The following is a 288,358-nucleotide window of genomic DNA, read 5'->3' on the forward strand; positions in this document are numbered from 1 at the left end:
CCCAAAAGAGCTACAGTACTGTGAATTCATAGGTTAATAATTAAATCACAGAGGGTTTTAATACGCGCTGCGAAGAGCCGCGGGAGACACATTAAAGAGGTACGTGTGGTTCCTGACCCTCAGTTGGAGTATCACTGCCCTAGAGGGTACCATTGCACCATTAATAAAGAACGTGCACGTGCACCAAAAACCACAAAAACAAAAACAGAAAACCCAAACGAGCAAGACTGTGCAGTACCGACTGTGCTGGGAAGGCACAAGGGAATGTGATTTAGGCAGCTCTACCAAATTCCATTTAACACACCCTGGCCAATTCATCATTCTGTCCCAAACCAAAACCCTAATGAAACTTGGAAATCTGTTTTGTTTGATGTAACAGGGCATACATTTGCATACCTATTGTATAAATGCCAGTTCCAGGCGCATGTTGCAATTCCCTTTATCTTCATGTTATAGAAATTGCAAGGCCTACGCATGATTTTGTGTGGGTTGTGATTCAGCAAAGCACCAGGAGCCAAGCCCCTTTTCATTGCTTGACCCACAGTGACTTCCGATTAGAGAGCTGCGGGCAGCTAAATATTGGTTTTAAAATTATAATATACAGTAGAAGTGCCAAGAGAGATTTTTCATAGCCTGGCTGTAGAAAGTATCAGAGTTCCAGGAGCCTTAGTTGACAAAGCATGAGCCTGAGGCAGGCCTGTGCAAAAGAGCTGAAACAAAATCTGAGAACCTCATAATGTAAAATATTCATATGTGTAGTGGAGTCTCAATTTTAAAAGGAGTTTTTAAGCTATTAGTTAAATATTTCTAAATGGCTTACAACATTGTTATGGTAAGATAAAGGCGATTTATCTGATTTATTGTTAGGCTTAGTTCTACTGTGTATTTGTGATTAGAGACCCCCAGTCAAGACTGAGGCCTGTTGTGCTAGCTTTGTGTACCCACCCACGCACAGAAAAGTCCCTACCTTCAAAAGTTTACATGCTAAATAGACAACACAGGGAAAGAGTGGAAGGGAAACTGATGAGTGTCACCTTGTTACCTCTGGCCTCCAACATGAGGGACACTTGCTTGTGCTTAACTGGGTGTCAGGGAGCTGACACCACCAGTCTGTTAGCCACCCAAACAATCTCCTCTGGGCTATGGCAGCCCTTACTTTGCCTTGCAGGTTAACAATAGTAGGTGCACCAGCCCCTTATCCACTGAACACTCAAATACCGGGTGTGCTCTCTGCAAAGGAACAGTGTACGTATCAGCTTGTATGATTCAACTCAGGATGATCTCCTTGCTTAATAAAGAGCACTGAGAAATTTATTATTGTTTTCACTATAAATAGAATATCAAAGATTCAAGAGATAGTAAGGCTAATGGAGACAATAGGGTTATATACAAGAGAAAACCATACCATGCTTTCTAGAGATTAAATTTAACAAGCTAACCTCCTGTCTAAATAAGTCTTCTCACCCAAAATCTTCTCTAGTTTGTTTTTCCTGTTTGTGGCTGCCATGTTTAATTCACATCCCCCTGTTGATTTTGTATGTAGATGTGTTATTGCGTTAGCTTCTAGTGCTTACATTTACATGCTGACAGCCAGCCAAGCGAAAAACATCTTTTGTCTGATAGAAACCAGCTTGTCAACTCTGCCTTGATACAGACTTTAACACACATTTTCCGTATACACAACTCCCTACATAGTATTGGTACATTTCACATTGATATTAATGACCAGCATTACCTCATTTCAAACCTCTCATGGCATTCTTTGGTGAACCAGAATGTACATATCAGAAAAAGGATATTCTTGTAACCCCTTTGCCAGTTGGCACTGAGCAGGGTTGTTTTTTTTGTTTTTTTTTTTTGAGACCCCAAAAATATCCAAGAGATTAAATAATTTGCAGGAGGAGGAGAACCTGGGAATAGAACCCTGGTTTTCTGATTCCCAGGTCCATATCCTAGCCTGTCATTTGCTGCTTCTAAAATTTCCTATCCCAAAGAAAATGTGCCATAAAACTTTTCCTATTAAAAAAAACCCTAAAATTATGACTTATTGTGCTGCTAACACCACAAATTTTTTATTTCCTTTTTGTCATAACAGGCTTGTCAATCACACACCATAACCATGGAGTCTCAGAGAGCATTTCAAGAATGTATCAGAGGATGCACGTTTTTCACATACACTCTTTGTATATTTATGAACAGATACAGCCATAAAAATCAAGCTCTGCTTGCAAATGATCTGTGAGCACTAAGAAGTGCTATATTCATTAACTAATTTATTCACAATAATTCAAAGTTATGTTCATCGTCACATTTTTACTTTGCAATGAAAGGGTTACCTAAACCAGAAACACCAGGGTGTATAAATATATTTGGACCCAATTTTTCGCATTTGACACTCATTTTGGGAGTGGTACATTCCACTTGACGTTACCTCACAATTTTGATGGTGTGTTCCAATAATGGGTGAAAGTCACCCCTCTGTAGAGGGCCAGCATAAGGTCCTATTTTGGAGAGCTTAAATGAGACCTAAGCAGCACATAGGCCTCAACACTGGAGAGAATTTCACCGAACAAGAGTGCTTTCTATTTAACTGATGTTGAAATGAAAGAGTGAAGCTCAGACTATCTGAGCGCTTCTGTTTCAAATCAAATCCACTTGGTACGAGTTAGCCACCAAAGAAAAAAGCATTCCAGTTGACAATCACATTCTAGTTCTTTCATAGATGCTGCACTACAGCTGCCAGAAGGTTAATGCTACAGCTTGACAGGTTTGTTTTAAATTTATCATCCAAGCTCTTTATAAGCCTTGGTAACCCTCATATGTCAGCGCTGAATTTCACATGTAACACTTTAATCTGTGCACTTAAATATGTAGAATTGTGTAGCCAACTCTGGAGAAATCTTAAGGTTCATGTAGCATTTGCAAAACTGCAGTGCTGTACAGTAATGCAGTGTGTGCTGAACTGCATTTCCTCAAGCATTGTGCGCTAACAGATTTTCATAATCCACAGCTGAAGCGAGAGCACCCAGGGAGAAAAATGTTAAAGATATTACATTTGAGTTCAAGAGGTAAGATGATAACAAAGAAATACTGCAGGGTTTTTCAGTGCTGGATTTCATGTGGGCTGTTCAAGTCATTTCCCAACCATTAGCCACAGTGGAACATTACATGCAGTAATGACTATCTCTGCAAATAGGTTGTGTGTTTTCTTTCCTCTATCTCACTTCAGCAATTGTTATGCAAATTTCCAATCTCTATGCTCATAAAACTCCAAAGGGGGTTTCTGGTACGAAGTAGTTTTCAAAGCTCCACTTTTATGATGCACACAATTTATGGGGTAATTTGCATGCCATCTTAATCCTGACAGCAAAAACGCTTTATAGTGTCATTATGATGAACACCCCCACAGTGGGTGAACAGACAGCAGGATAGGAAAGTGTATGTGCCCAGTCCACAAATGACTGATACCAGGTCTGATTCACTGTTCTCATATGGGTTCAGTGTGGCAATTAATGGGAGCTAATGGAGAAAGTTGCTTTTAAAACTGCTTGTAATTTCTACCTTTTTTATGTTCCCTCTATTTTACTGTGTGAACCTGTTCCACATCTACCCACAATGACATCTGTGAAGAACTATAGATGTGTAACGTTGAGCTATTAGTTGCAGCATACATTATATTGATGTCATTGTAATTATGTACAAAACTTATAGTTTGAAAGTGATATATACACACGATGCAACTGTCACCATTCTTGTTTTTCCAATGACATCTACACACAGTAAAATGTAGTGTAATCAGCTTAAAGAACAGGAGTACTTGTGGCACCTTAAAGACTAACAAATTTATTTCAGCATAAGCTTTCATGGGCTACAGCTCACTTCTTCGGAAGCATAGAATAGAACTAGGGTGACCAGATGTCCCGGTTTTATAGGGACAGTCCCGATTTTTGGGTCTTTTTCTTATATAGGCACCTATTACCCCCCACCTCTGTCCCGATTTTTCACACTTGCTGTCTGGTCACCCTAAATAGAACACAGAGACAGAAGATATTTATACATACAGAGAACATGAAAAGGTGTAATTTGGTTGACTGTCTAGGTGGTGTGTAGCTGTAGACTAGAGGATACACATTTTCTAATTATGCAGATATACCAATTTCATAGAAGAATCATAGAATATCAGGGTTGGAAGGGACCCCAGGAGGTCATCTAGTCCAACCCCTTGCTCAAAGCAGGACCAAAGCCTGATCCTTCCTGTCAAGTTCTAGTGCAATTGTCAGGCCATAAATTGACTTTCCTGTGGGGCTTTTTTGTGTAGATGGTATATCACCCACCCAAGATTGGTTTGCCAGCCTCTCTACCTCCCAGGTATTTGTGTGCAAGGACATCCCAAAGAGCACTACACTGTGTATTAAAGGAGTGGTCTAATCAGCGCCTCCTCTGCCTCCCCACATCAGCTATCCAACCTGACAGGATTGACTAAATAGCCAAGAAGCGAAAGCCCTGACTTAACTTTTGAAAAGTTTGCTTTTGCAAGTAAAGAGGACTATGTGCCTGATCCAAAGCTTAAACATCAGCATGTTCTCAAGTGCTTCATTGAATCAGGGCCTCAATGAAAGTATTTGAAAAGAGCTAAATTATCTTTGGAAAATACAATTTCCTGTAGTCTAGGAACCTCTAGATCAACTTTGCCACTGATCAGATTTGTAAAAGCTATGGAATGCATGCTCAGCAAATGGACTCCACTCATATATATTCAGTTAGAATTTGACTGTTCAACTTCATTCCCAAATTTTACAGATGAATTGTTGTATACCTGGACTGGCAGAGCTCGTTACTGTGTAAAGCTCTGGATATATATGTTCTGTTTAGTTGTACAATATTTCCTTACAACTGCCACCCTGAAGAATACACAGAGAAAAAGTTACTATTTTGCTCTCTAGCCTTAAATGGGCATCCATAGAACATAAGATGGATGGAGTGAATACGGAACTTAACTCCAGTGAGTGGCATACTCCCAAGAGCTCATCTTAATTCTGCCACATTGGAAAGCAAGCTTTAATATCATGAGAAAACTGAATTGAAAGTCAAAGCAAGGTTGCAACTCACTGGAAGTTTCATAAATGCTAATATATTAGCATGAATGACTTTTAGAAAGTAGACTCAAATTGAACAGAAGCTATCATATTAAGAAGGTGGGAAAATACAGAATGGCAAGCAGGTGATGACACAAACAAAAAGCCATCATGGAGATAACCTGACATACTGTAACAAAGGATTTAATTTAAGTCACTGAACAAACATGACAGGAAAAAGAAAATGCCAATTGGTCCTCAAGCAAAAGTGGAGAAGGTAAATACGTTAATTTTTATTAGAAAAATAAAATTGGCTCTGAAAGTTTGTGAATTTTAGAATACTACCTTGCTACTTATTTGTATGTGTCATCCTTTGTAGAAAGAATTTACAGTGACAGGCAGAAAGAAGTGCTTGAATTTAGTATTCTTTCCAACAAAACCCTTTTCAAGCTATCAGAAGCCTACAGCTCTGCAATTGCTCCCACAATACTCAAATGCAGCTACCAGAGTCAGGCTTCTATCTGGTGAGTTATGCACACTAATAACTGATTTGCAAACACAATCACAGCACTCATACATGCAAATTAGACAAGCAACTGCACTCACATTTTAGTATGCAGCCTGGAGTTTCCAATAGTTTGAAAATCAAAGTCTACCCATCACCATCTCCAAAACTGTGTCAGAATTCATCTTTATCTTGACTCTGCTTTGCTTTAACCCTTACACACACTTAATCACGTCTCAGTCTCTTAAAATACGGTCTTTCCTTATTCCTACTGCTGTGTCTTTTCCTTTTTTACAGAACAAATGTAAAAAGGAACCACATGGGCAGTGAGGTCCTAATAACCATGATTACTAACTGCATAGGACATGCAAGGCCTAGCTACATATTTACGCCAGTGCTCTAGCAGGATTCTGACGGCTTCTGGAACACACCACACTGAGACTCACTAGAGGGCTCGCAGCTATTTAAAGGCATACCACGCAATTGCCACACATTTTACTAAGCAAAACCTCTCTTGGAGAGAGAGCCTATGAAGGTGAGAGGGTTCTAGCCCACTTCCATCTCCAAACTACAATTCAAAATTGTGTTCCTGGTTGTTGAAACTCTCAGACTAATTCTTTTAGCTTATCTACACCTGCCTCTCTGTCCTACTTTGCCAATTTCTTTTCCCTTCTTGTCTCCTTCCTGCGACCTTTAAACAGTCATGAGTCTCTTTGCTCCCCCACTCTCCCCTGTGCTGCCTGGTCTCTAATTCTGTCTCGCATTTTCACATCACAGAGGAGTTTGGCAGTTAAAAAAAACCCCATCTTTCCACTTAGAAACTGAGCACAGCTGACATGAAAATAATGAAGACAAACATGGAATCCCATGATGCCATCTTTTAACAGCATAATTTTTCATATGAGAAGCATATTTCTAAGTGTTCCAGAGGCAACAGTTTGAAAGGCAGCAAGCTAGGGAAGAAAGAGGTGCGGACTCAGAGATTGATTCTGATAATGCTCAAACCACTGTAAACCAGAAGAGAGCCTCTACTGAAATACTGTAAATGGATTTAAACTAATATGAACCCAGCATAAGTGAGGCCAGAATATTTCTTGAGGATGAAGCCGGTGGACCTAGAGTTATAAATAAGTAGGATTGGTTAGGATGAGTACAACAGGGATACATGATCAGAGATGCCTTGTTAATGGCCTTGTGATGGGCTTACCACCCAGAGCTATTCTACTCTTGGTGGGCCCTTTAAGTTTCCTGGTGCCAGCTCTACCCTGGCCTGGCCGACATCTTTCAAAATTAAAGTTACTTTAAATTCTTTAAATTCAGACTCTGATAACAAGATTCCTTCCTCCTTGTGTTTCTTCTTGGTGGAGTGGTTTGTCACTCCTCTCCCACATCCAGGAAGAAGAACCCAGGCTACCCCTTTCCCTTCCGGGATGAAGGTTTACTGGCAAAGCACTCTGTTCTTGCTGAGAGAGAAGGTTCCTGGAGGGGAAAAAGCACCTTATGGGCTGTTCTCCCCCAGGGTTTTGTTTTATCGCATGATTGGTAGAGAGGGGTGCCTTGTTCTACCCTTCTCTACAAAGTTTCCCCGTGTCCGGGCCCTTAAAGAGATGGTCATCTCTTCTTGCTTACTGAGAGTCAGTCAGTTTTACCCTGGTGCCATTCTTTCTGTCCCCACACCTGCCCTTGCTGCACCCATGGATTTTGTACAGTGGGGTTTACTTGGAATAGGGTAGCCTGATCACCCCTATCACTTCTGATCCTCTGTCCTTAAAAGGGCCAGTATGTCCCATTACAGACCTAAAGGCCGGAGATGGTTAAAGACAAACTGAAAACGGTCAGAGTTAAGCTGGAAAAGATGGTAGTTGAGAGGTAGGTGAACCTTGCGGAGGGAAAGGGAGGTGAGAGATGCGACAGTAAGTGAGGAAGAGTCAAAAAGAGCTTTTCCAGACCATGACAGAACACCAAAATAAGGGTTTCAAAGTCAGCATTAAGTCAGATTTTAAGGAGGCAATATCATAAGAGTAAAACATATCAAAAATAACAACTCATTCTCTACCTTCAATAAAAAAACCCATAAAATATACAATTTTATTGGCTGGGGGGCTTTGTTTTGTTGAATAAAGGCAAGTTGATATTTTGCTACAATTGTACAAATCTGCCACTCAGTTACTGCACCAACCTTCTAGTGTAAAATAAAAGCTCAGAACACTTAGGTAACCATGTCATATAGAGCACCACCTTTGTTTTTCACATTACAACAGGAGGTTAAAAAAAAGTTAACAATTATGATTGATGTATAATTTTTAAAATCTGACTTTTCATACTAATATCCCTGAAAATGTCTGACAGGAATTTCAGCTAATTAAATTTCTATTGATCTTGTTTCTAATTATGGTTTCTTTACAGGCCAACTGACTTAGATGAGTCCATCAATAACTTGACCTCTGGAGGAAGTAGTTTGGAAATTGCTCATGAACAGTTCTGTGATTAATGTCCAAAAATCCTTTCAATTAGCCTGTTAAAGTCCCTGGAGGTATTGATTGCTTTGTAATGTCACTTTATAATTTTAAGTACTTGTTTGTTAAAAAGCCTCCTGTGTCAAGCTTGCATGGAAGTTAATAAGGGGTGCTCTTTATAGGTCTTTGGTTAAGCAGTGTGAAAAGTGCTGATGTGATTTCATTTAGCATTACAGGGCTCTGGGCATTATGGTAACTATAGCAAGTTATGGTTTAGAATAGAGGGCATATTTGCAAAATATGGGCCCAGTCTTCATTTCCCTGACCATCCAAAACCTCTACTGATTACAGCTGGGAATTCTGGGTATGCACAGAATTCAGGACTAGTTACAATGAAGAACCATCATTTGCTAGCTTTCAAAGTAGAAATCAAGCAATGTAACTGGGACAAAAACAACTCTGGCATCACTGTTAGTGAGCTCCTGTGGAAAAGTGATTACAGAAAATATCAGTACCTGATCTTTGATCTGAAAGTGGGAATGCTCAGCTAACTAAGAGAAAGGATTGCAGATCTGGGTACAGATATTTACTAAAAATCTGTTTATGTTTGACTGGCATACAAGCAGTTTTAGACTTCAACACAAAAAGACTGCCTTGCATTTAACTAAGCTGTATTTAGTAGATTTGAGAAATCTGGGTCTGCTAATAAGAAATGCATATCTAAGTCACATTTTCTGAATTTTAATGTGTGTCACTCAGGTGCCTGATCCCATCCCCATTTTATAGAGGAAAATGGCTGATACTTAGAGCCATATACCAGCAGGAGCAGACTGGAGAAGAGTAACATAACACAAAGCCATGTGAAGATCCCTCGGCCCAGACTCACCCATTTTTTTCCCTTCCCTTCTTTCTATTTTTACTGAGCAGCTTGAACTTTTAAAAAAATATAGATTAATATGGGAGCACAGAGTGGTTATGGTCAAGATTTCAAAAAGGTGAATTGTAATTTTAGTTGCCTCAATTTTTGGAAGCACAACTTGAGGTACCTTACAAGGAGAAGATCTTCAGAGGGATGGCTTTCAGCATTTTCTGAAAGTCCAGACCCTTTGTGGTATCTATCTGGGCACATAAAAATGCCCAAATCACTAATCACTTCTGAAAATCCCAGCCAAAATCTTTAAGCTTCAGATATCAACCAATATTCCTGGTATTTGTTAGGACACCAAATGCCGGTTAGTCATCTTTGTAGAATGCTGAACACAATTGTGAACAACAAGTGAAGATTTTATACATTAAAGCTAAGCAAGTTATTTGTAATCTTGACTCACAATTAATTTCTAATTAAAATAAAAATGAATAGCATATCTATAGCAATTAGTTATCCATACAGTTATCTCCGAGAAGATATGCATATTAGCTAATACTAGAAGTTCGCAAATGTAATTCAAAGTTCTCTTTGGTTAAAATATATATATTGCTGCAGAAAAACATTGGAGTCATGATGTGTAAATAATAGCAGTATTTGAAATATTTTCACACCCTGCAAATCCCTAGCACATTGTAGGCATTTCTAGAATGCAAATACTAATTAGTATGTTTCCCTCTTTCACAAAATCATATGCAGAGACATAAAGAAGTCTTTCACCTTGAAGGGTGTTCTTTGAATTGTGCAGAATACATCCTACCAGAGTTTAAGCACTGGCATTAGTGCAGAACGGATGCAAACAAAGGCCCCGATCTTGCAATTTACAATCCACAGGCAGACTGCATGTGGCAACTGTATGGAGACCCATGCACTGTAAAATTACAGGGTTGAGATTTTAAACATGGACCAAGGACACAGGATCTAGTTCTGATTCAACACAAAGAACTTCAGAGAAATTGCAGTCAGTATTTAAGCTTTCATATTAATCCTAACTCCCTCCCCGCCCCCAAGACCTCCAGACTTAATTGCAAATTAAATGAGCACACTATTGGATAGAATAAAGGACATTCAGGCACTGTCACAGTTTGTCACTCTTGTAAGACATTTAAATTGTTTGCATAGACCCATCATACTCTCAAAAACTTTTATTGCAGTAAAAAACAAGGAGTCCAGTAGCACCTTAAAGACTAACAGATTTATTTGGGCATAAGCTTTTGTGGGTAAAAAAACCCACTTCTTCAGATGCACAACTGTTATTGTAGTGGATGTAGTGACACAACATTTGATTCTACAGCCAAAAAAAAAAAATCTCAACTGTTGATTTTTGATGAAGTGTCCTATGCTATAGTAATAACAGTTCCATCTTGTGACACTATCTTGAACTAGCTGGTTTACACTCATGCCTAGTTCTTTCTGTGGTATTTGGGAAGAAGAATGCTTTAGATTGCTGAATTTCTTAATGGACTGATGACTAGTCCTGTCTGGTTTTCCCATGCCATGAGAGTTTGAGATTAAGAATTTTTCCCATCCCACATGAGGATGAAAATCGAGAAAAAAAAAACTTTCAAGATTGTGAATCAATTTAATTTTTTGGACTGAGTTAAATCAAAACGTTGCTTGATAGTATGGAACAGTTCATTTTAATCTTTACCTTTTTTTTTTTTAAAACCTTGGGAAGGTTACTATAAACTAACTAAAATTTTGAACAAACATAATTTTGAACTAGAAAACAAAACCCTTTTCATTTCAAAAAATGAAAAAAAAAAGACATGATATTTCAACAATTTTTGAAAAACTTTTAAAATTGGGACATTCATTGAATCTTTCCTGAAATTTGTTTCATGGAATCAACATTTTGAAAACAACAACATTTTATCAAAAAGTTCCTGACCAGCCCCTCTGCTAGGGCTTGTCTGCACTTACTGGGGGATTGATGAGCAGTCATCGATGCAACAGTGGTTGATTTAGTGGGTCTAGTGAAGATCTGCTAAATCCACTTCAGATTGCTCTCCCGTCAACTCCTGTACTCCAACCAACACAGGTTTATGGAAAATAGATCCTGTCAAACGAACTTCTTTTCATGATAATATTACAAGTTTGGTTGATAAAGGTAATAGTGTTGATGTAATATACTTTGACTTCTGCAAGGCATTTGAATTGATACCCTGTGACCATTTGATTTAAAAAAAACCTGAGAATATAAAATTAATGTAGTGTACAATAGATTTAAAAAGATGGCTAATAGGTCTCAAAATGATTAAAGGATTAGATGACATGCCTGATAATGGTAGACTCAAAGAGTTACTTAGCTTAACAAAAGGTGACTTGATCACAGTCTACAAGTTCCTACATGGAGAACAAATATTTGATAGTGGGCTCTTCAGACTATCAGAGAAAGGTGTAAGATGATACAGTAGCTGGAAGTTAAAGCTAGAGACATTCAGAGGGGGGAGAAGTTGTACATTTTTAAACAAAGAGTGTAATTAACCATGGGAACAGTTACCAAAAGGTCATGGCGGATTCTCCATCATTGACAATTTTTCAAATCAAGACTGGATGTTTTTCTAACAGATCTGCTTTAAGGATTATTTTGGGGAAGGTCTATGGTCTTGTTATACAGAGGTACAAACTAGGTGATCACAATGGTCCTGTCTGGCCTTGATATTTAGTTGCAGCCTAGCACATTCACTGATATCCCACTATCTATTTGCCATTCAGTTTCCTGTCTGTGCTGCTGCTTTGTCTTCACATTTGGTGTTGGTCTGAGCTTTACCAACCATTTATTTTTTGCTCATTTGCACTGCAGTGTCATATACGTACAAAATCTAATCCTCAGAATCAGTTCTTGCTTCCTCTATATGGTGCATTTTATTCTTTGTTTTTTGTGCCAATTTTGGCATAATGATTTCCTCTTACCACAGTTATTGAACAACACCTTATATGCAGGACCTTTGCTATCCACACATTTTTCACCAAAGGTCTTCCTTTGTATTTTGTTTTCTATTTGTGCATTTGCTTTTGAACCAATTTGGGTTTATTTATCCATTATTTTCATGCTTTCCCTTGTGCTATTTCTGTGTGTCTGCTTCAGTTAACTCTGCATTTGGATGTGAACTTGTTTACTAGTTTTGCACATGTCTATAGCTCTTGGCAGAGTTAATATGGGCTCTGAGTATTCTCATTTCAAGTTCCTGCACCCAGGGCCGGCTCCAGCTTTTCCACCACCCCAAGCAGCGGGAAAAAAAAGCAGCAGCACTTCGGCGGCAGCTAAATCGCGCCGCTTTTTCAGCGGCAGTTCAGCTACGGGTCCTCCCGCTCTTCCTCAGCAATTCGGCAGCAGCTCAAAGAGAAAGAGAGGGAATGAGGGACCCACTGCCGAATTGCAGCCGAAGACCCGGACGTGCCGCCCCGATACCAGACGGAGTGCCGCCCCTTTGAATTGGCCGCCCCAAGCACCTGCTTCGTATGCTGGTGCCTGGAAACGGCCCTGCCTGCACCTTTCATCCCTCCTACTAAACTATCACAAATTAATTCATCTTTTAAGACTTAATAATCACATGAGTCAGCCATTTTGTGCAGTTTTTCCAATATACTGATCTGTTTCTCCAGATTTTTGATTACACTGGTTTTAAAGATCTTTTCATCTATGAAAGTGTTTTAGAAAACTTCAGGATTTTGCCTGGATCCTCAAGGTCTATTGCTGACATAGCCAGATGCTGCTAGAGCACCTCGTAGCCTTTACACATTTACAGCTAATTGTATGGCTGCTCTTACTTTGTTCTCTTTTTTTAATCCAGCCTTGTAACAATTTCAGTTTTCCCATTGCATAGCAGTTAGTGACTGTTTGACTTTATATCATAAAATAATAATGCTTTGCACTTCTATAGCATATATTAGATTAGCAATGCTAGCTCCAGGACAGTGTTCTAGTAAGACTGTCTTTTAGTACCATTTCTTTATCCTTTTCTGGTTAATATTCAAACCTTGGTGTGATGGGCAGTGCCCTCCACTTAGCTAAAGTCAATCGGAATTGAACGTTTACTGCATCTTGCAGGATCAGTGCATCACCTATGTTTACAATCCCAAACTTTTTCTATTATCTAATGAGTGGGCCATGGTTTTGGTTATATTAAGCTATTTTCCACCCAAGGACAGTAGCAAGTGTGATTTCTCTTTGGTTGCATTTTAAGAAAAAAAATCCTCCAGCTCAAAAGCTTCCAGCTATGGCTGAATACAAAGTTAAGTAAATGTCTCTTGCTCTATGTCCTCTTGATGAGTCACCTACATTATTAAAACCACACAGTGACATACACAAGAAAAAATGATTTCGTTTTTGGTGATAATTCAGTTAAACAAGTAAGATTAGACACTAATAAATGGCTGCTAGCCTACTGTACATTTGACAGAGAAATTAAATGTATTTCTAATATCTAATTGATGGCTGTATTCTTTTCCACTTAGACAACTCTGTTATAACTGAAAGCAAGAATTGAGAGATTTTACCTTACAGGTCAGATTTTCAGAAATCCAGGATCACATGCAGAAACATCTAATTTGCATGTGCAGTTACTGCGGTTGAATGCACCAGTTGGGGTATCTGCACATGGACACACACACCCAAAACCAGGAAACCATGTTATTTAAGATTAATTGATTGTTTATAGGAACATATACAAGTTGTCCATTGTAATGTTTGCACGTGCAAGTCAGGTAGGCATTTTTGCAGATGTAAGCTTCTGAGGATCTTAAGGGCGAAGTGAGTAAGAGTCACCAGCTCAAACGTGTCCTGTAGGAAGAGAACCAGTCTGAATCATGTGACCAAGGCTGATGTGGAACATTTTCCCATCTTTGAAGATGACGATTGACTGTTTTTGTCAGTCAGAGGGACTGTCTGGGCTTCTCTCTTCCTTTAGGTTGTTCTTTTCTTGTGATAAGGTCTGTGTGGATATGAGGGCAGAGGGACTAAAAGCTGTCTGAAGAAATCAAAAGGACTTGGTGGGAACCCCTCTGGATGGGAAAGGAAGCAAGGTCTAGGTTTACTATGCAGGTTCAAGACCCAAAGCTTTTTGCTAAAAGGGGTCCTCAGAGTAAAAGACTGCTTAAATATAGACTTGCCTGGGGCGTCACGGCTGGGTGAGAACCCATGGCTCTCCACTGAGAAAAGTGACAGAAGCAGCAGAGAATGAGATGCAGTGCAGGAGAGGGACTGGCCAAAAACTGTCAACTTCCAGCCACAGAAGCAGAGTAAGCAGTTCCATATCTTGGGAATTTCCTTCTTCTCCGACTAACCGATTCCATGGGTTTTATGGCCATGCTTAGCCTGGTCTTGAAGAAGAAACAGGAAGTAGACCAAATATCTCTGTAGTCAGGTCCTGTTTTAAGCTGGCCCTAAGTTCCAGAGACAGCAGTTATCAACACTATTCCTGAGGTGAGGAGGGGCATTGAGTGGAATGCCCTAAACACCAACTATGCTTGAGTTACCAAGCTTGTGCTAAGGAAGCATTAAAATAGGAGAAATCTATAGTTCCCCTGTAATCCTCCCAAAGAAACCTTTTTGCTTCTTGAATTGGAGGGAAAGAGGCCAAACCACTCACCCTCCCATCCTCTACTTTCCTGGAAAGAAGAGTCCCAAAGAGACTTTAGAGGATCATCTCAGCCTTGCACAGAAGCAAAAGACTGTGCTTTTACTGTGGTTGCAGTACTTGAAGCATCAGCTATTAGCTTGTGACCGGAATTTCACATCTATCTCTGAAGCACTGAATGCAGAAGAAAGCTCACTTTTAGCAGACACTCAAATCAGTGAAAATTGGAATTTACAAGTTCCCTACATTTAAATATTATAGCTACAGAGCTACATTTATTATAAGTTGATTACATTCGTTGTCACCAATCTTTATCTGCCTATGAAAAAAAGTAAGAGGATATGTAATGTTTAAAAATCTCTCTCATATATAGATATATTTATATAGAGAGAAATTTTTGAGAGATACACATATACATACACCTGCACAAAGTATTAGAGTAACCTGTCATGCTAGTTTCAATTTGAGTGTTCACTCTCTAGAGTAGATAAGAGATATAGCCAGTGTTGCAAATATCATTGTCTTCTGTTTCACTTGTTATTATGGGCTGGGAAATGTTTCCAGATTCAAAAGTTATCTTGATTTCTGGTGAACTATTCAGCTTGTGTTTAATTGCATTCAATTTTGATATCAGCACAGAGAAGGAATGCTGGTAGATAGCCAGAATTTGAATTTTTTATAAAATATCATTAGTTATCTTCAGAAGTGCTGTCTCTATGCTATTCTGAGGGCTGAATAGTCAGATCAATTAGCAGAAGATCTCAATTTGCTAAAAGGCTGTGCAGCTGGAATGTGTGTGACTTGTTCATCATTGCCAAAAAAACAAAACAAAACAAAAAAGCCTTTTATGTAATACAATGTGATGTCAATGGGAACTGCATGTGTTCTGGGCTAGGGGAAGAGAGTACCAGAATTTAACAATATTGTTTCCCAAAATGTTCACTATCACTTTAGGTGGTGACAGAGGGACCAGCAAGGACTTCAGGGTGCTATGAAGCAGGTGGTGTTTTGTTAGCCAGTTTAAGGCCCATCTACTCATTGGGTTGTGTGTGTTTGTAAGCACATCAGGTTTTCCTCCTATTTCCTGCTTGTGCCATTCAACCATTCTTTGACCTTGGTCAGGGGAAGGGCTAGAGCAGTTACTGTGCTCAGGCATAGTTGTTTTGCTTTGTAGATGAAAAGTTACTTGTGTCTGGGTAGCTGAGTTACCAGTTCTCCTACTTCTCAAGTGTCTCTGCAGGAGTTGATCCCAAAGTGCATTGTAACATGTGATACAGACAGCACTCTAATAAAGTTCTCCCAGAACCCTTTGCACCCTGCCTCAGCCATCCCAGAGGGCATAGCTGTCAAGGCCTGTGTAATCAGGGAATGGTAGGCCACTACCACATGTCTGATTCTTGTTATAGCTCTCTATATAGTGATCACCTCAGCATCCACATCTGCTGGATGGCCGAACACTTGCGAAAAGTTGCATCATGCCCTATCTGTGCTTCCTTTTGGCCTGCAAGAAAAGCCAGGAGCATACGCCTGGTCTGATATTAAGGTAGAGAGCTGCTAACAATCTGGAGCAAGGAGATCATGCAAGGCAATTTCTGTTCTGCATTCAGCAAGCCACAGATCACAGCCGAACTGCTCAAATCTGGAATCACCCAGATGATCAGCTGAGCTATGAGAAGTTCAGTCACCTGAATGAGTCACTGAAATTGTTAAAACAGACTTCAGTGACCTCTTAGGCCTGCCAGAAACATTCTCCACCACCATTCAGCTCTTGTAGAGACAACAGAAGTGTCACTTGTCCATATTAGAGTGACTGGGCTATGATTTCATTCCCCAAGATAGGAAAAAGGATAGTGAAGGAAATTGGTTGTCTCACTGGAAAGACAAGTTGGCAGAATAAAGTTTTGGATATGACTCTTCGCTTTTTTCAATCTCGGTACCTTTATCTCAATGAGATGAGAAAAGCCTTCAGGTTTTATCACTATATTTGACACCAGGATTATTAGATAACCACTGAGCTTTAGCATGGATGAAGCAGACTCTGCAATGGTCTGGGATATACTTGTCTGTCTTGGTTTACAGAAAAGCTTCCATATAAATCCTTTGGCAACTGCATGGGTAGCTATTTCCAATATAATCAGTACTTTTTTCTGAATCCTAATTATATTATGATATTGAGACAGCAACATCCAGGAGAAAAGAAAAAAATAGCCACATGGCATGTTTATAACTTTATATGCAATACACATTGTGCACCATTCTACAGACAGACAGTCTTGTCACTACTGATAGGGCACTTCCCCCAATATTCTAAGAATAGTCACAGATTTGCCAGTTATCTGTCACTGTTTACAACACATGCAGATTTAGGTTCATCATTACTCTCACGACTGACCGATTTCTCTCTCGCAGACCCTATCTACCAACATGTAGCTGGATTTAATTATAGCAACATTCAGTAAAATAAGTGCTCAGTGATATTATTATTAACAACTGTAAAATGAATGCTAAGAAGTCTCTATGACTATGTCCAGGCACTTGAGGGATTGCCTGTAGAATATCCATTTTGAATATACCACTTGGTTCATCACCTCTTCAATCAATACTAGAAACAGAGAAACCAAAAAAAAAAAACCCACAGAAACACACTAGTTATCTTTAAGTTTCACTATTAGCTTTAAAGTCATGCTTTTATCTTCTGAGTTTGTCTTACTCCCCTCCCCCCCATCTCCTCCAATAAATAATGCATGGCTTTGGCTATCGGCATGTGCACATCTATTCATACTCCCAACCAGCATAATAAATGAGGTCTCACTACACGGACTTGCAAGTTTAAAAAAAAAAATCAGTGCTACTGTAATAGAGCATTTCAGAATGTTGCTAAAGAGCAATAGTTGTGCAGGCTGGTAGTTCCCCACCCTGCTCCAAACATTTTACAGAAGCTGTTTGGACATGGAACAGTACATAATCCAACCCAAGGCTTCTCCCAGGGCTTGGCTGCTTTAGGGATCCTCTCCAAGGACTACTCAGCTCGCACCCTGCATCTGAGAGCCACTCCCAAGTCCCACCTCTGGGTAGGATAATGAACCCCCTACAACCAGTCAGTAAAGCAGGGTTCCTGTTTTCCACCAGGAGCACCACATGTTAACAATAGAGTTTGGACAAACCACTGCCAGCCTGTTGGTCATTTAAATCTCTAGCCTCGTCAGAGCAGCCCAGTATATTTACACAGAGGACTAGGAACAGGTAAATAGCATCACTGCAACCAAACCAAGAAACGACTCAGCACCTGACAATCAGAGGAAACAAAACAAAAACCGACATGGAATATGCTTCCAAACATGCATGGGTGGGAGGGGGGGAAGGTCCCTTTGGTCTTTTAACAGGTCCTAGATTGGGAGGCAACAGTGTCACAACATAAAATACTGCTTGGAATCTCTTTTATCTTTCTCTTTCTTCTAAAGAAGAAACAAAATCTAATACTCAAAGAGAAAAGGAAGAGCATTTGGCTCACGTATAGCAGTCTGCCTTCTGGAATCTCAGAACAACTTACAAACACTGGGATAGGTTCATTCCTCTTTTCTTCACTATGGATGGATGGTTGACACTTCTGTCAGTATTTGTAAAATTTCAGATTTGACTTTTAATGATAGCCACTCAATTTTGTTGCAGTGCATATTTGATCTTTCAATCCAGTTCTGTTGTTCTAATTTTATCATCTTAATTGATTTTTACATATGCAAACATGGCTTAAACAAGTAGTCTGGTATAACGTTATTGGGGGGGGGGGTCACCAGATTGTTTAACTCAGTGTATTGGCAGTTAAATCTTGGACATGCTGCTTGTTAATTGTGGTGCTATTCTTTTTAAGAAATTCATCACAAAAAGTTAGTTCACTTACCACATTTTACACATGCAAATAAATAAAACAGTTTAACATAGTTACCCATGAACAGTTAAATTGCATGTCTTAAAATGGCATCTGAGGCAGTACATCTTGATGATTTTATTTTTTTATTGGCTATATTAGCCTGAGGCTGAACTCAGTTTTGACTATTCATTTTCTTTAATAAGCTTTTTATTGCCATCTTGTATGAGCTGCAACAAAAACAGCGGTCTATTCCTATCTATTGTCAATTCAAAGGAGAACCCTTATGCACAATCCAAAAGAGATGTTTGCTTTGGAGGCAGGGACTCATATCAGAACCCTGTATTCTAAACACCACTGAACAATAGGAGAGAAATCAAGCTTTCAGCCCCAGGCCTGTCTCTGTGTTGTGTTTCAACAGAGTATTGGTGATCTTCTGAACTGTTTAGAGATGATCTTGCCACCATATTTTATCTTGAAACACTGGGGATGGGGTTCTAGGCACACCAGAAGAGTCTCTTAAGTCCCTGTTTACCTGCTGTAGGATTTTGTATAGCACCATAATATCTACACACCCTGTCTTTAGTTCTATCAAAAGGTGCTATGAAGTTCAGTACAAGAAAACTGGACATCTGACCCTAAATAAAAAAACAGCAGGAAATGATTCATGATCCTGAGCAGGGCAGTGTCAAATCCAAAGGGCATTCAGAACCCAAGCTGAAGCTCTCTCAGAATATCACTGATCCATGGAAGTTTAACAGCCATACTTTCTCAATCATCTTCCCCAATAAAGAAAGACCAAGACTAGTTGAATATTGTCAAACAATTTATAATCAAGACACGTTGGTATGTTTAATAATTATTGTCCCCTTTCCATCGCTATGGGAGCCACTGATAATGTCTCACGCTAATGCCACCAAAGCCATTGCACAAAAAATGGTGAGAATCACTAGTGTTGGACCTCTTGGATCACAGAGGACTATGGATGTTCGCATCAGAAACCAGAGCTCAGCTCAACCCAAGGGATAAAAAAAGACCATCAGAAGCTCATAACCCTTGCAACCAAAAGACCTGGAGACTTTACCTATTTTTTTAAAGCCATCACAGTGACCAATCAATGGAATTAAAGGATCTTGATTAAGGAGACAGTCAAGCCAAATACAAAGACCATCACATCTAAGATGGATGCTGGTCCTTCTGAATGGAAGTCTGCATGTACACTGAAATCCTTGAGGGCAATGATACGTTCTTTGATATGGTGTTGGCATTATCTATGAAATTCCCCATACAACTTCACGGTCTATACCCCAGTTGAACCTTTAAGTGTTAACATGAACAAAATTGATAGGAAATCGCCAGATACTCAAACGTTTGTCTCAGCAATTGGCCACCTCATGCTTTGCAAAATGAATTAAAATCATCACAGCGATGGGCCATTAATTATCTCTTGGGGAGATTGTTGTACCAAAATATGTCCATCTACATTGTCCAACCAGATCTCAGTGATAGACATCCAGTCCATGTGACATATCCCAATAGAACTGGGAAGAATTTCAGCTTTATTCACAAGAGAATGGGTATTATCCAGTCAAAAACTGATGCACATACATTAAAGATGCTATAAACAGCTGGAAAACCTCAACTATATTCTTCAGAACCTGTTATTACTCAACTGATATGTATGGTAATAACTGTCATACATCAAAATGAAACATGCATTTAAGAATCTTAATTAAAAACACCGCCCTGGTTTTTGCTTTTTATCATTATTAAGTGGCCATCACAGCTAGTAGCATAATGATCCCCACCAGCTGCATTACCCAACCACAACACAGTTCAAACAAAGTCTCTCTAGGCTTCCAACTTAAACTGTTCATTGGTTTAGCCCCCACAGCTGAAAAGAATGGAGATCCAGTAAAGCAGGATTCTCAGAGGTATTGGTATGGAAGCCTGCTGATTGCAACACAGAGCACAAGTGGAGTTAATAATAATCAGCAGTGGCCTTTACCCACTTTGGAAGAAGTGTTCAGAGATTGCTTTGTATTATGTTCCTTTATAATAGTGCTCTGACAGAATGAATTACATATATGTGGTGAAGTGCTGGTCTATAGGCAACCATGGCTACCATTGTGTACTACAATCTTGTAGGCAGCTGTAAATTTTTGCACCAGAGCTGTTCCATCATGCTACAATGGGACTTAATACAAGAAAAACAAAGTCTCTTCTCTAGGCTGAAGCGTGAGCAATACTGATACAAAAGGACACAGCAGCAAAAAAAATTGAGGAAAAACTGGGATTTAGTTTTCAGTTTGCAGTCAGGTGCTCAAGATGAAAGTGTTTGATGGTTTTAGTCATGTTTTTATTGACTCAGTATTGTCAGCTTCAGTTTGCATGATAGATATTAAAAGAGGCAAAAGAAGACCCTCTGAATATTTGGACATGGAAGCAAGTACCCCACCTACTCATAGGTTCTAGATGGTCTACCCCATGCACAAACAGAACAATTTGAGGACTTCAATAACTCAGACATAGGTTAGGGGTTTGTTACAGGAGTGGACAGGTGAGATTCTGTGGCCTGCATTGTGCAGGAGGTCAGACTAGATGATCATAATGGTCCCTTCTGACCTTAAGTCTATGAGTCTATATCTACACAGCTGCCATATAGGCATTTCATGAAGTTTGCTTGATAGGATATCCTTAGACTTGAGCTTCAAGGCAAGATGAAGTTGAACTCATTCGAAAAGGAAGGAAGAGGAAGCACTTTAGCTTAATCAAGAATTATCTTCTCTACTAGGTCAGAGATGAAGACTACATTCACTCAGATTTATGCTAAATGTTTACCCTGTGTGGACATGTAAAGCAGTGGACAGTCCATTGGGGGGGATGCAATTGTCAAAAGTATCCACAATCTCTCATTCACCAAGCAGTCTAGTGGAGCCCCAAAACTGGCCCTTGCTAGGAAAGGGACATGGCCAAGTAGTAGGGAATTCACCGATACAGCACATCCTCTCAGCAGCCTGACTCAATGGGAATGACTTTAACTGGAAGTTAAAGCTACTCTCCAGCCCAGTGGAAAAGTTAAGGGAAAGTGGCTGGAGTAACACTACTAGGGTTCTGCCCTCAGGTCAAATTCTGCACCAGGACAGGTGAACCTGGTCCAGTCTCTCTGGTATAAGCTGCAGAAACAGGCTTTTTTAATTACCTCCCAGCTGAATAAAGAGCATTCAAATGCTGTTACCTTTTGTGAGAGAGTATGTAGAAGAAACAGCAACAACAGAAGATTCATTTTATGATATAATTTGGGGGTTCTGAATGATTGCACAATATATGAACTGTTGGACACAACCATCTCCTATAATATTGGAACTGAAGGTCATCATGCCATATGCTACTGGAAAGTTAATTCTCCCTACATGGGCAATAAAGTCTCAGATTGACATAGGATTTGGAAAACAGGATAAATTTGGTTATTTTTAATGTGTGTGTGTTCCTTGAACAGTACCTCTACAGTATTGATGTGGGCACCATGTTGGCAACTAGTTATACTAGATTTCTTTCAGGGTTTATGAGTTTCTAGTATGATAGAGAAGTTTACTAATCAAGGGATTATAGCTGCCTCATTGCAGCAAACAGGGAAGGAAAGCCTTTAAAAATAAATTAATTAGTTAATTTAAAAAAAAACTGTCAGCATTACAAAGTGTTTCCCAGCAGTGTGGTAACTTTAAATTGTTTCAACCAGTTTGAGAGGGGGCAGGGGACATGGGGCCTGATTCACCCCCATCCCCCGTAAGTGGAGAATCAAGACTTGTTTTATTCATTGAAAAATAATGCAATCACCCACCTACACCCATAATATAACAAATTTGTGGCCTCCTAGGATTACAGGGATTATGTGAAAACGAGGAGTCCTTGTGGCACTTTAGAGACTAGCAAATTTATTTGGGCATAAGCTTTGGAGGCTATAACCCACTTCATCAGATGCCTGGAGTGGAAAATACAGTAGGCAGGTATAAATACACAGCACATGAAAAGATAGGAGTTAGTCTCCAAGGTGCCACAAGGACTCCTCGTTGTTTTTGCTGATACAGACTAACACAGCTACCACTCTGAAACCTATCACCATGCAAGGGATTATGTGAGAGAGAGAATTTCATTAAGAGTGTGGGGATAGAATTCATATGCACCTGTTTCTAAAGCACAAGCCCTGCTGCTTGAACTAATAAAGAAATGTTAGCAGTACAGCGCTTAGGACACACACAGCATAGCAGCTGCAATTCCATCCAATAGAGAACAGTTGTTGCATATATGCACCAGCCAGTTCATTTCAATGGCAGCCAAACAAAAGATATCAGCACTGTTTGTATAAAGTTGTCTACACGTATGTGTTGATATTTCATCCTGGCAAGTTTATCTTGAAAAAAAAGAAAAAAAAGAAAAGAAAAAGAAAATCTTATCAACAGCTACAACAGAGAAGTGTGATATACTCAGTGTAGCGACAGTTTTCACAATAGACTCTGCATACTTGAGTTGGAGTTTAAGAATCAGCAAGGTGCTGTTTATTTAATACTAGAATTACAGCAAGAGGTCATTCCTTACTCAACCTCAGCAGAAAGTCACTTATACTTTTGGCCTTCATGGCATAAGAACGGCTATACTGGGTCAGACCAAAGGTCCATCTAGCCCAGTATCTTGTCTACCGACAGTGGCCAATGCCAGGTACCCCCAGAGGGAGTGAAGCTAACAGGTAATGATCAAGAAATCTCTCTCCTGCCATCCATCTCCACCCTCTGACAAACAGAGGCTAGGGACGCCATTCCTTACCCATCCTGGCTAATAGCCATTAGTGGACTTAACCTCCATGAATTTATCCAGTTATCTTTTAAACGCTGTTCTGGTCCTAGCCTTCACAACCTCCTCAAGCAAGGAGTTCCACAGGCTGACTGTGCGCTGCGTGAGGAAGAACTTCCTTTTATTTGTTTTAAACCTGCTGCCCATTAATTTCATTTGGTGACCCCTAGTTCTTGTATTATGGGAATAAGTAAATAACTTTTCCTTAGAATCCAGCAGAATTTCCAGCAGAAAGAAAGACCTGATAGCCTGCCATTCTGCCATTAAACATAGTTCCTGCAAGAAGCACAGGGGACCCTGGAACTTTTTCCATCCAAAAAGTAAACTATGGAGCTGTTAAGATAGGTTGGGGTGGGATGGTAGTGGAGGGGAGGAAAAAAGACTAATCCAACTGCTCCCCACGGCTCAGAAGGGCAATAGTTGTAGAAAGTCTTGTTCTTGAATTAAGGGAGTTCCTGGATTGTGCGGTGTTGCTCCCAGCATTTAGTTTCAGACAATGAAACAGAATTTCAGGACCATTTGAAGCTTGAGGGAATAAATTTACTGCTTTTGCACTTGCACCCATTTGGTGTTTTATTATGTAAGACTTTACCCATAAACTAAATATATAGTAGCCACTTGTAGGGTGAAACATGGATATATTCACCAGCACCAGTAAAAGTCTCCATCTGGCATAAGATAGGAAATAAAACATAAAACTTTTACAATTCAAATGAAAAAGGGAGTTTAGCTGGCAGACTCACTAGTTTGAATTTCAGACACAGCTTTGTGGCTACCAAGTTTTGTGAGGAAAAAAACCACACGACCCCCCCCCCACAAACTTGGTTTTTACGCATCATCCATATACTGGCCAATTCAGTCCCCCTCATGGGGCATTGGCTAAGCACTTAGAGGTAACTGTGCCACCTATACCACTTTCTAAAGCCTCTGAGCTTTCATTGAAAGTTTCCCTTCCAAATATTGGGCATCTGCTGTTTTGTTAAGCTAGAGTACTCGATCAAAGAGGTGTGGCTGCAGCCACAGAGTTATTTAGCAAGAGAATTTCTCTTCTGAAGCTGCCATGTGTATTTTTCTTGTAGGTGTCATTCTCTTGTAATTCCTCTAGATTCTTGACCAGCCCAGATTGTTCTACTAACACAGTATCCATTATCATGAAATGGAAATGCTAGAAAAGCTGGCTTGGCGCTTTAATCCCTAAACCTTTCCAAGACAATATAGCCTTTGCTAAATTTGGTAGATTAAAGTGCCCTCTTGTGTTTTTCTCTGACTAAAGCTGGGAGAGAAAGAAAACATTTTGCACATCAACTATTAGTACTCAAAATGAAGAGCACTAATTGCATAAAGATCCTGTCGGACAATGCTTTGAAGACCCACATTTTCATGGTAATATCACACTTTACTGAAGAACTACATTTCTAAATAAATGTTAACTAATTCTCAGTGATATCTCCAACCACACTGCATCTCCCCAGCACATTTACAGTTGGCTTTTCAGTGTGAACAAAGAAAATCCCAACAAGGCAAAATATATGAAACTTTACAAAATAATCACCAAAAGTCAACATTTCTCTGGGCTCCAATTTTAACAGTGTGGGCATTTCCTCATTAGAAAAATGGCAGGGGTGGGTGGAAATTATCAGGGTGAAGAGGTTTACAGATGCTTAAAAAAAAAGAAAGTCCGCAATGATTATTACATATGGAGCTCGAGCCTGAGCCAGCAAACCTTGGGCATAAATCTTAGTCCTATGGATATCAATGGCACTACTCATGTTAGTAAGGATTACTCAGCTGAATAGGGATTGTGTGATCCAACCCTCTATAACCGTGTTTTTATTCTTGAGAAAAGGCAGTTTATTTTCAGAATGTTGTGGCAAGTCATATTTTAGTGCAGATATAAATGAAAAAAAACATATGGTTAGTTTACAAGAGAGAAAAAAGTTAAAACACTGATATTTTACTTTCCAAAAGTGAGTCAATTTGCATTAAACAAACATTGAAACCTTCATGTAGGTTTCCACTGAGTGCAGTGGAGGTACTTTTTCTGCATGCTCAGAAAGCAAAGGATCAGCAGCTGTAGACAAATCTCCATGCACCAGGTAAAGCAGACTGAAACAGGAGGGGATACTCCCACACCCCAGCCAAGAAGGAGTGGGGAACTATACGGGAGCACTTCTTAACTATGCCAGGAAAAGATATTCTGCTCTCAGTATATCATCCCCAGAGGGGGGAAGGTGCATTCAGTTAAATTTATTTTACTGTCCCCACATTTTCTGCAGATTTTTGTATTAACCACACAGAACTGAACTGTATAAATTGTTGGGGGGAAGGGGGGAGGAAAGCTGGACGTTTGGGTACCTGATTAGAGAGAAATTTTGGCTTTAGGCGCCTGGAGAGGAATAGGAGGCAGTTTGGCATCATGGAATTACTGGTAATTCATCATCTGGCTGTTCCTACAAAAGCCATCAGGAGAGTTAAACATTCATCTTCCACATTTCAGACTCATTGAGATGAATGGGGTATTTCACCCCCCACTGAGGTGTTGTACTAGGCTGTCTGGAGACTAGGAAGAGAACATTGCATTGGTTTATTCTCGCAATTCATGCTTGCCAAGATTTTCTTCACCACCATCCAGGCTAGCAACATACTTTCCTTAAAACAAAAGCTGAAGTTGCAGGCTCCAGTCAGGGGTGGATTCTGTTGATGTGGACTCCCAGAATCTGAGGCTCTGATTATAAATAAGAACACAGATGCTTTCACATCAGAAATTAAGTTATTGAAACCCAATTCTGCAAACACTTAGTCATAGGAGTAGGCCCACTGATTTCAAGAGGACCATTCAAGTAAGTTAGGATAACGTTTGCAGACTCTGCCCCCCCCCTTTTTTTTTGTTTTCAATTTCCAAAGGTTACAGTATCAAACATCAAATGTGGCTCAGGCAACCTGAAATAGGTCCCCACTTTCTAGTGCCTGATCCTGAGGTGCTGAGTACTTGCACGTTCACTGACTCGGGAGGCATTCAGCATCTTCCCATAGGAAGCTATCCAATCTGGGATATTTCACTACTGGGGATCCGATTCTGCAAAGTGCTGAGTGACCTCAACTCCCACTGACTGTGATGGGAGGTGCAGTTGTTTAGCAGTTAGTGAGACCAGGCCCTATATGATCCTTATCAGCTTGACTGATCTTTCTGGTTTCTTTTTCTCTTCTGTTTAGGGTGAGCAGCCTTTTCCACCATGGCCCCTCAGGAAGATTTGAAATCTCAGTGGCCTTTTGCCAAGGCCATTGGTGTGGATCCAAAGCTTTCATGAGTATGTTATTCATGACTTTCAGTGAAGAGTATGTTTTGGCTAATCAAGTTAGTTGTCAATTGTACTGAAATGTGTTCCACACCAGTGCTGAAGCTTTAATTCATCCGGTAAGATGCACAACAAACAACCTTGAAGCTGTGTAACAGATACCTTATTTCTCACAGCCATTTGTGAGGAGTCTCATATATGTGCTATCCTAATTTCACCTGCTGCAGTGACTTTCTTTGTCCTACAGAAATGACCTCTCAAGGGAGACATTCTTTCAGGAGAAAAAGAAATGACTATTATGCATGGATTTTTACTGCTCTGTTGAGACTTCACTTGTTAAGGTAACTTGATCCTGAAACCTTTGCTCACACAAGTAGCTCTTACTCACACAAATCATCCCATTCACTTCCATGGCAATGACGACTACTTGCATAAGCAAGGGTTGCAGAATTAGTCCCTATACAACCTCCTACTTTTTAATTCAGTAAGATAAGCCAAATTCTGTAAAATTAATGTGTGTTCTACAGGTAGGGCCCTACCAAATTCATGGTGTGAAAAACATCATGGATAGTGAAATCTGATCTTTTGTGTACTTTTACCCTATACTATATAGATTTCAGTGCTTCTCAAACTGGGGGTCCTGACCCAAGAAGGGGCTCGGGGTGGGGGGGAGAGGGGGTAGCAAGGTTACTATGGGGAGGTGGGGTGTCACGGTATTGCCACCCTTACTTCTGCACTGCCTTCAGAGCTGGGTGGCCAGAGAGCAGTGGTTGCTGGCCAGGCACCCAACTTTGAAGGCAGTTCCCCGCCAGTAGTAGCAGCAGCATACAAGTAAGGGTGGCAATACCATCACCCTCCTACAATCACCTGGCAACCCCCTCCCCCAGCCGCTTTTGGGGCAGGACCCCTACAGTTTTAAATCTGAAATTCAGATTTAAATATCCAAAATAATGAAATATAGTCTTTTAAAAATACTATCACCAGGAAATTGACCAAAACGGACCAGGAATTTGATAGGGCCTTATTTATAGGCACCCAGTACTCATTGTTTGCCTAATTCCTGGATCCTCAGCAATATCCACAGAGTTTATTTGAACAGCCTTTTGACAGAAGCCATGAATGGGTATTTCAAGGAGGAAGACTACATTACAATCTACGTGAGCATGTATGTACCTCTTGGGTGACTTGCACCCAAATCCCTACACAGATTATTCATAGTAGTAGCATGAATAATCTTCAGACTGCTTCTGAAATGGATGTGTGTATCCATTTGGGGGTCATTAATAGGTTGATCCAGAATTAAGCCCTGTTGTCCCAATTAACAGAGGACAGCTATTACCTTTTATTTCTATTATTTTTCCATTCATGATTATTGTTGGGTTGTTGAGGCCTCCTTTATAATGATGTAAATTGTTCAGTTGCTCAAGAATTTCAGGGGCATGTTAGATGTAATGTTCTAAGAGGATCTGGATGGAATCCTAAAAGTACGACAGTCAACCCCTTTAGATATTTAGCTAAACCTCATTTATTTACCCCAAACTTAAAAATAAATGTTTTGTTTCTATTTGCTGCCCCTTTACTCTCTAAACCTACTAAATGCAATAGGATTTTTTCCTGTGGACATCAACGGACTTTGGATCAGAACCTAGACCGAGATGCCAGAAAGGTTTATATCTCTTGATGTAGGTCAGTGGCCATAGCAGGTACTCTTACTAGTTTTTTTGTTTTTGGGGGGGGTGAGGGGAGGGGCAATACACCATTGTACCAAAAATTAAGTTGTATAAGAGTTGCCAACCACAACAAATGGGAAAGTGTGTGTGTGGAGAAGGACGATATGGGAGAATTCATTACCAGTGACTTTTGTAGGTTTGGGAGTGAATGAAATTAGTGATGGATGTTGATGGTACCATACCTTTATTAATCTAATTGGTGAAGTGACTGAGTAAAAGTTACAGCTGTTCACGCATATTATGCTAGAGTATTAGGTACAGTTTGAGTTATGTAATTGTCCTGATGAAGATGAATATATTCCAAAGGCAGCATTCTGGCAATCTGAACCAGACTGTATGTTGCAAAAATAAGTCTCTAGGGAAAAAATAAATTAGATAGTTCTAAAATATAAAATTACTTTTGTCTTCTTTGTGGTAATTTAGATTAAGCAGCTTTTTGATGCTTTAATTATGCAGAGAATTAAAATTGGGAATAAGGAGATGTGTGTGCGTGTGTATATATATTTTACACACACAAAAAAGTACCTAAAGTTGCCTGGCTACTTGGAATTATAGGGGAGTAGAAATACAATTTATCAAATGGACTTGACTACCTTGTATTTTATTGTTGCAAGGTCAGATTATAGACAGTAAGAAAATTAGGGCATTTTCAGGTAAATAAATGCATTTTATAGATATCCCACAGCAGCAGTTCTCAACCAGAGGTATGTGTACACCTGAGGGTATGCAGAGGTCTTCCAGGGGGTACATCAATTCATCTAGATCAGCTGATCTCAACCTGGGAGTCACAATACAGCCCGCCCCACCCAAGGGCTTAAATTTTCATGTAGTACACCTCTACCCTGATATAACACTGTCCTCAGGAGCAAAAAAAAAAAAATCTTACTGTGTTATAAGTGAAACTGTGTTATATCAAACTTGCTTTGATCCACCGGAGTGCGCAGCCCTGCCTCCCTGGAGTGCTGCTTTACCACGTTATATCTGAATTCGTGTTATATCAGGTCGCGTTATATCAAGGTAGAGGTGTATTTCCCAGAGTCCCCCTATACTTCCCCCATTCAGGGCTCAGGGCTTCAGCCCCACAGGTTTGAAATAGTCACTGGAACTCTGCTCTTGACAGTGCTGGCTGAATTTAAGCCCTGGTCACGGGACAGGTTTAGTGGAGATGGAGTGCAGGGCTGGCATTAGGGTGTAGCAAGCAGGGCAATTGCCTCGGGCTCTGTGCCACAGGGAGCCCCGTGAAGCTAAAATTACATGCTTCAGTCCCAGGAGGTGGGGCTTGGCCTTGAGACTCCTGAAAGGGGTACAGTAGTCTGGAAAGGTTGAGAATCACTGCTCTACCTGTTAGAGATTTTAGTTTAGATGTCTCTTGGGAATAAGTTCTACAGTGGACATAAAAACAGTGTAATTATTATAGGCCGAGTCAGTAGTGTATCTCTATTCAGCAAAGCTTTCAAGCGCATGTTAAGGGCTCATCTACACTTAACATGCTGCAGTGGTACAGCTGTAGTGCATCAGTGAAGACATTACCTACATTGAGGGGAGGACTTCTCCCATCAGCATAGGTAATCCACCTCAGAGGCAATAGCTAGGTTGACCAGGGAATTCTCTGGTCAACCTAGTACAGTCTACACCAGGGTGAGGTCAGTTTAACTGTGTTGTTCAGGAAAGTGGATTTTTCACATTCCTGTGGGACATAGTTATACCAACCAAATTTCCTAGTTTAGGCCAGACTTATGTCTGTTCCCATTGATTTACTGCCATAGTGAAGTTTCACTCTGCTATAACGGGATACCATTGCACTAATCCCACTGGAATGCAGTAATTATCACCTACTAGATACATGCTATATGCTGTACTTCCAAAGGGATTATCAAATCTTCCTGATCCTCTGAGCTGGTTGATTTTTTAATTTTTTTTTAAATTAAATATGTGCACCTCTCCTCAACTATATTGAACACTGCTTTGGTACAGCTAAGACTATGACCCCATCTACTCATTGTTTTCATTTAATACATAAGGAATAGAGGGCTTTAGTCAAGAACAAGCTTATATTTACCATAAATCAAAGAGAGAGAATAATCATATACAATATTAAAGTGTATATGATTATTCTATTGGCCGAGGCAACTCAGAGCCCTACCAAAGAGCACAGGAAAAAGCTGTCAAGACATTTATTTCTTTGGGGTAAACAAAAGATGCAGAAAATCATGACTTTCATTAACATTAACTTTGGAAAGATTCAAGCTGTATTCAGAATAGAAGGTAAAGGCTAAAGTATTGTACACAAAAAATGGAAAATATGTATTCAGTCCAGTAAAGGCAGAGAGGATTAACATACCGATGTGTAACAAACAAGATACAAGTTCAAGGGAAAAGCCCATCAGGTGCAGCACTTTACGATGAACTAGCCAATCCAAGACGTGGCTAGGAAAAGGCCTTGGAGGTTTATAGTCTAAAACAACCTACATTATCCTTACCCTTTTGTTGTGTTTAGATTTGAAAATTATGTTACAGGGAAACAGACAAAAATCAATCTAGCCAACCATGTTATAAACGTAAGTCAGTGATTCTCAAACATTTGTACTGCTCACCCCTTTCACATAGAAAGCCTGAGTGCGACCCCGCACTTATAAATTAAAGACTCATTTTAATATATTTAACACTATTATAAATGCTGGAGGCAAAGCAGGGTTTGGGGTGGTGGATGACAGCTCACAACCCCCTGAGGGGTCCCGACCCACTGTTTGAGAACCCCTGACGTAAGTGGAAAGTTTACCGCAGTGAGATAAAGGTCAAGAACTAGGTTTTATTCCCCCCCCCCAAGCTCTGCTCCTGGCCAGAAGCCAGAGTTAGGCAGTAGCAAGAGCCATCCAGGGAGCCTGGGCTGCTGTGTGTAGCCCAGAACCCTCCACCTGCCCTGGGTGGCACACTCCAGGGGGTGGAGACATGTGACTGGGGCTGCTTTTGGGCACCCCAGCCCCCCAACCAGGGCAGGATTCAGGGCTCCACACAGTGGTCTGGGTTCCCTGCGCAGCTCTTACCACTACCCAGCTCTCGCTTCTGGTCTGGCCAGGAGGAAAGAGGAGGAGCAGGGGGGCAGGGCCACAGAGGGGGCAGGCTCCTACATGTGTCCTGTTTTTGCATTTTGAAAAGGTCATCACCCTAACCAGCAGGTAGTCTGGCTCTAACCACTATCTCACAGGTGACCCCCCCCCTCCACTCCCCATGGTTAGAGCTGGGGCCCAGCTTAGTGGATAGAGCCCAGAACAGGAAATGGGAGTCAGGCAGGAAGTGAGCAAGTCATTATATAATCAGAAGAGAAATCGTTTAAGAAAGATTTGTTTTCCTGGCTTTCCATTCCCTATAAAACAGCACTAGGATACTGCAGTGATGGGCACTTTATAGATACTGGAGAGACAGAGTAATCCATTGATCTTTAGCAAAAATTCAAGTAGGCTTTTGATAGATGGATGTCTGTTCTGATAGCCACATTTAGTAGATTTTAAATGCTTGGAATTAGCCATGCTTCTTCTGCACCTGCTTGGAATAAGCAGCTTAAGAGACCAAGGATGTCAGACATTTAGATGGGCTGGCATTTAAGTTTTGTTGATCTGGAGGTAAAATACTAAAATTGCTAAGTTTCCTTCAAAAATGCCAGCTTAACTTTACAATGTCTTTTACTCAGGGAGCTACCCGAGTGCCCCATAGGCTTCCATGTTTTCCTCAGAGTTCCTTTAGAAGAGACGTTTTACTTTCCTTAAGTAGCAAAGTTATTGTTGAGGTATAGGAAAGATTTTCTTCGTTTGTCTAAGGACTACTCTCTTAAGGGAGAGTGTCTTTGTGGGCAGTTATTCAGTATGGATTTTGATATATAAAGATAATCCTTTATACAAGAGCAATTTGGCCTCATTTCTATTGTGCAGGATATATGTGGCTTGTTATTTGTTACTGTCTGATAAGGAAATCCTCACTTCTGAGTCTTTAGAAAATAAAGTGGAAATTCCCAGATATACTTGCCCCAGTGGCTGGACACTTTGGGCCCAACTGCTAGACTCACATGACCATCTTCCATATTTGGGTTCTCCAGTGGGCACTTAAGATTCTCAAGGAACTGTTTTAGGTGGCTAAGGGACAGGTTGTTCAGCCAAGTGAAAGTTATGTAGGAGGCACCATATCACCGCTAGCATGAGAAAATGTAGCATCGTTTTCCTCTGCTCCTTTAGCATTATACTTATTTAATGTCCAATGTTGGTATCTATTGCTTTTACAAACTGTAACTGTTTAGGCTTGTGACTATTGGAACAAACTGTATGTGGTTTGGGAACATGTTTACTCTTAGGCTTTTGTTTCACCTGCTAGATCTGCTGCCTACAGACCATATGGTTCCACCTAGGAAGTGCACTGTTGTAGGGACCAAAGATGCTAGCAGATGTTGCGAGCACTGTTCATCCCCACAACAGCATGCTATGCTACAAGTGAGCTTTTTGGTACCCGTTCAGCCTTGTCGGCATTAAATGAAAAAGCACTGTAAAAACATTGTTTGGAACTCCTTGTTCTTACAACATATGTAGAGCACCTTGCATCCATACTCCACAACTGTTGCAGGCACTACACAAGCATTGGTACAGATCCACCAGCTGGATCAAGCCATAAGAATTTTTCCAGCATGACGAGGAAAATGCCAAGCGGACCCACTAACTATCCCACAATGCAGTGCCCCATTTTGGAAGTTACCCCATAGCTCCCACATAGTATCCCTTTTAGGGCCTGGCACATGTTTTAGGAATGCGTTGGAACACCACCAGTTATGTGACATGCTCGGTGTGGATGCAGTTCTATCAAAAGATTTCTTGCCACTGCCAGCAAGCAACTTGCACTCATCACTGGTGATGGGGCAAATATATTTTCCAAGCCCTCTCTCTATTGTATATATGCCACATGTTCTCTTTCTAGGAAGTCTGTAAAATGATAGTATTAAGGGTTAACTCAACTAGTCACAAGCTTTTACTTCCAAAAACATGGAAGTCCTACAAATCTGACTGTGTGTTCTGTCATACATTGCTGCAGAGGCACTGGACTGTTGCAAAGACAGGCGTTGTAACATGTAGTTTCATGCAGTCAATATCCCTGTAACAATTTTTTCACCGAATGTACATTAGACTGTAGGGAAATCTCCCATTCCACTACTACCAGAGCAGCAATAGCCTAGATAAGATGCTGGGGGGTTTACCTCTGTTGCATATCTAGTCACAAGGAGTTTGGATGACACGCTGGCTGTTTTAAAATAAAAAAAAAATTAAATACCACCATGAACAGCAACCTCCTGAGCTTTGCCTAGTGTATTGCTACCAGCACTGCTGCTGGAGCTGCATTGGTGGTAACATAGCAATGTGAGCTTACCCTCCAACCTTCCCCCCAAAATAGTAGAAGAGTCCCTAGAATGCACCACTGGACAAACACTCCCTTGGCTGGGTCATTCCATTGGCCACCAGTTGATGACACAAGTGACTTTGTCAGACATCTAACCCCACATACTAGAGGGGTTTCAGACAGTTACTTGTTTTTATTTATTCTGATCTCAGGAAATCCCAATTGAAACAAACTTTCCAGAGCACACTCCAGTATGCTGTGTCCATTGCACTGCCCCCACTCTCTTTACATTTGGGCTATAATCTGTGTGAGTACCAAATGTGGCAAACAAAGGGGCTCGTTTTCTCTGGTTGGGCTGCCTTACTAAGATGCTTCCGTAACCACTTTAACCATAACAAAACACGGCAGCTGTTTTGATAGCTGTATCAGAGAGCCCTGTGCCTTACCTTTTTAAAGAAATAATAGCTCAACACAAAGCCAACATGACATACTTGGAGAGATCCCCGCACTGTGGTGTGAGCTGGGCTTCTTACTGGGTATGGTCACTGGACCCAAGCTGTGGAAGGAGTTTAAAAAAAAAATCTGTGTATTGTCTTTAGCAAGTAGGTATCTAATCACTCATTTGCCAGGTAGTTAGGGAAATGCCAGGATTCTAAAGGTTAAATCATCTAAATCACAGAGTACTTATACTTCCCCCCAAAAATCCACACATCCCATCACTCTACCCTTGTGTGGTGGTGGGGTGTTCTCTGTAGACAAAGAGCCTTCATAGGGGCTATTTACTATTTCTAGCAAGGACTAAGTTCCCAGCTACCCTCTGGAGGCTGCTTGTCTGGGTTTTACATTTTATTTGTGTTGTCTTGGAGGGTTTAGTCATGTTTCTTTCTCACTCAAGGAAACCTGCACTGCACCACACCACATGCTGAAAGAGAGGTGAGGACATGGATGTACTCTTCACTGCTTATTGTCCAGTCCATGATTGCCATCTACTGGTAGCATCAAGGAAGAGCAGAAGGGAAAAATTCATAGAAGAATCCTACCGGGGGGCAGGTGCTAGGACAAAGCAAATTGTTTTTGGGGAACTTTTTTTAAGCAGTACACACACACACACACACACACACACACACTATCAGAGACCAAAGGAGAAGGAGGGAAATAACTAGCGAGTGGCCTGTAACTAACTGACTACACCTTTTAAATGGGACAAATTCAGTGAAGAGAATATGAAGTAGTTCAAAATTCCTGCCAATAGACTTGCAAATTTGTTGACACACAGAAGAGAGGAAGGGAATTGTGTCAGTTTTCTTATAACTTGTACAAATGATGGTGGTTCTTGGCAACTACCTGGGCACATAGCATATATTCCAAGGGAAGATATTTAGAAGCAGAATGTACCATGATAACATAAGAATGGCCATACTGGGTCAGATCAAAGGTCCATCTAGCCCAGTATCCCGTCTTCTGACAGTGGCCAATGCCAGGTGCCCCAGAGGAAATGAATAGAACAGGAAATCATCAAGTGATCCATCCCCTTTGGCAGCGTGTGACTCCAAAACTGTAAATAGCTTCCAATGTGGCATTATCTAGCACTCAAACCAACAGCAAGGGGCGGAAGAAGGAGAAGGACTGATTCTCATTCTGGAATGCACAGATATACCCCCTAAAAAGAAGAAAATTACCCAAAAGTCATGGCTGGAACAGACCAAGAATTGAAGGGGAGCTAGTGAGAAAGCCAATTAATATGTTGCCTACCCCACTCACCCTCCCCTCCCCCAGATCATTCACACTGGAAGAGCAACTTAAAAAAAAAAACACGCTCTAGATAATGGGTTTATACATCAAGTATTTAAAAACAACAACACAAAACCACCACACTAGATTGGATGGATGCCACATAATTCTACATCCCATAACTGTTGCAACCATACAACTTATTGACCAGAAAAATTGCACGGATACCATCCAAGCGTACTTTGCATGGCTTAGACTATAAGCAAAAACACATTTCCAATTTTCAGAGGGCTAAACTGAAACCATGCAAGAAACGTGAAGGTTCAATGGACAGAGCCACATCCAGACTGGGAACACCACCACCACCCCCCTCATTGCAATCCTGGCAGGAAGATGCACAAACAGAGGACTATGAAAGATAGACAACTTCAAAGGAAACCTTAATCATTGAAAAATATCTCCTACTGCGCAAAACAAGTCTCCGGCCAAAAATCTAAGGGTTTCAGAAGGGGCCACCCCTAGTTGTAGTGTCTAAGAGCTTCTTTAAACTATTCTGGGAATCCACTTTGATAATTTGGACATTTTTCATAGGAAAGAGTGGGTTTTGAATTACTGGGGCAGCCCCAGCTGGAGAGGGCTGTGGTCAGTGTTCCACCTTCTCTGGAGTTCTGAGGGACTCCATTGCGCATTTCAGTGACAAACTTCTCACACACACATACACCCACCCACCTACCCCCCTTTATGGGAATGCATAAGCCTTCTGTTCCCAACTTGTCTGAGCAGATGCAAGAAACCTGAAGTGAGAGGCAACTTGGTCTTGTGGTTAGAACACAGGGACAGGTGTCAGGAGACTGGGCACTAATTACAGTGCTTTGAAAAGACAGGCCAGAATTTTCAAGAGTGACCTCTGATTGCAGGCGCTTTCATTTTTGGGCATCCACTTTAAACCATTTGGGCCTGCTTTTTAGAAGTACTATTTTAGGATTCCCAACTTTCTCATCACACAAAACCGAACACCCCTGCCCTGCCACTTCCCTGAGGCCCCGACCCTACCGCTTATCTGAGGTTCCACCCCACTCACTCCATCCCCCCGTCCCTCCATCGTTCGCTCTCCCCCACCCTCACTTACTTGGGGCAGGAGGTTGGGGTGCAGGCTCTGGCTGGGGGTGCAGGCTATGGGTGGAACCAGGGATGAGAGGATTGGGGTGTGGGAGAGGGCTCCAGGCCAGAACAGAGTGGGGGAGCAGGTATGGGCTGTGGGCACGGGCCCAGGTGGGGCCAGAAATGAGAGAGGGTCTGAGCTGGGTTGGGAGGGGTGAGGGCTCCAGCTGGGAGTGTGGGCTCTGGGGTGGGGCCAGGGGTGAAGGATTTCAGGTGCAGGAGGGGGCTGGAGCAGGGTGTTGGGGTGGGTGCAGGCTCTGGGAGGGAGTTTGGGAGCAGAACGGGACACCAGACTGGGGCAGGGTTGCAGGAGAGGGTTTGAATTGTGGAGTTCCAGTGGCGCTTACCAGCTCCTGGGAAGTGGCTGCCAGGTCCCTGCAGCCTTTGGATGCATGGGTGGCCAGAGAGGCTCTGCACACTGCCCCTGTGTCTGCAGGTGCTGCTCCCATTCATTGCAATTCCAGGCCAATGAGAGCTGCGGAGTTGACCCTCGGGGACCTGGCGGCCACTTCCTGGGAGCCGCACAGAGCTAGGGCAGGCAGACAGCCTGCCTTATCCCTGGGCCCCTGCCGTGCTGTCAAATGGACTTTTAATAGCCCGGTGGGTAGTGCCAACTGGAGCCACCACGATCCCTTTTCAACTGGACATTCTGGTTTAATACTGGATGCCTGGCAACCCTAACCATGTTCCCATTATTTCACTTGAGGTCACTGGAAACTGTGGGTGCTTGGCATTCCTGTAAGACATACCACATTTGTCTCAAGTGGGCACCCCCAAACTCAAGCTAGGGATAGGGCCTTTTATTTACTTGATGAAGCCAAAATGCTTGGGGATGTGACAGATGACATCTGTCATGAGTCTGAAGTGGAAAACAGTTCTTTAGGTCCCTCCGTTTTAAAGAGTGCAGATATTTGTTGCCTTTAGCCTTCAAAATACATTACATTTTCCTTTCTCTCTGGCCGTTCTAAACAGTCTTCCTTTACAGTAGATAATTGATATCATCTTGCCTAGAAGTTATGTTGTTCCAAAGTGTTTCCTCTACATCTACATACATAATATACATCTGCAACCAGAAGTGCCTTAGAAAGTTATTTAATGATTCATTATATTGATTATAGCTGCATATTTTAAATTTGTGTCCTACTTGGGCCTCCATTTTTCTAGTCTCATCTCTCCTAACTGGTTATCTGAGATCATGACATACTGCGAAGGAACATAAGAATTTTTATTTTGTTCTATGGTTTTGTATGACCAGTCATCTAACCAGATTTGCTTATGGGCATGCCGGTCTATAACCAGTATTCAGCTTTACAAATGGAGAAAAAAATAAAACGTTACAAAGTTACCATTTTTCATGAACATAAGAGACACTCTGCTGTACAGCAGTCCACAGGCAGTGCTTGGTTTGACACCAGAGGCACTGGCTACAGGTTCACAGTAAGAAGCAAATCTGACTTCAACCTCTGACCATGGAGACGTCTTAGGCAATGGAATGGGCATGGTCCTGCTGCACTAGGGAGAGGGCTCTGTATGATGGGGCAGCTGCACCCCAGTGCATGCCCCTGTATAACATAGTTCATGTGGCACATGAACTATCTGCACAGCAGTCCCCAAGGCCAGGACACAGAGAGGCCATGGGAGGGTCATGGGGAACCTGCATTTAGGATGATCCTTTTTCATTCCCTCAACCTTCCTGATGGACTGTTCCCATCTGCAGCCCCAGCTGTCTGCCCACTCTGTATACAACTACTTGGCCCAGGAGCTGGGCTGTGGTGTGTAGCCTATATTATTCTCACACTCTTAGCTGCTGTCTGCTGGCAAACATTGGGGCTCTCTTTTTCCTCGGAAGAGTTGCTACAAGTTATTTGTTGGTGATTTTTCAAATCAGCAAATGCAGTGAAAATTAATTTAAAGCAGCTATTTCCAGCTTTACAGTATTTTACTAGGAGATTAAGTTATCTGTATTGAAAGAATAACTTCACAGAATGAGTGGCTGGGTACTTCTGAGTCATTCATGCAAAAAAAATCTGCTTTTATTATTAATCATTTTTCCAATAATCTCATGAGCTATGTTTTGAGGCTCTAACTAGACCTCACCTAGATCTGTTAATAATACGACTTCTGGGTTTCCAGCAGTAATGTTTAATGACTGCAGCCTAGTGAAACTAAGTAGAAAATGTATTGATATTAACAGAATTGAAAAAGCCAGAGAGTTTCTTCTCACCATCCCAGTTACAGGCCACTGCTGGTCAGTTTTCATGTTTGGACTGCTATGTGGGCAGTAGGCCATCAGCAAAATGTTAAAGACATTTCTTTCAAACTAAAGATTACCTTACCTAAGAGCAACCAAAAAAAAAAAAAGACTCTCTTGTGGAAATTACCAGCAATTTCACATAATTCCCCGCAGGCCATAGTTTGCCCTCTTCTGAGCTAGAATATGGTGTGCTGTGTACTTTCAAATGAGATCGGTGATCTGAAATATCATTTAGATGCAAAAACATACTCTCTTTTTCCCTGCTTTTAAAGGATAGTATTGTCTTTAGCACCAAATGTGCAACATTTAGGGTGTGGTTCTTATTTTTTGTGCATTAAAGGGTAGTAATCACAGTATTTCTAATGTCTCCAGGTTCTGAACATAGACTATTTATCTGAATTATCTGGTTTTAATGATATAGTGGGGGTATATGAGACTTTAGTTAGTTACAAATCTCCACAGAAGCATTTATACCTTTAATGGTGTTGGTTTAACCCTACAGTGATGTTTTGAATATGGTGTTAAAGCAATACTATCTTCTGCATCAGTGGAAGCAGCCTGTTAGGACCAATTGTGTAACTCACACAGAACAATTTTGTGGAAAGCAAAAGGTTGTTAATGTTTATTGCATCATGGGTTAGCTATAGGAGAACCAACTTGCAGCAGATTAGTGCCCATGTAAAATAGAACTTTCTGCCTTTCTATTCAGCAAGTAATGTGGTAGCTATCAGGCTTGAAGTTGTAGCACTGTGTCTCCTTTGCGTCCTGGCTGGGAGAGAAAACCCAGACTTTCAAACAAATATTGCCCGTGTGTCTGCAGACATTTATGCCTCCTAAAATAATAACAGCAATGAGGCATGGTTATTGTGGTACAGCAAACAATTTACAATGGTATAAATAAAGACAGGACAAAAAAAGACAAGTTTCTCTTTTACAAAGCCAATGACATTTATTCAAATGTTTCCTGTGAAAATTTCCCACCATTTCTTCCCTCCTCCCTGTAGTTCATCCCTTTAGTGACTTTAGGCCATAGTCCATTGATGTCAATTAGGCTGAGCCTATTGACTTCATTGAACCTTGGAACAGGCCTGGTGGATATGTCCACATAATTATAACCAAGTTGGGGGCCTTGGTTACAACATGGTTTTTCTCTGACCCACTTACAAACACAATGAAAAGCTGTAGTGCAGATGAAACCTAACCAAACTCTGTCACTGGGTTAAAAACACGGCATGACCTTGACTCCATGATAGAACATGGTTATGGCCCTATCGTCACTAAAAATGATACATTTGTTGTAACAGAATCGGGGGATAACCTTTAGTAACTAGTCTCTTAATTCGGTGCTAGTTGCAGTATAGATGGGACCTTAGTGTTCATTTTGTAGTCAGTTGAGGAATTTTGACATTCTTTTGAAAAAAAGAAAAAAATTGTTTTTGAAGATACAAAATTTCTATTTCCTTGTTATGAAAAAGGCACCAGGAAAAAAAAGTGGTTTTACACCATTTTGGTAAAAATCAACCAAAAATGTGAAATTTACCAGTCTTGCTGTATGCCAGAGGTGGGCAAACTATGGCCCACGGGCCACATCCAGCCCAAAGGACCCTCCCGCCTGGCCCCTGAGATCCTGGCCTGGGAGGCTAGCCCTCAGCTCCTCCCCCGCTGTTCCCCCTCGCCCGCAGCCTCAGCTCGCCCGCTGCCAGCACAATGCTCTGGGCAGCGGGGCTGTGAGCTCCTGGGGCAGCGCAGCTGCAGAGCCGGGGCCTGACCTGGTGCTATGAGCTGCGTGGTGGCATGGCTGGCTCCAGCCGGGCAGCACGGCTCCCTGTCCTGGTGCTCTGGGCAGCGCGTCTGTAGCACCGCCAGCCACCGGTGCTCCAGGCAGTGCAGAAAGGGGGCAGGGAGCAGGGAGGGTTGAATAGAGTTCAGGGGAGTTTGGGGTGGTGATCAGGGGGTGGGGATGTGGATAGGGGTCAGGGCGGTCAGAGGGCGGGGAACAGGGGGGTTGAATGGGGCAGAGGTCCCCAGGGGGCAGTCAGGAATGGGGGGTTGGATGAGGTGGCGGGGGGCAGTCAGAGTCAGGAGGTTCAGGGGGCGGTCAGAGAGAAGGGGTGGTTGGATGGGGAAGGGGTTGGGGAGGAAGTCAGGAATGAGAGGAGGGGTTAGATGGGATGGTGAGGATTCCAGGAGCTGTCCAGGGACAGGGAATGGGGGCGGGGGTTGGATGGGGCAGGAGTCCTGGGGAGCTGTCAGGAGGTGAGAAGCAGGAGGGGTCAGATGGGGGCAGGTCCGGGCCTCTCCTGACTGTTTGGGGAGGCACAGCCTCCACTAACCAGCCCTCCATACAATTTTGGAAACCAGATGTGGCCCTCAGGCCAAAAAGTGTGCTCACCCCTGCTGTATGCACAAAACTTCTCATAGTTTTGGTTTCAAGAGCAGTTCATGGAAGTTTCACCTCATCCAAAATACAAACACAGTCAATTATATATTCTTCTTCTTACTCAGGGACATATCTGGGTGAGGGTTAAACCTGTTCAGGAATCTTTATAAATCAATGACAAAATGTAGGAAGCAAGATCAAACTTGAGTCATTTAAAATAAGAGAAAAACTAACATGAATGATGAATGTTTTCTGATACTCAGAGTGGGTCATTAAACCATCAGTGCACAAACATTTGACTGATTTGTGTCCAGCAAGCAGCAGTGCCCTGAATAGATATGCATAGTTTAGGAAAGCGTCTTTACAACTAGCATAAAAAAAGTGGAAAGTAATGCGTCATTTTGGTCCCCTGCATCTCCCAATCCTTTTGATTGCCACTCTCTACCATTCATCAGCATTGTGAATGCCATGTCAAAGAAACCGGCAGCCACAAGAGCAATGGCAACACTATTCGGTTTGCATTTCAAAGGAGAAGAAACATTTCCCAGCTTTGCTTCAAAGAAATCATTCAGTGTGTCTTTGCACTCATGTATATCCTAGACTGAATAACAATGCTACCACCATCATTGAAACTAGATTAAAGAGAGGGTTGGCTCCATGTCAAACAACACCTCGAGCAATCTTAAATCTTGTGCCTCTCCCCTCAGAACTAAATAAGTACTTGTGAAACTGCTGGATTGTATAAAATTAGACACACACACCCTTACTTTACTTGGGCTTCAGAGAGCAGACATATCATGTTTCCCAATACTGGGATGCTGCTACTGGCTGCTCTAACATGACATACTTTGCTCTCTTCTACCCACTTCCATTTTTAATTCTCCCCCTGAGTCAGTACGTCCATATGTTTCTCTCTTTTCTATGCACATTCTGAATAGCTTCAAAGTGCTGTTACACAGTTTACAATTTGTCCATTTGCATGAGGGCAAATCCTGTTCCCCACACATCATGGAGGGAGAAGGACCTGAACCTAGCAGAACAGGTGAAGGAAGATGAGGAAGCCTGCAGAGAATCCACAAACACTGCTGACATAAGTTGGTCTACCCAGGCTGGGAGGCTTGCTCCTAGCTGCAGTGTAGATATTCCATAAAGAGCCAGCCCACCCTATGCCACCTGTTTACATTCCTGTAGCTATGCTATTCCTGTACAATGCTAGAGAAAGACTCAGCTTTAAAAAAATATTGGCTACGATAACCTTGTGTTAAAAATATTCTTGCACATGTTTACACCCAAAGTTTGCATGATTTATGACATCACATTTTTACTACAACATTGTCCAATGAAGATTAGGGCCCCACTGTGTTAGGTACTGTACTTACATATAATGGACTAAATCCAATTCCTACTGACTTTAATGAAGTTGTATCAAGCCTAATAAGAGACAGCACCTGCTTGGCAGAGTTTACAGTCTCACAACTTGATCCTACACTCACTGAGGTCAGTGCCAAAGCACCCATTGAGTTTAATGGCACAGGCTCAGGTCTTTAGGCCTTGATCCTGCAAATACTTAGGTTTCAATTGTATAAAATTGTGTAAAAACACACATAAGTCCCATAGTCTTCAATACTTTTCATACTTACAGTTCTTTGTCATCCCCAATTTTCAGCTTTCCACTCTGAGCTGCACCCAGCTACTTTCTTTAAACCTTTTAATGGTCTCCTGCACTCTGACCTGCTGACTAGAAGGGAATCAAGGCAGCTGAGTCTGTTCTCAGCCAGCTTCCTGCTTAGTCCATGCTCCCAGCACTTTCCCCCACTGCAGAGCAGAGAACAGCTAGGCCTGGCAAGGAGGGAGCTTTACCTGGGAGACTAGCTTTCCTTCCCCTCAGCCAAGCAGCTCCTAGGAATGTGTCAAGTGGGCAAAACGCTGGGTCAGCAGCACTTAGTGTGTCCTTTTTAAAAAAGGAAAAGCCTGGAAGGGATGAAAGCAGTGAAAAGCATCATGGGAAGAGGGAGACACCTCAGGTGAGGAGAGGAGGGAGCAGGACTGGAGAAACTAGCATCCCCTAGGCAAATCTTGCATTTCATCGGCATGTACTGCCCCACTATCAGGCACAGCAAAGCTCAACATGGCGTGTTGCTAGTCCAGTCCCAGCTATGTGCATCTTTCACACAACATTTATGGCAACAGAATGGGATATTTTGGGGGAGCTTAACTACTTTAAAAGCTTTCTTTTTCTTCCAGACACTTAATTAGCCCAAGAGACTGAATGTCTAAATACTTCATTGACACAGAGCTTTGCTTTCTGCTGGCTGTACACATGCCAGGAAGCAAATTTCCCAAGTGTGTGAAAGAAAAACAGAATCTTGTTAGCTACAAACAGATGAATGATTATAATGAATTTTTAAAAAATTATTTACTTTTTAGAGAAAATTGTCCCTTCTGAGGACTCTTTCCAAACTCAAGCAAAAATGCTAAAAAAAATAAATCAGTCACCACAGTTGGAGATCCATAGGATTCAAACACATTGTGAACTACTGAAATTAATAAGTTTATTTAGAGAGAGGTAAGGTTTCTGGAAGAGAGAACAGGTTTCCATGGATATATTTGTTATATGTCTTCAAAATGTCATGACATTAATAATCTAGGCCTGATGTAATAAATTATCATTTTACTCTGAAATGAAACTAAAAGGGCATCCATAGTGGTTTCATGGATTTTCTCTTAATGATTCTCCCGCACCCCCGCCCCAATAGCAAATGTGTGTCTTCTAAACCCCACTCCCTCACAGAGTTTGGCACCTACCTCCAGTGGTGCAAGTAAGCCGGTACGGTCAGGTACGTTGTACCATTAAGACGTTTATTGCTTGTACGCTGTACTGGAAAGACACATTCGCTATCCACTGAATACTGCAGGGCTCTCCAGGGAACCGCAGTGTGAGGAGCAGAATGAGACCGCCGGCCACCCCCTGCCAGCAGCACCTCCGGCACAGCTGTACCATCCCCAGCCCTACCCCCAACCCTGCACAGAGCTGCATCTCCTGCCTGGGGTCTGTCCAGCCACACTGGAGGAGAGAGCTGGGAGCAGGGTGGGGAGGAGTCATATGCCATGGGGCAGCTCTAGACATTTCGCCGCCCCAAGCACAGCGGCACGCCATGGGGGGCACTCTGCCGGTCGCCGGTCCCGCGGCTCTGGTGGACCTCCTGCAGTCATGCCTGCGGAGGGTCCGCTGGTCCCGCAGCTTCGGTGGACCTCCCGCAGGCGTACCTGTGGAGAGTCTGCTGGTCCCGCGGCTCCACCAAAGCCTCCGCAGGCACGCCTGTGGGAGGTCAACCGGAGCCCTGCCTGCCGCCCTCCCGGCAACCGGCAGAGCGCCCCCCGTGGCATGCTGCCCCCCAAGCACACACTTGGCATGCTGGGGCCTGGAGCCACCCCTGCATGTGCCCCATTAGCTGGTGCCCCCCTTTAAGTCCCTCCCATGAGTCACCATACCGGTAAGAGTTAAAATCTACTTGCACCACTGCCTACCTCCAGGCTGCAGTGAGGTGCCTGTCTCTGCTAGCAATAAGCGCAAACCCTCACCTCAACGAGAGACATTCGGCATCCAAGCTGTTTCTTGTGAGAACGGCTTAGTGTTAATCCTTAACTCCACCCAAAAAAAAAAGAAAAGAAAAAAGGCCAGGGTGAAGGCCCTAGACACTGCTAATGTCGATTCTGAGGTGGTGGGACTCTCCTGGGTTTTTCAACAGGATTGTTTCATCCTGATATTGAATGGGGAAACTTCTGAAATAAAAAAAAAAAGTTATGAGATGGAAGACTGTTTCCCCACCCCCGTGTGTGTGTTCTGGCTAGAGCGCTGCTGGGCTTTGGTGGTCATTGTGTGTGTATATGCACACATGTTCTGGCTGGAGCACAGATGAACTGGGAGGGGCGGGCTAAAACAGCAGGGGGAACTCACATAGAAGGCTTGGGTGGAAGAGAAGGAGTTTTAGCTGGGCAACAGGTAGCTTCAGTTCCACTTTACCCTTGGTCCAAGGTTTCAGGTTGCCAGTTCCCTCTGGGCCAGAGAGCCCTGGCCTTTCTGGAATCTTCCCCACAGCATGATACCTAGACTCACTCCTCTTTCCTCTTGGTTAAAGGATTCCACAGCCTTCCTTCCTGGGGCTGTGCTGTGACTCAGACAGGCTTCCCCAGCCCTCCAACCTCTGCTCTGGTTCTAGTTCCCATCCCAGAGATCCTCTGTCCTGACTGTATGCTCCGCTATAATTCTCCTCTCTGGGCAGTCACCTAACAGCTGGGTTTTATGGTTTAAAGGCAGTAGCTACCTGATTAAACAATTCCCCAAGCTAGGCCTCAGCCCTGCTGTCCCTTAAAAGGGGACAATAACCCTGTTAGGAGTTTACCACTACCAACAAGCTCAGGTACCACAACCTGGTCTGTGTAATTTCTTGGCTTAACCAACAAAGGAAAGTGGAAAGCAGATCCTCAGATGTGGCTTATAATTGAGAAGCTGAAATGTTGCCTTGTTCTAAGTCAGGAGTCGGTAACCTTTCAGAAGTTATGTGCTGCGTCTTTATTCATTCACTCTGATTTAAGGTTTCGTGTGCCAGTAATACATTTTAACATTTTTAGAAGGTCTCTTTCTATAAATCTATAATATATAACTAAACTATTGTTGTATGTAAAGTAAATAAGGTTTTTAAAATGTTTAAGAAGTTTCATTTAAAATTAAACTAAAATGCAGAGCCCCCTGGACCGGTGGCCAGGACCCAGGCAGTGTGAGCGCCACTGAAAATCAGCTTGTGTGCCACCTTTGGCACACGTGCCATAAGTTGCCTACCCCTGTTCTAAGTGGAATGTAAAATGATGTAATGGTGTTCAATGGAAGATTGAACAAAACCAAATGTGGATTGGCCTTTGTATATATGCCTTATGCAGACATCTCCCATTAACACTGAATAGTGTGCATATGAAGAGGGATTATACTATGGAAAAGGATATATTGCAAGTAACTTGATTCCTCATGCCACTAAAGAGCATCTACAAGTGCAGCTGATTCAGTAATATGCAAAAGTCCTAAATAAGGATGTTATCCCTTTGCCACTGGTTTTCAAAGCACATAATGTATTAGTACTAATGGAGGGCTCTTGGAACAAGTGCCAGCATGAATTAACTGATAAAGTAGGGCATATGCTCTACTTTATCAGCCCAGCAATTTCATAGTGAGAAAGAGGCTAAAGAGGTATCTGACACAAATATATTTATATATTGGATGGAACAGCCATGGCACTTCACACTCCATAATTCACTGCTTAGTTTGGTTACTTGGATAAACCTATCTAGACATGGTAAGAGCTCTTGCTTATTTCTTGAGCTGGTCTTGCACATGTGGTTCTTATCTTCATGCATTGAAAAACTGCATTTAGAAAGCACTTATGACTCCTATTTATTTTTTCTAGTAGGAATCTCTTTCACTTAGTCCCTTTACTCTACAAAAAAGTGATGAAGATTTAGTTTTGCTCTCTTACAGCCTTTTAAAATGACATTACGACAGGTTACACTCAAAGATATATCCCCATTTTCTCCCACTGAGGTGTGAGGGAGAGAGATCTGTTTTTGTATAGACAACTTTGAGAGGGCCTCATTGCTCACTGGGTGACTGCTACCTTCTTAAATCAAGTGATGCAATCAAACAGGGACCAAATAGTTTCCTATCTAGTGCAGAGGCAGAGACAAAAGCACTGTTTTTAAACTGGAGTAGGAAGAGATATTGCATGGTCATGAGGTTATTAGGTGGGGGTTCACAAGCTATCAGCCTCCACCCCAAACCCTGCTTTGCTACTAGCATTTATAATAGTGTTAAATATATAAAAAAGTGGTTTTAATTTATAATAGCGGGGTTCATACTCAAAGGCTTGCTATGTGAAAGGGGTCACTAGTACAAAAGTTTGAGACTCACTGCATTAGGGCTTGTCTACACTGGCACTGTTAAAGCACTGGTGCAGCAGCGCTTTAACGTGGCTTGTGTAGTGGCGACCCAGCACTGGGAGAGAGCTCTCCCAGCGCTCTTTAATAAAAAAACAACAACAAAAACAACCCACCCCCACAAGGAGCACGGCTCCCAGCGCTGATACACTGTCCATACTATCATGTTACAGCACTGAAACTTGCAGCACTCAAGGGGGTGTTTTTCCACACCCCTGAGCGAGAAAGTTGCAGTGCTATAAAGTGCCATTGTGGACAAGCCCTTAGATTCTCACATTTCTGTCTCAAGGATTCTATCTAGCAGAGCAGAGGAGGGAGGGAGAAAGGGGTTAAGAATTCTATAAGGACAGTCTGTCAAACTAGATAGGCCAGTGAAAACAAACAAATCCCTTCATCCTCAGTTGGACTTGCCTAGTGCAATGTTTATGGTTGGTAATAAAGACACAAAAAAAGCCTTATTGCAGTGCCAAGGAGCTAGAAATATTCCTCAGGCCATACCAAAGCCACTTCTCTCAATTTGTACTGCAGTCTCACACTGAGTTTTCTCATACAGATATACATTTAGAGTAGTGTTTTCGTAAATCTTAAAAGTAAGGGCAGGTCTATACTTACCTGCCGGGTCGACGCGTAGCGTTCGACTTCTCGGAGTTCGAACTATCACGTCTAGAACTCCGAACGCGCTCCCGTCGACTCCGGAACTCCACCACCGCGAACGGCGGTGGCGGAGTCGACGGGGGAGCGCGGACTTTGATCCTGCGGTGTCTGGACGGGTGAGTACTTCGAACTAAGGTAGTTCGACTTCAGCTACGCGAATAGTGTAGCTGAAGTCGCATACCTTAGTTCGACCCCCCACCCTAGTGTAGACCAGGCCTAAGACTTAATTATAAATAAGACTGTGATAGAGATTAAAAATCCAGCTCCAGTCAGAGACCATGAAGTCTTTAACTATGCCCCTCAAATTATGTGCTTCCAAGAAGTACCAGCAAACTGTACCTCAACGCAAGTGACACTTGTAGTCTCACAGTTGCTCTCCCCTCACCCCCAACATTTATTTTAAATAGCATTTCTCCTGTTAAAGGTACATCACTCAAGGCACTTTACATAAAAAGTTACAATGTATTAGTGCAGTCACTGTACAAACAAGAGCAGCATTTTTGCCTCTAACGGAACAGTATTTTGAGCTTGTGTTGGCTAAATTTGGGCTGCCCCCTTACCTCTTTGAAAAGGTATATGGAATCATTTACTTGCACAGATGAAAGGTTGGTAAGACAGACTGTTCTTTAGTCTCTGTAGACAGCAATTGTAATGGCCAAGCAACCCACAAAAGTCAGCACTGCATATGAACCCAACTTCTTGGGTGAAACATGAACCAAGCCCTTCTGCCTCAGACGTGAGAATCCAGCTGAGCCATAGACATTTATTTGTTCACAGTTCACTAATTTGTTATATAGTAAACTTAACCACAGCTCTCAGTATGCAAAAAAAAAAAAAACCAAACAAGTGACAGATGCAGAAAACCCACTGCCACAAAATAGGAGAAACTTGGGAGTTGTGAAAGCAACAAATTCCATGTTTAAGAAGTTTCATATAACTTCATTTTCATGGTGCTGCATAGGTGAGGTCAATAATTATCAGAAACTGTTAAATCACAGCAGTTCCAGATAATCGGGCATTAAGTCTAAAATAGATTAATCCACTCTGAGAACTATGGAGAAGAACACCATAAGCATTTCTTTCACTTTAGATGTGTAACGCTGACAGATCCCAGTTGTTGGCAGGCATGATTGAACCAGGGACCTTTGGAGCTTAGTGCATGAGCCTCTAAATGCATGAGCTAAAAACCAACTCCCTGTTAGCTAAGGCTGTAGAGCAGACTCACTCTCTCTCTCTTTAAGCAGTCTCTGTGCCACTAGCTGGGACAGAACACCACACCCAGGAGGTGTGGGGGTTACATATGCACAGATATTTTGAAGTGTGATAAATGAACAGACTTTTCTTACAGCAGAACATGAATTTTCCCCCATCTAAAAACCAACATTCAGCAACTGGGAGAAATTACCACATCTTAACAGCAAAATGCTTAAGAACTAGGATGCAATAATGTGAATGACCCAACTACATTACTTTTCAGTTTTTATTTTAAAAAAGCAAAACCAAAGTGAAGTTACATTTACACTTAAGAACAAGAAGGTCTTGTTCAAAAATATTCTGGTTAAAGCTTTAGATGTTTAAGAAAAGTGTCTTCCATGATTTACCCCTATACTGTATAGAGCTTTGCAGATCACAGTAGTCACCAACAGTTTTGTTCGTTTAACAGCTATAATGCACAATGATCCACATATACCACACAATTCTTAGCTTTGTCTACGTTGTAAAGTGCTATTTTGTAGCAAGAAATTAGTTCCAAAAATATTTGGATAGGCAAGTGTCATTGAACTGCGTTTTTAGACAATGACACTTTTTTCAATTATTGTGAAAAATGGAGAACTGTTTGCCTCTGTACAGTCAAGGTAGTATGTTTTCTGTTTAATATGCTGAAGCAGCAAGCACCATATATTACTGTATTAATGTGTCCAAAGTATTCAAGTAATTCCCAGTGCAAATCAATTTTTAATTCAAATAATGAGATGAGTATAATAGCAACGACAGAAGCTGGATCATAGTTCAGTTGACAGACTACTCTAAAAGACCAACATGCCTATTTATTAATCACTGTCTAATAAATAAGTTCTGGCATCGGTGGCAAATCTAAAATAAAACAGTAACTTTACCTTGCATTCATTTAGGTTTATGATCCAGAATGATTAATACCCTCAATCTTGGATTAAAAAAAAAATACTGTGATATTCAGGTTCCATTTAAGTATTTACTTAAATATTATATATTTAATAAATGTGTGAAGTACAATACTATTTACATCCATCAAGACAGACAACCACAACCAAACAAGAACAGTGAGTTATTAAATCTCTTATATTTCAGGAATATTTTCAATTTTAGAGATGCATGTTTCTTACAAGCTACGGTAACAGTGCAGATACTTAAACCATTTTTGCACATACATAAACACCACAACATTAGAAAATTTTAATACAACAAGGAAATGTTTGAGCTAAACAGACACATTAAGGCAAAGAAAATGTCTCAAATGTAATCAGTGCATTTTTCTAACACATTCTTACTAAAAACAATCCTTTATTGAAGACGTTAACTTACAAAACATATATTAACAGAAAGACCTGAATTTTTTTAATTAAAAAGTTGTTTATGTATTTTATCATTTGTGTCAGTTCTTTATTTGTTTTTGCCCAGCAAAAGACCAGGAACCATTATTATACATGCAGATAACGGAGTTTCATAGACATTGAAGACCAATGTTTCAAGACAAATTGCACTTTTTTAAATATACTTTATACAGTCCATACTAAAAACCTGGGATAGTAAAGATATTTAAGAACCTCATTATTAACCACTTGTACAGTTATTCACCAGTTTCTGGAAGTCATAATTTTAGTTTATAGTCAATCTAAATGTATATCAGATACAATAATTCCCCTCCACACGCACACACACCAAATATAACCTATTTAGCGCAGTTTTGATTTCCTACTGCTTTGCATTTTCCATTGGTGCAAACATTATTTAGCATAGAAAAATCCATCTCACTGGTGCTCATGAGTCAGTTACAAAAATGCCTGACCACTCAAATGCATTCAGACAAACTTCTTTTAAAATAAAAGGACACACAAAAGATAATCACAATAAATGCACTATTATGTGGGCCCTGACTCCATTAAAAAAAAAAAAAAGTGAAACCAGCAGAGCCAGCTAAGTAAGGATATAAATTATATAACAAACAGGTTTCCAGCTCATGAAAGACAATTAGGTTGCTAATCAAACTCTGAAGAGCAAGTTTCACCACACAAAGAAAGAAAGGCAGGAGAGCGACTGGAAGAATGTCCTCATGGGCACTATAAGTCGATAAAAAGGTGGAAGAGGTTGGACAACAATTTTTGTTTCTATGATTAAAAAATGACCCAAAAGCATGAGTGCAGCAAAAGCACTTAGGAGATATGATGTAATTGATCAAGACTTAATGCTAAGGCAGATCCTTCTGCTCACATTTTTCATCTCAAAAACAGTACCAGTAGATATTTGCACTACATATCATCTCGATATTCCAAATACTTTGCTGCGATGGCTTCCTCAAGATGAATTCCTGCACTCCCCATTAATGCAAATGCCGGATACATTGTACCAGAGCAGTCTACCTGGCGCTCATAGAGGCATTTCATGTGGTCTGCATCATAGAATCCAACTTTGCCTCTGTCACAGTCAAGGCAGATTCCTATACAAGATGGCATTGGAAGAATTCTATTTGCAGAATCTTTGGGAGCAGTAGGTGCCTTGGGAATAAAGAATTTATTCATGCCTAAAGTAATCAATGTGAATGGCTGTGATGAGTCAAAGCAGGTATCCTCACTCCCACTGTCATGACCGCTGTCTTGTTCATATCTAGAATCAAAGAGCATAATTTTCTCAATGAACAAATCATAGTCAGAATGCTTTCACTTATTTTAAACTGAAGTATTTTATGAACAGATAGCGCTATATTAAACCTCTGGCTCTGCAACAGATGCTCATAAAATGGATGTCCAATCTCAAACTGTTTTATAGGCATTGGGAGGGAAAAGGTTTGAATTTGGACTTCCTCACATGGTGTACACTGCTCAGCATTCAAACCAAACAATTCTGCTAGTCCTTCACTGACTCAAAGATTGGTTAGGGGTTTTCTGATCTTTTTTTTTTTTGTTTTTATAAAAGATTGATGCAGCTAGTCCCATCAGGCTGAAGGGTTCTTGCCAGAGTTGACAACTCAGAACTGGTGCATCTTATCGACATTAGTAATTCTATTTTAAAGAGTTCCACATAAAACTCATCAGTATAGTATCTGATCTCACCTGAATGTTAGTGAATTTAGCTTCACAAGAACTTTGTGAGGTAAAGTAGAACTATCCTTATGTCGCAGAGAAAGAAACTGGCACCAGCGTCATGAATTGAACAAGGTTGCACACAATCTGTTGCAGAGCTGGAAGTTAAATCCAGAGCTCCTGATTCCCAATCCTTTTCTTGTCCACCAGACCATTTGGAAATCTGTCCAGGTGGCATGGTTCGAAGATTTATTGCACAAACCTCTTGCAGTGCTCTGGTTCATACCACGTTATCTGTGAAGTTTTGGTCCCTCTATGAATCAAAATGCCCTGAATGTATAACCTCTTCACATGGATTCTCCATCTCACAGTAGATGCATCCATGATTATTACAGTTGTGACTAAATATATTTGGAAGTCCTTCATTTGTACTTTGCCCCTTGACTGCTACCAAGCCAGAAAATCTTACTCCAGTGCAGTGCTATGCCTGCAATCAGTGAGACTCTGATCTCCACTAAAGTAGACTATTACAAGAACATGTCTCAGGTATTATTACAGTGTCTATTCCAAGACCTAACAGGCCCACTGAACTCTGGGAAAGCCTTCTTACCACAGCCTATGATATCCTGGACAGTTGCAATGGCTGAAAGTCATGGAAAGCTATGTAAAGACAGACACCAATATACTTCAATTGTCTCCAGGGGACAAACTAGGGTTTTGGATAATTTAGACATCAATATTAATTGCTAGCTTCTCAGGAAGTGAACCAACTGCTGAAAACGTAATTTTTCTTTAAATCAGAGGTTCCCTGGATTGCTTCCCATCTCTTCTTTCACCATTCCACCCATGATTGCTGAAGCTAACCTAATTTGAACCAATTAGAGGTACACCTCTACCCCGATATAAGGTGGGTTCGCATACAATGCGGTAAAGCTCTGACAGTTAAGGGTGTCGGGCCAGGCTGCGGCCCAGGGGTTTGATAAGGGGCAGAGGGTCTCGGGGGCGGTCTGGGGGGCAGGAGCTGAGAGAGGGAATCCCCCCACTCACCAGCAGCGGCGGAAGCGGAGCAGCCCAGCCCGCTCCACTCCGCCAGCTCCCAGCCGCAGCGCTCCACTTCCCACCACAGGTGAGTATGGGGGTTGTCCTTTCCCCAAATTCCCCGCACTCACCGGCAGCGGGAAGCGGAGCGCCACAGCTGGGAGGTGGAAGAGTGGAGCGGGCTGGGGCCGGGCGGCTCCGCTTCCCGCTGCTGCCGGTACATGCCTGTCAGGGGGCAAGGGGGTGGGGTGGATAGGGATCGGAGCAGTCAGGGGACAGGGAGGTTGGGTAGGGGGTGGGGTCCTGGGGGTTATTAGGGATGGGGGTCTCTGGAAGGGGCAGTCTGGGAACAAGGAACAGGGTGGGCCAAAGCAAGTTTGATATAAAACACGGTCTCACCTATAACGTGGTGAGATTTTTTGTCTCCCGAGAACTGCGTTATATCAGGGTAGAGGTGTAATTACGGTCAACTCTTAATTCTACCAAATGGAAAGCTGTCCCTTTAAATTTATTTTGAAAGAGTCATTCATTAAAAAAAATGTTATACAAAGATCTACCACATTTACCTTGGGCTGGTTACATCACGGGGATTATGGAGCCATTCTTGTAGTTTAGTGTTAGATGCAACTCCCACTTTCACCAAGTATGAATAAGATTCCACATGAAAAGCCCAAAAGTGCTTCCCTTTTGTGATTCCAGTGTCTCCGATGATATAGTCCAGAGTTGTGTAACACCCCACTTGGATACGTTCAGCCCCTAGCAGCAAAGGAAATCCAGCCCTACTTTCCACAGAGGTTCTCCTTGGATTCAGCATGAGACGTTCACTGTTGTAGCCACATTTATCATCAAAAAGAAAACTAAAGACTAAAAAAAACAAAAACAAAAATTCACACTAGGTCAATATTTTACCATGGAGTTTTTTGTACTTATCTTACATTTTTCCAAAATGCGCTAACATAAGAGAAACTACTGGTAGTGCAATACAAGACAGTGTAAAACTCTTATAGCTGATTGCCAACTAGTCTCAACCTTAATTCATGAATAAACGCAGTGCTTATTCATTCATTCTCTCTCTCTCTCTCTCTCTCTCTCTCTCTCACACACACACACACACGCTCCGCAAGGATGACAGCAGGTTGCAAATTTAAAATTTACTTGAAAATGGGCATAGGTTAGAGAGAAAATGTAGGCACCGTATATTGATTCTGTTGTCTATGGAGTAACTTATACTTGGTATACCTGGAGCTGCAGGTGTGTGTAAAATAACTTCCCTGCTCCAGGGGCTACAGATAGATCCTTTATATCCTCTGACTCTAAAGGCATAGCTGCTGTTATTTTCAAGGTCAGAGATTACTTTACTCTTGCTGCAGGCTTCAGTCTCTTGCCATGTTGCATTCTCCTCTTCTCTATTAAGTTTACGGTATTCAAGGATATAGGTATCAGCTGAATCTTCCTTCACTAGATGTTCCCAACAGATCAAAGCTTTATTATACATTCTGCTCTTCTCCTCATTGATCTCTGGTACATCTAGACCTGGAATAGCCATAAGATACAAGAAAAACATATTTTTGTATGTAAGCAGCTATTAGTATTAGTTTTAGAACTACATACCATTGGTGTACAAATGGCTTATGAAGTAATGGAAAAAGTTCTTCCTCCCATGGTGAAAGACCTGTTCTTTGTACTCATGTTGAAAGTTTCCAGTATTCCTTATCTATATATTTAAAATGTCAAGAAACTACAGAAAAAGCTTTTTTTTTTTAATCTATGTATGTTGTGCGAGGCACAAAAACTTCTAGTTAAACCAAGTATTATTGCCAATCTAAAAGATACATCTAACCATCAAAGAACAATCCTGATATAGGAGTATTAGCAAATAGCTACTGAAATAGTTTTTGGTACCAATACCTCTAAACACAAATGTCAATTATTGTGGTTACTTGTAAAGTTGTTCTATGTGCCAGGTTACATTAGGTTTCTTTTGTATCTCATTTTTACCCATGCACACACTCTAATAGTATTTTTCCATTTTCAGTGTTATGATGATACTGCATGTTAAGATGGAGAGAGTTCCACTCATGCTCTCAGGCCTAGTCTATGCTTAAAAATTAAACCCAAGCTACGTCAGTCAAGACTGTGAAAAATTTTGCACCCAGGGCATCATAGTTAAGGCTAAGATTTTATCTCAGTTATTTTTAGTAAAAGTCCTGGGCAATAAAAAAAAATTCATGGAGCCCATGACCCTGTCCCTGACCTTACTAAAAATAACTGGGGTCAGGGCTAAGGGGGGAGGAATGGAATCGGGGTGACGTGGGACCAACAGGCGGGCACAGCCCCAGCTCCAGTGGCTGCAGCGGGTGGCGCACAGCCCCCCGCTCCAAATCTGGCCGCAGCTGTGGGACAGGAGCACGTGGCCGCAGCTCCAGCCCCTGCCAAGCTCTGGAGGCAGCCCTGGGGAGACATGAGGAGGATACACAGCCACCATGGCAGCCGCCAGACACAGACACAGGGCTGGGACGCAGCATGGGGGGCGCACAGTCCCCACTCTGGAGCTGGCCACAGCGGTGGGATGGGGTGCACGGCTGCACCTGCAGCCTCTGCCAAGCCCTGGGCATGAGGGGGCACATGGCCCTGGGACACCACGAGAAGGGTGCATGGCCCACAATGAAGTCCCCGCCATGGGGCTGGGGCACATGGCCCTGGCTGCAGCATGGTCCCGGCTGCAGCCCATGGCAGAAGCCATGGGACTGGGACGCAGTGGGGGGGGGAGTGCAGCCACAGGGACCACGCAGCTCCTAAACAAGGGCTCACAGCCTGGCTGCAGCTCCCCAATGCCCCCTAAGCCCCAGAGCAGGGGCTGCAGGGTACTGTTTCCAGCTATCCAGCCCCATTTGCAGGGTGGGGGCACACCGTCCTGCCTCCAGTTCTGGCTTCAGCTGCTGACAGGTGAAGTGGAAGAAATCACGGAATCTGTGACTAAATCAAAACCTTAATCACAGTTAGGAGGGCCTAAATTCCTGGTGTAGACCCAGCTAGGTCAACAGGAGGATTCTTCCATGATGTAGGAACTTCTCAAAAGGAGGCAGATTAACTACATTGATGCAAAAAAAACCCTTCCATTGATCTAGGAAGCATCTACACTATAGTGGCACAGCTGCAGCACCACAGGTGTGCTGCTATTGCACAGTCATACCATTAGTAAACATGGAGCTACGAGACTGAGAAGCTTGACGTTTCAGAACATGTTGTTGGAAGTGTAGAAATCTGTCTCCATAAAAAGCTTTTTCCTAATGGAAAGCAGCTTTTGGGAGGCGCATCAAGGATCTCTGCAGCCATGGTCTGAAGAGCTTGGGAATCCTACCTAAACCTAGCAACACCACCAGGGCCACAACTCAGGAAAGAGGTAATAGAAACAACCCCCTTTATTGAACTTACCACTGGAGTAAAAGGACAAATCTCCAAGAATCTCTTCTTGCTTTGTTATATCAACCACATAATCTTCAAAAGACGTTTGAGCTGCTGGCCTGAAACTCTTCAGAGATTCAGTAGCTTTTTGAATTCTGAAAGGGAGGGAGAAGGGGGGGGAAAGAGATACACAGAGATATAGTTTAGCAAAGTAGGGCTACATTCACAAGGGGAGCGGGATGAGACTTGGGTATGTCTACACGGCCAAAAAAGGCCCTGTGGCAAGGAGTCTGAGAACTCAGGTCAACAGGTTCATGCTATGGGGCAAAAAAAAATAGCAGTGTAGACTTTCTTGCTGAGGCTTGAGTTGGGCTCTGAGACCCTTCCCCCTCACTGGGTTTCGAGCCTGGATCCCTGCCCGAGTAGGAATGCCTACACTGCTATTTTTAGCCCTATGGGCAGGAGTCTGAGCCTGTAGACCCAAGCTCTGGGACTCGCTGCTATGGGTCTTTGGTTTTGTAATGTAGATGTACCCTTAGGCTCTGAGTTCTGCAACACCTAACTTTTAGGCTTCCTAAAAAGGCACCTAGAGGGATTCACTACCCCAGACACCCTATACAATGCATGGGGACAGTTAGGTGCCTAAGAAGGGATTCAGAGAAGCCAGCATGCTGAGCAGGCAGCCACCGAAGCAAGCTGACAGCAAATGCTAAGGAGAGAGGTCTAAGCCCTGCCCCTCGAAAGGAAGTTAGATGCCTAACTCCAGGCCAGAAGAAGCATGCTTGCCAGACCGGGCCTTACAAGAAGGAACAGGCAGAGAACACCAGGACTTAGGTGTAAGCTAGGTGCCGAATTTTTCAGTACTGTCAAGACTTAGATGGCTTTGCATATACCCACCAGCAGAAACTTAGACACCTAGGGAACTTGGGCACCTACAGAAGAGGGGTTTTGTGAATGCTAGTAGTGCCTAAATGTTGGTCTTAGGCACCTAACTATCCTTTAAAGCACCTTCATCTCCCCTGTGAATCTGACCTGTAATGTCAGAAAACAGCGTTAAAATACAAAGCATGAAATCCTGTTGTCCTGGGCAAAACGTCAGTGGAGCCAGGATTTCACCCAAAAACTTTAAACACTGTACACTGTGACAGAGAAATCTAAAAAGGTAACAGATTAAAACTGATATTTCTGTTTACATATTTCAGTTTGTGTAAACATGCCTCCACAAAAGCAGCATAAAGAACAACATGAATATTCATTACCACTAATGGAGATCAGCTTTTAGGATCAAAGAGGTTAGAGGCAGAAGATACCTATTAGATCATCAAGTCTATCCCTTTGCAAATTCATAAGTCTCTCTGCCAATAGCAGGATGTGTATTCATCCAAGAGTGTTCCACTTTGTTGTTGCTTTGCAAAGGATGAATTTTTGACTTTTCATCTCCATAAAGTGTTTCCTATATTACAATGCAACTTAAGAATTGCCACCTCAATAAGACTGAACTCATTAAATTAACCTCTACACAATGAGCATCCAAAATTTTATTTAACAAACAGCAATATCTTAATACACATGAAAAATGATAGAAATAAAAGACAAAACTTTTAGAACATTCTTTATAACGTAAGATAATTAAATACCTAACATGGAGCTGTTTTGCTGTTTGAACAAAGCAAGATTGGTCTGTTTCTTTAAGCACTTCTTGAGCATATCCCACAAGACCATTGTTTTCCAGAAGTCCTTGATATTCCTCTATTTGGGTTTGGAGTTTCTCTAGTCTTAAGTTCTTGGAAACCTCAATTGCCCTCAGAGCAGCTGATCTCCTCTCTTCCAAAACATCAAACAGCTTGTCAAAGTTATTAGATGCTTCTTCTTTAGCTCTCTCACCATTGCACTATTACAAAATACAAAGTATACTTTTAAAAAAAAAAAAAACACAACAGAACTCATTCTCAATCTTATGGGAAGCAATAGGAGGTTTTATGAAAAATTTTCAAAACAGCATTGCAAAGTTCTACTCATTCATGGCAAATAATTTTTGATAGGCAAAAGAGATGTCAGTATTTTCATCATCAAAATAAAGAGCAACTGAGTAGATTTTGTGCCTGAGTTGGGAAACTGTCATGATAAATTTCACAACTCTAATGTAGTTAGATGAGCGGGCAGGAAAATGCTTCTCTGCTCATCCAATGCAAACCCTTGAACCATGCAAGGCATTTCTCCACCTACATCATCCCACAAGGATTTTAACTGATTCTTGAACAACTTCTGTGATGGCAGCTCAACAAATTCATGTGAGAGTGGAATAATTTAAGCCCTGGAGAACACTAAGAAGTTTCCTTAGAGCGAATATTAATGTATATTCCCCATATAAACGGAGAGTTATTTCTATTATATGAGAGTAGAAACATGATTTTTAAAAGAATTTCCTGGTGTCAGCTGCTCTTTAAGTTTATATATTTCTCCAAGACAGACATTAAAGCTGGATTTCCTAAAATATGGTAAGTGAAAACTCCTGGACCTATTATATTTTCCATTCTCTCTGCACACTCTCTCTGCTTATGTAATACCAGCTTCTTCTCAGCCCCTTATGTCTCATATGTAAGCTTTTTTCCCAGCCTGAACTTCCTACTCTCTCATTCGGTTATTTCCTTAAATTTGATTTTGACTGTATTATAGTCTAACTACAATTTAAGATGGAAGAGACCTATTAGATCGAGTTCCTCTTCTGCAGACAGTCACTGAATATTATTTCTATTTAGCTACAGAATGTAACACCTATATATTTCTAGTTCAATGGGAACCCAATGGAGATTGGAAGACATTCCCTGTCCTGAAAAATATATACACCTCTACCCAGATATAATGCTGTCCTCGGAGCCAAAAAAATCTTACCACATTATAGGTGAAACCGCGTTATATGAACTTGCTTTGATCAGCTGGAGTGCGCAGCCCCCCCGAGCACTGCTTTACCGTGTTATATACGAATTCATGTTATATCGGGTCACATTAGATCTGGGTAGAGGTGTAGCATAATGGGATGTTATCAGATATTAAACCATTTTTGACTAATGTACTAAATTTAACTCCAAACAAGCAACTTTTGAGTATTTTGTGCAATGTCACTCACATCTAAAGTTCTACTTTGAAGCATCTATTCATCCCAATTTGCAGAGTGTATACAATTTTTATTTACAATGTAAAAGATGACACAGTCTAGAAAAAATACATAAGAGCACAACCTTTTTGAGAGAGAGGGAGAGAATGTCTAACAAAAAAAAAAAAATCTGACCAATAAGTTATTCCTACCTCTGTTTCTTTCATTAAAAGACCCAGTTCAGAAATTTGACCTTTCACCTGGCTCTCCTTACTAATGAGGTATTCTATGTCCTTTGAAAGTTTTTCCTGTAGAAATAGAATAGTAAGTTAAAAGAAATAGGATAATATACCTACATTGGCAGGTGGTGCATGCAAGTTATCTACAAGACAGACGTCCAATGCTCAATTTGAGTTGTTCAGTTAAATTTACCTATTTACAGAAGACCAACAGCCAGCTATGGATTATATATAAGCAATAGATTACAGGAATGACAGGTCACTGATCAGCTCTACCTGGTGATCCGTAGTCAGTGTCAGATGTTTCCAAGGAAGGTGAAAAATCTCTATAATGCACCTAAGTTCACGCTATATTGTACTATACACCATCGAAGAACATTTCTTCCCAACCTCAGAAACCAATTTTCTCATACCCTGAAGAGTGAGATTTTGGTCTTTGTGATAATTAATAATATTTATATAAATGAAATATAAACATAAGATCTTAAAAACACTAAGGTAATTAAGATGATTAGGGCTAGCAGAATTTAACATTTTTATATTATTTTGATAACTATCAACATTTAGTTTTAAGCATTTTATTTTTATCTATTTAAATTTTCGCAGTTGCAGGATATTACTGGGGGGGTCATAAAATTTAATTTCAGTAGACACTAGGATTCAAAAAGTTAAATTTTTAACTGTAAAAACACAAAATGTCCTTAAATTAAACTCTAGTAAGTTGCCAAGGAGCCTTTTTCTTACTTTGCCTACATGTAAATTGTGATTATCATCAATGCAAATTTGGGCATTGGTTCATGTACACAGTGAATTTGATTTTAACCAAAAAAGTTACCAGTAGAAATCTTCCAAGACTAATTAAGATTGAGCTGTTTGGACTTTCTGAATATTTTGCTTCTATACCTCATTTTTTCACCATAACCAGAAAGTTGGAAATACTGCAAAGATAGTGTAACATAAATAGCCAGTGCTGGAAATCGAATGAAAAGGAAACCCTATCCTAGGCCAACTATCTCAGATAAACAACACTCCCGCTTCTCTACCCCACAAAAAAAGAAAAACAAATAGTTTAAGTTTGCTCTACAGTTCTACATATATGCAGAGTAGTTCAATTTTGGTTTAACTTGACTTGTGGTTCTTTTAGGCTTCTGGAACCTGCTTCAACTATCGGACAAATTTGCTTTTCACTATTTAAAAAACAACTTCATCATTTGAAATTCCGTTTGCACCTTTGTTTTTTAGTCATTCCTCCCCAAGTCATAAGACAAGAAACTGTTTTACCTGAATAGCTAGAGTGGGCAGGCCAGTAGTGCCCTGTTCTTAACTTTTTTGAAGTCTGTACATTACAGTGAGCTAAAAGAAACATTAACGGAAACATTTTATAAAGATGGGCAGATAAGGTTTATAATTTTAAATGAGCCAGAGTATGTAGTTTATTGTTTTAGATAGACATTAACACCCACTCACATGATTGAAGAAACTAGTTACATCATGATGTTCTATTGTGCAACAGCCACATGGATAAGGCATTAATTACAACATCCTCTAAATGCAAAAGCCTGGGAGTGTTTATAACATGCAATACCTTACACAGTTTTCTTAAGACAAACTGAAATGACATTTAGTCTTACCTTGAGAGTTTTGTAGGCAGTGCTCATGGTTGTTACTCTATGATTTGCATGAGACCCACCCAATTTACAAAGATGACACACAGGCCTTCTGCAAATTTCACAGTACATGTTTACCCTCTCCATTTCATGTTCTGGACACATCAAGATCTGCCAAAAATAATAAGAATGCAACTGTATTCCAGAAAAACATTTAACAGCTCATTAAGGTACATTATAACAGTAAACCAATCCCATAGTCACTGGATAAACTCCAGTAATTTACATTCATCTTATTTATAATCCATTGTAAGTGATATCAGGAGGGGGAAAAAGAAATATTGCCCAGTGACCTGTGAATAGAAGAACAAATGAAGCAAACTTTTACTTTTGAATTCCAAGTATCAACTTTGATCTTCTTTAGCCTTTTCACTGAAGAGGACAACCTGTTTACCAAGGTGCTACTGAGACAATTTCAAGAGTGCATCATTAGGCTAGAAGTATGAATATTCAGGATTCTATGGTTACAGACTATTGGGCTGGCAAAAAGAAGGGAAGCCCTAATAAAATTCCTTTAAACAGACCTCAAAATATGAGGATTGAATTCATAAGGACATTATTAGCCACTGTTTGGAAGACAAGCCATTTTTCCACAGGAATGTCTGGCCTTCATAACAGACCACATCTATTCCTCATCTTGTCTCTTACTACAATCAAATGAAAGTTACAGCCCTCCAACAAGGTGCAGGTGGAAAAAACCAAGAAGATTATCTTGTCCTTCTCTCAATTCAGGAACAACCGTAGTATATGTTTCTCTGATCCCCACCACACATATCATCAAGTGCTATCAAGTCTGGTTTTAAATTAATCAAATAGATGACTGGGAACATTGTTTAGAAGACTAATACTTCACGCATTCAAGTCATGGCCTAACAAAGCATGTGATGCAAGTGCACATTTAATCTTACATAAAAGTGCTGGCATCCCTCAATAAGGCCATCACAAAAGCTTTAATGTAGCTATTTTGGTCTCTTCTCATAGGGAAGCCTGTATAATGACGTATTTAAGCCATAGTCATTAAACTATATTAAAAAAAAACATTTCAAGAACACGTCTATTTCCATTGTCAAAGCTTCCTCTCATACAGCACAACGATATGCGCACACAATATATCCAGGTCTAGAGGCCCAAAATCATTCTCTCTTCCCCCTTACTGCTTCTGCCTGCAAAAGAGAGATCTGATTTAAGCTTTAAATCCTTTAAAAAACAAAACTTAATATTTGTAAATAGTTCTACTCATCAGAACTTATGGAAGAATTCAGAAAGACGTCAAAGTCACTAGAAGTCTTTTTTTTGTTTTAAATAAATTAAAACATGTATTGAACTTAAATGAAAGGATTTGCTGCAATGATATGCTGTATTAGAGGAGAATTAAGTACCATTTGTTGATTATTGATCAGACTACTGAGTCTAGAGGTCCAAAGATTATTTTTTTAAAAACTGACATCACAAGTAAAAATGTTTTGTGTCAGGAAAATGCCTCTCTTAAAAAAAAAAAAAAAAAAAAAAGAAAAAAGCCACACACCAGTTTGGCTTTAAAGAGAGTGAGAGCTTGGGTCTGTGTTTTTTCTTCCCAACATACACAAAATCTTTACAAGGAAAAAGAAAAAAAGTATAGTAAGAAACATGCAAACAAGGTTTTGTTTCATTCAATTACCTATCTTACAATATTATTTGAATTACATATAGTTTTGTACTGTTGGATTTTCTGTCAGATTGCAGGAATACTATTAATTTTTTTCATGTAAATTAATCTTGAATAGACTATTTTGTTTTTTAAAAAATCACATTAAGTTATTTAACCCTACAATACTAAAACAGGATTATTAATAATTTCAGGATTTCCATCTGCACTAAACTTGGATCAGTATGCTTCTCTAAAGGAGAAAAAGATTAAATAACTGTAACAAAGTAGAAGCAGCTAGAGTAGTCTGGATAGCAAGAGATAATCTGAAAGAACATTAATTGGTTTCAAATTACACAAAACTTCTGCAGAACTATAACTCAGCTTTGCTGCTAAGCCTTGATTTTCTAGAATGTAGAACCATTAATGAATAGCATGACTAGATTTTAACCTTAGAGTCCTGCTTAAGTTTAAATATATATTTTAAAAAGAGCTGCTGCTAGAAAATATGTAGCTGTTAGCATAAAGCTTCCAGATGACACAAACCTTTACATAAAAAGCAAATCCACACCTGTAAGTCTATTTGCCTCCCTGATTTTATAAGTACTTTACGTTTTTTCTAGGTCAATTACTTGACGCATACATATTTGGACCAAATTAGACATGCCTTCCAGCCTATAGTGAACCAAATTAAAGAAGAGAAGCTGGCCCCAGATTAATATCTGAACTAGCAGATTAATATTTTAAGAAAGCAGTACTACACTATCTTGGGTACACAGACAAGAGGGACACACATTCAGCAATATTTTTGGTATTTGTGGAGACCTAATAAACTACAAAGATGATTGAGGACATTTATACAGCTTAGGTTTTAAATTCAAAAACACAAGAACTACACATTTCACCACACACCTACCACATAATTGTGCCAGGGACTCAACCTTCTGTTACTGCTAAGAATGCAGGAAGAAAGCAGCAGAAGGGGAGAGAGAAAGAAAATACACTTTTATATAAATGAAGCCCCATGCAAGTAATGTCCAAAGGGAACATGAATGGAACTATTGCTATAAACCTCTGGTTATTGTGCTACTTCTAGAAAAGACTCACTGCAATGATTTAAAAAAACAAAACAAAACACAACATTATTTAAGGCCACTAACAGACTAAAATTATTAACACCTTGTTCTTAAAAAGCCCCATTTCTTCATCTGAAAGAACCACACCCAACACGTTTAATTTGATGAAGTCAAAGCCTATGGCCCACTTCCATTTGTGCCCCGTGCATTTGTCAACACCTACCTCTTTGGCATCAGATGAATAACTTTAATGCAAAATCTTACAACTCATTTAATAGATTATAGCGATGGAAACCAAAATGTAAGATTATGCAATAATTGCTTTTTATGGGCAACATTTGCTCTGCAGCACCAGGTCAGATGCAAGAGATGAAAAGGTCTGCAAGGTACACCAGATTAAAAAACCACTTACCTTGGGCCTGAAGTTAGTGGTTGGTCCTACATATTCATGCTGAGCTTTTACAGTTCCCCAAGGATGATGTATTTTGAAGCATTCGTTGCAATAGCTTGCACTGCAGTCCATGCAACTCTTTGTAGATTCTTGAGGTGGAGGTTTGCAGACATCACACATAATAGCAGTGGCTGCCCTGGCTGCCTGCCTGTATCTTTCCACAATAGTTTCCAGGGTGAAATTTCGAAATAAGCCATTGATGCCACGTTCTCCCAGATCCACATCATGCCGGCAGCCAGGACAAGGAAAAATGGTCGTCCTAGGAGTCAGTGAATTGCGTTTCCAGCCTGTATAGATGGCAAGTCCTAGTTTAGTTACAACATAATAGGAAGAAAGATTAGGATGGGAAAGTGGGAAAGACAGCACCTAACAAGAATCCACAAGCCTAAATTCTGAGGAAATCCTGAGCTACTTTAGCACGTGTCATTCAAAGTGGTATAATAGGAATTCAGGTGAATTCTGCCAAGCCAAAGAAGATATATATTTTTTTTTAAATTAACAAGGCATGACCCTGGTTGGATTCAGAAGATATAGTAAGTAAAAAATTACTTCCAAATGAAATGGCAGTAAAAATATTTAACAATTCTGACTCCAGAGTTGCGATGTTGCAATTTTGTTTCTTGCTATAGTAAAATGTGCCAGTAGTGCTACATTCATGCCTCTTTCTTCATAGTAGGCACTGTATGCTCCAGTCATTCTGAAAGACAATACCAGTTAAATTCAGTCATTAATCTCGACAGAACTGTGCACGATGCGGAAAATGGCCTAATAAGTCTGTATTCATTCCTGGTGGCAAGTCACTTTGGCACAAATGCACTCCATCCAGTTACTTAAACTTGTCTGATTTTACACGGGAAGGGACTATCTACCCTACTAAGCTTGACAAATTTACATGGTAATTACATGAATGTGAAAAGCTGAAACCCAATCACTAACAGACCAAGAGTTACCATGATAAATCTAGTTTTGGATACTACATGGTTAAAATCTCCGACGCTTTCTGGAATCCACATTAGTGTTTGGGTGACTCTGTCCAAAGTGGAGATTGCTATTTAGTCTCACTTTTTGAGACTAAATAGCATTGTTCCCAGATGCATGTAGTTGAATTTGAGCGTTTACAAGTTTTATTATGGCTGCAACATATCCCAAGTGGAGCCACAACTACAAAACAAGATAAGCTGGACATTTAGAACACTAGGAAATCCCAACCAAATCTCCCAGTCAATCACAACATGCACAGACTGATTTGGCTTTTCCCAGCTGAATTGCTCAGAATTTAGCACTTTTAAACAAGGGTGTCAGAACCATCTCTGTGAAAGGAAGACTACTTCCAGTAAGGTTAAATGAGACAACAGCTCCAAGTCTGGGGGGCGGGGGGGGGAAGAGCTAAAAGGGGTTCTTACTGACAAGAAGTAATGTTCTGTCCTATAACAATAGAAGTTTCAATATAGCCAATTGATTGGGTGTTTTCACAGCTTCAGTTACCAGTCAAGAGGAATCCTGGCACCAAGAAGAGGTATCTAGTTTTTTGACGGTTTAATATAGTTTCACTTAGTCTGACAATATCAGCTTACTTAGGCTTCAAGGAATTTTGCTCTACTTTTAGTTGGGGAATATGGTGCATTATGGTGACATCAAATAACTGTGCACAAAACCCAAGAATTCCCCTGCTCCTTCTCTCAATAGCTATTCCATCTTCCCTTGTTCAAAGACTGGGATAAAGTGGCTAACTTCACCAAAAACACACACACACACACACATACACACCCCCCATAGCCTGTTTCCATTTTGAGTCTGCAAAACCCTGGAATAGCTCAACACTCCTACAAAGCCTCAGACAGGAAGTACTCAACTGATTTCATTCTTGAGCAAAGAAATAGAAGGAGTATCAGCCAAAAGGAGGCAATTTAAATAAATTCAAAATTGACTAAACTGGTATTTAGGCATGGTGCATATCCTCCCCTCCTTCTCCTGCCAGTAAGCTTGAAGTGATGCTTCTGTAACTAGAGCATGGCATTACCACCCTTTTCTCAAAAATGTTTTCAAATTCTGAGAATTGTGTTATGATGATTCATGCAACTGTAAATTAAGGCAATTTCCTCTTTTCTTTTTATGCATATGTTGGATCCCTTACAACCAAATTCTAAAGGAGAATGTCTCCCACCAACATACCTTCCACCTCTCACAGAGGTGGAGTAATTATGCTAACGGGACAGCGCTCTCCCATCAGCACAGCGCTTCACCAATAGACGTGCAGTTGTGCCAATGTAGCACAGTAGTGTAGACTTGCTTCAAGTCTTATAATTTATTAAGATCTTTTAAAGTGTTTAATTCTTTTCAAGAATAATTATCTTCTAAAAGGAAATTAGGCAATATCTGTATTTAGTCAGCTGCCTTAATTCAGAAAAAAATTATATAGTTTCCCAGAATTTTGAAAGTTTTCCTCGAGTATTAAGATTCCATTACGTGCAAAGCTATCTAGCGGTGCTGATCCCTAGCTGCCCCTAATATACCAACCAATTCAGAATTTTCTTCACAACTTCCAGCATTCTGCAACCTTTCTTTAAAAATATTCACACCAGGAACTAACACCCTTTTTACAACCGTTACTTTATGGTGAAAGAACTGTTTTTCAAAACATGTTCGGTATGGCAGGTATGTATACGCTTCTGGAAGTGAAAGGCCCATAGAGTGAGCAAGTGTGCACAAGCAGACAGTGACTTCCAATTCAGTAGGTTCTGTATTTCTGTCTAGAGAGCCTACAGAAAGATGGCCAGCTCAGACTTACGAATAAATACAATTAAACTGATTAGTGTAGTTATGGCAACGTACAGATTTCTGGCTAAAAAGGAATCCAAAGTGTTTGTGTACTTACTTGAAGCGAATTTAATAACCCAAGCTGGATGCCCTGCAACACCTGTAACTTGGCATAGATGAGCAACACACATGTAATGGATGAAAACAGTACTGATTTAAAAGCCTTATTTAAATGTACGCCCAGACACATGCACGTAAGTTTAAGTAATACACCTTCTACAGATACTTCAAAGAGAGCCTGAAAGGCCTGAGTAGAAGGATTATTTGGCATTCAAACCATGCAGTGAAGAGAAGCCACTAAAAGTAAGGTAATACTTACTGTCACTAATTAAGCAAATAAATAATGAAAACTAATGGTAGCTTGTAAAAACACAGCACATGAGCAGTTTAACATGCCAGCTAAATGAGCAATGACAAATAGCAAAATAGCAGGTGAAAAAAGTATAGTGCAGTGGTCAAGTTTAAAATAAGAACAATCAAACTCTTATCCAATAGCATGCTTTTGAAGTCTGGACCAAGTGACATACAGAAGTGGGGTTAATATTTGTTTAAACCCAAAAGTGAGTTAGTTGCCAACCAATTGTGGCCTTTCATTCTGTCACTTAAAACACAAAATCAGACCATGGTAAGGACTACATGCTTTACACATATACTGGTGACACCATGCCTAGAACAAAACATTCAGTGGCCAGGAAATCCAAAAGATCTTAAAAAGAGGTTCCATCCCTTTTTGTTAAATTTACTCCAATAATTTGATTTTTCTTAGACTCATGACTACTTCATGGCATTTAAGCCCTCTCAAGAGGGGAAAAGAGAATTTTTGCTAGTTAAAATAGCACCATATGCTAAATAGTTTTAGATACATGAAGAATTAGCCTCATCACTACTAATAGCTGCTCTTCATTTTTTTTAAGTCAATATAGTTGTTAAAAGATAAGATTTCTGTTTCAAAGATGGAGTAAATTGATCACAATGTGTGGTGAATAACCAGGCAGATTAATATATTATAGTTAATGAGATGGGTTCTGTTTCTCTTCCACCCTCATTCACAAAAGCAAAAATGTTAAATTTTGCAGATATACAAAAACGTAGAATATGCCTAGAAAAATTTCATAAAAACACTTCAACTTTTGTGGCTACCACTTTTAAAGCAAGCCAGAATGCTCCATGCCATCTCTTACATGTTACAAATCCAGCTTCTACCCATCAATTCTACACATACCTCCTACTAATATTCATACACTATCAAGATTATTATTTTCTACCTCTAAATTTTAGAATACTCTGCAAACAGAACGCTGCACTACTAATAAATAGCCTTACTTGTAAGTAGACGATATCCTACCAATTCACAGGTTCCCATGGCTACAGTTTAACTTCTACAGATTCTCTAACTCCATTAAAAAGATAAAAATATGGTTCTCTTGGCAAGCAGTTTAGACCCCAATCCTGCCAACAATTAACCACATGCTTATGTTTACTAACATGAGTAGTAAGTCAAGGCAACAAAATTGCACACATTTTATCTAAATTTTTTTTTAAATAATGTTTTCCTCTAAGAGAGTGTGCTAGATCAACATTTAAAATGTAGAACAGCATAATATATGGCAGTTAAACCAGGAAAGGGATCATGCACCTTAAAAATATAAATTGCTTGTTTGTGTTTTTCAGATAAAATATATCACATCACCAGCATTCTGTGATTATGGTGGATATGAAGACTGAATTTGTGGAGGGGTTAAAAAGATTAAAGGATACTTTAAAGTTTAACTGGATTTAGGGTGACCAGAAGTCCCGATTTTATAGGGACAGTCCTGACATTGGGGCTTTTTCTTATATAGGCTCCTATTACCCACTCCTCTCTGTCCCCCAATTTTTCACACTTGCTACCTGGTCACCCTAACTGGCTTCAGCTACAAACTTCTTAAATGAATTGATATTTCCACCTCCTGCCCACAGTTAGCATTTTTGTAAGATTCTTAGGAAAAAAGTTTCAAGTATTGACTTTCCTTTCAGATGATCTACCGGTCCAACGCCTTCGGCGGACCTGCCGCCAAAGCTGCGGACCTCTCGCAGAAACGCCGCCGAAAGCTCCCTGACTGCCGCCCTCACGACGACCGGCACGCCGCCTCCCCCGGCTTGCTGCCCCAAGCCCGCGCTTGCTGCGCTGGTGCCCGGAGCCGCCCCTGGGTGTTGCTTAGAACTAGAGCAGACATATAGCAGAAGTGATTTTTGACAATGCTTTTAAGGCTACTTGAACTGTCTGCAAACTGATGGCGATCTCTATTTTGATAGATCCATCATAATTTATTCCATATCATCAGGGGCGGCTCTAGAAATTACACCGCCCCAAGCAGGGCGGCGCGCTCGCCGCCCTTCCCCGGTCCCGCGGCCGGGGCAGAAGTGTCTGCGGCGGGTGCGCTGGTCCCGCGGCTCCAGTGGAGCATCCGCAGGCATGCCTGCGGGAGCTCCGTCCGAGCCGCGGGACCAGCGCACCCGCTGCAGTCATGCCTGCGGGAGCTCAAGCGGAGGCGCGGGAAGAGTGGACCCTCCGCAGACATGCCTGCGGCAGGTCCGCTCATCCCGGGGCTCCGGTGGACCTCCCGCAGGCATGACTGCGGAAGGTCCGCCGGAGCCAAATGCCGCCCTGCCGGGACAATGCCGCCCCACGCGCCTGCTTGGCACGCTGGGGTCTGGAGCCGGCCCTGCATATCATATTTCTAAACATTTGAGTGAAATAAGTTATATTAGTTTTTCCTCCAGTTTGATTTTTAGATTTGTGTGTTTAATGTGAAGTTTGGATTCAATTAATTTTCTGAAATCCATTCTTTTTTCCTCTCAACAGTATATACCAATTTAATCTCTTACGAAAGGTGTACTATAATTTGCAAGAACACCACATTATTTTCTCAATTTTTCTATTTACTTTGTGCATTTGACAATATTTAAATAAGTGAGTTTCAGTGCTTCCCCTGTTTGTGTGTGTCTGTCACACAGCAACAAAAAGGATTATTTAGCAAGACAGGAAAGTGCAATTGTAAAACCACAAAAATTGGCAGGGAAACTAGGAAGCAGGTTTAGTAACTGAAGCTATATATTTTTTGTAAATTGGTTATACTTGGGGTTGACTGTGTTCCTTTAAGCACTTTGAACATTTATAAAACAATACATTGTTTGGGAATTTTTGGATATGTGCAGAAACTAGAGCAGAGCTTGATAAGGAAACACTATCTAAAAACTTGAATTCCTAAACAACAATGTACTGTTACAAACAGCAATTTACAATTATCACTTACATGTAGTATCTTTAAGAAAGCTACAAGTGAATTTTCATAATTATCATAAGAACTTGTCAATGTTTCAGTGTCCCTCTGATGAGTGTTGGTATATCACAGGAACAGCAACTATTACACTACTACTTCCCAGCATTAATTCCACTCAACATTTTGGAAGTGACAGGAATAATCATCTCAGTATTTGACTGTCTGAAGAAGCTGTATAACCAAAGCCCTTCTAAAACAAAAATCACACAGAAACAAAAAAGGACACTTATACTACCAGATATTGGTATATCATTTTGAAGTGTCCTATTTTCCTCATGCCGAAATTCATTTCCTGGGTCCCAAAACTACCTTATCAGACTGGCAAGATGGCAGCTTCCTCTTTAGTAGTTACGTATAACATTCAAGTAGGGTTGCCACCCATGACAGTCCGGCTTTTGGCTTCTGTATCCCAGTGCCACTGAGGGTTGCCAGGTGCCCGGTTTTCTTCCAGAAAGTCTGGTCAGATGTGCTGACCGGACACCAAAAGTCGTTACCACAGGGCGGGGGGAGGCACGGGGTCATTAACCCATACCAGCCCCTGCTCAGCCAGGGCTACTTTCTAGCTGCAGGCAGGCTCCTTGTCAGGCTACAGCAGCTCTCATCCCAGCCCAGTAGCAGAGGGTGCCCAGCTGGAAGGGAAAGTAGCGGAGCAGGGGGCATGACCTTGGGAGTCCAGTTACCAGCCATTAGAAAAGTGACAACCCTATATTTAAGAAACCTTTAAAAAACGGTTTAGTTATTCACTCTTCTTTGTGATGGATTACAAATTTATATTGCCATTATTTTCCCTTTAAAGAAAGGATTACAACTGACCATAATTTACAGTATATAGAAGATCAATACTTTAATTAGGAATCACTGGAAGTAAAACTACAATCAGTTTTACTGGAACCTGGTTTTATAGCCTCTCAGGAAATGATTCCTTAGGAAAACAAAAACAATAGACAAAAAAATTTTGATGGTAAACTACAGAAATTAAGAGTAACACCAACAAAAAAAATATATTCTACAGGTTTTAGTCCAGTTGACCTTTAGATCAATCGCAGAACAGAATGAAAAGAATAACAATATTCCATAACTTTGGTCAAGTCTACAAAAGTGTAGCCTATGGACACTGATATTTAAAAACTATATGCTAACCAATTATATTTAAATTAAGATCTAAATATTACACTATCTACAGCCATACAAGAAGTGAAGCATTTCTACCTCTCCACCCAAAAGACCTCCGCTGCGTGGCTGTGAACAATGAACAGAAAGCTGTTTTTAGAAACAGAATAAATTCACCGTTGGTTTACAAAAGATAAAGCAGCAACTCTTTTCTTCTGCACTGCAGCTGCCAGGTGCCCAGGGGAAATTAAAAAATATTTAGTTTCCTAATACGCTATACAGTTATAATGCATAAATGGGGGAGAAAAACAAAAATCAAGCTCTCTTTTACTGTATTTCAGAATCATTCATCATTTACACAGCATTGGAGACCTAAACACTTTATATGATTTTTGTAGTATAATGGCATTATACTTAAATATTTGCTTTCAAAATTATAAGCCACCCTTATATTAATTAAATTATCATAAATTCTCCAATCTATAAAATTAGGGCCAAGATTTTTTAAAGTAAGCATTTGTGTACAGTTTAAGTTAGAGGATAAACCATTTACCAACTTCAGACATTTTTGGCAATATTATGGCAAACAGCATTCGTAAATAGCAAGTTGTGTGGATAATAGCTCCATAATAGAAACCAATTTGCTTTTGGCACTTAGAATTAAATGGTCAAGACAGCAATTAATTAATGTGAAGTAGTAAAAACTAATTCTTTATTAATCATGACTATGCCATATTTATTTATTTATATATATATATATATATATATATATGAGACTTGGCAGAATTGTTTTATATATAATTTCAACAGATATTGTTTATTTTTGAACATTTTTTTATTGAAATAAATTTTCACAGTTGCAGGAAATTATGGGGGAGGGTCAGACAATTATTTAATGACAGTAGATGCTAAGATTCAAAAAAGTTAAAATTTAAAGCTTTAACTCACATTATCAACATCATATGTCAAAATATACAAATAGTCAAACTCTAGTAAGTTCTTAGTTTGCTTATCTTTCCATTTCTGTTACTGCCAATGAAAATGTTTTTTCATTGTTTTATGTATGCGTGGTGAAATGTATTGGTACGTTAATAAATCTTAATATAGTTTATTATAGGACTGGCTACAAGCGTTGTCCTTGATGTGAGATCTAAGGCACAACTGACCTGGGCAAGCGACTGGTCCTTCAGGACTAGGAGCAACATGAATATTGCTGTGATTCTTGGTCTTAAGGACCATCTATCATGGAAATACACTCACTTGCCAGGGTGACAAAACGGACGGGAGTATCCCGGGGACCGTCAGTGAATCTGTTTAAGGCTGTTAATGTGCCTGAAGTGTTTGCACAGGGTACAGTTGGTTGGGGAAATCTACATTTAGAACTCACAACCAATTTAGGGTGTGTGTCCTGTTTTTTCAAGTCTGCCCTGAGCTTTGTACTCATGCTCTTGGGCCACTGTTGGGATCATTACAAAGTCAATGGGAGCTTTGCACATAAATTAGCATTTTGTACCAAGTACCTGTACTCTGAAAAATCAGACCCTAGGCGTCTCAAATTGGGCACCCTAAATTACTTGTCACTTTTTTTACAATATTTACAAAAATATAATCTCTGTATTTCCGGTCTTTCATATGTAAAATGGGGATGAAAATACCACCTCACCTCAGAAGTGTTGTAAAGATTAATTAATTAATATTTGTAATTAACTAAGATGTTTGTAAAGAATTAAGATACTAAAATGAGAGTACCACAGAAAAGTTCCAGAGGAAATTAATAATTATGTGTTCAGTGCAGAGTTTGGATGGCATGTGGCACATAGCGCATGGGGTTATATACTGAATAAGCTACCCATTCAATGAGCACTGTTCATCCTGCACACTGAATGAGGCACGCATCTTATGGATAAAATAGTATGTGGTCATGTAATTACAGACAGTATCATAGTGCATATGCACAAACGGGCCCAATTATGGTTGTACCGTCAACACTTAGTTCTGCCATTTCTTAGCTTCCACACGCTTGATTTTGCAACCCAAGAGTTCTTTTTACAAGTTTGGTTTTGTTTGTGTTTGGTCTGGATGTAATAGTACACAAAATGTGAAGATGGTAAATTACTGTATTAACATCACAAACAGGATTCCTAGCCTCAAACGACACTTCCTGAGTGACAGCAAGCCAAAATACAAAATATTAGAGGGTAACTAATTTCAAACTAGGATTTTTTTTTTTAATTAGCAAATCCAGGTGTGCAACATATTGGTCAAACTCCACCCTTTTTGGGGGGCAGGGCAGGAAAAAGGACACAGAGAGGTATAACTAGCCACAGTCCTAATTTAAGTGTTCTTTAAAAGATGGTGATGCAAGTTTCTGCTCTTGAGAAATGAAAGACAAGAAATTAACATCCCTAAAACCTGAGATACAAGTTTTAGGAATTTGTCTACACATGAAAGTTATTCCATAATAAAGGTAGGGCTTGAATTTAAAAGGAATCCACTTTGGAATTGGATTAAGCTAACTCAGGAAAAAAAACACTCTGATTCCAAAATAAGAGTGTCCAAACTCAGAGTTATTCCAAAGCGACAGCTATTCCATAATACCTGCAAGTGCAGCCATCCCTTGAGATTTTTTTTTTTAAGTGTTACAGAGTACTCTTACACTTATTTACATTTAATAAGGTGTATTTCTTTTACTTAACATCTATGAATATTTAATTAATAGAATAAGGTTAAGCTAAGTGTCTTCAAGATAAAGTCAGACATGAATTAACAGTTAAAGAAACCAGTAATTAAGTATTCCTTGATACTTTACACAGAGAACTCTGGTTCAATCTTCTTGCAAAGTTTTCTGCTTGAAGAGTTCTGATATCACATATGGAAAGTAATCTACTAATATACCTTAGTGAAATGCATGAAGCAAAGGAGATATATAGTTTTTAAAAGCTGCACCAAAAAGACTCCAAAGGAAACCAAAGCCACCAGACTGTGAGCAGCATAAAGCCTGGAGACCAACCCAAACAAAAAACATGGCATTTTCTAAAGATATCTAAGGCCTGGTCTACATTAAGGGGGGGGGGTGTCGAACTAGGGTACGCAAGTTCAGCTAATAGCGTAGCTGAACTCGAAGTACCCTAGTTCGACTGACTTACCCATCCAGACGCGGCGGGGTCGAACTCCGCAGCTCCAAGGTCGACTCCGCCACCGCCGTTCGCGGTGGAGGAGTTCCGGAGTCGACCGGAGCGCGCGGGGAGTTCGAACTATCGCGTCTTGATTCGAACTCCAAGAAGTCGAACTCACTGCGTCGACCCGGACGGTGAGTATAGACCTACCCTAAGATTATGTCACATTAAAACAGCCATAGTGACCAGGGTAATTTCGCATCAGAAAAATTATAGCTATGAACCAATTTACAGGATACTATATTTAAAAACTATTTTATATATCTCCACTAGAGTATCTCAACTTTACAATAGGACATTCCCACGTCCAATATTTGTTTGTGCATGCTATAAATAAAGACCGAAAACTAAACCATTCTGAAGTTATTCATGTGACAACGTTCAACATTAAAAGTATCAGATGACACCTTTACTAAGGCGTAGACCATTCATATTAAAATCAGTCTTCTACATAAAATTCCCAGAGCACAAACAATATTCTGGTACATACCTGATCTATTAACCCTGTCAATTCTATCCAAACTAGGAGAATGGATTCGAATACGAGGGCTACTTTGATTGGAGGATTCAGAGCCTAGATCAGTGAAAGAGTCTTCAAGTGTGAAGAAGAGAATTTCTTTTACACATTTGTGACAGATACTGTGCTGACAAGGGAGGATCAGTGGATGGGTAAATAACTCCTTGCATGCTGGGCAGATGAGCTCTCGTTCAATATTCTTAATGGTAACCTTCAAAAGAGAGAGGTGAGGAGGAAAGCAAAATTAAGAAAAGATCAGAATCTGAGCCAGTAACACTCACATTATATACAAACATTCAAAACTACATTTACATCTTACATCAGAAAAAGAAAGTGGCTCCAAAAATACAAGCACAACAAAGCTAAGGCTTGCATCTCAGGTCCTCCATCAAAAATGAGAAGTCTACTGTAAAAACAAAGCGGGTTTTGTTTTGTTTTTTTAATTAATCATAAAGTACCTGTCTTTTGGCTTTGCAGTTCATCTTCTAAAAGGGCCAAAAAATCTGTAATACCAGATTCACTATCTACATTACTAACACCACACCTCCTGTACTGTGTTTATTATCCAAAGGGAGTGCAAATAGTAAATATAGTAAGCAAAAGTGAAACTGTCTAGAGTCAATATCAACTCCTTTTAGTTCTACTTCTCCTGCTTTGCACAATAATCTGCATAAGAGCTGTAAATGCCATTAAAAAAATGAAAAATGTAACAATCCTGAAAACATATGAGGTTTTGCATGGGGTTTTTTTGTTTGTTTTTTTAAGTAAAAGCCATGTGTTCATGCTTTAACTACCTGAAAGTATCACTTGACTATAAATAACTGTTAATCAATTGCATTATTCAATTTATTTCAGTATATCTGGTTACAAAAACTTCTTCCATAAGAAAGATCCAAGTTCTCAATAAGTAGCTCTGGATAAACTATTCCTCACACATCTACTTAAGCTTGCTTTTCTCTAGCATGCATTCAATAGTTGGGTTTACTCTTCTTTCCTCCAAGTTCCTAACAATCATGAAGAATACAAGAAAGCACATTGTTTCTAAGGAGGCGGGAGACCGGGGGGAAGGTTCCTGTCCCAATTACAGTCCAGTCAAAGTAAATTATAGCCTGGTTGAATGAATTAGGAGAAACGCTCTGCAACGCCCTAGGGAATGGTGCTTTGTGAACTGGGTTTGGTGGGGTGGAGGAAAGGAGGGCGCTTGGCTGCTAAAGCATCAGTGAGTAATGGGCAACCTTTCTTCGGCCCCCCAAAACAAAGGCTTCTCCAGCCACACCCCCAGGAGGGCTTTCTGGAGGGCGCTCTCCAGGCAGGGCTGTCAGACGGGAGCAGGGAAGGGCGGCGGAGCTGCAGCAGGATGAGTCTGCAGAAAGCCTGCAATCCACGCGCCCAGGTTTCCAGCGCCCGAGAGGGACGCAGCAGGGAGCAGCGCCGCCGCCTGCAGCTCTCGGGCTGGGTGCGGCGGGGCAGCCGCTGCAGTTACAGGAGCACGGGGACAGCACGACGCGCCAGGGCCGGCAGCGGGGCTAAAGGCAGGAAGTTTGGGGCGTCCACGAGCCCCGCCGGCTGGGGGAATCTCCCACCTTCACAGCGCCCCGGGACCCTCCGGGGCCAGGCACCCACCGTCCGCCCGACCCCCACCCCGAGCCGGCCGCAAGAACCCCCGCGCCCCGCACTCACGGCGGGCTCCAGCCGATCGCCCTCCATCCTGGAACCGCCCGGGCTCGGGCTCTCCTGCGGGCGGAGCGCGGGGCCGGAGCAGGCTGCAGGCTCCCAGACAGCGCAGCAGCTGCCCGCTGGCCGGGGCGGGGCGGCCTGGCAACGGCGCCCACCGCACAATGAGGGGCGGGGCGACACCTGGCACCTTTGTCCGGGAGGAGGGAGCGCGGCCCTCGCCCCACCCGAACCGCCCCCAGCCCGCCCGGCTCCCGCCCGCCCGCCGAGAGGAGGGCAAGGGGCAGCGCCGGGGGGCGGGGCGCGGCTGGGACCGGCGCTGTCCAGCAGGGACCGGCCCCAGTGCCACCGCACAGCACCCAGGGCCACGCCCAGCGCGGCAGGCGGAGGGCAGGAGACTCGCTGCTCCCCCCCGCCTCAGAGAGGGGACAGAGGGCAACACACTCCCCCTCATCCTGCAGGAGACTAAGCCCAGACTGGCTTCCCTTAAAATCCAGCCGGGGGAAGGAAGGATTGTCCTCCTCCTCCCCCTGTAAATGAGACGTGGCAGGGGGACAAACTCTAGCAACAAGGGGAGACGTTAGAGGTGATCAACAGGTTTTTTGTTTTTTAAATGAAACAAGTCACAGTGGAAGAGGGGGTACAGAACGGGACAGTCACACCTAAATATCCCACCCTCTCTGTTTACTCTTGACTATTTGTTTTCACTGGAGGTGGGGGAAGAGTTAAGTATTTTTCAAATTAACATTTCAAGTTTGTATTGTTATATCACAGTATCGACTATTTTACATATTAACATACTCCATGTGTACACCACAATAAAGTACCTAAATCTGTGACTGTGCACACATTCAGAAAATCCTTAATGCTACCTTATGCCACAAGGAAAAGTAAACAACATCTCCCATCTACATTTTAAAACACTTTGTGTTTTCAGTGCCAAATTATCCAGGTGGTGCTAGCAGGCTTGCAGATTTGCCAAGGCTGCAGAAGCTCCAGCTGGTGCAAAATGCAGCTGCCTACTACGTGTATGGTTTATACTGCCAGGAGCACGTCCAGCCTGCACTCCATTACCTCCCTCCCAATGCACCACCCTTGCCCTTTCAAGGCTTTGGTCATAATCTTTAGAGCCAGGAATGAACCAAATTCCAGACGCATTAGAGTACACAAAAGGTAACACTTTCAAACGTGCCTAAATCACTTTTGAAATCTAGATTTAGGAACCTAAATCTCAATCTCACTTTGAAAATGGGATTTATGCACTTCCAAAAGTTTTACTCAACATCTCTATTTATGAACCATCAAGACAAAAGCACTTCTCTGGGACAACGCAGATCATACAACTGAGGGAAAAAAGCATGTGGTACGTCTACACTACGGGATTATTCCGAATTTACATAAACCGGTTTAACAAAACAGATTGTATAAAATCGAGTGTGCGCGGCCACACTAAACACATTAAATCGGTGGTGTGCGTCCACGGTCCGAGACTAGCGTCGATTTCTGGAGCATTGCACTGTGGGTAGCTATTCCGTAGCTATCCCATAGTTCCCGCAGCCTCCCCCGCCCCTTTGAATTTCCGGGTTGAGATCCCAGTGCCTGATGCGGCAAAAATCATTGTCACGGGTGGTTCTGGGTAAATGTCGTCAGTCACTCCTTCCGCTGGGAAAGCAACGGCAGACAAGCATTTCATGCCTTTTTTCCCTGGAAGATGCCATAGCATGGCAATCATGGAGCCTGTTTCGCCTTTTGTGACTGTCACCGTATGTGTACTAGATGCCGCTCACAGAGGCGATTCAGCAGCGCTACACAGCAGCATGCTTTTGCTTTTGCATGATAGCAAAGATGGTTATCAGCCATATTGTACCATCTACCATACCATAAATTGGTAATAAGATGATCGTGGCTACCAGTCCTTTTGCACTGTGCCATTTGCTGCTGTCATAAGTGCCCCTGGCTGCTCTTAGCCAGGGGCGCAAAAGCCAAAATTGGGAATGACTCCCTGAGTCAATCCCTCCTTTTTGGTATCTAAAAATAGAATAAGTCCTGCCTAGAATATGGGCAAGTGTACTAGAGAACCACTGTATCAGAGAACCAGAGAGCACAGCTGCTCTGTGTCAGATCCTGCAGAAATTATGAGCTGTATTCTATTCACAGGGGGTGCTCCTGCAACAACCCCACCTGTTGATTCCGTTCTTCCCTCAGCCTTCCTGGGCTACCGTAGCATTGTCCCCCCACTTGTGTGATGAAGTAATAAAGAATGCAGGAATAAGACACAGTGACTTGTTAGTGAGATATGAGTGGAAGGCAGCCTCCAGCTGCTATGATAGTCCAGACAGGACAGTAAGGAGGGTGTAGGAGAGGAGCCCAGCATCCCTCTGCTAGTTCAGGGGCAATTGAATCTTTTCTTTACACATGAAGGGTGGGGGCTGATGGAGCTCAGCCCCCTGTTGCTATGATGACGATGGTTATCAGCCATATTGTACCATCTACCAGGAAAAATTAGGGCCAGGCGCCCTTGATCGACCTAACAGATGCTAGTCAGCATGGTTACCAGTCCTTTTGCACTGCCCCATGTGCCAATAGACTGATGATGAGGACGGATACCAGTCGTTTTGTACCATCAGCCATCCATAGCGTGGGGGGAGCAAGGATGTTGGTGTTGAGTGCTGCACCATTGCGTCTATCTGCAGCATTCAGTAAAGATAGGGTGACATGTAAAAGAGTCAAGAGAGGATTGTTTTCCCTTTCACTTCTGGGGGTGGGTGGGGGTGTGCGTAAATTGCCTAGCTATGCCCTGACCCACCGCGGACACTGTTTTTGACCCTAGAAGCATTTGGAGCTCAGCCAAGAATGCAAATGCTTTTCAGAGACTGCAGGAACTGTGGGATAGCTTGAGTCCTCCAGTCCATGAGCGTCCACTTGATTCTTTGGCTTTCCGTTACGCTTGTCACGCAGCAGTGCGCTGAGTCCCTGCTATGGCATCTGTCTGGAGATATTTAAAAAATGATTTTGAGCGCTGATAGAACAGATTTGCCTGCCCTTACAGCGATCACGTCCGCATCGTCCATGCGGGAGCTCTTTCTTTATTTTGATTTTTAACTGCATCACCACCCGTGCTGATCGGAGCTCCACGCTGGGCAAACAGGAAATATTCAAAAGTTCACGGGGCTTTTCCTGTCTACCTGGCCACTGCATCCGAGTTCAGATTGCTGTCCAGAGCGGTCAGTGGTGCACTGTGGGATACCGCCCGGAGGCCAATACCGTCGATCTGCGGCCACACTAACCCCAATCCGATATGGTAATACCGATATTAGCGCTACTCCTCTCATTAGGGAGGAGTACAGAAACCAGTTTAAAGAGCCCTTTATACCGATATAAAGGGCCTCTTAGTGTGGACGGGTGTGGCGTTAAATCGGTTTTACGCTCCTAAAACCGGTTTAAAAGCGTAGTGTAGACCAGGCTTGAGAATTGGAGACAAGGTAAATACAACTTGTCTACATGGGAAATTGACTGGATAAGCGCCCCATGTGGACACACTTATCCCAGTGTAAGAGTGTCCACACAGAAAGCTATTCTGGAATAGATAGTGCTTTATGCTTTATAGTCACACTCTACATTATACAGTAATAACTTCCCTGTGTCCATAAGCCCTGTCTATATTAAATAAATTTGCACCAGTGTAATGGTATAACTGCATCAATATCATTAAGGGTTTGCACCATAAACATGCTGCACTGATGTAAAGCAGTGCTTACACAAGTTTAGCTTGATCCTTTAACATACCAAACCAAACTCATGTAAGTAAAATTCCTTAATGTAAACAAGGCCTTTGTCGAAGGTATCCAGCTGTGAAGTAAAATCAAGAGACTAGATGAGTTTAGAATCTGACTATCTTTAAGAAACTGCAGTTACCTCTCTCTTTGATCACATTTTCCCACCATGACCAAAATGACACTCTCAACAACCGTTCTCATCTATTTTTTCTCTCCCTCCCCATTCTTCCCCCTAAAATAAAATAAATAAATAAAATAGAACCCTACTCCAAGCACAGACTTCAAGGACACCAAAAGGGAGAATAGCCACTCTCTGAAGTTCAGAGACTTTGCTATTGTCAATCTAATTAACACAAAGTGCTCAGGTACTGAGGGGATGGGGTGCAGTAAAACAAAGTTTTTTTTGTTTATGTTGATAGAATTGAGGCTCTATCAGCAATGGAGACAAAGAGCATTTTCTCTACAAGAAAATGGTATACTATATTATGGGGGAAAAGAGAGAGACAGGTACACTTTCTAGTAGCCATCATACATCTCAAAAGCATTTAAATAAGACTGCCTAGGATGAAATGGAAAATTCTACCAGCATAGGCACCAATGTTCTATGATCAATGTATGTCCTTGTTGTGAACTAATCACAGAACAGTGATGCCTATAGTGATAGAATTCTCAGTTTCATCCTACTAATGTTGATACAGAAGCACCATCCTGCGCCTATCTTTGTAGCTAAGGAACAACTAGCAATAAAGGAATGATTCTTCTTTGCAGCAGGATGGGCCTTCTGCAGTCTAGTGGAAGTACATCATAGTTCAAGACTGGGTCTGAGGGCATGCCTATATTTACCTCCAGAGTGATCGATCCAACAGGGGTCATTATCACATTTAGTGAAGACGCAATAAATTGACTGCTGAGCACTCTCATGTTGACTCAGGTACTCCATCGGAGCAAGAGGTGCAGGCAGAGTCGACGGGGGAGCGCCAGCAGTCGACTTACTGCAGTGAAGACACCGCGGTAAGTAGATCTAAGTCTACTAAGTACATCAACTTCAGCTACGTTATTCACATAGCTGAAGTTGCATAACTTAGATCGATTCTTCCCCCCGCCGTGTCAACCAGTATTGTGCTGAGAAAATAGCTCGGCAAGAACTCAGAAATTTGTGGGGAGAAAAGCACCAGATGTCATTTTATAGTCATCTGAAAGAACACTGCAAGGTACCTCTTTCTCAACTGGTGTCCTGGGAGCGAGAGACTGGAATTCAAGATTTTCCCAAAAAGGGAAGAGGGGCAAACAAAAAGGGAGGGGAATGAAGGGGGCAGGGGGAAGGAACAAATACATTGAACTGATTGTGTCCAAAACTAGAAGAAGTCAGGAATTCCCACCTAATCCCACCTCTGTGGCAATGGGAAAAAGCACTTAACTGCTGTGATTTTCTATACTAGAAAAGTGCATCAGTTTAAACTAAATTAAATTTTTACACTGAGCTACGTAAACAAGTGCTAAACTCTAAAGTAGAGACACGTAATCCAATTTGACCCTTGTTTGTATCGATTTACCTTAAATAAGTAGTTTAACATAAGGTAGGATTGAACCTGGTTTGTGTGCATCGTCTTTATGGATTTGCACTAGTTTAATTAGACGGATTTTAAAAAAAAATAATAAACTAGGTCACTTTTCTGGTATAGGCAAGGTCCTAATTCTTATCTAGATAAGGGGATAAGATTATCTGCCTTCTAGGCTGTGCCCATGCTAGACTATTTTGGGAAATTTCCCACCATTGCTGCATTAGGTTAGATTAGGAAAAACAGGGTGCACTCTCTGCCAGGCCAGCTCATCTTGCTTAGAACAGGTCTGGACAACAGTGGTAAAGAAACCTGTGTCCTGTTTTCACCTATGCTTGTTGTTGCCACCACTGGTGGGAAATTTCCCCCAAAAAGTTTAGTACAGATAAGACCTCAGAGTGTTTAAAACATAAATCTTCAAACTGCTGTACAAATATTAAGGTGCACTGTGTGTTAAAAATGCACTGGGTGTTTTCCAGTCACCAAAAACAAAAGTAAACAAACAAAGGAACAAAACAAAACAAAAAAAAGGACATGGTCCTTGCCCCAAAGAGCATCAAATGTATGTCATCCAAGGCATCGGAAAGAAATGTGGAGTGTAATTTTAGAAAAGCGGGGAGGAACAGGCCAGGAGCTCTCTCTTCTTTAATGGTAGCGTGGATGGATAAAAACATAAGAATGGCCACACTGGGTCAGACCAAAGGTCCATCTAGCCCAGTATCTTGTCTTCCAACAGTGGCCAATGCCAGGTGCCCCGGACGAAATGAACAGGAAATCATCAAATAATCCATCCCGTCATGCATTCCCAGCTTCTGGCAGACAGAGGCTAGGGACACCATCCCATCCTGGCTAAGAGCTATTGATGGACCTATCCTCCAGGAATGTATCTAGTTCATTTTAAACCTGTTATAGTCTTGGCCTTCACAACATCCTCTGACAAAAGAGTTCCACATGTTGACTGTGTGTTGTGTGAAAAGATACTTCCTTTTGTTTGTTTTAATCCTAATGTCTATTAATTTCATTTGGTGACCCCTACTTCTTGTGTTATGAGTAAATAACACTTCCTTATTTACTTTCTCCACACCAGTCATGATTTTATAGACCTCTATCATATCCCCCCTTAGTCATCACTTTTCCAAGCTGAAAATTCCTAGTCTTATTAATCTCTCCTTCTATGGCAGCGGTTCCATACCACTAATCATTGTTGTTGCCCTTTTCTGAACCTTTTCCAATTCCAATATATCTTTTTTTGAGATGGGGCGACCACATCTGCACACAGTATTCAAGATGTGAGCATACCAGGAATTTATGGAGGCAATATATTTTCTGGTTTAATATCCTATCCCATTTCTTAATGATTCTCAACATTCTGTTCGCCTTTTTGACTGCCGCTGCACATTGAGTGGACGTTTTCAGAGAACTATCCACAGTGACTCCAAGATCTCTTTCTTGAGTGGTAACAGCTAATTTAGACCCCATCATTTTTTATTATATAGATAGATAGATATAGATAGTTGGGATTATGTTTTCCAATGTGCATTACTTTGCATTTATCAACATTGAATTTCACCTGCCATATTGTCGCCCAGTCACCCAGTTTTGTGAGATCCTTTTGTAGCCCTTTGCAGTCTGCTTTGGACTTAACTATCTTGAGTAGTTTTGGATCATCTGCAAATTTTACCACCTCACTGCTTACCCCTTTTTCCAGATCATTTATGAATATGTTGACTAGGACTGTTCCCATTTCAGACCTCTGAGGGACACCCTATTTACCTCTCTCTGTTCTGAAAACTGACCATTTATTTCTACCCTTTGTTTCCTACATTTTAACCAGTTACCACTCCACGAGAGGACCTGTTATCCCATAACAGCTTACTTTGCTTAAGAGCCTTTCAGATAAACAGCTGAAAAACCCAGAGGTTTGTGTGCGTCTCACCTTCCCCTTTTCCAACATGCTTCCATTTGAAAATATACAGAATACATCCTCTCCACTCACATCCAGGACAAAAAAATAAATTAAACCCCCACATGATATGGATTAGCGTCTTTAGATATTGGGGGAGGGGCAGAAACAATACCATCTGTGGTCATGTATAGTTAAGCTTGTGAAAAAAAACGCATTAGCTAGAAAATTCAAAGTTAAGACATACAATGTCCTTAATTCACACAATGAAAAGAGGTTTAGTTAATTAAACAGATTGAGTTATGGCCTGAGTTTCAATGTTAAAAGGCTGTCAAGTTTGATAAGCCCTACGTTTGACCTACATGTTACATACACACACACACACACAAAAACACAAAATAAAGTCAGTTTAAAAGAATGTAATCAAGATAGTCAGGTATGTTCCCCCCCCCCCCGAAATTCTTTAATGATGTTACTAATGCCACTTCAGATGATTCATGAATACCAAAAAATTGTGAATAGTAATTTGCTTTTCATCATTATTTACTTTACTGGGCTTGAACAGTGAAATTTGACTGGTAAATTGCATTTGCTGGAAATGGTGAACACAGTGGTGATCTTCTTTGCATTTTCAGCATTGCAAAGAAATATTTATATTCAAAACAGAGGAAAAGGGTTTATTTATTTAAAAAAAAAGACAGATGCAGCCATTTTATTTCAAGTTTGCTTTGTAAACCACCCTCCTAACAAAATCCAGAATGTTGTACTTAAAGTTACTGGCATTAATAGTGTCACTAATTTTTATATGCTTTTTAACTGGAAAATGTCAGTTGGCCAAATCTCATGTAGCCCTGTAGCAAAGACAAGGGAGGAAAAACAGGTTAGTGAGGAAATGTTTTATTGTCAAGCTTCCAAGAGGCTAATAAACCATGAATTAAGACTTAATTTGGAAATTTATGAGTAACTGCATTGTCCTTTACATTTAAGAATTCCTTGATTCTATATGCATGTTCCATCAGAGCTTTGAAAGCATCACCCAGTTTTGTCTACACTAGCAAGAATACCCATTGCTAACAGACATGACTGAATTGGTGCTGAATACGGTTCAACTATCAAGTGCAGCCAAGAACAAACCCTGTTTGGCATTGCCACCATCTCTGAATAGTACTGAGCAGGGTTTGGCCTTGGCAACGCTTGCACTTATAACACAGTCCACACTAGTTCAAAAGGTACCCTTGCCAATACCCGTTACCAACAACGGTTAATTTTGCTAGCATAGATGAGGCTTTAACCCTACACCTCCCAATTGCATTGTAGTGCCAACAATTGTTATTGTCAGGATTTTGTGAGTGACTATTTGTTCAATCCTATAATCGATCACTAAGGTATTACCTTGTTTGTGTGTCTGTTTACTTTGACTTCAAAGTACTTTGAGAGCAGGATTTTAATTAGCTGGGTCTCCCCAGCCTATTAAGACACTGCATGGATGAAAGGTCTGAGAGGCCTGGGCTCCAACTAGTAGATCTGGAAAGGAGAAACACGTGTTCTCTCTTTAACCCCTCCCCTTTAATCCCCCTGGACACCAAATTTACTATCTTTTTGACATCCCCTGACTCCAGAACTACAGCATTCTCAGGGCAGTTTCCCCTGCGTCATTTTTGTTCATATTGCTGCATCACTGAGAAGGAAAAGGAAGGGAAGCGCCATTAAATAAGTTAGTCAGAAAACCACCACCAGAGTAGGTGGCTTTGTTAGTTGTCTCTGTAGAAAGGCTGTCTGGAAAGCTGTCCTAATGGGAGGCCCTGGGGCTTGGGAGTCCCTATGCAGCATAGAGTTAGCTACACTATGTTTTCCTGGCCCCCGCTGCATAGGAGGTATAGCCAGAGTGCTTTGCATTCCCATAATGCATGGCTGGCAGAACCATTAAACTGAAATACATTTTATGATCCATTATCCTTGCTTTTCCCTCCCATGTCCTTAAACTGTATTTGTTAACTTGTTCACTAATTCACAATAGGTCTCCCAGGCATTGGTCTGCACTGGCTTTCAGGTAATTTGCAGGTAGGATATGAAGTACTAGTTTTAGGTAAACTATCTTATTTAGCTAAATTGTTTTTCATTTGTATTGTGATAGTGCCTAAAGACCCCAGTCCAGGACTAGGCACTTTACATGCAACACAAAGATTGTCCCTGCCCCAGAGAGCTTAGAACAGTTTGTGACCTGGCTACTAGAGACACACCTCTCCCTCTGTGCAACACTGGCATTTGCAATCAGGACGGATGTGACAGTTGAGCTCAGAGTTCATTGGTTAAAAACAAGGAGGCGAATGGCAAAGTGTTCTCTGCAAACTGTCAATTCTGCTGATTACATCCCTCCTAGATCCAAAGAAGTTGAGCTTCAGAACGTATGGCAAGGCTCATTTGTTCTCCTGGGCTTTTCCTAGATGTAGGGGTTTCAGGATGCAGGTTAACCTAGCAAGGAAGGTTATTTAGAGTGGCTTGGCTAAAGGTGCTATTTTTAGTTTGGGAGATATAACTGGTTTGGGGAGTATGAGCTAGTCTTTGTATTCGAGATATTTATCCTTCAGTTGTGTTACTCTGAAGAGTGGACAAGAGCTTTGTAAAATAAGGAGAGAAGAAAGAATAAGGTTTTGCTATAACATACACACACAAATATATTTAGATGAATACCATTATTTGGTTGTTAAAAGGAAAGGGGATTACTGTTCTAGAGAATGTTTGCTTAGTCTATTATTATATACACAGAGCCATTGTCACATGAAGGCTGTAACTCAAAGTTTAACCATTCAGTTTCTTTCATCTTCTCTAATTTTTTTCTTCAGAATAAAGCCATTGTTCCTGGAAATGGTTATGGATGGTATTCTTAATTTTGAAGTGATTAATATATCGGTATACTTTATTTTACAAGCTCTTTCCAGGTGACTTTATGAACTCCACAAGGAATAGTGGCACCCACACAGGAGAGGTGCAGTGCTTAGGTCTTTATTTAGAGTTTATCAGCGTCTAAAACACCTGTCCAAAGTTCAGAGGGCTTCCACAATAGCTATGTTTTGTAGTTTGGTTTGGTTGTTTCTAAACATAATCCTAGATAAATATAAAAAACAATGTCTCCCCACTCCATTCCATCCAAAATGTGGCTACCAAAGTCATTTCTTTTGCTCCTCACTTCGACCTTCTCATCCACCTACCTTTGAGTTACTTCATTGCCTCCCACGGCACTGCACAGGAGATTCAAATACTTTGTCCTTGCTGCCAAGCCCCTACATTGGGCACTTTCTCCCTTCAAAGTTGTTTCCATGCTGTTCCTAACACTTAGAACACGCCCAGAGTCCATTTGCTAAGCCACCTCACCGACCACATTCAGTGAGGTGGAGACTATGGCAAGTGAGAGGGAGGACACGCAATCTGAAAAAAATTAACTATCAAAACAGCTCAAGTGCTATGGAGTCATCCTCCTCTTCCTCTCCAGTCCCCTACTTTACCTGTTTACACCCCTCACTAGTTGTATCATGCTGAATTCAGTTTGCATGCTCTTCAGGGCAGGGATCTTGTTTTTATGAGGCACTGCAAAATTCAAATAAATGTAAAGGCAACAATGGATTTCTGATTAATACATGCAGCCAACCACCAAAACCATCAGCTTCATCCTTTACCCACAGTTGCCACCTTCTGAAATACAAGGTGGAAAAATAGGAGATCTACAGAATCAGAGGTCTGGGCTGCACTTAAAACTTAGATAAACATAGCTACACTTCTCAGGGGTGTGAAAAATCCACATGCCCGAGTGGTGTAGCTAGGCCAACTTAAGCCCTGGTGTAGATGAAGGTAAGCTGATGGAAAAATGTTTCCATTGCTTGAAGAGGTGGTGGTCCTATAGCAATGGAAAAAACCCCTATCACCACTGTAGGTTGCATCTACTCTAGGAGGTTATGCTGGGAGTTACGCTGACATAGTTATGGCACCATATTGTAGACATGGCCAGAGAAGGCTTTAATTTCTATGGCTCTCTCAGTGTACTAAGCCATTTATAGGTGCTAAACAGTGCTTGGGTCTGGCAACTCAATCTCCAGGAGCAGAGATGTGCTACAGGACCTGAACCCTAGTTGGTCTTACAAACTCTGCTAGACCAGTTTATAAACTCTCTCAGCTGAACTGCACAGGTTCAAGGTTACATTCTTAACTGGTGCAGATACAGCACCATGGAAACTGCTCAGTTGCTAAGGTCTCTGCTTTCCAAAGTCCCAGGATGTTATGATACTCTTCAACTATGGCAAAATGAATGCAGCTGGTATCAGTGCTTAATTTGTACCAGGGCTGAGCCCCACTATCTTTAGGCTTGGCAGGTCATGGCCCCAGCACCTCTGAGATTGCTGCATCAGTTATGAATGTAAAAAAAGTGCTTGAACCCCGACACTTAAATTGTTTGAGCCCAGGCATCTCTTTCATCACAAATTAATCACTGGCTATTATGCTTCTACTACTCTGAAGAGTAAAGAGAAGCTCAGCACATCTTTTCTGCTCCAAACCTGTAGCATTCTGTTTCACATCAAGGGCAGCAGCAGCTGCCCCACTTTGCTGTGCCAAGTGATCCAGGAAGCAGTAGCATACAACAATGAACGAGAGCTTCAGATCTGCTGGGGCTGCGGCTTCTCTACACATCACCTGGAGCTTGAAGAGTACTCACTTGCCATACAAATGTAAAATATATTGTGACAATGCAGCCACTTTTAAATTTTTTTTTTATTATTAAAGAAAACATCCAAACCAAAACACACTTCATTAAGGCAGGATTCAATCTTCCAAGAAGTAATGGCACTTAGATCATTGTAGTTATTTTAAAAGCATTTTGAAGTCATGGAAAATTCATAATTAAGGTTTAACAAGCAACTTTAATCCTGACCTCATAAAACCAGACATAAAACGTGCATAAATCACCAAACAACAGATACCCAATGATAGGATTATCAATGCTTTTCTATTCCCACTACTTCCTCCTTATGTTTCGTCTTCCCTTGTCACATCATGTCCTTAGCTCCTGTAAGCTCTTCAGAACAAGACAAAATCCATCTGGGAAATGACTAATGCACCTTCAGGTGCTGTTTAAAAATAATATAACTTCTAAAACAAAGCACTGACCCCCTCATCACATATGGGCCACCAACTCAAACACTCACCCATTGATAGCAAGAAACATTTGAAATCTGATACATACACACACAACATGAAACACTAACTCCTGTTCAATTCAAGGGAGTCAATATGTCTACACAGAATTTTGGAGCAAGCCTCTCAAACTGAGTCAACACACTTGGGCTAGCAAGGCTGGGACTACACTCTAAAAGTAGGTGTATAAGAGCACTTTGAAGTTGTAACTCTGCCTGAAGCTTGGGCTATATGGCTGCTAATAAACCCTATTATACTTCCTCTTTTCAATTCCTCACACAGCTCAGTTTTTGTACCACTGTACAGAGCCGTAACTATATCCTCTCCTAAAATTAAGCAGGAACTGCACCATAAGACAGTTATCAATGTACATACGGACACTATTCAGGAATGGATCATAGACAGGAATACAGAGGCAGAGTTTAGGTTATTTGAAGAGCCTGAATTATGAGTTTCCTGACTTGCAAATGCCCTTTAAAATACTGTCTATAAGCAATAGTGTTCTAATAAGGGTTTTGGTTTGTTTTTTAAAGTATTCTTTATTGTACAGTGTTTTGTCTAGAACCAATATTTTTAAAGCTGCTCATTATGAATCACAGGCTCTCTGGAGAGCCAGATCAAAGAAAGAAAAAACTGGAGTAAAAGGAGTGAAGAAAAGAGCCTGGGGAATTGACCAAGATGTTATATATGTTGTGTCCCTTACATTAACAACAAAAGTCTACAGTTAAAAATAGTCATGGATAAACTAAAATATCACTTACATTTCTCATTGATTTATAGTCTCCTCTTATAGAGCCAGGCAAGAAAACATTAACTGGAGCAGGGGCAGCACTAAACACTATTTCCAGAGCTGCACTGACATCCATTATGCCATTATACAAATATATATTTTACATTACTCGGCGTTAAACATTTATGTCGCTGCCATTAGAGAACCCACCATGTGAATTCCAAGATCTATTCCAAATGGAAACAAAAAAAAACCTGATATATAAATGGGAGACAATTTTGTGAATGGACAGGGGAACAGATTTGTTTTTATTATGTATTTTCAGATGCTGCTGTTGCTAAGTGGTATTTCATATAATGGAGAACAACAAAAAGGAGATTTGATATACAATATCATTAGCATATTACGTTTACTGAAGACGAGACAGGTGACAGCAAGGAAGGATGGTCTTGTGGTTAAGACATTGAGCTGGGACTCAAGAGATCTGGAGGAAGATCAACCATTTCCCCTATGCCACAGTTCTGCTGTAAAACTAGGAAAATGCTTAGCCTCCCGACCTTACAGACATATATTGAGGTACCCAGAGATTGTGAGGATTACCATAGAAAAGCCTGTAAATCAAGAGGTCAGAAGATGCAGAAAAAGGTACCAATCTTACATTGAGAAGTTAGGATTTGTGAAGAATGTAAGTCAAGTGGGAGTTGGGGTGTATAAGGAATGCAGAATGGCTTTTTGTGAAATTAGTCGTCAAGTTCTATACTGACACTCAACCCTATGCTACCCACTGAAGTACATGTTGTTGCATAGATGTAATGGGACAATTTGGCACCAGTTACCAGCACAGAACAATCATTTGTGGAGGAGGGGATGGAAATAAAACTCTTACAGGCCAGTTCAAGGGTAGGAGGTGATTCCTTCTCTTGGAAACAATTTTTATTATGCACATCATTTAGAGCAATCTGATCTGTGACAGGCAAACATTTGTCTTCAGAATTATCTTGTTGAGCCATAGGGCACCAGGCACAAATCCCCCTTAGCAGGGCTTATAGTACTGGCCAGAGAAACAGAAAACTGCACCAGAGGCAGGGAAATTTCCCACACCCCTAGGGTGACCAGACAGCAAGTGTGAAAAAATCAGGACGGGGGTGGGAGGTAATAGGTGCCTATATAAGACAAAGCCCCAAATAGCAGGATTGTCTCTATAAAAATCAGGACATCTGGTCACCCTACTCACCCCAAACATTTATAATTCCAGCTATCATTTTCAAATTACAGTTGCTTATAAAGAGAAGTGGAGGAAAAAAAATGCCATGAAGATGACAAAACCACTTTTGAGTATGTACAAAGCGTTGATCACTCCTTAAAAATAGAAAGAGGAAGAGTGCCCAAAATCATCCCCTGGGCAGACTAAAGTACTGGGCGTGGTCAGATTGTTAAACTATCACAAACTATGGCATAGGCTTTTGGGGAAAGCAAGTCTGACTGAGATATCCTTGCAGTAGCATCATATCTATCACATACAAGGAGGGTTTTTTTGTTTTGTTTTGTAAAATTTTAGAAGATGCAGACACTGCCATTTCCCCCAAGCCATATCTGCAAATTCTGAATCATTTCCTGCTGCATGGCTATCTTTCCACTACAGCATTACCACACCAATTGTGGCCTTAAAAATAAATATCCTCATTTAAAAACATTGCCACTGTTTGTATCTACATTAGCACACACAGCACCACAATTTGGCACAGGCAGATAGAATTCAAGAGGTCCAACTCCCAGCTCCCTTCTCCTCTCCCCCCTCCCGCCCCGCCCCATTATCATGGCACAGAGTTTTCTTCCAGAGATCTTTAACAACCTTTTGCTTCAGAGAAGAATTCACCAATGTGCCCCTTTCCCCAAAGCGTTTAAATTAGAACACCCCTGACAATTCCACATTCATTTTTTATTCTACCTAGGATTCTACACTGCACACACTACAGTAAGGGAATGACGCAGCAGCAAGACAATGTCAGAATTTTGACTATCCCAGATTTAAGTGTTGGCATAGCCTTGGGTTTTAATACTGTAGCTGTGCCACTCTAGCCCTTCAGCGCAGACACTTCTATGCCAAAGGGAGGGGCCGTCCCTTTGGCACAGGTAATCCACTTCCCTGATTGGCAGAAGAAGGTCAATGGAAGAATTCAACCTGTTGCTGTCTATGTGGGGATTTAGGTTGGTTTAACAATCTGCCCAGGGGTGTGGATTTTTCACATCCCCGAGCATGTAGCTGGGTCGATCAGCCCTCAGAGACCAAATAATATAGTGTGTTACTAATGACATAGGCTCGAATCTTGCAAAGGCCTATCCATATGTTTAACTCTAAACATGTGAGTGCCCTCACAGGTCATGTCTACATGAGGAAAAAAGTGTGTTTTTAAACTCTTAGCATTGACAAGGCAAGTTGCAGTTTTCACGCATTAGCTAGATGAGGTGCACACTACTGCAGAGCCTATGGTTTACCCTCACCCAGCCAACCTATTAAAAGGACAGCTTGCCTTGTCCACTCTAGAATGATATAACATGCATTAAAAACAGACCTTTCCCCCCTAGTGTAGGCATGGCCATTGAGTTCAATGGGACTAGTCACATGTTTAAAAAGTTAAGCATGTGTGTACATCTTTGCAGTCCTACTGCATCATCAGTAGAATATATCAATAATGAGAATGCACCGTAGATCAGCTGGGGTTTGCTGGGGTTTGAAAGATCCAGAATGATCCCATGAAATCAAGTGTCTGGCTCAGGGGTGGCCAACCTGAGCCTGGGGAGCCAGAATTTACCAATGTACATTGCCAAAGAGCCACAGTAATACAACAGCGGCCCCGCCTCATCAGCTCTCCTCCCCCCCCCCCCCTCCTAGAGCCTCCTGCCCACCAGCAGCCCTGCTGTTCAGCACCTCCCACCCCCTCACCTCACCTCCTGATCACCTGTTTCATGGTGGGGGCAGGAGGAGGAGTGAGAGCATAGCAGGCTCAGGGGAGGGGGCTGGAAGGGGTGGCATGGGAGCAAGGCCTGTGGCAGAGCCAGGGGTTGAGCAGTGAGCAAACACACCCAGGCACATTAGAAAGTTGGCATCTGTAGCTCTCCAGCCCTGCAGGAGGTGCCTATACAAGGAGCCCCAGGTTGGCCACCCCCGGTCTAGCTGACTCCTGCACCACCAAGGGAGTGGGCTGGATGGCCTGACGGGGCTTGTGTCTCTCTGCCATTGTCAGTTACTGCGATTCCCATTTAGCTCTTGGGGACTAGCTCCTCCCCCTGCTCCCGACGCTTGGCTCGCCCCGGGAATCCCGCTTCTCCGGCCTCAGCCAGTGAGCGCTGCGAAGCGGGTGGGAAGCCCTAGTTCGCGGAGTCACCTGGCCGCGGCCGAAGCCCCGTTCACACGCCGGCGTTCCGAGCGGGGCTGGATTCCAAGGGCGGGCAGCCGAGCTCGGAGCGGAACGCGCTGCTGGAGCGGACGCTGCCCCAGGCAGCAGCTGGCCGGGCGGCGCTAGGCGCTCACACACAAAGCAACGGCGCGGCTGCATTGAATTGTCCGCAGCAACCGACTGGCTCACGCCACTACTCAATAGGTGTAAACAATTCCGGAGTCAAGTTTAGACGACAGCCCTGGAGGGGTCTTTTCCCCTCCCCCGGGCCCCAGCAAGGCGCCACCATGCAGCGCCCACACAGCGCGTGGGGAAGACGAAAGGCATCCCGCTCGCGGGAACTCTAATTAGTGCGAGCCTTGTTGCCTATTGTGACTACCCATTAAGAGGGTTTCACACTGTCCACGGGCTGGGAGGAGAACTCAGACCCACTGCCCGAGGGACTGAGTTTCATCCCATCAGTTTCACGCTTGAGTCGCGATCTGGTTTTGCTCTGACAGATCGTTCGTTTCCCCGCCCCCGCCCCCCAATGTAAATCAGTCGCTCGAGTTTGAGCTAATCCAGGCTTTAGCAACAACTCACCAGGTGAAGCGTTTTCAATGCAAATAACCCTACCCCACACCTTGTGCTTTGCATGCTGCAGCGAGCGAAGGAAAACCTACGGCTGATGGGTCTAAACCCAGCCCTGCCTATATGTCCTGACTCTGCACAGTCAAATCCATTTGCCATCCACAGTAGAGCGCTAATCTGGAAATACCCGCATCACCCACTGTGCCTTGCCGGGGTCTAACAGTAGGGGAATTAACCAAGACAGTCTTCCGAGGAGTCGTTTCTGGGTCCCATTTTCCTTACCTTGCCTTTTTCTATCAACTTCATTATGTAGGCAAACTCACTCCCTTCATCTGACTCACACATGATTAGTAACGCATGCAAACAAATAAAAACGAGGAAGCAAACTGCTAAAGGCAAGCGAATTTCGAGAGCATTGACTTTCGCCGTTGGTCTTGGCCGGAGTTTTGCCAAAGAGAGAAACAAGACCCCGCTCTGCGCGCTCTCAAGGAATAAAGAAAGGAGCTGCGCCGTCTTCATTGAATCTATTTGTGATGCGGTCAAGGAGAAGATGAGCTAACGGAAAAAACGTGAGCGGCTGTGTGATGTGAAAATGTCATTAGATGAACTCTATCTCGGGACATTCAAGCTCCGCCTACAGAGACTGACTGTTTTCTCCTCCCTCCCCCACAGGGTATATCTCATCAGCTGGGAACAACAAAACTCCAAGCCCGTCAATTTCCAGAGGGTAACATGAATAAATGTGTCTAATCGAGTCTTCAGATCTGGTTTATTCATGCAGTCTTTTGATTCGTTTGGGACTTTCAGAATGTCTTCCAAGCCTTTTCCCCGAGAACAATCAGCCTATTTGCAGGTTAACAAACAAAAGAAAGGAACGATTCACAGCAAAGAAAATGAAACAGGCCAGAGCATCCAGAAATTAGCTCCAGCAAATACTAGGTCATCGCTGGAAATCAGCCTATTAGGCCTGTATAATGAGTGAAGCTAGGTTTATATTGATCGTTTAGATCAAGTGCAGTATTGCTTGGAAAACTGGGAGTGGTTAATATTTAAAAAACGTAATAGACTATGAGATTTGATGAGCTCAAGTGAAGAGTTACATGCAACAGCAGACTGAAGATTTAAAAGATATTCCTGAACTGTTTATTTTAAAATTATAAGTTAAAAATCAATTCATTACCTGTATTACATTAGAACTGCGGGTTTTTAAATGGGATTTATTTTTTACATTAATGCTGTTTCTCTACTTTTAGCATTTAATTCACCTTAGACAAGGAAAATAAACTAACCCCCTCATCTTTCAAAGACATGCACCTGTTTAACTTTACACCCTCTAAGCAGTTTCACCGAAGTCACAGGACTTCTCAGAGTGCATACATTTACGTATGTGAATAAGTTCTTGCAGGATCAGGGCCTACCTTCACCCGTGATTAGATATTAAGGTGAGACATGGCTTTGAAAACCCTTTGGTCCCAGTGCAGCAATTGGATCTACCAGAATGAATCTTGCTCCCTGGCAAACTACACAACACACTAACACGGTTGCCACTCTGAAACAAGCACAGGGGATCACCTACATCAATCTGATTACAGAACACCTATCAATCTGATTACAGAATCAAGGCCTAATAGGTTGTTTACACAGAGAAATTGACAAGAATGATTACTGTGGAATAAACCATTCTATAATAGCTATTCTACAATAACTCCTTGGGTGTTTCTATGTGGACACTCATTCCATAATAAAAGTAATTTTATTCCAGATTAGTTAGTGCACCCATAAAGCCCACTAATTTTTTGGGAATAAAATGATTTTTAGTCTGGAATAGAATATGCACATGGGGAATGATTCTGGGAGCATCAATTTCCCCATGTAGACAACTCCTGAAGGACAATCAGCTTTTCTTTCTGGTTCTTTTGCACTATAGAACCTTGTTGCAATGTGGAAGCTGCAAACACTATAGTAGAATGTTTAAATCTAAAGAAAAATATTTCAATTAATTTAAAAAGCAGTTAACATAGTTTTTTCTATTGATAATATGTTTTGCAAAATATTTTTGCCTCCAAGAACAAATATTTGTGACTTTTAAAAAATATCTGATAGTGACATTTCAATTTAAAATCTCACCTGTCTTTCTTTGCCTGAGAAATTACTGATGTCCTTCCCTAGTTTGTAAGATGGATCACAGGTGTGACTTACAAAGACATAGTATATATTCCTGATGTTTATATGACTCTTTTCAAAGTGGGTAACTTGACACTGGGGTTTAAAGTGGGTTGGTATGTGGGGATATCAAATAACACCAGCTCTCTCATGATTCCACCTTGTTTTCCCAAAATCTATGCATTTGGGAGGGGGAACGAGGCAGGGGAGGACTGGATTATACCCAAAACTGAATTGGTATAGCATATATGGATGTAATTTATACTAATTGTGTGCATGATCACACTTGTACTGGCGTAAACTATTGTATTTGAGCCATAGGCCCACACAGGGCTCTGCAGCACTAATTGCAGTATACTACAATTTGGGCAAGAATCCCAGACTCATGTCATTTTAGGCAATTTTCATGCTAGTTTATGGGATAGGTCCAGGAGGCTGAAGGAACTGTGGGTGGAGGAGTAAGACTCCCATGAGCCCCTTGCTGTGTCCCAGAATTCAGGTGATTGCTGCACAGTTTTCATATTTCTGTTACTGTGGAGGAAGCCCTGAGGGATGCTATACTCCTGTCCGTTACTGAGATGGAAAAGCAGCTTCTGTTGTAACTGAGATCCCACCATGTTGTATTTGTAGCAGGACCCAGGGAGCAGGGGGTGTTTTGAAATTGCCTGAGATGCAGGGGCGGCTCCAGGCCCCAGCACGCCAAGCGCATGCTTGGGGCGGCATGCCGCAGGGGGCGCTCTACCGGTCGCCAGGAGGGCGGCAGGCAGGGTGCCTTCGGCGGCGTGCCTGCAGAGGGTCCGCTGGTCCCACGGCTTCGGTGGACCGCCTGCAGGAGATCCACCGGAGCCACAGGACCGGAGACCGGCAGAGCGCCCCCCGCGGCGTGCCGCTCTGCTTGGGGTGGCGAAATGTCTAGAACTGCCCCTGCTGAGATGGACTCTGCAAGGTCTGCTGAAATGTTCACATATGGTATAAAGGCTCATGAGAATGGCATTGGGTGTCTCACTGAGAAAATCAGAACATAGGGGATTTCTTCCCTGGGTGACTGAATGTCAGTACATTAGTGAAGAAATAAATGGAAAGGAGATACATGGTTTGAAACAGCCTTAAAGATCTCCTACACCTCATAAAACTCATGATCCAGGGAGCAGGAAGCCAGAAGGGTGACCTTCCATAACTCAAACTGAGGAGCCTGTCACTGGAGCTGCAGTACCTCTGATGAGGGAAGCCCCAATTCACCCTCCCACTGCCATCGGCAGAACTCTAACCTGCAGCCGAACTGCGATGAGGCAGAAAGATCTCCCCATATTCTCCTCATATGAAAGCTCAGAGATAGTAACGGTAGTCGCAGAGCTTGGGAAATGGAGATTCATGAGCTGTTCTCTTCTAAGCAACTCTAGAATGCCTCAGTACTGGCTTGCAAGAGTTAGGGGGGTTAATTCTTCATCCCAAGGCTGATTTTTCTCTTGGGTCATTTAGCTTTGTGGGAAGCCAGCAGCTGTTGTGTTCTGAGGTCTGCAAAAGTCAGAAGGCCTTGGATATTTTCTGCTGAATCAGAGCCAGAGGTAATTGCAATGTCCTGGAAAGACAGTATTCCTGTCTAAAACAGGTTAAGGTGCACATGTGCCATGTTTTCAGAATGTCTTCTGTGGCTACATGGGCTATTTCCCAGTAACCTAGTGTTGTCTTGGCCGCTGATGTGTTCAGATTGCTGCACGTCCTCAGTAATTGTAACCAAGTGTACATTTAACTGATTAATATCTGTGCATACGTCAGCTTGGTCTCTCTGCACTTCAAGGTGATTTTTGAGTTAGGTTAGCAATGGCTCCTTTCTCTCTTCCTCTCATTTGGAGGGGAATGGGAAATGAGCTGGATTGGTCACTCCTTTCTTCTTGTGCAGCAGCTGGGTAGGCTGCCTGGAAATGTGGCTTCTTTTTTCTCTTTACCCATAGACCCACACAGGGCCGAGGACACACCAAAAAGAGATGTGGGGGAGCTCTCCATAAAACTTTGCATCACTCAGTTTATTTTATTATGATAAATGGTGGAGCAGTTTCGTATGTGATTAAACACGGGGGCCAGATTCTCAGCTGATGTAGATTGCTGTAGCTCCAATTTTATTTAAATGGTGCTATGTTGATTTACACCAGCTGAGGATTTGGCCCAAGATAAATAATTTGATGTCAAAATGTTCATTTTCTCAATAATATAATGTGCACAAACCCACCAAGTTGTAATTATAGTTGGGCCAATAGAGCCAGGAATTTCAGCAACAACCCAGTTGTCAGTTATTTAGAACCTGGCTACAAATACTTTCTGTTTGTTGAAACGTGATAGTCAAGGTTCAGGATCAGAAAAGAGTCTGTAGCATTTTCACCCACTGCTCTAATCTAATTCTCTGCATAACTCCTCCCACATGGAGGAAATGAACAATCCCTGCACCCATTCCATAGTTAGGAGAGTGAGCAATCAGTTGCTAAGGGATACCAAAGAGTAATGTAATGTCTATCTCCCCTTCCATCAAGATTTGGATCTCTACTACTGTCTTGGCTCCAAGGCATGGAAATAATGTGGTTGCTCCCAACCCAGATATCCCAATGATACCACAGGTAGGCTTATATTTTGCCCTCATAAAAGGGGAAAGAGTGACTGGAAAACTTTGCTACTACAAAGCTGCAGAAAACCCAACAGGATTTCCTTCAGGGAATATGTCTGCAATCAAATTGCACAGGCAAAGTGGAGAGCCCCAGGGGCTCTTGGGAATCAGCTCCCAACCCCCACAGATTTTGGAGCATTTGTGTAGTCAACCAGCTTCTCAGTCAGCAATAATGTTGCCATTGTCTCCGCCTCTGCAATTGCAGGCCTCCCCCTCTGCTAAGGTAAGCAGGAGCCAGTGGCGATTTAATGCTAGTAAATCTGGTATTTTTTTGAGAGAAGCACACTGCAGAGAGCAGTTGGCTCCACATTTCCTTCCTCTCCAATCTCACATCCCTCCTGCCTCCAACCCCCAAAGATCACAGGGAGGAGGGCATAATAAGTAGCCAACACTTCCTTCTCTTGGCTGGTTTAAGGGCCTATTCGCTCACCTTTGCTCCCTGCCACACCAAAGGGAGCTCTTTGGCTCTTGCATACCCTCGAGCCTATCTAGCCCCTCTAAAGGGTATCTGATAACAGTGCAGTGTATCTGTTCAGAGGCTGTACTTTCCATGTTTCCTGATCCTGTAGTAACATGATCCCAGCTCCTTTCTACAGGTTACTCACAGAAACAATATACCCTTTCTTTCTCAGGAACCAGGCCACAGGGATAGATATCAGGCGTGTTTGTTACTAGATACTGTATATCAGATAACTCATGAAGCAAATGGCTTGTTATTTGAATACAGGCATATACTTTCAGTACACTTTCAGCACCTGGTGTATTTGTTTTGTCACTGTGGTTTAGGAACAAACAACATGGGGGAAAGGGAGGAAAGAGCTGTCATCAGTCAATACAGCTGAGAAGCGCTTGATACATAATTTAACATGATGCTAGGTATTTTGTTTCTTTGATCTAACTAAATGAAAGTACCTTCTTTACTACTCAGCAGGAGTGGCAGGTTTGTATAATTTTTGGTGGTGCCCAGAATGGGTCCAATCCCCCCCTCACCACCACCACCTGCCTAAGGCTCTAGGAGGGAGTTTGGGTGTGGGAGGGGGTTTGGGGTGCGGACTCTAGGAGGGAGTTTGGGTATGGGAGGGGGCTTGGGGTGCGGACTCTGGGGGGGAGTTTGGGTGCAGGAGGGGTGCTGACTCTGGGAGGGAGTTTGGGTGCTGGTTGCAGGCTCTGGGCTGGGGCAGGGAGTTGGGGTGCGGGCTCTGGGAGGAAGCTTGGGTGCAGAAGGGGGTTTGGGGTGCAGGCTCTGGGAGAGAGTTTGGGTGCTGGATGTGGGCTCTGGACTGGGACAGGGGGTTGGGGTGCTGGGTGTGGGAGGGGCTTTGAGTGCTGGGTATGGGCTCTGGGCTGGGACAGAGGGTTGAGGTGCAGGAGGAGGTGCGGGGCGTGAGGCTGGGCTGGGGATGAGAAGTTTGGGGTGCAGTAGATGGGCTGCCCTGGGGTTGGGGGCCAGAGAGGAGGACTCCCTCTAGCCCTCTTCCAGCTGGCAGCAGTGAGCTCCAGGGGAGGGGGACCCTTCCTGGCCTCCCTGGCCTGACACTCACCCACAGGGGTGGATCTATGTATTTTGCCACCTCAAGCATGGCAGTCAAGCGGCTTTCGGCGGCACGCCTGTGGGAGGTCTGCCGATCCTGCACCTTCAGCTACCCGCTGCCGAATTGCTGCCGAAGCCGCGGGATTGGTGGACCTCCCGCAGAAATGCTGCCACCCTCACGGCGACTGGCAGGCCGCCCCCCGCAGCTTGCCGCCCCAGGCATGTGCTTGCTGCGCTCGTGCCTGGAGCCGCCCCTGCTCACCCAAGCCCCCCCGGGCTGCTGCTCAGGAGGTCCAGCCAGGATAAGCCCCCCGGAGTCAACTTGGAGTCACCTACCGGGGTGGGGCAGGGTGGCCATGCACCTCCTCCCTCCACATGCAACTCGCTGCTCCTGCAACTCAGTAAGTAGTAGTAAAAACCACCTCCACGGCAAACTTTCACCTTCTGTTATAGTTCCTTTTCCTAAGCATTACATGGAGTTAAAAAGTGAGTATGTTCCTCCCAGGACAGCGAGTTGTTCAGAAGGACATCTTACTGGTAATACAACCATCATTCTGACTCATGCCATGTACAAGCTATGGGGATTATAGCAGCATAGCTACAGCACTGTAGCTCTGCTGGCATAGCCCCCTAGTGTAGACATAGCCTACAGGAAGAGAAGGGGTGTGTCCATCACTATAGGAATACCACCTCCCTGAGTGACAGTAGCTAGGTTGACAGAAGCATTCTTCTGTTGGCCCAGTTGCATCTACACTGGGGGTTAAGTTGGTATAGCTACAGTGCTCAGGGGTGTGGATTTTCCACACCCCTGAGGGATGTAGCTATGTTCACCTAAATTTTCCATGTAGATCAAGCCTTAGGATACTAATTTGGTTCTGAAGCAAGTACAGAACAAATGCTGTGCTGTGGAAGATTATAATGTGTCATGGCTGTCTATGTCCAGAATGATAATGCACTTTTGATCCATTTAGTAATGATAAGCACTGGGAAAAGCCAAAGAATTTACAGCTGTTTTTACTTCAGAATACTGAAGACAATAGTTTACAATCTCCTCTTAACAGCTGTTTGCTACAACAAAATACCTGCTTCTTACCTTGAGCATTTTTCAGTTGAGCTGCAATATTTATTCAACTTGATTTCCACAATGGAATGACATTGAAAACCCCCCCGGAAATGAGTCAAAATATCAGTCCAATGAAAACAAAAGGCCTGATTGGTTAAAGGGATCAGGGAACTGGCTAAATGAAAGGATCGTTAATGGGCTAGAGAGGCTTTCACTTCTAAGTTGCTGGTTCAAACCTGGCCCAGGTTGGTAATGACTGAAAGTTTCTATCAGCTGGTGGCTTGTCTGAAAAGACTTTGTTCCCAGTCAAGAAGCATCCACCCTTTAAAAACTACCACCATAACTGTCATTAAAGCCTTACCCATGATAGGACTCAGAGGCAATTTCCTGTCTATATTGGGAGATTGACTAGATTCAAGAGCCCTCTCTGCAATGGCACAAGTACAAACAATTTTCAGCACTGATTCAAGGGAGCCCACTGCCAAGACTGTCTGCAGTAAGTCCATCTCCTAGGGCTGGATTTACAAATGGACTTAGGAACCTAACTGCCACTTTAGATGCCCAAATCAGGCCCCGCTGGGAGTTGCCAAACTCCCATTCACATATCCTAATCTCTGTGGGTACCTAAACTTGCTTGACACATTTGCAGTAAAATTTCCCTAGGTGCCAATGTTTCTGCCTGTGCACCAGGGCCGGCTTCAGGCACCAGCTAAAGAAGCAGGTGCTTGGGGCAGCCAACACCAAGGGGCAGCACTGCTATTGGGGCGGCACGTCCGGGTCTTCAGCGGCAATTTGGCGGCGGGTCCCTCAGTCCCTCTCGGGGCGAAGGACCTGCTGCCAAATTACCGCCGAAGAGTGGAGCAGCACGATTGCGCTGCTGCGGCTTTTTTTTTTTTTTTTTGCACCGCCTTGGGCAGAAAACCTGGAGCCGGCCCTGCTGTGCACACTGCAGCCCCATGCCAAGTGTTCACATGCCTAAGGCCCACAGCAATGCACAAACCTGGGGAAGATAGTGTTCCTCTGCCTAACTCACTTGTAGAGCTGTCCTCTAAGCATGCTCAGAGGTCGCCTACTGATTGGGCCCCTGTAGGTGAGCTTACAATAAATGGAGGTTGGGAGGAAGAGACAGCCCCCCCCCCCTTCATAACTTTTCACCCAGTGGTTAGGGTACTAGTGTGGGGTGAGGAAGATCCCTGTTCAAATCCCCCCTCTTCCTGAGGGGGAGAAGGGATTTGAATAGGGCTCTACTATCTCTCAAATGAGTGCCCTAACCACTGAGCTATGGGATATTCTGATGTGGGGCTGCCTCAGTCTCTTCTGTTCAAGCTGTTTCGCTGTGAATAAATAATGAAAAAGATCATTGGCCAGAGAGGTTAGAGCACTCACCTGGGAGGTGGGAGACCCAGGTCCAGGCTGAGTTGTATTGGCAGGGTAGGTCCTGTCCAGATGGCAATGATATATCTGTTTTCTGGTTAAACAGAGACTGTCAGTGTCTTAGGTTTTCAGTTCAACCCCTTTCACAAGCACTACATTGACACAAATAGACTCACACAGTAGAATACTGAAAAGAGACCAAAAATCTCCCATGTACACCTATTCATATGCAAGTGAGACCAGGCTGATGTGAGCAAAGCTGTGCAGTCAAATACCCACTTGCGTGCTTCTGCACAATGGAAACATCACTCAGCTATTGCAGTTAATCTATCATGCTTATTACCTGTTAAGAACACTCAGATCAGGTGTTTAGAACCTGCTGCTTGCTGGGGTGGAAAAAGCACCTTCTGGCCTCTTGCACAACCTCATCCTTGGTATATCCAGCCTAGCAAACAGCAGGATTTAGCTCAGTGGCTCTCTATTGGGGCTGGAAGTCTCTGGAGCCTTTTTCAATGTTGCTCACATAGTGCTAGATCTTGTCATTTCCAGTTGCTAAAAATATTGTGGTTTCCTAATATCACTTGCTCTAGCTGTTGTTTATTCCTCAGTGGGAAGGGAGGTGTCCATGAGCCGATCAGCTGTGGGCCAGGGCCACCTTATACAAATGGCTGAGGACCTTGCCTAATCCCATAGAAACTGACTTGTGAGACCAGTAGGAATTTGTTTTTCAGCTTGTTCATTCTTTTGCTTCGTCCCCTTTGTGGAACTGGCATCCTAATGTTCTTCAAAAGCTTTGTGGGTGATAATCCAGTACCTTTCATTAGCACTTGACACACACAAACTTATGTTACAAATCAACGGTGAACTGCTTTACTTTGCTTGGTGCGATTTAGACCTTGAAATGGTGTGCATACAAAGAAATACCATGGGCGGACCCTCAGCTGCTATAAACCCATTTACCTCATCTGAAGCTCTGCCTCCTTATCAGAATCATACGAGTGTTGCATAAAGTAGTAATGTGTCCTGGTGCATCAGTGTGGAAGTTAACGTATAAGGGGAAAGTGTATTTCCTGATCTGTAAAATATGTTTCCTTTCCAAGGTCAGCTCTGGATTCGCTGGCTGGTCTCTCCATTGCTTGAGTTTCTGCTGGGCAGTGAAGCTTGATACTATTTTCTTTTTTAGTCTCCCAGGATTCTTAGGTATCTGCCCTTTTTCATTAGATTGTGAATCCAGCCATGCACATACCCATTATATAGGTCTCATTTCTTGTTTACAGGTCTTCCCATATAAATCTGCACAAAGGGCTTAATGTCGCTGGCAGTCCTTACAGGGGGGTGAGGGGGAAAGAGGTGCCTTTAGGAGAGTGGCTGGAACCGGTGATGCAAGCAGCAACATAATATACACAATCTACTGTAATGGAATGAATTTAAGGAAAGATGGGAACCAGTTGTATGGTTTCTGAATGAGGCGGAAGGAATTGAGAATGAGACTGAAAGATGGATACAGACATGACATTGAGGTACTAGCTCTTCATCTCACAGCAAGAAAATGCTGTTAATGGTTCAAACACCAGGAAAAGAGATACCACAAGAAAGATCAGATTGTGGACAGTAGAAAAATATTCTAATGTACAATGGGAGCAAGCTCAGCATTACACTGTACTGTTATACCAACAAACACTAGAAACCATTGAAAAGAGCTTCGCACAGCCAAGAGCAGACCCCTCTGGCGAGAAACAGGACCTGCTTTTATTCTCCTAGCTACATTCAAAGAAGGATTTTATGGGCCTGTGTCCAAGTCAAGCAAAACTAGAGAACGAGTGTAAATGGTTTATGAATTTTACATAAGCTGTTCCCTACCACAGGGAATGGAGTAGATGGAAACTGCAAGCAGCTGAAACGAGAGTCAATGATACATAAAGAGCCCCCGTCACACTCAGGAGAAGTTTTACAAATACAGCATGTGCTATTTGCCCAAATTCTCCACCAAAAGCTCATTGCTCAGGTGGGCAAGACTAAAACTCCCTTTGCAGTTGCTCTATACTGATCTCTTCTAAATGCCACAGACATCTCATCCATGCTTGGGGTGGAGGGCACACAATACAATTAACTTGAGACTCTCAGCAAACAATCAATGCACATACATTAGCTTCTGTCAGGAAGCGAAGAGTAGCCATTTGCTTACTTTAGCATCTACTTCTTCTCCCTCCTCCCAGATTCCTTTCTTACTGGAGCAGGGATCAGTTGGGGATATGTACAATATTTAACACTTGTGACTTTCATGTAAGGATCTCACTGTGCAATTCCTAAAGACTCATCCCTTCGAAAAGGCCTTTCCACCATAAAAATGGCACCCCCTGTAAAGATGCTGGCTCTGGTGGGACACAACTGAGAGTATCAATTCAGGACAAATTGCTTAGAGCAGGGCAGTTACAGCCCAAGGCTGAGGTTTCCCCACTTCTAAGGCACACCAAACCAGCCAAACAGAGAGGACTTCGGTCTCACCCCACTGGCTAACCATAAGTCATAAAAGCAATTCCCTTAGACACTCCAGTTTCCCAGTATCACCACCAGTGCCACTCATTATGGGGATGAATGGTTATGAAAACCAATACCCCAGTAAAAGAAAAAAGGTTCTCCCGATCCCAAAGGACCAAGCCCCAGACCCAGGTCAATATACAAGTCAGATCTTACCCACAAGTCACACTGTTTCCAATCTTTTCGAATCTAAAATCTAAAGGTTTATTTATAGAAAGAAAGAAATATAGATGAGAGTTAAAACTGGTTAAATGGAATCAGTTACATACAGTAATGGCAAAGTTCTTGGTTCAGGCTTTTAGCAGTGATGGAATAAACTGCAGGTTCAAATCAAGTCTCTGGAGTACATCCACAGCTGGGATGGGTCATTCAGTCCTTTGTTCAGAGCTTCAGTTTGTAGCAAGGTTCCTCCAGAGGTCAGAAGCAGGATTGAAGACAAAATGGAGGGGTTTTCAGGGCCTTTTATATTTATTATTTACCCTGTTTGTTCTTACTGTGGAAAATCACAGCAGCAAGATGAAGGTTGGAGTCACATGGGCAAGTCGTATGTTCATGCATGACTCAGCTTTCAGGCCGACGCCATTGTTTACATGTTAGTTTAACGTTTGCAGGAAAGCTCAGATGTGGATTGACGTCTCCCAAAGTTCATTGTCAGTTAAGTGTTTTTTGATTGGGCACTTACTGAGAATAGTCCTTTCTCAAGAAGCTGACCAAATGCTTCACTAATGCTACTTAGAATCAAACACATTGAGATACAAGTACATAGCCAATATTCATAACTTCAACTACAAAAATGATACACACATACAGATAGCAAAATAATGACCTTTTTATAGACACCTTACATGACAACCTTTGTACAATATTTGCTGCAAGTATATAACAGTGGTTGCAACAATGAATTATACAGTCACAGTTTATGTCAATAACATCACACCCCCAACACTAGCACCCTCCTTCTACCCAAGCCCTTCCTGTCACACTCCTCCAAAAAAAGGAAATTAGTTAAAAATCTAAAAAAATCCAAAGCAAGAACTCAACTCCAAGCAGAGATTTCACCCCAAAAATGAAGTAAAGGATGTCCATTGGGCACTTTGATTTTACATGGAAAGCACTCAGACACTATGTTGATGGGTGACAGCATACAACCCTAAAATAGTTTGATCAGCCTCATAAGTTGCAGCTCGTCTGTGAGTAAGATACTCTGATCCTCATTTTACAGAGGAGGAAACAGACTTTTACTCAAAGTCACATGGCACATCAGCCATGGTAGCAGGACTGGGGTCCTGAATGGACCCCTTCTCTCAGCAACCTTGAAGCTGCAGATAATTTCCCCACTCTCTTCCTCCCTGGACTTCCACAGTAATTCAAATCTTCAGCAAGTGATCATGCAGAACTCCACTTTGCCCTCCTCTCTCCCTCCTCTTCCATTCTCATGCCTCTTTAATCCTTCATCCTTGAATCTACCCTTGGAGAAAAGCACAAGAGCAATAATAGGCTCCACCTTCTCCTATACAAATGGTGCAATAATTTTTTAGAGAATATACAACACTGCACAATACCAGGCTCCACATCCTTCAAGTGCCCTCTGTCAACCTCATTGTTGCATCCTCTGCTTCCAGTTGTGGTTCCACTTGGGCCTCCAGCAACCTGTCCTGGAGCTCAGTAGATTCACATGTGAATCCCCTCAGTTCCCAGCTACACTCTCACAATAGGTCAGGAGCTGGGAGCTCTTGAGTATGCAGGAAGGTTTAGCTGGTATTTTAAGTCCCCAAATTACATTCAGTTGATGACATAAAGAAAGATCTTTCTGTAGTGGAGTCATGATTAGTGTGTCAGGGAATCTCTTGCACCAACTCTACAATGCTTTAATCTTCTCCCATGAGTGCTTGGCACATCTTGCAATGCCTGGTTTGGGGCGTTTATCTAAAATCTGCTTATAGGCTCACTGACTGTGGATATCATATTGCTCCATAGCACAGTTAGGGTCTTTCTTTTGATCTTGGGTCAATTGGCTCCACTGTTCAGTCCAGTTCAGATCAGCTGCAAAGAGAAGTGAATGCTGACAATAAGCTACATGCTGTGTCTACTTAATAAATACCAGTAGATACTTCCTGTTTCTGCAGGTCACATGCCATGGGGTACATAGTACAGATGAGGGATACAGCTAAATCAAGTCAGTTGACATGGGTTGGACTTCCCATCCATACTGAGAAGAAAGCCAACTAGAGCCACTTGTCCCCTCACCACCCAGAATTGAGTCTAGACCATGAGCAAGACCTGCCATCAGTTGTTGAACGCACTTCAAACAGCTTCTGAAGGTATGTCATGTGTGGACACGAAGCAAGTTTCAACCAGAAGGATACCTGGGACCAAACTCGAACTAACCTTCAACACCAATTACCATGGAAGGCAGTAAGAGCTTACTTTTTGTAGGCTAGGTCTACACTTGCCATGACATGTAGAGTACAGGCACTATAGGTGTAGCTACACACTGCAGTGAAAGGCTCCAGCAGTGCGGAAAGGCTGTGTTGGGGTGAGGCAGCTGGACACTACACTGCTAAAAATAGCAACGTAGATGTGGAAGGCACTGCTTGGGCATGTAGATAGGCGAGGTGGGGTTCATGTGTGTAGGGCATGCTACTTTACTCACCTAAGCCACGCCTCACTGTCTACTCGGTTATTTACACCCAGGCTAGCTGGAAGTGCAGTGTCTGTATTCTACACATCGGCGTAAGCGTAGACATACCCATAATTTCACCCTGATGGAAACCGGCAAAAAGAGCAAGAACATTAAACATTGGAAATGAGGACTCCAGCTCATGTAATACTAAAGTACTGCAAATAAAATAATGCATCAGTGGTGCTTTCTACCCCCTCATATTACCGGTGGCACATTATAGAAATAAATGTTTCCTGTTTAGACATGAACATTCTTATACCTAGTCTCTGACACCTCCTCTCCCCATCCTGATTTACACATGTTCAAAGAAAAGATGGACTTGTGCTGCAAAACTAACAGCTGGATTGCAAATGCATAAAGTTTTGGAGCATCAGGATCCAGAATTTTGGTTCATCCCATTCTAGATAAAGGTCAGCCATGAACCTTGGATCCAGATCATTTCAACCATCTGGATCCATTGTTCTGATCTTGGTCCATTTCTAGGCTGTCAACCTTAGAGATGCAAAAGAAAAGGAAATGCACTGTAAAGGCTGCTCCTTTCCTTCACTGAAGCATGGTCTGTGGTTTCCTCTGAGACTGTCTCACGTGACTTTGCTGTGCTGTATCACATGCCCCTGGGAACAAGTTCATTTCAGAAATATGGGTTAAGTATGTAGACTGCTATTAATATTTCATGCATTATTTTCAATATGCCATTATATATTTATAAGGAACCAGCCGAAGCATGTAACCATGCATACTATGAATATATAACCATTTTATGTGGCAGCTTTAGCTCATAAAGTCTGACAGTATAAAGAGAAAATCAGGTATACAGGGCTTTTAAAAAATATTAATTGAATAAAACTGGGCAGACTGTATTCTTCTTATGTGGCATCTCCATTACTGGAGGTTTGCAACCAGAGTAGCCCATTCTGTGCGAGCCTCTGCTATGCACTTTGTGGCTGGACAATTCTTTTGCTCCACCCAGGATACCACGTTGTCCATCCAAGATTTTTTTTTTCTTCCTCGTGTTCTTCTGCCATCAACTTTCCTTTCAACGCCTGTACAAAACTTTGCCTGACAAATGAACCAGATTTAGTGGGGCTGATTTTCCTCAGGCTGACTCTAGGGTAACTCCACTAAGCTCAGATTGTGCACGGGTCAGACTCATTAACTGCTCCACATGGGTTTGTTCCTTCAGGGCGCTCATATCACAACACAAAAACAAAGCAGTTAAAATTGGTTAAAGAATGGGACCAAAACCAGCAACAATGCTTCTCTTGCTTGACAGTCAGTGACATTTTTACAATGTACAGTTTTTGAATAGTAGTGGCAAAGTGCTGGGCTTCAAATGCAAACTAAGATGAACATTAAGGGACCAGAATGTTAGTGGTGTGTTCTATGCAGGCATGGTCTATACTAGAAAAGATTTTCCAGGGTAGCTGTCTTGGCAAAGCCTCTTAGTGTAGACAGCTTATGTCAAAAGAAGCAAAAAAAAAGAAGAAAGAAGATTATGCTGGTATAGCTTATACCAGTTCAGTTACTGAAATAAGCTGTACCGGCCAAAGTTCTTTTATGGTGATATAACTGCATCCACATGAAGGCTTTTTTCCAGTATAGAAATGTTGCAAAAAATCATAAAGCAAAAGTTTCTAGTGCAGAGCTGGTCTAAATATCTCAATGGAGGCTCTTACCATTAAAGCAAAATTTCCTATGCAGTGTCTGAAACTTTTTCTGCCAGTGCGATGTGACAAAGAAGCTTTTTAGTACAGCCAGTGTGATCAGGCCACTTGTTTCTAATGGAAAAAAAACCCCCTTCCTTCACCTGCCCATTTGCTTCAAGTCGCCACAGATGATGGCATCAGCCCAGACGCCTAGCAAAGCTGTTGCAGCTGCAGCGAGAGCAGACTGGCTAGATGGAATGAGCGAGAGGGGAATCCAGGCCAGTCTTGGTATCTGCTCAGCAGCTGCTGTAGAATTTTGTTTCCTTTTTTAGAAGGGAAACTGTGAGAACTGTTGGTCTCCAGCAGCATTCCACAGCTTGCCAGTGCCCTTAGACAGAGCACTTTCTGGGGACCCACACTACACACCTCTCACATGCTGGTCTGGCTGCCTGCCCAGGTTTCTGCTCCACAGCCCCATCCGCTTCCAGGCCACAGACAAGAAATAATTGCCTAACTGCCCTTCCCGATTCCTTTTATGGAAAGCGGCATGCTCCTTAATGTGGCTTCTTGGCCTATGCATGGGGTCACCAGGTGTCACAGGTAGGCATGAGGGCATGCTACCACCTGGAGAGGGGTTGCAGGGAGGAGATTACTGGGGAATTGTCATGGCAATGGACAATTAGTGGCATCCAGGCATAGTAGAAGAGTGAGGTGGATAGGCCCCTACCTAATATTTTATACAGGAGCCCCCCAGCCAGCTTTATGGCTGGCCCTAATGTGCCCTTGGATTCTGTGTTTTAGTAGGAACAAACTACCCAGCACAGTTTGTGGGAGTGTGCTCAGGATAGCTCCAGTGAGGCGCCCGCCACCCCAGGATAGTCTGATGGTTAGGGCCCTCACGTGGGCTGTAGAAAAAGCAGGTTCAACACCCTGATTTTGTGACTTGAACCTAGGTCTCCCACACCCTAGGGAAGGTCCCTAACCACTAGGCCCCTGACTGCCTTCAGTGGCTGCACTCTGTCACAAGGAATTCCATCCTGGACCTGAGACAGTTCAATCAAAACTGACATGTTCCCACAAAGGTTTGCTTTTGACAAATTGGCATAAAAAAATTCCCAACCAGCTCAAATGTGAGGTTCACAAATGGTGCGATGAGGGAGGGGGTGGTACACTGGCAAATTGCCCCCTAGTTGTAAGAGAACTGTACATACTTTAAAAAAAAAATCAGTTCACAATCACAGGTTTTGCTTGTACTTTAGCTCCCTTGCTCCGTGAATAGAAGTGGTCTGCTAGTGGAGTTACAATGAAAACAAATCCTCAAGGCATGGAGTCATCAGCCAGGAACAGCAGGCAAAGAGGAATTTCAAGCCTGGTAGTGTTAATAGTTTGCGTGGTCCATTACTGTCTCAATATAGCAAACTGAGAGGCAACCCTGGGCCAAATGTTACCACCACCCTGTTGTAGCTCTGTGGAAAGCCATGGGACTATATTTAAAATCCTCCTACAGATTCAGCTCTTGACACAGCCTCTCTCTGGCCCCACTGGGCAGCTGCATATTTGAGAGGCTATTTAGGGAGGATGCTGCACAGCCTGCATGCCTCTGATCCTCAGGAGATGAACTTGCTCTCAGGTCTGTATGCTCAGACTGTACACTGTACTGCTTGTTTCTAAACTATCTCCCTCCCATTTGTAATACTACTCACATATTCATTCCTAGATGCTGTTTAGTTCACTAGTGCATAAAAAAAACCCAAACAAGAACACACCCACCAGCAATTAGACCAGCTTAAAAAATACTGAGTGTAAGAATAGACAGACCAAGCACCCAAAGTAAATTACAAAGATAAGATTATGTGGCCTTTAAACATTGATGAGCATCTACAATGAGAGTTTACATTTAAAGGGTGTTTATTTTTGTTTTTTAAAATACTGTAACAGTCAACATGGAAGTGTCATGGCAAGAGTAAGAAGTTATTTTAAATTGCTTTATTTTTGTAAGACAAAAATCACAATTTAAGGGAGGCTTTTGCTAAAATAAAGGTTATTGTGGCACACCATGTAAACGCAGGGCTGTATCTAACATAACACCTTTAAATTAGCTGAACTAAGCCTGTCATTTAAAAAAAATTCCAGTTTACTTAGTTGTCTCGGAACCACAGTCAGATATAAGCAGCATTCACGTTGGCTTTCGCTAAATTTAGGACTAGGTGATTAAAAATAAAATCCTTCTAAAGTTCTATCCTGGCTTTATTCTGATGCTGCTGGTTTTCTTTGTCACTTTAATATCAGAGTGCCCTTTTGTGAATCTCCCATAAAATTACCCAGCTACATGCTGGGTCCTCTTTCCTAGAAGAAAGGCTGTATTTTGCAAAACCTGCATATTATGCATGTTGTGATTGTGGGGAAGGAGGGGATGGTGTGGCAGGGACATGGCTGCACAAGGGAAAGGTTTGGGCTACAAGAGAAACTTTAATATGGCCTCACTGCTATGTCAAAAGAACGTTTTAATGTAGGTCTGTAAATCAAAATATCAGGACATAGGATCACCAACCCTGCCACTGGGGAGTTTCCATTTACTGGGGCTAGTGCCTGCATGCTGTCTGTGTCTCACTCATCTTGGCAGTGTTACAGGGTTCAACACGGAATAGCTCTTCATGGACAAAGACCCCAATTTATTGTCAAGCACAGGCGTCCCTTCACCATAGGCATGTTCCCTGCCCCCACCTCTTTTTTATTTAAACAAACCTATCTAGCAGCCTTAGCAATGAAAGCCCCATTCTCTATCACCAACTGATTTAAGGTATGTCTCCACAGTGAGTGGCAGCCTAGGGATGGGAGGAGCTTCAGAGCCTCAGCTCCTGCCCAAGCCACAACATTTATACAGCTATTTTCAGTACACTAGTGTGAGCGTGGGGATGTCAACTGAGGCTCTGAGACTGGCTGCCAGGGGGTGTGCAGACAGCTCCTTGCTGCTTCAGGCAGGGCAAGAATGCTGGAGTGTGGGCCACTCACCTGTCCCCACGTAGTTGATTCCCTTCAGAATACAGCTAGAAGGTAAAGAGCACTAGTGTAAAGGTTAGCTGTAGTGTAGTTCCTTACACAGGTGGAGGGAGAATTAGCTACCCCTTCTTATTACGGAGAGCTCCAAAGCACACAACTATGTTAGCAAAACCAGAGGGATGGGACACAGGAGGAGGGAGAAGAACTGCAGCTTTAAAGGCGTTAAACATGGAGGCGTTAAGAAGGAAGAACCTGTCCTATCCCTTCTTTCCCCCAACCCTAATACATTTGTGTGTTACCCACTGGTAAAGGCTGAGAATGTGTGACTTGTACAGTGATGGTTGCATTGAAAATAAATTATCATGCTCCATAAATGAAAACCACATTCAAATACCCCTTTAGCCATTCCTCATGCAGGAGACCCTGTAAGTATGTTCCTTGGCCCAAATGCATCATATGCACTTATGCCATAAAAAGGTCCCCTCCCAACGTAGAGTTCAACACGTGGCACTCAGAGTTACTGGAGCATATTTATGTAATTCAAATCAAATCCAAATTCTACCACCACCACTTCATCAACAGCTCAAAAAACCCTTCTTTCCAGCTATTTTTTTTTCCAGTGCTCACATTTTTTACACACAGCTGCCACCATCCTGCCCCCCATTAATGGACTCATTAAAACCTACACTGCCTCTTCCAGTACATACAAAGTGCTGCAATGATAGTCATTGTCTTTGCCCACCATTAATCTGATCGTCACCCTCCACCAGCTCCCCATCCCCACTCCTTCAAACCAACATGTGGCATAAGCTATCAAACTGTGAGGTATGACCAAGAGGTGAAACACCTTGTTTTGTATCATGCTGTAAATGGCAGATTACACTGGTTTTTAACTATAAAACTGATTACGATTATTTTCTTTCCCATGTGCAGCCAGTACATTAGTTTTCCAATGTGTTAAAGGGTGGGAAGGGTTATGGGAGCTTGCTACTCAGGTTGCAGAGGGGAGGAGGATATAAACCCCTGTGCAGGCTACTCCCAAATGCATTAGTGCTCCTTCCCCACTCCACAGTACAGCTGATGCTGCTCCTGGCCTCAGCTTATGCTCCATTGCCCTCCTAGGACTAGAAGGGCCTCAGTTGCTCTTCCAGCAACTCTAGGCTCTCCGTGACAATAAAATGACTGGATTCATTTTTCTTTCTTAAACACTAACTACAGCAACACTTGGAGAAAAAGCACAGGCAATAACTCTTTAGGAAGTCTTCCTTATTTCCTATTGTCCATCATGGGATTAATGAAACCATTCTCTGCAGCATCTAATACTACTACTTTGCCAAGACAGGCTCAGCAGTTCAATAGAACTGGTCTACTGTAGCATAGCAATTATGTTCCTGTGTGAATTACAGTTCCCTAGTGGCCATTTAGAAATGTACCAAGATTCTTATCTTTCTGCACAGAAAATGTTTCCTAGTTGATATATTGTCATGAACATCTGAATAGTAACTTTGTTTGTTACAGTGATGGGGACCCCACAAAGTAGCTGCTTATCTGAGGGATCCCCCGTCTCTCCCAGCATGACTGCTACATTCTACATCATTTGGGGCACTGGAGCCAGAGTCTCCTCTAGGTATGTCAAAAGCAGCTTTTGGAAAGGCATTCTCCATGAGGGCCCCAGCCTTTGGAAATCATTTTCACTGCCCTTCCATCTAATAACCTGAAGCTTTAGGACACCCTGCAATGGAAGTCTGTAGCTTTGGGGGGAGAGGAGGAGAAAGAGTTTATAGGATCTTAGGTGGGGATATTTCAGTTTTGGGTACAAGCCTCATTTGTGCAGAGACATGTGGCTGGTTTAGTTCTGCTCTCTCTTGGCTTGTGTTTTAGTTTGTCAGGGCTACCGAGAGCGTGGGACAGGTATTCTTTACGTTGTCTATGTTGAAATCGAACTCTGTTAGAAATGTCCAGAGTGACCTGAAAACATAGTGATGTCAAATGTACTTATTAGCCATATGTATTAGAATTGTTGATTGGCCTGTTCAGACCCCTCAGGCTGGGTAGCCCATATTTATAAACTAGCTGAAAGCTCATGCTGTCACACAGGTGTAATTTGTTAAGCCATGTGTGTAAAAAGTTGGAAATGCTCTGGCTGGTAACAGACTGCAAATGCCAGTGATGATTGAACCTGGAGAATATTCTAATCAAGAGCTCTGAACCAAACTTGTAGTTGTTTCCGTAACTCCGCACTGACTCAGACATTCTAGGCTCCAGAGTGCTGTTTGAGGTTATGATGTGTGCTGGCTGTGTTGATTTGTGTCTGGGGAGATTATAGTGGTAGATTTGTGCAGGTGGCATTCGGGCCAAGTAATCCATCATATGTGCAGTCTCTCTCATTCAAATAATAAAATTGCTACATGCAAATTAGCTATAGAATAAGAGTGGTAATTGGTTGAGCAACCTCTGACAGCCCAATGGTCTAGGTCGCTTGGCATGGCATAGCTACACCCTTGTGCTGTACAGCTACATTAAGGAATGTAATTTCATAAAGTCAAAATGGCTGAGCACTTAAAAACTCAACGGTAACAGACTGAATCCCAGTGACGATTGAAGCTGGTGATATTCAGAACAAAAAGCTCTCTCAACTATGTTTGTAGCTGCTTGTCACTTCATACGGTCCCAAAGACACTTCAGAGTGACATTCCTGGACTCCTATTAGATGGATACACGTATATTTAACAGTAACATTCCAAAGTGTTATGTCATGATGTCTTCCACCAACTATGTACAAATTCAAAGATTAAGGTTGCTAGGGAAGCCTTAATTTTCAATTTTTCACATTCCTTTAAAAGGTTTTAACTTCCTTGGTCTAAGGAAGCCAATTTCAATTTCTGTAGCAGGCTGTGAAATCAGTACCTCTGGCCTTCTGTAAATGGCTCAGAGGTAAACTGAAATTGCGGTAGATGAGAGGTTACAGCTACCAAGTTACCACTCTGCTCCAGCAACAGGAATTTTCAGCTGCTGAAGATTAGTAGGTAAAACACACACACACACACTGCATCATGGCCAGGAGGAGGAGTTCGTAGCAGGGCTGCTTTAGTTCTGCATTTAGGAAGGTAAATCAAAATGTTCCTTTGTACATGCAGAATACCCACCATCACAAAAACAATGAAAGGTCCTGGTTCAATTATAGTAGTTGTGCATAGTAGTACTGGGCAGTTCTGCAGATATTCTCTATCAGTACTTGATAAACTGGCAGCCATTTGTAATCTTGGGCAAATTAACTTCTCCACACCAATGTTTCCCAATCTGTAAATGGGAGAGAACTACACATTCTTGTAAAGCAGTTTCAGTTCCTCCCCTGAAAGGCACCATCTGCAAGTGTCAAGTATTATTGCAAGCTTCCATCAGAATGGAGAAGCTATTGTCAAGCCTGTTTTGCACCTGTCTGCTTACTATTTATTGTGTAAGTAAGTGAATACATTCACTGCTTATTTAGGAATTATAGCTTCACAAGTTTATAAACAGATTCTGTGAAAAGTTGAGCGTTATTATAGCTGGACAGAGTTGTTTGTTATGCTTTCAAGCTACATTTTCAGCTGCTCTTCTGGTTACATAACTGTTTTCAGCAGATCTTAGAAGAGTTTCCAGGTTCTTCTCCATTTATGAATTCTCAAGAATTTCATATGGACAAACATTTTCTTTAATCAAGACACTTGCTGACCAAGGAAGAAAATGCAGGAAACAATTCACAGTAACATGAAATTTATATTTATGTCTACTAGCTTCAATAGTTTTGGAAATCAGAATCAAAACAGTTGCTTTTCTGGATTGTTTGGTGCCCATCGTTTGTCAACTTTGAGGAAGATTGGGACATTAAGAGTGACAAGTCATGCATGCCAAGTTGGCTGTTTGCACAGAGGCAGATCTTTGTCAATTTAAAAAGATTAAGGTTTCAAACTGATCAAAGTAATTAGTCTCAATGAGAGGCAAAGGCATGAATAGTTGAGAGACTTAAGAACAAAGCCAAAGGAGTTAATGGGGAACAAATGTGACTTTATAATAATGTTTTGATTATTCCAACTCAAGAGAAACTGAAGCCTGCTGTCAACCATGCCCACATTCAGCCTGAAAAGATCTGGCTGAAGTTGTCTAGATGGAAAAGAAGAGTAGAGTAGAGTGAAGGAAGGGAAGGGGAGGGTGTTAAATAGTTTAACTGGCATGCTGCCATAGTTTAAAATATTTACTGCAGGTTCACTAGATCTGTAGCTGGTTTTCGAAGCCAAAAAAAAGCAAATGGCATATTTGCTGTGAGAAGTGAGCCAGTTTTCCAAAATTTAAAAATGGCTATGGATTTGGCCAGGACTCACTGTTTTCACTGGAGTCCCATTTCTTGCCGTTTTTCACAATGATTTTCCCTAGACTGCAATGCTAGATCACAGGCACAAGGTGTGACTCTTGTCAGCCATACATTAGAGAACCTTTTATGGATTATGCACTAGGGTCATGTGGGACAAAGTCAATGCAGGAGATGTCACTCCCCACGCAGGCCAATAAAAGGAATGCCATTCCATCACTTGCACCTACTTCCAGAACTAGCGCTAAGAACACTGGCTCAGAACTTAAGAGTGCTGCTCTTCTCAACTCTGCTGCTCCTACCAATCGTTGGGAAAAGTGGCGGGCTCTTGCCATGAGAAACCTGACAGCTGGGTCTCCAACAAGGGAGAAACGCTTTTAAGAAAAGCTACTTCCAACACCCACCCCCCATTTTCATCAGCAGCTTGATGCAACCTTAGAATGCCCCAGTGCTGCACTTTCCAATACCATGAGGAACTAAAGATGGCCATTGCCAGTTCCGTATGTGGAAGAGGACTACCCTCCTCATTCCCTTCTAATGAGTTGGAAAGGCCAGCCCCAGGGTCACTCATCCATCAGCACGAAGAGCCCAAGATTTTCTTTATCTTCTCCTCTTGGATCAGTTTTAGGCAGATATCAGGAGCATGCCACTTGTTTGGCCTCCAGCAGTGGCTCCTCAGTGAACAGTAAAGCTGGAAATCTGTTTTTAAAATGAGAATCTGTGGCTTTTTGATACACAGGTCAGTGAGGTAATAGCAAGGTTAGGTGTATCATGCATTTTCCTGCTGTATGTTTGTGAAATTTAAGCAATTGAGATGTGTCAAACTCAGAACAGCACCTCAACTGCGCCTCTTAATTCTAACACAACTAGACATTATATTGGCAAATGGCTGAAAGTGTTAAATTTATTTGACTTTATTTGGAATAAAGCTATTTTTAAAAAAAGCATCAAACAGTAATTATAAAATACAACCCTCTGCTCTTTATATTCAGACATTTTAAAGAGAATTTTTTCTCTGACAATGGAGAGAAATATTTTGAAAGAAAATCAAGATGTAATTGAACGGTATAACACTACCAACATTTCTGGCACTCTTCTCCAGAAACCCTGTGTGATGGCACCTTGCCAGATGGTACCTTTACCCCAGGATTCTGCTGGTTACTTTCCCCTCCCATTGTTAATGTAGTATATGCCAAAAAATTTTAATTAAATTCTGGTTAAGGTAATGAATAATACTTCATATTAAGCTATTACATCTGCCTAATTTGAGCAATACAAGGGGATTATGCAATTAATGTAAGAATGCCACACAACTTTAGGAAGCCTGTCTATATTGAATAAAATAATTTTATTTTTTGTTTACAAAGGTTATGGAAGCTGACATCTACTTTCAACTGAGACTTAACATAGGGGTTTCTCTACCTAAACATGTCAAACATTAAGGTCATTAAGAACTTTGTGAGGTTCAGTGCTATACTGTATGATAATATGTAAACAGATTTTGAAGACACTTTCCCCATTAAACTTTGACACAGTATGCACAAATTTTAAAAAATAAAATACAAATGAAAACAAATTTGCCTCAAGGGATTTCTTAGAAGTACAAGCCATTTCAGGAGCCTGCAGTGGCAAACTTCTACACAACTGAAATTTCCTTTTATCCCAGTGAAGAATAACTGGCTAAAGGCCATTCACTATCAAAGTGATGCCAGTAACATGGATTTGATTGTATGACTCCAGCACTTAAAAAGAGCACATTGGTTATACATGGCTTTTAACCCTGGGCTACAGTTACGCTACCAAACTAAGCTTGAGTCTAAATCAGTCATGTAGAGATGTGCACGTCATCTGAACACTGTTTAGAGTCTTTAGTTTTCCAGATCTGATGGAGGTGCTGAAGGCGCTCAGAGGTTCTTGTGCTTACATTCAGGGCTGGGTGAACTTTGCAAATGCCCGATTCCTCCATTAATGACAGGCCACAGATCCCAAAGTATGCATGCAAAGCATCTGAAAACAAAATAAAGGAGTTAGTTAAAATGTAAATGCTTCCTGGTGGATCATGCAGTAATAACCAACTGTTTCTGTGTTCCAAAACACCAACCAATTTTAAGCCAAGCCCTGAAAGATAAATGGCAAATAGAAGTTCCTAGTTATATTTTGCTTTATCTAATTCCAAATATAAAATAGTTAACCAAGCCCTACCGCACACCGAGTATGAGGAGATGGTCTGGAATGTCTGTCCTAAGATTAGAGTCTAGGAAGCACAGCTACTTTATTCAGTAAAGAGCTCTCCCAGCTAGCTGATCACATAAAAGCCTGAGAGAGTCAGGAGCTTATTTAAAGCATTCCCTCCCAGACACTCTAAAAATATTTCCTTCTAAAACCAGAGGAGGATTTTTTTAGCATAGAAAAATTACTCCTGTTACAGTATCAGCAACCTCTGTAGATGAGGGCATAGGTGATAGTTGACTGTTAATTAAAACAGCAAGATGTATTTTGGTACTAGCAGGTACGAAAAGGCAGAATCTGGAAAGTACAAGTACCACCATAACACCTCCACTAGCCCATCTAGGGGGATTTCTCTAATGCTGGGGTAGAAAGATACCTCTTATATGGCCCTTCCAGCCATATCAATGCTCCGTAACCTTTTTCGTTTCATTGTAATTTCACAATGACCAAACTGAAGTTTTTCAGAAAGATATCTGCACATACTCCAGCCAACTATCCAAAAGAAAGCCTCCTTATAAAGCATCATTGTTGTGCTCACACATCTCCTTCTGGGTGACCTCACTGAAAATGTGTCTGCCAGTGACAGCTCACCTCTGGGAAAACTCCCCAGGCATGCTCACTGAAATCCCTTTACAAAGTACCACCCGACTGCCCATATATGGCAGATTTAACCCAAAGGCTCTGAAGTTGTGGCAGGACAGTGCAGACTAATGCAGAATTTAATGCCAGCCAAAACATACTGACTGTGACAGCCTGAACTGTGCACTGCTTTTTCTATTTGAAGCAATAATAAATCTCAAGGCGTCTGAAGGCCAGGAGTTGTGGAGACAAATATTTTGTGAATAAGGCACACAGGCAGAAGACAACCACGGAACATAGCAAATGGATGAAGTATCATTTGCACTGCTTCCTTGCCAAATCTTAATTTAGGCTGTTGTACTCCAATAGCTTTACATTTAATGTTTTCTGTATGTTTGTTTTGTTTTCAGATTATTCTCACTCTCCATGTTTTATCAAGCTAATTCTTTATTTCCCATTTTCCTTCTGCCTCACCTGTGCTTTGTGTATGCTTCCAGATCACTCTCCTTTTTTTGTATTTTGTATTGCACTTTATGTCAGCTCAGCTACTAAGATAATGTGTGTGGTGTATAAAAATCTAGATATTGGTCTTGGTACTGTTTTGTGCCCAATATGGGGAAAGGGAAATATTTGGGCCCTATTCTCCTCTGAAGCTTTAACTGTGATGGGATTTACACACAAGTAATGAGGGGGAAATAGATATTAATGGAATTATTCATTTTTAATGAGCCAGTTGTAAAACCAAAAACAGATTTCTTATTGTTCTTGATACTTGTCACTGGGCAGCAGCAGAATTAATGCAAGACGGGGCAATCTTCTTAAATGCCTAACAATGTGAAAGCTTTTTAAACAAAGAAAAAGGTTGGCTTTTGTTTGCCTTATGCAAACACTAGGGAGAGTGTATAATTAATTAATAGAACACAGGCCTATGAGTCAAGTGTTCCTGGATTTCTGCAGTGACAGATTCACCAGACAAATCACTGTCTGTTTCCCCATGTCAGCAGCTACATGGGAAAAATAGGAATAACAATGCTACAAGGGTGTTGAAAGACTTAATTTATTGTGCTCTGAAACAATGATAAAGATGTACTCTGCAATCCTGTATGCACATATCTCTCTAGTTTACTAAAAATGGAATATTCTCCATTTTGTTGTCCTCAATTTCTGAGAATCAACTTGAAGTATTTCAGCTACAGTTGTACTTTCAGTGATTTTACACACACAGGGAGCAGGGTTTCTTATTTAACAGCCCAGGGATCAAGAGTTACACTGGTCCAAACTTGCAGCTTTGCAGATCAAAACAGCACAAGGATAATGAACTGCATCTTTCCTGGCCCACCTATCAACAGAATTGTTAAGTTCAATTTGCAGGGCCACCTATGCAGTCCTCACTATCTTCAAATCCTGCTCTGTTACAATGAAAGCAACAGGGTTCTATAATTTCACTGACAGCATGCTTTGAATTGCAGAAGTAAATGAGGACAGAATTAGGTTGGGAGAACCTTTACAACAGCAGAGAACATAGCCTGGGATCTGAAAGTCAGACTGAATTTCCAGGGACTGTCTGCAGTTAAAAAAAAAAAATCATTTAAACTGCAAATTTGATACAGAAGCGATTGACTCACAAATGTGGAATTTTATCATGCCATTTCTATAGTCAGTCATCCTTCAGAGTAGAACTGCATTTTAATAAAGAGGGATAGTCTCTTTTCAACTATGTCACTCTAGCTTTTCTTAAAAGCAGGAACAGGAACTTATGTCAGCAGCTACATGGGAAAAAACAGCCGGGAAAAAGGTGTCACAGTAGATGTATACAGCAATTGTAATTTTGTGAAGTCTTACATAGTTGATATTCAACAGCAGCAAAAAACAAAGGAAATATACTAAATTTGTTACTAGGAGACATCCAGGCTTTCGGGATGTGTACATTTCATGAGCTGCCAAGGTTAGTAGAGAGTTGGGCATACCAGCGATTTTTTTCCTAGATGCAGATCCTGCCAGAGTGATCAGGATAAAAAGTTCATAATCCCTGCAGTTCCACATTCAACCTGCCTGTTCCATTTTTGTGGTCAGGAAGAAAAAAAGTTTCACACGCATGCTCTCAAAAAAGAGGGACAGTTACAGGAACACAGCAGACATGCGTTGCAGGAAGTACATAGTGAGTATGTGCGTGCCCAATACAAAAACCAAAGTAGGAAAGTTCATTTTTACCCAAATTTCAGTCTTGAGTCTTATCTTTAATATAATGTTTTATAGTTTAAAATACATTTAAGAAACCTTTCATGCAGTTTAGCTTTTCAACAGGCTGCTTTTTTCTAGCGTATTAATAAAGCAAGAGGTGCATCTAGATAAAGAAAAGGGGGTTTTCAGTTCTCTTAAAATGGTAATGATTGATCTACAAGATGCATAGCAAATACAGCTACACCTCACAAGACTTCAATCAATGTCCAAAGAATAATTCTTTTTTCCCTGTACAATTTTGTCTGAACTCTTCCTTATTCAGCACAAAGTATCCTAGCTCTTCAAGGAAAAAAAGTGGTTAGAAGTTTGTTTAAATGGCTTTTAATGCAACAGGAGCACTCTGGAGCTCCTCTTGTACCAAGCTATAGGTCACTAAAATAATTAAACTAGTCAACTGGCTAGTAAAGCTGCATATGGGGGCTTGGAATGGAAACAATGTTAAATGTTAAATCTACACCAGAAAAGCTTGGGCACATCACAAGAATGATGCCATTTAGAAGGGAAGGAGGAGACGAAAAATTAAGAGGTAACAGAGACCTAATGAAAATACTGAGGTGCTACAGCTGTTGTGTAGCCTGGGGGAAAAAAAAATCCAAAAATCGCTTCCTGCTGAAAGTAGCATTCTGATAGCTAAACAATTAGCAAGGTTATAGGATGAAGGAAAGATTGCTAACAATCCACAAGCGCTGTTTGCCTTTCCAAGCATGAACAGTGATGGGCCATGAGTTTTAGCCTTGAAAGTACAGATTTACTCTGAGGAACATATGTAAAAGCAACATCTTACTCAATACAGCTGCTCCATATGCGTACTCAATTATTTTCTCTAACTTTACTTTTTATTTCTATTAGCACTGCAGATCCAGTTACCAGACTAATACTTTACTAAGGCCTTGTCTATATACATACATTGTACCACTTTAATTACACCAGAATAGTTAAAGTGATACAAAGCGTCTAGCATGGACACAGTAAGGAGTACAAAAGGTGCTCATACCAGTATAGCAATTCCTGTAGAGAAGGGGAATAAGCTATGCTGGCATAAAGCACTTTTATACCAATATAACAACTGTGTCCATACCAGGGATTATACCAATTTAAGTATTGTGGCGGAGGTGGAGGGGGGGAAAAAGGAGAAAAATCAACCCCCCCTACCCAATATATAGTTAAACTGGTATAAAGATTAAGTGTAGACAAGGCCTAGGTCTCAGTAAATTATACCCGTGCAAGCCCACGGAGCATGAAAACCAATGGGACTGGCTCAAGTACTACTGGGGGCCTCGTTTGAACTGCAGACTATTACTGGGGATCATGCATGAGAAGGAAAGAACTGAGCTTGATCCCCGAGAGTTTCTGCAGGACTGGCAGTTCCGTGCGAAGTGAGCTCATTTGATCTGGACACTGATATGATAAACACAGAATCTCACAACGCCATTATTATAAGACCAGAACCACTCTTTCAAAATTTTAAATACTGTATATGCCCATAAATTAGCTCTACTAACTGAAATATAGCTAGGCCGAAATTTCTGTCACATGAAGATACTGAACAGTTGCTGCCTTTATTATGACTACATTTTATCTCCTTCTCCTAAGTTTACAGACTGTTTATCCTCTCTATACTTTATCCTAAATGCTGCTCCAAGAGTTATTACCAGTGCAAGGTTTGTTTTCACATTCTGATACATTCCAGTATATTTTCAAATTGTAGCCAAGATCTGATTATCTATTACTGAGCTACCTTCTTCCTAAACATACATGGGCTCTAACAACTACACATATATCAAGCACATAATTAGGCATGGAAAGGGTTAATTGTTATTGATGTCAGTAAATGTCAATTTTACCATACACACAAATCAATGAAAAAATATTTTCATCTATAATAACTGAAATTTACACTTAGGCAAAGAAAGAAAAATGCTGATTAAGAAGCTGAATTTTATTTTAAACTCTCATCCACATTCATGGGGTAATGGTATACCCTGTGAGTTGTGATAGCTCATCAACTAGTAGCCCTCCAACTAGACTGTTTTAGGACCTTGTCACATGTACACAGGTCAGCAAAAAAAGACTTTAGTTTAGCAACAAGAAGGGGGAAAAGGAAAGTGTGGGCCCCTTACTGAATGAGGGAGGCAACCTAGTGGCAGAGGATGTGGAAAGCTAATGTACTCAATGATTTTTTTGCCTCTGCCTTCACAAACAAGGTCAGCTCCCAGACTGGGAGCACAGCATGGGGAGGAAGTGACCAGCCGTCTGTGGAGAAAGAAGTGGTTCAGGACCAGGGGCGGCTCCAGGCACCAGCACGCCAAGCGCATGCCTGGGGCGGGCAAGCCCGGGGGGTGCTCTGCCGGTCTCCGTGAGGGCAGCAGGCAGGTTGCCTTCGGCTGGTCCTGTGGCTTCGGCGGGCCTCCCGTAGGCGTGCCGCCGAATCCGCAGGACTGGGGACCTCCCACAGGCAAGCCGCCGAAGGCAGCCTGCCTACAGTGCTTAGGGCGGCAAAATACCTAGAGCCGCCCCTGTTCAGGGCTATTTAGAAAACCTGGACGAGCACAAGTCCATGGGGCCGGATGCACTGAATCCGAGGGTGCTAAAGGAGTTGGCGGATATAATTGCAGAGCTATTGGCCATTATCTCTGAAAACTCATGGTGATCGAGGGAGGTCCCAGATGACTGGAAAAAGGCTAATGTAGTGCCCAGCTTTAAAAAAAAAAAGGGAAGGAGGAGGATCCGGGGAACTACAGGCCAGTCAGCCCCACCTCAGTCCCTGGAAAAATCATGGAGCAGGCCCTCAAAAAAAATCAATTTTGAAGCACTTAGAGGAGAGAAAAGTGATCAGGAAGTCAGCATGGATTCACCAAGGGCAAGTCATTGCCTGACTAACCTAATTGCCTACTATGAGGAGATAACTGGCTCTGTGGATGAGGGGAAAGCAGTGGATGTGTTGTTATTCCTTGACTTTAGCACAGCTTTTGATACAGTCTCTCCCAGTATTCTTGCCAGCAAGTTAAAGTAGTATGGATGAATGGACTAGAAGGTGGATAGAAAGCTGGCTAGATCATCGGGCTCAACGGGTAGTGATCAATGGCTCCATGTCTAGTTGGCAGCCGGTATCAAGTGGAGTGCCCCAAGGGTCAGTCCTGGGGCCCGTTTTGTTCAATAACTTCATTAATGATCTGCAGGATGGCATGGATTGTACCCTCAGCAAGTTTGCAGATGACACTAAACTGGGAGGAGCAGTAGATACGCTGGAGGGTAGGGACAGGACACAGAGAGACCTAGACAAATTAGAGGATTGGGCCAAAAGAAATCTGATGAGGTTCAACCAGGACAAGTGCAGAGTCCTGCACTTAGGATGGAAGAATCCCATGCACTGCTACAGAGTAGGGACCGGGCAGCTAGGCAGCAGTTCTGCAGAAAAGGACCTAGGGGTTACAGTGGACAAGAAGCTGGATATATGAGTCAACAGTGTGCCCTTGTTGCCAAAAAGGCAAATGGCATTTTGGGCTGTGTAAATAGGGGCACTGTTAGCAGATCGAGGGTACATTCCCCTCTATTGGGCATTGGTGAGGCCTCATCTGGAGTGGTTTGTCCAGTTTTGGGCCCCACACTACAACAAGGATGTGGAAAAATTAGAAAGAGTGCAGCGGAGGGCAACAAAAATGATTAGGGGGCTGGAGCACATGATTTATGAGGAGAGGCTGAGGGAACTGGGATTGTTTAGTCTGCAGAAGAGAAGAATGGGAAGGGGGGGGGGGTTGATAGCTGCTTTCAACTACCTAAAAGGGGGTTCCAAAGAGGATGGATCTAGACTGTTCTCAGTGGTAGCAGGTGACAGAACAAGGAGTAATGGTCTCAAGTTGCAGTGGGGGAGGTTTAGGTTGGATATTAGGAAAAACTTTTTCACTAGGAGGGTGGTGAAGCACTGGAATGGGTTCCCTAGGGAGGTGGTGGAATCTCCTTCCTTAGAGGTTTTTAAGGTCAGGCTTGACAAAGCCCTGGCTGGGATGATTTAGTTGGGGATTGGTCCTGCTTTGAGCAGGTGGTTGGACTAGATGACCTCCTGAGGTCCCTTCCAACCCTGATATTCTATGAAGATTTATTTTATAGCAAAAATGTATATGGGATACAAATGTACTTCAAACATGTTGCACTGTTATCCTGTATTTTTAATAGTTCTGTGTACATGTTTTCTGCTAGTGAATATCTTGTATTATAACTAGGTCTCCCTCACTAAGCAAGCAATGTGGAGAACATAGTGCATTTGTATGCGCTGATCACTGCACATTGACGCTGATGTGTGAAAATTGCATATAGGCTCACACTGAACAGGACTCCTGCTAGTTTTTCAATCTGTGAGTTAGATTTAGCTTTTTCTCTTAAATCATTAAGGAATTGTTCTTAGATTCATAATGCATTTGGAATACAAATTTCCCTTATGACACAGTTAATGTAATTTTTTTCCTTGACACTGCATGAAGATTAAGGATATTGCCTTTTTATATTTTGACATGTGATGTTGACAGTTTGTGTTCTAATGGTTATAAAGTTAACTTTTGGAATCTCAACCCCTCATTAAACATTGTCTGATGCTCCCCACTGTCTGAAACCCACTGTGTAATTTCTTGCAACTGTGAACATTTAAATGAATAAAAATGTTTAAAAATAAATCCTCCTCCTCCTCCATCAGTTATAAAAAGTAAAAATTGAACTCTGCAAGCCTACGAATAGATGAAAAGTTTTAGGTACCATTAGCTTTTTCAAAAGATTTAGCGATATTGTCTGATGTGCTCTTAGTATGTTTATTAAAAAGAACAGGCTCGGGAATATTTATAAATGGGCCCTTGATAAAGACCCATTACACAGTCTATGCTCTTTAGCTAAAATGTTTTTAAATACATGAAAATACTATTCAGATACTAAATAATATGAACAGGTTTGTTTGCCATTTTCTCTTTCAATAAGGGGCAGTTCATTTGTAACATTTTAAACAAGGAAAAGGGGCAGAGGGAGATTTATACTTTACATTAAACATATTAGCTTTCCAATTAGGTGCAACAGTAAGCCATAACACATTTCTCAGGGGGGAAGAATTAAAAATATTCTTTTACTTGTGTCAAAAATGAGCCACCTCTTGGACCACTGGAACACATTTTGCAACACAAAACACATCAAGATTCTGAGAAATAAATTTACCTGGGTGGCTATCTGGCCACTTGGCAAATCCACCAACAAGACGATCTTGAGTTGACAAGATGTAATTTCTGTTTTTCTCAAAATTTGTATATTGGAATATTTTCAAGAGCTGGAAAAAAGTTACAGTGTTACAGAAATACCTACATAAAGAGAAGCTTTTAAAGAACCATTTTAAACAGCTATAAGTGGCGCACTAGGGCATAGTTATCCTGTCTTCTCGCAAGAAAGCAGCAGACATGTGTAGCCCAGTACATAACTGTACAGAGATCAAAATAGTTTAGTAATTCAAAGATCAAGCCTACTTCCACTGACTATATAACTAACTTGAGGAGATGAAGGTTGGTTAACACATATATTGTAGCAATTGTATTACCTTAAGTGTTGCTCCTACCCAAAATGAGTAGCAAGTGTCTACAGGTTTGTTGGGTCGTCCATGATAACCATTCTGTTGTCTCATTATGCACCATCTCTTTATTCTGTTCAGTTCTTTCTCTGAAAATACTTCCTCCAGTTTACCCATCAAGCACAGTGAGGCGATACCACAGAACGTGGAGCCACCTATAAGAGAAAATTCTGTTTCTGCAACCTTTTTCATTGAAGTTAAAACTTCTGATTAAGATCAGACAAGCTACCAAGTAGTAATAAAAAAATATCAAACAGAGAGTTGTGTAAAGGAGTACAGAAAGGTCTGAAGTCTAAAATCCAGACAAATAAGGTGATCCTTAATCCAACACAGAGGTCAAAGTATTACACGTACTATTACAAATGGAAATTGGAGGGCCTCAGTGCTGCCCCATTTATGTAAATGTTCTCGCTCATTTGCCCATTGGCAGTGGCATCACCACTACTCACTGCTGCAGACTGATTTCCATACCCAACATTACACAAGCAGCTAATGGGAAGCAGGAATCTATCTGAAGCAGTGGTGTCAAATTTAAAGAGGCAGGCTCAGCAAGTGAGCGAGCCACATCATTCCAGTACAAGGAAAAATGTTTCAGTCAAAATACACCAAATTTTCGCATGCATGATTAGATTTACTTTGGAATCACACAGTGGAAGTTTCTCTCCCTTTCAAAGAGGAAGGGGAAGAAAAAGTCCCCTATCCCCTCCCAACCTCTAATTTCTACAGAACATTTACTACAGCTGTTTTCTTCCTGCTGCTGCTCCAACTTGGAGATTTACTGGTTTCAGGCCTGTAAACAGCTGGCTGCTGAACCGCCTCACTCCAAATCACCCCTTCCTCATCCCAGATTCCTACGTTTCATCTACAACCCAACTGCCAGTCCTAACCAAACAAGGCTAGACACCCACTGAAGCTAACCAGTGTTGATGCATCACCGAGATGAGTTGCTGCAGTTACACAATTACATAAATGTCCTAATTAAAATGTCTCCCAATCAATTCAGTGACCCCACAATTATAGTGGGCTAAAAACATAGCAGCAAAGGTAGGCCTGTTATAAACTGCTCTCAGCACTTGCCTATTAAGCAGATACTAGTTCTAGGTTTCCTTTAATGGAGACACTCAATTGGACAAACTAGACATCTCCCAATCAGGCTACTAAACTGTCTGTGATTACATAATATAATCTGCAGATAACTTAGTGTATTTAGTTGGCTCAGAGATTGAGCCAGTTGCACACTGCTGGCAGTTCTGCACTCTTCCCAGCCTCCACACTCCTACACCTCACAGAAGCCCCAGCAAAAATGCACTATAACAGAGGTTCTTAAATTGCAGTGGTCCAGTAGGAACTGGTTGCTCACTCCACTTAAGTTTCACTTACTGAACTGCAGTGAGAGCAAACATAGCCACACTAAATACATCCCTAAAAATCATGTTTCTATACAAGCAGTTACTATTGGTGCCATGGGGACATTCTGTAATAACAGGAGGGAAGGTGGCCATAAGAAAAATCTATGTTAAGATGTGGTCTACACTATTAAAACAGTTGAGGACCCCTGTATTATAACAAAGAGCACTACAATACTCAAATTGTGACTCTTACATTTTAAACTGAGGTTGAAGAGAAATCTGGAACCAGAAGGGAAATCCCAGACAGTTTCTTCCATGCTAACTCAAATGGCAAGATTTTCTGAAATATGATTGTAGATAAAACAATGGTGAATTACCTCCCAGAAGTCCAGCTATTCCTTGTAATTATACAAGGAATCTGTGCCACAGCCTCTGAGTAGAATAAAAAAAGTCCTGAGGAAGAACCTGAGTAAGCTGTAGATACAATAAGACACGAGACCTGGAAGTGTAAAGGGGCTTTGAAGTTGGTGCAGTGAGAATCAGGCCCATGGACTTTCATCCTAACCATTCAAATGTAGGAGACACAAAGTAACTTCAGCATACCATGGAAAAACATGGATGCAATTACATAAAAACCAGTGGTAAGATTACGACTGACTAGCATTTAGTAGGCTTCATATAAACACAAAGTCTCAAAATTAGGGATGATCCAGCTGCTCCAGGATGTGCCTACCTTTCCCAGCACTGTCTGTTGCTGCAAAGGGATAAATGGAATGTTTGTGCTCCAGAAAAACACCAAGTTAAGAATTCCTGACTTGAGTCACTATTTGCTTTTTTTAAAAAAATTAACTATAGTTTTAAAATTCAGCCCCAAGCAGACTCTGTGGTTCAACACAGGAAATGATTATAGGGTACATCCACAGCTGGCAGAACTGGGGTGTATCAGGAAGGAGTGCTGCAACAATTGACCCAGTGAGAAATGAGAACAGAGAGGGAGGAGATCAGAGAGTTGTTGAGGTCAGAATACTGGAGTAAGAAAATTCTTAGGACCCTCATTTGGTCTAGTCTTGTGATGGAGACATTCATGGCAAGGAAAGAAGCCCACATGCTCTGGGAGAACCTTTTCATTTGTTTCTCTTCACCCCACTTCCCTGAAAACCCAAAACACCAACAAGGGAGGAAAGGCATGCATGCTGGATCCCAGCATTGTTTAAAGAAGCTTCATTTAATTCATGCTGTTTTTAAGAATTGAGAAACACTTTAAGGTGCTTACCATGAGATTCAAGTCCAGCTCCCTGTGCCAGCCCATTATCATAAGACTGAAAAAGAAAAAGCTGTTTCAGAAATAGATTGTTCATATGTGTATTTTGATTATATGTAACTTCTCATTTTATTAGCAAGACCTGCATCACAAACCACACCAACTACAACATCTATTTCAATTAGTTTTAACTGGCCAATAGCTTTTCAAAGGCACACATTGTGGACCAAAATTATCCTCATCACACTGACCTGTCAGCAAAGCAGCACAGTTTGAACACATGCAGTTTTTAAATAGGTATTTTCTAAAAATTAAAAAAAACCAAAACGTTTCTGTTTCAAATATTATATGCTAAAGTTAAGGTTCTAGAATTATGCAGCATTACAGTGCCAAATTAAATGGCAAGGAAAAGCCAATTCTGTGGATGTTTTAAAATACATTCTGTAGGAGCTGTGTCCCCCCTTAAGGAGCCAAAGCGTCTGCAAAACTCTAGACAAGACAAGAGATTATCCTATTTGTCTATGTCTGTTCCCAAATCAACAGTCATTTACAGTACAAGAATGCAACAGTTAGGCCACTAGTTCATGTAAACAGCACAGTGCTTAAATACATTCTGCAGTGAAGACAAAGGCCTTATGTGCTAAACTGCAACAACAATCTACACTTAAGGGAAAAGGAAAGCATCAGCATTCTGCTGGACGAACTGAAGTTATTCTATAAAATATCACCTTTAAAAAATAGTTTAGTCATTCTGATTTAAGCCTTTTAAAGCAAAGAGCAAAGGGCTGATGTTCCATCACAGGCTCACTCCATTGTCCTAGGAATTCCAATTCACATGATCCTGTATCAATGGATGTCTGTGCAGTGGGTGTTACTTGCCCACTGTGCTACAATACTGAAGCAAGTTAAAGAATGGCAATAGTATATACTGCAATGCGCTTTTGTTTGTGGGATTTTAAACTCAAATTTGTTTTATTTTAGTAGCAGTTAGACTTCAGTATAATCCCCCACCACCCAAATCATTTCGTTAACTAAGTTAAGGTTGCTAGAGTGTAACCCACTACCAGAGACCTAGGTAACAATCAACTAAGGATATGTCTACACTGCAATTAAACATCCGCAACTGTCCCGTGCCAGCTGACTTGGGCTCACAGCGCTCAGGATAGGGGGCTGTTTAACTGTGGTTAGACATTTGGGCTCAGGCTCAAGCCCGAGCTGTGGGACTCTCCCCCCCTCCCTTACAGTGTCCCAGAGCCCAGCTCGAGCCTGAATCTGCACATTGACACCTCAATAAAACAGCCCCTTAACCCCAGCCTGAGTCAGCTGACACAGGCCAGCAACAGGTTTCTAACTGCAGTGTAGACATACCATGAGTCATTTAACACCCTGCCTATACTCCCACTCATCACTTCCCCTTCTTATCCTCAACTCCCTCGCACCCATCAAGCCACAGTCCAGATGTCTCCATCTTCATTCTGCATGTAACAGAGATGACCTGGGCCGGGAGGGGAGGCGCAAAGAAGTAACATATGGGTAGGGCATGAGAGACTTGAATTGTGAGAGGGACTTGGGGAAGAAGCAGGGATTGATCTGCAGGCAAGCAGTACCCTGACAAACCAATCATATGTCAAGAAAATGCAAAGTCTGGGACTGTTTAGAGGAAACACGACTGATGTATAAACAAAACAATAAATATACAGAAGTTAGATATAGCAACCTTATTAAGTCTGCCCATGCTACAAGAACAAAGGCAGTCAATTAAACTGAGTGGCAACACTATTACAATTGATAACATGAAAAATATTCATAGAAATGCATAAACCACCTCTGGAACTCTGTTAGACACCAAGTGGTTAACGTAGGATTGCAAAAAGGATTCAATATTTATACTGAATATCCAACGTTAAAAATAAAGGCTACATATAGATCCTCATACTTCAGAGAATAAATTAAATCACTAGCAGAATTAGGAAGCAAACTACCCTATGGCTAGGTTATTCCATAACCGTTGACTATAGACTGGTTATTCCTTAATTGTTGACCAGGGGTTTCTTACATCTTCCTCTGACGCAGCTAATAGGGGCCGCCATCAGAGATGGTATATTGACACGACAGACCACTGGTCTGATTTCCATGTTCCTACTTCTAGCAAAACAGCAGGTGACCAGCACTTCAAGATCACACGACTGTCACTGCTTGAAGGTGAATATTCTTTATCACAGAGAACACATTAGCTGTTTTCTGCTTTCATATTAAGAACTGTAATATTCCTCACTGGACAAAAATTCTGACCACTGTCTTTTTTTTGGAGTGATGACTAAAAAGGATGAATTCTGAAAGTTCACATTTGACGTAAATAAACTTTAAGCAGGAGCATGACCGTGGCTAACTTTGGAAAAGTTGATTCTAAGCAACCACTATGAACATTTGAAGACTGAGCATATGCAGCACAAAGTTCCCATAAGCTGTTAGTTGTGCATTTTGAGCATGGAGTCCCTATGTCCTACCAAGCTCTAAATGCCCATTAACTGCTGAGCAATGGCAAAATGATTAGCACTGGAGTAAAGAAGAGCTAGGCTGGCGAAGCTAGTTACCTCTATAAACAGAATAATTGTAAAAGGAGGTGGTGTGCTTAATGTACTGCAAAGTAATTAGCTCTGGGGAAAGTTAAGTGTGCAACCCAAATAGTGCACTATGTTCAGCTGCACAATTAGCCTGAAATTTTAACAGACACAGGCACCAGTTGCTTTTTGAGGATTTGATCCTGTTAAATAAATGGGGATATTTTTGTCTCTAAATTTTCTAATTTTTATTTTAAAAAGGACAATGAAAAGAATTCATTGCTACAGTATGAAAGTTAAATAATTAAATCCTATCCAAATCAGGAAATGTGTAAATCAATTAAACACAACCTTAACTCCAATTCCTGCCCATTTGCACCACAGTCAATCTGTAGAGATATGATCATAATCAAGGTAGTTAATTTGTCCCTCTACTGTCAAGGGTAACTAAAAATGGTATTATTTATATTTATTGCATCAGTGATTCCAAATCACCCCTGTTCAGTTCACTAATCTTTTTTCCCCCCTCAGTGTCACAAACTCACCCCTAAATATGAAAGTCAAAATGGACTTTAAGGTTTACACATGAACAATAAAAATTCTGCGGTCCGAACTTGATAGTTCTACTGACGAGGGAAAGCTGAAACATCACTGCAGAAACAGGTTCCGAACAGGAATAAGAAGAACCCACTTATTGCAGTCAGTAAAGGCAGTAGATACAACAACGAATACACATAGCGCTATTATCTATAAAGATGCAATGTTTAGACAAAAAGAACAGGAGTACTTGTGGCACCTTAGAGACTAAAATTTATTTCAGCATAAGCTTTCGTGAGCTACAGCTCACTTCTTCGGATGCACAGAATGGAACACACAGACAGGAGATATTTATACATACAGAGAACATGAAAAGGTGGAAGTATGCATACCAACAGGAAGAGTCTAATCAATTGAGATGAGCTATCATCAGCAGGAGAAAAAAAAACGTTTGAAGTGATAATTAAGATGACCCATAGAAGGTGTGAGGAGAACTTAACATAGGGAAATAGATTCAATTAGTGTAATGACCCAACCATTCCCAGTCTCTGTTTAAGCCTGAGTTAATTGTATCTAATTTGCATATTAATTTGAGTTCAGCAGTCTCTCTTTGGAGTCTGTTTTTGGTTTTTTTGTTGCAAAATTGCCACCTTCAAGTCTGTCACTGAGTGATTAGAGAGGCTGAAGTGTTTAGACAGTTACAGCATTAAAGTGTAGTTCTAGTCTGAAAAGTATGTTCAGTCTTAAAACTTTTCCCTTTCCTGATGTGTTTAATTCTACAATTCAAGTTGCAGTAGCAATTTTTGGATTTAAAGTTTGTGTCTCAATTCTGACACAACAGGAAATTTTAGAATTTGAATTTAGGAGTTCAGTTACAAATATCTATTACAGCTAATCAATCTCACTGCTACTTAAACGAGTTATTTGTACCTCAGTTGCATGTCACAATTTGCATTACTAAAAAAATAAGTTAAAAAACTATGACTTGCACTCAGATATAAAGAGGCCTCATGCACTTGCAAATGGTGACATAAGATATGATGAAACAAAAGCACATCTTTGTATGACAACAGTTCACTAATGATGCCATCTATTTTGGCTTGTAATTAGTGGACTATCAAAACAAGATACTATTGTAGAAAAATAATAGAGCTAAGCATTGGCAAGAAAAAAAACGAAAGCAAGGCTATATTTAGCTTGCATTAGATAGGAAAGTCTTACACTGAAAGTCTTACAACTTCAAAAATAAATTTACTGGCTACATCTGAATATAAAATATTTTTATTTTAGGTTATTTGCAGCACTCAGCATTTAATAGCAACATTGCAGATTTTCTTTCAGGGATTCTACACTTCATGCAACGGATCCATTATAGGCCGCTTTAACTGTAGCTATTATATTTGTTTATTAAACATCCAGCAAGACTTGTTTATATGGTGGGAAAATCGATCATCCTGGTAGCCTACACAATACCACACACAGCAGTCTTAGTATAATAGCAGTGGTTAATTTTATTTTAATTTCTGATGATATAAAGCAGGCCTGCACAACATGCGGCCCGCGAGGGGATTCTAAATCCCCCGCACACGGCGCTCTGCGGGCACTCCAGAGACCTTTGAATCCCGGCCGCAGCTGTGAAGCAAAGAGCTCTGGGCTGCCAGCAACCGCAGGGAGCCCAGAGCCCTTTAAATCTCATCCGCGGCCGGAAGTCAGAGGGCTCTGGGCTGCCCGCAGCGGCGGGGAGCGTAGAGCCCTTTAAATCCCAGCCGCGGCCGAGAATCAAAAGGCTCTGGGTTGCCCGCAGCCGCAGGGAGTGCAGAGCCCTTTAAATCCCAGCCACGGATTTGGAGTAACGCGGCCCTCGCTGCTTTACGAGCTGTGCCGGCCTGATATAAAGCATTAGTTTCTAGCTCTACTCGTTCTTGAAATACTGGCTGCTAAAACGATAACATAATTCAAGTGTAAGGGAAGCAAAAGTGTAATCAGGAAGACGTGCTCTTCAGGTCCAATATTTTGCAAACTGTTAGGGTTAGAAAAGCGTACTTAAAAAGCCTAGGTTCCTAATTGTGTAAGCAAATGTACCTAGCCCCGACAGCAACACTTGAGCTCACCTATAACCAGGCCTGCACTGGGGTCACACCACATAGTAGCGATTTTCTGACACTGGCCCAGAATTAAATATAGATGGCCAGGGAGCAGACACTGCCGGGGATTCCCCCGACAGAAAAGAGTCCCCAGTAAGTATAGAGCTAGCAGAGTCTGTTCCTATAGCTCCCTTATTATTTGTATTACCATAAAGCCAAGGAGCCTTAGTTATCAAGTAGGATCCCATTGTGCAAAGTGCTGTACAAACAGAACAAAAAGATGGTCCTTGCCCCAAAAGAGCTCACAATCTAAGTATAAGACAAATGACAACAGATGTGTATGCAGACAGATTGGGGAAGTACAAGGAAACAATGAGACAATATTGATCAGTTTGACAGGCAGTGGCCTCAGCACGCCAGTGGCCTAACTATGGCCAAGCTTTTTATAGAGAGAAAAGGAGAGTTTTAAGGAAGAGAATGTGTTAATTTTGCAGATGTTTACTGGGAGCTCTTCCCAAGTGTGTGGGGCAGCCTGGGAGAAAACACAAAGTTGTGTGTTTGAAAATGTAACAAGTGGGCAATGGAGGCTTGTATCACAGGCTGATCAGAGGCAGGAGTCAATATCTTCGCAGAGAACAAGACATGTGGATAGAACATGAAGGACTTTCAAATGAAGGCAAATAGCTTATGTTTGAGGTGACAGAGGTGGTGACAGCAGTGGAGGGATGTAAAGAGGAGTGATATGGTTAAAGCGACAGCCTAGGAAAATCATATTTGCAGCTCCATTCTGATTGGATAAGTGAAGTAAGATTGCAGAGTTAAGACAAGTGAGAAGGATATTGCAGTAATCGAGATGATGGGAACTTGGATGAGAGCAGTGGCTGTGAGGATGGATAGCAAAAGCTATATCTTAGAGATGTCGTGCAGAAAGAATCTGCATGCTTCTGACATAGCCCAGATGTGAGGACCTAGAAAGAGGTCCAAGTTGAAGATGACACCCAGATTATGGGCTTAAGTGGCAAGCAGACTAGTGCTGTTGTCCAGTTATTGACAAAGAAGTTGTGGGGGGGGGGGGGAGGAGTCCTGGGGGGAAGAAGGGAAGTAGTGGTGGTGAGGAGATGCAGAGCTCTGTTTTAGCCATGTTGAGTTTGAACTGACAGACATCCACAAGGAGATATCAGACCGACAGACTGACCAAGATTGCAGTTTGGATGGAAGAAGATAGGTCTGTAGGGAGAGAAAATACAGACAATAGCTGAAATGGTGTTTGCAGATGAAATTATCCAGAGGTAAGGTGCAGAGAGGGAATGGGACCAAGGACAGAGCACTATGGAAACTCTTCAGAAAGCAGGGGGAGGGGGTAGATGGATGAAGAGAATCCTCCAAAGGTCATGCTGAAGAAGCAATGACAGCAGCAGAAGAAAAGAAGAGAAGAGTCAAAGAAGCCCAGGGAAGACAAGAGGAGTATGGTCAACTGTGACAAAGGCAACTGACAAGTCCAGAAGGACGAGGCTGGAGTACCAGTTCTAAGTTCTCAGTCATTTACAAATTACACCGAGCAGTGTACAGCTACGGTAAGGCTTATATCGATGCCATATTAAAAGTCCTAAAACATTCTGATAGAAGCAACTCAATCACTCACCATTACGCTACAGCTAATTTGCGTGAAACAGTGTCCCTGGTGGAATGCAGTAGAATGCACAGATGGTGGCTTACCTGGCCCAACTGCCACACCTACGTGACAGCATAGGGTTTCAGCTACTAGTTTTATACTATTTATAAATGGAGGACTGCCTATTTTTCATGTCAGTGAATGTTACAAACTGGGAATGTCCATCTTCAGTGTCTACGTTATAAGTCCTACCATGCTGAGGGACCTACTGATTGCAACATGGCAACAGAGTATCCAATGTCAGTGAACAACTGAAGTCTGTCTTGCAGTATAGGAGAGATGGAATGATGTTTTAACTATGATCTTAGACTTTGGAACAGCCCTGCTTCTTTAGTCCAAGGCTGTTGCAGTCTAGAAACATGGTTACATGTTGTTCTGTCCAGTTTGTTCAGGAAGATCAAACCACATGTTAACTGCGTCAGGGAGATTACACTGGATCCTCCAAGGTTTGTGGTTTTTTTATAGTTATAATACTACTGTACCACTACTCCTCTTTCAACTCAGTATACCAGGAAACACAAAGGACTATGTGAAAGGTTATGGCTTGTATTCAGTAGTGCTGGTGATTGTTTTAGCCACATGCTGCAGCATGCAGAAAACCTATGGTCTTAAGATTTGAAGAATATAATAAAAAAAAAAAAAGGAAAACTCACCATACTTCTTCTAATATATTCTATCGCTTTCTTCATATCCATGCCTGACCAGTTGTTCAGCATGTAGCAAATACAGGAAGCACAGTACACAAATCTCATGTCATTCTCGCTACCTTCAAGCACAGCACAGAAACTAAAAGAAATACAGATTTTTCTCATTATGCATTGCAAAGGCAATCACATTATGAACACACACACAAAAAACACACCCCAGGCTTGTTTATCATATACTGTACTTCTCATCTCAAGAGGAAGTTCCTTAAATATTTCAAACAGTATTGTCCTTCTGAAGAGTACAATGTCGCTATTTGGAAGGGCAACTAATCCAACCACATATTTAAGTTTACTGAATTTTCTATTTTGATGATATGCTATCAAGTGATATGAACCATTTACATTTAGTGGCTCAGGGAATTTTATCTAGGCAATGTCAGGGTATATGTATTAATATTTTAGTATCTGCATTCTTCAATCTGCTATATTCCACTGTAACAGATGAGTTACCATCATTACACCACCACATTTCTCTTTGCCTCTTAATTCCTCCCTAGCAATCTTGGTGCTCATTTTGGTAAGACCTGGCCTTGGTTATTTAACCCATTTTTAATTACATCATGGAACAGATTACAAGAATGAACATACTTAATTGGTATTAGGACTGTATATATTGTGGTGGTGGTGGTGTCGTCATTCATGTTGTAGTGTTTGATTATGTTTTTCTTTAATCTTTTTACAATCGCAGAATATTTCAAGACTATTAGTTTGCTTGCCCTGATCAGGCACTGGCCTTGGATTTTGTGCTTTCACAACCTCAAAAACAAGACTGCAACACTTTGCTTTACAGCTTCCTGACAAGACTTCATTTGGCTCAAATATAAGCAGTTTACTTAGAATACTTAGCAGCTTTAAAAACATTTGAAGCAGGTTAAGTGTGCAGAAGTATTTTTAAATGGCTTCTTACGAGCACCAGTCTGGAGTACTAAAGTCATCCTTTTGTCTTTAAAAGCTCTACATAAACCTTAGCATTGGGCCATGCTACAAGAGGACTGTGTCCAGCTGAGGTGCAAATCAATGTCTGCATGCACACTGGGCTATTCATGTGCTTAAGTTGGACAAACAAATGCACACTTGCAATTTCTTGACAGAAACGTCTGAGAATTTAGTCCATTAAATGTTAGTCAGTTGCTCTAGACCAGGTGTCGGCAACCGGTGGCTCGCGGCTCGCCAGGGTAAGCACCCTGGCGGGCCGGCCCGGTTTGTTTATCTGCCGCGTCGGCAAGTTCGGCCGATCACGGCTCCCACTGGCCGCGGTTCGCGGTCCCAGGCCAATGCGGGAGGCAGGAAGCCGTGGCCAGAACATCCCTCAGCTCACGCCGCTTCCTGCCTCCCGCATTGGCCTGGGACCGCGAACCGCGGCCAGTGGGAGCCGCGATCGGCCGAACTTGCCGACGCGGCAGATAAACAAACCGGGCTGGCCCGCCAGGGTGCTTACCCTGGCGAGCCACGAGCCACCGGTTGCCGACCCCTGCTCTAGACAATAGGCTCAATTCTGGAAATATCACATACTGTTGTATACACCCCCTTGAATTTGGAATTTTCAGTTTATGAAAGCAACTTAGCACTATATTTTAATAATTTTGAGTTCTTGAAAATGGTTTAACTTTGTAGAATCCTATCATGTGCTATCCATGTAAGTCTCACCTGACTCGTAAGTTAAAAATAAATTAAGCCAACACTTCCATTTTAATTAACACTGCTGTCTCAGTTTAATAATGAAATGGATCATAGTCCCTTCAGAAACAACATCATTACACTCTACTCTTCATTATATGCTCTTTCAAAGCTGCTATCAGTTAAATTTTTAACTACCCACATAGAATGTGTGACCTAAAACAAGGACTTTGCATTAGCTATAAACCCAACCTAAATTGCTAGACATTTTTTAAACTTAGAAAAAACTAAGTCAAGGGATCCACGTTTTACAAATGTCTATCAGATGTGTGGATCGGAGACACATTTATAATAGCAGTGCAATTTATTTTAATAAGTAAAATGTAGGCTAATTAATCTCTTTATACTAACAGCCCATTATTCTGTCAATCCAATTTCCTTAATCAGAGAGGGATAAGAACTAGAATTTTATTCTTAGATGATTAAAATGGACAATAAGCATTTAGATAATCCTGATCTATCCAGGTTATGCACACACAAAAGTTGAATTGTATAAAACAGTTAATTTGAGAGGGTACATGTATAATATTCACTGCTAAGCAACAATTATTCAAATACCTTTACAAATAGGCTAAATACTTAGAACCTGGATTTTAATTCTATGAATGGGAATCATAACAGCACAACCAGTTAGAACCTACCAGTTTCTAACAAACTACATACACTTCTCTTGCTGCTGTACACTTTATAAAGACCATTCATGTTAAGTTTTCATTTCTAATGCTGATTTTTACAGAGAATTTGGGAGTTGAGCTGAATGTTATTTAAGTTTTAATCCCTCTGTCTTAGACCAGCTCTGCTTCCTTAAGAAGCTGCTATATTCCAACTCCAAAGAATGGGGAGTGTCAGTTAGGCAATATGTTATTTGCCTCTTACTATATTTTATAGTATGGATGGACTTCCTTGGCTAGTATTCAACTGTCAAATTAGGGAAATTCTCTCCTCCAAAACTGAACATCAGATGGTAACTAAGGGAAAATATTTCCGAAGTAATTTAGAGGTCAATTGCTAACTTGCCTTGCACTGCAGTCAAAACAAATTCCACTTACGGTCAGGTTTGCTGGGGTACTAATGCAAAAACCATGGACAGAGGATTCAGAAATGGAAGATGTTTTTACAGTCAAGATTCCACGGCAGTTCATTCTTGAAGGAACAAACTCTCTTCAAAGACTGACAGCAGGACCTCTAGGGAAGTGCTACACACAAAATTTCTACAAGGTCTAACAATGGATTCACAGACAGAATGTAATAAAATCACAGATCAGAGCTCTACATGTAACCAGCTCTGGTGTTTTTTCTATAGTCTTCTACCCAACATTTCCTGTGCACCCCTCCAAGCCTCTCTATTCTGCCGTAATTAAAAAAACCTCTTTAGATACACATTTAGTTTAACATATTAAATTCAGATTATTAAGTCAGTCTTATAGCAGAATGTGGGTTACTTTACAGACAGCGCAAGCCCTATTACCTCTTACATTTCTTCAATTAGCATCATACTTAACTAAAACTGTATTGAATTTCAAATACATTTTAAAGTGTATACATAGCAAGAGTTATTTCACCATGTGAGCTTTCAGTAGGCTATCCTGACTGAATCTGGAATAAAATTTAGGCTTATGAAGACCTACCAACATTATGATGGCCTTCAGAAAAAAAAAAATCTTGGGTATTTCTAAAGCATACCTCTGGTTTCTAGAAGAACACAGCTTAAGTTTCATGTTATAATATAGTACACATGCTTGGATTTTTGCTATATCTTTAAAAGTTGGGTCTAGGACTCCCATATACCTGTCATGAAAAAAAGCCTCAGAAGAGACTGTTCCATTTTCATAAACAAATTGTTGGCTTCATTCAATCATACAGATGGTATTTCTGGGAGTCAGTATCTTTTTGGCTGATATATATTACTGTGGATCAACACAACTGGATCCACAGAGAGGGAATTCAGTTAATGCCTGGCATTCATTTTTAGAATTTAGCAGCTTGGGGGTGCCGGACAGCAACTGAAGGTTATGCTGACATCAACTAACATTTATGCTTTCTGTAATAGGATTAATTTTTTCTGCTCCACCTTTTCTGCAAGCAGAAAAAAAAGCTAGTGATTGGTTGACTTAACGGTGCATAAGTTTGGTTAGTTCTCCAGACAACCTAAAAAATTATTTAAGAGCCTGAGAGCCCCACATACTGTTCAAAAATCTCAGTCTGTTGAAGACTTATTAGAAAAACTTGAGTTTGTACACTGGGTCTCTTGCATCTCTCTTCTAATTACAAGGAAAGGAATCACCAAAACACGTTAATTATGCTTTTCACGGTCTTTAAAATCAATCACTCAAAAAGCTACCATAAGGAATCTACATTCCCACTAAAGACCAACTGGAAATTGCAAAACATAGAACATAAAAAACAAACAAACAGTCTTCTTAACTTGAACTATTCTTAACTCAAAAATAAATGAACAGTTTAAGTATAGTGCTTACTTTAAAACAAGTTTTACACAGATATGCAGTGCTTTTTAACAGGAAAGCCAATATTTTCAGTCCTACAATGCATTAGATGTAACATGTTCTCAGCTAGAAAATATCACTGAAACAGCAGCAGCCACTAAGGGTTTGTTTATACACAAAAATTGCACAGCTTTAATTACATCAGTGTAATTTAAAGCGGTACAATCCCCTTATCTTAGATGAAGTTATATTGCTACAGAGGTGTTTTATCAATGTAGCGATTCCTGTACAGGAAGGGGAAGTATTAGGGCTGTGCTGGTTAACTATTTCTGTTAAAAAAAAAAAATCACAATGCTAACTGAACAGGTTAGAACTGTTTGCAGATCAGTCTTGAGACAACCACATCACTGGCTGGGTGATGTCGAAACACTATTTTTAGTACTGAAACAAATATTGCTAAAAAATTTGCAAGTTCTTTTTTTTAAAATGCATACATACCCTTTATATATTATATACACACTTAATGTAGTAACTAAGCTAAAACATTCTGATTTATAACTAGAGTCATTTTGAGGGGAAGCTATTAGGTAAGGAAGTTTGTGATTTCATTAAAAATGAAAGTCTGATTTACTCTGCTATATTCATGTTGATGTTCCTCATTCAGACTAGACAAACTAGCTGTTTTCACACAATTATGTACTAAGCTGCAACTTTGCATTACACATACTGCAGCAGAATGTGTGTCTAACTTTCTCATGTTTTAAAATAAAAACTACTTGTGGGGGTTTTTCAAATGGACATGCACAAAGATTTTGGTCCCAATGACATCTGCATCCTTCTAAATAGGACAAGACACCAGGGCACAGAGCCAGCAGTAGAGGCTGCAAACTGGATCAAAGGTCCTGGCATGGATAGAGCTCTGAATAACTGCATTAGCAGCCAGATAAGCATATTTCCTAATGACATTTAAACCTTTTGACCTTTGACTTCAGAGTTAGCTACCACTGAAGACACATTCCACCTCTAGAGACTAAGGTATTCTGAAGAGACTGTGCAGAAAGTCAAACTTTGCTGTAGTATAGTACTGCACATATTGCACTTCTGCAATCTTTCTTCTAGCAAGACCTAGTGCTTCCAGCACCACAGAGAAATACCCATGCTCCACATGCCATTTGCTCACTGTGTTGGAGGTAGACTGAAGAAGTTAGTGTACTGCTTGGAGGAAATGAGTATGGAGTTTTTTTTGTTGTTTTTTTTGGGGGGGAGCAGGCTGACCAATTGCCTCTCACTGATTACAAGCAGGATAACTCAGTATAATGCTAGTTTATGCAATGCAGTTCATCTTTACTGACTGCAGAAAAAGAATCCAGATATAGTAGGGATCCCTAGTATCCTCTCCTGAAAGGCACAACAAAGCACTACCATCATGTCACCAGGCCAGCCAGTAACTTTCCAATAGTGAATGTGCACTGGGCCAAGAAATCATCCAGTCCTGTAACGCATCAAGACCCCAATAGAGTACATGGTAACTTGCCTATATTCTAAAGTTTTCACACCAACCACAGCAAACAAGCTTCTGGAAGGTGGAGAAGACATAACACAGATATTTTACGGGGTGAAGTGTATATTTTGTTCCATGGTTAGGTTTTCCTCAAAAATTTCCAGTGTCTTCTGTAATAAACAATGTCCTGTACCTTCCATCTTCCAGTTGGAGAGCTCTCAGTCCTGCCAAGCAGGCATCTTTATTTACTCGACTCAAGTCATCTCCAAGAATAACCAAGCATGATAGTCCAGTGTATGTCATTGCTATGTGCCCACTGTCATAGGGATGAGATATACCAGGACCCTAAAGTTAAAAGAAAATACGTTTAACTTATTTTGATTTCATAAGCTCTTTAATTACAATTAAGTATTCAGTGAATTACAATTAAGTATTCAAAGTATTGACAACATTTTAAAGGTAATGTTAATCTCATCATTCATTTTGCAGAAGTGGAATTTATGTGACTAGACATGCCTGAATGCAACTATATAATTGCATAGCTCCATCTAACACCTTTGCGGAGGAGCAAGAAGCTTACAAATACTTAAAAGAAACGTAAATATGAAATTGCGGAACTACCAACTGTGATATGAAACTTATTGCTTAAATCAGCCACAGTATCGGATGAATGGAGTATTGCTAATGTAACATCCATGTTTAAAAAAGGCTCTAGAGACAATCCTGGAAATTACGGACTGGTACACCCAACTGGTACCAGGCAACTGGTTGAAAACTACAGAAATCATCAGACACAGACAAACGCGGTATGTTGGAGGAATAGTCAGCATGGCTTTTGTAGCATTCCTCACCAGTCTATTAGAATTTTTTGAGGGGATGAACAAACATGTGGGCAAGAGTGATGCGAGGTCACAACATCCAGAATAGAAGCCTCCGTCTAGTTCGATGGGACATGGGAGCTACCATTGCCCCTTGCCAGAGGTGAGGAAGGAGCCCCGCCAGACCCTAAAGCTGCCACTTTGTGAGCCCAGTCCTGCCTCAGCACAGCAGAATGGGACTAGACAACCTCTTGAGGGCCCCTCCCAACCCTATATTTCTATGATTCTATATCATTTAAAGCCAGCTTTATCATGGTAAGGGTTCCAGAGTTTGTTTCTTTCATTAAATCACTCTAATTTATCTGAAAAGGAAAGAAGGTCGCATTGGCAATATTTTAAGCCTTTTTTATATCAATTATAACAAAGGCAGATCCAATTCCTTTTCACCAAAGGCAGTAGAGAATGCACTGATGCATGGATGTAAATAAAAACTATTCCTATATCAGCACATTTTTAAGACAAGAATGTACATTAACTGACTTTCACAGATTAGCCCCTGGCCTCTTTCTACAAGCTAAATTACGGAGCATAGGACAGTGTATTGGGCAGCAACAAATTTCCTGACAAGAGAAAATTCACGTCTTAAATTGTGTGCTGTTTGAACAGACGCATCAAAATGAAAAAGCACCAGTGAAATGCTGACACCCTGTAGCAATATTTAGCACTTTTTATCACACTCTTCATCTTCAAGGTGCTCTACAAAGACCTCAGCCAAACACCTTTTTGCTAAGCCCAGTTCCTCAAGCTTTGTGCAGGAGAGGGGATTTGGGCATAAATGAGTCGCCCAATGATTCATGGCCTGATTTAATGTACTACATTAAATTGTTTAAAGTTTTATTTCAATATTATGAATGATACAGTCATTTAGTGGCCACCCGTATGGTGGATGAGTCCACTCACTCAATGTTGCACTAGTGCTGTGGGATAGCCATCAAGTTCTGATTATATGGTGATTTGAAAAAGAGGACTGGCTTACAGTATCAGACCAAAGATGTGTTTACAACCTTATTCAGGTTTTGGATTGTTATTTACATATTTAAAGGTTAATAAGATTTTAACAAGAACTCTTAAAAATTACAGACCCTCGACTACATTTATTTCTGTAAGAGCGTTACAGAGACTAATTTTTTTCCTCATGAGGCCGCGAAACAGTTCAGTATGTAGTGGAATATGACTGAGGCTAATGCCAATCATAACAGGTGACAAATTCATCTGATTATTGCAATGTTAGAGTAAAATGATGCAGACACAAGCTATGGTATTAAAAAGGGGCAGATCCACACCAAACCAAGAAATGAAGATTACGCTGAGAATGCAGTGCCTAGTGTAGAGATGCATCAACTCCCCTTCACAATTCTTTAGCCTTGCTGAATGTAGAAGGGAAACTGGGGATGTAAATTACAAAAAAGGGGATGCCACTCTGTGTGCCCAAGCAGGAAACTGCTCTGCTGCCTTGGCTGATTTGCTATGCAAAAGGAGCAGGTAAGTTGTTGCTCCAGTGTCAATCAACTCCTATGCATAGATGCCCACCCTCTCCTCCCAGTTTCAAACCCCCATAAAATTCTCTGATCCTATTTCCACCCTTCTCTCCCCATCCAGACATTTGGCTGGAATCTGTCCCCTGCCTGAAACTACATTCCATTTCCCACATATTAGCAGCAACTGACCTGTTTTTCACCATCCTCCCAGATGCTGCACAGATCCCATGCCGTCTGCTGCCTCTCCCTGTTCAGCTTACCACTCTATTCATATCTTTGAAGCCTAACAAATCCTCCATTGTCTTCAGCAGCCTCTGTTCACTTCCAGTTTCCCCATCATTAAAAGCAATGGATCTGCTATACCCCACATTTCCCATCCCCTTGATCCTCAATCCCATTCATGCCCCTCCCCCGTCCCCCAACAGATGTGAGTAGGGTCTCACACATATTTGAGAAGGATTCCGGTGTCCTCAGGTTGAACACAGAAAGATAAATGTTGAAAACACTGAGTATCTCCTTTGCCATGCGGAATTCTGCTTTTTCTGGACATGGGCCATATGTAGTTCTTGGACCAGAGAAGCTTTTTACCCAGTAAGGTCCAGTGGATTGCAATTAGGAACCCCCATTTTCTAAACCAAGCACTGACAATTTGTTGTATAGTTTGGGGAATCTACAACCTATATACCCATTTCTCCATCCCCATTTGTAAATAGAGACACAGTACTGTGTGTGGGGGTGTAGTGGGGATTTTTTTTACTATGAAAATGCAAACAATTAAATATTCATTTCTTTAAAAGGTTCTTGGTTCTATATTCACTTCAGATTCACTTCATAGTTATGTAGTTATGCTCTGAAGAAGCCACAAGATCATTTACTAGTTATTACAGGGATCTTTTCTCTCTCTCTCTCGCACACAAACACACACACACAGCCAACTAACCTTGGATGGATTGAATGGCACCCCCAAATATGAAGATCCTCGGAAGCCACAGCGATTTAAATTTGATCCTAGGAGGGGAAAAAAAACACACTTCATTTACTCTGTTGAAACAGCCATTTAAAATTATTACTCTTTGGATAGGATCGAGACCTGTTAATTCAACATAAATCAAAACATTACTTGCTTGCTTTTATCTTTTCAGTACACTGGCAATCTCAGCATATTTTTTCAGGGAACAGAAAGTTCTTTCAGAATGATCTTAGTGCCAAGGATCAAAAATGCTTCACCTGGCTGAAATATACTTTGTGCTAGTTGAAATTTCCTCCACTGTTTTGAATGAGGAAATTGCCTAGTTGGAAAAACATAGTATAAACAGGTTGTTTTCCTCCAGATTTCCATCCACCAAGACTGTTTAAGATCAGCTGCAAATCAGTCAACTACTATGGTTTTAAGTGGGCACTGATTTTTTTAGCCATTTAATAATGATGGTAGATAGGCTCATTATGTTAAACCACACGTTAGGATATGATCTAAAAATTAAAATAGCCTGAAAGGCCACAAGATTTAACAACAGCATTGCTTATCTCTCTCCTCCAAAATCTGTAAGCATGAGAAGCTTTTAAAAGAGAAGATTGCTCACTTAGCAATCATTCAAATCTGAAACTCTTATTCACAGGTTTTATATTGTGTTGATCTTCAGGATATCTGAGTAATTAGGACATACAAACGCATACCGCACACCATCAAAAGTCAAGCACAGCACAGATCCTCTACACAGCTCAAATATGCCTCTCTGAGCTGTAGTAACATAGCTGGCTTGACTCAAGGGCTTCCAGAGATGAAAGGCTAGTGACTGCTCTAATTCCACTCAACTAGGTGCTCTTAAGCCCCCTTAATTTTGCTTTTACACCCTTAGCTCTGATCTAAAAGTCCTAGCCCCTGTCTGGATTAGAGAAACTAACCAGACTATGTAGTTACACAGCAAGCCATAAGAATCGAATACAGATTAACTGTGCACAGATACAGAGGCATCTTACACTGGTGTGATTTACCAGTTGAGGCCCCACTTTAGATTTGTGTGTCATGTCTACAGTAGAAACTTACTAGTAACTATACTGATGCAAGTTTCTCTAACAGAAAGGTCCCTAGATCTAGTTTCTCAGCACTTAGGTGAAGGCCCCATTGTGCTGGGCCCCTGTATAAGCAAGTAGCAAGAGTCTCCCCAGCCCAAAAAGTTTTACAATTCAATTTTAGAGCAGATGCAACAAGTATGAAACAATGAAGGAAGAGAATGAGGACATAGTTAATGACATAAGATCATGGGGCTACAGAAATTCATCATGTTCCCATTATGCCTCTGGCATTTAAGGCAGTGACAAAACTCCTCCACTCCTGACTGTTTCGTTCAATGGTTCCCCAGCTGTGCCACAGATTTTTCAGCTTGGCTTCCACAGCTCTTCGCCATGTTGTTTGCGGGCAGTGTCACTTTTGCTTGTCTTCAGGTGTCCATCTTATTGCTACTCCGGTGATGGAATCAGTTTCCATCCAAATCACATGGCCAATCCATCTCCAACACCTCCTGGTAACAATGGTGCTCAGGATCCTTTTGGTTGCACTGTGTCAATAGATCTTGGTTTGAGATTGTTCTGGGCCAAAAGATACAGAGGATTTTTCTGAGGCAAGTTGTATGGAATGAAGTCAGTTTGGACATGTCATACTTTCTCATTCCCCAGCATTCTGCACTATAAAGTGATGTTGAAAGTATGCAGCTCTGATAAATCTTGAGTTTGGTTTTGTATGTTGATTTCCAGACTGTATTTAAAGCTCCTGAAGGTGTTCCTGGCTTTATTGATTTTGTTCCGGATGTCCTGGCTTGTTCCACTGTGCTAGCTGATGGTGCTGCCCAAGCATGTGAACGTTTCTACATTGGTGAGAACAATCCTCTATCCGTACTGGTGATGGTGAGGCAATAGTAAAGGTCATGATATCTGTCTTACTGCGGTTGATTTTCAGTCCAATTTGCTGGCTGAATATGTTGAGTCGAGTTGTTTTTTCTTGTATATGGTGTGTGAAGTCCAGGTCTTCAAGGGATGAGAAGGGTGTCTATTTAATGCCTCTTGCAGGGTCGTCTTTAGGATTTATGGGGCCCTAAGCAGTATTATTAAACTGGTGCCCCTATGCCTGATGGCAGCCCAGGGGTGGAGTGGGGTGAGGCAGCAAAGGATAATGAGCCATCCTGCCTGCAGTTCCCAGCAGAGAGCCCCGCACCCTCTCCCTCACGCAGAATGCGCGGCACTGATGCATTCGGCTCTGTGAATACGCCCTGACTAAGGAGACTGCAGTGCGCACTGGGTGTGCGGGAGCTGACCTGCTCTTACCTGCTCTTACCTGCTGTGGGGCGAAGCTGGCTCCTGAGCCCGCCTATGACCCTGCCCATACTCCACCCCTGCTCTGCCCAGGCCCCGCTCTCTCCCCACTGTCTCCCTTCTTTCTTACTTCCCTGATCACCCCCTTCCAGCAAAATCCCTGAACCCAAATGAAGCAAATGACATTTGAAAAAACAAAAATAACCCCCCCCCCACTCTTCTGCAGTTTCTTTCTAAAGAAAATGGAGCATGTTTTCCACTGCATGCCAGAAGGTGAAGAATGGACATGCAGAAGGCACCTAATTAAAAGAACTAAACTTGGAAATAAAAATGTCAGTTTTTTTGATACACACTGAAGTTTGTCAGATTTATTTACAAAAACTTTGTTGTAAGGGGAAGTCAGCTATCCTGCTGAATAAAACATTAAATATTATGGAATACATGATGCAGCTCTTCTCTGTTTTACATTTTCTTAATCCGTACTTCTAAGCTGATTTTATATTTTAAATGTACACAAACCTTCATAAAATCATTCCAGATTATTACATATTTAACTCACTGAAAGACATTTTAAATTAATCAGTCAGAGGTTTAGTGTGTTCATAACAATGTTCATTGCTTTTAGAAAAAAGGGAACACTAATTTACTTTGTGTGATCTCCATAACAATAGACATTTAAGAAATTTCACCAACTTTAAAAAACATGTTTCCAAAGACTTTAGGCAGAACAAAGGATTTTATACTAGATCTCCTCCAGAGTAACGGTCACCAGACTTCAGCAGCTAGCTCTGGAAGCCTGCGGGAAGGGTCAGAAGAGGGATAGAAAGAGGCAGGAGAGCTGACACTAAGGCCCAAGGGTGGCCCAAATTTTCAGGTGTCCTATGCAACCCCATATGCTGGATATGCCTAAGGATGGCTCTGGCTTCTTGGCATGTCTTCTGTTGCATGCTGCATTACTCAGTTGATGGCAATGTTGAAGAGGACTGCAGACATGACACCACTGATGTATTTCTGTTTTGACTTTAAAACTGAGCTCACTGTGATCAACACTGCATGTAAAGTTGAAATAAAAGCTTTTGATTATATTGATTATAAGGAGAGGGATTCCATTTGCCTGTAGAATACGCCATAGGTTGCTCCTGTGAACGCTATAAAAAACCTTCTCAAAGTCTATGAAATTTACGTAGAGTAGTTTTATGTAAAGAAATTGAGTAAATTTATGTACAGAAATTAGCTACAGCATAACTTGGTACTCTGAGGGTTCCATGTCATTTTTTCTAAAAAAAAAAAATAGGATCAGCTGACTGAGACACAACCAGAATCGCTAGTTGGCCAATTTTTAAGGAAAAAAATACTTAAACTAAAACAGTAACAAATACGTTTAGACTTAAGTTACAAATACATTTCAAAATCTTGCTCATTGAACAGTCTTAGGTTTATGATTATGGGGCACTTTTCTTCCTTTATAGTTTAGAAAGAAATATAGTAAAGTTGCTTGTTGCATCTATGAATGTGCTGGGACTAGGGCTGTTTTGCAGTTAAACTGAATACAAGTTCCAATAGTTAAAGGAGATGATCCAACCCCAGCATCTACCTTTTCTTCTGTATGCACTACTGTGGCAAACGTGGAGTGACAACGCAATTATCTAAAAATACTAACGTAATTTTATAAATATTGTATGTGGCCTGGTCAGTGAGGTGACGTTACTGTGTATTGCATTATTAGACTTTCCCATAAGAATATGCGGATTTAACTTAATAGGTGACTGTTGCAAAAATGAACAGGAATGCAGTGCAACAGCTCCCTCCAAATGCACACTTGGGAGGAGCAATTACAGGGCAATGGCCTACCTCCAGCCCAAAGTTACACAGCTGTTTTGCCAAAGTTGGGAGCCTAGAGATCAAAGAGGCACTAAAGAGTTAAAAGGACTTTTTGGAGAGAAGGGGATGCATTGTGAACTGTTTTTTCCAGGAACAAAACAATCAAGATGGAAGAGAGAAAGGTCCTGTGTGAATGTCGGAAGCAGTTGAACCCTTCCCAAAATTCCAGGGGACAAACCTTGAAGAAGCTAGCTAGACATACCTACAGTCTGTTTATTGTTTTGAGACCTTTTCCCTCTGAGATTCTAAATACATACTTTGCTTTAAGAAGGCTGTCTGGTCACTGGATACTACTGATCTTTGCTTCCAGAGGAGCAAGTAATGAACATTACTAGATGACCTCTCGAGGTCCCTCCCAGACCTACACTTCTATGATTAACTCACAGCCTAGACCCCAGTCTGAGGGCTTGGCTACACTCGAAACTCCAAAGCGCTGCTGCGGGAGCGCTCCCGCGGCAGCGCTTTGAAGTGCGAGTGTGGTCGCAGCGCCAGGAGAGAGCTCTCCCAGCGCTGCAGGTATCCATCTCCGCAAGGGGATTAGCTTACAGCTGGGGCACTGTTTACAATGGCGCTTTACAGCGCTGTAACTTGCTGCGCTCAGGGAGGTGTTTTTTCACACCCCTGAGCTAGAAAGTTGCAGCGCTGTAAAGCGCCAGTGTAGCCAAGGCCTGAGAGTGGGACGATCGAGAGATTCCACCCTGAGACAGCTTGATGTCTGAGACCTGACTGGAGCTGCACTTAAAGAGACCAGGAGGGGTCAGTGACGCACTTAGCGTGGGAACTTTGACAACTACAACAAAGAAAATGTGGTTTTAAAAATAAATTCATTTTTAGAGAAGCCAATTTCTAACTTCCTTTCAGTACTTTTACCTGTCAGGGAATGCAGTTCCCTGATTTCTTTCCTGCACTATTTTGGTGTTTGATGTCAGAAACAGAATCCTGAACCCAGTAGCTAATTTTCAATTAAAAAAAAAAACCACAACAAAAAGCCCACACCCCACAGTTGCTACTAGACTGACTTTTTTTGGACATTTATTTTAGTGAGTCTTCTGGTCAGCTAGACCAATATACTAGTCTAGAGTTTTGGTATTTCCTGGCTAGCAGCTTAGAGGTAATGCCCTCACTCCATGGGAAGGGAACACAGCACTCTAGTGACTAAGGAACTCCAGAGAGAGACATCTTGTCATCCTAAGTAAAAGGGCTATTTGTATTTCATGCCAATATGTGGATGCTTCCAAGAGTTGCATAGCTATATTGCAATTAGATAGTCATATTCCAAGTGGCAGTTCCAGAGTTTAAAAATAGAAGGTTTTAAGCTGACAGAGGAAATGATCAAGAGGAAGTGAAAACAACTAACTTTTAGCTGGGCAATTCTGGCATGAACAAGTCAGACCAAAATATTTATACGTCTGTTACATACAGACAGAGCACTGGTAGAGCTTTCCTTCTGGCTGGATGCTCCCTAGGCTGTTGTGTTTGGAGCCCATCTCACAGGGCTCTGAGTGCTCTTTAAGCCTCCTGAATCTGAACAGAGTCCAGGCACTGCCTCTGACTTGGGGTATCTAGTCACACACTTGGGGTGCAGGCTTGGTTTAGCACCCCCTCCTGAGAACGGAGACAACATGGTCCAACTGCCTAGCCCCTGGGGACATGTGACAGTAAAAGCAAAACAGACACAGGTTTTGCATTGGATTCTAAACACCACTATTTACTCTTTATTAAGCAGCATGAGAAATACAGGTTTGTGTTAGTCTGTATCCACAAAAAGAACAGGAGTACTTGTGGCACCTTAGAGGCTAACAAATTTATTTGAGCATAAGCTTTCGTGGGCTACACCCACTTAATCGGATGCATAGAATGGAACATATAGTGAGGAGGTGTATGTGTACACACACACACACACACACACACGCACACATCCTGAACATGAAAAGGTGGGAGTTCCCCAACCAACTCTAAGAGGCTAATTAAGATGAGCTATTGTCAGCAGGAGAAAAACAAACGTTTATAGTGATAATCAAGATAGCCCATTTCAGACTGTTTGACAAGAAGGTGTGAGGATACTTAACATGGGGAAATAGATTCAATGTGTGTAATGGCTCAGCCATTCCCAGTCTCTATGTAAGCCTCAATTGATGGTATCTAGTTTGCATACTAATTCAAGTTCAGCAGTTTCTCGTTGGAGTGTTTTTGAAGCTTTGCTGTTGCAAAATAGTCTTTAAGTCTGTTAATGAGTGACGAGAGAGGTTGAAGTGTTCTCCTACTGGTATCTGAATGTTATGATTCCTGATGTCAGATTTGTGTCATTTTATTCTTTTACATAGAGACTGTCCGGTTTGGCCAATGTACATGGCAGAGGGGCATTGATGGCACATGATGGCATATATCACATTGGTAGATGTGCAGGTGAACAAGCCCCTGATGGCATGGCTGATGTTATTAGGACCTACGATGGTGTCACTTTAATAGATGTGGACAGAGTTGGCATCGGGATTTGTTGCAAGGATAGGTTCCTGGGTTAGTGTTTTTGTTCTGTGGTGTGTGGTTACTGGTGAGTATTTGCTTCAGGTTGGGGGCTGTCTGTAAGCGAGGACAGGTCTGTCTCCCAAGATCTGAGAGACTGAGAGATCATCTTTCAGAATAGGTTGTAGATCTTTGATGATGTGCTGGAAAGGTTTTAGTTGGGTGACGGCTAGTGGCGTTGTTATTTTCTCTAGACAAAATAATAAACACTTATTTTCCCTGTCTCAGTTTCCTCACCACTCTGAACAGTTCTTTGAGCTTGGGCAGACACCTCTGGGATGTCCAGGACCCTTCTTCTGAAGCTTAAGGTTTCTCTTCAGAAATAAGGAGCCTCTTTCCCTCTCTAGTTCACCTAACTTTCTCTGACCTTGGCTGGTCCCACAGTTAAACTGGACTCCACTGCTACCAAACCAACTGTCTGTTCCTCTCTTCTACCCCAAGCTTCCTGTGTCTTGCTCTGTGCATCCCTTGAATGTGCGTGTCCCCCTCCAAATACCTGTTTTTTTTGTTCTGCTGGTGATTTTCCACTTTCCACTTGACCACCCCGCTGGACAGAACCTTGGTCAAACTGGTTTCCCCACTCAGGCAATCCTCTTACCATTCCCATTGCTGGGTCAAAGCATAACTGTTAAGGTTAAAGACTTTCCATTGCCCCTGGTCTGATAGTACACGCTATAGCCCACTCAGCAAATGATGGAATTTCCTCTGTGGATGTGGAATCTCTGATACAATAATTCTACAATATAAAACAGAATTCAGGTATCATACTTAAGGTTAGAACTGTGTCAGTTATTTTTAGTAAAAGTCACAGACAGATCACAGGCAACAAACAAAAACTCACGGACACCTGTGATCTGTCTGTGACTCTCCAAAAATAATGGGTGGTGGGAAGCTGCCTGAAGCACAAACGGGAGAAAGAGAGCCCAAGCACTGCTGTCGGGGGAGTGGAGAGAAATGTCCCAAACCTGTTGCCATAGCGCCCAAGGGCTCCAGGGCCCCCCCCCACTGGCGCTGAAGTGGAAAATGTCACAGAGGTCTCTGAAAGTCACAGAAACTGAGACTTCCATGACAATTTTATCATTAATCATATGTAGACAGATTCCTCAAACCATCACTATGACCCAACAATAAATCCTTGAAAAGAGGTTCACACAGCAAATCTGACAAATATACCAACATGAAAATCACTTTTCTTTGAATTTCTAACCTACTATAACTAAGGACATGTCTACATTACAAACAAGTCAATCTATGTTAGGTTGACTTACAAACACCACAGTAATTACTGAAGTGGCTGATGGCCGCACCACTCTCCTTCTGTCAATGGTGCTGGTCCTCACCAGGAGCACTTCCACTGACTGAGTTGGGGCAATGTGGGGACCTAAGAGCCAAGGCTCTCAGCTCCACACATTTCCCTGCCAGGGCCCCGGCAGCCTGCCCAGGTTCTCGGCTCCCGGCTTAAAGCCGGGGGATGAAGGGCGGGGGGGGGGGAGGGGGAGAGGGAGGAGAGGAGCTGCTGAGGACTTCGTTCCTTCTTGAGCAGGGAGCCTCAGGGAAGCAGCCTGGCTGGAAGTGGGGAGCCATGGGCAGCCAGGATCTAGCTGCCTGGCTTTTTTGTCAATTTCACGGCTCCAACATGGCAGCTATGAAATTGACAAAACAGCCAACTGACAAAGTAAGTAACAGTACTCTGTTGCCCTAAATACATCAAGATCTTGTCTACACTGCCACTTTACAGCATTGCAGCTTTATCACTCAGGGGTGTCAAAAACACACCCGAGCGCTGCAAGTTTCAGTGCTGTAAAGTGGCAGTATAGACAGTGCTGGGAGCTACTCTCCTCGTGGAGGTGGGATTTTTATAGTGCTGGGGGAGAGCTCTCCCAGCGCTGGTGCTGTCACTACACAGCCGTGGCAGCGCTTTAACATTGCTAGTGAAGACATACCCCAAAATAAGCCCTACATCTCTCGTGGAGGAGTTATTATGTAGATGTAGTAGGGCACAGACATTAGCGGGACAAGGCTGTAATGTGTACACTGACATAATTAGGTCAACGTAAACTGCCTTACATTGACCGAATTGTGTGGTGTAGACCAGGCCTAAAAGTAATGACTGCTAAACTGGAATAGACAGCAACATTTTTTTTTTTGGTATTTTCCAGTTTATGCACATAATACAGTAAATCCTCGCTTAATGTTGTAGTTATGTTCCTGGAAAATGCGACTTTAAGCGAAACGATGTTAAGCGAATCCAATTTCCCCATAAGAATTAATGTAAATTGGCGGGCGGGGGGGGGGTTTAGGTTCCAAGGAAATTTTTTTCACCAGACAAAAACTATTAGATAGATATATACACAGTATACATTTTAAACCAACAGTTTAATCCTGTTCACAGCTATGATGATTGTGAAGCTTGGTTGAGGTGGTGAAGTTAGAGGGTGGGATATTACCCAGGGAATGCCTTGCTGCTAAATGATGAACTAGCACTTCGCTGAGCCCTCAAGGGTTAACACATTGTTAATGCAGCCTCTCATCAAGGCAACATGAACAGGAGGGAGGGGAGACAGCATAGCAGACACACACACACCTTGTGTGTGGGAGAGAGAGATGCACACTGCCCCTTAAAGCTGACCCACTCTTCAGTGCATTGTCTTTTCAAGTGGATCAGGAAGTTGAGACAGCAGCTGCTGCCCCAAGCTCTCTCTGACCATGTCCCCTCCCTGCTCTATATGGGGTAAGTGGGGCACAGGAGAAGAGGGACACCCTGACATTAGCCACCCCCCCCCCTTCGCACCTCTGCAAAGCAAGCAGGAGTCTCTGTGAGCAGTTCCAAGGCAGAGGGCAGAAGCAGCACATGACAGTGGCGGGGGGGCGGGGGGAGAGACAGCTGAACTGTTGACTGATAGCCTGCTGGGCAGCTGCCGCACAGGGAACTTAGGGGAGCGGGGAGCTGATGGGTGGGCTGCCGGTCCACCCTGGTTCCAATGGGCTGCTCTTCCTGCAAGCAGTGAACAAAGCATGCGGATGCCGAAAGACGTTAGAAGGGAGCATCATACAACTTTAAATGAGCATGTTCCCTAATTGATCAGCAACATAATGAAACAACATTAACCGGGATGACTTTAAGTGAGTTACTGTACTTCTATATAAACACTTTTCTATTTTGTTACTGTACAGTTGCACTTTCCTCTCATGCAGTAGGTTGGTGGTGTTCCACAATGGCTCACCTACTCTCCCTTGATGTTAATAAGGGTGTTTGCAACAAGGAGACAAATATTCCATTTTTTAAAAAAAGATCAAAAAAATCCAGACACTATTTAAGAGCAAGCTGTAAGAAACAGGATTTCTGGGAGCTTAAATGTATAAGTTTGATAGACACTAAAAATCATGGTCTTAATAACACTAGATTTATAGCTTATTACAACTGTCTGTAACTCACTAATCCCTCCTTTTTGTCCTATGAACAGGGATGTTAAAAGGACATTCAATGGTCTCTTAGTTTGCGTAAGTAGTTAGCACATATTCTATCTGTTCAATTTTGTATTTAGCTGTGACACTGAGTACCTTTCTCAGACCTGAAGAGCTCTGTGTACCTTGAAAGCTTCTCTCTCAACAACAGAAGTTGGTCCAATAAAAGATATTACCTCATCCACTTTGTCTCTGCAATTTCTTTTTGTTTGCTTTTTGTTTTTGTTTTTTTAAGTGTTGACAGTGGCACAAGGAAATGCTATTACCTTGACTGTTTAAATACATGAAAGGACTCTAGCAAGCTGCATGTTGTCAGCTGAAACATTGAATTTAAAGGTACAGGTAGTTAGGAAATAGCACCATCTAGTGTTAACTTTTGGTTTTAATGGTCTGAATGCCTATTGAAAGTTTAAAGCAGCAACAAAATCAAAATGAAGTTCATAACCACTCACTGTTCCAGTTATAAACAATCATAACAATAGATAGCTGGAAAAAGATCCCTTTCACCTGAGCAGGAGATAAGACTAACTCAAATTATCCCCCTCCCTGAACCAATTGCCTCCCCCCCCCGCCCAGACCCACCAGGGGAGTCAAACTCTTGCCTTGGAAAAGGCCAGATTATGTTTTAAATTATGGGCCAAGTCTACAAACGTAGAACCACATAGTAACCCTGAGCCACACCAGAACTTCCACTAGTGACAACGGGAGTTTTACACAAAGATTGGAGGAAAAAAAAGTCCTCGTGTAGTAACTAAACTGTTCATTATGTGACTGTTGCACTAAGCAGCATGCAATGGAAAAAGTGATACAGGGCACCTCTCCCACCACTATTTCTGCCTTTTATTGCCATTTGTGCATGCAATTACCTGTTTTGTTTGTATGTATGTATGTATGTATGTATAACTGTGGTTACTGCACATGCTAAGTAAAAACACTGAGTGCCTAACTTATCTGAAAATCCACACTCAACTTGGAAATCTGACACTCAATATACCCTACTGAAATGAAGAGGGTAGTTCTCATGGAGCTGTTTGAGACTCAGGGCACGTCTATGCTACATCAACTATTGCAACACAACTATGACGCTTCAGCTGTGCCACTCTAACACTCCAGAGTAGACATGCCTACAATGACAGAAGGATTCCCCCCCGCCCCCATTTATGTAGGTAATCTGCCTCTCTGACAAGTGGTAGCCATGTTGACAGAAGAATTCTTTCATCCACCTAACTGCATTTATAGTGCGGGTCAGGTTGACCAACTGGGTCACTGAGGGCATGCAAATTTTTCACACCTCTGAGCTATGTAGCTAAGTTTTAGATATAAATGAGGCGTCAGACAGCACTACAGTCTTCCGGTTGTGAACTAACCTTTGTAAGAAGCCTAAAGGCTAGAATCTGTTTAAGATTCTGAAGAACAAATCATTTGTTTTAGTCAATCATGTATCCAGCTATATACTTCAAGTGGGCTAGATCCAAACCACAACAGAGGGTTAGATGTGAGTAGTCAAAGTGACTACCGATTAGGCAAACTGAGTCAAACATAAAAGCAGAATCCTCAGTTCTAAGTATGACTTCAAACATATTCAATTATATTTATTTCTGTTTCTTCAGTGCTGGAGCTAAGAAAATGAATGGATGAGAAATGATCGTTGTAACAAATCTTAAAGTATGAGAGCATATAGGTTCAGAAATTGAGCTTTTACTTCACATTGTAGGATCTTTATTCCTTCCTCAACCAAAAAAACCCCCTCTAACACACACCTTCAATGGGGAAGAAAAGAAAGAAGGGAAGGAGAGTCATCCCCTCTACAGTTTAGTCTATACTAGAAAATGTTTGTCAGAATAGCTATACTGGCAAACCCTCGTGGCACAAGCTATACTAGCAAAACTCTATGCTAGTATAGCTTATACCAGTTCCCCAAACAAAATAACCACACTCCAACCAACATTATTATACCGGCAAAAGTCTCTAGTGTATACCTGGTCTAGGGCACTTTCAAATCCAGCAGAGTTTTGGAGAGACCAAGTGTTCATCTCAGGAAGGGTGGGTTTAAAATCAGGGGGCTATAAGTCCACTGTAACTAGCAACAGGTGCTAAGCACCTTATCCCACTATACAGAGGGAATGTGCACAGGTCTCCCTGCACCTGTCCTAACTGCTTTCTTTTTCTTTTGGAAACACCCAACAAAATTAAGGAAGATATTACTAAAATGGAGACTTTATTCAAGGCAATTCAAAAGCAGGTCGGACACGGTCCAGGTTCTGTCTAACTGCCTTGGCAGTAAGAGGGAGCTGAGGGAGGCCAAGGCCACTCTGCTCTCATAGTGGAGCACAATGAGGCACAGGGCACAGCTGCAGCCCCACTGAACACTGCTATGCAAAAGATTTTGAGTTTGGTGGGGGGGCGGGGGGGAGAGAGAGAAGAGTGGAAGGGAGGCAGGAGACATGAACCTACAACAGGATACACACATTCAGTTTCTAAAATAAACATCTGAATGTGAAATTGGACTCATTATGAGCTTCAACTTCCATTAGTGCGTTTCCATAAGGCTACTGTAAACTATACATTTGCTTGCTTATACTAATCTCTATTAAGGAACTGAAATGTTACATAAACTTTCAAGGGTTGTAGCCCTGGGTGTTGAGGCTCTCCAAACAACAAGGCAGAGTGAATGCCATGAATCACACAAGAAGTGCACCATTAGTCTGTAATGAACACCATGGTGTGGCTTATTGCTATGGCAATATAGCCAATTACACCATTAAAATATATTTTAAAATATTGGAGTATTGCGATTTGTACTTCCACTATGACAAACAGTTCCTAGTAAAAGCTATAGTAGATAGGGTTTTAAACATTCTCTGTTTTCATTTTTTTTGAACTGTTTCGTGGACCATTCTGAATGCTTCTCCCATTCCATCAGCAGCTCAGCTGCCAGTTTAGCAGCAGTTTGTAAGCGAAGCCCATTTCATTTCACTTTTATAAAAAGTAAGCATTGAATAAATATTTTCACAAGAAAGCTGAATAATTAAGTACTGCTGAAATTGCAGCTTGGTACAGAAAGGGTAAGTGGGCACAGGATTTTTCAATAAAAAAATTCTAGTGCAGGGGTCAGCAACCTACGCATGCCAAAGGTGGCACGCGAGCCGATTTTTGATGGCACGCGGCACAGGATGAGCCGCATAGCCCACTGCTGCTCTGGGGTTCCCGCTGCCGGCCCCTTCCCAGGTGGGGTCCCGCTGCCGGTCCCACTCAGCGCCCGCTGATGGCCTGGGCGAAGGAACCCCAGGATGGCAGCAGGCTGAGATCCTGGCTGGCAGGAGCCGGCGGCCGAAACCTGAGCGGGGGGAGACGCTCAGCTCACCGCCGAAACCCCAGAGCTGCGTGGGCTGATCTGTTCAGCCCACTGCCGCTGTGGAGTTCTGGCTGCTGGCCCCTTGCCAGCTGGGGTCCCCGCCGCAGCCCCACTCACCTTGCTTCTGGTTAGAGTTCCAGTGCAGACCTCCTGCCAGACAGGGTCCAGGCCTCCGGCCCTGCTCAGCCCTACCAGCCGCCAGCTCCACTCACCTCAGCTGCCGACCTGGGGGGCCAGCCAATTAACAACTGATCACTCAGAAGCCTGTGTGCAGCTTAAAGTATCCAAATACGTGCCAGACATTGGAAAACTCAGCAAGGAAAAGAAGGTCAAGGATCACACTAAACTGATAAGATCTGCATTTTAATTTAATTTTAAATAAAGCTTCTGAAACATTTTGAAAACCTTATTCACCTTACATTTAACAGTAGTTTGGTTATATATTATAGACTTATAGAGAGACCTTCTAAAAAAGATTAAAATATATTACTGGCACTTGAAGCCTTAAATTAGAGTATATACATGAAGACTCGGCACATCACTGCTGAAAGGTTGCTGACCCCTGTTCTAGTGGCACATTTTTAGAAACTGGTGCATGGATGCAACCAAAAAACACAGCCAGTGTGAAGAGCCATATTTCAAATTAAAATATAATACCATGATCTATTTTCACAGATCCTTCACATATAGAACCCAAATCCCTTTAATACAACACAGAGTGCAACACAGGAACGGCCATACTGGATCAGACCAAAGGGCCAATAGCCCAGTATCCCGTCTTCCAACAGTGGCCAATCCCAGGTGCTTCAGAGGGAATGAACAGAACAGGTAATCATCAAGTGATCCATCCTGCCACCCATTCCCAGCTTCTGGCAAACAGAGGCTAGGGACACCATTCCTCCCAATCCTGGCTAATAGCCATTGATGGTCCTATCCTCCATGAACTTATCTATTTCTTTTTTGAACCCTGTTCAGAGGCCCTCATTCAGGAAGGTGAAAATGCTGCATAATCAGGAAATAACAGAGCTGAAATTGAAAGTAGTGAAGATACAAAAATCAAGGTCAAGACTAAGACTTAAGTCAACCTTACAGTAATGTTGCCATTCCAGAAAACAAATATAGTAATGTTCATTTAGCATGTAAAGAAGTTAAAAACCAAAAAGAAGTCCTTCCCATAAAAAGTGGGAAGCATCAAATTATTCAGTGACAAAGTCCTTGCAATGGAACATTACTTTTACAAAACCAAGCGATTGTCAGAGATGTTCTTTTATATGATGGATTTTGGTGCAGTAGCTTGGTAGGTTTTCACTCTAGACTGGTATATCTGATTGTTTTGAGAACAAATCTGCTCTGCTTTACTCAAAAAGTAGCTATTTCATTAAAAAGGCAGTTTAGAATTCATAAGGAAAAATATATTAGTCCATAGGGGTGACATTACATCTGAATTATAAGACTGGACCAACAGGGAAAAAGATGGGCCATCAAAACAGTGGTCAGAACTCTGCTAAAGGAAGAGATGGTAGCTGAGCTACACTGTAGGCATCTGGCACTAAGCACCAGGAATTATTTTTATTTATTAAGACATTAATTCCATCAAAGAAGATAAAATTAATTAGAATTCTAGCCCCATTATTCAGCCACCCATTTATTCTGCATTTCATAAACAAACCAATTTGACTAGCTGAAATGTACAGAATATTATGAGTCACTTCAAAAATGGAAGAGCTGCCAATTTATCTGGTATTTTTAAATGGCTCCAGTTTTTCCTTTTTGGACACTCACTCATACCAATATCCAATCTGTTACTCTGTTAGTATTATTTACAATTTTAATCCACCTACTTCATTATCCAGAAAATGAGTCTTATAGATAAGTGTGACTTTTTACAATTTGTTTCCCAAATGAGCAATTTTATTTATAGCTGTGCTTTTTATAAGTGCCAAACACTTTTCAAATGCTCAGTGACAGTCTCAGCTTCAAGCAACCCACAATCAAAAGGACAAATGAAAGCAGCTATAGGAAAAGACAAAAATAGGTGATCTATACACAATTAAAGATTCCTGCTCTCAGTGAACTGAAGTGGGATTTACAATGAGGGTCCCTGTAGCGAGTCGGTGTGGCTCCCCTCCTGCCCAGCAGAGGGCGCTCCCTCCCGGAAGCCCAGCTGGGCTGAGCCACCACTTCCTGTCCCCGCCCCCCGGAAGTCAAGGGGTGGGACAGGAAGTAGAAAAGGAGAACGCCAGAGCTCAGTCAGGAGCCAGCCACCGCCACGAGCAGACGTGCCGGCGGGAGCTCCAGACTGGGAACCCTCCAGGACCCGAGGCGGCGATCCGGACTGGCCCCCAGTGCCCCGTGCCCGGTACGATGAGGAACCCGCGGAACTTCCCCGGGAGCGGAACCCGGAGCGGCTGCTAGGACTTCCTCCCGCCCGGTACGAGGAGGAGCCGCCGCCGCCGCCGCTTCCGCCCTGCTGTTACCCGGAGGAGCCATCGGAGGCAGCCGGGCCGGACTTCCCGCAGGAGTTGCCGGACCTGCCCCCGAGCCCTGGTCCTGCGGACCCCATGCCGATGGACTGGTCCGAACTCCCGGCGACCGAGGAGCAGGTACCCATAGAGGGGGAAATGGACTGTAGCCCGGGGATAGCCGACCCCTGTCAGGCTATAGGCACGGAGGTGCCCATGTCGGTGTGTTTCGGTCAGGACCCCACTGACCAGCGGCCGTGCTAGCCGCTAATAGGGCCCCGGGCTGGGCCACAGTGGAGTGGGTGGGCCTGTGTCCCCCCTGCCACCCCACTCACGGGTGGCAGTCTCCCCCTCACCCCAGCGCAGACAGAGACGCCTGCACTAATTTGAGCGATTGTTATTGCTCAGCTCCTGCCACCAGGACCTGAGCCCTGTAAACTGCTGTCAGCCAGCCCCCTGCTCCAGAGGGCCTGGGCCTATTTGTACAGCGGCCTGCCCAGCCCCCTGCTCCAGAGGGCCTGGGCCTATTTGTACAGCGGCCTGCCCAGCCCCCTGCTCCAGAGGGCCTGGGCCTATTTGTACAGCGGCCTGCCCAGCCCCCTGCTCCAGAGGGCCTGGGCCTATTTGTACTGCTGCCTGCCCAGCCCCTGCTCCAGAGGGCCTGGGCTTCTATTGAACTGCTGTTGCCCCACCCTGACTGAGGGCCTGGGCTTCCACTAATTGACTGGGTGCCTTGTGTTCAGCCCCGGCCTGAGGGTCTGAACCTGTGAACCTTCAGATTATGAGACTGACACGCTGTTGCCCAGCCCCCTGCTCCAGAGGGCCTGGGTTTATTGAGACTGATTGCTGTTACCCAAGCCCCTGCTCCAGAGGGCCTGGGTTTATTGAGACTGATTGCTGTTACCCAAGCCCCTGCTCCAGAGGGCCTGGGCTTATTGAGACTGATTGCTGTTAGCCCAGCCCCTGCTCCAGAGGGCCTGGGCTTATTGAGACTGATTGCTGTTAGCCAAGCCCCTGCTCCAGAGGGCCTGGACTTGTTGAGGCTGACTGCTGTCACCCAGCCCCCTGCTCCAGAGGGCCTGGGCTTATATTGAACTATTGTTATTCAGCCCCGCCCCCTGATCCAGAGGGCCTGAGAACGGGAGGCGGTGCTAACCCTGATGTCTTGCCGTCCCACCAGATAGAGGGGACAAGAAGCGAGTCGGTGTGGCTCCCCTCCCGCCAGCCGGAGAGTTGAGCCCCGACCAACAGCTTACACTCCCACACAGAAAAGCTCAAGTGGTTGCATCATGCAGTGGGAGGCCTCATGGAAGAGGTACAGAGGTGACCATGCAAGAGGTTCACAAATGGTAGACAAGGCTGAGAATAAGAACAGTGTGTAGGGAACAGATAACATGAAGCTTGACTAGGGAGGGGAAGAGTTCTGTAAAGCTTTGAAGGTGGCGACAGGAAGCTTAAATTTGATGTGCTACCAGATGAGAAGTCAGTGGAGAAATCCAAAGAGGGAAGTTACAGGATCAAGTTAACAGACAAGGAAGCGGATCTTAGCAGCTGTATTTTGTACAAATGTGTGTATTTGAGATGCCAGAAAGAATGAACCGCAGTAGCCAAGAAGAAGAACAAGAACCTGTATGGGAGATTTCATTGTGGGAATGGAAAGGACAGATGCTGGAGGTGTTGAGGGGCAGGATTTTGATAAGGCCTGGATATGTGGGGCAAGGGAAAAGGAGGAGTCAAACACAATCCTGAGATATGGGACTGAGTGACAAGTTAAGATAGCAGTATTCTTGACAGTCAGAGGGAAGATAAGGAATTCTGTTTTGTCAGTGTTAAGATGACAAGACATCAAGATGAGGGACTGGATGGAAATGTTACTGGTGAGGAGGCAGATTTGTGACTCATCAGCATAGAAATGCATTGCCGCAGATGTGTTTTTTGCTAACTGGTCAGGCCCATAGACCATTATGGGCTTTAAGGTGAAAAGGCTTTATATATTGTGCTGCTGCTTCAAAGGCAGCCTGGTTAGCAATCCTAAATCGCTGAACAACTGGAGTTGGTGTCTGGCCATTCTTAGATGGACTCTGACTCTGGCATTCCCCTTTGACTAGACAGGGCCAGAAGCTGCAGAGCTGGAGAGCACACTACAGGTCTATCTATTCTCATGCCTGTTATGAGGAGGTTGACTTTTCACCTGTGAGTTTTTAGGTCTAATTTCCAGGATCGAGAGACTGTCAGTATGGTGTATGCTTACCGAAAGGATGTATGTGTGCTTAGTGACAAGGTGATAGGAGCATTTATTTAAAAATAAAATAAGCTGATGGAGGATACACTAGATAAGGGTCTAAAGCAGAGGTGGGCAAACTACGGCCCGTGGGCCACATCTGGGCCGCAGGACCCTCCTGCCCGGCCCCATAGCTCCTAGCCCAGGAAGCTAGCCCCCAGTCCTTCCCCTGTAGCCTCAGCTCACCCCACCGCTGGCACAATGCTCTGGGCGGCGAGCTCCTGGGGCAGCGCAGCTGCAGAGCCTGGCCTGACCCAGCACTCTATGCTGCACGATGGCATGGCTGGCTCCAGCTGGGTGGCGTGGCTGTAGCGCCGCCAGCCACCAGTGCTCCAGGCGGCGTGGTAAGGGGGCAGGGAGCAGGGGGGGAAAGGGTGTTGGATAGAGGGGCAGGGGAGTTCGGGGGGGGGCAGTTAGAGGGTGGGGAACAGGGGGATTGAATGGGACAGTCAGGGGCAGATGTTCTAGGGGCAGTCAGGAAGGAAGAGGGGTTGTATGGGACAGCGGGAGGCAGTCAGGGGTGGGGATTCTGGGGACAAGGAGCGGGGGGGTGTGGGGATGGGGCAAGAGTCCCAGGGGGGCTGCCTCTCCTAACTGGCCCTCCATACAATTTCCAAAACCCGATGCAGCCCTCAGAACAAAAAAAGTTTGTCCGCCCCCGGTCTAAAGACGACTTTGTCCAAAATCCTGAATCTACTCGACAGTCCTGGAACAGAGCCAAAAACATCTGCTAGACCAAATGACAAGCATAGGTCAGACGGTTCATGAACTGCCAGAGTGAGCAACAAATGCTTTATTCCAGTGGAAAACTGGGAATCAGTTATTTTGCCTTTGTTGAGAAAGTCAATTTGTTAAAAAACCAAAAAAAAAACCCCCCAAAAACAAAAAAACAAAAAACCCCACACCCTTCAGTACTTTTGTTAAAATTGTTCAGAGAAGAGTGTGTTAAATTTGGCTATATGAGAAGACTAGACAATACATTAGAAGTAAATATTTTATTCTATTTGTAGTATGTATTCTATTCCTAAACACACCACAAGAAACAGTTTACATTACTGATAGTCTGGATTGATAAATAAAACCATGGAAAGATTTATCAAATAGTTTAGAAGGTAGAGTGGCTGAGTAATACTTGCAACTATATACTTTCTATCCATGCATCCCAAAGAGTTTAACAAAAAAGGTAGATTTCATCCCCATTTTTTATGGATGGAAACACTGATCAGCGACATTAAATGGCTTGCACAAGACTACAATGTGAGCCAGTATTAGAGCCTGCAAAGGAACCTAGGTCTGCTGTCTCCCATTTTCTTGTCACTAAACCACATTGCCTCACAGGCAGGGGTCCGTAATTGTGCCTTTGGGAACCTGCAATCCAGACTCTAAATATTTTCACTTTTCATACATACATGGAAGTTGATCCTGCAGATCTTAATACAAAGAGTTCAAATCTCCCTCAATTACATAGCTGTAATGACCATTAGGTCAATGTGTGTTATAAGCATTAGTTGAGGACACTAATGGAGCCCAGGAATAACCCTGGCACTTGGGTCTCCACTATCTTGCAAACTGTGTAGTTATTTACGCATGTGCAAAGTAAGCATGAGGTGATTGTAACACTACAGTTCATTTCATACCCACTTTGCACATATACAAATGGCTAAACATTGTAAAGCAACAGACAGGTTAACAGTCCTCATGGTCATTAAATGTAATTGGATTGCATGCTATTCCCTAGGATACAGCAACAGTACTGTTCATTCTAAAAATATTAGGATGGCTAAATTACCTGTTTTATCTCCAAGAACTTTTTTTTTTTTAAATGGAAGGTAATATGCTGGTCCCATTTTGTACCCCAACCCTCCACTCCCCATTTTCAACAGCTGCTATCTTTCATTTCCCATTATTGCTCCACGGCTTCCTTACATGACTGACCTGTAGCTGCTTCAGAGTTGCTTACATTAATTATAAAACTATGTTAGCTGCTAAATCAGTACAATCATTGATAATCACCACCCCTGCATGTGATGTGCACATCTGTCTCATAGAAGTAGCCTGCAAAGTCTCTAATGGAGACACCTAGAGTTGGTTCAAGTATGAAAAGAGCATGTGATAAGCTATCACACTTCATTGATTAGGAAACCTTACAAGCCACACAGCACTAATCATTCTGCCCCACTGTTAATGGTAGAGTTTACTAAAATTTTACTTGTTCATATCTTCAAAGTCATTTCATGGCTTCAACTGAAATAGGTGAAAAAAAGTTACAAACTACTGGATTCTTTTGAAAAGTCAGCCGAAAGAGGCTTTTTTTTTTTTTTTTAAAGACCCACAAGAACTGATAAGCACACAACTTTTATTTGAAGTTAATGGAAGTTGCAGGTACTCAGCACCTCTGAAAAAATCACATGGGGTTTCAGGGGAAAAAAACCTGTGCACTATTCCCAATATCTAGAAGCAACATAAAGGTGTTAATGTCAACAATAAAAAAAAGCTAAAAACTCACTCACTGTCTTCTGTGGGGAGGACCTGCAGGGAATAAATCCATTCTATTATATCATCTTTGTTCACCACATCTAAGGAATCCAACATATCCAGACCAGAGAGTGCGAAAAATGCAATTGTCAACCTAAAAGAAAAAGATACGACTTTCACTTCCCACCATAAATTTCACACTGGAGGTTAACAAAATGAAATGCAAAAATGGAAAAATAAATCAATCAAACCTCAACTTTCAGATCTTGAGAGCGGTGTGACACGTGAAGTCTAGATTGTACATAAGGAATTTTACCTGCTGCATGAACAGTGTTTTTACATTTAGTTATTTCTATATTCTTGAATGAGGCTCTTCATTACATGAATCACATTTCCTTTGGAATGATTAATGAAGTGCCAGATATTTAAGTGTTCGCATTGGAAAGAAAAGTGAATCAAGCATCCTAGCCTGCTAGTGGTAAGCCAAGCCTCTGAGGACTTGTCTCCACTGCAATGACACCCGCAGCTGGTCGGGGGCAACTCCTCAGGCTTGCAGGGCTCAGGTTAAGGAGCTGTTTAATTGTGGTGTAGATGTTTGGTCTCAGGCTGCAGCCCAAGCTCTGGGACCCTCCCAATTCCCAGCATCCTAGAGCCCAGGCTCTAGCCTGAGCCCAAACATGTCTACACAGCAGTTAAACAGCCCCTTAGCCTGAGCCAACTGGTATGGGCCAGCCATGGGGTTTTTAATTGCAGTTTAGACATACCCTTAGAGGCTTGCTACAAGCACATGGACTGAGAATTGTTAAGGACAGCTAATGGACAGTAGGGCAAGAGGAACGGAAGGAACACATCAAACAAAACCATTATTCAGAAAGGTTCCTGGGAATAAGGAGGTAGAAATGAGACAAGAACGTAATGGGTACTCTTCTACCTCAAGTACAAAGCCAGTTCCAGTGAACACATGTACATATTATGTCTAAAGCCACAGGAGTTTTGCTAACAGAGTGTAGCAGTGTCACAATCATATTTTTGAGCTGTGGCTCAGACAAGACTTTCTTCCGTGTAATATCTGCTAAAATGAGCATTATCCCAAGGTGCCCTTTCTCAAAGGGTGCTGCATGTGACAGTACTGTATCTTTGCTGTCTTGAAATATCAAGCACAGAATACCATACATCCACATTAGTGCAAATACATAAGATGTCTGAGGTAAATCAAGTGAAAGCTAATTTGGGAACAATGATGATTCTATGGTAGTGTCAATTTAACGAAGACACATCCAAATATAGAGATACAACACAGCAGGCTGTCCACCGAAAACTCTTCCATAGAGCCAAATGGTCATTTTAATTAGAGAGCGGCAAGGTTCTTTGAGCAGCACAAGATTAATCCTTCAAGGCTTCTTACAGTGGTACCTTCAGATGATTAGATCTGTGCCACCACACTAGTCTTTGTGAACAGTATCACAGCAAAAACATTTAGAGTCAACAAAATGGAAATTAAAAAATAATTAAGTTCAACTAAAATTAGATCATCCAGTTTTGGCAGGCACGCACACAATATTTTCCAGACTTGACAAATGTTGCAGTAGATAATCTGTGTGCTAGTCCTCAAGGTAAATGCTGAAAGATCCTTTTTTACATTATGCTGCATGGCTAAATGAAAATGAGCACATAAAGAACATACCAAGTCAAATACTAGGAACTTGCTGTAAGAAGACCTGAACACACTAAAGATTGTACATATGGAAGGAGAGAGTGAGTGCATCGCTAAAATGTAGTGGAAATGTGTAAACACCAACTAAATAAGCACAAAAAGGGGTCTAACTGAACAATTTGGAGCTATAATTTCCTGAACCAGAGAGGGTGCATTAGGCTAGCGGTACACAGTTGCCTTAAGACTTCCAGGAAGATGTCAAGAATAGATTTACAAATTAAGTGCTGGAATTCACAGAAAAACAAAGGATTCATACTAAAGCTAATACAAATAACTTTTGCCAATTCTTAAGCTGATCTATAGACTTCATTTATAGCATCCCCATTTTGACACAAACATCAAGCTGGCAATATGAAAAAGAGTGGGATGGATCCAGCTGCCACTTCAGGTACATTTCAATTTATAGTCAAGTGTCAAAACATGTTTGACACATTTGCCTCCAAATTGAAATTTGTGAAGTCAGGAAGCTTGTACAAATCAAGGGGTCCAACAGATGCACTGATTTTGAGTCCCCTGCTTTTTTTTTTTTTTTTTTTTTAATTCAAGCCTCAATCTGAAATTAGAGAAAAAGGTCCACACTGATTACCAAAGACTCAGAACTCCTGGTCCTCAGGTATGGACAGAGAATATATTTTTCAAGTACAATTCAAAAACCTTTTTAAAATGACTATTTGAAATGTTGAACAAGCAACACAGGAAAAGTACCATAATGTATCACAAACTTCAAGTAGACTTGACTCTAGGGTCAGATGATTTTATGGTCTCCTTGTAAAAGAACTCTGCAAGCATATACGGCGCTGGGTGTGATGGTAAGAATTACATTGCTAAACGATCACTGAAAAGTTGCAGCACAGAGTAACTAGAGATTAAAATAAATGTAAGTGATTGTGGTCTAGTGGTTTCAGCATGGAATATGGAATCCAGCATCTGAGTGCTCATCTTTGTTCACACGTTGACTCCCTCAATGTCTCTGAACAAGTCACAGCCTTTGATTCAGCACCCCCATTGCTAACTTGGGGATAACATTTTGTCCACACTCACAAGATTACTGTGAGAATTAGATAACATTCATAAATTACTATGTTTATAAAATATTAAATCTAAACGTTAGCATACTAGAAAGAGAAGGTTGAGTGTGCAAATAGAAGTTTGATGTCTCAAGCTCTACATGCTCTGTTCAGGATACCTCTGCTTTTAATTAAATTGAAAATTTAAACCTGAAAATGCTACCAACTTTTTGGGTTTATTAGAATACCTGAAAATACGTTACAAACTGATATGTTAAATCAGTTGAAGTTATTTCAATATCATGCCCCATTATACAGTAGTTACACAACATTACTTATGTTTAATTATTTAAGTAAGTACTCTATAAAAGCTACCGTGCAGTTAAAGATTCTCTCCACCACTAAACTGCCAGTAAATGGAGGGCTCCTGAAAGCGAAATCAGCACTAGCTTAATCAAAAATATTGCAGGCAGGCTCCATGCAAGTTTCAACTCAACTCCGCTAATTCACCTCAAACGGTTTACAAAACCTTGCTATTTTTAAGATGTGCAATGTTTTGGTGACATCAACAAATATCTAGTGAGCACTAGCTTTAAGAGCTTCAAACTCATTTTCACTTTTGACCTGCACTAATATTTCAATGCAGAGATCAAAGACTACTTCACTAATCTATTGCACAAGTTATATAATTAATGAAATGCATGGTAGGAAGGGAGAAAGGATAATGTCTAAATCTGTCTTCCAGATAGTTGCAAATACTGGGAAATTCAAGTGTAAAAGTATAACTAGGCAGGTCAAAAAAAGAATGCGACGAGCAACTAGAAAAAGACAACTAGCAGCAACTTTTTAAAAAATACATCAGAAGCAGGAAACCTGCCAATCAGTGGGGCCACTGGATGACTGAGGTGCTAAAAGAGCATTAAAGGAAGATAAGGCCATTGTGAAGAAGCTAAATTAATTCTTTGCATCTGTCTTCACTGCAGAGGATATGTGAGGGAGATTCCCACACCCGAACCATTTTTAGTGAACAAATCTGAGGAACTGTCCCAGATTGAGATGACAACAGAAGAGGTTTTAGATCAAACTGATAAACCGTAATAAGTCACCAGGACCAGATGGTATTCACCCACGAGTTCTGAGGGAACTCAAAAATGAAATTGCAGCACTACCACCTATGGTATGTAACCTAGCATTTAAATCTGATTCTGTCCCAGATGACTGGAGGATAGCTAATGCAACACCAATTTTTAAAAAAAGGCTCCCGAGGCAATCCTAGCAATTATAGGCTGGTAAGCCTAACTTCAGTAGCAGGCAAAGTGGTTGAAACTATAGTAAAGAACAGAATTATCAGACACATAGACAAACACGATTTGTTGGGGAAGAGTCACAGCTTTTGTAAAGGGAAATCATGACTCATGCCACCAGAATTCTCTGAGAGGGTCAAACAAACATGTGGACAAGGGTGATCCAATGCATATAGTGTACAAGTGTACATCCCTCACCAAAGACTCTTAAGCAAACTACGTAATCATGAGATGAGAGGGAAGGTCCTCTCATGGATCAGTAACTGGTTAAAAGACAGGAAAAACAAAGGGTAGGTTTTCAGAATGGCGAGAGGTAAATAGCTGTGTCCCCCAGAAATTTGTACTGGGACCAGTGCTGTTTAACATACTCAAATGATCTGGAAAAAGGGATAAAGAGTGAGGTGGCAAAGTTTACACATTATACAAAATTACTCAAGATAGCTAAGTACAAAGCAGTTTGTGAAGAGCTACAAAGGGATCTTGCAAAATTGGGTGATGGGGCAACCACATGGCAAGTGAAACTCAATGTTGATAAATGCAAAGTAATTCTTATTGGAAAACATACCAACTTTACACACAAAATGATGGGGTCTAAATTAGCTGTTACAACTCAAAAAAGAGATCCTGGAGTCATCATAGATAGTTTTTGGAAAACATCCACTTAATGTGCACCAGCAGTCTAAAAAAAGCTAACAATGTTAGGAATCTCTCTCTTTTCTCATGGTTAAGACAGTGAGTATAATAATGCTACTATATAAATCCATGGTATCTCCACACCTTGAATACTGCATGGAGTTCCAGTCCCTAATCTCCAAAAAGATATGTTAGAAATGGAAAAGGTACAGAGAAAAGCAACAAAAAAGATTAGCGGTATGGAACAGTTTCTATATAAGGAAAGATTAAAAAGACTGGAACTACTCAGCTTGGAAAAGAGACGACTAAGGGGGGATATGATAGAGGTCTATAAAATTATGAATGGTGTGGAGAAATTGAATAAGGTAGTATTATTTACCCCTTTCCCATAACACAAAATCCCAAGAGCACCCAATAAAATTAACAGCAGCTTTAAAACAAACAAAAGGAAGTACTTCACACAACGCATGGCTCAATCTGCAGAACTCACTGCTAGGGGATGTTGTGAAGACCAAAAGTATAAGTGGTCAAAAAAGAATTAGACAAGTTCATGGAGGATAGGTCCAGCTATTAGCCAAGACAATCAGGGATGCAACCCCATGCTCTGGGTGTCCCTAAATATCTGACTACCAGATTCTGGGACTGGACAAAGGGGGATGTATCACTTGGTAATTGCCTCATCCTGTTCATTCCCTCAGAAGCATCTGGCATGGACCACTGTTGGAAGACAGAATACTGGGCTACATGAACCATTGGTCTGACCCAGTATGGTCTTTCGTATGTTCTTATGAAATATAATGTAAGGAATAAACAATCCTATATTGGCCCCAAAGTGATAGATGTGACCTATTAGGTCTTTTCCATCTCTAGGTAGGACTTCATGAATATTTCACCCTTTTGTCACATACCCATAGATCACTGTATGTGTCTCAGATTTAAAAAGTCTCTTATCTGCTCTCAAGCTCCAACAGGCATTTTACTTTCCTGTCTTTTCCCTCCCATTTGTTTATTTGGGATTTTCCCTATGAGCAGCATTCAGTGTACATTCTTTGCTGCCAAAGTGGGTAAACTTTAAAAGTTTTTTTTAAATTAAATTAACCTGTTTTAAATTTATGATAATTTATGTTACAGTTTAAAATTGCTATAATCTGTTGACATAATTTAAATAAAATAAAATATGCTGAAACAATAAGCGCTCCTCAACCTGTATGAGTTAATGGCTGCTTTTTTATATTCAGAGTCAGGGAGAAAACACATTCTTTAACTTCTGACACCAAGCCTTATAAATGGCACAGTATGTCACCTACTACATTTAAATGTTTAAATAACTTCTATTCTTTATAACAGAGTGAATGATAGTAATTCCTTTCCCCCCCAAATATCAGTACTTTCAGCCATACAGAACAACTTTTGCCTTCTTTATTTCTGATATCAGGTTAGCCAAATGCTTGAGTCCATTCATCAAAGTAATCTAGAATTGTTCAGAGTGTAGTTTCTAATGTGGATTTAAACAATTAAGCAGAAAAATATCTAATAATTTTACTCAGCTAATACAAAATAAAAATCTTGGTTTTGGGCATTTTAAATTGAATTCAAATTTCCATCCAAATGCATGATCAAAAAGTTAGGTATTAGTAAATAAATACATCATTCACCATTTTTCAACATAGTATTTAATTCCTGCATTTGGCACCTGAATAAATGTATATTGAGCTCTACAGTTACTTTAACAGACGTACAAGTATAGTGCATTCTTCTGGGTAGCAAAAGGATTTATCAAAACTAATATAATGACTATATTCAGTTGTAAATAATAAAAGTGAAGTGTCTTAATGGCTATATCAACCAATGAGAATTTATTTTCTCAAGGAAAAGATTCAAAGTACACATGGAAAACAAAGCTAAGATTATAAATCAAGGTTTTCTGCTTTAAATCATTGCTTTCAAACAAGTGACTTAATTAATCCAGCCTGCATGCCTGCTGACCTTAAGTACACAAAGCAGGCAGGAGCTACTTCCAGTGTGAGGAGGACAGCCATGAGGACTGGAAGGATCACCTGCTTACCTCAACTTTCTCTTGGCTCCTTTTGTCCCAGATAGTCTTGGGAGGGTAAAAACTGCAGTCCTGACTACACTAATATTCGCAGGTGCTCTCACATCGCACCTCTAAACACTTGTAAGAATGGTTTCAGAATGGTAGCTGTGTTAGTCTGTAGCAGCAAAAAGAACAAGGAGCAGTGGAAAATACAGTCGGAAGAGATATATACACAGACTATACATTAAACAGACTCCATCGAGAAACTGCTGAATTGGAATTAATTTGAAAACTGGACACCGTTAAATTAGGCTTGAATAAAGACTGGGAGTTGATAGGTCATTACACACAGTAAAACTATTTCCCCATGCTTATTTTTCCCCTACTGTTACTTACACCTTCTTGTCAACTGTTGGAAATGGGCTATCCTGACTATCACTACAAAAGGTTTTTTTCCCCTCCTGCTGATAATAGCTCACTGTAACTAATCACTCTTGTTATAGTGACTATGGCAACACCCATTTTTCACATTCTGTGTGTGGAATATATACATCTTCCTACTATATTTTCCACTGCATGTTTCTGATGAAGTGGGCTTTAGCCCACAAAAGCTTATGCACAAATCAATTTGTTAGTCTCTAAGGTGCCACAAGTACTCCTCGTTCTTTTTACTCGTAAGAATGCTAGTTTAGAAAGAGCAATGGTATTTTACCACAGTGACATTCAGACCTGCATGATCAGAAAATATTTTGGTAGGAACACCTATGCCCCCTACACCACCACCCTCGCGGTTACTACCAGCAGGGCAGCTGCGCTGGCAATCGTGCAACAGGGACCGTTTTCCCATCACAGGCTGGTGCAGCCACCCGCAGGAGAGGACGAGCAGTTCAACGCACGCTACCCCGAGCTGACCCTGAGCAGCAACTGCGAACCGCCTGCCCGGCACCCACGCGTGATCAGGGACGAACGGCTGCGCTGAGACCTGCCCTTAAGCCGGACGCGGGGAAGCCAGATCCACAGACCGTGTCACAGTCCAGACCCCAGCGCTGGGACATCAGAGTAGCCGAGACCCCCAGTCTGTGAGCCGGCCACGAGCGGAATCCGCCCTGGAGGCGCCTCGATGTGACGGGCCCCGGGACATCCCCAACGCCCCCCATCCCGGCGCCTAGGCGGCAGCAGCAGCAGCTCCCCTCCCCGCAGCGGGGCCGGTACCTGCTAGTCTCCAGGGACGAGTATCTCTCGGGCAGGATCTGCAGGCAGCGCTGGAAGAAGCGCACGTGCCGCTCCTTCAGGAAATCCAGCCGCTCCTCGTCCCCAGTGCCCGGATCCGCCTCCTCCTCCGCCGCCACCGCCGCCATCTTATCCGCCCTCCCCACCCTGGCAGGCACCCGGCGCGCACAATGTGCGTCACCAGCCACATCCGGCGCTCGCTCACGTGATCTCGAGGTTCGCGTGTCCTTCGGGACGAGACGACGTCTCGGTATCACGTGACTCGGGGATGCAACACTTCCGGCCAGCGCCGCAACTCGTGCTGGGCTGGTTTTCGGGGGTGTGGCCAGAACGCGACTTGCCACGTGTCTGCCCGCGCGGGTACGTTCAGCCGCTCAACCCAGGCGGAGCCGCCGCTCTTGGCTGCTGGGCTCACTGCGCGGTGGAATGAACTATGGCAGCATCAAGCTACGATTACTAACTCATAGTGACCGCGCTCTGGTTTGTTCATAGTTCGTTGACCAATCCAATATATTGTATTTCCAAATCATTTTTAACTTTTATTGCTGTGCCCTGTATAACTAATCAGTAAATGATGTTTGAAACTTTCTTTCTAACCAAGGACGTCACCAACAACATGTTTTCACAGATTCAAATTTGCCCCAACTAATGTAGTGGCATTAATATTTCCCCTTAAATAATGTCTGAGTAGTAAATATAGTGAGATGAGGCATAGGAGCATAAGCATACCCCCAAACGTTCATCCTGTCTCATTTTTCCATTCTCTCTTCCTTTTAGAGATGTCTTCCTTTCTCTTTCCTCATTCTCTTGCTCCAGTTCCCTCTTCAAACCTTGCCTCTTCCCATTCTCCCGTCTTTGCTTCCTATTCATTCCTCCTCACTTCTAAAGGTGAAGAGCCCACGGCTAAACTCAAATTGCCTTCTCCTGCCAAACTCCATCTTCATTCCCTCCTACTCCCTGACCCAATCATATTAAGTCAAATCATGTGAATTTAAAAACATTCTTACATAACAGTGTGTACAAGATAAATGCCCCCTCATGCTGTTCTTCAAGCTTTTCTTCTTTTTCAGCATATTGAAATAAGATTCTCACCACAAAAGGAGAAATGTACACTAAGTCCCTGAACTAGTGTGAAAAACTTGTGCATGTAACAGTAGATGATGCATCTGATTTGATGACATTATTTGATACATCTGAGCACAGACACTGTAGTACCAGTGGTAAGCCCATAATCATCCCTCGCCAGTGAAATAAACCAAATGAGAAGTCAGGGTTGAAAGTGGCACACAGGAAGCCCAGCAGAAATATTTAGGATTGCTTCTCTCTAGGGAGGATACTTGTTTCATCCCATAGGAAGAATATAGGTCCATGTTAGATGTGGGTGAACTCTGGTTTTAAACAGTTGTGGATTTTGATGCGAGTCAGGCCCGAAGCATGCAACCAAAAAGAATGAGATCATGAGAACGAAGGGTTGTTTGTGTCAAACTTGTAGTGATCCTGGAAATAACAGTATTATCTTATTTAAGGTTTGGGCTAAGCAATAGCAATAAAGAGAAAATGTTAATTGGGCACCAGGTGCAGTAAATAATTGGTTAGAAATGCACAGTCCAGTAGCTACAGAAAAATAGGGCAAAGTGAGATAAGGGGGGAAAAAAGCTCGAAGAAAGCAGAATATAGCCCCAAATTGCTTGAGCTAATTTTAGCTAAAGTCCAATAATAGCAGTGACATCATTTATTTGCAATAGTGCAAGTACATTAATACATCTAAAGATCCTGAGCAAGTAAGGTTTTGTAGATGTTCTTTGTCAGAGCTTTTCCTTACCCCTCTGGAGACACATAATGGGAAGGTATCTCCCAGGCCTGATCCAGTTGTGAGTATTCAGACAATGCTTTTAACTGCGTTGATGCTGGGTATAGAATATAAGGGTACATACCATGTGTAATTTTCTTTTTATATTCAGGCCCTAAAAAAAATGACCTCCTATTGTGAACTTGATTTTATTCAACTGTTTACCTAATTTGTCTTTAGGAAGGGAGAAAGAGTCATCAAACTGTTGAAACAGGAGATTACAAGGCATTTAAAAAAATCTATTTTGGTATGGTACAGTATAAATCAAATGAAAAACAGAAGTGATTTCCAGTTTTTCTGCGAGTAAGGAATGAATGCAGGCAGTGTCACGGAAAACATCTTCTACAAGTTTCCCATCTTACAAAGGGAATTTTTAAATTTTATTGCTGAAAAATAGTAGCTGAAGTTCTTTTAGACTGCGAAGTGGGATATCATATTATATACATTAATTGCCTTATTTATAGGATTTGAATCACTGTAAAAGCCTATAATTTAAAAGGCTCTATCAGCTACTCATATCTTATACAGAGAATAAATTACTATGTTCCCAGTCAAATAAAGAATCTGGTTCAGACTGTAGATGACTAGTGACTAATAGGAAGACCAAATAAAGGACTAGGGTACTAAAAGGAAGCTTATAAAGGTGCAGGGTATGATTTACCATGGAAGAAGGAAAGCCAAACATTGATCATGATGGGACTAGTGCAGCAGAAGGGAATGAGAGGTAAGAAAGTGATTTGAGCAAGATTTAAAAAACTGAGCTCCTACAGTTATGAATCTAAGTTCATATGTAGGCACCTAAACAGCCTGAGTCTTTTTTAAAGAAGTGCTGAGCAATGGACAATTCCCACTGACTTCAATGGGAAACCAAAGATCTATTCCCAACTTCAGTATTAACAAGCATTGTGGCTCAGGTCAAGTCACTTGCCCTGCTCTTCCCCTTCCCCTTCTATAAAATGGAGGTAACACCTACCATTTATAAGGCATTTTGAGAATCTTGGATGAAAGGCACTACACATAACCAAAATAGTATTACTAAAACAAGAACTAAACAAAATAAATATTTATTTTGCAAAATAGTGTAGTATTCCTTATCCAAGTCACATTAACACTAGTACAAAAGTTTGAAGCACAGATTAGTCATTCTATTATCACTCCATCTAATTGTGAGACATTTTATTTCTTCAAATATAAAAAAACCACAATCTTTTAAAAGTTGCTAATTACGAATGCAGCATATGTAGTACAAAACATGAAGGAACGGACACCCAGCATTTTTGTTAGTTAAAAATACTATTTCTTCCATTGTTTCCCCAAGTGACTATATTATATACCGTCTAGGGTCTAGAATAACGTGTAAGAATGGCAATTTTGATATAACTGATTGTTGTTCCATGACATCTACATTTATATTCTGTTGTTTCATTTTCAAATTTATGAAATTGTGGATGATATGCCAGTTATCAAATACATACCATAATGAATACACTGCTAACATGACAAAAAATTAAATGGTCAGAACTTGAAACCCATGTAATAATACAAAATATTCTTCTTTAAATAAAAAATTTTTATGAAAATTTGTAAGGACCCAGTTGGTCACTTTTATTTGTATGTAATTCATCTTCTCGTATATGCAGATGTTCAGCTATAACCCTTGTCTCCAGGTTGGGATAGCTCTATGGGAAAAAATAAGGATGAATAGCTGGTCATTGAGTGTATTTTAAAAATATATAAATCTAAGTCTTTTTCTTACCTATGTGGAATATGTAAAAGTGGCTGCACATCTGTTGGTCCAATCTCTTTTGTGCGTTCCTCCCAACCCTTGGTAGGTTTGTACAGTCTAGATGGGTCCCTGGTTACGTGAACTTCAACCTGTCAATAATATATTGTTATGCAGGGGAAGGGAGGTTGGGCAGTCACACCAACTCTTGAAGCTGTTGGGTGTGACAGCTGCCTCCCATTCAGGCTAAATGAGGGAACAATTAAATGCCCCCTTTGCTTAGTGCATGCAGTGTAGTTGTAGCCCTGTCTGTCCCAGGATATTAGAGAGACAAGGTGTGTGAGATGGTATCTTTTATTGGACAAACTTCAGAAGTTTGTCCAATAAAAGATACTACAGTAAAAGCTTTGTTATCCGGCATATTGGGGGAATGCAGGGGTTAGTCAAAAATTCCAGTTAACTGAAAGTTATACTTACCAATGGAATACCAGTTTTCAAAGAATTAGAACACAATAAAATGAATAAGGTATAAAATAGTATACAGGTACTCACCAATCCAGTAGTAGTACTGCACTGCAGAGTGGCTGGTTTCTTGAAGCACTTAGGTTTATACAGGTAAAGTTTTCTATACAGTAGGTTATCTTATGACACTAAATATCACTATGGGCAGCACATGGTGTATACCCATATCACTAAAAATACACAAACTATACAGAATATAATTTAATCTTTCTTAGATGATTCAGAACGCACTTCAGGACCTTGCAGTGCCTCTGATGTTGATAATAATGACCCTATTATCATTGTAGATGTAGAAGGTGTAGGAGATTGGGCTGAATATGTAATGACCTTATAACACAATTTTTTGAATAAATCCCTGATATCAACTTGCTTACTTGTCTTCTACCTCTTTTGCATAAAAGTAGAGTGCAGAATGTGCAAATGCATAACCTCCTGGGCAGTATACTAGTCCCGGTTACTAGATTGAAGATTTGTATTGAGATATATCAGAAATGCCAGTTAATAGAGCTTTCTGGTTGATAAAGTGCCGGATAACAAAACTTTTTTTTTTTTTTTTTTACTGGTATCTCACCCACCTTGTCCCTTTGCTGGGAGAGGGGGAGGGGCGTTTCTGATAAACAATGCAGGGACAGGGGATTGATTAGATTGCAGCTGTATGTCTATGTGAGAGTAATGCGGCAAGAAACAGGAGAGCAGCGAGGAAACCCCATACTGAGTCAGAGGAGGACTTATAGAGTGACCATGAGAAAAACACTGAGAGAGCTTTGGGGTAAAATGCTGGCTGGAAAAAGGCTTGGAACTGTGACCAAAGAAACTGTATCCTGCTGTTTGATTCCTAGTGCATTCAGGGAAACTGGACTTTGTGTACATTCTTTGTAAATAAACAGGATTGCATCAAAGAAATACCTGGACCCCATTATCAATTTCTCCTAACACAATAAAATGTGTAAGACCCTGATTACTGGCTAACAATAGGAAAAAACAGTGCCTTTCCATTTGTCACAAGAAATAATTACATTGTCTAGATGAATAGCATAAGGAAGGTAGGTGTGAACCTGTATGATAGTCCTTCCAAGAAATGCAATAAATCTCATTTATGACAAGAGTCTTTGACCCACATGAAGCTTATTGCAGGATTGACACGTTTGCTCCATGTGCTTATGGACAAGAGCAGGGACAGTCTGTCAAACATATTTTCCCCCTCTTAATTCTTAGTAAAATTTGTGCAGGAAAAAGGTGCAGGATTGGAACCCTGAAGACTGACGTCCACTATAAATTCACAGAATGAGCAGCCGCTACTGGATGCTCAACATTTGTGAAAAACAGGCAACTTATTTTAAGTGCCTAAATAATGATTCAGGTGCTTAACTTTAGGCATCTATAATTAAAAAAAATGTTTAGTCTTTGTTCATATGTGTTTTGGTATCTTTATCTGCTTTTAAACCACTAAAGATAGCTATTTAAACACATTTCAAAAGGAAAATAAGTGTGCTCTTTTTACCAAAAATTATGCGCTTTTTCCACTGTAAAAAGCCAAGACTTTTCCCATTCTGAGGTGGGTTGTTTGTTAGTTTGTCATGACAAAAAATAATCTTCAGCTCTAAGAGGTCATTTGGATAAGAAAAATAATTGCCTTTTAAAAGGCGGCAGCAGAAAGAATAAAGCTGTTAAAAATAAATTACAAGCATGAAGATATGTTTCATCAGATGATAACAAGAAAAATCAATCAATTCAGTAAATATGTTTGTTACCTTCTCTCTTAACTTTGCCAGTCTTTTTTCTTTTTCTATTTTTTCCTCCTCTTTTGCCTGCTTTTCTAGAATCTTTACTTCAAGTTTATGAAGATCCTGGAAAATATACCATGGATGAAATATTGAGCACTTTTGGGAATCAAAAAGAATAAGGCACCAATAGGCTATTCATATGATCAGAATTTATTTTGAATGCTTTAGAAACCAAACGTGTCCTAGATTTCATACTGTTTAAGCACAGAAGTGACCATTTGATCGTCCAATCAGACCCATATAACGTAGGCCATTACATTTCACCCAGATACCATTCTAGGGAACCCAATTATTGTAGTTAAGACTAAAGCATTTCAGTCCTCAGGACTCGGAACTTTGTGTGCCACAGGCAGAGTACAGGAAGAAAAACCAAAGCACACAATTAAATTACACAGGCCAGTTTCTAAAATGTACCTTTTGGAAACAAACCCTTGATATTGTACTGCTATATATTTGCAAGATTTACTTTCCATTTTTTGTAAACAAATGGTAATGAAAACAAATATTGATATTGGACTGGTCCCCCACATAGGCCCCGATTCGGGAATATACTCAAGCATATACCTAACTTTAAACAGTTAACTAGTCCCACTGAAGTCAACAGGAGTACTCTTGTACTTTAATGTACTTTAAGATGCTCAAGTATCTTGTTGAATTGGAACACTGAGGAAAAGCAACAGAACATTATTTTAGACAAAAAGATGAGCTGTTCCCAAGACACAGACAGAGCTATCTTCATACAGATGTAGTTTGTGAATTAAAATAGCTCTTAAAGTTGAAATAATTGTTATTGATAATTAACTCCCTAGTCTTCCACATTCTAATACTATGTCTACTCTGTACCACATATCCAGAAGATTTGAAACACAAGTGTGGGGTGTGACTACTCACTCTCTCTTGAAACTTAGAAATTTCTTCTGCAGCAATTCTCTTCCTCTCTTCCCTTTCAGCCTCCTCCCTCTTCCCCTTTTCAAGTCTTTGGAGTGCCTCCTGTTCCTCCTTCTGCCGAGTGTACTTTTCTAGCAGTAGCTTCAGTTGGAACTGGCGCTGGCGTTCCTTCTGTTGCTTTTTCTCTCTCTCTTCTTCCTCTTTCAGTCGAGATGCTTGTTTCATTGCAAATTCTATTTCTTTATGTCTTTTCCACGCTTCGACAGCTGCTTGTTGCTTTTTCCTTTCCTTCTCTGCTTTTTGCTTCTGAGCTGCTTCTTGCTGAAGATTTTCTGTTTTGAGCATTTTCTCTGACTTCTGCTTTTGCTTTAAGATTTCTTGTTTTTCTTGTTGCTTCTTCATTTTCCACTTTTCAATAGACTGCACGAGAACAGTAAGAAAAAAATTCATATACTTCTTATAAAATCTTTCTCTTCCAAGATAATTATTTCCAAAGGAGAGACTAGGAGGTAGGAACTCCAGACATAGATGCTTTTTTACCTTGGCAAGTAGCTTACTATCTCTTAGTTTCCCCACATGTAAAATGGAAACAACTATTTATCTACCTATCTCACAGTGTTTGAAGTTTAATATCTACAATAATTTGAATATATAAAGTTTTATGGCATCCACATTGCTGCAGAATGATTATTAGGCTCATTAGTTAACTAGTATCATATGTTTTCACTGTGCAAACATTTTTCAATTATTTTTATATTATCTCTCACACACATATATGAACAGTAAAACCAAACTTTTTGCTTAAAAAAAATAATCAATGTTTATGCCAGCTAATCTATTACCACGAAGGAGACCCAGGTCCAGGACCCTCCTCCAAATTTCTATTTTCAGAACCATTGGAGCCGAGGTGTGTTGCAACTGTTCTAGTCCTTCTCTCCCCATCCCAGGGCCGGCCCTAGGTTTTTTGCAGCCCCAAGCAAAAAAATTTTTGGCGGCCCCCCCCCCCCCGCCCCCAGACATGACCCCCCCCCCGCCCACCAGTACCCCCCACTCACACCCCCTGTTGCCCCAGCACTGGCCTCCCCCCCAAATGTGGGATCCGCTACCAGCACACTGCAGCCGAGCCCTGGCCCAGCTGCGACTCTGTCCCCATGCGGGTGGAGCTGCTGGGCAGCACGGAGCGGGAGTACTTCCAGGTGGCGGCACGGCTACGGGGTGGCACAAAGAACACGGCCCCCTCCCTGGGCTTCGCAGCACTGCTGGTGGCCAAGGTGGATCAGTTCGTGCTCACCGCCCTCACCCTCGACATGCTGGCGGCCAAAGACCTGGAGAGCCCCCGGACCTGCTGCTCTTCAGCCTCACGGTGCCCTGGCCCAGCCCTGGCAGGAGGGAAGGCAAGGATCTCCGGCTGCGGGGCTACCTGCTCAGCACCGACGAACCCAGTCGGCCGCTCACCTCCTCGCACACTCCAGGAGCCCCTCGCCACCATCGCAGCCCGGGCTCGGCTCCAGGGGACCCTGTTTCCCTCCCTCCCCGGCTCCTCACACACACTGGGTAGGGCTGCCCAGAGGATTCAGGGCAAAGCAATTTTGGGGGCCCCTTCCATAAAAAAAAGTTGCAATACTATAGTAACATGTATTTGGAAATGTAAAAAATAACTAGTGAAAATTAATTTGTAATAATCTGAAAATACACCAAATACATTATTTAAAAACATTAACTGCTTTACTGGTCTGTATACATTTGCAATTACAAAATGGGCTGTTGCTGGGTGATGGTGATGGTTGGTGCCAATGGGCTGTCACTGCCTGGAGGTGGTGCTGCTGTTGCCCAGGGCTGGGTGGGGAGCTGGGCTCTGGGGGGTGCCCGGCTCACAGGGGCTGGGCTCAGGACTGTGAGGAGATGGGGTCGGAGGTTGTCTGGCTCAGAGGGGCTCGCCTCAGAGCTGGGGATCTGGGGTGGGGGGATGGGGTCGGAGGGTGCCCACCTCAGAGCAGCTGGGCTCAGAGCTGGGGGTCAGGGCAGTGGGGGATGGGGTCGGGGGTGTCCGGATCAGAGGGGCTGGGCTCAGAGCTAGGGGTCAGGGCTGTGGGGGGAATGGGGTCAGGGAGGTGTCCGGATCAGAAGGGCTGGGCTCGGAGCTGGGGGTCAGGGCTGGGCCTGGGGGGTAATGGGGTCGGGGGGTGCCTGACAAACACCTCCCTGAGACCCCCCCAATCCAACCCCCCTTCCCTGGCCCCTGACTGCCCCCCCCCACAGAACCTGTGCCCCCTCCCTGCCCCCTGAGTGTCCCCGGGACTCCCTGACCCGTAGCCACCTCCCCCCCCCGCCCCGGTTGCTTACTCCCGGCTCACTGCGCGGCAGCCGCATGGCTCCGGAGGGGGCTGAGCTCTTCCCCGCTCAGAGCCGTGTGGGGAGGGGGCGGGGCCGCGAGCTCCAGGCTCAGCTCAGCTGTCTCCGCTCGGCCCGGAGCTTGTAGCCCCGCCCCCTGACCACGCGGCTCTGAGCGGGGCGGGGCTCAGCCCTGCCCCCCTCCCCCCCCAGACAAGCTGCTGCTGGGCTGTTTAGGACCCGGGGAACAAGCGGAGGAGGAGCGGCCCGTCTTCTGCAGCCAGGCGGGGCCGCGCTACCGGTAAGGGGCTCCCCCTCTCCCCCAAGCGGAGCCGGTAGCGCGGCCCTGCCCGGCTACAGGGGACGGGCCGCTCCTCCGCTCGCAGCGGCAGGATGAGCTGGGGCCCCAGCCTTTTGCCGCCCCCTCTATTTTGCCACCCTAGGCAGCAGCTTGTTTTGCTGGTGCCTAGAGCCGCCCCTGCCCCATCCTCCCCCTCACATATCTGTCTTGTCTATTTAGACTGAAAGCTCTTTGGGGCTAAGACTGTCGACTACTCTGTACAGTGTCTAGCACAATGGGGCCCCATTCTTGATTGGTTCTTAGGTACGACTACAATAAACATGAATAATAATAATTGTAATATGCTCAGCTACTGCACACAGCACTCCAACATGTGCTTAGAGCATCATCTGCTGATGATTCCTTAGAACAACACCAACAAAGTGAAAATTTTAAAGAGAACTAGTTTTCTGTAGGAAAAAAGCTATGTCTGCCATCACAGCTTGAGGTGGATGGAAGAGGGTGAAAAGCGTGTGTGGCTTTTAAGAAATACACTTGTTTAAAATTCAAACATACTTTGAATCTTAAAATCCTCTTACCTCTTTTTTTCTTTCCTCTAAAATCAGAAATTCTTGATACCATGTCTCATGCTGTTGAATATCCTCTTTTTTTCTTCCAGAGAGATACTCAAGGGCTTCTTCTATATAGGATGGCTTTCCTTTATGTTTTGTCCATACTTTCAAAAAGTGTTGATGATCATAATCATCCCAGCCTCCTTGTCGTCCTCCTGTTTGCTGAAGGAACCTTTCAAATTCTACTACTTCTTCAGGTAGATGATTTTGCAGTGTTTTATCTACTGGAACCTTGCCTGATGGTAACCTGAAAACTCTTTCTATGGCTGAACTACCCAGTGCCCATGTGTCAATTTTTTTCTGTAAGGCACTGAGCTCATTAGTAGCAGTCTTCTCCTCCTTCATAAGCTCTTCATATCTAAGTAAAAAAAACAACATAAACACACATTGACTTTTAAATAAAAGGTCAGACAATACCCATGAGTTCACCTGAAATAGACTTTGTGATTATTCAATTCCCAGACAAAAACTATGTTAAAGTAGGGCTAAAGTTCAGATTAAGTATCACTAATTTAGGGTAAAATAAATTACGGTAGAACCTCAGAGTTACAAACACCTTGTGAATGGAAGTTGTTCGTAACAGTAAACAAAAAGTTATGGTTGTTCTTTCAAAAGTTTACAACTGAACATTATTTAATACAGCTTTGAAACTTTAGTATGCAGAAGAAAAATGCTACTTTCCCCTTTTTTTAGTAGTTTACATTTAACACAGTACTGTACTGTATTTGCTTTTTTTGAGAGGGGGAAGGGAATGTCTCTGCTGTTACCTGATTGTGTACTTCCAGTTCCAAATTGTATGGTTGACTGGCCAGTTTGTAACTCTGGTGTTCATAACTCTGATGTTCTACTGTACAGAATTTTTGTAATTATCCCCAAACTAAGCATTATAAACCCAGGAAAGTCAGAGTTAAGGTTACTCTTAAAAGAGAACTAGATGGAAATGCACAGGTAGGTCACCCAAACAACCATACTCCTTTCCTATATTGCTATCATTGGGAGGGCAGGGAGAGAGAAAAGGAAAAAAATGTGCCTTTAAAAATCCGTTTATTCTAATCCAGACCCCCCTATTAGAATGCCTTTACCATAATCATATGGTTATTGCATGATACTACTATAGGTAATCTAGTCATAAAAGTTTGCTTTGAATATATGTTTACTTAAATGATTCATTACAGAAAAAGGAAATAAAGGAACAGGATGGAAAAAAGGAAGAGAAGAGTGATTTATACGATACATTTATGTTATATTTTATTTTGGTTTTGTGTGACTGATTTCAGTTATCTCAAGACTATAAAAGCATGTAGAAACATACATTAGTCGCTGTTCTTCTTTAAAACCATTTATTGCATTTTCAGCTTCTTCCATCATTTCCCTGAGCTTTTCAATGACTACAAAAACCAAAAAGAGGAGTAAATATCACTTTCCCTATAGCTGACTATAGCTTTTATATGCTAGACCAAGGGTCGGCAACCTTTCAAAGAAGAGGAGCTTGCGGGCCGTGCATGGAGACCCGCTGCTCCCCTCCCCACAAGGGGCATGCAGAGACGTGCCATCAGCCAGCCATTTCTGGCAGCGGTGTGGGGTCAGAGCCCTGCTGCGCCTCCGGGCTGTGAGCTGCCTGTGATAAGCGCCTACTGGACAGAGCCTGTACCTCGCACTCCCTCAAGAAACGGCTGCCCGCAAAGGAGCAGCCAAAGAGCTGCATGTGGCTCCAGAGCCGCAGGTTGCCAACTCCTGTGCTAGACACAACAAAATGTGACATTTCTTAATAAACTAACATGAAGAATAAAGATATATAGCAAAGCAGGCAGTTTCTATTTAAAACATATACATCCCATACAGCCTCTACTTCATACACATCCCCAATAGGCAAAATAAACTTTTACTAAATTAGTTGACAAATATGGATATAGGTAAAATTGGATTTCCTGAAATAAAATATGCTACAATAATGAAATAATAAATAACTGATGACACAAGGGAATTCTTTATTTGTATTGTTAGAGTATTCTATTCTGAGTAGACATGCTTTTATTCCTCTTCATCCTTCTCTACCAGGAAACTTAATGCTGGTGAAAAGAATGTGACTGAGAGCTTTAGTTTCCAGTCCTGCAACAGGATGTGCAAGGATGGGCCCTTACAATCTCATGGAGTCTTGAAGAGTGGAGCTATGTCAGTATCAGGTGAAGTCAGTGGGACTCCTAGCAGGTATACAGGTCTGCCGGCATGCTTCCCATGTGTGCAGCTTTTGGGGGTGGGTGGGATTTCCCCCCAGAGGCGAGGGCATGGGGGTGGGGGCACATGGGGTTACATGCCACTGCCCCCCTCCCTCCTCATTTCTGCAAACGCAGAGCTGCCCAGCTCGGAGGCTGCGGTCTGGTCTCAGGCTCCACTGACTCTGCAGCTGAACACAGCCTCCTGGGTCCCAGTGCCAGTTGTGCTCCCCTTCTGTGATCTGGGAGCCTTCCTATTTTCTGTGGAATAGTGAGTTCACACAGTGGGGCTGGGTAAATGGGGGTGGGGGAAATGGGAGAAGGGGGGTGAGTGGAGGAGGCAGTGGGGAAGGAAGGGAGGTGAAATAGGGCAGGGGGAGGGGAATGTGGGAGTGAGGGGAAGGGGATGGAGAAGAAAAGGGGATAGGGGAATCATGGGGGAAGTGAGATCCCGGCCTGCGGCATCCCCTTGGCAGCAGCTGGGACTCCCCCATTAAGCAGGCCCATCGAACCTTCACCCTGACATGCCATACCCCCCTACACCTGGACCCTTCCAACAAGCCCCCCACACTCAGAGCCCCCCCCACTGAGACCCAATAAGCTGCACCTGGACCCCCACCCCATCAAGCCCCACTCCCCAAGCACCCAGACCCCCCCCCCCCAAATTGCCAGGCCCAGACCTCCCCACCAAGCCCCATCTCCCCACACCTCAGGCCCCCGCCACTGAGCCCAACCACCATTATCTTGATCCCCTGCAGAGTCCCATTGCCCTTGCATCCAGAACCCCCACAATGAGCCCCTGTGCATCCAGATCTCCCACTGAGCTGCCCACACCCAGATTGCCCCACAGAAACCTCTCACCCCAAACCTGGAAACCTCTCACCCCACACTAAGCCCCTCCACACTTGGATCCTGCTGGGCTGAGCCTGCTCTCCCATACCTGATGCGCCTGCCACAGAGGGGCAGGGCCCTGGGGTGTTTCTGGGGCAAATCCAGCCCTTGCACGGTGTCAGGAGCAGCCTCACTGCTGAGACCCTGTACTGGGGGAGATGGGGGCTTCAGGGTGATCTTCCACCTCAATGCAGCCAATGGCCTGAGCTCCCCACTGCCATGCTGGAGCCACATTTATTTATTGACAAATAAAATTTGCAGAATTTTAAAATATTGTGTGCATAATTTTTAATTTTTGGTGCATAATTTCCTCAGGAGTAACTGATTTAGTTAACCCAATGGAAACCCTTGTATGGACACACTTATTTCAGAGTAAGAGGGGCCCATTCTGGATTATCTTGAAATGATTCCCAACATAAGAACCAGTTTTCTCATGTTACCCTGCCAACATGCCTCAGTCTTGATTTGGAGAGAGAATCTCTAGGGGTGAGAGTTTTAGGCTTTGTCTAATAAGAAAGTTATATGATAGTATTTCTTCACACAATGCACAGTCAACCTGTAGAACTCTTTGCTAGAAGATGTTGTGAAGGCCAAGACTATAAGAAGTTCATGGAGGATAGATCCATCAATAGCTATTAGTCAGGATGGGCAGGGATACAAAACCGTGCTCTGACGTGTCTCTAGCCTTTGTTTGCCAGAAACTGGGAATGGGCAACACAGGACAGATCACTTGTTGATTAATGGTTCTGTTCATTCCCTCTGAAGCACCTGGCATTGGCCACTGTCAGAAGACAGAATACTGGACTAGATAGACCATTGGTCTGACCCAATATGTCTGTCCTTATGTTCTTAACTACAGTAAAACAATTAAAAAGTGGTTAGTTAAATATGGTGCAATCCCCTGTGGACACAAGGGAGTTCACTGGTTTAACTAGCTTTGTTTTTAAAACCCAGTCAGGTAAATTGGTACAATTTCTCATCAGACAAGGCCTTCATTCAGCTTCGTGTTTTTTCAATCCTTGGCATCCTATTGACAGTTTAGCAGAGAGGCCAAGGTAGATGCAGACATTTGCAGATAGAAATTGAGTTAGATCAACAACATAATGAATGTAAGCACTACATAACCTTGAGCTGGTGATAGATCTTGGTCTCTAACCTGGGCTACATTTAAACTATTAAGCTATAAATGCATGTCTCTCTGATTACAAGTTCCCCAAGTGTTTCAACTCAACTAATCCCCCAAGTGTTCTTTATTCATTATCAACAGAATATTCCAGTTTATATTGGTACAGATGGCCTGAAAATGTAATTCCCTATGGCCCTTGCTCAACGTCCTCAGCCATCAGATGGACGAGAGGCATACGATTGTATCTAAATCCCAAAAATATACTTGTTGCACTTAGCATTACAGTACAATTCAAGCAGAAGGACATGGACTTCAGCACAGAAGGTACCACACCCCCAATAGGCTCCAGGGTCCCAGGCCAGTTCCAACAGAAAATAAGGGGTTCCACTCTAAAGATGATCTCAGGGAGCCTCCAGCCTTTCCTAACACTCCCCTCCTTTCTTAGACAGGACACCCAGGGCCTGCACTGATGGCACAAGCAGAGACCTTCCCTGCAAGACTATTATCCAAGAAAATTAAACTTTTGTCTATAAAAGGCAAGTATTTCAAACTCCATCAACAAGACTTACATTCCGGTGTAGGCTTCACATCTTTCAATTGTCGTTGAAGTCTCTTAACATTATTGTGTATTTTTGCTAGTTGTTGCTGGATTTTAGCTTCTGTGGAAGAAAAATAAGTTAGTCAGTCATGTTAAAAGTTTAACTGTACATCAAATTGAAATTTCTTGCCTTTACCCTCAAACCTCTAAGTCATTCAGCCCCAACATCTCTGGTCTGGTCACCTTTCACGTCTTCTCTGACACACCCTCCCATTCCAACAATGATGCCAGCAAAAATGCCAGTACTGATACCCTCTTCATCATCTTCTCATAGAAGCAGCTCCATCCATTCTTTCATGCTGCCCCTTGTGCTGGGAACACCAATTCTGACTCTAGCCACTTCCCTTGCCCCATTCAAATCCCTCCTACTTACCTCTGTCATAAGGCCTATAAAATGTGGAGGAGAGAATAGCTATCTTTAACAAACAAAACAGCACCATCAAAATGTGAACTAACTTTACTGAGTAATATGATCTTACTGCTATCTTTTCCCTTCCTTTCCCTGATCTGTGTGTTTAGTTAGACCATAACATGTTAGGTCATGTTAGTTTGTATGCTCTTCAGAATATGTAATGTGTCTACTTATTTTATGAGGAACCTAGCATATCTTTGGGAGTGCAAAAAATAATTTAAAGATTTTGTGTTTGGGGACTTTTTGAAAATGCCTCTCTCCAATGATGGTGTCACCTCTCCTGAATGACACATCAGGTCTTTTCTGAATATTGAGTGTACTACCCTCTATTTCAGGCACATTCAAAGTGTGAACCAACTTCTGCAATCCACCCTGCAACGAACATACCTTCTCATGCTGTCATCTATCCTTACCAGCCCTGGAATACATAACTGGACATTTCAGTGCCTGGATTCTCTAGGACCCACCTCCAATGCTTCAAGCTTCTGCAAATCCAGACACTGAAATATTCAAAGATCTACTTTTTTTAACTGCTCAATGTGGGAGACACTGAGACTCCTTGATTATTTGGTGGTGCTGTCATAAGTTTATTGTACATTAACTAAGCTACATTAAATCTTGTTATGTTTAGGTTCATACTTTTTAATTCTTCCACAATACTGTTCTTTTTATAGTGCACTCCCTCTTATAAACAGTACATATACAGCAGCAAAAATACTTTCATGGGCGAGTATCAGAATTTGCTTTGTTCTATGAGCTAATACACCAGTTAAGTGAGTGAGTGTGGACAAGGAAAGGAACAAATATCCTACTTTCAGCTTTCCTGTTGTTAGTCATTTTATGTTCCAGTTCTTCCAGTGTGCTGTATTCCACCCTGAAATCACTCTTCTTGCTGTAGAGATTACCATTTTTGTCTTTTTCTATATTCACAAGTCTGGGAAAAGAAAAGTTGCTTGGCTTTGAAATCACATTTTAAAATCATTTGAAAATTAATTAAAAATATAAATTCACAGTCATTACCACTTAGAAATTACTTAGACTAACTCTAATTAGTGGTCATTATTTTTGATTGAATAAGTTAGTTTCATTAAGCGCTCCGGACAAGTGCATCATTACAGAATTTAAAAACTGGGCTTTAATACAGGGAATATTAATCAGAATAGCTGCTTTTAGTTTATCATATAACTAGTGTGTTATCACTTGGAAGGATTAGATTTTTATCAGTAAATGTTGGTAAATGTCAATAAATTAAAAAAATCAGAAACATCCTTTGCAAGATGTATGTGTAGTGCAAGCCACACAGTAACTCTGACAGAAGTAATCAGAAATCTGGTATTCAGCAAAGGCAGACAGATGTACAATTCTGCTCTTCGTGTCAACAGATCATTCTAAATTATGATATTATTTCTAATGGGCTTGGGGTCCTTCACATCCTTTAGAACTGTCTCACTTTCTCCCTCAATTTATAACTACGGTACTTTCTTTACACTCAAGGTTCTGCATCAGATGAGCCTTATAGACGATGTACTGTTAGATGCCACTTTCTTCCTCAGAAGTGGCCACACTTAAGTGGTAGATGAAGTTGTCCTTACTTATCCATTATCTACTTCATAAGGGTGTGGCTAATCATTTTGAGAACCAGATGAAACTCATTACATATGTAGAGCCCAGTTTCCCACTCTCCCCTCTGACATTCCCTGTCATGATGATTCAGTGGTTAGGGCACTAGCCGAAGAACTGGGAGACCTGGGTTCAATTTCCTGCTATGCCATGGATTCCCTGTGTGACCCTGACAAATCATTTAGCTTCTCTATTCCTCAGTTCCCAATTTGTAAAATAAGGATACAATTATTTCCCTACCGTACTTGGGGGTTGTGAGGATAAATATATTAAAGTCTGTGAGGTGCTGAGCTACAACAGTGATGGGGATTGCACAAATACAATAATTAGACCTACGCCAGGGGTTTTATCAGTCCTCTGGGGGGATAGAAGGGAAGGAAACCAGTGGTTGGTTGAGCATAAGCAAATAGCAAGCTTGGATTTAAGGTTTAGTTAGAGGTGGGGAAGTCTACTGCCTCGAAGCTGTTGATAAAACTGCTCCCAGATAATGCTGCAAATCCCAGGGCAGATTAATTAGTGTAAGTGGCTACAGTAATGAATGTTTGTTTCAAGGTTTTTATTTTTTTCAGTTGGTTTCTTTAAGTTGCAGTGCTATTATTTTTTAACTTTGTTTCTCTATTTTTGTAAATAAAGAGCCAAAGGAATCTATTCCTGCATTTATATTTTATGTTTAGTGTTTAATGTTTCATTTAAAGACAACAACAGAATATTAGTTGTGTTCAGCATCCTATTTAGTTTTCCTGATGTTTCCCCAGCAAAGCTAAAACCTGCTAAAAAAACATGTATACTGTTCTTGGGCCAAATGAAAAGGAGAGAATGGATGTTCTCTGAGGAAATGCCTCTATTAAACCAAGGAAGAAGAACACGGGGTAAACTGAAATACATTTTGGGGCATGAATTCTAGTATGCAGGAGACTAGATTAAAAGCAAATTAACATGGTTGTCATTTAGCAGTTCCCAAATTCTGTAGACAAATAAAGTCCTTGGAACGCTTTCAGAGTCAGCTGCCTCGTTTCACAGTGACAGTTCTTTTCACTGTCTTCCTGCTGGATCACATTAAAAGAAGCTAAAAATACATTAACTACCTCCCTATTATTACTTGTCTATGTGACAAATTGATGTAGTTGCCACAAGGTTGTTATTTGATCATGAACGGTAGGGGAGATGTTCCAAGTAATCTTGAACAAGGGCAGAGATAATAAAGAAATTATCTTGTTGACTAAGACTGCAGTTCACGCTTTAAAAATGTATGAGAACTGATCTAGGTGCATAGTGCAGTGCAAGCAACCCTTACAAAGAGCTATCACTGAAAGGCTGAGCACAGCATGGTGGAAGACAGCAGGGAGGACGAGCTGCACTAATGTCGTTCCATACATAGGTGGAGCTGTAATGTAGATGGACAGATTTGCTCCAAAGTAATGTGCTCCCAATGCCTCTACAACAACTGTGTGATTGGAATGTGAAAATGAAATGTTTTAGAGATATCAAAATTGCTGACTTTGATAGTGGCATTTTTTTTTTAAATACACAGATCCGTAAGTATCAGAGGGCAGCCGTGTTAGTTTGTATCCGCAAAAACAACAAGGAGTCCGGTGGCACCTTACAGACTAACAGATTTATTTGGGCATAAGCTTTTGTGGGTAAATACATCTGAAGAAGTGGTTTTTTTACCCACGAAAGCTTATGCCCAAATAAATCTTAGTCTTACAGATCCATAAGTAATTTTTGTTTCTTTACTGTAGTTGGTCAGTGGTGTAACAAAATGTACTTACAGCCAGAGTTTGAAATCCTTACTCATAGTGGGTAGCACCTTAGTACCTTGATTTCAGTGGAACTACTTGGGGAGTAATGGATTACTTAGTGTAATTAAAATGATCAGAATTTGGCCCTTGGTGGATTTGAACAATGGGCAACTCGCTCTTAGTTCATGAAGGTTTTTATGTCTGTTTAGTAGCCTCATTAATCAACAAGCATTCCTAAGTATTAAACCTTCTTAATATACCTTCTGTTAAGGTAGTTCAACTTTTAGGGTTCCAACAATAACAGCATCCCCTTACTGTTTTGGTCTACTCTGACCCTAAGCGCACCCCAAGCTCAGAGGACAAAGGGCTCCCTGGTATCTAGCAATGAGCCTCAGCTGATGTGACCAGCTGATTCTGATTGTGGGAGGGATAGCTCAGTGGTTTGAGCATTGGCCTGCTAAACCCAGGGTTGTGAGTTCAATCCTTGAGGGAGCCATTTAGGGATCTGGGACAAAATCAGTATTTGGTCCTGCTAGTAAAGGCAGGGGACTGGACTTGATGACCTTCAAGATCCCTTCCAGTTCTATGAGATAGGTATATCTCTATATGTTACTGTTGTCATAATCTGTATTTAAAAAGTGTCTGGTAAGGTATCATATGTAAACTGGTAACATGCTGGTCATTAATATTATTGCATGGTATATGTACAGTAATATATGAAAAATTATGAATATGGGTAGCAAGAAAACATTCTACAAATACAGTAGAAGCAAGAGGAAGCCAAAGACAGGGTTAGACCCATTACTAAATGAGGAGGGGAAAATAATACCTGAAAATGGCAGAAGTACTAAATGTCTTGTTTCAGTTTTCACCAAAAAGTTTAGTAGAAATTGGACATTAACTTAATGAATGCCAGTGAAAATCAAGTAGGATCAGAGGCTAAAATATGGAAAGAACAAGTTAAAAATTACTTAGACAAATTAGATGTTTCCTAGTCACCAGGGCCTGATGGAATACATCCTAGAGTACTCAAAGAGCTGACTGAGAAAATATCTGAGCCATTAGCGATTATCTTTGAAAAGTCATGGAAGATGGGTGAGATTCCAGAAGACCGGAAAAGGGCAAATATATTGCCAATCTATAAAAAGGGAAATAAGTACCACTCAGGGAATTACAGACCGATCAGCTTAAATTCTGTACCCGTAAAGATAATGCAGCAAATAATTAAGAAATCAATTTGCAAACACCTAGAAAATAATAAAGTGATAAGTAACAGTCAGCATGAATTTATCAAGAACAAATCGTGTCAAACCAACCTAATAGCCTTCTTTGACAGGGTAAAGGGAAAGTGGTAGATGTGGTATATCTTGACTTTAGTAAGGCTTTTGATACGGTCTCACATGAATTTCTCATAAACAAACTAGGGAAATACAACCTAGATGGAGCTACTATAAGGTGGGTGCAGAACTGGTTGGAAACCATTCTCAGAGAGTAGTTATCAGTGGTTCATAGTCAAGCCGGAAGGGCATATCGAGTGGGGTCCTGCAGGGATCAGTTTTGGGTCCAGTTCTGTTCAATACCTTAGATAATGGCATAAAGAGTACCCTGATAAAGTTAGCAGACGATGCCAAGCTGGGAGGGGTTGCAAGTGATTTGGAGGATAGCATTAACATTCAAAATGATCTAGACGAACTGGAGAAATGGTCTGAAGTAAATAGGATAAAATTTAATAAGGACAAATGCAAAGTACAGTGGAACCTCAGAGTTATGAATACCTTGGAAATGGAGGTTGTTTTTAACTCTGAAATGTTCATAACTCCGAACAAAACATTATGGTTGTTCTCTCAAAAGTTTACAACTGAACATAGACTTAATACAGCTTTAAAGCTTTACTGTGTAGAAGAAAAATTCTACTTTCCCTTTATCTTTTAGTAGTTTACGTCTAATACAGTACTCTACTGTATTTGCTTTTTTTCCCTGTTTCATGTGTACTTCCGGTTCCAAATGATGTGTGTGGTTGACTGGTTGGTTCGTAACTCTGGTGTTCATAAATCTGAGGTACTATTGTACTCCACTTAGGAAGGAACAATCAGTTGCACACATACAAAATGGGAAATGATTGCCTAGGAAGGAGTACTGCGGAAAGGGATCATAGTGGATCACCAGCTAAATATGAGTCAACAATGTAACACTCTTGCAAAAAAAGCAAATATCATTCTGGGATGTATTAACAGGAGTGTTGTAAGCAAAACATAAGAAGTCATTCTTCCACTCCACACTGATTACACCTCAACTGAAGTATTGTGTCCAGTTCTGGGTGCCACATTTTAGGAAAGATGTGGACAAATTGGAGAAAGTCCAGAGTAGCGCAGCAAAAACGAGTAAAGGTCTAGAAAAAATGACCTATGGGGGAAGATTGAAAAAATAGTTTTGTTTTTTTTTAATTTGGAGAAGGATGAGTGGGGACATGATAACAGTTTTCAAGTACATAAAAGGTTGTTACAAGGAAGAGGGAGATAAATTGTTCTCTTTAACCTCTGAGGATAGGACAAGAAGCAATGGGCTTAAATTGCAGCAAGGGCGGTTTACACTGGACATTAGGAAAAAGTTCTGGTTAGGGTGGTTAAGCACTGGAATACATTGACTAGGGAGGTTTGTGAAATCTCCATCATTGGAGATTTTTAAGAGCAGGTTAGAGAAACACCTGTCAAGGATGATCTAGATAATACTTAGTCCTGCCTTGAGAGCAGGGAACTGGACTAGAAGACCTCTTGAGGTCCCTTCCAGTCCTACTATTCTATGTCCTGGAAATATATTTTTAAAATGTGTTTGGCAAGTAAGGCTGAAGTCACTCCACCCTAGACAAAGGAATGTGGTCCCACCTGCTTGAAAGTGTCTCCAGTGTAAACTGAGCAAGGAGAGACAATGCAAGTACATTTACATAAAAGGCAAAGTCGATAAACTAGCAAGTGGAGGAGTATGACAGAATATACCTCTATGTCCACACCCTACACACTATTGTAGTAATAATTGCTCAAAGTATGCCTTGTGAGGTACCACTTGAAAACTCAGAATTTTCTGCTCATTACTATCCTGGTAAAATATGTGTGGCAACATTGTATGTGAAGATACAGTAGAACCTCAGAGTTACAAACATCTCGGGAATGGAAGTTGTTCGTAACTATGAAATGGAATTATAAAACTGAACAAAACATTATGGTTATTCTTTCAAAAGTTTACAACTGAACATTGACTTAATACAGCTTTGAAACTTTATTAGGCAGAAGAAAAATGCTGCTTTTAACAATCTTAATTTAAATAAAACAAGCACAGAAACAGTTTCTTTACCTTGTCAGTTTTTTTCCCTTTCCCTTTATTTTTTAGTAGTTTATGTTTAACACAGTACTATTTGCATTTTTCTTTTATCTCTGCTGCTGCCTGGCTGCACGCTTACAGTTCCAGATGAGGTGTGTGGTTGACCGGTCAGTTCGTAACTGGAGTTCATAACTCTGAGGTTCTATTGTATAAGATTCCACTGTATGGTTTTATTAACACATGTTCCTAACTGAGGTTAGCAAACAGGTTTGTCTCAAACAAAGAAATGTATGCTCTGCTTTATTTGCATTTATGCAGTAAACAGTCGTCCAGCAGGATGGTGAGATAAAGGAAGTTCAAAAAGGTGAGGAAAAGCAGTAGGGAACATCCTTCCCTATAGGATGTCTCCTGAATCTTAGCTGGAAATGTTTTTCAAGAGGGGGACTGAAACTATAAAAAGGAGAGATAAACACCCTGAGATTCCCCTCCGCCCCAGTCACATTCACAGCACCTGAAGCATTAGTTGGATTTTGGGAGAAGCAGTCCTGATCTAAGAAGTTTAGTCAGTAAGACTGCTAAAAGTATGTGGTGAGAAAACATTGCTTTGACTTTATCATAGTTTGTTAAGTTAGGCAGCAGTTGTGTTTTATCTTTATTTTTCTTGTAACCGTTTCTAACTTTTATGCCTTGTTACTTGTACTTACTTAAAATCTCTCTGTAGCTAATAAACTATTTTATTGTTTTATCTAATCCAGTGTGTTTAAATTGAAATGTCTGGGAAACTCCATTTGGGGTGGCAAGTTGCGTGCTTATTATTTCTACTAAAGTAATAGGCTTCATATAAACTGGTATTGTCCAGGAGAGGGGTGGGCAGTAAAGGACTTTCTGAGCGAAAATCTAAGACTGGAAGTGTCTTGGGGTCACCCAGCAATACAACCAAAACTGGTAAGAGCCAAGGTATGGCTGACTGGCTGCAGCACACACACAGACATAACTGGGAGTTACTTGAATGTTGGAGGCTGTTTGTGAGCAGTCCAGGCTGGAGGCTACAGCAGCAAAGCATTGAAAAAGGCACCCAGGTTAGAGGGCAGGGGTGACACAGCTAATCATTAGGCTGGACTGTATCCTGGTGTGTCACAGGGAGATATCCTCTTAACTATCTTGAAGGGGCAAGAGACTTCAAAAATTAACATAGCATCAGCTGCCTGGTGGACACAGCTGGCCTCCTGGAGCCCCCGTGGAGAGCTTTCTGATTCTGAAAACAAAGATAAAACTTTGGAAGATATAAGCAAGGACAGAGAGCCATTTTGGTATCCTTTACTGGGCAGATACAAAAGGCTAGAGCTCTTGTACATAAGAGAAAAGTGTGGAGCTGAAAGGGGCTTGAAAGTCTCTGGAAACTGACTATAGCTGAGAAATCTACTTAAACCAAGCCTCTAGTAAGTTAAGTTAGAATATGCTTCTAAAAGTAAAACCTTACTTGTTTGTCTGTAACCATGTCTATCCTTATACTTCGTATCACTTAAACCTAATTGTGAATAAAGTTACTTTACTGTTACTATAATCCAACTCAGTGCTGTGATAGGAGTAAAGGGTTTGCCAACCCCATTTAAGTTAATAGCCTTCTGTGTAGTGTCTCTTTAAAGGAGCAGCAAAACTTATATGGTTTTGTGAGCTGCAGTAAGTAGAGGCTGTACACTACAGAAAGATGTCTCTGTGGAACTCGGGAATAGGCGTTCACTTACTGTTACCTGCTATGTAAAGTTTGGACTGGCAGAGTCCTGAAGAGTTTGCTGGAAAGGTAGACAAGCTGGTGTGTCCGGAACCTGAGACACAGCTTAGCAGCAGCAAAGCTCTCACTTGCTGAAGTGGGAGGGGTAACGCAGAGGCTCACAGTTCTGGAACCCCTGCGGATAGTCACAACTACTAATCTTAAATCACCTCAAAACCTGTCATCCACAGCAATGCCATGCAGAATGTGTTTATGGTGATATTCTTTAACTTACTGATTTTTTAGTTTTTCTGCTGTTCTTATGAATTCAGCTCTCTTAGCTTGATCAGCTTTAATTGTCCAGTTCTGAAACTGAAAGTGTTGACTGGAATCTGGAATACTGAAACAGCAGTCACTCTGTACAGAACACAAAAGAAGGCATTCTTTATTATTATTCATTATCAGTAACATAGTGGCTAAAGACAAACACATACTGTGGACGTGATTTACCACTGTGTTACTTCAGTTTTACGCTGAACTCAACTGATTTCAGTGGAGTTACGCCAGGGTAAAGCTGGAGTAATGCAGTGGTGAATTGGGAATTGTAGCTGTAATATGCTCTTAAAAAGAACAATAATACAACGTTGTATCACTACAATTAAACAGTAGTTGCCTGTCATTGGAACTGCCACTCTGGATCAGACCCAGGGTCCGTCTAGTATCCTCTCTTATAGTGACCAGTACCATATGCTTCAGAGGAAAATGCAAGAATCTTGCAGTACACAAATGTGGAATAATCTCCCCCTCCCACCTCCCCAGTCTCTTCCTGGTTTTATCCCTCCAATCACTGGGGATTGGCTTAAACCGTGAAGCGTGACGTTTAACAGCCCAGCCACATTTTTTGTTATAACTCTGGATATTCTCGATATCATAACTACTAGTAATTTAGTGTGCAGTTTTGCAATCTTCACTCTCAGCCTACTAAAAGGTTGACAACAGTTAGGCTGCTGATGTGCTAAGACCACTGTCTATCATGCTGGCCAGCACTGTCTCATTGTTTCTTGGTGCCCCCTTCCCTTCTGTTCCACTTGTTGTTTCTTGTTTTACACTTAGATTGTAAACTCTTTGGGGAGGGGACTATCTTTGTTCTGTGTTTGTACAGCACCTAGCATAATAGGGTCTTGGTCTGTGACTGGGGCTCCTAGGTGCTATTGCAATACTAATAAATAAGAACATTGAGAAACACTGATGTGATAATCCCATTTAAATTAATAGACAACTCGACTAAGTGATACTAAATTAGAGTAATGGTTGTAGAGATAAGGGCCCTTAGCTCTTTCATAGGCAGGTTCAGTAGTATTCCAAGATCAGTGATTGAATAAGCATTTTACCCCCTTAGACTGAGGGTACGTCTATACTATCTGCTGGAACGGCGAGTAGCGTTCGATGTATCGAGGATCGATTTATCGTGTCTCGTCTGGACGCGATAAATCAATCCGCTAATCTACGCCCGTACTTCACCTCGGCAGGAGGAGTAAGCAGAGTTGACGGGGGAGCCGCGGCAGTCGACTCGCCACCGTGAGGATGGCCAGGTAAGTCTAACTAAGATACTTCGACTTCAGCTACACGAGTAGTGTAGCTGAAGTTGCGTATCTTAGTTCGAACTCCCCCGCCCCCCGCTAGTGTAGCCCAGGCTTTAATTTACCTCAAATCAGCAAAAGGTAGCTGGTTAACAAGCATTAGGAGTTCTCTATAGGAAAAATCATCCTTAAAAGTCAATGACTTCTCAATGGGAGGGTGAGGAGACTCAAACCCCCAGGACCACTGCAGCTGGAAGAAAACAGATTATTTGGCTCGGGGTTTATTAAGCCATATAGAGAATACATGTCTCCTCTGCGGCACAGTTGAATTAATCTGACTACTCCAGCTAAAGAGTATTTATTGGAGCATCTGAACTAGCATCACATTGGTAGAAATGCCCCTCATTCTGTCTATTAGGGTTGCCACTTTTTTTCCTATTGGACAAATGCAAACTGGAAAAAAATGGAAATAAGAAGATGTATACTAAACAGACTGCTTACTGGCTTTGTTCTGCTTGCAATCTTTCACCCCCCATTTCCTTCACCAGTATTTTCTCTATTTAGAGTGTGCCTTGGAGCAGGAATGCTATCCTTATATCAATCTGTAAAGTGCTTAATGAATTGTTAGTACTATAAAAATAAATATCAATAACAAACATTACATACTGATATGAAACATCTGCATAGAATGCTAATGCATCATCACAAGCTGAAAACAAAGTTAAAATAAATTCAGCTCCTTGACCACTATCTAACTATGTTTATTTAAAGCATCCATGCTCAAGCAAAAAGTTTACACTCTGTAATCAAAGTGGATTATAAAAGGGTTTGGCCAGCCAGCATGTACAAGGCCAAACTATGTCATAATAGGATTTTTAAACAAAGCATTTTCTATGTCTACTTAGACTGCAGCTTTGTTTTTTAACCACTTTAAAATGTAGTTTGGCCATGTCCATGATATGTTTAAAGAGGCCACTCTTCAGAAACTATAAAAATGACATCATGGAATATTATGTTTATTATGTCTCCATGATTGCATATCAAATTTGCTCAGTTTGGAAGACCATGAGATGGTATGGGAGTCAAAGACGGCATAATTTAGTCAGCAGTACCTTTATTATTGTTATCATGCACTAGAAGAACCCAGCTTGACTTTTATTCATCATGCCACATTTAGTCACTCAGCAACCACTGAGATTCTGGGATCTGTAGAGTTAAAAACCTATGTGACACTTGTGAGAATCCTACAATTCTATGAGTTACACTATATCAAGGGTTCTCAAACTTTTGTACTGGTGTACAGGCTTTCGCACAGAAAGCCTCTGAGTGTGACCCCCCCTTATAAATTAAAAATAGTTTTTTATATATTTAACACCATTATAAATGCTGGAGCGAAGTGGGGTTTGGGGTGGAGGCTGACAGCTTGTGACCCCTCATGTAATAACCTCCCGACCCCCAGATTGAGAACCCCTGCATTATATTATCCAAATGCTGGAGTGGAGATACAGAGTTAGGATTATCAGTAGGAAGCCAACAAAACAGGACATCATAATGGGAAAACCCTGCAGAATGCAAGATGAAACCAAGAACTAACCTTGAATTAAATACACCTCTACCCCACTATAACGCGACCCGATATAACACAGGTTCGTGTATAGCGCGGTAGCAGCAGGACTCCGGCGGTGCTTTAAAGGGTCCAGGGCTCCGGCTGCTGTGGGGAGCCCCGGGCCCTTTAAATCCCGCTGGAGCCCTGCCGCTGCTACCCCGGGGCTGCGGCAGCGGGGCTCGCTGGCAATTTAAAGGGCTCAGGCTCCCCGCAGCGGCTGGAGCCCAGAGCTCTTTAAATCACTGCTGGAGCCCTGCTGCTGCTACCCTGATATAACAGCATTTCAGCTATAATGCACTAGGGATTTTTGGCTCCCCACGACCACGTTATAGCGGGGTAGAGGTGAATTTTAGGTACTTCTAGAGATGAGATGGGTGAAGTAATATCTTCTATTGGGCCAAATACAGAAGTTGGTCCAATAAAAGATATCGTCACATTGTCTTTCTAATATCCTGGGGCTAACACTGCTACAACACTGAATACAACTTAGGTCAGTGTGGGTCCTGACTCCCTATGTGGGCACTGAGGAACATTCGGGGTAGCAGGGCCATCCAGCCCCAGCTCTGCTCCAGCCCTGGCTCCCAGCATCCACCGCCCCCCATGCCTCGGCCCCTCTCTGCCCCCAGACATACCCCCAGCCTCTGCCCTTACTGTGGCTCCTTTCCTGGCCCCAGCCCCGCTCCCAGCTACAGCCCCTTTGCTCCTATCTCCCCACTCCCAATGCCCCCAGCTGCAGCTCCACTCCTGGCCTCAGCTCCCAGGAAGAGGGGGCAGACAGCAGTTGCACAACCCGGAAAGGTTTGAGGACCACTGATTTAGATACCCCTAAACAGCCTATCACTGGGGCATGTAATTGCAGGGTGATGGACAACGGGACAATCAGGCAACATGGCAGAAATGTTCCAGAGCAGATTGAACTGGCTATATGCAGTGTTGCTGTAGCCATGTGGGTCCCAGGATATTAGAGAGATAGGGTGAGTGAGGTAATAGCTTTTATCAGACCGACTTCTGTTGGGGAGAGAGACAAGCTTTCCTGTGCCCCACAGAGCTCTTCTTTAGGCCCTCACCTGGCCCAGGTACTCTGTAGGGAAGGCGCAGAGGTGCTCGAGGAGTGATTTGCGGTGCAGCACTGATGGGGGAAGGGGAGGGGCTCTGGCGCAGCCCCGCCTCCAGCACAAAACCCGGGACAGGCTGGATTCCCATGATTTTTGGCAGGGGCCGGCCGCTCCCTGGGGCCCCTGAAGGCTCGAGGAGCTCCCTGACGTCACAGAACGTCCGGTACTGCCGTGACCGCGGTGCCTCCCTTCACCCAGGGCTGCACGCGCCCCAGGGCGGCAGCGGGTCGGGGGGGGGACACGCTTTGGGCCGCGGCAGCTTTTCTGTTTCTCTGGCAGACACAGGGGCCGGCTCCCCCCGGGCTCTCTCCCCGCCGGGGGAAGGAGGGAACAGCCCAGAATCCCCTCGACAAGGATGAGCCGCAGCGGAGTCGCTGCCCCGGGGCCCGTTCTCAGCACCGCACGGCGGGAACGGCGCTGCCGGCCGGGCCTTTACCTGCTGCTGCCCGGACGCCGTTGCCATGGCCGCCATCTTGGAGACCAGCGCGACTCCCTTCTTCGGGCAGGGGGGGGTTACGCGCGGGCCGCCGGGGTCGCAGGAACACGGACTAGGGGCGGGGCTTCACAGGGCGGGGCCACGCGCGGGGGCGGGGTCGCAGTTCTGGGGGCGGGGCTTTGCTCTGGTGCGCGGACGGCGCGCTCCTAGCGGGGGAGGTGTGAGCGGCTAAGCTCCGCCCATCCCAAGCCGGGGAGTCCGCGTTCCGCAACCTGAGACAGCCACGTGCCAAGTGACTGAGTCTCACGTGGGGGGGCAGCCGGAAGCCGGGGGGCAGGTTGGGCTGCGGCCCCTTCTAACCATTGCCCTCCCGGTGCGTCTGGTTCTCCCCTCGAGCCCCATTTACTCAGACGTAGCCAGCGCCCGGGGTTGCGGCTCCCATCAAACCTGTGCCGTGCTCCCACGACGCCAGCGTTGACAGGTGTCTGAGGTGTGGCACGTTTTGACCCATTACAAGCACAGCGCAGGCTGTTTAGGGGACTGCTTAAGAAGAGTCAAATCAGGGCCGGCTCTAGCAATTGCGCCGCCCCAAGCAGGGCAGCACGCCGCGGGGGGCGCTCTGGCGGTCGCCAGTCCCGTGGCTCCGGTAGACCTCCTGCAGACATGCCTGCGGAGGGTCCGCTGGTCCCCCGGCTCTGGTGGAGCATCCGCAGGCACGCCTGTGGGAGGTCCACCGGAGCCGCCTGCCGCCCTCCCGGCGGCATGCCGCCCCAAGCACACGCTTGGCGCGCTGGGGTCTAGAGCCGGCCCTGAGTCAAATTATACCACCCAGTTGTCTGCGCTTTTAGATGCTTTTACCCAATTGGTGCGATTGCATTTTTAGTACTAGTCTTGCAGAATTTATGCAAAAGCTTCAGCGTGAGTGTAATCTGAGCCGATTATTGATCTGATGTTAACCACCAGGTACCTCCATCCCATGAGTAAGGACCAGCAATCTGATCTTTACTGGCAAAAAACTACATTAATGTGCTTTAAATTTACAAAGTTGGAAAATGTAATCCTTTAAATTAATGTTGTATTGCTAATTTTAGCCAAGGGGTTTCTACAGAAAGGATTTTGCAATAACGATTTTGTTTTTTTGAAAAAAATATATGCAGTATACTATTTTTCCAGTTGACACAGCTTCTGTATTTCACAGGTCAGCTGTAGTTCAAAAAAAGATTGAATCTATTTTTGAGTTCAACTACAGCTTAGTTGTTTGTACAGTTTTTTTGCTGTTGTAATGATTAACAATAGGGAAATATTCCTACAGAACTACAGTATTTGAACCATCTGAGTCAGAGTTGCAGTCAGAATATGCTGTTTCTGTTAGTGCTCAAGATGTGGAAGGAAAAAATGTATCTTTGTATGAACCTCTCTGCAGATTACAGTGCCTGTTTTTTCCAGCTGTAATTCAACTGCTATTGATTGAAGGCTACTGGCAGTGGCCATACAGTCATCTGAGATTAACTTGGCTGCACCAGATCAGTAATAACCCTGTGGAGCTTTTAGAGACCTGGAATAAAGGTATGCAATGTGGCCATGAACATTCAGCACTATGCCCCCTTGCTGACTAAGGGCATTGGTGTTGTGTTGTTGATTGAATGCTACCTTACTCTACTTACCCCAGTAGGTAATGGACACCCATATACTTAAGGCCCTATATTTCTCCTGTCACCTATCATTGTGTTGTATCATACAAAGGGCCACCCAGAGGGGGGGGGGGAAGTGGGGTAATTTGCCCCAGGCCCTGGTCCCCGCAGGGGCCCCTATGAGAATATAGTATTCTATAGTATTGCAACTTTTTTTTGTGGAAGGGGTCCCCGAAATGGCTTTGCTCCAGGCCCCCTGAATCCTCTGGGCAGCCCTGCAAAGGAGGGATATTTTGCAGCACTTGTTTAACACAAGGTTATGGAGATTGCGTTATACCTGTATCAGAATTGAAAACCAGTTATTTGGAATGTCAAACCAGTGGCTGGTTCAAGTAGGGCTAGTTGAGGCTGCTTGAATTGCCATTGCTCCAAGGATGTCAAACCACTGTATTCCTGCTGCCACCTCCATTACAATTACTACTTTAGAGGCCTGATCCAATGCCTATTGAAATCTGTGGGAAGACTCCCCTTGACTTAATTGGACAATCTGTCTTGTGTAGTTTCAGTACTTCTCCAGAACGGTCAACTTTCTAGTGTGTTTCTCCAGCAGCTGGGAAAATATAGCACAGTGTAATAAAGGATTATCTGGTACAGCAACATCCTCTCCAGCTCATTCAGGAATAGAAGTTTATTGATAAACTTCAATACTTCTTGAATGGGAGGACAGTAGCTAGATGGACAAGCCTGAGAAGTAGGAGATTTCAATGGCAAAATAAATGCAGTGATACAGAGGATTCTCCAAATGATTAAAAGAGGTTCTCTTGGACAAAACCTTCTCCTGGACACTAACTTCCCAGTCCTGTATGGTGTTGAGAGCCTTCTTATCCCCTTGTAGGATTGGGCCTTGAATGCGTCACAGTCATGGAACTTAAAACAAGAAAAAAATATCAGACTATGTCAGGAAGGAGACAGATAGGTGACAGGACTCAGATGACTTTCGTAACACTAGCAGCTTAAACCCAATTGAAAGTCTCTGAAAGAATCCAGGGGAGATAAATTTCTCCAACCAGGAATGAAACCAGGCAACATTCAATGGAAAATACAAGGAAGCCTCAATTTTTTACCCCTTAAACTTTAGAAAACTTGGTTCTCAAGTAGTTTATTGGACTTGCACTGTTGCAGCTATCATGTACAAGATCGCCTTTGTAACTTGTACAAAAGCCATGTAATCTGCAATGAGGTCCCTGAAATGTAAGAACAGCAAGTTATGCTACTACCTCTTCTTTCTTCTTCCCCATAACCTCAACCCCTCATGACAGGTCTGTGGCTGAGGTTAGTCCGGGTAAGCCCCAGCAGATTTTTGAGGGGGACCCAGAGACAAATGGCTGATATATACATATTATCTCTTTCCCTCATGACCGAAGGAGCTGGGAGATTTGTTTGTTACTAGCTCAAGCTCTATTTATTTGTGGATTTAAAAGTTTTCATACTGATTTATTGATCTAGGAAGACCGGAGCACGTCCTTTGTTATGCTGCAAAGATGAAGAAAATGTTTTAAATGTACTCAGTAAATTTTGTGAAACTCTCATGGTCTTATTTTTTTGCTCACATTCTTTATTCCAGTTAAACTTTTAAATAGCTGTCAGTTGAATTTTTCTGCACACGAGAAATAATCTGTTCAAATTGTGGCTTTGCTAGCTAAAGAGATTTCAGGAACTGATGCTGTTCCCAGCTGCAGAACACAAAAGCATTCACAGATGCTAACTAAATGGCCTATGCTGAAGACATTTTATTGCCTAATTGATGTTTTTAAGAGCATTTTCCTGCTTATTTTTCCTTTTTGTTTTTTATGATTGCGATTACATTTGATTTCTTTGTGTTGGTGATTTTTATGTATCAACTCTGAATAGAAATTAGCAAGGAATGGGAAATGTTTCAAAACCTGAAAATAGTCATCTGTGTAAATTGAGGATTGTTCTTACAGACTGCTAGCTGCAGTGGTCTGAAAAATATCTTTATTCTTTCCATTACAGTGTTTTCTAATTTTCTTTGTCTGTATCTTGCATTACTCTGATATCAGAGAGACAAGATGTATCCTGTAGTACCTGTTTGTATTTGCTTTGCTTCATCCACCGCTGGTTTATCAACCATTCTAAGGTTTCCTTTAGTGGAGTTAGCAGTTGAGAGCAGTTCAGACCTTGAGCTATGTAACACATCAGGCTTCAGCAAGCAAATTTATTGGGGGTCTCTCAATCATACTATGATTTCTCACCCATTTCCAAAAGGCAAAGCCATATACAACAATTCACAATTTATTCCCCGTATGCCCCAGAATCCTTTGCACTATTTCTCACTGCACTTAGTTGGAGGTGCCATGGTAGTGGTTCATAGGTATTTCTGGCATCTCAGCCCATCTCCATAGTCCTTGAGACATCTGCTGGTGCTCCTCTTGGGTGGTCACTATGCACAGGTTGAGAACTACTGACCCAATTCCAATGGGGATCACACGGTTGAATAGTCATTGGAGGTGGGATAGAGTTCTAATTTGTGTCATTTTATTTTGTTTCCAGTAACTGCTTCTAATTAACCAGTATTAACCAGCTAAACCAGGGGTAAGCAACCTATGGCACGGGTGCCAAAGGCGGCACACAAGCTGATTTTCAGTGGCACTCACACTGCCCGAGTCCTGGCCACTGGTCCGGGGGGCTCTGCATTTTAATTTAATTTTAAATGAAGCTTCTTAAACATTTTAAAAACCTTATTTACTTTACATACAATAATAGTTTAGTGTTATATTATAGATTTATAGAAAGAGACCTTCTAAAACGTTAAAATGTATTACTAGCACCCGAAACCTTATATTAGAGTGAATAAATGAAGACTCGGCACACCACTTCTGAAAGGTTGCCGACCCCTGAGCTAAACACATAGAAAAAAGTAAAGATGTCAGGACTTAGCTCTTATTAGAGCTTACTCAGGCAAACTCACATCGATTGCTTGATTTGGCCTTCAGTGGTAACGAAAGAAAGATATACACTTGCTGAGAATGTGATATCTTATTTTCTACCCCTCTGTTTACTTTATATGTATAGTGCATGACATTGCATTCATGACACACGATGCTACTGCAGTTAGTTTATATTCTTTAAGAGTGGGCAGTTTTGGGGGAAGAAAGGGATTTGCCAGTTAGAGGATATTTAGGCCAAACTTTTCAGAAGTGGCTACTGATTTTGGGTGCTTTGCTTCTGTTTTCGGATGCCCAGCCTGAGATACCTTGTGCCTGACTTCCAGAAGCACTGAGTATTTGTATCTTCAGTTCAAGACAACAGGAGATGTGGGTACTCAGCACCTCTGAAAATCAGGTCCAAGACTGTTCTCACTTATGGCAGGGCACACAGCAGCTCCAGGCCTGGGGGAATCCAAAGGTGAGCATTACACCACATTTGCACCCTCACACCTTCAAATCAGTGCTGTGTGCAATTCAGCCAGACATCAGGATCTGGTCTGGGGGCGGGGTTAATAATGGCTTCTGCTAATTCAGTTGTGCTGGCCAGTGTGACTGGAACAGAATTTTAATAAAAAAGTAGGTTTGTAAATGAAGTAATGATCTAGTCTAGAGACTTTTTTTTAAAGCCGTTTTAACAAACCTGTGCTCCAGACACACCACCCAGCACAGCCATAGTAGCAGAAACCAGTACCGAAAACTCTGTTTTAAAATAACTTCTTATCAGGAGGTAAAGGTTTGCCTAGCCGGGGGCCCAAATATTAACATTGTTTTATTATGTGGGTAACTTGAAAAGGCCCTTGTTTAGAATAGTCATGGAAACCATGCTAGCAACAACCATATTTAGTTGTTGCTAGCATGATTTCTATTGTAACGTAGGCAGAGTCTAATCAAAACAGGCTTGCTTTGTTTTCCGTGACTCACGATATGCACTCTGCCCTGACATGCATTATATTCAGCCTAGAAAACAGACAAAAGGAATTTTAATCCTCTGCGATGAGGCTTTGTACATTGCCATTTTGTGACAAAACATACACACTATTGCTAGCATTGATGCAGCTCCAGAAGTGGTAGCAATGGGGGAGTGCTAGTGCAGACAAGGCTCCCTCAGCTGCCAGCATTTTTAACACTGCCATTTGGACCTTCTCTGAGCAGGAAGTTAAAAAACAAGAAATTCAGTATAGACAGCATTAGAGTAGTTCAAATTTCTGCAGAGTGGGCCAGATCCTGAGGTTCATTTACTCAGTCCTTACTGAGGCAAATTCCTATGCAAAACTAAGTAAGTACCCCAGGATTTGGCTTTATAATGTCCTGTCAATAATGAAGCTTTTTGGCATTGCTTGTACCATTTTGACCTCCCTTCAAATGCCTGTAACACCTTCTGTCCACATATTAAAATGTTTACTGTGGTGCACAAGCAGTGAAGAGGAAGGATAGTTGTGGATAAGGTGCTAGCCTAGGACTTTGGAAACCCAAGATTCCTGGGGCAAGTCAGGGAGTTGCTCTGCGACTCAGTTTCCCATCTCTAAAATGAGGATCACGTAGTTCTCTCCCTCAAAGGGCTGTTGTGAGGATATATACATTACAAGACTATAAGATGCTCAGACACTAGGGTGATGGAGGCCATTTAAGTACCTAAGATAAATATAGGGACACTTGCTCTGAGCAAGTCCAAACTCCATTCTATCCCACAGTTAATGGGTCCCTCTGTTACAGTGCCTGTGTAGGCAAGAAGTGCAAACTTTGCAGCTGCAATTGTGCAATTAGTCGTCCCTTCGGTGACAAATTTGACATTAATAGCTCTCACTTGTCAACCCACTCAGCTATTGGCTGCACGTGGGCTTGCGAGCATCTGAGGTGATGCTCAACTGGTCGCAGCTTTTCCTCTCCCCTCCTCAAGAACAAACCTCTGTAGTGAAGGAGGACACAAAAACACAATGAAAAATATATATTTTTTAATGTGACATTCTATACCTTGGGGGAGCATACTGTAACCCCCATATTCCTTTTTATATAATCGTGATCTTACATATAAAGCTTGCCTTGTAAGGTATCAGCAGGGAAAGGTTATGGTCTGCTGAAAGTCCTTTCTCTATCCATATATAAAAATCATTCATGCATATGAAGTTATGAGAATGGTGTTGTATGGTTGTCACTAAAACATGCTGGAAGTTGGGGAATCAGCCAGATATTAGCTCCCCAGATGCAACAGCAAGGAAAGTAACCAATGCCCAGGCAGGGTGTCAAACAACCCATTAACAGCCACTGTCCAGAAAAGGAACTACAATTCAATGACTCACATGCATAAGGCCACACCAAGGGAATTGTTCAACATTGCAGGGAGACTCAGCAATGCCCCCCAGACATTCCTGGACTTGTGTTCCCCAAGCACATGGGACTGAGGGTATAAAACAGAGCACAGGGGCCCCATGCTTGGCCTTTCTCCTGCCACACCTATGCTACCAGCAACAAAGGGCTTGTCTATACTGGCAATGTTAAAGCGTGGCACAGTGCTGGGAGAGAGTTCTCCCAGCACTCTAAAAAACCCACCTCCACGAAGGGCGGAGCTACCAGTGTGGGAAGCACGGCTCCCAGCGCCGGTGCACTGTCTATACTGGCATGTTACAGCGCTGAAACTTGCAGTGCTCAGAGGGGTGTTTTTTCACACCTCTGAGCGAGAAAGTTGCAGCGCTGTAAAGTTCCAGTGTAGAGAAGCCAAAAGACACTCAGAGAACACCGAACACTCTAGCAGAGGAGACTGGCCCAGATTTAATGGACAAAACCTGTATATTAAGGACTGTAATATCCAGTGCGGTGAGAAAAACTGCACAGTCTAATTGGGTTGACAGTTTAGACTGCGTGCTTATATTTTATTTTGGTAACTAACTCAGACTTTTTGCCTATCACTTATAATCACTTAAAATCTACCTTTTGTAGTCAATAAATTTGTTTTATTGTTTATCTTTACCAGTGAGTTTGTATGAAGTATGTGGCAAAACTGCTCAGGTTTGCAAAGGCTGGTGTATATCCACTTTCCACTGATGAAGTGGTGAACCAATTAATAAATTTGCACTGCTCATCTTGACAGTATATTCCTGAGATACAGTGCTGGGAGCTGGAGGGTTTTGGCTCTGGGCCTTTCTCTGTGTGATTCTTGAATGGCTCTGGGAGCATTCATGCAATCTAGCTGGGTATGGGGCTCCCTATGTGATTGTGTTGAATGATAACAGCACCTGGAGGGGTTTGCTGCTGGTCACTAGCAAGGCATTGTGAGAGACAGTCCAGGCTGGAGAGAGTTAAGGGGGTACAGCGGTCCCACGGTCCCAGGCTGCACCCTGGGGGTCCCATTACAAGCAAATAAAAAAAATACAACATGCATTTTGAAAAAAATATTAAGCTGGAAACAAAGGAAAACAATCAAAGATTTGGTAGCAGCTAACCCACGATATACTTACTATGTTGGGCTAGCAGAGCTGTCACAAGATTGCCTCAGCAGCATCTGATATCCTAAAACCAGAACAAAGAAAAGGGATTACATAGCAATGTACTCATCCACCATATCTCCAAGAAAATGCATTTATCTCAACATGCTGCCCCAGCACCCACTCACTGCCCCACTACACCCAATGAGGGATACAACCCCTGGCAGCCCCCGTGCGTTAGGCAGCAGAGGAGATGAAGGAACTCTCTGGGCTGGCTTAAGGGGCTGAGAGGGGTGTCCTTCCTCAGGGAACCTAGTGTCCAGACCCACTCCTATCTCTGGATCAAAGAGTGAGCCATTAGAGTAGCTACAAAACAAGGACCAGAAAAGTCAACCCAAATTAAAGACACAAAGTTACTTCAAAAAAAAAGAAAAGAAAAGAGAGAACTGGGCTTATTTAGTCTGCAGAAGAGTAAGGGGGGATTTGGTAGCAGCTTTCAACTACCTGAAGGGGGTTCCAAAGAGGATGGAGCTAGGCTGTTCTCAGTGGTAGCAGATGACAGAACAAGAAGCAATGGTCTCAAGTTGCAGTGGGAGAGGTCTAAGTTGGATATTAGGAAATACTATTTCACTAGGAGGTTGGTGAAGCACTGGAATGAGTTACCTAGGGAGGTGGTTGAATCTCCTTTCTTAGAGGTTTTTAAGATCTGGTTTGACAAAGCCCTGGCTGGGATGATTTAGTTGGTGTTGGTCCTGCTTCGAGCAGGGGTTTGGACTAGATGACCTCTTGAGGCCTCTTCCAACCCTAATCTTCTGTGATTCTATGATTAATGAATGAAGTCAAGCTCCTTACCACCAAGAGATGGCAGCACTCATTGTAAGAGTGCCTAAGCATCCAGGCAGGCTGGTGACCTTCTACCATCCACAAGGGTGAAGTCACAGCAGGGCATAACTCCTAATCCTTATGGCCCTTTGGGCAGGACAAACCCATTCAATGAATCCAGTGGGATAACAAAAATGTGAACAGGGGCAAATATACTTTATAGATTCATAGATGATAAGCATTTGCTCCAAGGAGCTGTGCCAGGAATTATGGCAACAATCCACAGGCCCTGTAACACTAGCAAGGAAGACTGTGCATGTATGCTGAGCACCAAATATACCTAAAAGAGGATCGCTAGCGTGGATTCATAGATTCATAGACTCTAGGACTGGAAGGGACCTCGAGAGGTCATCGAGTCCAGTCCCCTGCCTCATGGCAGGACCAAATACTGTCTAGACCATCCCTGATAGACATTTATTTAACCTACTCTTAAATATCTCCAGATTCCACAACCTCCCTAGGCAATTTATTCCAGTGTTTAACCACCCTGACAGTTAGGAATTTTTTCCTAATCTCCAACCTAAACCTCCCTTGCTGCAATTTAAGCCCATTGCTTCTTGTTCTATCATTAGAGGCTAAGGTGAACACATTTTCTCCCTCCTCCTGATGACACCCTTTTAGATTCCTGCACTGCACTGTTACAACTAGTACTGATAATGGTATAATTCTTTACTATAGATGAGGTTTAAGAGCTGGTCACTGTCATACTGAGTTAAGGGAAGAAGAGATTTACATCTGGAGCTACTATTCCAACTGTCTCTCTGGTTTGCCCACCAGATGTCATCTGAAAAACACCTAATCACTTGTAACAGCATGGAATTTCCTGATAATTTTTCTTTATAGAAACAAACAGTACATATTTTACAGTCTCCGATATACAGAATAAAATACTGATATGTAAAATCAAATGGGATAGAAAGTTTCTGAATGGAAGTTCGCTAGGAGGGAATTTAACGTTTCCTTGATATGCAATACACAAAGAGGTTCTAAACCTTGTCCCTAACCTCCTTCTCTTTCTTCTCCCTCCCACCTCACCACTACATGCCCCAGCACCACCAGATGCCTTATAAATACTTAAAATGGACAAGAGTCTGAATATAAGTGTGCCAGTAACCCTTGGTAATTTAGTACCACATGCAACCAATATACCCCAGTAGTCTTTGAACTGGTTCCTATGGTATTTCAAAGGAAACTCCATTTTCCCAGTACTTCTTCATAGGAATCAAAGCAATGGTTTTGTGGGGTCTTCTGGAATCTATAGAAAAAAAAGTTGAAAGTTGCTTTTCTGTAATAAACAGCAAACTGAGAACTGGAACATTGCTGCAAGGCATAATGCCAGAGGAATATCAACATGAGGTGCTTTGATGGTAACAGAAATAGCCAGTTGATTGTAAATGATGAAGGACCTTGACATACTTCGAAAATGATAGTTGAAAGAGAAAGATGTGAAATGTCACACTGATTACTAATTGTTTGCTTGTTTTGTCCAGAATAGCCCCTTCAAATGTCCAGCAGCAGACACTATAACAAAGGGCATTAGTCCACTAACAGGGCTGCCCAAAGGGGGGGGGGGAAGTGGGGCAATTCGCCCCAGGCCCTGCAGGGGCCGCAACGAGAGTTTTCGGCGGCAGGTCTTTAAGTGCTGCCAAACACACCTGGAGCGAGTGAAGGACCCGTTGCCGAAGACCTGGAGCTTCTTCTGCTCCAGGTCTTCAGCGGCAATTCGGCGGCGAGGGCTCCTTCTGCTCTGGGTCTTCGGAGGCACTTTGGCGGCGGGTCCTTCACTCACTCCGGGATCCGCCGCCAAAGTGCCCCGAAGACCCGGGGCAGAAGGACCCCTGCCGCTGAAGACCCCAGGCCCCCTGAATCTTCTGGGTGGCCCTGTCCACTAATAGTGTTTTTTATACAGGATTCCTGAAACTTGTTAGGCTGTCTCACATGCCATATTAACATACTATACTTCCACACTGGAGCCAATCCAAAATTACTATTTGTACTAATAAAGGCTGTAGATCCTGCCCTAAGACAGCTAGATCATGCAATACATACAGCCCTAAGACCTGGATAACAGTCAGGGGCAGCAAGTTATATGGGTCCGTGGTGCCCATGCTCCAGCAATATTCAGGGCATGGGGGCCTGGCTCCACCAATATAACTGCTCTACAGCCAAAATGCTTCTGAAATAAATGTAGTCAAACTTTACTAATTCTGGGTCACTGAGAACGAAAATGATGCTTAAAATTGTTGATTGTCTCTAGTTTTCAAGTTATGCTATTGGGTCAGTATATACGACCCTTGACTTGGGAATAGTGGAGGATAAGTGAGTTATAAAGGGAAGGGATCTCAATTTAAACCAGAAATGACTAAAATACATCTTTGACTGGATCTATGAATAAATCTATGACTGGGTTTGGACAGTACTTGCTTTTTAGGCAAAACAATGAATGATGCAATCTGAAGCTGGTATTGCATCATATGTGATATGAATTGCATCATGTTATTCCTAGAAGTCATGGATGATGCAATCATAACGAAGCTTACATCACTCTGCTGAACAAATTGTCCTATATCAGCTCCAGAAATCATAGTGTCGTGCTCTTATTTGTCAGTGTTTAATGAGTGGAGACTGTTCATTGATTCATCGAAGACGAGTCTTAAAGCTGTTCTACTGCATAATGGCAATGTTTTGCCATCAATTCCAGTTGGTCATGCAGTCCATATGAAGGAAACCTATGACAACATGAAACAACTTTTGAGGTGCATAAACTATGACCAACATCAGTGGCAGCTTTGTGGCGATTTGATGGTTATTGCTCTCTTGCTTGGTCTGCAGACTGGATACACAAAATACTGCTGTTTTCTCTGCGAATGGGATAGTCGTGCAAGAGATTCCCACTACATCAAGAAAGATTGGCCACTCCGACAGTCATTGGAGCCTGGGAGGAAAAGTGTTCAGCATCCACCACTTGTTGAATCAAGGAAGATTTTGTTACCACCCTTACACATCAAGCTGGGTCTGATGAAGAACTTTGTCAAGGCCATTGACAAAACACAAGCAGCTTTCAAGTACCTCAGTGGAAATTTTCCACGGTTAAGTGAAGCTAAGATAAAGGAAGGTGTCTTTGTTGGTCCTCAGATTCGTGAACTTCTTTGAGATTAGACCATGCACTGCGTGGCAAGGAAAAGACGGCATGGAAAGCCTTCCAGTTAGTGGCAATACATTTTCTCGGAAACAACAAGGCAGACAACTACAGGTTGTTGGTGGAAAACCTCCTCAAGGCATACAAAAGCCTTGGTTGCAACATGTCACTAAAGATACATTTTTTGCACTCTCATCTAGATTTTTTTTCCACCGAACTGCGAAGCAGTGAGCGACGAGCACGGCAAGCAATTTCACCAGGACATTGCAACAATGGAGAAACGCTATCAGGGCAAATGGAGCCCATCAATGCTTGCAGACTATTGCTGGACAGTGACAAGAGATGCTCCATTTAATGAATACAAAAGACAAGCCAAGAAGCGCCGAGTAGACACTGAATAGGACTAAACTATGTACATAATAGTTTTTTGCCTTTTGTTTCATAATAAATTTTAGTTATATAACCCTTTTGCTATTTTTAAAGTGTTACATAAACAGGACTGGTGAAATATCATGTAAAGCAACCATAAATACATGAAAAGACCTAGGTTTACAATTTATGATTACAACTCTATCTACACAATATACATAGACATAAAATGTAAAAACTTAAATATCTTAGAAACAGTAGCCAATTAGTTGTTTTAATTGTCATATTTGAATTCAGCACATCAAAATACATAATAAATAGCACATTTTATCTCTGAAGCAGACGACTTCTCAAAAATTGTAGACCAGTGTATTTGGGGCCGGGTCTCTCCCCTGGCCCTGCTTGTCACCCCCGCGCGCCTCCCCTGAGCGTCCCTGCCTGCGCCCTGGCCAGCGGGTGGCTACCATGCCACTCCGCACTGTGCTCCGCTCTGCCAACTCCTGGCATCAACTGCCGCCGCAGGGTCCCAGCGCCTCCCAACCACTAGTGCCAGGGCAGGCTGACCCAGGCTGACCTTAACCCTGCCCTTCCGCCTCAGAAGGACGGACCCTTCCCTTTTCCAGCGGGATTCTCTACCAGCACAGGGGGGCCCCTGCCACAGTCACTGCTCCTGCCCCACACTGGGCAAGAGGCAGCCCCATCCCCCACCCCCATGAGGCTACGGTGAGGGGCAGCAGCAGCAGGGGAGAAGGCACACACGTGATGGCAACCCCCACCCACCCACCCACCAACCACAGGGGAGGCAAGGGGGCTTCCTGGACCTGAGAGGGGACCTAGGAGCATGTGCAGTGACAGTGGTGCGAGGTGAGTGTGCTACCGGCGGGGGAGCAGAGCAGAGCTCACTGCTGCTGTCGGAGGTAGGGCTGGGGGGTGGGGGGGGAAGTCCTCCTGTCAGGGGCAGCCTGCCTGCACCCCGAACTCCTCATCCCTGGCCCCGCCCCACCCCAGGGCCCACACCCTCAGCCAGAGCCTGCACCCCAACCCTCTTATAGAATCATAGAATATCAGGGTTGGAAGGGACCTCAGGAGGTCATCAAGTCCAATCCCCTGCTCAAAGCAGGACCAATCCTCAACTAAATCATCCCAGCCAGGGCTTTGTCAAGCCTGACCTTAAAAACCTCTAAGGAAGGAGATTCCACCCCCCCACCCCCGCCAACCCGGTAACCCAGTTCAGTGCTTCACCACCCTCCTAGTGAAAACGTTTGTCCTAATATCCAACCTAAACCTCCCCCACTGCAACTTGAGACCTTTACTCATTGTTCTGTCATCTGGTACCACAGAGAACACTCTAGTCCATCCTCTTTGGAACCCCCTTTCAGATAGTTGAAAGCAGCTATCAAATCCCCCCTCATTCTTCTCTTCTGCAGACTAAACAATCCCAGTTCCCTCAGCCTCTCCTCATAAATCATGTGCTCCAGCCCCCTAATCATTTTTGTTGTCCTCCGCTGCACTCTTTCCAATTTTTCCACATCCTTCCTGTAGTGTGGGGCCCAAATCTGGACACAGTACTCTAGGTGAGGCCTCACCAATGTCGAATAGAGGGGAATGATCACGTCCCTCGATCTGCTGGCAATGCCCCTACTAATACAGCCCAAAATGCCGTTAGCCTTCTTGGCAACAAGGGCACACTGTTGACTCATATCCAGCTTCTCATCCATGGTAACCACTAGGTCCTTTTCTGCAGAACTGCTTCCTAGCCATTCGGTCCCTAGTCTGTAACAGTGAATGGGATTCTTCCGTCCTAAGTGCAGGACTCTGCACTTGTCCTTGTTGAACCTCATCAGATTTCTTTTGGCCCAATCCTCTAATTTGTCTAGGTCCCTCTGTATCCTATCCCTACCCTCCAGCGTATCTACTGCTCCTCCCAGTTTAGTGTCATCTGCAAACTTGCTTGACTGCAATCCACACCGTCCTCCAGATCATTAGTGAAGATATTGTACAAAACCGGTCCCAGGACCGACCCTTGGGGCACTTGCTTGAAACTGACTGCCAACTCGACATGGAGCCATTGATCACTACCCGTTAAGCCCGATGATCTAGCTAGCTTTCTATCCACCTTCTAGTCCATTCATCCAGCCCATACTTCTTTAACTTGCTGGCAAGAATACTGTGGGAGACTGTATCAAAAGCTTTGCTAAAGTCAAGGAATAACACGTCCACTGCTCTCCCCTCATCCACAGAGCCAGTTATCTCCTCATAGAAGGCAATTAGGTTAGTCAGGCATGACTTGCCCTTGGTGAATCCATGCTGACTGTTCCTGATCACTTTCCTTTCCTCTAAGTGCATCAGAATTGATTCCTTAAGGACCTGCTCCATGATTTTTCCAGGGACTGAGGTGAGGCTGACTGGTCTGTAGTTCCCCAGATCCTCCTTCTTCCCTTTTTTAAAGATGGGAACTATGTTAGCCTTTTTCCAGTCATCTGGGACCTCTCGCAATCACCATGAGTTTTCAAAAATAATGGCCAATGGCCCTGCAATCACATCCGCCAACTCCTTTAGCACCCTCGGATGCAGCGCATCTGGCCCCATGGACTTGTGCTCATCCAGTTTTTCTAAATAGTCCTGAACCACTTCTTTCTCCACAGAGGGCTAGTCACCTCCTCCCCATACTGTGCTGCCCAGTGCAGCAGTCTGGGAGCTGACCTTGTTTGTGAAGACAGAGGCAAAAAAAGCATTGAGTACATTAGCTTTCCACATCCTCTGTCACTAAGTTGCCTCCCTCATTCAGTAAGGGGCCCACACTTTCCTTGACTTTCTTCTTGTTGCTAACATACCTGAAGAAACCCTTCTTGTTACTCTTAACATCTCTTGCTTGCTGCAACTCCAAGTGTGATTTGGCCTTCCAGATTTCACTTCTGCATGCCTGAGCAATATTTCTATACTACCCCCTGGTCATTTGTCCAATCTTCCACTTCTTGTAAGCTTCTTTTTTGCATTTAAGATCAGCAAGGATTTCACTGTTAAGCCAAGCTGGTCTCCTGCTGTATTTACTATTCTTTCTACACATTGGGATGTTTTTTTCCTGCAACCTCAATAAGGATTCTTTAAAATACAGCCAGCTCTCCTGGACTCCTTTCCCCATCATGTTATTCTCCCATGGAATCCTGCCCATCAGTTCTCTGAGGGAGTCAAAGTCTGCTTTTCTGAAGTCCAGGGTCCCTATTCTGCTGCTCTCCTTTCTTCCTTGTGTCAGGATCCTGAACTCAACCATCTCATAGTCACTGCCTCCCAGGTTCCCATCCACTTTTGCTTCCCCTACTAATTCTTCCCGGTTTGTGAGCAGCAGGTCTAGAAGAGCTCTGCCCCTAGTTGGTTCCTCCAGCACTTGCACCAGGAAATTGTCCCCTACACTTCCCAAAAACTTCCTGGATTGTCTGTGCACTGCTGTATTGCTCTCCCAGCAGATATCAGGGTGATTAAAGTCTCCCATGAGAACCAGGGCCTGCGATCTAGTAACTTCTGCTAGTTGCGGAAGAAAGCCTCGTCCACCTCATCCCCCTAGTCTGGTGGTCTATAGCAGACTCCCACCATGACATCACCCTTGTTGCTCACACTTCTAAGCTTAATCCAGAGACTCTCAGGTTTTTCTGCAGTTTCATACTGGAGCTCTGAGCAGTCATACTCCTCTCTTACATACAATGCAACTCCCCCACCTTTTCTGCCCTGCCTGTCCTTCCTGAACAGTTTATATCCATCCATGACAGTACTCCAGTCATGTGAGTTATCCCACCAAGTCTCTGTTATTCCAATCACATCATAGTTCCTTGACTGTGCCAGGACTTCCAGTTCTCCCTGCTTGTTTCCCAGGATTCTTGCATTTGTGTATAGGCAGTTAAGATAACTCACTGATTGTCCTGCTTTCTCAGTCTGAGACAGGAGTCCTCCCCTCTTGCACTCTCCTGCTCGTGCTTCCTCCTGGTATCCCATTTCCCCACTTACCTCAGTGCTTTGGTCTCCTTCCCCCGGTGAACCTAGTTTAAAGCCCTCCTCAGTAAAGCCTCTCCCCCAGCTCCCTCCTGCACCGTGAACCCCTCATCCCTGGCCCCACCCTGCAGCCCTCACCCCAACCCTCTGCCAGAACCCCTCCAACACCCCAAGCACCTCATCCCCAGCCCACTCCAGTGCCCTCACATTTTACATTATTTAAAAATATATATATTGGCTTACAAGGCAGGTGTGGTGTGTGTGTGTGGTGTGTGTTGGGAGGGGCGGGGGGAGGACTTGGACCCGTTCTGGCCACCACCAAAAATTATACAAACCTTCCACCCCTGATAACAGTGTTATCCATCAAGACCAATTTGTTTCATGTCCTGCATATATGTACAGTACAGATCCTGCAACACAGCAAGATTAAAATCCAGGGGAGCTGAGGATGCTCAGCATTTTACAATGATTACTCGGTACCTTGTGAGACTGAGCCTTAGTCTGCTCATTCTAATGTTCCAATTGGTTCAGGCAGACCGAACTACCTCCCTATGACTAGAGACACAAAGCGCCTTCCCTGCGCTGCACCTTCATCTCAGTGCCATAACCTAGAGTATGCCCTGGCCTGCCAGCGTCTAAACAATCCCATATTCCAATTAACCGTAGACTAGTCAGTGATTATACTGCACACGCTCCTTGACTTTCTCCAGATCAACACACTCCATCCCACTGGCTCCAGAAAATGTTCACATAAAACCAAGTTAGGGAAATGGTTCCTACTAGTAAAAAGGGAATGTGTTCAGCTACCTGTGTAATGGCGAACTTCACAGGATTGGCTTTTTGTATGAAACATTTTTGTACAGTTTTGCTTAAAAATCATTCTGCAAAAAGCCCAAGTATTGTAAGAACAGATAAAACAACTAAGGGCCTGGAGACAGTGGCCTAGTTTCAGCAAGTTTTCCTAGAGAAATTAGATGTAGATAAGATAAATCTGCCATCTACTATCCTCAGGAATATCCACTAAATTAGGCCACCATTTTCAGACCTTTGTAACCCTGTCTGTTCTCATTTTTTAAAATTATTTATTTTTAAACACAACAGGAAGTGTCTTTCTATCAGGAAAAAACTTCTTTATGCTTACCCAAAGTGAAAGTTGGATTTCACAGTAAAAGTGAAGTGAATTACAGAATAAATAAATTGATAAATTCTTTCTAGGATCTCAAATGAATAAAAGAATGCTGAATTGAAGCCTCACTCACTCCTGATTTACAGCCATGTAACTGACACCAGAATCAGGCCTTTCATTAGTTCAGCCTGATCCTTCCCCCTTCCTCCCCCCATATTCCTTTTTTGCCTTTTTCCATTCTCTAAGATTTCCTTATATCTCCTCACTTGCAAGTAATCCCAGGACTATTCTAACTCCTCTTTCTCCTCTTCCTCCGGAAAAAGAACAAGAAAGTTATTACAAATAAATCTGAAGGAGAAAAACAATGGCGTATTGCTTATACAATAAAACATGAGAAGTTCTTTGTAACTAGCATAAACTAAATCTCCAAATTGTAAACAAATTGTTTTCAATGTGCCAAAAGCAATGCAATGCTTCAAAGTCCAATGCACAAGGAGAGCTGCATTACAACAGTGATTCATGTTAGAGCTAACAACAGCATGGCAACCAAGGATAAAACAGTGCTGAAGCAAAACTACAGAAAGCTTTAGGCTTAGCCAAGTCTCAGCAAAGCAATAAAGTAGAAGCACTGCCTCACACACATTTGTATACACTCTTGCAATCAGCAACCTGAGCTGCTGCAGGTAGTTAAAATGGGCACATCTGATAGGTCACATCTTAGACCCTCAGTCCTGTTAGACCTGCAACACCTTCCTCAGCAGTTGTTTCCTTCAGGTCTTCTTCACCATGACTCCTATCAGCTCCCATGATTCTCTAAAAACTGTGTGTCTTCATTCCTGACTAAAGTAGTCAAGCGTGATGCACTTTGTGCCTTCTCTTTAGAAGACTCCTTTTTAAAGCACCCTCACAGGAGAGGTGCCTTCTCAATTGAAAGGCTTTGGCTGCCTGGAATCCTTTCTTCCTTCTTTTATTTAAAGGGCAAGATACTGTACCATACCACCTAAAATCACCATGAGCAATACTCTAAATATAATAAACAAGAAGTCAGAGATAGATAAAATAATTCCTCAGCAACATCATGAAGATTTATTAGAGAAGTGTGCCCTGCAGAAAGAATTACTCCCAAATTTGTGAAGAAAATCGCTTACAGGCAACAGCTGACCTTAACAAGAAGAGCAAAGAAAACGTGTCTGTTTAGGAATGTTATATCACAGACTGCAAAGAAAGATTCATCTGGCTCTGTTACAGATTTAGTACCTGATCCAACCCCCAGTAAAGTCAGTGGGAGTTTTGCCATTGACTTCACTGGGGTCGGAATAAGGTCCTAAGTTTTTAATCACAATCTTTTATTTTTCTCTCCTCTATTTCCTAGAATGCATCATAATGAGCATAATAACAAAGTGATTAAATTAGTAGAGACTGGAACTGAGGAGCCAATTTTTCATATTTGCTGTGTCCATAATTTGCATTACAATCACAGTAAATCTGCATGCAAATAACCACTTAGGCAATTTACTGATCGGTGATGTACACAGTTAGTGACTGCAAACCATCACAGCAACCACACCCGCAAATTGTGAGCAAACCATTTTTGTGCATGCTTTCTGAAGATGTCTAAAGACCCAAATCATGTGAATTTCATTTAAAATATTCTTCACAGAGACAAATCTTTGCAACTCAAAAGAAGAAACTATAAATTAAAAGTCTGCTTTTAGCAATAGTAAAGAAATATTCATACTGTCCAAATCCAGGTCCAAGATTGAGCTTTAAATGGCAACAGCAATTACTAATGATCAGGGCTGTAAATGGCAATCATAAGTTCACAGATTTTCCAGATTTAATTTATATTCATTTTAATATTGAGGTTCCACAGCTCTCAACTCCCCAGTTTGGCTAGCAATTTCTTATCACTAATATTTTGTTCAATAATTCATTTATCAAACAGAATAGCTTTTAGGTCAAATGATATATTACCTGTAATATTACACCAGGCCCCAGAAAAAATGCATCTTAAAACATGACCAGTGTCTGTGTAAAAAAGTTCCCAGCATCCATTGTGACAGAATACACCCCTGTATTCACACCCTACGCACTACTGTAATAATATTCGTACAAGGTATGCCTTGTGAGGTACCATTTGAAAACTCATAATTTGCTGGTCAGTACTCTCCTGATAAAATATGTGTGATAACATTGCATGTGAAGTCATAAGATTTCCTTGTATGATGTTAACATGTTCAAACCCCACAGCCAAGACCAGGCAGAGGTCAGGTCTGTCCTAAACAAAGAAAGGACAGAATGCATGCTTGCCTTAATTGCATTTAAGTAGTAAACAGAGTCATGAAGCAGAGAGATAAAACAAAGGAAGTTCAAACAGGATCAGGCAACATCCTTCCATACAGACACTGTTTCCTGGGTCTCAGCTGGAAATGTTTTTCAAGAGGGGGACTGAAACTATAGAAACGAGGGACAAACATCCATAAGGTGCTCCCTTTTCTTTCTCCCTGCCCATCACATTCTCGGCACCTGAGATGGCAAAGGGAAACAGCCTTTGGACTTTGGGGGATGGGGTCTGGACCTGAAGAGTTTGGTCAGTAACCTTGCTGGAAACATGTGGTGAGAAAGTTTGCTTTGCAACTAAGTTAGTTTCTTAAGTAGATACCAGTGAGCATTTTATCTTTATTTTTCTTGTTACCATTTCTTACTTTTATGCCTCATTACTTGTACTCACTTAAAATCTCTCTCTTTGTAGTTAATAAACTTGTTTTATTCTTTTATCTAATTCAGTATGTTTAAGTTGAAGTGTTTGGGTAACTGTTTAAGGTAATAAGATGGCATCTTATTCCCTTAAAGGAATAATGGGCTTAATATAGTTGTACTATCCAGGAGAGGGCTGGGCAGTACATTTCTGGGGGGAAGATCTGGGACTCTTGTGTGTATTGAGATCACCCTACAGTAAACCAAGGCTGCTGAGAGCCACGGTATAGCTGGTAGGCTGCAGACACTGGTTTGCGTACCGGAAGGCTGTTTGTGAGTGACCCAGCTGGGAGCTATTACAGCATGACATTGTAAAGCACCCAAGGTTGCAGGGCAGGGTTAGCACAGTCCCCCCAATCTGAACTGTACCCTTGGTATATCAGACCCACATCAGCCCTAATATAGGTTGAGTGTTTGGTCAGAGAATCTAGTGTCAATTTGTGGTGCAAGATGTGTTCTTAATACAACTACATGTTTTCTCTGGGGACATAATCCACTTCCTCCATTGTTTTACCGATATCAAATCTATACTGTAGGACTGCACTGTCTCAAGATTAATGTTTCAACTAAGCACTCCTAACAAACTTAATTCCTGCAATGATTCTGTGGGTAAAATCATGGCCCCAAGGAAGTCAATGGGAGGTTTGACAACTTGGTTTGTGTAAACTTGTTGGCATACCCACTGTCTGTGCCTAACCTCAAGTTTTTGACCCAAGAATTAGAATGTGGGAAGATTTTGCAGGTCCTCAGCACTGCCTCCGACCTCAGGAGTTTTGGTGTTAAAGAAGTGCCACCGGAGCAGACTCCATAGCCAGTGATTAACAGAACATGGAGAAAACAGAGCGCAGGAAGCGAGCAGAATTTTTGAGCTCCACCATTGTCCTAATTTAAAAATACATAGAGCGGGGGGGGAAAACAGGTGAGAAAATATTATGAGAAGAAACGGTTCAAGCAAGAGGAACAGCATAGGCTTTTCAGTTTCCCATTGTGCTCCCCAACTGCACTCTTTCTAACCAGTGCTATATCTATGCATTTTGGTTATCCACAGTGCCCATTCCACAGTTCCCAGTATAGCTTCCTGAAGCAGGAGCTCATGGGAGAGAACCTGCAAATTACTATGACAGCATATTATTTGCAATAATGTATGCTGACAATATTTACAGGAAGTCCTTTACCTATATAAGTGCCCCCCCAAACCATACAAATTGATAAGGGATTCTTGTCAGTTGTGGTCATTGCAAGGTGGCCGATAGCACTATGGGATTGTAGTGGGAGGACCAACTGGACTAGTACTGCTGCAACACCTCTGATTCCTGCCCACAACAGCACCAAAATGATTTGCGCTGAACTGGAGGACGACAGAGGTATCCCCAAGTTTTGGTCAGAGATGGTGGCTCATGTTGGTACTGGGACCACGTGAAACATTAGCAGTGCTTTTGTATATGGAAACTAAGGGTACATACTACACTGCCATTGGAGGTGTGATTGCAGCTCAGGTACGCATACACAGGCTAGCTTTAATCTAGCTAGAGCAGCTAAAATAACAATGAATGTGTAGCAGTGCAGGCTGTACAAGCCCACCCAGAATCCTAGGTATATACCTGCATTACTAGCTTGGTCTGGGGTCTGTGCCACCATGTCTTCACTGCTGTTTATAGCCACACTAAGTAGATTAAAGCTAGCCCTGGTATGCCTACCAAAGATGCAATAACATCTCTGATCACAGTGTAGATATACTGTAAATGTCAGACAAGCATTTCAGGTATCTGAATCGGAACTAGAAACACCAATTTTCTCCAGCATAGACAGGGATGAAAAATAGTGGGACAGATCCTCCATGGGTGTCAATCTGTGTCACTCCATTGTCCTTAGTGGACCTTTGACAATGTATAGTCCTTCAGGGTCTATCTTACAAATTGTTTGGGTGAATTAATGCCACATTCAATGAGTATTCTTGAGCCAAATCAACTCCAATAACAAGGCTATGTTGTCACTATTTTTTTCTTATGTCAGAGATGTGTCCCTTTCAAAGCAGAAAATGAACACAGGCCAACAAAGCACTTTTGGCTAGCCCCCAAACGTTGCAAAAAGATTTGTGTGTCAAGCTGATGTTTTCAGTGGAAATGAAGAGAGCATCAAGATGTACCAAATATCTCAGCCTACATTGGAGGAGCATATTTCCTTGACATGCATAATATGATATCCAGTACATAAGGAACTGTAGGTAGCTAGAATAGAGCAGAGGCAGCATAATACAGTGAATAGGAAATACTCCAACTCTGCTATCAAATTGCAGTGTGACCTGGCACAAATCACAATCTTTGTGTGCACCCCTCCCCATCTTTACCATGGGGGAAATACCTTTATTTGTGAAGTACTGTGAAAGCTATGGATGGAAAATGTTATGTAATTACTACGCATCATTATTGTTACATATTTATGTTGTTCGCCTTAAAATAAGAGCCTCAACTTTATTTGATTATGTGGATTGAAATACAAATACACCAAATCATTTTGAATATCGCTGGCAGTTTCCCTCTCACTTTAGTGACATTGTGTTATCTGATTAATATCTCTGTATTACTCGTCAGCCACATGTCTGAAACGCATTGTGCAGAAGATACACTGCACCAGACAAACATGCAGTCTGTGGACAGTAGCCTCTCCATTGTAAGTAGCGTGTATCATAAAACCTCTGTGAAACAACAGCAGTTAGTTATATAACTTGCAGAAACTTGTTGTGACTGAAAAGCCATTGTAGGACATGGCAGCGACTGTGAAGTATGCTCATTTGCCCCCGTCACAGCACTGACAGAATGTTGTAGCAACTGAATTATGTTTTCAGCCACCAGGTATTCTGCAAAATTGCTCAAATAGTAGGGAAAGATGAGGGACTGTAAGCCTGATTCTCCTCTCAGTTACATGGGTGTAAATCAGGAATAACTCCAATGGTTACACTGGCATAAGTAAGAGGAGACGCTATCTGGTTATGAAACATATCTTGGGAGATGAGTGGGGAGGGGGTATGAGCAACCATGCCATCTGTTGCATAGCTCACTGATAGCTTTAGCCAAAATGTGTTGAGCACTATACCGTACAGCTTTAGGACCTGTTAATCAGGGGAGACAGTTAATAGGGAATCACAAGGATAATGGGTCAGCAGAACTGCAGCGGATAAAAGTAATCATTTGTAGTGAGCTGAATACAAGTGTGGATTGGAATCTAAAGACTGAGACCAGAAGGCTAGTAGTTTAAATGCAGGGTAAAGCAATATACTCACGGAGCCAGCTGCTAAATCCGTCTGTGGTGATGTCTGTGAAACTGCTTGATGGCGTGTACAGGTGTCAGTTTTTCACATTTCCCATTCATACTAAAAACAATAGTCCTCACCCCATTAATACTATGGATGTTTCTAGTGGCAGGTATTATGGGTCTGATTCTTCTCTCACTTATATCAATTTAAATCAGGAGTGATTTTATTTTGCACTTGTGTGAGAGAAGAACCAGGTCCTGCAGATTTGGTCCAGGCTCACACTATGACCCTCTTTGTGGTGTTTTGGCAGCACAAGGAAGCTTTAATGTTCTTCTACATGGATAACTGAGGACTGTCTCATGCTGGCACTATCCCACTCACTGTCATTTTCCCTAGAATAATAAGTGTGGTGAGGACATGCCAGTGGTGAAAAGGGGTATAGCTTCAGTGCTCTGCCCTTGGGGTCCAGCACAAGTTGTCATCATTTGGAGTCGCCTTCAGGCTGCTCCAACTTACATCCAGGGCTAAACTACTCCCCGAGCAGTCCTGGGGGCATGAGAAGTACAAAGACAAATTAAAACTACCTTTGCCCCAATCCTACCTTCCACCCCGCAATAGTTATCTGATTTGTTCACTTCAGCTCTTGGTATCCACATACTACTGAACCAGCTGCTAGACTGCTAGGCCTGCTTTCCTTTCCAAAGGCACACAGTTGTAGAACACCTAGACCCTTCTCGATGCTGTATAAATAAAACAACTTACTGAAACAAAACACCATTCAGACTGACAACTTGCATTATTAAAGCCTATGTTAAAAAGGGTATTAAATTGATGGCAGAGGACTGCAGTATTTCATTTGGTAATGTATAGATTTGGGAAGCATCTTTCAGATAATCTAATTCAAGCAGAAAAGGACCTACCCTATCAACATTTTCCTCAGAAACCTTTAGTGATTGTGCTGCAACATCCTCACCAGGCAAACTGTTCTAATCTGCCTTATCTTCTCAATAGAAAGCTTTTCCTAATATCCAAGACAAATTCTTATTTTTTTCCAACTTGGCTCCTTGTTTTATCAATCCATTCCACTATGAATAATGCTCTCCCCTCTCCTAAACCATCTCCTTTCAGTTAGTTAAGAAGAGTTATCATGTCCATCCCATTAAATACAGTTTTCCTAGGAGGAGCAAATACAGATCCTTCAGTCTCTCCTTGTAAGTCAGAGTCTCAAGACCATTTAGCATTTGTGTTGCCCTTCTTTGAACTTTACCTTTTGCATTGTAAGATTGTTTGTTTTGGTTCTGCAACACCAATACATGGAGAATTTCTAAAAAGTTTATCAAGTGAAACAGCCATGTGCTAGGTCCTGGGGATGTCTCAAATGGTTGTATGATTGGATCCTTCATTTATACGTATGCTCTGTATTGTTCTTTATGCTTAGAGGATCCTGATTCTCTGCCCCAGCCCCAGTTTAGTTTAGAGCCGCTTCCAGGCTTCAGATTCATGGATTCCAAGTCCAGAAGGGACTATTGGGATTATCTCGTCTGGCCACAGAACTCCCCAAAATAATTCTGAGAGCAGATCTTTTAGAAAAACATCCAATCTTGATTTTAAAATGGTCAGTGATGGAGAATCCCCCACTGGTTAAAAATGTTTGCATTATTTCCAGTATAAATGTCTTTAGCTTCACCTTCCAGCCATTGGATTGTGTTATATATTTCTCTGTTAGATTGAACAGACCATTATTAAATATGTAGGTGCTTGCAGACTATGATGGCTCTGAACCCACTGAGGATCTCCTATGCTTGGACAGTCCCCAGCTGGGGGAATATGAGTGGTTTCCACTCTTTTTGCATCACTCAACTGGCACAAAAGGAACAGAGTGTGGTAGTGAATCTGTCTCATTATCTTACACATCTTTACATTAAAGCTCTGAAGTCAGATCTTCCTGTACAGTAAGGCTGCTTTGTGTCATGCCTTAAAGCCACTTGAACAGGCCCTGGAGGATTTACCCTATGTTGGGGGATCCTCAGGTGGCACAGAGCTACCATAGTGGCTCCTATGAGTTCCTTCTTCCCTGGCTGATGATGCAGAGGATGTGGCTGGGGAAAAGCTAGCTTGTCTGGAGCATCCCTATGCACTGACTGCCAAAGTGTTGGGTTAGGGATATAAGCATCTGGTGCAAAATAGAACAGTCCTGCAGTTGATCTACTATATGATGGGAAGCAGCCTGATGGCTGGACATCCCCAGGAAGAGCACAGCTCACCTGCAGCTCAGGGTTTGGGGAACTCCTTTCCACCCTAGTCTCTTTGTGAGCACAATGCATTATAATTTAGACTTCTAACGACCAGGTTATTCCTGTGCACCCTGTTTCTTCCCCACCAGCTGCATTTACACATTACTGCATGAGCAAAACGGCATGGAATTGTGTGTCCCAAAATAGCACACCCCAAATATCCTCTCACAAATTAGTCTGACAAATTTTCAAACTATGCAGAGCCCTCGTTTTTTTCCTATGCTGCAAGGCTTTATATCTACAAATTTAATCTTTGTCATATTTATAGTCTAAACCAAAGGCTGGATCCTGCAACCACTTACACATGCAGCTAACTTTACTCACTTGAGTAGTCCCCATTACTAACATTAGTAAAGTTATGCACATGCACTAAATATTTGCAAGGTTGTGCCCCAAGTTATTAATGAGCACGTTGCATAACACCACTCCCAATACAGATCCTTAAGGGACTCCTCTTGGGTACATCCGACTAGTTTGATTTAATGCCATTGATAATAAGCTTATCTATCATCCCTTAATTTTCTTACCTGGATATTATACAACAAGGTTATGTCCCCATGAGCTTCCTTTGTAGTAATGTACCTTACTAAAATCCAAATAAATTACTGTCTGCCCACCCCCTTGTTCTAATCCATCTGGTCTGTTGCTGTACCTTACAAGCCCTGTTGGAGGGGATAGTTTAAATTTTTAATCTGTGTTTTTACAGAGGGTAGCCTTCAGCTATAGTTTGAAGATGTGGAAAATCAATAACAATTCAAGAAAGGTATTTTATCTTATTTCAACCTGAGTTTTACTGTCCCCTGAAAGAATGACTGAGATCTTTATAAATATCCCAGAGGTATTTCTGAAGAAAAACAAAGCCAACTGCTGGGGTCACGATCGGCAATTAGGGGAAATCAGCAACAAGGGAATCTACGCTGATTGTCTCCTCAGTGCAGCTCCTGAGAATTAATACAGAAGAATTATTGCCAACCAAAATACACAAACATCAAGCTTTTTCACATCCGTTCCACTTGCCTAGCTGATGTTGTGGCAGATTAGTAACAGCTAGGGTTTGGTCAGAAGGTGTTCTGTAGTGATATCAAATCAGGCTATCTTTCTCACTACAGTAAATCCACCTTAAACAACCACCCAACAGACAGAAAAAATGTTTGCATAATTGAGAGTAGTCTTCCCAATAAAGGTGAAATAAAATTGTACTAAATGAGTGAGATCCTGGTCTGAGCTGTGCATGCTTTCCACAACACAGCTAACACAAAGTACTCCTAAAGTGTGCATACCTGGACCTGGGACGATCACTCCAATAGGGGTTCTTTCAGTGTGGTTGAGCTGGAATAGCAGCTCTGATTAGAGCTAGTCAAAAAAAAAATGGGATAGAATGGTTTCTTAGGTCCAGCATATATATAAAGAGATACTACCATACCACTACCTCTCTCTCAAAATTTTTAGAAAGGTCTTGGTTTTGTTCTGATGCAGAACAAAAACATTTTGAAAACTTAAAACATTTAACGAAACAGAATTCGTGTTTTCTGGCCATCCCTAGCTCTTCACCACCTGCTTCTTCCTGCAACCTGTGTAGGGGGTACAGGTAGAAAACGTAGGAACTGCTTGTGTTATTAACAGCCTGTGCAACACACAGCAGGTCTAATTGTTCCTTTCTGCTGTGTGCTGCCTGGTTTTTATGGCAGTCACTGGATCCTACACATCACTATCAGATTTTGCTGAACTCATCTAAATTACACACACATAGTTCTCTGCGGGGCGGAGGTCAATACTCAGCAGGCTTTGGGGAACACCAACTCAGAAGCTTGAAAGTTTGGCCCTTAAATGACAGATCGTGTGACTCTTCAAATATATTTCACTTACTATATTAAAAAAATAGGAGCAAGCTATTCAAAGAACAAAATATGCAGGCTCTTCAGATGGTCCTTTTTGGATAAGGTTTGGATTGAGATTTGAGTCATTATCAAGGTTTTGGTGCTATCGTTGTATATGAGCACCTGAGTGCATAATAGATATAACAAGGAACTTTACAAAACTGCATATGATTTATTCCAATTGTATATCAGTGCATTACAAGAGTGGAAAGGGGAATACAAGAAGAGACAAAAATGAAGATTAAAGTACAGAGAAGGAAAAATATTATTTTACAGAGCAGACATGGAGTTCAAAGAAAGACAGTGATTATGATATACCAAATGATTAAATCCAGATAACTTTTATTATATAGATTCTGATCTTGTGAGGAATAAAATTTTGGATGTTGCCTCAAAGAGAAGCAGCTGTTACACATGTGTAACAGATATACTGTCCACTGAATGTCAGCTATGCAGTGCCAAGAGTTATTGAGGATTATATTGGAATAAAAGGCATTTTTCTTAAACTACTATTTTAAATCTTTGTCAGACTCAGAAATGCCAGGTTTTTTGGGAGGTGGGACTTAGATGTTAATAGATATTATCATGAGCAAAAGAGTCCTTAATGGATATTTTAATTCTTGCATACCAGCTGCTCAATTTCCCCATTGCAACAAATCTGTGGCTGCATCATAGTTGTCACCTATTGCACAAGCCTGCACCATGGAAGGTAAAATCAACTTAGGCTGTTTTGTTCCAAAACCAAAGGCTCTACCATTTGAACTATAAAAGATTTTCTCTTGACTATTAGCAGTAGTAGTAAATCTTATATCTTTCATAGGCCAAGCTCTAGTCGGCACTAGTCCCTGTACAGTAATACATTCCACTATCATGAAGACCAGAATTAGTAGTGGACTCGCCAAAACTGTCAGTGTGAAGCAGTTAAACATGCATTTTCCTTTGAAGCATCTCCTCTGAAATGTCCAAATGACAGTGACACAGCAATAGCAGTATTACAGATTTTATACACTTTCAGCAAAACTACTCAAAAATTATGCAGACAAGAAGCATGTTTATGCCTTATGCAGGCTACCCTAAGTATATTTAAGCCGGTCTGCAAGCACTTTGGTACATACTGAATTAGGAGGCTTACCTCCCACTACCTTCATAATTGCCCATGGCATATTAACAAAATAAAATCCATAATAGATTTTGTCTCTTAAAATGCAAGTCTTTATAAAGACCAAAATAAACAATTTAAAGTTGCAAAATAAGTCCTTGGATCTTCAATAGCAAACAGGTAGGGTTTGTTATTAATTAATAACATCCTAACATTGTATAGGGCAGTGGTTCTCAACTAGGGATCTGGGAGCCTCGGGGGGGCCACAAGTAGGTTTCAGAGGGTCCGCCAAAATAGCAGCAGGGCAGGGTCAGCGTTAGACTCACTGAGGCCCAGGGCAGAAAGCCAAATCCCAAGCCGCCCTCCTTGGAGCTGAAGTGAAGCTCAAGCCCTTCCTCCCCAGGCAGAAGCTAAAGTCTGAGGAACTTAGCCCCTGTGGTGTGAGGCCCTGGGTAACTGCTCCGCTTGATACCCCCTCATGCCAGCCCTGGCTTTTAATCCACTGAAAAACAGTGGTTGAGGTACAGGTGGGCCATGGAATTTTTATAGCATGTTGGGCGGAGGCGGGGCTCAGAAGGAAAAAGGTTGAGAACCCCTGGTATAGGAGACAGTGTTCCCCAGTTTATATGCTCACCTCTCTGAGGATATCATACACTCTGCATAAGCAGCCCCCTGGAAGCCCCATATGCACCCCGTCATATAATTAGTGTGTATGAGATTTTGCAGTATGGTTGCTATTGAAATATGTTGTAAGTTTGGGGGTCTCCCACTGCTCCATCTCCAGTAACAACATAGGAGGTGATCCACAACCAGGCAGGTGTTAAACAACTATTAATCAGAAGGGGAGTTGTAAACTAGGGATCTACAATTCTGTAAGAGAGTTGTGCAAGCATCACTCAATGAGGGATTGCTCACCTCTGTGACTCAGGAAAGCCCACCAGGACATATCTGGCTTAGTGTTTTCCAGGATATAAAAGGAGATCATATAAAATATAGGATAGGAGGATATAAAATAGTCAAAACGTGATGCCACTGACTCCTTTCTCCTACCTACCTATGCTGGAAGTAACAAGAATGCTGGGAAGACAAAGACTTGAACTGAGGAGACTGGTCCCAGGCTTAACGGGGAAGTTCGTGTATAAGAACTATAACATCTACTAGGGTGAGAAAACTGCTTGATCCAAATACTGTCCAGTCTAATAAGGTTTAAGATTTAGACTGTTGCTTACCTTTTATTTTCTTTGATAACTATCTCTGAACTTTTGTGCATATCTCCTATAATCACTTAAAATCTATCTTTCTGTAGTTAATAAATCTGGTCTATATTTTGTCTAAAACAGTGTGTTCTGGTTGAAATGCTAGGTAAATCTCATCTCAGTTTACAAAGGCTAGTGTGTGTCCTCTCCACATCAAAGGAAGGGCTGACTGGGTAATAAACATATACTGGTCAGGCTTCTGACCAGGGCAAGACGGTACAGTTCTAGGGTGCAAGGTGGGGGGCTAGGGAGATTTGCTGATGTTTTTCTCTGTGTGATTTGTGAGTGGCTCAGGGAGCATTCATACAATTTAGATGAGTGTGGGGCTCCACAGGTTGTTGGGTTAAGTGACAGTGCCTGGAGGGGTTTGCTGCTTGTCACTAGCAAAGCACTGAGAGAGACAGCCCAGGCTGGAGAGTTAAGGGGGCACAGCAGTACCCGAGTTCCAGATTGTACCCCGGGGATCCTGTCACAGTTCTCCAATAGCAAGCAGGTAGGGTTTATTATTAATTATTATATAACATCCTAATATGGTATAGGAGACAATGTTCTCCAGTTTATGTGCTCACATCTCTGAGGATATCATACACTCTGAATATGGCGCTAAGTATATTACAGTTGTATGAATAGTCAATGTATTATGACTAGGCAAGTTCAGTGTTGTTGTCCACCTTCCCTGTTTTGTTAGGCCTGAATGTTTTAATTTTCTTGGTTTTGTTTCAAGACCACATATTAAAAGTCTTTTTGAAACTTTCATTGAAGGATAATAAGATCAGAGCTTACCCACTAAATCATGATTTCAAAACAAAAGTCAATGTAATGATTCCTACCCATGAACTACAGCAGTACCAGAAAGCAGCGGAAACTATTGCTCTAACTTCTATTTTATTTTTTATACTGTTACAGCTTTAAAATACATGTTAAATTCTGGCTCAAAAAAACTAGTTTATCCCTGGTATTAAGGTCATATGAGACAGTTTATGGGACAGGCAAGGTAAGGACTCCCACCACAGTGAAAATATAAGCACCTCTGGATACTGTGTGGAAAATCCATTAATGGTAATGCATGAGCCTTCTGAAGGGTTTCCGAAGGGAGAAAAGGAAGGCAAAAGCTAGTGGTAAGAAACTGCCCCCATGAAAAATGATAACCTACCACAATGTAGAGGCATTGTTGTCAGCAAGTGCTAGGGCCAGAGCCTGCAAACACACACGTGAGTAGTTCCATTGATTTCAAATGGAGAGTTTATAGGAGGGAGGATTTTCAGGATCGGGTTCTTTTGTTGATCAGAAAGACACTAAAGGTAGGAACAAATCCATTTAAAGTCATCTTGTTATTTTCAACTGCCTAGGGAATAAAAGAATAAAAATTGGACTGTATAAGCTAAGCAATTCCAGAGTAGAATCCTTTGGGTTGCTGTTGGAATCTGCAACTACTACAATGACTGCCCAGAGACACATGGCTCTGGCCAACATATGGCCTGAAATAGTTGTCAACACTGATAAATAGAGTGGAAATGTGCTAAGAACATAAACTTGACAGATATATTCTTACAGGTCTATTCTTTTAACAGATGTCCATAAAAGAGGGCTCCATTGTCCTGTAATGTGTGTTGTGAATGGTACTTAGTTATTTAACACATATATGTCTTTAACAGAAAGAGATTCAGTTTCTATTTTACCATCTGGAGCCCAGTAAGGTTTATTCCATTCTTGATAAACAGCTGCCTCATTATACTTCTAAGCAGCTTTAACGTTGTGGCACAAAGCAATATGGTCCAATTTATACTTTTAACAGATATTCTTTAAATTAGCCCTTATTTAAAATCACCCTTGACTATTCAGAGCCTTTTTTCCTTATCAAGTGGTCTCAATTCTTCTTGGAATGGAATAATTTGTAAAATATAAAGGCATGGGTGAATGTCAACACCTGGACCTTCATACTCATGAGGCAATGGACTCACTGGCACTCTTATTATTGTGATAATCTGCATTGCAATAGTAACTACAGACCCTAATCAGGATCAGGACCCCATTGTGTTAGGCACTGTTCCAGGAGCGGGCAAACTTTTTGGCCTGAGGGCCGCATCGAGTTTCAGAAATTCTATGGAGGGCCGCTTAGGGGAGACTGTGTCTCCCCAAACAGCCAGGCGTGGCCCGGCTCCCGCCCCATATCTGACCCCCCCCCGCTTCTCACCCCCTGACGCCCCCCCAGGACTCCTGCTTCATCCACCCCCCTGCTCCCTGTCCCTGACCACCCCCGGAACTCCCGCCTCTGACTGCCCCCCCGCCGCCCCATCCGATCCCCCCTCTCATTCCTGACTGCCCCCCCGGGACCCCTGCCCCATCCAACCACCCCTTCTCCCTGTCTCCTGAATGCCCCCCACTGCCCCATCCAACTCCCCCTCTCCTGCCTGACTGCCCCCCTGCCGCCCCATCCGATCCCCCCTCTCATTCCTGACTGCCCCCCCGGGACCCTTGCCCCATCCAACCACCCCTTCTCCCTGTCTCCTGAATGCCCCCCACTGCCCCATCCAACTCCCCCTCTCCTGCCTGACTGCCCCCCCGGGGCCCCTGCCCCCATTCAACCCCTGTGGTCCCCGCCCTCTGACCGCCCCGACCGCTATCCACACTCCTGCCCCCTGACCACCACCCATCTCTCCTCTGCCCTCTCTCCAACCCCCCCGCTCCCTGCCCCCTTACTGCGCGGCCTGGAGCACCGGTGGCTGGTGGCGCTACAGCCGTGCCGCCCAGAGCACCAGGACAGGCTGCCGCACTGCCCGGCTGGAGCCAGCCACGCCACTGCGCAACACAGAGCACCGGGTCAGGCCGGGATCTGCAGCTGCGCTGCCCCAGGAGCTCACAGCCCCGCTGCCCAGAGCATTACGCCGGCGGCAAAGCGAGCTGAGGCTGTGGGGGAGGGGGAACAGTAGGGGAGGGGCTGGGGGCTATCTTCCCAGGGCAGGAGCTCAGGGACCGGGCAGGAGGGTCCCTCAGGACGGATCGTGGCCTGTGGGCCTTAGTTTGCCCACCTCTGCACTATTCAAAGGAAGACCCACTCACTGCCCTTAGGAATTTACAATCTAACTTGTTGCATATGCGCAGCCCCCTGCTTCCATGCAGACAACAGGGCTCTGCAAAGGAGCAGGAGGTCTGCCCATGCAGACAATTACAGGGGCCAAAGCAGAAAAGCAACATTAGAGGGTGAAGGAGAGGGAGACAATCAAATACATACAATTATCACTTGATTTCACCCTGGGCACTGAGATTCAAAAGATCTGATCAAAAGCACTGGATGGAATCCCTATGAGTCATGACTAGCAATGGGGAATTCTGATGTGGGGCTTGATCCTGCTTACACTGAACTCTCTAGCAAAACCCTAGACTTCAACGGGAGCTGACTTGGGCTCACAGATAAAGAATATAGGCCATCTATCAAAGAACCCAAATTTCTGTGTAAAAATGACTATTTCTCTAAGGGGCATTTGGGCTCTGAAATTCTAAGCAGAGCAAATCTTCCTAAAAATAAACCCTTTACTCTTTGAAGAACATTGCTTTCACAAGCACTTCTGTGGGAGGAGACTGAAGTGAATGTTCCTCTTTTAAAACTCTATTCTGAACCACTACAGATTTTTCACCCTTGTTTTTTGCCAGGACTTAACTAGCTTGCTAACAAATCATAAGTGCCAACTCTGTGGGTGCTATGGGGCTGGAGTACACGCGGGGGAAAAAATAGTGGTGACCCCACTGATCAGCTCCTCCTCCTGCCCAGTGCCTCTGACATACCGGTTGGCCCAGCTGATCAGCTCCTCCCCAACCCTCCCAGAGCCTCCCACCCACTGCAGATAAGCTGTGCAGCGGCATGCAGAAGGCGCTGGGAGGAGAGGGCAGAACAGGGTGGGAAGAGGTGGGTGGGGTGGAGTTGGCACCTTGCGAGAAGGGGTGGAGTGGGGCCAGGGCCTGGGGTGGAGCGGGGATTGAACTCCCCTGGGGAAATTAGAAAGTCAGCACCTCTGTAACAAATGATGTGTTTATCTGTTCTGAGAACAAAATAATTGCTGGATTTCAGAAAGAGTTCTAATGGAAGTAACTAGAATCCTCATTTCTTTTGCTCCTACACAATTTTCAGTATTTCCAAAGGAACCATAAAAGCCTGAAACTGTAACAACTTATGAGCTCTTTCAAACAGCTGGAAAAAAAAGGGTGGGAGGTGGCAGGTTTCCTGCCTAGTTTTTCAGAATGAAGAGGAAGGTTTTTAATCAAGGAAACAATTAAATTTACGAGAGAAAAAGGGCATGCAAAGGTATGTTTCTTTTCCAAGGGAACTTTACCAGAAGCTGTTCTAGTTCACTTTTAAAGGGGAGCAGCTCAAGCTGTCTCTACAAGTCATAGGCCTGGTCTACACTACGCGTTTAAACCGGTTTTAGGAGCGTTAAACCGATTTAACGCCACACCCATCCACACTAAGAGGCCCTTTATATCGATATAAAGGGCTCTTTAAACCGGTTTCTGTACTCCTCCCTAACGAGAGGAGTAGCGCTAATATCGGTATTACCATATTGGTTTAGGGTTAGTGTGGCCGCAAATCGACGGTATTGGCCTCCGGGCGGTATCCCACAGTGCACCACTGACCGCTCTGGACAGCAATCTGAACTCGGATGCAGTGGCCAGGTGGACAGGAAAAGCCCCGTGAACTTTTGAATATCATTTCCTGTTTGCCCAGCGTGGACCTCCGATCAGCCCGGGTGGCGATGCAGTCCGAAATCAAAATCCAAAAAGAGCTCCAGCATGGACCGTACGGATGTGATCGCTGTATGGGCAGGCAAATCTGTTCTATCAGAGCTCCATTACAGAAGACGAAATTCCAAAGCATTTTTAAAAAATCTCCAGACAGACGCCATAGCAGGGACTCAGCGCACTGCTGCGTGACAAGCATAACGGAAAGCCAAAGAATCAAATGGACGCTCATGGAGGGAGGGGGGACTGAGGACTCAAGCTATCCCACAGTTCCTGCAGTCTCCGAAAAGTATTTGCATTCTTGGCTGAGCTCCAAATGTCTGTAGGGTCAAACACATTGTCCGCGGTGGTTCAGGGCATAGCTCGTCAATTTACAGCCCCCACCCACCCCCAGAAGTAAAAGGGAAAAAAATTGTCTCTTGACTCTTCTAAATGTCACCCTATGTCTACTAAATGCTGCTGGTACATGCGATGCTGCGGCACTCAATTGCAGTATCCTCTTTCCCCCTCACTGGTGGTAGATGGTGCAATATGACTGGTAACCGTCCTCATCATCAGCCTTGTGGCAGATGGTGCTGCACAGGACTGGTACCTGTCCTCATCATCAGCCCGTGAGTGCTCCTGGCTGGCCTCAGGTGAGGTCGGCCGGGGGCGCCTGGGTAAAAAACTCCTGGTCATTCCTAGTAGATGGTACAGAATGGCTGGTAACCATCTTCATCATAGCAACAGGGGGCTGAGCTCCATCAGCCCCCGCCCTTCATGTGTAAAGAAAAGATTCTGTACTGCCTGGACTATCATAGCAGCGGGATGCTGGGCTCCTCTCCCCCACACTGCTTAATGTCCTGTCTGGACTATCATAGCAGCTGGAGGCTGCCTTCCCCTCATTTTATCTCACTAACAAGTCACTGTTTCTTATTCCTGCATTCTTTATTACTTCATCACACAAATGGGGGGACACTGCAACGGTAGCCCAGGAAGGCTGGGGGAGGAGGGAATCAACAGGTGGGGTTGTTGCGGGGGCACCCCCTGTGAATGGCATGCAGCTCATCATTTCGGCGGGATCTGACATGGAGGGGCTGTGCTCTCTGGTTCTCTGATACACTGCTTCTCTAGTACACTTGTGCGAAATGATTGTCTGCCGTTGCTTTCCCGGAGGAAGGAATGACTGACGACATTTACCCAGAACCACCCGCGACAACGATTTTTGCCCCATCAGGCACTGGGATCTCAACCCAGAATTCCAAGGGGCAGGGGAGACTGCGGGAACTATGGGATAGCTACGGAATAGCTACCCACAGTGCAACGCTCCAGAAATCGATGCTAGCCTCGGACCGTGGACGCACACCACCGAATTAATGTGCTTAGTGTGGCCGCGTGCATTCGATTTTATTCAATCTGTTTTACTAAACCGGTTTATGTAAAATCGGAATAATCCCGTAGTGTAGACGTACCCTAAGTATCTGAATGGTTACGGAGCAGGACACCCTGAACCTTTCCTTAGGGCAAACCAAAAAATGTTTCTAACTAAAGTAAAATTTATGACTTGCTGTGGCTCAAAGTAGGGAGAGGTTAGATTAACACAGATAGTTGTTATTAAAAACTGGGGATATACAGGTGTAAAATAATGCAGGTCAGGTCAATTTCACTATCTGGCATATGTAGGCACAATTTCTATTGAATAGATTTTATATTTTTACTTCAGTATTGTAATTATCACATTCTGTTCTCTCTGCCTAAGTCTCCTGTGGGGTATCAGCGATACAAAAGGGGCCTAATTCTGAACTAACCTAGAGCAGTTTTACATTGGGGTAACTCCATTGACCGCAAAAGAGTTTGTCCTAATTTATACACTTGTCATTGAGATCAGAATCAAGCCCAGTATTATTCATTTCATGTCTCAAACTGTTAGGTAGTGTTGCTGTGTGCTTTTAGGGCCTGGTTCAGTGGTGGTCTAATGTGAGTTGGATCAGGCCTTTAAACACTATAGTTGGTTGGAAAAATTTTGTGAAATATTATTTTGCCTTTTTTTTAAACTACCTCAGAAATGGCTGTATTTTAGTGGTGGGTAAAGAGGTTCTTGTGGGCATGATGCTGCTGCCCTGTGCAAGCTGGATAGTACTTTCTCATGTGGGTAGTCCCATTTGCCTCAATGGGAGTATGCATCTAATCACTACTCAACAAGAGTAAAGGTCTCAGAATTGGGTCCTGTGTTTGTAAAGCAGTTTAGAATGAAAGATCCCTTCATAAGGTTAAATGATTATCGTTATGGTAGTTTCTTTCTTGGTTTTGTATTTTTACTATTCATTCAGAAGACTTCCTTTTTCACAAAATCAGCAGAAATCCCACTTATTAGGATACCAGAAGAAAAAATAAAATTAAATGACATTTTCCTGTCGATATCTGAGCTTAAACATGAAACAACATACTGTTCTACCCTTTTGTTCCTACAGGGGATATATTGTATAATGATTCTAAAAATATCTGTCAAGTAATTTGCAATTATAAGGTGGGTAACTCCATTGGGACTGGAGTCTTGTAACGTGTCTAAGGGTTCAATGCCAAGATCTCTGCAGAAGGGCATTTAGCACTGTGTACTTTTCAGATCATACACAGTAGAGCCGCTGTAATAAAAGGATCATAATACTTCCTAGTTTCAGCTATTACCTGGCAAGGACATACATAAATCTGCTTAAGTACTGAATATGAATCTGTTTCTGTGTCCAAATGTCAATGATGTAGTATTATTTGGATTTCAAAGGAACACACAGTGTAGGAACTGCAATAGCAGAACAGAAGGATGGTCCATTTAGTCCAGTATCCTATCTCCAACAGTGGTTATTGCCGGATACTTCAGAGGAGGGTGAAAAATCCACATAAGTCACAGAATGTGCAATACTACTACACCATGGGGAAATTTCTTCCTGACACTAGACAGTGATCAGTTCATGCTCTCAAATTTAAAGCATACATATTAGATTTTCCTTGCAAGTTTAATAATTGTTCCTATGTAAGTTCAAGCTATTCTTACTCCTATAAATGCCTATACCTTTTCTCCCCCCCCCCAATCCTGACAGCCCAGCTGCATCCCTCTATTGAAAAAAACTCTTTGTGAATCAGTGGGTTTGTATTTAAAATGTAAATCTTAATTAATAAGTATTTAGATTATTTAACCTCTTTACAAGATACGTAAGAGGAGCAATATAGCTATGTTAATACTGCAGAAGAAACAAAGTAATCTAAATTCACCTTTACACTAGAACAAACAAGTGAAGTTCCCATGGGGTGAAACGTCTACAGGGCAGGGGAATACTGCAGATGGCTACAACCTCTCCTACCGTGTGGGAGGGACGCTTGCTCTTGGGACCTGATACAACCCAAAAAGTGGATGGCACTGTCTTGGCAGGGAGCATGGCTTGAACAGCTGGGCCTGTGCTGATTTAGTTCATCCCCTCAGTGGCTTCCACCATAACTATATCCACAGAGCTCCACTGAGATAAGTCACCTCTGGGATGCAGAGTAACAGCCAAACACACAGTGAGTCCACAGCACGCTGCATAACTATGTGGAGAGACGAGACAAAAGGAAGAAGGAAATGGAGCACATCAGGAGTTTGCTTAACACAGCTGACTCTCCCTCGTGGCACAATGACAAAGATTTTGCTGTCATTGGACCAATTTCATAGAATCATAGAATATCAGGGTTGGAAGGGACCTCAGGAGGTCATCTAGTCCAACCCCCTGCTCAAAGCAGGACCAATCCCCAACTAAATCATCCCAGCCAGAGCTTCATCAAGCCTGATCTTAAAACTTCTAAGGAAGGAGATTCCACCACCTCCCTAGGTAACCCATTCCAGTGCTTCACCACCCACCTAGTGAAAAAGTTTTTCCTAATATCCAACCTAAACCTCCCCCACTGCAACTTGAGACCATTACTCCTTGTTCTGTCACCTGCTACCACTGAGAACAGTCTAGATCCATCCTCTTTGGAACCCCCTTTCAGGTAGTTGAAAGCAGCTATCAAATCCCCCCCTCATTCTTCTCTTCTGCAGACTAAACAATCTCAGTTCCCTCAGCCTCTCCTCATAAGTCATGTGCTTCAGCTCCCTAATCATTTTTGTTGCCCTCCGTTGGACTCTTTCCAATTTTTCCACATCCTTCTTGTAGTGTGGGGCCTAAAACTGGACATAGTACTCCAGATGAGGCCACACCAATGTCCAATAGAGGGGAATGATCACATCCCTTGATCTGCTGGCAATGCCCCAATTTATACAGCCCAAATGCCGTTTGCCTTCTTGGCAACAAGGGCACACTGTTGACTCATATCTGGCTTCTCGTCCACTGTAACCCCTAGATCCTTTTCTGCAGAACTTCTGCTTAGCCACTCGTTCCCTGGTCTGTAGCAGTGCATGGGATTCTTCCGTCCTAAGTGCAGGACTCTGTACTTGTCCTTGTTGAACCTCATCAGATTTCTTTTGGCCCAATCCTCTAATTTGTCTAGGTCCCTCTGTATTCTATCCCTATCTAGTGTATCTACCACTCATCCCAGTTTAGTGTCATCTGCAAACTTGCTGAGGGTACAGTCCATGCCATCCTCCAGATCATTAATGAAGATATTGAACAAAACTGGCCCCAGGACTGACCCTTGGGGCACTCCGCTTGATACTGGCTGCCAACTAGACATGGAGCCATTGGTCACTACCCGTTAAGCCCGATGATCTAGCTAGCTTTCTATCCACCTTCTAGTCCATTCATCCAGCCCATACTTCTTTAACTTGCTGGCAAGAATACTGTGGGAGACTGTATCAAAAGCTTTGCTAAAGTCAAGGAATAACACATCCAGTGCTATCCCCTCATCCACAGAGCCAGTTATCTCATCATAGAAGGCAATTAGGTTAGTCAGGCATGACTTGCCCTTGGTGAATCCATGCTGACTGTTTCTGATCACTTTCCTCTCCTCTAAGTGCATCAGAATTGATTCCTTGAGGACCTGCTCCATGATTTTTCCAGGGACTGAGGTGAGGCTGACTGGTCTGTAGTTCCCTGGATCCTCCTTCTTCCCTTTTTTAAAGATGGGCACTACATTAGCCTTTTTCCAGTCATAGAATCATAGGGTTGGAAGGGACCTCAGGAGGTCATCTAGTCCAACCCCCTGCTCAAAGCAGGGCCAATGCCCAACTATTTTTTTTGTCCCAGATCCCTAAATGGCCCACTCAAGAACTGAACTCACAACCCTGGGTTTAGTGGGCCAATGCTCTAACCAGTCATCTGGGACCTCCCCCGATCGCCAGGAGTTTTCAAAGATAATGGCCAATGGCTCTGTAATCACATCTGCTAACTCCTTTAGCACCCTCAGGTGCAACACATCCGGCCCCATGGACTTGTGTTCATCCAGCTTTTCTAAATAGTCCTGAACCACTTCTTTCTCCACAGAGGGCTGATCACCTCCTCCCCATGCTGTGCTGCCCAGTGCAGTAGTCTGGGAGCTTACCTTGTTCATAAAGACGGAGGCCAAAAAAGCATTTATTTTGCAGTGGAACTGAGAGAGAAGTTAAAGGGCTAGATTCTTTACAAAAGAAATTCCATCCTCAGTAAAACGTTCAAAATCCTCAGTAGTATGGAATCAAAGCTTTACAGGGCCAATGGGCAAAAATACTGCCTACAAGGAGTAATGAAGCAATGCTGACTAGCAGGGCCGGCTCCAGAGCCCAGCGGGGCAAGCACCTGCCTGGGGCGGCCCTTTCCCGGGGGGGCGGCAGGCTGGGCCGGCGGACCTGCCGCAGTCATGCCTGCGGGAGGTCCACCGGAGCCCCGGGAGCAGCGGACCTGCCGCAGGCATGACTGCGGAGGGGACACTCGGCCGGCGGCTCCAGTGGACCTCCCGCAGGCATGACTGCGGCAGCTCAACCGGAGCCGCCGGACCTGCGAACCGCCCGCAGCTGCGGGAGGTCCAGCCGAGCCGCGCGACCAGCGGACCCTCTGCAGTCATGCCCGCGGGAGGTCCGCTGCTCCCGCGGCTCGGGGGCGCCTCCCGGGCATGACTGCTTGGGGCGGCCAAAAACCTAGAGCCGCCCCTGCTGACTAGGGAGAATCTTCTCACTTCATGGAGAAGCCCATGAAAACATCAGATGAGTTGCCAAATGTCTGTTGAGCCATACCAAAAAGAGTTGATGGTCCTGTCTAGCAAAAAGCAGCATTTAGGAAACTCATGGGAATAAGTCTGTAAATAACGTAACACCACAGAACTGATGATAGTGACAGTGAACCCAACACATACAAGCTACTATGTGCTGGAAGCTTTGTTTAGGATTGATCACAACCTATTTTGTTTTGATGAGGCCAGCTGAGCTGAGTATGTGCAGATTATCTTGTTCTTTCTTCATGGTAAAATGTTTCTATTGAGTTTTTTTCAAAATCTAGATGTAAAGTATTTATGGTTTAGTATATTGGAATGCTGGATGCCAACCCAAGTTCAGGAAAGGGTTCCCGCTCTGGCTGACTGTTTGTGTGTTCCGTTGAGATCTGCTGTCTAGGGTTCCTACTCAAAATCCATTAAGGTGTCATCAGCTTGCCTGTATGGAGTGACTTTTGACCTGATTCTGACCTTGCTTACATCAATTTTACACCAATGTAATTCCACTACCACCAGTGGAGTTACTCCTTATTTACATCCATGTTCAGGGAGATCAGAATCAAGTTGTCTGTCTGAAGAGTGAAAAGAAAAGGGCTAGCTAACCGTAGGGCAAAAAAAAAAAAAGTATATATATAGTTTTCTCAGTTTTTGCTTAAAGTGAGCCTGACCAAGTACACACACGTTTATCAGACGAATGTGCATCATCAGGTATCATTTCCCAACCCACTTGCTTTGATCATTTCTAAATTCATTTGTGAAGCTTATCTTGTGAATGGAATAAAGGGTTCACATAAACATTGCCTGAGCAGAAAATAGACTTTGATCAAATATCAGAGGACAAGAACTGAATTGCTGAGCTGGTTCACATCAACTTAAAATGCAATAAACAGTAAAATGTCTATTGTGATTGAAGGGCATTTGCACAGTTTGCATCAAATTGTAAAACTCAGGAGTTAGGAATTATTAAAAAAAATACTTCCATTGGAAACATTGCAAACAGATATAAAAATCAAGATGAACCCAGAGAACATAGGAACATGGACTACCATAAACAGTGTATAACATATTTGCATCCTACAAAGGCAAACAGTCATTTGAAATGAAGTCAACTATGTGAGTGAGATTGGCACATACGTTTGTGAAAGTCATTACTGTTTAGTTTGAGTCAATAGCTGCACCAAAATATAGTATCACATGCCATCTTGTTTACTTTGTTTCATTTTACTCCTCTCCTGTTTTCTCTTGCAAATGGACTCAATACTCCTAGTAGTCAATATACTGTTTGATGAGCCATTACACTATGTCATTGTGTAGTGTAGAATTAATGTGAGCTGTACACTTTTGTTTGCTTTACTTTGTGGTTATAAATTCTTAAACAATAAAAAGAAATCTTAAAAAATCCTTGGGGTGGGGAGAAGCTAGTTCTATGCCACCTTTGTGATCTGCTTATCCTGGGGCTGGCTAGGGAATAGTATGGTCCTCACCAGAGCAGCCTGAGGGGTGCTCTAAATTATGCCTGACTATCCAAGGGACTATTCCAATGGCTGGGGGACTGCTGGAGCAGAGGGAAGCCCTGGCAATGCCCCACTCCCTGAGGAATGCTCACTGTACCAGGGAGCAGGAAGAGGGCAGCACAAGAGTCACTGCACCGGCTCTATGTCACACAGGGTTTTTTTGTACACCAGGGGAATCATCGGGGAAGCAATTAAATTGGCAGGCCGGCTGGCTGTTTTATGCCACTGGAGCAGTGCAAGTCATCTGGATTAGAACAGAGAATTGGCCTCTGCATTTATTTACATTTTCTAGTGTTTATATTTTTGTATGAATCATTTGTTATGGATTTTGCTAAGTGTTGATTTAAAAAAAAAAAACCTTCCCATTTTCACCTGTCGGCACCAGCTATGCAACAATGCTTCTTCTAATCATAAATTATCCACAATGGCCTCTTTTCTCTGGGTTATGGACTGTTCTTAGCCTAGAGAATACTGATGTTAAGCTCAAGTGTCAGCAAAAACTTTGAGGAGCTCAAAAATAGACATTGTACCCACATTATCCAGGGGCAAGTCTGCTGCTGACTAGGCAAACCAGGCATTTTGGGGGCGCACACACACATGGCAGATTATGCTCTCAGCAGAGGAGCACATTTTATCACTCTGGTGATCATCTGAGTTATTTGGAAAGTCTGGAATTTCCTCTTAGATGTGAACACACATGGATCATTTCCATTGTCAGCAGGTTAAATTAGTGCAATTTGCTCCATCTCAGACTTCTCTTGAAGTTGCCTGAAAGGCTACTGCTACATTCCAGTATAGTTTTAATGCTGAAATCATGGATAGAATCCCTATCTATGTATTTTATTTCATTTTTGAGGTGTCAACTTAAACACTGTCTTTGCACAAAAGAACCATGATGGTTTCTTTAGGTTTGTTCTGCAACCTGGATTTGTTAGTTTCTGGCCAGGAATATTTCTGTGACTTTTTCAGAAAAGTGAGAGTTGAGCTTTCATGAATAAATACAATGCTCTAGCTTGTAAATATTCCAAGGCATGGCTGATCCGTGTGTGTGTGTGTGTGCACGCACACGCCTCTGGACCAAGCATATTTATGTAAAGGCTACTCGTACAAATGAAAATGTCATCATTCCAAGTGTGACATTGCCAAGCAGTCAAAAACCATATTGAGTTTCAGTTCTGGCACGATGTTAAGGTTTCAGTTGTTTTGCACAGAGTCCACAGTTCATGTGAAGCATACACTGCGTAGCAAAGTCCTGTTCCAGTGTGGAACTGAAAAAGCTCATAAGCAGTGCAGAATCGCCAGATTAGCAACACCAGAGTGGAACGAGAAGCATGCCAATTTAGTGATCAGCCCAAATAAGAACTCATAGAATACTTTGTGTGGGGAAATAGTCACTTCTGTTTCATTAATAAATAGCATGAAGCATTAAATCATTTTAAAATGTAGTAAAATTGACTAGTTTAAATACTATAAATAGAACAAAGAAGTGGTCTGAAGTGAACAAAGGTCCACACGGTGGGAAACTTATGCTAGCAAACCCCAATTAACTCCTAAAAAGATGGAATTGCTTTGCAGAAAACACCAGGTATGCCATTTAAATAGCCTACATTTAGTTATGAAATACGCCCTTCAAAGGAATTACACTGGATCTATTCTCTGATTAGTAATTATCCTCCTTAAGCAAACTTCCTGGTGCAGGGACAGTCTCTTACTATATATTTGTACAGCATCTAGCACAACAGGGTCCTGATTGTCGTTACAGCTTCTCGGGCATTCTGCAAAAGAGATAATAAAAAATACTCTTTCCACTGAAGTGGCAATGCTCTTTTATACAGTAATCTGTATTCTAGGACAGTGCAACCCCATGAGTCATACCAACACTTGACATCTTTCAATAAAGAGGGCTTCAGAAAATCTGGCTGGTTAGCTTTGAAGTCAGTGCTCAGAGGGTTTCCCATGGCCCCTTTATGCACACTCTGCCAGTGTAAAGGGGCTATAAGGCTATCATAACTGATTCACTAGGGAACTTCTTCCTAGTGTAACTGGATCCCCACATGACAAAAATGACATAGTGCATTCTTGGGGGAAGAAGGGCCACGGCTGCAAACCTACTGTTCTCTGCCTATTCCTGGCTGCTGGAATTTGAATAGTAAGTAAATAAAATCCATTTATTCATGTCTGAATATTGAGGACATCATAGCAGAATTTTTGGAAGCCTTCTCAATCCATTGCTGACTGAGCACTCAGCAGTTGACCTTCCAGTGATCTGCTACACACCATCTATCCATCTCCTCACTGGGTATCTCCTACTACGATGACCCATCACCATTCCTTCTCTGGTAACTTTTTCAAGGTTATGTCCATCTCTGTGCCTGTTGATTTCTGACAGCAGGGTCTGCTTCTCTCCAATAATATTTCTAACATAAGCATTCATCTTCTTTTCCATCCAGGACATACACAAGAGTCTTCACCAGCACCACATCTCAAATTTTCTTAACAGCAGCATTAATTTCCTACGATTCACATCCATAGTTCACTATAGAAAAAATTAAGCTTCACAAGCTGAAGTGTTGTACAATTCAAGACACCTCTGTTTTTCCAAACATCCATAAAGGAGGCCATGGTTGAGCAAGCCATCCCTAGTCTTCTTCCAATTTCTTTGGCACAGACTCCTTGGTTAGATATGATTGATCTCAGATAATTCAATTCATCTACTGCCTCTATAGCTTGACTGTTAATGATGTCTGCTTGCATCCTGTTTGTTAATCACATCAATGAGCATGCATTTGGTTTTCACCACATTCAGGGATTGTCCATATTCCTCACTAATTGCTTTTACAGACTAGCATTTGCTGTATTGCATCAGAGATTGTAGTAAAGAACATGGTGGCATCAGCATACCTGAGGTCAGTTAAGAGTTGTCTATCAATGGAAGTCCCAGGTCCTGCCACTTTATCAAAATCTTCCACAGCTTGTCTCATAATAAATTCTGTGTTCATGTTGAAAAGATCTGGGGACAGAATACACCCTTCCCAGCAGGCAACAGTGAGTGGTTTTCCACTGATGTTCTTACTTTTGTCTGTTGTGGACAGCAGACACTTACAATGTGTTCAATAAGATGTTTTGGAATCCCCATGTTTGCCAGTATCCCCCAAAGACAGTGATGTCAGATGGTGTTGAATGCTTTTGAGTAGTTAATGAAACACATGATCAATGGGTGTTTGTCCACCTTGCATCTTTCAACAATGTGATGGATATTCATGATTTGATTATGTGCCTCATCCCTCTCTGAGACCAGTTTGTTGTGGTGGTAGTTCCACTTCTATCAATCACTTTATGGGATCATGGATTATGTAGTGCAGCACTTCATTCACATGTGATATCAGGGAGATCTTATGGTTGTTTACACTGTTATGTCTCCCTTCTTTGGTAAGGGTAGAAAGTTTCCTTTCAGCCAGTTGTCTGGCCAATTTCTAGTCATTCATACATTGTTGCATGTTTTCCACATGAGATCAATACCACAGTCAACAATTGCTTTTAGCAATTCTACTGGTACATTATCTACTCTGGTGCTTTCCCAGGCTTCATTTTCATCATAGCCTGCATCAGTTCCTCTGGCAGGTTTGATGGCTCCAGTTCCACACCCCCCCTTTCTGTTTTTGTGTATTGTGAATGGCTCTTCAGATGAGGCATACAGATTGGTACAATAATTCTCCACCAGCATTTGATATCATCACTTTCAGTGAGGACTCTGCCATCATAATCTTTTATTATGTTTGATCACTGGGAAAACTTTTTGGTAAGAAGTTTGGCCACTGTGAACATACCTTTTGTATTATTTTTCTCTTTGTAATTCTCAAGTTCTGCACAATTTGCCCTGCTGTATTCATTCTTGTCTCATTTAGTCTGCCTTTGGATCTGTCTGCTCAGTTCTTTATACTCTCTCCTATGTTCTTCAGTCTCCAAACCATTCTCATTCATCCTATGTTGTTTTTCCCTCCAGCTCAAACATCTTCTCAGTTAACAATGGTGCAATCTGACGCTGACTTTTCTGAATGTGTGTTTTGGTGGCTTTCAGCATGATAGTTTTCATTTCTCATACTAAATTTTGCGGTGCACTGTTAAATAGCTGCTGCCTCCCCCTATGTCCCCATCATACCTGGTTTTGGTAGTAAGTGGTTTTGGTATTTTATTCCTAAAGCACTTTGTGATCCTTTCAGATGACAGATGTTATATAAGTGTAAGAAGTTATTAATTGCTATTACTTTATTTGCATGAGATTACGATGGGGGAAAAGGATATGAAATGTAGAGACCCAGGGGAAAATTCTGAAAGACTAAAGAACTCCATTGGAAAGCATGAAAAGTACTTACCAGATTTTTCTAGACTAGTCCTATCACTTTTACTCGGATGAAAATAAAACCATTTGAAGCTTATCCAGTGGTTTCTGGAGAGACTGTGGATAAACCAGTCCTCTTCAGCTCATTACCAAAAATGTGTGACTCTTCAGTACTCTCTAATTTGGGAGAATATTCATAATAACTAACTAAAGAGAGTCTAGGAACACTGGGACAGATTTTTCAGAACTCTGCAGGAGTAAAGGAAGAACATGCATGCATTTGTGTACTTAGGTCATGATCCTGCTAAATCCTTCAGCTGGTCCCTCAACCAGGGCGGGTGCAAGGATATTTCATGCCCTAGGCGAAACTTCCATCTTCCCCGCCCCCCCCAGCCCTGTGGCAGCTCTCCACCCCCCCCGCCCTAAGGCGCCCCATCCCCGCGGCAGCTCCGCCCTGAGGCGACCTCCCCACCCCCTGCGGCAGCTCCCCCCGGCCCGGGGAGCCGTGCAGTAGCTCTCTGCCCCAGCTCACCTCTGCTCCGCCTCCTCCCTGAGTACGCCGTCGCCGCTCCACTTCTCCCGCCTCCCGGGCTTGCAGCACCAATCAGCTGTTTGGTGCTGCAAGCCTGGGAGGGAGAGAAGCAGAGTGGGGCGGCGTGCTCAGGGGAGGAGGCAGAGCAGAGGTGAGCTGGGGCGGGGAGCGGTTCCCTTGCAGGCTGCGCCCCTCCTTACTTGCTGCAGGAGGCCCTCCCCGCACCGCCCTGCACCAGCTCCCTCCGCCTAAATGCCGACAACAACCGGAGCGGCCGAAGATCCGGCCACCACGGTCGCCGCCGAAGGACCCGAAATGCCGCCCCCCAAATGCTAGCACCCTAGGTGACCGTCTAGGTCGCCTAATGGGTTGCACCGGCCCTACCCTCAACTCTGATCTGATCCTTCCTAGGAGATTTTAGTTTGAGATTACATCAAATACATTCTTGAACCTTCCCCAAATCAGACTATTAACAAAGCAAAATGCAATTCAGTTGCTGGAAATTTTTCATTCGTGTACCAGTAACTATAATAAAATAGATAGTTCAGCCATAAATACTCTATGATATGGACTCTACAGTATCCAAGGAAACAGAGAACAAAGGCAACTTGTGATGTAAAAAAATAAACCAATTATCCTGTGTCATTTTACTATCCAAAGTGCCTATTCTGTTGTTGAAGTGAACAGGTCTAAAAATACAAACATGCACACAAACAAAATCAAAAGTCAAGATGGGCCCAAGATGAAAAATTCAGAACCCAATTTCACACACCCCAAAAATCTACACGGGTGTTAGACGTGGGGGTGTTGTTTGGTCCATTATAGACTGAGACAATTTGAAAACCTTGAGTATGATCCTAGCAAGAGCTGATCTCCTCTCAGGCTCACATCTAGAGCTACATTTGGATTCCAAACACCCGCAAAGTCTGCGTATGCAGTAACTCCCCACTTAACGTCCTCTCGCTTAACGTTGTTTCGATGTTACGTCCCTGCTGCATTACAGAACATGCTTGTTTAAATTTGTGCAATGCTTCACTATAATGTTGTTTGGCCGCCAGCTTTGTCCACGGCTGGCAGCCCCACTATCAACTCCCCTAGCACCTCCCACCTGCTGGCAGACCCCGCAGATCAACGCCTTCCCCCCTTCCTCCCCTGCCTCCTGCCCGCGGCAATCAGCTGGTTTGTGGCATTCAGGAGGCTGGGGAGGAAGGGGGAAAGCTGCGCACTGCATCCTCGCTCCTCCCCTCAGTCTCCTGAATTCCACGAGACAGCTGATTGCAGCAGGCAGGAGGCTGGGGAGGGATGGGGGAAGCTGTGTGCCGGGTCCTCCCTCCTCCCCCCTCCCTCCTGAACGCTGCAAGACAGCTGATTGCTGCAGGCAGGAGGCGGGGGGAGCAGGGCGAAGGTGCTGATCCGCAGGGTCTGCCAGCAAGTGGGGGGGGGGGAATAGGGGAGCTGATAGGGGGGCTGCTAGCCTGTTTAATACCTGTATTAAATTGCTTGTTTAAAATGTATATAATGCCTTTTGTCTTGCAAAAAAAAATTTCCCTGGAACCTACCCCCCCCATTTACATTAATTCTTATGGGGAAATTGGATTTGCTTAACATTGCTTCGCTTAAAGTCACATTTTTCAGGAACATAACTACAATGTTAAGTGAGGAGTTCCTGTATTTTAAACTGGAGATATACTTCAAGCCCATCAGTAATCAGAAGGAAATTGTATTTGGGTTGTTAGTCAGGAGATGAATGATATTGTAGGAAAAATATTAAAGCACTATCCAACAACCTCATAAACAACAAAAGAAACCCTTATACTGAGGCTTATTCCTGTTTGCATTGCAGAAACACAGATCTATGAGACTTTCCAGCTGTTGGCAAAAGAAGATGCGGAGATCTGGAATTTCTCATGCCAATATTGGACGTGCACGCACGCGCGTGAGAGAGAGAGAAGAGGAAATTGTTTACTCCTTTTCAGGAAAGCAGCAAGGATAATTTTGTCTTTTGCTCTGCTTTGCATAGCACAGTAAAACCTTTGTTATGCTCTTAGCTTTGTTGCTTGTATTATATATAAACAAGCAAAGAAAAGCAAATGTGTACTTTCTTGCTGTTCTTCCACATACAAAGCTTAAAAGGGTGGGAATAGTGACTGTACACAAACCTTATGCTTTTCCAGTCTCCAGGCCTGCTGGGGGCCTGTTTGGCCCTTGGAACATGTTACGTTGGCTGGTGATAATCCTCAGGGAGCAATTATGTCAGCTGAGGATTGCTATGGTACCTCAGCATTCTGCCCATTTCTCTTCCCTTACGTAGTTCCCTTATTCTGGGAGTGAGAGGCATAGAGCCAGGGATCCTCCCCATGGTGGAGAATTGCTGAGCTTCTCATTTAGGGCTTGTCTACACTTTGAAATAGTAATTATTCCAGAATAGTTATTTCAGTGTAACCCCTGTGTGAACACACTTATTCTGGAATCAGTGTCCACATGGAGGCTTACACTAAAATAACAATTCTAGAGTAATTACTCTGGAATAGCTATTGCAGTAAGTTTCCAAGTGTAGACAAGCCCTTGGGCATGATGAAAAGGGGCCAAACGGGGGCTCAGGATCTGACTGTCAGTCTAGATGACCTATTGTAGATGAAGGAAGCTAAGGAAGAAAGACCAAAAGTAAAAGCTCGTAACCCTGCCAGGTGGGGCACTAGCAACAAGGGCCAGGTTTAATATCTAACATTTTAAGTCCCTCTTAATTTTTTTTTCACATGGAAAACACTGACCCAGACACAGGGGCTGAGCTTTAATAAAATGCCCTCCTTTTTTGAGTCTAGATGCCTCTGTTTTCCAGTGACTGCTTAAAGCTCTTCTTTGTTAGTCAAAATATGACAATAGCTGAGGACTAGGAAACAAGCCTTTCATAACTAATACTGAGTTCATTTTTCTTTACACTAGAGAACAAAATATTATTCAGTTCTGAGGAGAGCAGCATATTCATTAAGGAAGATAGGGTGACAAGACATCATCGAAGTGGGGAAATGTATGTTTAAGATTCAAATTAATTGGACACTCTTTACCAGTTCTGTAGTTTCAATCCCTGGCAAACAGCTCTCCCCTTCACCACTAGATATTCTACAGGCAGAGCTGGCTGTGATGCCTATAGTTAAGGTATCCTGTTGCTTCCCATTATTAGACCCAGTTTTCAGTTACTTCTACCTTCCACTGGTCAGGCTGAACTTTTCAATTCTAGGCTTCTGCCTCAGGCTGATTTTTATATTATATATATATATATATATATATAGAAAGTTGCAGCACAAAGAGTTCTGCCATTTCTCAGGGTGAGATTAGGGCAAAACACATTGCTTTCCCTATATTAAAACAATATTACACCCATGTCATTGAGAAGGTCTAGCACTCCCATCCTTTACAGCAGGGACTTAAATAGAGCAGCAAAGGAGTCAGACTCAGCTAAAGAACAGTGAGGATGTTTAGTCCTGGTTTGGGAAGGGCAGAAAAGAGGAGATTGGGGAGAATTAGAACATGCCCATATCCAGAGCTGAGCAGTGCATGGTACAGGGAGGGAAGGAGGGATCTGAAGGAGAATTCATGTAGCATGTGAACATCTTGAGCTGGGCAGTTATTTGCTGACCTTTGCCAGGGAAGCGTCACTGTAATTGAAGACACCAAGTGATGGTGTGTAATGAGGTAAAAGTATCCCAGCACTAAGAGACCAATACTTGTTTATAGCGTGACCTAAGTGCACTGATAGGTTGCTCAACACATTTAGAGCAGCAGTGTTTGATCACAACCACCAAAAATAAAGCTGCTGGCATATTCCACTGTATTATATATCATTCTAACGCTCGCCAAGTTTGGGGGCCAAATGGAAACATTTCAGTTGCTCTGAAAGTTACCCTTATAGTATAGGAGAGTCCTACAGAATCCAATAAAAGCCATTTCTCTAGGCTTTTCAGCCATTCTGTAGAATTGAGCAGGACATAGTATCCCTGCAATAGAATTCTATAGAATTCTTCAAAAACTATAGAACAGAAAGATCCTGCATCTGGAGACTCAGGTACTACTTGTGAATTTCTCCAGTTAAGAATGGACGCCCCGGGGGAAGTGCATTGGCAGTGAAGGACTGTACTGCTCCTAAAGGAGGGGATGTTGAGGATGCCCTAGGGATTGGTCTTACTGGAACAGCCAGAGACATTTTCAGAATCCAGGAAGCTAGAACTGAGATCTCTAATCCACCCATGCACCCCTGGGTGGTGGTGTTTCTACATGTGACAGCACCATATCCCCTGGTGCTGAGCACCATATCCCCTGGTGCTGAGGCTCTTGTGGGCAGAGGAGAGTAGAACCGAGGCTCCTGCAAGCAGGGCTGACTGACACCTTGGATCTGAGGGAGGCTCAGCACTGACAAAAGCATGCTAAGCCAGAGGTTTCCCCAGTGCTGAGATGATCTCTGGCACAGAGGGAATTGCACTAGCCAGTTCCAGCCCCGAGGATTTTCAGAGCCCTTGGCACTGAGGATACCCCAGCACTAATAGATTCAGGCAATGGATTTAGTTTCCTCCAAGGAAGCCCCAGAAACAGAGTGTGTTCTGCTGGCTTGGAGCTGCAGGAGGATGCCAGTCCTGCCACCAAAGTTTTCTGTTTCCCTACTTTTAGGGAATTTGAAACCAGACAAAGGCCTACTCTTTTCTAGCAAGGCAATGGGGCCCTGACCCAAGGATGGGTCTGGTACATAAAGACTCTGTCTTTGGGAAAGCCTTAAGGCGAGAGTGCCTGTCCTTTCAGGATCAAAGTGTAAAGGCGTGGGACAAAGAACAATGATCCAGAAAAAGGCCCTCTCTAAGCCACATCAATCAGTGGGAATGTGTGTCCAACTTCGGGAGGACAGAAGGGCACAAAACACAGCTTAAACCTGGTCTTTTTCTCTTAATCTTTGGGGTCCAGTTCAGATAGGATGAGCCCAGAATCACAGGAGGAGCCAGGAATTTAAACTGTCATGGCACAGAAATGACCTAAAATTATCCAAAGGCTGTGTAAATAATCTATTCCATGTAAAACTACAATGCCGCTACAAGATATCAGGTGATTTGTGTCAACAACAAACTCACTCATCTTTGGTCATGGAATACAGGCCCGTATCCACACAATTAGCTGTGAGCAGGAAGGAACTGAAGGAGCCGGGGACCACCTACTCTTTTATAAACTTGTCTGTAAACATGGGGCTGACCCATGTGGTCCTAACACACGCTGCTCTTCTAGAAGGTTCCCAAAACTCAGTTGCCTTAGAGGAACAAGCCCACAAGTGAGCAGATGCAGAAGCCAACTTGAAGACGAGGAATAGTTACTGATTCTGCTAAAACAGGACATAGCCTCCCACCTGCCATTCCACCACTCAGCAAAGCAGTTCATATTGTCCTAGGCAGCACACAGTCAATTGTCATGGACTTCTTGGGTTTTGCCTTTGCAATCCCTGCACTAAACTTACTTCACCCATTATCACATTGTGAAGTGCCTTAAAATATTAAAGAAAAGAATCACATGAAACCCAAAGCTATTTATTCCATGGTGATCCCCACATCAGATGTGAAGAGGCCCACCTTCACAAATCATGCCGCTGTCCTTCATTTCTACAGCACACCAGTGAAAAAACACCCACCGGCAACCCACACTATGGTGCACAGAGACACAAGAAAGGTAGGATGGTGTACGTGCTCAGAGAGATTAAATGATTAGCTGTTATCTTTACAACTTGTGATTCAAACATTCAAAAGCTTTGTGTGCTTTGGGGGAAAGCAACTAATAGCTAAAGACATAGCTACCTCAAGACTCAATTCTGCAGAACCTTACTGAACTGAGCAATCTTTAGTCATGCAAGTAATCGTACTGAAGTGAATCAGATTCCCGACATGAACAGACCTTACGCAGGATCAGATTGGCAGATCAGGTTGTAATTTAGATATTCTTTATTCTTTCAGTAAAACATCCTTTTGTTTTGGGATGAAAAACTACTTATTTAAATTTCTTAGACTATACACAAAAAAGGCTGCTATTTATTACTCTCTGTGCCTTTGACATGATACCCCTCCCCCAAAATCAAGTTAAACTCCTAGCAAACCTTCCAGTAGCTCCTACCAACAGTCTCAGGGAACCCAGCCAATGGCAACACAAAGTGAGTGGGCAGGGGATTACTTTAACCTGCAGTTAAAAAAAAATGTCAATAGAGAAAGACCACCTCATCGATTTTTCACTATTCTGCAGCATGTGATGTACTCTGCTGTGTATACTAGCCAACTCTCTGCAGTCAGTAGAGAAGAGGTCATACCTACTGCAGCGAAGCAGAGAAATCAATACCCTCTACTCAGCTTATCCAAAGTGCTGAGTTGGTTTAATTCATTAATAATTACCGACAGGTACCACCAGAAAAGCAACCTCTCTTATCACACATTTGAGCAAGGCTTTTAATTTTTTATTTTGAGTGAAATGAGATGACGGCAGCATAATGAGCACATCTCTGACAGGAGTGTGAAAGGATTCTGAAGCACCCCAAAAATTACAGGAGACAGAATAAGTGGGGGATTGCAGGGGAAGGAGCAAACTGTTCCCTCAGCTATCAAAGTGTCATGAAAACTTGCTCTGTTACATTCTACAATTATGCTCTGTACTATAATTTTGTCACTCACCACTTTCACGTTTTCCAGAGCACACCAATTACCTTTTCTGGTGCTGGGTTGCCATCTATCAGTAAATTTATTGCCAGTTAAAAAAAACGCACCAAAAACAAGCTGTCAGTAAAAGTCATTGGAAAAAAAAGCAAAGTAATTTCAACACATGATTTTGTTCTTTTTTTCTGACATCAGTTTCTGGAGCACACAAGCACTCTCTAAAATAGACAAACTTTGCATTTCAACTGTCAGACCTCTCAACAACATTGTACAATGACGACTGCCATGCCAGATGAGACAATGGACCAGATCATCAGCTGGTGCAAATTGGGGCAGCTTCATTGAAATCAGTGGTGTGATTTCAATTTACACCCACTGAGTCTCTCTCTAACTTGACTCTCTCATTTAACTAGTCCAAAAAGCCCTCCTGTGCAGCATCTAAGTGGGAGCAGACCAGAGCCTTTCATATCTGCTCTATAAGACTGGAAATAGAGAGACGTAAAAGGAAATTTGTAGATTGTAAGCTCTTTGGGACAGGGATTTTCATTTTGAATATATTTGTACAGCACCTAGCACAACAGGGCCCCACAGAGGTTGGCCTGTAGGTACAAAATAAAATAGTATTAAACATTCACATTATGGTAGCACTTAAAGGTCACAAGCAGGTGGGGCCCCATTGTTCTAGGCACTGTACAGGCAAATAGTAAATGACAATGTTCGATAAGAATAATAAAAGAAGACACAAGTTGTAAAATATCTCCTTCTCATATCTTTAGTTGTACAAAACTTATCCATGCCTCACAGACAACCTGATCCTCTCACCTGCAACATTCTGCCTCAGGTGTTCAGTACTGACATTCAATATCTTAAATAAAGGAGGAATTTTAGGGGTCTCAATCTATTCCAGAGATGAAAAAAGTTATTTTTTTACATATCCAATTAGTCTCACTCAGGACTATTAATAGCATTACTAGGATTATGTTAAGTTATTATTATTATGCAAAATACTAGATATAAATTACTGTATTATCTTTTCTTTTTATGGATAGACCAAAATTCCATCAAGTAATAATTTAGCATGTAAACCTCTTTTTCATATGCTAATTTTACTTCTTTTATGTAAAGCAATAACAGACATAAATATAGGCAGGTTAAAATAGCATTTAAGAGAGAGAGAGAGAATGTCCTGGAATGTATTAGGAAGCTACAGTTGTTCCACTCTTTTCCTTTTAATGGCTAGAGAAAGCAGAATACGGGGTTTGGTTTTAAATCTCAAGAGTATTTATTTGCACAGCAAAGTGTTACGATTTAGTGTGAGGCCCCAGATAAGGCCAGGATGCAAATTGGGCACCGCTTTTGTTGATAACCAATTGTACTGAACTCAGCAACCTAAATTTAGGCAGGAAGGCTGAGCTAGGCCAGAGTGTATTGGAAGCCTAATCTCTTGGAAGAACTGTGTGCACTGGCATGAAAGTAGATAATGTAACATATTGGTTTAAAATGAGTGTATGAGTATATAATGTGGCTCTTAGTAGCCAGCATGTACATTAGAGATATTGATGCACCAGGGCTGGCAATATTGGTGAGTCCCATCCATGGGCTTGGTACAATTACCCGTGGCCAAGGGGGGGGGCAAGCTGGTATATGGGACCTTTGCATAGTCATCCTTTGTATATGTAAATGCTTTATCCCAATATGCTAGCAGCTTTAGGCCCCGTCCAGTAAACATTCACAAAGTGGGTGCAGATCATTTGATTTAGCTGCTCCCTTCTGAAGACTCCACACCTAGGGGCAGAACAAGCACACAAACACAAACTGCCACAAACAAATGGGTGTACAGTATCTGCGGAGAACAGCAAATACCACCTGCAGATGAAAAGCTAGTCTAATAAACCAGAGTCAGGGCAGAGAGACCCTGATGGAAAATTTCCTTCCTGAACCAAGAGGCAGCCAGCGATAATGGCAGGGATCAACAAAACAAAGCTGAAGAACACGCAGCGACAGAACCCTGGCAGAGTCCATTCTCAATGGGGGGCATGCTATCAAAAACAAAACAAGGTGCTGCCTCCAGCTGTGAAGAGAGGTGGGGAAAGATATGCTACGGTTGTAAACCCTGAAGGGAAAGTCCCAGGCCTGTCAAGACTCTAAGCCTGGCTACCAGCCAGTCACATGTGCCAACCTTCAGACAGATGCGGGGTAAAGATTCAGTCAAGGTCCTCAACCCCAGATCTTTGTCCCTGTGATGCACCCCGGAGGTACCCAGGGTTGTGAGGCACCTCACCACTATCTGCCCTTAGCGTTAAGAAATCTTGTCTCTGCCTGCTGTGGATCAGCTTCCTGAAATCACCAGCCTCTGGCAACACAAGCACTGGTGTTACTAGTTACTTACTGAGCTACTAAAGTGCAGTAACACCAGTAAGAGGGGTATTATATTCTGAGGTAAAACTGACGCTCTCTCTCGCTCATGTCCTGCTTGCATTCTCTAAGTGTGACTATAGAAAGTTGGCAGATATGGATTGGAAGAGGGAGCTGGTTGACAAATATAAAATTTTCATTCTTTCTAAATTCTTTTTAAAGTGATCTTATTGTTCCTGAAAGTACCAAATTAGCCAGATTGTAAACTGAAGTCTTCTGTCTAACCACAGTCATAATAGGTATAACACGGCAAAGGACAGGCCAAGTTTTTCTGAAATGCCACAACTCTGTTCTAGGGGTGAGACAGAGAGTGCAAACAAGAATGGAGCGGAGTCTGTTGCCTACCAGAGAGGAAGCAGAAACAAGCATTCCAGCCAAATCAATTAGAAAAATTCTCCAAATACAACACAAAGTGAACTGTTTGCTCTCCCGGACAGATGGTGTAAGGGCCTTTGCTGCTCACTGTTGCAAGAGTGAGCTAAATGTCCACTCAAGCTGTTGGAAGCAGGGGAAAGTCATAGAAGTCTAGGCAGCAGTGGAGAGCACCAGTGCCATTGTACTCCTCTGGGATGCAGGCTGAAGAAAAAGGGAACGCTACAAGTTCAGTAAAGAAAGTATTGTGGCTCAGCGTACCAATATGGACCCTACAAAACTCCCCCTTCTCAGTGGAGGAAGACGTGGTTCAGTTTCTGGAAAAGCCATCAGCTTGAGTTTCAAGACTTTCCAGAAAGAAGCAGAAATAAGACGTGGAAGAGAAATAGAGGAAGCTTAAAGAGACAGAAGAAACATCAAAAGAGAAGTCCAGACTTGCTAACTCACTTATTTAAATCAATTATTTGCTGGAGAGAAAACTGGAAGCACTTAAGAAGCCAAGCAGAGTAGGAAACACAGAGAACAGGCCTGACCCATAGACCTGCTCTGTCCCCTTTGTGCTACTTTGAAAGGTGGCATAACATCACCTCTGCCTCCTCTTGTCTGGCCTCCTCCAATCCATAGCTGCCAGCTTTCTATAGTTACACTTAGAGAATGCAAGCAGGACATGAGAGACAGAGAGAGAGAGAGAGAGAGAGAGAATCAGTCTTACCTGAGAATATAATACCCCTCTTACTGGTAGTTTGGTGCACTTTAGTTGCTCATTAGGTAACTAGTAAAGTAAGGATCCAGATCTTTGGAGTGTCCAGATTACATTGATTCTGATCCTCAGACCACAGAAAAACACATCTCTGAACTCTTAAAACTGGATGTGGATGATCCCATATATGTGAAGTGGGCCATGTGATAACAAAAAATAGCACAATGGAGAGAGAGAGAGAGAGATCTATTACTGATACGTCACCAGTAGAGAAAAGCTATAAACAGACAATGCCATAGAGGCAATTATTTCACTTACCAAGACCATAAGATATTGCTCTTCCCTGACCCAAGTTCTATCTCACAAGCACATTGGAAAGAGTTTGTACCTTCTAAACAGGTAAATGAAGATGTAGGAATGGACACAGCAATATTATTCCCAGCAAAATTCTGAGTAATTTATGAATACAAAAAAATATATCTATATCTTCTGAGGCATTAGTTCATTGAAGACTCTGCTGGCAAAGAGCCCTACAGCCAACCATTCAGCTTCTCTGAGTTGTCAGAAGAGGACTAATATTTTTCCATTTTAATTGTTGTCTACTTTAGCAGTATTTTGGATCCTAATCCCCCAATTTGCCAGACTCTTTACCCCCACTGAATTGCAGACACTTACTATCTACATTGTCCTGCAGTGCCTTACTTCTTCTTTTACATTTATTTAACAGTAGCGGTAAGATGGCAGTACACAAAAGTGAGCACCATAAAGGGAACTGCTGTGGGCTTTAATAAAAAAGACTTTATTTTTCACAGAGTGTTCTTTAACATTTGACCCACTGTACTGTGAAAGCTGGGTCTCCTTTCTGGGAAAATATTTAAGAAAAGTTAGCTAGCTATTTCTATCTATAACATAGAGATTTGATTTGTGTGTCTTGCTTTTATTGTATTTGCTATCCTATTCTTTACTTCATTGGGATATGTTCTACTTTGTTACCCAAAAATCGTAAGGGAGTATTATTTTAAAAGTGTGCTAATTATTACCAGTTGTGATGGTGATTTTTGTGACATAGGGCTTTGATTATTAAGAATAGGCCTGGGATCATTGCTCATTTCACATAGATCACCATTCAGCTACCAGATGGTGGTGTTAGCATTCTGAATACTTTTATTTACCAAAAATACTCAAACCGTTTCATTCAACATATAGAACTTTTGAAAAGTTATCAAGGTTTTGCAAAGACTCAGAGTCCTTTGGGTTCTTTCCTAGTCAAGTTTTACAGCAGTGTTGTACAAGGGATTTAGTCTGCTCAAGTTAGCATAACACAACCCATTTATACTGCTGTCAGATTTTATTGATCCAATTAAAAGAGAGGAGTTCTCAGATGGAAAGCTCTGGTTAAAAAGATCAGTGATATGATATGTTCCTGTGGCAACCCTGGTGGGTTTTTTGTTTTGCTTTATCTTTTTAATTTAAATTTGAAAAATGGCATGGAAAACAAATGTGGACCAGATTCATTGCTAAATTTTATAGCTGGATTGAGAATCTGCTTGAGTCCCAAAATGCCCTAGAGCCTTTGGGGTTCTAACCCAGGGAAGACATTACAGGGAAAATAGTGAGTCCTGCAGTAAAGTCCTGCAGCAGAAATACCACTGAAACATAAATGGAACAAATGTTATGTTCTTATGTTAAATAGTTGCAGGGGAAATGTTTAGTACTCAGAAAAGAGATATCAGATAAATAGAACTGGCTGTCCATATATACACATTTTATCACAGCTCTGCAAGTCTTCAATGACAATCCATTTAACTCGAATTACTTTGAATCAATACTTGCATGTATTTGGATAGTAGTGTCACTTGTGATCGCATACAACCCCTTTCTGCTGTTGCCCTGTGCTTTGACTACATGAGCATTTCCACAAGTTAGTTCCTGTTGGGAACTGAAGAAACTCTTCTGTTTGCCAGAAATACAGAAGAAACATAGCACACTAACCCATCTACCATGACTCTGGATTTCTCCTCATGTCACCAGCTTGTGTGTCCTGAAAGCATGGCAAGTCAAGTCTGGACTACACTAGAAAATTAGGTCAGTTTAACTATGTTGGTCAAGGATGTAAAAAATCCACATCCCTGATTGGTGATGGTAAGCAGACTTAAGTCCCAGTGTAGACAGGGCTAGGTCGATGGAAGAATTCTTCTGTCAACCTAGCTACCTCCTCTTGGATGACATATGCCATTGGGAGAACACCTCCTGCTGGCGTAGGTAATGTCTGAAGAGAAGTGCTACTGTGATGCAGCTGTAGTGTTTCAAATGTAGACATACCCTAAGTAATGTTCTCCATTCCTGGTGTAATTTCTTTATTATAGTGACTATGGACAAGCAATCGCTAAGGGATCCCTAGTAATATGATAGCTTGTATAAATAGGAGTCCCTTATTTGGTATGTCTGCTGTCAATTTGGAGAAAAACAGTCTGTAAGCATATTGGGCTAGAGATGATGTAGAAGCCTTTTTGTCCAACTAGTATGTGTTTTGAGAGTGAGTTCATCCATGTGTTTAGGGCAGCACAATGCCAATGAACCACTTAAGTCCTGCTTAAACTGTCAAGATAGGAGATAAGTGGAATTTCTGTGATATATATTTGATATATATATTTGACAGAACACTGGTGAAAAGTGTTCTGTCAAAACTGTTTTTCATAGGAAAATTGAATTTTTGACAGCCAGGAACTCCCATAGAATCATAGAAATGCAGGGCTGTAAGGGGCCTCTAGAGGATGTCTAGTCTAGTCCCCTGTGCTGAGGCAGGACCAGCTACACCTAGAGCCCCAGACAACAACACTGCAGGTATTTGTCCAACCTGTTCTTAAAAATCTTCCAATTATTTCATCTTAATTCCGGACCAATTCTCCATGGTCCATGACTGAGCATGATGCACTGGTTTCCCCTCTCTAAGAGGGGAGACCGTGGTGCATCATGGGAGATGTAGTCTGATCAAAGAGATATAGAGACGTATGGGAGCATGAGGCACCTGAACGACATCTCCCATGAGTCACTATGGCAGCATTTCCAAATTGAAATTTTTCAATTTTCTGCCAAAATGTGTCAGTTTTCAGTTAAATTTTTTCAGTATTTGAATTTTTGCTGAAAAATTTAATTTTTCTGTAGAAAAAAATCCATTTTTTTGACCAGCTGTTGTGCCTAGACCTTGTGCCGGCCCTCAGCACAGGGAGAATTGTACCCTTAATGCACAAATGAAGCCCCCTACCAGTCCCCATTTGTTTAGCATCTATAAAACACAGTTACAGGACATCTGCCTTACAATGGTTCACAAATGGTACACAACATATGAGCATGGGAGTAATTATTATTTATCCAGCTGTGCCATTCACTACAAGCAGGCATCTGCCCTTTTGGTTTGAGGCAGACCATCCTAGACTAAAACGTAGCTGTGATCAAAGAACCATGACTAAGCAGTGGTGTTGGGATGTTGTGTTATTGGGTTTACTTTTATATATTTGCATGTTGCAGTTTGGCAACACGTGGCTTTGTGGGGAGAACTATGATTTATATGGCCTCTTGGGGAAGTGTGTTGTCTGAAGGAGCTTGAAGGAAAAGGTGAGGCGGGCATGATTGACTGGGCTGGGGAGAGGGTTCCAGGCTTAAGGAGCCACTTGGAGGATGGCACAGAGAAAAAGTGCACTAAGGGTATAGTTAAGCACATGATTTGGGCAGGGAGAAGCAGCGTGAGACAAGAACAGAGAGGTATGTTGGAGCCGGGTTGTTAGAACCAAACACAATATAGTATAAGTGTGGCTACGTGCTACTGGGCATATTCATTAAACATACAAAAAAAATCATAGTCTTGTTTCTTTTCAAAAGGCACAGGATGATTGTCAGAGGCCAACACACTAGCTCTGAGAGAGCGAGTCAGTTATCCGAATGAGCTCACCCAACTACCCCTAAAATAAGTTGTATATGCTCTTGTTCTATGAAATACACATAACTACTCTATAACAAAAAGACAAGTATGGGAACTGTTTGGGATAGTATCTCTAAGTTGCTATGTGTCGAGAAATTCTCTACTCACTTACTGGCTGTATACCCAGAAACCAGTACAGCACGGGCACCCTCACATAAACAAACAGCGTATGCGCCAGCTGAAGGCCGGATGATAGCTCAAGGCAGCCCTAAGTGCTACAGGGGTTCATGCTTATGCAGTTTTGAACTAGAGCAACTCATGAAGTTTTAAATGTCATGTGGAGAGCAGTCTACGCTTTGTCAGGGTTTCAGTTTTTAAGTTGAAAATCAGAGTTAAACTACTATTACATTGTTTTCCTTATCGTGACCCTGTAGTGGGCTGGCTGGAACCCCTTAGTGACTAGGGTCATGCTACAGGCATCCTGCCTCAATTTCCCCTGTTGGACCAGTCAAGAAACTCAAGAAACTCTTTTGTCCATCCCCATCCCTTTTCAGGGTGAGCTTTCTTCAACTAACAACCACTCAAAGTAAAGTTTTCCAGTCCATCCAAAAGTCCACACAAACAAAGGTTTCTTTTCTTCCTGCCTGGGGACTTTCCTGCTTTGGCAGGCCACTCCCAGGCCTGCCCTAGCTGGCAGGGGTGGCTCTATGTTTTTTGCCAGCCCAAGCACGGCAGTCAGGCAGCCTTCGGCAGCGTTTCTGCGAGAGGTCCGCCGGTCACGCATATTCGGCGGCGGTTCAGCGGGTGATCTGCAGGTCCTGCAGCTTCGGTGTAACCTGCCGGCAAATTACTGCCGAAACCGCAGGACCGGCGGACCTCACAGTGACCGGCAGGCTACCCCCCACAGCTTGTTGCCCCAGGCACGTGCTTGCTGCCCTGGTGCCTGGAGCCGCCCCTGCTGGCTGGAGTCTCAATCCTAGCTCTCAGGACTCACCTGAATTGCTCACTCCAAGCAGTCTCTAATCCCTGAGTGGTCCTCCCTGCTGCTCTTTATAGGGCAATCACCCCAACCCCTGCCCAGTGTGGTGAGTCACCCTGTTACAGACCCAAATTAAACAAAAAACAAAACCCACAAACCTGTAAATACTGTCCCTTTCCATACCTCACTATAAGTCCCCTGCACAATACAGGCAGTATCCATTGAGTAAAGCTTTAGGGACACTAGCAAATCTGCTGGAAAGGGTACAGTGCCTTCCAGTTTAACACATTATATCCAAGGAGATCAAAGTGTTGTGCCAACATGTAGATCTGAAAATGGAGAGATTGGGAGATACATTGCCTCCATCCCCCCATAAAAATAAAATAAAATAAATAAATACATTTTCTTCTGTAAACGCCCCCACTTTAAATACTTTCATCTGTGGCAGCCTCCAAAAACTAAGAATATTCTGCTCCCAATGACTGTAGCAGACACCCACTGCCATCACTTGGATGGATACAACAAGCTGAACTTGTATCATGCCAAGGACAAACAACTGTTCATCTTGAGCTGATGCTATATAATATTCTTAACAGATAAAGCAAAGAGGAGTCACAGTGCAGCAAGCAACTCTTATATAAACGGTGGCTAGCAACATTCGGAGCCATGCACATCAGAGAGCAAGAATGTGTCAGGCTAGCGTGAACCCACACCTGTCATGCTGTTATCTCTGCTCCCTCTCATTAATTCACCAGTGTAGCTTTTGGCTTGACTAGCTGGTAATTTGATCTCTTGTTATTTTTAATACATGTTCTTTTCTGCTTTACCAGGGAATGAAAGAACAGACCTTCCGAATGAAGGCCATAAAAGCAGACTGTCTCCTAGTAAACAGGTGTCAGTGCTGGGTGATAACTTGGAAATGAAACAGTTCCTTACATGTCTGATAAAGTGTGTGAATAAAACATCAACATTCAGAGTCCCCCAGAGGAACCTAACATGGTGGATAGATTCTGGTTTATACTTGATTAATTTCTTGTACGTTTTGATTTTTTTCCTCTTTTGTTAAAAACATGGGATGGCTCCTCTGCCCTTCCCCCACCGAAAGCCCCATTGGATCTTTCTATTTGTTAAGACCAAACTTGGCTAAATTCTGCTCTCAGTTACAGAGGTGTAGCTCTCTGGCCCATTAAGTGTATGACTGGGTAGAGGGACAGAGTGCGAGAGTGGGTAAGATTGGCCTGAGAATGTACTTGTGTCTCTGGAACAATGTATCCACCTGTTTTAGGGCAATGCTAAGAAGAGAGACTTCCAAAGATGCTGAGCAGCTGCTGCTTCCATTGACTTTCGATGGGATTTGTGGGTGCTCAACACCTTCGGAAAATCAGACCATGACTTCTGAAAACTAATAATCAAGGTGGGTTATATAATCACAGCAGTGGTTTTATTTTTCTACATATATATAAAATATTGTCTACATTTTGTTCAACAAATTTTTATATAGAACTGCAGCCATCTCTAACAAGAGAGAAAGTCCACCTTCTGTTGCTGCAGCATTCACATCTCACTTGGTATGTGTCATATGGGACTAGGTCAATATTTGGATGGGCGAACTCCCAGAAACACCTATGGGCTGTATAGGAAGTGGAATATTACACACTTCCTTCCCAACCAGTACTGAATCCATATTCCTATACCATTCTAGGAGACATCGTGCTGTTAGAAAGTGCTGTCTTTCAAATAAGAGAGAACACTGAGATCCTGAGTGCCTGTAGATATCCCCTGCAAATGTCCATGAACACAGGGGGTGTTAACCTTGCTGTCCTAGCAAAATTCCAAATTGATGGATTACATTCTGCCTCCCTAAATTCCCCTGAGCATTTCAATTGGACACGGTATTCTTCCTGCCCCAAGTAATTATGTAGTGTTGCTCTACACTACTAAACAGCTGCTGCATTTCACCCCAAAGATGGTTGCATTTGAGTGGTGTGCAAAGTGATTCCTCTTCAGAAGTTGTATATCAGCAAATGGTAAAGCAATTTGGGATCCTATAGGACAAAAAGTTCTCACAAACACACATGTGTAGTGTACACATAGTGGTTTGCGTACCTATGAAAAATGCATGGGTTCACACAGATAGATCTCCCCTTCCCCCTTTCTGCTACTCCAAAGAGCTGAGGATTTGTTGGTGATGAGTCATGCCTTTGAGCATCTGAGTTCTGGAGAGAAGGGCTGTGTTTTATCCCACTATGATCTACTACAACTAAAATAATTTTAGCCCTGGCATCACTAAGCCTTCCCTTTGCAATGGCCTTGCACACTATATCCTTTGTTCTTGTGTACTCCCTATTATAATTAACACCAATAGCTATAGCCACACGCAAGCAGTGCTTGCGATTTGGGCCCTACAGCTGCTAAAGGCTAGTTCCTTGTAGGGTATCTTGGCTCTTCATGATGCTAGCTTGGTTGTTAGATAGGGAATAAAATCCGAGGCTGTTTAAGGTTATCCTGATGCAAAGCTGTCCTGTTTTTGTCTTTGGACATCCTATTATCTTCAGACATTCTTTTCATTTTAATGCAGTCCCCTTAAACGTTAGTTGTCTCTCCAATTATACAATAAAGTACATGATTACTGGGAGTTGGGCAAGACTGAGGAGAGGGACTCAAATGGTGATTTGTTGTTCATTAAATTTGTGTAAAATACTATTTTACCTTATTGATAATGGGGGCAAAAGCGTGGAATAGTTGCTCTTTTAGTGACTGTAGTAGAGCTCTAAACAAATAAAAGATACATGATATCAGTTCAATGCTAGCCTTCCTTGTCCTGAGGCATTTTACTCTGATGCATCTGGTTTCAGAACAGATCAGGAGCAAGAGCACAATTTTTTTGCCCTGCCAACATAGTGAAGATTGTCTCTGTAGAGAGGACCTAGGATGTCATTGCTCTTGAGGTTATAGACCTAGTCCTCAGAGAAAAGTAGTCCATCAGTAATCAGGATCCATTTCTTGCGTGAAGATATAGCCGTACACTGGAGGAGAGCCAGACTCCTCAGCTTGAACTTACAACCTCTGTCTACAGAAGTGAGCCTCCAACATGCGATTAATTAATTTTCTATGTAGCAGCTGTCAAATTATTTCTTTTTAAAGAAACTGATTAAAATATGTCCTTTCCCCCCATAGAACTAGCTATTGTATATCACATTATAAGCGGCTTTCTACTAAACGTGTAACAGACAGCTTTAGCGGCAGTAATTTTGTTTTCATAAGCAGTGCTGAATGGTAGTGAAGAAAGTAGCTTTGTGCAGGCTCATGATTGTGACATTATTAAAGGATCAAATTCTGAGGTCCTTATACAGGCAAACTGTGGGAGTTTTCCTGAGTAAGAGCAAAGTAAAAACGAAACCAGAGTGAACAGTTTGTGGAAAATTATGTCGTTGATAAGTACCAGTTCTACTGTGTGAGGTCTGCTTGTGTCAGACATTATTTGTTCCATTGTTTGGGAGAGTCACTCAGAATGTGTGCCACAAACCTATGTATTCAAACACTGGTTTTCTGGAAGTGTTTGTGTAGCTGAAACAATGTTCTACTCAGTGAAGGAGAGATTTTCAAAGGCATAAGTGACTTTCAGTAGAAGCCAGGTGCCTAGCTGCCTTTAGGGCCTTCGAAAAACAACCCATGCAAGTTTTCCCCCTTAGAACTTGCAAGCACAACAGTGAAAAAGTTGGATCTCAGTAATAATTTCCCCCCCCCTACTGTTACTCACACCTTCTTGTCAACTGTTGGAAATGGGCCATCCTGATTATCATTACAAAAGGTTTTTTTCTCCTGCTGAGAATAGCCGACCTTACCTGATTACTCTCTTTATAATTAGCATGGCAACACCCATTTTTTCATGTCCTCTGTGTATATATATCTTCCTACTGTATTTTCCACTGCATGTATCAGATGAAGTGGGTTTTAGCCCACGAAAGCTTATACTCAAATAAATTTGTTAGTCTCTAAGGTGCCACAAGGACTCCTCCTTGTTTTTGCTGATACAGACTAACCCGGCTACCACTCTGAAACCAGTAATAATATGCAGAGTCAAGTTTTCAGAAAGTGAAGCCTAAGATCAGAGCACAAAAATGTTTGTTCACCTGTGTTTGTATATAAATGTATTGTGGGCCATATTATATACAAACATAAGTGAACAAATGTATTGTACACAAGTCCGATATTAGCATGTGCAAATGGCTATTTAGGTGTACAGCTAGCCATGTATCTGCACACCTATCTGATTTGCACATGCATGTTTCAGTGTGGCTTTCAGGTTTCTCTTTCTGAAAATTTGGCCCACACTGTTTACTCAATATCCAGCATTCAATCAAACCATGTTGTCAGTTGCACAGAAAAAAGTAACTTTTTTCCCATACTCACATTTTAAAAGCGGGGTTTACATAAGGTTGTTTTTCATAGCAATACATGGACAATATAATCACCTACAAGTACTGTGTGATTTAACAGACTGAAGTGTTTGGTTGATTAAAACCACTAGATCCCAACAAGCTTTGTTTATACAACTGTGACTTTCCGCAAACCTGCCACATCATGCAAGTACCATATAAATATAACTTACTGAGAAGTACTTGAGGCTATAAACCCCATAGCAACTGATGCTATATAAATAGAAAAATAGTCTTCAGGAGTCCACTCTATATTAGACTGCCATTTCTTTTCCTCCGCTGGTAGCCTACAGACTACCACACTACTTCTCATAAACTGAAGTGACCCAAACTACAGGCCACGCCCATGGAAAAATCCACAATGGGGAGCCAAGAAGCAGGAAATATCTGTCAGTGTTATACCTGGGCGAGGTGGTGAGGACGGAGGGAGAAGGGGTAGGGCATAAGAACATAAAAACGGCCATACTGGATCAGACCAAAACTCCATTTAGCCCAGTATCCGGTCTTCTGACAGTGGCCAATGCCAGGTGCCCCAGAGGGAATGAACAGAACAGGTAATCACTGAGTGATCCATCCCCTGTTGCCCATTCCCAGCTTCTGGCAAACAGAGGCTAGGGACACCATCCCTGTCCATCCTGGCTGATAGCCATTGATGGACCTAACCTCCATGAACTTATCTAGTTCTTTTTTTAACCCTAATTTCCAGAATTTCCTTTCCTCAAGGAACATGCTTTTGAGGGCAAAACTTGGATCACTAGTTCCTCTCCTCTGCCTCCTTCAGTCTCTCTCATATGTAATACCTCTTTATGTGAGAAGACTCCCATAGGTTCTTGCAGAGAAAGCATGCACGTAGCATACAAGGTCCTGTCCCCACCAATGAAGAGATCACTGACCACAGAATACCCTGCTTGCAGGAGGGAGGGGTGGAAGAGGAATGGTGCCACCGAGGCAGCCTCCCTCTGGGGCAGGGACTGTTTTTTTTGTTGGTTTCCTGTACAGTGCCTTGCACAGTGGGGTCCTAATCCTTGATGGTGTTTCCAGGCACTACCATAGTATAAATAGCAATAGTAATCAAAATAACCAAAAGCAAGTAAGGCAGCTAACTGGCATGGTCACCTTCTGGCAGCTTATTTAATGTAGGCCAAATCCTGAAGTCCACACTCAGGTCTTTACTCTGGGAAAGTTCCACTGAAGTCAATGGGAGTTTCCCTGAGCAAGATGTGATAAAATAGGTAACAAGGAGCACAGGCATCAGCCCATGAATGTGGTTGCACCTGGCAAGCAACAATCCACCCATAATCCACCCATGGGCTGTGCTTAACCAAATCTCCTGACATTCATTGTTCATAATCAAACACAAATTGTCAGTCAAACTCTGTGTGAGTGTTCATCTGTTCTATACTGTGTGACATTTATAAGAAGAGACTTAATGGTGCCAGGCTGAGTTTCCTTCACTGATGGTTTCACAGAAGAAGACCTGGAAAAGTCACAATCCTCTGATGTCAGTTATTTTCCCAGTAAGAAATTATGTCAGAAGATCATGACTTCAGAGGGGGTTAAGAAGCAAGAGTCAAACTAGAATGTTTTCATGGCAATGGCCTTAGTAATTCAAAATGGGGAAGAACAACTCCATCCCTCCCATCTCCTCAGAAAATACTAACCAAGCATTTTGGCTTTGACACAAAATTCTTCACGAGACATTAGTGGATCTTTAATGTTAATGCTGCAGACATCATCATTATTGCTACCGAGAACACATTTATAAAGCACCCATCACTTTAGGATCGGGATGCTAAAAATTTCCCCTGCTTTCCAAGAGAACTGCCACCCAATATCTAATACAGGAATGTGGAATTCCTTAGTTGCTGGAGAAGAAAATGAGACCTTTTCCTTGACACCCAGGATCCAACTGGCACTGCAAACTTCCAGGGGCCACTAGCTTCAGTCAAGGATATATTTTAATTGTGTAGAGTTCTTCATTTTCCAGCCCCATCCAGTCTTCAACCCCTTAAAACTTTGTCCTAGTAAAACACAGCATTCTAAGGCATATTTAGAGTAAGCATAATAAGAATATGCATTGGCAAATGGGTGGTATTTTTAATCTATTTTTCTCCTTACATAATGACACACATCCCTGTTCAATTAGATGAATCATCATCTACTCCATCAGTAGCATGCATTAAAAACAGGGCAAAATAAATTCATAACAATTAACTGCTTCTTCGAAAACTTAGAGTCAGTCAGCTGTGATATGAAATAAGGTTAAATTCCATTTATGTCATTTAAAATGATAGCTTGGTCTATTTCATTGCAGCTCCCTCTTTTAAAAATGGCAGTACATTTTGTGATTCATATCCATACCCCCCGTCATATAATCACATGCTTAGTTCTATTTTACTGCCTACATAGAATGACTTGCTTTTTACCTTCATTGTGTTGCTCTTTCATGCTTCGCTTAGGTTCAGGCAGGTTCTAGGACTCTTTTAAGCAGCAATAACAAAAACTGCTTTATTTTTAAGTTTCACATATAGAGTTAAATAAATAATAATAATAATAATAATACCTATTTGTACCTATTCTCAAAGCTGAAGTCATAGACATTTAATTGTACATTATTACTTTCCTAAAATGTTGTCAGAAAATGTAGCCAGTGTTAAAAGCACAGTTCAACCAATACAGTCACAGATTGCTTTGTGCAAACCTGATCGTAAAAACAGAGAACATAGAGTTCCTAATCTGTGCACACATTAACTTTTCAGTCTGTCCCTAGTAAGATGGCCTTGCAACAAAACCCCAGCTCTGACCCCTGCAGCGTGTCCCAGTTGTCAGGGACACAGTTTGGAATCAAAACCAACATTTGGATCTGAATTTAGTGACTAGCTCCTACCTCTGTAATGGACCAAACCAACCCCCTCCCCTCCAGATCTCAAACTTTGGGGGGAGGGGGTTACATTTGGATCCAAATTTTGCAGCACAGCTCCATCTCAAGTTCCCAGAATTTGGAGACCAACCCCTCTGCATTACAGAGTTCAGGATATGCACACTTTGGGTAATAATACGAAAATGTCACCAATATGCCTCGTACATCTCACTTTGTTTCTAGAATTCACATAGCCAGTAGCATCTAAAAGCTTGATTGTGCCTTGCAGACATAACCCAGAGTAAAGGGTGGTACGTGAAGCCACCCCACCCCAAAGGAGCACTGGGAGCCGTTCTGCCTGACATATCTCAGGAATCCAGAGGCTTAGCACTCACTGCTGCATTCACTGCCACCCTGCATAAAAGGATGAAGCTTATTGCCTGCCATACTGCCAGCCAGCTCTAGTGACTGGTGTGTGAAAGGAGTGGAGCCACGGCCTTGCCTCCTTCTGCCCCTCCCCTCCTCATTCTGGGCGCTAATCACACATATGGGGATGAGCACAGTCTTGGCAGTCCCGTTGCACATTTCAGGAGAAGCACCATGTGCAGGGATAGTGTGAAGCCGCTCATGCTTGGGGAGAAGGGGAACTCCTACATGCCAAGTGCCCTAAATAAGTAGCCTTTAGAACTGGAGCAGAGCTTACTGAAGTAATCAGGTGAACACTTCATCTGGTTAGACACCATTGCAAATCTCAGAGGAAAATTTACCGTCCTGAGCACAAAAGCTACTCACAAGCCTTACCATGATGATTGCTGATAACGAGAACCCCAATACTATTTTAATTGCCCATCAAAGAAAAAATTCCTTACCCAGGCCTAGTAGGATGTTGCAAGGCTACTGCTAGGTGTCATTAGCATGGTAAAAGATCACAGGCAGACATTATTACAAACTGGGTTGTTACCATATGTTTTCAAAAGACTTCAAGGTATTAGAAGTGCACCCAAAGATGCTGTAATTTTCTGTGCCAGGGTAGTTCAGTGGGTAGGAAAGGAAGGTGCACATTTGTTGTCCTTAGGATAAGACATTAAACAGAGGTAATTGGTCTGGTCAGGCATCAGAAAAGTTAAAGATTCACTGCAAAGTAAAAAGGAAAAATCAGCTGAACCCACATTGCTGTGCTTCCTGTTCCTATTAACAAGATTGCAGAACATATTCAGCGCAGAAATAAGTTTTAAATTAATTCTTTCAATTCTTCCTCCCTTCCCCCCCTTTTTATTTTTTTAGTACTTCCTAGTTCATGGATAGTATCTTAGAACATGATGTCAAATACCAGGAGTTTCACTATAACCTATGCAGTCCATATTTATGAAGGTACAGGACGATCCATTCTACAACTTCATCAAACCAGGAAGTTGCATGAGGATTTCGCAGCGGGAAAAAATTCTGAAAAGTTGCAATAGCTTTCCATGTCATAGAGAGTCATAGTCATAGAGTTTAAGGCCAAAAAGGACCATCAGATCACCTAGTCTGACCTCCTACATATCACAGGCCATCAACACCCAGCACCACACACTGTGGTTATCAATCTGCAAAGATTTTGTGTACCTGTCACCATGATGTCTAGGCAAGGAGATATTCAGCACAGAGGATATGGCTTTAACTCAATTTTCATTGTTCATTTGCAGTTCTCTTTTCAAAGATTGGTTTATTTAGGCATTTATGCCATGCCTATGACTTTTGTATGCCCTGTGTTAAACAGGTGGTCAGCCTATGATCTAATAATTCTAAAAAAATCTGTACGTGCTTTATTAATTCTAAACATAGGTTCTCTCCATTATTATCTTTTTCCTCCACCCAACCTTATACAGGTGGAGTATTTTCAATGTTTTTGTTATTAATATATTTAGGGTTGGAGAGCTATGTCAAAAAGAACGAGCTTTGTTGTGTCCAGAAGGATTTTGTTGGTCATTCTTAGCATTTTTAAAGGGTGGAGGGAATGGAGTTCCACAGCTGCAGGCCAGCTGCTGAGCAGTCACTGTCATCCAAATCCAGTAGTTTCACTATTGTAATTAACAGTTCTGTTGCTCCCAAGGAACAAAATTGTCAGCTTATGTCTTTGTCAGGGAGAAGTTGCAGTCCCTCAAACAACCAGAGCCAAACCAGAGCTTTGGAAATCTAAATTAGGAGCTGCAGTTTAACTCAGTATTCAATGCTAAGCTAGTGCAGAGACTGGAACACCGGGGGGATGTTTCCATTATGTCTTGCATAGGTGAACTGGGAGGATGTTGCATGATGCATCAGCCAGTACACGTGGTTTCAATGCAATGCAATTCAGGTGCAATGCATTGCCATAGTGAAGCATTGAGACCACAAAAGTATGGTCTAGTCACATGTCTGTCAGGATGAGGAGCAATCTCCTGACCAATCATACGGTGGAAGGAGACCTTTTTTGCAGCTGTTACTGTTTGTGTATCTGGTATCACTAAGGAATACAGAAGGACATGCTTTGATGTCAGTTGAAGCTTTACCCAAGTTAGGACGGAGTCAAAGCCAAAGAAGAGTTCAGGATTTGACCCAGAGGCAGCGGCTGTATTTTTTTATGATTATTATTATTTCATTTCTCAAGAGCAGCAAGTTTAACAGTCAGTTCCTCAAAATAAATGAAATATCTCATTGGTACTTATTCCTGAGATACCCAGAATAAACTGAGTAAACTAAAGCAGTCTGCAGGAGGGTCCCTGTAGCGGGTTTGTTACCAGCTCCTGCTCTGAGGGGTTTAAAAAGCAGCCTGGCAGGGCTTGAAAGCTGCAGCTCTAAAAGCTGGGCTGATTGGGGAAGTGGCCACAGCTGGGCCACACCCCAAGCAGGCCACAGCTGGCCCCTATAAAAGGCTGTGAGCCAGGAGCCCAAGCACTCTCCCTCTGCCACTTTATAAAGTTTAGCTCAGCAGTTAGAGTACTCACCAGGGATGTAGAAGATCTGCCCTTCAATTCCCCCCTCAGGCAAGATGGGGAGAAAAGATTTGAACTGATCCTATCTTCTGTGGGTGTATTCATTCTTTGGAAGCATTCTCCAGGTTGTTTATGTGAACACATTTCAACTTATGGGTTGTTCATGAACTGCTCATTTGATCTGTTTAGTATACTGAGATTGGTTCCTTAAGTCAAATGGTTTCTGCTTATCCACTGGATAGGTAAAACTTTTAAAATAGAAGCAGAATGAATGACAAACAATGAACAAAACACTTCTAGCATAATTTTTCAGATAATGATCTTTGGAGCTAAAATTCATGAAATTCATGACAGGTATTGTCAGAAATAAACTGTCATCTGAATACTTACAAACAAACAAAAAATAGTATGGTCTTACGAAATCCAGACAGAACTCACCACATTTATTCACAAAAACATTTGCAAATCACTTTGTATTAACTGACCAACTCTGCTATGCCTCACATTAGAAATACGTGTAGTGGTTTAATGAGGAGAAGCAGAGCTGCTATCTGAAGTTATCATTAATACCCAAGTTTTTAAAGTGGAAATGGCACAGAATTAAAATCAATGTACCATCTAATCTCGTGAGTTTTATTCTAATTCAGATTCATCTAATACTAATCTCACCTGCAATTTATCCTCTTGGATACAACACTATTAAATGGATAAAACAACTATAGTTAGGGGTTGAGCATCTCTTTTTTTCCTGTGAGCCAAAATAAGATGGATTGAAATATTCAGGCTAACTTTTTCTTTTCTTTATATTTTCCATATTTCCCACTGAACTTTTGGATATATTTTCTAATTTTTCACAACCTTAAAAAAATGCTACAAATCTGGGAAGCTTTATAACAAACAAGGGATGCTTGCAACTTTTTTCTAAATTGACTGCATCCAGACTCATTCCTATCAAAGCACTTCAAGTGAAACTGATCAAATCAGCCTCTTTGCCAGGTTCGTGACTGAATGGAAATGCTTTCAGTTCTTACCCAGTCTATTTTGCAATTTTCACTATGAGTGAAACTAAATTGTGCATAAGTGGAGGCGGTGGGAAATCTAAAGGTCAATGTTTAAATTCAGCAGTTCTCTAATCTACTGAGCATCTCGAAACCAACCCACCTTGTGTATGAAATGTGTCGGCAGACAGGAGAGAGAGACTGTGCAAACATGGGAACATCAACTCTGAGAGGCCACTTGAAAAATAACCAGCATTAACACCATGCTAGGGCAGTACCACAGCCCCAATGGCTTAAAAAGCAACCTTTATTAATGTCAGGTCCCACACCCCCACCCTCACATACATCCCACTTCTTGCAGGTCAATTTCATCATAGGCGCCAATTACTCAGATCCCGGGGTGTGCTGGACCCCTGCTCTGCCCCAGGCCCTGCCCCACCCCTTCCTCCAAGCCTCTACCCCTGCACTGCCTCTTTCCACTCCTTCCCCCCACCCCTTGTCTCCGTTCCTCCCTGTCCCCCTAGCGCCTTCTGCACACTGCGGAACAGCTGATCACGGTGGGCAGGAGGCACTGGGGAGGGGCTGACCCACGGGGCTGCCAGCGGGTGCTCAGTATATTTTTTCCATGGGTGCTCCAGCCCTGGAGTCACTGCCTATGAATTTCACCGCAAGAGAAGCACCTGTGCAATGGGCTGCTAACAAGTATTAACTAATACACTTTAAAATGCAATTTATTTTCCAAGTGTCTACATGCTCCTATTAACTCCCAGAGGCTTTAGATCAGGACCTATATGTTTGGTCATCTGTGAGCAATACATAGTCAATAGTGACTGCAGTACTTCAACACTGATATGGAGGGTCATCTGTATGTAACACCTGCTCCTTGGGGGTTTTTAGAAACTGGATTTAGAGGGTAGTATAAGAAGTGGTTAGATAGACTTGGGATTTTTTTAGTCCTTATACTTGGATTTCAACTTAAGAAAGGCTATAGAAAAAAAGCTATGCAACCATATACCATCCTTGTAAACTTAATTCAGCAGTGGGGAAGGTTATGGCAATACTAATCAGAGATGGAAGGTCACGGCTATAAAATTATCATGGATTCACAAAATAAAAATCCTACCCTAATGTGACAAAGTCACTTACAAAAGAAACTAAAAAACACTGAGAGGAAACAACTGAGGGACATCCTTACCTGAACTTTTAGAAAAAGAGACGGGTACAATAGCAATCAAAAGATTAATAGAATCAGTATATTGTAAAAAAACAAACTAACCCTGAAAGTTTATATGCTAAATAGCACAGATTAGAAGAATCTGGTAGCTAGAGTGAAACTTTCAGCACTGCAGTACAGTGCTTACTAGTATTAAACATACAATGCTGGAATATAAATAAAGGTGCTGTGGTGAATAAGTGAGAAAAAATGTCTGACACAGAATGAAAGATTTCTCACTAGAGAGACCACATTAGGATACAGGGTGGAGAACTGATCGCTTTATTAGATTAAAATTTACCACAGAAATAGAGAAGGTGTAGTGACGGGAAACCAGAATTGTACAGAGATTCAAAGAGCTAAGGTGTTCAAAAAGGCTAGAAAAACTAAATCATATAGAAACTGTTAAGATGGAGTAGTTGAGGGTGAAAGTACCTATCAAAGACTTGAGTGTTAAGATCCTCACAAGATGTTATGGTTATCAAAGGCCAAGCATTAAGAAGCCAAAAAATTCAGAGATAAGGTTAAACTTACAAGAAAAAACCATACATATGAAAGTATGGAAATGCACAAGTAAGGGACCCGGACAAACTTAACTCTGCCCCTTATTTGGCCCCTATTAATAGGTCTGAGCACCTCACAGTCTTTAATGGATTGATTGTCACAACACCCTGCAAGGTAAGGAAGTGCTGTGATTACCATTTTACAGATGGGGAGCTGAGTCACAGAGCGGCTAAGGTCACACACAAAGTTTGTGGTAGAGCAGTGAATTTAACCTGGCCCTAACTACTGAATCATCCTTCTGCCCAGTAGCAGTGCACTCAGTCAACAAAAGGACTATTATGGGTGCTGGATGCATCTAAGGGCTGCATGTTACATAGGGACTTGCTAGTTCTATCCTGCAGGCTGCTAAATAGCCTACTGATAGTTGACCACCCCAGGTGGGACTCCCCCCACACCACTATATTCAGCTTACTTATGAGGTCCCTGCTTCTCCCAGTAATGAAACTTTTGAGGTCCTCATTACTAGGTGCAGAAGTGGTACCAGGAGATATGCAGCTTTCCCAATAATGTGAGCCTTGTTAGGTCTTGCATGTCTGAAGGAAAGGGACTTGTTGGAGAAATCAGATAACCTGCAGAGCCTCCCAGTACCTGCATAACAGAGGCTGTGCTGTAACAGAGTTTAGGAGTTGTGCAAGGCAGGCACTTTCCTCAGCAACAGACCTCCTAAGGGCCACAGGAGCAAACCAGAAGTCAGCCAGAGCATGTACCTGATCATGCTGACACATAATGAAATGGCTAGAAGCTTTTGCCTCTCAGAGAATGGACTGCTCAGTGACTGCAAGCTTCCCTTCACAAGAGTTAAAATATCTAGAGACAGGTGGTAGGCTGTAAATGCCTTTCTGTAGATTGTTGGGCAGGGACTCTGGGTCTTGTAACATTGAGATCAATGTCAGCACTTTAATAATAAAAACAAAATGTGTTTGTCGCTAAATGCAGTGTATGCTATATGTGAATCATGCATGGCATAAAATATTAGCAGTGAAGTTCAGAACACTTCATTTGCTTTGAAGAAGTGCCTGAAATCTTGTCCTTACCTACCTAGCAAAGAAAATAGACTTTACACTTGGGTCAAAAGAAACCTTTAAAAAGTTTCCAATGGGAACCTGATCTGATTTTACCACCTCATCCTAGTGTTGTAAATATCATGATGGAATTTTAAGGTACTTCCTTGCAGTTCTGTGCATGGCTTTAAACAACGGTGCTTCCTTGCTCCATACACCAGCTGAGGGAGGGAGACAGAACACACAGTGAGTGTGACTTTTGCTCCCTTTAAGCTGATTTCTCAATGAAATTTGCTGCAGTACAATCTGTTCAAATAAAAAATCTGTAATCGTTCCACCCAGAATCTTGTCTCTCCAGAAAGGATTGAAATTTAGAAGTCACTCAGAGATTTGTTTCCAAGGGAAAACTTAGATTCAAGGTTTACTTGGCAATTCAAATATAATCGGCAATTATGTGGGGGAGTTAGGAGAGCGTGCACTCAATACTATCCATTTCCTGGCTCTTCACAGCCAGGACATTTATTTTTCCTTGTCCTCTTAGAGGTTTTCCCATAGTTTGTGTTTTAGTTGCTAGATTTATGATGACTTCAATCTGTAGCAATGAGATCTTTGTGATCTTTACCACCCTCCTTCAAGGAAATTCACAGTTAAATCACTGAAGCTGGAACAACCTGGTTTTTTTAATTGCATCGGAGGCCAGTTGCATTCCTCTCTGTAGTTCATATTCAGTAGTTTGACTGATGGGAAATGCTCAGTCATAAAGCTGCCAAAAAAAGTGATGAACAATAACCAAATAGGGACTTGAGTTATTGTTGATATCTTCCAACTGCCAGTTCAAGAGCCTTCTGATTATCACACCAATTTGAGCAACAGAAAATCACAATTCTTCAGCCCCAGCCATCTCCCTCTGCAAATAAGGACTCTGGGTAAGTCTACATTAGACTCCATTCAAGTTAATTGATTGCTAATTAAATCTAGTTAGATAACATGTTTGTATGCTAGTCTGCACACCTGACAAATGTTTGTGGTTTACCCTCTGATGAGCCCTAGACTAAACCACAAATGTTTGTATTAGGCGTTGTCTACAGTGACAAGTTTCTGCACAGTAAAGTAGCTTTCTGCAGTGTAACTCCCGAGGTGTACGCACTGCCAAGCCACTTAGTGCACAGAAACTGCACAGTTGCAGTGCTGTAAAAAAACTCCACCCCAACGAGAGGTGTAGAGCTTTCTGTGCCGGGGCTACAGCGCTGCAGTGCCAGTGTAGACACCCTGCTTGATTACAGCGCTGCGATTGGCCTTCGGGAGGTGTCCCACAATGCCTGTTCTCGCCTCTCTGGTCATCGATTTGAACTCTACTGCCCTGAAGTGACCAACCGTGAGCCCCACCCCTTAAATTCCTTGGGAATTTTGAAAGTCCCCTTCCTGTTTGCTCAGTGATGCGTGCAGTGGTCTCAGCACATCTTTCCAGGTGACCATGCCTGCTCCATGCATCAGGCGATCCCCCACTTGGAGCAATGCTGAGCTGCTGGACCTCATCAGCATTTGGAGAGAGGAGGCTGTCCAATCCCAGCTGTGCTCCAGCCATAGGAATTATTATACCTAAAATATGCTTTACTCAAGCACAAGTTATTAGACTCAATACAGGAGTAACTGAGTGGAATTCTCTGACCTGTATTATAAAGGAGCTCAGACTAGATGATCTAATTACCCCTCCTGACCATAACATTGAATCTATGTACCTGGAACAAACATTTGTGGAATTCCACTCTGGCACATACAAACATGTTAGCTAATTCAAGTTAATTGCCAATCAATGAACAGAAGTTTAAAAACTCTAGTATAGAACCTTGTGTGTCATCTGAAGGACATTTTAAGCTTAGAAAGAAGAAGTGTTTTCTAAAAGGTTAACTAATACATGTTAATTAAGTGCTGTTTAACAATGTGTTAGCACTTAGGGTTTGTCTACCCTGCAGCTGGGAGGAGTAACCCAGTTTGAGTAGACACACACTTTAGCTAGCATGCTAAAAATTGCAGTGTGGTCACAGCAGCAGGAACTGCTGGGGCTAGCCACCTAAGCACCTAGAGTATTAGACAGGATTGTACTGTGTACATTTACCCAAGATAGGAAATACCCCTCCCAGCTGCAGTGTAGATGTACCCTGAGTGTAAGCAGGGTTAGCTACTCCTGATCAACCTTTAAAAATGAGTTAGCTAGTCCTGGTAAATCTTCAGCTCCCCCATAGGGCTTGTTTTGATGGGCAAAAAGGGTTTGTTTTTCCAATTGTGCTAGCTCAGTTTAGTTAGTGAGATGCCCTTAACCCTTGTTAAAAGGCAGACTAGCATGTTTGAAGCCATGTTAGCTGGCCGTAGCATCTAGTGCAGGCACCTCCTAGGCTTTAACTCTACCAGTTTAGCACTTGTTAAAGGTAGCCTGCCTTGTCTACACTAGACTTTCAAAACCTGTTTAGCACATTATAACAATACTCATTTCATTCTAGTCTAGACACAACCTCCATTTGCTTCCAAGGGAAAACTTAGATTCAAGGTTTACTTGGCAATTCAAATATAATCTGCAATTATGTGGCAATTTTGGAGGCCTGCCTAGAGAACTCCTATACATGTCACAGTTGGGCTCACTTGCATGCCATTGTTGAGAAAATTATACTGCTTGCAGTTCATGCTGTCCCTGAATTGAGGGATTTCATTTGTAGTTCTATTAACTGGGTATCTTCAGCAAGCACTAAAATTCAGAAAGGAAACAAACAAAAGCCAAAAGGCCCCCATATCCAGTTTCCCTTTCCCTTAAAAAAAGACCCCAAACGAAGTGCAGTGCACAGAAAGGTACAACTTAAGCATGTGTCTTCTAGAAGAATAATGCATCAGAAAAGCAACATGTCGTCTGATGTAGCCAACCCAGCTATTTGTACAAATAGGTTAACATCAAAGAAACACTAACCTTTGCTGATGCCAAGAATTGGGAGTCAGGGTTTTCCCACGTGACAGTATTCCCAATATGGCACATGTTGGCAATATCGTGCCAGCACCCAGAGCCTGTTGTGAGAATGCTTTGGAATCAGTCAGGCTCATATGAGCAAAACATCAGAGCCACACTTTGCGAGATGATTCTTGGAACTTGAAACCGGGATGTCCCAACTGCTAACCCCTGAAGCAGAAACTGACTTCTGTATCCCATTTGGCTAATAGAAAGCATTGCCTGTGAAAACATGCAAATCAAAATAGAGGTTTAGAGATTGTTGCATTTGAGTAGCCTTGAAGGGAGAAGGGCTTTTGATACTGCAGTTTTAAAGTTTGTATCATTAGGGACCATTAATTATGAAGACATTTTCTCTCTCTCTATTAGACCCAGAGCTCATATTAAAAAAGTCTTTCAGTGAAAGATCGAGAATTACCTTTGAGGTGTATTTATGCTGTAATTGTTTTGTTAAATAGGCCACACAGAAATAAAATTAATCCAATGAATTTGCAATTCTGATATTTGGTTAATTAAATTAGTCATCCTTTTTGAAATAATAAATTCCTGCATACTCGGCATTGATGCTGTTTAAAGCTGTCAGAAGAAGAGTTAATAGTTGAGTTCTTAGGAGTTGAGATCATTTTCTGTTCTCTGCTGTGACCTTTTCTTTGTTCTCTTAGTTGATTCTTCATTAAATATTGTGACTATATTGCAGCAAAGCTGAACTACATAAAAGAGATAAAATAAAGTAACTTTGGCTTACAACAAAAACTGAAGAGTATGGGATTTTCTACTATATAGCCTTCATTGGCACTTTCACATCAGTCTAGCTTAAAAGAATCTCAGCCAGAAACATGACTCAGAGTGGTATATGTCAGTAATCCCTTGGTGCTAGGGTAAAGAACCATGACTCCTTTATCCCTGTGGCTTCAGTCTAAGCAAAGCAGGAAAACAAAATCACCACTTTCAGCTTCTAGAAACGTTGACATTTTGGCATCAGAAATTAACTGAGTCCTGTAGTGTATGTAGTCGTAAAAACAATGATGCTTAAAAACAGATACAACTTCAGAACAAGGAGAATACATCTGCAGGAGGGCCAAAACCATTAAAGAAAATTACTATCAAATACGTTATCAGAGGCAAATCAGTTCATTTCAGCTAAGGAAATATATATAAAATAGGGAGTCAAATGCCAGAGAGAATGTGGAAGAATAGAGGCCTTTCTGCATATTTGGTGGGAATTCTTAAGATTATAGAATTTTGGATGAAGATAAATAGAATTTCCAAAACAACTGAAATAGGTTCCCCACAGAACGCATGATTCTCCTCTTAGGTTACAGTTTCCAGGTGGTCACTGACTTAGTGAAGGACGCATTGATAACACATTTCCTACTAGCAGCTAGATGAGTGATAGCTTGGTTTGGAATAGGACTGCTCCCCGAACATTAGTGGCATGGAAAAATGAGGGATGAAAAATCATTTTAAAGGAAAACAATGACAGAGCCTTCTATTAGGATCAAGTAGATTTTACAAAGTATGGTTACCATTTTTGGAATTTGAACAAAATAAACATGCAGATAATGGTATAAGGTTGACCAAGTACAAGTAAGTACTTTAAAGGTAACAAATATAGGAGAACAAGAAGAAATGGAACAGGGCAAATGATTCTCATAGGAAGGGACATATACAGCAGCTGCATGATTTATAGAGGAAACATAATAGAAAAAAAATCTAGACAGTTTCAACCAGGCAAGGTACTAACAAACTTCAACAGGACTTTATTTTTAAAGTGGAAACCTCTTTACCAAGCTGCTGCTGCACCCTCTGTAACTCTCGCTCTGCCTCCTCAACTCCTCACCCCTCCTTCCTGTTTCCTGTCCTTTCACACTCCCAACAGCCAGTGCTCCCAGTTCTAATAATCACAAACAACATCTAAACACCACAACAATCTCATATGTGGAAGTTGGAATAACTTTATATTTGGACAATGTGTCCTGCAGACTATAGACCAGGTCTTCTAAATTAGTATTTATGTTGTCACTGGCTAGAGACCTGAGACCCAGCTTTTTTTTTTTTAAGGTTAAATAAAGTGGAATTAGAAGGTGAGATGTGTGAAAATTGTTATGAACAAGATTTTAACATGTGGTTATTAGGTTAACTTTAATAAGGATACATAGCTGTATAATTTGAAAGATTACATTTTTTCAGTTCATTTTTGTTAATGACAACAAAATAAAAGGTTTTACTAAAAATTAGACTTTTTGGTTGTCAGTGTGCTGCACCTTTACATTTCTAAGATTTCTCTCTGTGTCTTTTGCTCAACAGCCATTTTGTTCATAGGGGAGATACTGTGTGTCTCCCAGAGACTTTATTTTTGTTCTTTTTTGTTTTTCTTTACACTAAAATGAAGACACTCTAGAATGGAAGTACACCTTATTGTTCTTTGGGTAAGGAAACATAAAAAAGGGTCAATGTGTCATTGTGGGTCATAAGAACTATACAAAAATTTGTGAAAGATGTAATTTTCAACTCCTCTGGATTTTGCATCAGTTTATCTCAAGGTATAAATAATGTCTATGAATAATTATGCTCTGATTGTCTTCTGGTCAGCATCTAAAGGCAGAGTCACAATGCTGATTTCCTAGTCTACACAATATTATAGTAAAGGAAAATCATAGAACCATAGAATATCAGGGTTGGAAGGGACCTCAGGAGGTCAGCTAGTCCAACCCCCTGCTCAAAGCAGGACCAATCCCCAACTAAATCAGTTACTTTAAACAGGAGATAGGACTAGTTTTAACGAGAATACCTCAAAAAAACAAAACAAACCCCAACTCAGCTAGTCCCTTATCCAGCAAAACACATAAGCACGTGCTTATCTTGAAGCACCTGAGCAGTCCCATTGACTTGGTTACATGTTCTGCTAGATCAGGGCCATAATCCCCATTATGGGCTATGCCAGGGGTCAGCAACCTTTCAGAAGTGGTGTGCCGAGTCTTCATTTATTCACTCTAATTTAAGGTTTCATGTGCCAGTAATACATTTTAATGTTTTTAGAAGGTCTCTTTCTATAAGTCTATAATATATAACTAAACCATTGTTGTATACAAAGTAAATAAGGTTTTTAAAATGTTTAAGAAGCTTCATTTAAAATTAAATAAAAATGCAGAGCTCCCGGACTGGTGGCCAGGACCTGGGCAGTGTGAGTGCCACTGAAAATCAGCTTAAGTGCCGCCTTCGGCACGCGTGCCATAGGTTGCCTACCCCTGGGCTATGCTATGATACCTTTTAATCCACAATGAGCAGCACCTGACTCCGCAAATCAATTAGGAGGCCTTTAAGGAGTAAGTTTCTCACTGTGAGTAAAGTTTCTCATTGTGTATCACAATCTTCTCCTATGTTAATACTCATCCAAACTTCTCAAGTTCTCCCTGTCCTTCCTCGCCCTTCTTTACATTCTGCCTTCCCAACCAGATCATTCTTCCTTTGTCTGTCACCAGATTCCCAGTCTCCTGATCTCTCAGCTCCTTTTCCCTGATCCTCCCAAATTCTCCCACCTTTGGAATGGCCATTAGGACTGGCTTTGGTCAGAGGCCGATATCAGTTCTTACATATGCCAAGATTATCTCTGGTCTGAGGCAATGTCAAAACCAAATCCCCTAATCTCCAGAATTTGGAAGGTCAAGGGGAACAGAGGTTGCTCATCTAAATCTTTTCTGAATCTAAAAGTTACTGGAAATTGAAGATTTGTGTTGCCATTCAAGATAGTTTTCAGTTTTTTTCAAAGCCAGTTTACCCAGGCCTAATTTTGAACTGCCTCAGCTGAATCAGCTCCTGACCAGAGCTGCATGAATTGTTCACAAGGAAAAACAAAACAGAATCTCATCTGATTTCTGGTTTAATTCAAAACTGGAAACTCAGATATAAGAACGGCCATATTGGGTCAGACCAAAGATCCATCTAGCCCAGTAGCCTGTCTTCCAACCATGGCAAATGCCAGGTGCCCCAGAGGGAATGAACAGAACAGGTAATCATCAAGTGATCCATCCCCTGTCGCTCATTGCTAGCTTCTGGCAAACAGAGGCTAGGGACACCATCCCTGCCCATCCTGGCTAATAGCCATTGATGGACCTATCCTCCATGAATTTATCTAGTTCAGAAAAGGTTGGTTCATGGGTTCATCAAGGTTCATGAACCTCTCAAGCAAATCTGAGCCCAGTTTCCAGTGAAGATGGACTGCATTCTGGTTTTGCCATTCATTTGATATTGGTGATTTTATACAATTCACAGTCTTACACCCACAACAAAACTCAGGGATACAGAATCATGTGAACTCTCCTGTTTCTAAGGGTAGGCGAAGCACAGAACCAACCAACCAATTAGTGCTGTGTACTCATGAAGGAGCCACATGTTTATGGCAACAGAAGTCCACACCATCCATTAGCTGAAAACCAAACTGCTCTTCAGTGATCACAACAGCAATAAATCCCATTGAGTAGCTTGCATTGTCTTGTGTTACCCGTGAATGCTGGGTATGAGACAGATATTTTTAAGGGTACCTGATATATACTAGGCAATTACCAAAGACATATACATGCCACACACACATCAGCTACTGTAATTTACAGGACCTGCAACTTTTAGTTCCTCCCCCAGATTTTGTCTGGGAAGAGTAGGGAGTCACCGCTCTGTCA

The 288,358-nt window shown here is 42.3% G+C and overlaps 3 protein-coding genes and 1 long non-coding RNA gene across 7 annotated transcripts; 1 reads left to right on the plus strand and 3 right to left on the minus strand.

Moving 5' to 3' along the window:
- Window positions 1-49,364: 49,364 nt before the first annotated feature.
- Window positions 49,365-94,962, minus strand: TRIM36 (tripartite motif containing 36). 3 transcript variants are annotated; one of them, XM_045020989.1, is made up of 10 exons: window positions 94,711-94,962; window positions 75,608-75,845; window positions 64,653-64,996; window positions 61,505-61,651; window positions 59,847-59,942; window positions 58,178-58,431; window positions 56,571-56,695; window positions 54,375-54,668; window positions 53,702-53,999; window positions 49,365-51,681 (listed from the first exon to the last, which is right to left on the minus strand). In XM_045020989.1, the coding sequence occupies exons 1-10, from the start codon at window positions 94,945-94,947 to the stop codon at window positions 51,327-51,329; spliced, it is 2,388 nt and encodes a 795-aa protein (XP_044876924.1). In that variant the 5' UTR covers window positions 94,948-94,962; the 3' UTR covers window positions 49,365-51,326. The 3 variants fall into 3 exon arrangements, with proteins under 3 accessions (XP_044876924.1, XP_044876925.1, XP_044876926.1); XM_045020990.1 differs by having other exon boundaries at window positions 49,366-51,681; window positions 64,653-64,978; window positions 94,711-94,913; XM_045020991.1 differs by lacking the exon at window positions 94,711-94,962 and adding an exon at window positions 77,315-77,463 and having other exon boundaries at window positions 49,366-51,681.
- Window positions 77,420-108,623, plus strand: LOC123372686. The gene is made up of 3 exons (XR_006580405.1): window positions 77,420-78,032; window positions 82,016-82,095; window positions 107,880-108,623. It is a non-coding gene; the product is annotated as an uncharacterized LOC123372686 (long non-coding RNA).
- A 10,136-nt stretch (window positions 108,624-118,759) lies between these two features.
- On the minus strand, window positions 118,760-176,029 carry PGGT1B (protein geranylgeranyltransferase type I subunit beta). The gene is made up of 9 exons (XM_045020992.1): window positions 175,878-176,029; window positions 168,008-168,126; window positions 147,165-147,232; window positions 144,062-144,213; window positions 138,193-138,325; window positions 130,698-130,743; window positions 128,046-128,230; window positions 127,673-127,781; window positions 118,760-119,437 (listed from the first exon to the last, which is right to left on the minus strand). Exons 1-9 carry the CDS (start codon window positions 176,021-176,023, stop codon window positions 119,256-119,258), a joined length of 1,140 nt encoding a protein of 379 aa, XP_044876927.1. The 5' UTR covers window positions 176,024-176,029; the 3' UTR covers window positions 118,760-119,255.
- Window positions 176,030-178,792: 2,763 nt separating this feature from the next.
- On the minus strand, window positions 178,793-212,412 carry CCDC112 (coiled-coil domain containing 112). Of its 2 annotated transcripts, none has more exons than XM_045022122.1 (10): window positions 212,361-212,412; window positions 199,828-199,949; window positions 191,957-192,078; window positions 190,704-190,793; window positions 187,217-187,292; window positions 185,872-186,262; window positions 182,665-183,081; window positions 181,741-181,836; window positions 179,501-179,619; window positions 178,793-179,423 (listed from the first exon to the last, which is right to left on the minus strand). In XM_045022122.1, the coding sequence occupies exons 3-10, from the start codon at window positions 191,979-191,981 to the stop codon at window positions 179,393-179,395; spliced, it is 1,245 nt and encodes a 414-aa protein (XP_044878057.1). In that variant the 5' UTR covers window positions 191,982-192,078; window positions 199,828-199,949; window positions 212,361-212,412; the 3' UTR covers window positions 178,793-179,392. The 2 variants fall into 2 exon arrangements, with proteins under 2 accessions (XP_044878057.1, XP_044878056.1); XM_045022121.1 differs by lacking the exon at window positions 212,361-212,412 and adding an exon at window positions 204,270-204,393.
- Window positions 212,413-288,358: the final 75,946 nt, after the last annotated feature.

Source organism: Mauremys mutica, chromosome 6, assembly GCF_020497125.1.
Source record: "Mauremys mutica isolate MM-2020 ecotype Southern chromosome 6, ASM2049712v1, whole genome shotgun sequence".
In the NCBI taxonomy this organism is placed as follows: Eukaryota; Metazoa; Chordata; order Testudines; family Geoemydidae; genus Mauremys; species Mauremys mutica.

Excerpts from the sequence above, each read along its gene's own strand:
- PGGT1B (XM_045020992.1), bottom strand. The coding sequence starts at position 176,023 with ATGGCGGCGGTGGCGGCGGAGGAGGAGGCGGATCCGGGCACTGGGGAC. Across the intron at positions 147,233-168,007 it reads GGTCCTCCCCACAGAAGACA|GATCAAATTTAAATCGCTGT; the intron begins GTGAGTGAGTTT and ends TTCCCCTCCTAG. Across the intron at positions 130,744-138,192 it reads AATATATTAGAAGAAGTATG|TCTTATGATAATGGGCTGGC; the intron begins GTGAGTTTTCCT and ends TTTCTTTTTCAG.
- CCDC112 (XM_045022121.1), bottom strand. The coding sequence starts at position 204,305 with ATGGCGGCCATGGCAACGGCGTCCGGGCAGCAGCAG. Across the intron at positions 190,794-191,956 it reads TAACAACAGGAAAGCTGAAA|AAGCTAAAATCCAGCAACAA; the intron begins GTAGGATATTTG and ends TTTCTTCCACAG. Across the intron at positions 186,263-187,216 it reads AAAGAAGAACAGCGACTAAT|ATATGAAGAGCTTATGAAGG; the intron begins GTATGTTTCTAC and ends TTTTTTACTTAG.
- TRIM36 (XM_045020989.1), bottom strand. The coding sequence starts at position 94,947 with ATGAAGACGGCGCAGCTCCTTTCTTTATTCCTTGAGAGCGCGCAGAGC. Across the intron at positions 59,943-61,504 it reads CTGCCTACAAAACTCTCAAG|GAAAAACTTTCAAAGGACAT; the intron begins GTAAGACTAAAT and ends CTATTTCTACAG. Across the intron at positions 58,432-59,846 it reads TTTTAATGAAAGAAACAGAG|TGCAATGGTGAGAGAGCTAA; the intron begins GTAGGAATAACT and ends ATTTTGTAATAG.